Raw genomic sequence first — 210,946 nt, forward strand, 5'->3', positions numbered from 1 at the left:
AGGATATGGTCCACACTCCTGCACCTGTCATTCAAGGCCACCCTGCAGGCACCCTCTCCACCCACCCCCTGCGATCTCTTGAAGACCCCACCTCCAGACATCACTTTCTAGCACCCCCTGGAGCACTAGCATGCCGTTTCTCCCCCTGGTCTGCCCTACCCTTCTTTGCCGGACACCCCCTCCTAATCCTCAAGGATTCTTTTCAGAAGTCACCTCCTCCCTGTCCCCCCAGCCCCAGCACAGCATGTAGCATGTGCTGGAAGGGGAGTCTGCCTCCTCCATCTGACTGTGAGCTCAGCCACGGCAGAGGCTCTCTCCAATCCCCAGGGGGCACCAAGCACCCCAGCCCCTGAGGCATGATGGGGGCAGAGACCCACGGCCGCTCCCCCAAGGCCACCATCCCCAATGTCAGAGCGGCACAGTCCAGAGTCAGTCTTGGGGTCCCAGACACTTGTCCCTAGAAGTGGCCCCCCCTTGATGGGTCCTCAGGTCCTGGCAGAGCTTTGAGAGGGCCCCCAGGGGATTTCAGATCTTATAAAGGCACAATTTGTACTTCAGGCCATTAATGAATCCCAGGACAGAGGAATGAATTACAGTCTGTCAAAATTAGACTTCTCCCTTCCTTTGAGATGCATCTTCTTTTTATTCTTAATTAATTTTTAAAATTACGACGTCAGTGCGAAGTCTAATTTATTTTACTTTTAGCATTATTTCTCTGATAAGCAATTTCATTTCATGCCAGGCGCTCGCCTTGGCACCAATTTGTCACCTCAGCTCTCCCTCCGAGGGGCTGCATCACACACGAAGTTCAGGCACCAGGGGCCTCAGATGAGCGGCTCCCTTTCCTGGTCCCCACTCTCCCTGCTGAGGGATGAACGCACCCCACTCGCCCACTCCTGCGGGGTCCTTCCCTGCCCCACCACGAGCTTAACCCTCCCCCATCCCAGGATGGATGGAGGGGGGGACGCTGCAGCCTGGCCTTGCAAACGCACAGCCCTTGAGGGTTTAGGATACGCTTCCCTATACCCATCTCACTGACCCTACAAAAGCCCTTTGAAGCAGGGCCCACTATCCCATTTTACCGGTGAGAAAACTGAGGCTCACAGAGGAGCCATGGCTAGAACATGATTGGAAAAAAATAATCCCAATCCAGGCTCTGACTTCAACTCTGACAGTTCTTCCACGTCGCCCTGGAACCTAAAGGGGGCTGGTTCAGAATTCCCGTCATGGTACAGATTTGAAAACAAATCTGACTAGGAACCATGAGGTTGCGGGTTCAATCCCTGGCCTCGCTCGGTGGGTTAAGGATCCAGCATTGCTCTAAGCTGTGGTGTAGATTGAAGGTGCGGCTCGGATCTGGCGTTGCTGTGGCTGTGGTGTAGGCAGGCGGCTGTAGCTCTGATTCGACCCCTAGCCTGGGAACCTCTATATGCCGTGGGTGTGGCCCTAAAAAGAAAAAAAAACAAAGAAAGAAAGAAAGGAAAAAAAGAAAAGAAACTCATGAAGTGCTTAAACGAACTGTGATTTGAGAAGGTGCTTTTAGTCTAGGTAGCAAGAACTACACAAATAATTAGAATTGGGGGTGGTGGGTGACACGACATGGCTCTGTGGTGAGCAGGGGATAACTGGGTGGAATAAGCCAGGGGTGTCTCAGAGGTCTTGATTGAGCCAGGACTGGGGACACGTGTCTACTTGAAGCTGGCAGCGTGGGGAGCGTGACCATAGGTGATAGGGGCTGCATGCGATTGATTCCTGGGCCACTGAATTAAGATACCACCAACCAGAATGGTGAGAGAAATTCCTTCTCTCACCATTCTGGAGCTTAGATGTCCAAAATCAAGGCATCATTAGGACCAAGTCCCATCACTCTAGTCTCTGCCTCTCTTGTCACATTTTCTCTGTGCCTTCCAGCCCCAAGCCTTTCTTGCCCTTCTTACAAGGACACTAGTTACCTTAGGCTCAGGGCCCAGTCTCCTCCAGTACGACTTTGTCTTAACCAGTTACATCTTCAAGAACTCAATTTTCAATAAGGTCACAGGCTGAGTTACTGGGGTTTAGGACTTCAACATATCTTTCTGGGGACATAGTTCAGCCCACACCAGAGGCCACACCTCCCAGGGACCCACATTGTGTGACCTGCGTTGTGCCAGTTCCCTCTCTGGGCCTCCACCTGTCCTCCTATAAGACAGAGGCTGGCGTGACTTCTCTTAGCTGCTGCTTGTGTTTCTCCAGGTCCTTTTGAAGAATCTGGTCCCCTCCCTTCTCTGCGGTGCCTCTGATCTCCAGCACGGTGGTGGTGGCGGCAGCAGCATCGGCACATGGGGACAGGGGCTCAGATTATTCCAAACAGTATCTTCACCATAAAACAAATACTGTGAAAAGCCCTTTGATGTCACCCTAATGGATGGAGGAAGACACCCTCCAAGCCCCCGCTGCCCCACCCGTGTTCTAAATTTCGTACTTTTTTGCTATTTTTTTCTTCTCCTTTAAAGCTTGTGTTTGCTTTCATGTTACACGTTATTTATTTAGTTGCTTGTCAATTAGCGTCTACTCTCTGAGCGACAAGCACATTAGCGGCCTCGGAGATCAGAATTAAAATGCACAGCCCAGCTACCTACACTGCACCTACCCGACTGAGAAAACGACACCTCTTTGTCATTTCAAAGGGTGACCTTCCTCTCATTCTCTCCGTTTCCTGGCTCCCGATTTAATTCCAGCTGACTCCTCCAGGGTCACTGCACGGACGTGAAGGCTTTGAAATGGAACTTTTTCAAATGCACAAAGGAAGATGCAGGCTCCTGTTAACAGTGGCCTTTGATGATGGTTAGTATAAAACAGGAGTCAGCTGGATTTGAATAACAGGCTCAGATGCCAGTCCGAGCTTCTAACTCAGGCAGCCTAACACACCCCACCTCCGTTCAGCAGTTTAGCCAACCTTCCTGACTTGGCGGAAACAAACAGACTGGCTCCAGGATTGGCTCCTTGATTCACTGGGTATGTGAGCAAGTAGCAATAAAGCACAGATTTATTTCCTCCTCAGCAAAATGGGGGGATTAAAACCAACTATGGATAGAAGTTATAAGAACTGAGATTATGTGTACAGAGCTTTGCAAAGTAAGCTTCAGCATCTGCTTCTTCCAGTGAATCTGAGGACTTTACTTGCAGGAGTTAACCACACACCCTGGAGGGCTTTGGTGAAGGGACTCCCCCAGGGCAGAGATAGGGGCCTCTCCCCGAGTTGGCCCAGCCCAGGCTGGGATCTGACCGCTGTGCACCTCTAGGCTGCAGGCAGAGGTGGAGGGACCACGAGACCCCAGCCTCAGCAAGGTGGCTTCAGAGCCAATGACGAGGCAGATAACCAAGAAACTGGGAGACAGCATTTTCTCTTTCTCCGTTCGCAACATGTTACTGCATAGATCCAGGCAATGCAGGAATTGGGACAACTTTTGCACATTTCAGGTGAGCTGGACAAACAACTGTTACCACCACCTTCTCTTTTGAAAGGTACCTTTCTCTGCCCTCAGACTCCTGGGAGCGGGAGAGGTTCCCTTGGCAGCTGCAATAGGAGGACATGATCTTCCCAAGAAAAAAGGTGGCTGTGCGTGACTCTGCCCAGATCACACTACAGCCTGCCTTTTTTTTTTTTTCAGGCCTCACTGGAGGCATATGGAAGTTCCCAGGCTAGGGGGTCGAATTGGAGCTGCAGCTGTCAGCCTACACCACAGCCACAGCAACGTGGGATTCAAGCTGCATCTGCGACCCACACCACAACGCACAGAAACGCCAGATCCTGAACCCTGGGACTTATGTCCTCTCACTGCTAGAGCCCAAGTGGCCTGAGGGTGACCCTCCCAGAGACAACTCCCCCACCCCCACCCCCTTTAGTGAAAAGCAAGGACAAGAAACCAGCTTGAGTCCCGACTCCCGCTGACCTGCTGTGTGACCTCCGGCTGTTCTCCTCTCCTCTCAGAACGGTTTCTTCAAGTGCAAAATACAAGGAGATGAAGCTTAATTCACAGGACTGCTGCTGGAAGATTCAACATGGAGATATTCTTAAAACACCTCAAAAATGTAGGCTCAGCCAACAAGGATGACAATAAGACAATGATGGTGACAGTGACACACTGAAGGAAGAAGGGCAAATTCTGCCACCCAGCACACAGCAGGCAGGACACCAAGGGGGTCCCTCTTTCTCCAACATTCTCCCTGGGTGGCCACACCCTGACAGTCTTGGAAAACCAGAGGGTCAGACCAGAGGTGGGACCTGAGTCACTGGGCATGGCAGCCAGAGTGATGCTGCAAAAACCTAAGTCAGAACAGACCCTCCTCTGTCCCGGACCCTGCACTGCTGGGCCAAGGCGGTCACAAGCCAGCCTTTTCTAGGGTCCCTGTGGTCCTCTGAGCTCATCTCCTGCCCTTTGGCCCTGGTTCCAACACCCCCTGCAACTGGCCCCTGGATGCTTCTAGGGCACCCCTGGCTGTTGCTCCAGCAGCCGTCCCCTTGACCTTACACTGATCTCCCTCTAGCCCTGAGCACAGGGGAGATCCTGGCACTGCCCCTCCCTGGGCACATTCACCCTGGGACTGAAGGCGATGCCTTGCTCCTCTGTCCCGCTCCCTCGCTGCTAGAATCTAGGTGGGGGTCTTGGTTTTGTCCACTGGGCCCAGAACACTGAGCACTGAATGGGAGGAGCTCTAAGTAGCTGGGGCTGGGTTTCAATCTTTTTTTTTTTAATATGATTTTTATTTTTTTCCATTATAGCTGGTTTACAGTGTTCTGTCAATTTTCTACTATACAGCATGGTGACCCAGTTACACATACCTGTATACATTATTTTTTCTCACATTATCATGCTCCCTCATAAGTGACTAGATATAGTTCCCAGTGCTACACAGCAGGATCTTATTGCTAATCCATTCCAAAGACAATAGTCTGCATCTATTAACCCCAAGCTCCCCATCCATCCCACTCTTTCCCCCTCCCCCTTGGCAACCACAAGTCTATTCTCCAAGTCCATGATTTTCTTTTCTGTGGAAAGGTTCATTTGTGCCGTATATTAGATCCCAGATATAAGTGATATCATATACAGATGGCCAACAAGCACATGAAGAAATGCTCAACATCCCTGATTATTAGAGAAATGCAAATCAAAACTATCATGAGGTACCATCTCACACCAGTCAGAATGGCTGTCATTAATAAGTCCACAAATAACAAATGCTGGAGGGGGTGTGGAGAAAAGGGAACCCTCCTGCGCTGTTGGTGGGAATGGAAGCTGGTACAACCACTACGGAGATCAGTATGGAGGTACCTTAAAATCTATACATAGAACTACCATAGGACCCAGCAATCCCACTCTTGGGCATCTATCAGACAAAACTTTCCTTGAAAAAGACACATGCACCGCATGTTCATTGCAGCACTATTCACAATAGCCAAGACACGGAAACAACCGAAATGTCCATCGACAGATGATTGGATTAGGAAGACGTGGTATATATACACAATGGAATACTATTCAGCCATAAAAAAGAACAAAATAATGCCATTGGCAGCAACATGGATGGAACTAGAGACTCTCATACTGAGTGAAATAAGTTGGAAAGAGAAAGACAAATACCATATGGGTTTCAATCTTGAAGAGCACGAGGCCTCCTTCAGGGCAGCCAGTTCTGGGCAGGGAGGAGGTGATGGGGAGGAAGCCGGCTTAACCCCCTCTGCACAGCAGGGGCCTGAGATTCCTGCTTCTCTCCAAAGACCTCCCACAGCTCGACCCCTGGGACTGCCCCCCCCAAATCTGGATAATCAGCAAGTGCCTGTGATTCCAAGCAGCCTGGGGTGAGAAGGGGGCTGAGCCCCAGTGAGAGGATGCCAGACAGGAGTACTGATTCCAGCTCTGCCCAATTTGTGTTAAAATCTGGGGCAGGCACTTCCCTCTCTGGACCAAGAAGGTGGAGGCATGGGGGGTGGGGGGGGCACTGGTTTTCAAAGGGGTCCCTGAAGCAGCAGTATTTTGCAGAGGGGCCCTAGAGTAGGCGTGGAAGTGTAATGGGCTCCCAAGGGATCAGGACTCTCAGTAGCCTGTCCCAGTTTCCCGCAGAGCTGACCCCTCTGTTGGCTTGTATATGAGATTCTTTTAGAAGTAAGGGTTCCAGTTCCTGAAGGTGTTGGGGACCACGGGGAGGATGGTGGCTGGGACTGCAGAGATGTGGGACTTTTTGTGGGTCACCTTACCCCTCCCCATCTGTCTGATGCGGGGTTGGACTGAAGGACCCCCAAAGTGCCCTCCCAATGCAGAAACTTGGCTCTCCCAGTTCACACAGTCAGGACCATCACAGAGGAAGCACGGAACCAGGTAAAGACAGGGAGATGCCTGCAGACGGACAATTATCATCACACAATATAACACTCTAATGGCAGAATCTTTTATATTAGACTAGACATTGTGGAGCTCAGCTCCATCAAATGAATATAATAGACTTGTTTTATATTACAATGCACACTGTAATTACACATTTCAATAATTCCTTCAACGCGTTACAGAGAAGCGTTCTGAAGTAATGGAGTCCTGTAACCGTATATAATAAATCCCTTAAGGGTAGGACGCTGCGGGGTGGTGACAAGGTGACAAAGAGCCTGGCAGCCGCCAGCAAGAAGAATCATCAGCTCCCCAGCCCGGGGCCACTTGGCTCTGACTCTGCTCTCTGGAGGCTCATCAGAGGGGCCTCTATCCAGGCACCTGCCTGTGTAGGCAGGAATCCCTTCTCTGACATCTGCACCCACACCTCCAGGGATGGGGCGCTCACCCCCAGGACACCCTGTTGTTAAGAAATTACACTACTGCAAGCACATGGCACACAGTGTGTCTAAGTGTATGTGATTGTGATTATAGCGAGTATTTAAAGCATTCTGATTGCTGCTGTAACAAATCACCACAAAGTTCCCAGCTTTTTTTTTTTTTTTTTTTTTGCTTTTTAGGGCTCCACCCACGGCATATGGAGGTTCCCAGGCTAGGGATCTAATCAGAGCTGTTGCTGCCAGCCTACGCCACAGCCACAGCAACTCGGGATCCGAGCCGCATCTGTGACCTACACCACAGCTCCAGCAATGCCAGATTCCTTAACACATTGAATGAGGCCAGGGATTGAACCAGCAACTTCATGGTTCCTAGTTTGGATTTGTTTCCGCTGCACCACGAAGGGAACTCCAGTTTCTGACTTAAAACAACACAAATGCATTGCTTTATGGTGGGTCTGTAGATCAGGAGTCTGAGGTGGGTGCCCCTGGGCTAAAATCCAGGAGGTGGCAGGACGGTGCTCCTTGATGGAATTTCTAGGAACACGTCTGTTTGCTTGCCTTTTCCAGCTCCTCCAGGTAAGCCTGCATTCCTGGGCTCCTGGCCCCTTCCTCCATCTTCAAAGCCAGCCACTCTCTGACCCTTTTCCTCTTGTCATGTCTCTCTGACTGTGGCTGGGAAAAGCTCTCCTCTTTTAAGGACACATGTGACTAGAGTGTCCCAACTGGATAAACCAGGATAACCTCCCTGTGCTTTTAATGTTAAGCCCACCTGTGAATTCTCTTTTGTCATGTCTTATAAAGACTCGCAGGTTTTGGGCATTAGAGATGGGACACTTCTGGGTGACACTGTTGTGCCTCCACAGACATGATTTTATTATGAAATACCAGACTGGGAGTTCCTCTTCACCTGCCAATGGACATAAGCGTCTATAGGATTAAGTGTGACAATATATATGTAGAGTGTGGTATATACATGCTTGACAAATGGAAAATGAATTCAGTGAACCAGGGCGAAAGTATCAATGATATAATCCATTTTGTCCATATCCTCCAAAAGCAAGTCATAGGAAATGATCACAAGGCTCTCAGGGCAGAATGGCAAGTCACAGACAGAGCCAGACTATTCCCCTCCCTTGTTTGGGCTCTATACCTCTATTAATGCAGCCAAGGTACTGTTAGCATTTGAGGTCCCTTCTTCTTTGGCCTCAGTTAACTTAGCTGCTTGTAGTCGATTAAAATCCTAAGTCTGTCTCTAGTTCCAAGGGGCAAATAAGATCATGCCCATTTTATAGGGGGATAAACTGAGGCTTAAAGGATGGAGGCCCTGAAGTGACAGCTAAGATGAGTCTTTAAAGACGAAGTGGAGCGAGTCAGGTTGAGGATGTGGGAGACACATGGGCAAAGTCCAGAGCTGCAGAGAACGGGAGGTGCCTTCAGGGCCTGTGAGAAGTGCAGTGATTCTGGCTCTCATAGGTGGGGTGGGGGTGACTCCCAAGGATGAACCCAGAGAGATGGCAGATGAAGGCAGGGGTCAGTGCAGGCAGGGCTTCTATGCTAAGGAGGAAGGGGCGCTTGGTCTCAGGAGCGTGAATGCAAGCAGGGAGGGCAAAGACGGGCTCGTGGCTGATGAGCTCCCGGACAGCCCGGGGCAGGAGGCAGCGAGACCCATGAGTGCCCAGGCCAGTGAGGTGGGAGGGGAGGAGATGGAGCTGCGGGAGGTCAAGGAAGGAAGCAGGTGAGAGGCAGTGAGGGGATATCCTTCCCTTAGAAGTGTTGGGGTCCAGGGAGCCGATGTCAAAGGCAGGGCACATCTCGGGGGTGGGGGGACCTGGGGGAGGGGATGTATCATTACCCCCATCTTAAAGATGAGAAAGCTCTCGGGGTTCAGATGCCTCTCCGAGGTCAGGCAGCCAGGAGTTGTGGAGCTGAATCACAGCTTCGTGATCCAGCCACCATCACCAGGTCACTCTGGGTGAGTCCCAGCAGGTCCCCAAGAGGCCGCCTCTAGGCAGATCTCCTCCTGCTGCCCCGGCACCGGCCTTCCTGCAGCAGCAGCAAGAAGAGGGTAGGATTCTTGTCCCCACAGCCATGGCTCCCCCGCTGGGGCTGACCTCAGCCCCCGATCCCCCATCTTTGGCCTCACCTCCAGCCCTTCTCTTCCCGTCTGTCCCCCTCCCCCAGGCTTTCTCCTCCTCTCCCTGGAACAACGAGCACTGGTTCTCCGATGCTAAAAAGTAAAAGGCCCCCATGCTGGGTGCCTGGTGCAAAACTTCATGCATAACACCCTGGCCTCGCTTTCCCATCAAGGGTCCTTGGTGGCCTCTGTGCCTTTGCACAGGCTGTTCCCTCTGCCTGAAGTGCCTCTTCCCTACAGCCACCCCCCCAATAACATTCTGTCTAATCTGAAGACCACACTTCCCCGCTGTCCTCTCTCCATGAACAAGGCCACACCACTGCCGAGCCAGACCCAGACTTCTCTCCCTCACCCTCAGCCCCATCACACACGCACATGCTGCCCCCCACACCCCCACACAGGTCCCCAAGTCCTAAGATTCTCAAAGCCACCTCACCACCCCGTCCTGGGCTCTGCCCAGGTCAGCTCACCCTGACCTGGAATCTCTCAGCAGCTTCACCTCGTCCCCCACGGCTCCCGCCCAGCACTGTCCCTTCCCTGTCAGCCCGGCCTTTCCCCAATGCAGACCCCTTTCCTGATCCCCTCCCGGAAGTTCTGCCACCCCAACAACTCCCGCTGCTGTTGCTGACATCTGGGGCTCCCAGCCTCTTCAGCCTGTCTCTCCCCATTGCTGACTGGATTCTGAGGTCCAGCCGGGCCGGCGGGCTTTGCTGAGGGCCCCCTCCTCCCCCCACCAAAGCTCCTGGCTGCCCACCTGCAAGGCCTCCTGGGTGCTTGTTTTTATCACTTACAGGATGTAACATCATGGGGTGCTTGCCTTTCACTCACCAGGTCTGGCAGCTCTGGGCAAAGGTGCTGGTGAAGATGCTGAATTTGATAAGAAGAATATCTCTGAAACCTGTCCTATGCTGAGCCTCCAGCCCTCCCAGTCTCTCCCTCCCCACCTCTCCCCCGCACGCAGGCACGCACGCACGCACGCACGCGCACTCAGGCTCCTAGCTAAGGCGCCTTGTGACCTGGCTCTCCACGTCTGTGACCCCCACCCAGTCATCCTGTGGAAGCACCAAGCGGCCATTCTCTTTCTTTGCTGTTGTCTGCCGGGCCAGCCTCCAGCACCACATGTGAGCCAGGGCCCCACGTCTTTCTGTTTGCAAGAAGAAAGTAGCATTAATACAAATAGAGGATGTTTTAAAAACTGAAAACTGGTAATTAAGCTCTCACGCCAACACCTGTTAACAACGACATGATTTTGGCATTTGAGAGAGGAGCGTCTGGGAAGGTGGCAGTCAGCGCTGTGGGGCTTTGTTAACATGGTCATGACGCAGGAGTGCGGCTGGGCTCCGGCCTGGGGCTGCCCTCTGGGGCCAGGCGGGGGGCAATGGCTTCCCCAAGGATGGGGTCAAACTGAAAGAGCTGAAAGGACCTTGGGAAATGGGGAGGGAGGCCCGGGGCGAGATAGGGGCAGCTCCAGCTCCTTGTCTCTTTTTCAGGAGGGAGACTGAGGCCAAGCCAGGGACAGGGCCCGGCTTGGGAGCTGGAGGCAGGGATCTTCTGGACACCCCGCCAATGTCACCCCCCACCCCCCAAGCCACATTGCGCTTCCTGCACTGAATAGGGCTCGCACTCAGCACATGGTGGCAGCTGGTCTCTACAGCCTGCTGGTCGCTGCCTGAATCCAGCTCCACAGCCAGGCTGTGTGATCCTGGGCAGGTCACTCTGTGACCCAGTCAGTCCCTTATCTAAGAAAAGCAGCGTCTCCCCCATAGGGTTTCCCATGCCTGCCTATGGTACCATGACAACCACTGCCTGGCTCGCAGGACCCCCTGAATAAGCCTTCCCTATGGGCGTAACCACTAGTCTGATCTCCCCACCAGAATGAGTCCTTCCAGAAGGAGTTGGGAGAAGCTTTGAGGTTGTCTGTTGAGTGAATATATTTTCGGGCCTGTGGCGGGCACTGGGGCCAGAGAGGTGAGCACATGACATGGGGTCTGCACCTTCACGACAACCTCCCAGCTCGTGACGGGGGTAGGGGGAGTGTGGTGGATGGAGGTGGTAGTGGGGGAGGCATAACCAAAAAAACCACACTCACACAATGCACAGTCACACCAGTGGCCAAGTGCCAGTGACAGGGGATCAACTGTGACAGTGGCTCCTAATGGGAAACAATGTTCTGACTAGGCTCCGAGGCAGCTCGCAAGAGAAACAAGAGAAGCCAGGGAAGGGGATGGAAGTGTGCTAGGCCGGGGCAGCATGTGCAAAGGCCCCGTGGCTGGAGGGCAGAAAGCCCTGGGAAGCTGGAGCCTGGGAACTGAGCGGGCAGGCCGCAGGAGGGGAAGGAGGGAAGGGCAGGCCTCGGCACCAGGCACCCAGGGGTGATGCTAAGGGCAGTGAGCACTCAGCATCTTAAACCAAGGAGATCCCAGGATAAGCTTGATACTTTGAAGAACGTTCTAGTTGTGGTTGGGGGACATTTGCAGACGGAAGGGGTGAATGCCAGGAGGCCAGTCAGGAAGCCATTGCAGCAAGACGAGAGACAATGGCCCAAAGTGGACCATCTGGTCCATCCAGAGATGAGAGAAAAATGGCCTTGGGCAACACAGGGGCTGTGGTTGTGTCTGGGACACGGGGAGAGGGAGAAGGCAATGTCAGGGATGACTCTGGCACACACTGCTGGCCAGAGGCAGAACCTTCCCCGAGATGAATGAACAAGCAAACCCCAGTGACTGGCCAAGGTGGGGGCCTCCCAGTTCACCATTATAAACATTTATTCTTCCACGTCATCATCTTGCCACTGAGGGACCGGAAGCGGGTTCTATCAGGAGCCCTGAGGGCCACAGCAAGGCCCCGGGCCTCTGGGCTCGCCCTTGCCCACCCCACCTGGCGCCCGACAGAATGAGCAGGGAAGGAGCAAGAGGTAAACACGTCCGGCCCCTGAGGCAAAGTCCGGGCTTCTCTGGAGACAGGATGAGTTATTTTGATAATTGAATTTTTGAGCTAGACTTAAAATATGGCCAAGATTGAAGAGGCAATTTGGCAGGGTCGGGAGCCCCCAGGCAGTTTCTCTGCCTCCACAATGCTGAGAACTTATTAACAAGATCACTCTTTCTCCCATCCACAGCCCCGTGACAAGCAGCTCTCAGGGATGCTGTGTCGAGGAATTCAATTGAGTGTCTCTGGGCCCCGATCTGGTCACCCAGGAACGGCTCCTTGGAAAGGGCGCAGTGAGACCACTTGGGTAGTAATGCTGAGAAGGGTTGCAGTTTCTAAAACAGACGGCATTTCAGGCAGACACTGTATAACCCAGAGGACAGGGGCATTGCCAGAACAGGTCTCGACAGATTCTCACTTTCAAATTCTGGCTCCAGCACCTGCTCAGGTGACCGCCACCTCTGTTTTCTCGTTTGTAAAATGGGTAGGTTGTGTAGATGCATCAGTGAGGCTGCTGTTAATCAGGGGGCGCCAGCCTTGGCGGGGGGTGGGTGGGTGGGGAGTGTCACTGAGCAGGTCGGGTGGGCAGGAGGCTGTGGCTGGCAGGGTGGGTGGCACAGGAGGCCAGGAACTCTCTCCCCCTCCCTCCCTCTCTGCATTTAGCCCCTGCAGCTGCTTCTCTCAGGTGCAGCTCCTCAGGCACACATGGTGATTAATTTCACAGAGGGGGAAATTGACGCCTGTTCTGATTACAGCTTCAGAGCCTCCTGAATTCAGCTGCTGGTAAAATTAACTCACCAGGGACAATGGCGCTTTTTCCAAGGTCCAAATTGTCCTTATTTGCCGAGTTTGTTCTTGGCCCTAATCCAGCCCAAACAAACCCGGCTGCTCCTCCACCTCCCAGAGAAGGGAGGGCCCGTGCTCGCCCAAGGTTGGGAATATTTTACACAATTCTAAACTGGGGGATAAAAATATACTCTGCTTTGGATTACTGTGCTCCTGAAAAGCTGTGGGTGACTGAAGCGAATGGCCAGCTGGATTCCCAGAGGCCCCTGCTCTCAGGCGTCCTGGGTTCACCACTGAGTGGGAGCGGGGCGGGGGGGGGGGGGACCATGAGCTCCCCTCACAGCCTTTCCAGCTGCCACAGGCTGCACACCAACCACACCCCAGGCAAGATACCCACAGGGAAGCAGGCACTCATTGTTCCCCTGCAGGTCCATCTGAATCCTGGTCTGGTCCCACTAACGCCACCCAAGCCCCACCTCCACCCCTACCCCCCCACTTACATAAATGGGCCTGCATTTGTGCACATCAACCACAAGAACTAAAAACAGAGTTTCCAAATCTTGTGACAGGTCTGGGCTGAAGGGTAATTACCATTTTACAGGTGAAGTAACTGAGACCAAAAGCCTGCACCTGGGGACTAGAACCAGGCCTCCTGCTCCCTCCGAGAACCATGCTAAGCCATCTCGTCTGCAGATGGGAGTTTTCTTTTAGAAACTCAATTGTGTGACTTCTAGAAAAAGGAGCCGCCATTGTACGTTTACAGAAACCTGAGTTTTCCCACACCGGAGTGTCCTGAGGCACACATATGCAGGTAATTCTCACTAGAGCAGAGACGAGAGGAAGCCAGGCAAAGACGGTCCTGGCTGACCACTTACCCACCCCTCACTTATGGGAAGCAGAGGTGAAGAGGTGGGGTCCCGGGAGGAGAGGCTCAGGCCCCAACTCCCAAGCTGGGCTTCTGGTGCCTCACTCCCCATTGCCTCTGATTGATCATGTCACCCCAAATCATCGCCATGTCCTGGGAGCCGCAGGGCAGCAGTGGAGATCACAGACTGGGGTTTGGGATGACAGGTGGGATCAAAGCCCGGCCCTGCCACCCACAAGCTAAGGAGCCGGAACAGCTCACTCAGCTGTCCTGTGAAGATGCAGGTGGTCCTGGCCACCCCATGTCCCCAACTCCAGGAAGTCGCAGGGCCCACAAACTGTGCTGGGCTAGGCAATGGAGCCACACAGCTCGGCAGCCCCCAAGGTGGGGGCAGATTTCTGAAGGACCGCGGGAAGCTGGCTGGAAAGAGAAGTGGTGGGAGAGCATCTCAAAGACAGGGAGCAGCCCGGGTCAAGGCTGGGAGGGAAGTTTCCGCAGCTGAAGTCAGCGCAGTCTGCCTGCATGAGGATCAGGGAGCCAGAGGGAGAGGGGCGGGCAGGACGGGGCACTTTCTCTCCGCACCTCATCTGCTGGTAAAGGAACCGAAGGCAAGAAAAGAGTCCGCGGATGGGGACAGAGGTGAAGGGAGCAGAGGGAAGGACCTCCAAGTGAGCGGACTGAAGGACAGGGGGCAGAGGGCAAGATATCAGCAGGAGTGGGTGCACAGGGGTCACCCAAAGGGATGCTGAAGGCCCCAGGGTGATGGCAGGAAAGGGGACACAGAGGGAGACCAAGGTGGGATTCAAAATGCTCCTCAGTCATAGGCCGACAATCGAGGCCAATGCCGCCCGGCTGATGCCTGCTCGGTGGCTCCGAGGTGGTGCATGTGGGGCTGTGAGGCAGAGAGCACAGCGTCGCATCAGAGCGTGCAGGTAGCCTCCTGGATCGGTGCCTCCCAGGGTGCCCAGAGCCAAGCCCTACCCTGTGCACATCTCGGGGACACTGTGAAGCTCAGGCAAGGACAGTGGGGAGCAAAGAGCAAGCACCTCCTCCATCAGGACACTGCGATGCTTAGTGCCCGCCCCGGGCCTGCTGGCTTTTCCCCATGCTGGGAAATGAACCGCTGCAGGGCACTGCTCCAGGTGCCCCAGCCACACCACGTGGTGTCGTTCCTCTCAGGACACTGAGCGGCCTCAGCACAGAGCTCGAGGGCGACATCAAGGGCCGGGCCAGTCTCCAGACCCCAGGCTGTCCCACTTGGGCATCTGGGGACCTGGGCTTTAGGCTCCACATGGAACTGCAGGTTGAAATGAGTCACTTAAGGAGCATTTAAGGCTGGCTGAGCACTAAGCAAATCCGGGCGGACTTGACCCCGCCCCTGTGTCTACTTCTGTGCATGACAGTAACGCCTCAGCTCTGTGCAGACCCTGGAGGCGAGACACCGGGCACCTGGAAGCTGGAACCCTGTGACCACAACCTCACACCAACTTTAGGATAGAAAACATTAAAGGAAAATAGGTTTCTTCTGGCCAGGCAGCCCTTTTTCCCTCACTGAGCAGGAACTGCACTAGTAACAAAGAGACAGGACGAGCCTGGTGGGGAACCACAAGCTTTATTGGCTGAAGTTGTCCTCAGGAGCCTGGTCTGCTAGGACTGGATGTCCCAGGATGGACACTGCCGGGCCTAAGCTAGGAAAAGGGAGGGAAAAAAGGACAAGTTTAGGCCCCATGGTGGGTTTCTGAAGTAAGATCCCTGACAGAGTTAAAGGCAAGATTGCTCTTTCAAAGACATACAGTTTATCAGTAAATATTTAGAGCCAAATGATAATGACATCATTTATATTAATTCACTCAAGAAGCAGTTATTAAATGCCTATTATGTGCCAGGCACAGTTTGCTGTATTTCTCGCAGGTTTAAAAAACAGCACACCAATGCTTAGAACGACGGAAAAGATAGCGTGATTGAAAAAAAAAAAAAAAAAAAAAAAAAAAACGAAAAAAAACCTGCAAAGGCTGCTGGCAGAATATAGCCGACAGAGGACTTGTGACAAGTTTCACCTTCAACTTTAATTTTCAAAAGAAGTCATTTCCAGCCCCACCCGCACTCCCCTCCCCAAAGGGGCATTACCTCCAGGTTTCCTCTGGCTTTCCGAAGGATTTTGTGGGTTACAACCACTAAGGGGAGAGCAAAGAAAAGGATGATTAGACACAGATGCCCATGTAGATAATGTGAAAGCCAAGTGCAGGGAGGAGAAGCCCCCCAGCTGCCAAGGGGTCAGGTGTGCAGACAACCCTGCAGCATTCAGGTAAGACCCGCCTGCCCCATCATACACCCCAGGACCAAATAACGCGGCCGAGAGACCCTTCTCAGGTCCAAGTGAAACCACAACCTCAGCCACATGAGAAGACAGAGCATGAGACATCATAAATGAAACTAAGGCTGGGTGAGGCCAGCAGATGCCCAGGCCTCACCTCTGGGCTGGGGCCACAGTGCCAGGCAGCAAGAGGCCTACTCAGACCCCTAGTCACTGCACTAACTAAGCTCATTCCCAAAAACTTTGTTCTTGCCCCCTAGGCTGCCTGCCAGAATCCAGCCCCCTTTTCTAACTCCTATTCATCCGTCAAATCCGCCTCTCAGCTGTCTGGGATGCACTCAGCACATCACGCTGCAGTTAATGTGTCTCCCCACTAAGCTAGTGCTCCTCACGGGGCCCACTTGGGACTCGCTCAGTGACTGAGCGTCTCATGTGCAGTTTGAACACCACCGGTCTCATGAGGTCTGTTTTCCAAGGTTCCTGGGGGGTGGCCGAGGAGAGGTCACATCTGACAATAACCTCTGTTCTGTGCGGCTCGGAAAGGCTGGGCTTTGGTAAGAGCAGCAGAGGTGGGCAGCACCTCCAGAGAGGAAAGCACTGCAGTCAGCAGTTCTCCCGAGTTGGGGATGCTAACAGGCTGCCCCAGGCTTGGCTGGCACTGAGCTGCCAAGAGGCTCGAAGGAACTCAGCCAGTCCCGCTCCTCTGCACACGCAGGGAGACCGGGCACTAGGGACTGAAACTGGGGAAGTGGGGCTGCTCCCAACAACCTCTGAAGATCCCAGATCAGGGCTGGGGTGACCTTACAAATGACATTTAACCTCTCTGACCTTGAGTTTCTGTGTCTGTCTCAAAGTCGTTCTCAAATCTGTGCCCTCCCCCGGATCCCACTGGCTGTCCTTCTCACCTGCCTGGCCCTGCCACCAACAAGCCTGATGACACTCTGCTTGGAACATGGGCCCCCCCAGGCTTGCCACCAAGAACTCTCAGAACATAGTCCCAGTCCCCCGGACCCATCCCACCTCAACCTGCCATGTTGAGCTGCTGTTGCTTTTTCTCACACAAAAACTCACTCCTTGAGCCTCTGCCCACGTCGTCCTCTTTCCATCTGAGCAACGGCTACTCCACCTTGAAGACTCGGCTTGGGTGTCACTCTGTCCAAAAGCCCACCCCCGGGACAGAGTGACCCCCCCATCCCACCTCAAGTGCTCCCCAAGCCCCTACACACATTCCTGTCACCGCACATGCCCGTCTCCCAGTGAGGTGACAGTCCCTGGCCCCAAGTGGCCCCTCCACAGAGGCCTGTTAGTGAAGGCATTTGTCTGGGCGGGTCAGGAAGGGTGAAGCAAATGCATCAAGAGGAGGCGTGACGACAGCCCAGGCTGGGGCTTTAGTCCTCAGAGGCAGAAAGTGGTCAGATGCAGTGGCCAACCCCCAATCACTCACACTGATCGAAGATGGCTTTTTCCTGGTTCTTGCTCAGCTGCAAAAGCTTCATGGTGTTTTGCAGTTTCTTTTCTTGTTCAAACAGTTTTTTGTGTAGTTTGCTGATCTCTGCCTTCATTTCTCCGGTCTGAAGAGAAAGGGAATTAGAAAAATGAACAGAGGGGGTTCCCATCATGGCCCAGTGGTTAATGGCTCCGACTAGGAACCATGAAGTTGCGGGTTTGATCCCTGGCCTCAGTCAGTGGGTTAAGGATATGGTGTTGCCGTGAGCTGTGGTGTAGGTTGCAGACACGGATTGGATCCCACATTGCTGTGGCTCTGGCGTAGGCCAGTGGCTACAACTCCGATTAGACCCCTAGCCTGGGAACGTCCACATGTTGTGGGTGTGGCTCTAGAAAAAGACAAAAAAAAAAAAAAAAAAAAAAGAAAGAAAGAAAAATGAACAGAGACTATTAAGACGTCCGATTGCATAGAAAGAATTACAAAACCATATAAAAAGGGCTCAATCCTACTAACAAGGGTATTTGAAGAAAACCAGAAGCCCTGTTCTGCTGGCCAGATGGGCAAAGCCCGTGGCAGGGAGCATGCCCATGACCACACCAGGCAAGACCTAGCAGACTACAGAATGCACTTAACCTTCCGACCCAGGGATTCTACACTCAGGCATTTACCCCAAGGAATAGGAATTTCAGGCACAAGATGTTCCCTCAGCACTGTATGTAGCAGGAAAAATCAACAACCCGATTTGTTTCAATAGGAATTTGGATAACTCAATTACGGTACTTACATGCGATGGGATAATTTTCGCAGCTATTAAAAACGATGTTGTAGAACTTCATTTATTGACATTGAAAGATGATCATAATTAGTGACAAAGAGAGCCCAGAACAGCTATTGTGTACCACGCATTCCTGTTTCATAAAATTGAACACATATATCTCCATTCACGGATGTGTGTATCAAGATGTCTAAACTACTTGATGACAGAGACATCATGAAAACGGTAATAGTATCTCTGAGAGAGAGGATTTGGAATATTTTCTTTCTTTTTTTTTTAATTTATCAGAATTGCTTTGAGGTGTTTTTTTATTTTTTTTCCCAAAAACTAGAATGCTGTTTTGTTTTAGTTTTAATGCTTAAGCCTTAAAAAGAGAATATACAAGTAAGCTTAGGAAGAGTATGATCTATTAGGAGAATCCGTTTTGGCTTTTCAGAGGAGAGAAGAGTATGGATGGGAGGCAAAACCAGAGTCCCCAAACCTCTAGAGTAAAATACGCACACACTCTCTTAACTAGTCTCCACCAAACTAGTCCCTGGGGTTAAGGACACTCTCATAAAAAAACCTGGAATGTAAGACACCCTGGCACAGGCCACCCTCTGCCACACCTCTGCTCCCAAGATGGGAGACACTGGGCTGTCAGCTTATGAAGAATCACTTTAGTTCTCCCCCAGACTTGTTGATGGCTGTTGTAATCAGTTATATGATTTAATTAAGTATTAAGTAAACCCATGAAATTATGTGTATGAAAAGAGAGAACGGGTTGAATGAAAACTAACAGATGTTTCAGGAAAGACTTGATAAAGGCGAGTCACTAAAAAACACATTCCTGGCAAATTAGGTGTGGGTGAGCCAACTGGAAAAGAGGTGGGAGGAACGCAGTCTAGAAGAATCCTATATTCAAATTGCTCTGCGAGTGTCTAAGTTTGTTCTTCATCTTAAAGAAACAGAAATTGGAAGTGACAGACATACATTATGGATATAGTTTATGAAAGAAAGAAGATGTGGAACTTCAATCAGCAGACCCATATTCAAAGAAAAGGCGCTGGTCCTGGATCAAAAGAATGGCAAATGAATGTACATTGAACTGTTTTAAGTTAAACTGAAATGTTTAAGGTATGTATCATTTTTTGATTCCCTGCTTTAACCTACTTTTAAGATTAACCAGTCGTGTCAGCTACAAGGACTTCAACTGTGCTTCCGAAACAGATGCGGATTTAAACATGAGGTTTTCTTTGATTCGCTTCCTCGAGCTGAGGGCCCACAGAGACTGGTGTTGTGGTCGTGGCTTCGCAGGCCACACACCCTGCGACAGCGTCACAGAGCCTTTGTTCTGCATCGTGAAACAGGGATGACCCCGACACCTCTCATCACACTGCAGTCGAATGACACTCAGGTGATATGATTGCTCGCCTCGCCTGCTAACCTCTATCCCTCTTTCTAAAGCCAGGCATCGCCTTCTCCAGGCAGCTCCCCCTGAGACACTCACCCACCAGGAGTCTAGGTTGGTTACTACTCCTGGGCGCCCGCTGAGCGCTCTGCCAATTAGATCTGGCCATTTACTCGTTTGCTTCCCTCCAGGATGCTAAGCTCCCTGAGGGCAGAACCTAATCCTTTTCCCTCGGACCCCCAGCGTCTGGCACAGAGTAGGTGCTGTGAGACCATATGCCAACCGGTGGTTCACCTGCGCTCTCAAAACACCCCGCGCACCCTGAATTCCATGCACCACTTAAGAGGAGGAATTGTAATTATTTTTATGTCCGCTGTTCCTCTGAACTAACGTCTCCATTTGTTACAGGATGAATATACCATGGTAAAAACAGAGCCCAGCCTGGCCACTTCTAGCTATTAAGATGATGAAGAAAGGGAGTTTTAGTTCTTACTTCCGGAAAATGGGGATAATTCTCCTTAACTCTCTGAAGGCTACTATAAGGGATCAAATGAGATGCTTAGTATACGGCAAGGTACTAACCCCCAACAGGAGCTCAGCAGAGCAACTCTTTCTCAGGGCCACAGAGCTGGGCTCAGAGTCAGGGCTTGCTCAACAAGAGTGCTGCCTGACTTTTAGAATTGTTTTTTTGGTTATTTTTTTTTGGGGGGGGGTGCTGGTTGGTTTCTTTTTTTTAAATGAAAACTCTCAAATGTTTACAAAAGTAAAAAGAATAAGATAATGAACCACCAGGTACCCATCCAGCTTCAGCTACGATCTAATCATGGTCAGACTTGCTTCATCTATATCCCTGCCCGTCCTCACCCCAAAAATTATTTTTAAAAAATCAATCCTAGAAGCCAACCATATTTCATCCATAAAATACTTTAGTATATCACTCTAGAAGAAACTATCCTTTTAAAAAATCCACAATATCATTATCACATCTAAAACAATGCCTGCTCAGTATCACCAAATAGATGTCAGCAGATATATTTCCCTGATTTGCATCACAATTTTATTTTTTTTAAGTAACTGGCTTGATTCTGGCGTCCAGATAAACTCCATGTTTTGCATTTGACCGTTATGTCCCCAGTTCCTTTTTTTTTCCCCCAGGGCCACACCTGTGGCATATGGAAGTTCCCAGGGTAGGGTTGAATGGGAGCTGCAGCTGCCAGCCTACACCCACAACCACAGCCATGTGGGATCTGAGGCGCATTTGCAACCTACACCCCAGCTCTCGGCAACACCAGATCCTTAACACACTGAGCGAGGGCAGGGATCAAAGACACATTCTCATGGATACTAGTCGGATTCGTTTCTGTTCGCCACAATGGGAACTCCCCCAGTTCCTTTTAATCCAGTGGGTCTCAGAGCTACTGAGGGGACTTATAGAAAGAGACCATGGAGGCCACTCCCAGACTTTCTGACTCAGTAGGTCTAGGGTGAGGCAAACAATTTTGCCTTTTCAGCAAGTTTTCAGTTGATGCTGAGGATGCTGGTCCAGGGACCATAATCTGAGAACCACTGTAAATCTGCAAGTTTCACTCTCTCTTTTCTCTTTTTTTCCTTAGATGAAAAGATGTTCTAATCTCACATTGTACATTTCCTGCTCTAAACCTAGAATCAAGCCACTTCTCCAAGGAGACCTAGTTTTAGTTTAAAAAAAAAAAAAAAAAAGGTATTTAGAAACCACAATTTGGCACCAGAGGTGCTCACTGCTATTGGATTGGACATTTTTACGGTCTTTTTCAGTAATAAGAATGAGTAAATTTTTTAAATAGAAAATATATCATGAGTCCATACTCAAGTATCAAATTCAAATTAGGGATTAGAAGATTTGTACTTCTTTGACTTTTTAATTTATTTCTCTTCCCTGACAGTAAAAATGTCAATGTAATAAGTTATTTGTTTTATCCTGAGAGAACATAATAATTTCAAAATATTAATACAAACATTATTGCTAACAATATGATCACTGAAAACAGTTAAAATTCTGTTTGCAGTTGTTTTTGTCCTTTGAGTATTTCCACTAGGAAAACAGAGTCAAATTACTTTGTCTTAGTCATTGAAATGCTTCTTCTCTGTGGGATTATGCCTCCAACACCATACATATGAAAGTTGGTTTGTTTTAATCTTGTGAGGAATTTTTAGAAATTGCTTTCTCCCCATTTGTACTTGTAATCGTGTAAAGCAATTACACTATTTCAAAGTCAAATTTATGAAACAAGGTCGATTCAGAGACACCTACCTTCTATCCCTGCCCTCTCATCCTCTTCCTTCCCACCCCTACATGTCAACAGTTTTGTTATTTTTTTATCCTCTCATTTAAAACCATTTTTATAAGTGAGTATGTATACATATTTGTATCTCTCCCCAAAACTTTCTTAGATAAACTGACATGTATGATACACAATTTCCAGAGTAGTCCTAGGAACTGTAGGAGATGCGAAAGGCAATTTAATGACACTCAGAGAAAACACCAGGTAGTAAAAAACCATTGGAACGGCTGGTGGAAACCTGGAAATCTGCTTTACGAAGATTTCACACCAAGAAAAAGGCACTGTATGAAACAGAGGCAGGGATGGAAAAGTGGCTGGAGGCAATTTAACACCACACAGGGGGTCTGTGGACACCAGCAACCATATCGGAGTGTCTCCGAGGTCCTTTTTCTGGCTCTAAAATTGTGTGATGCTCAAGTGAGCATAATCAATTACCCAAGAAACCTTCGCAAATCATCAAGAGCATCAGCTACTCCACGTATTTATATACGTGAACATATAATAGAAATAAGAACTGCATTCCATCTCTTTAGCAGACGTCACCATGTACGGAGGACAAAGACACCGCATCAAAGGTGAAAAGTTTACTTCAGACACATGCTTTCAACATCATATGAGCAAGTACTAGCCTGGGAGGATAAAAGGAAATCATTCATTCATTCATTCAAAGATATGGACAAAACAGACACGTCCCCTCATGGAAAATAGAGGGACACAGACATTAAACAAAAAAATGCATAATTATAACTTGTAATATGGGCTAAGATAAAACAGAAGAGGATACCATGCCTGAGTGACCTGGAAGCCCTCTCTGACCTTAAATAAGCTGAGACCTGAGAGGTGAGAAGGAAGCAGTCGGCCAGGAGGGAGCATCTGTGTCTTCTGGGCCCAAGACGGACAAGACCTCGATGGCTTGGAAGGAAAGGCAAGGCCAGTGCGGGACTGGAACCCAGTACGCCGCCTCCTCTCCAACATTCTGTGTTCCAGGCCAGGCCCCCAGCCCTGTACAATGGTCACGTGCTTCCCTGAGCTTAGTGCACCCAAACTCCCTCCCCAGGGCCCCGAGAGGGACGCTGAGGACAGACTCGGCACAGCCTTCCGAGCTGAGACAGCGGCTTCTCTGGGACTTCCTGCCACACTGGGAGATGTGAGAGCTGTGAAAGGGGCTGAACTTGACAGTGATGACTGCCATGGACATTTCCCTCCTGCTGGCCTCTGGCTAACATTTGGGGACAGAAGGGGGAGACCACCAATGCCACCAAGCCAAGAGCACCAACTCATCCTGAACTGGCAGGCTCCTTCTTCCAGGAGGTCTCTCTGATGACCACAGCGGTGTTTCCCTTGGCACAGCACGACATGCTTCCCACACACAAAAACCCGGGGACAGTGTCTGCTCTGCCTGATCCCTGATTCAAGCCATAAGAGATGGGGATGAGGATGGGGGTGGGAGCAACTGTTCTTAATTCAGTCACGTTCAAGTTACTGCAAAGTCAAGCTTTTAAGGGAAATTTCAATGGTTTTGTAATAAATGATTTTCATTGGTTAAAAAAAAAAGTTTCTAAGTAGTTAAAACAGATCTACAGAACCCACTAAAATATGATGCTGAAAGCTACTGAAAGGAATCAGTCCAGAGACAGGCATCAGAACTGAAAGAGGTTTTGAGCAGAATGGAATGAGCTAGTCCACGGGGACAACCTGGAGTTAAAGCTTATTAATAGAGTTTGTCCTTGGGATTGAGCACTTTGCTTTCAAACCAGCTCTGTAACCGTAACTCTGGGCTTCCCTCCCCAAACCCCGGCTTCCTCAGTTTCCCTCATCAAAGCTGTGCAAGGGGTTGAGGACATGGTGGGGTCCAGGCCACAGGCCAAGCTTGTGGGGCGCCAGGGGCCCAGATAAGAAAGGCCTGGGGCCACCAGCACGGGGTCTGACACGTCACTTTAACAATCATGCCACCCTCCCTGCCCTCGGACACATTCCCCACTCCGAGGGCACCTCTGCTGCAGGCCGGGTCCTGGCCTGGGTGTGGAGGAGACTGAGACCCAGGCCCCTGCGGGCCCAGCCTGCACATCTCACGTCACCACCCACCTGTTCACAGTGGAGTGTGCACTGGCCGTCGGTGGGGAGTGAGACCCTCCAGAGAAGCGACAGTAACCTTGCGGCTTCATCCAGGATCAGTCTGGCTGCGCTCACGCGGGGGATGAAGCTGCTCGGGGGTGCTGAGTGTAGACCCTGTGAGGGGGACAAGAAGGCTGTCACATGCCGTCTTGAAGATTACGAACAAGCGGCTTTAACAGCAATATAAACCTCACATGCTGAGCAGGAGCCTGGCACCAGACAATACCAATTCATTGTTCTTAACGACAGCAAATAATAAATAATAATAATATGTCTTTTTAGGGCCGCACCCACAGCATATGGAGATTCCCAGGCTAGGGGTCAAATCAGAGCTGCAGCTATTGGCCTACACAACAGCCACAGCAATGCCAGATCTGAGCCACATCTGTGACCTACAGCACAGCTCACAGCAACACCTTAACCCACTGAGCGAGGCCAGGGATTGAACCTGCGTCCACATGGATACTAGTTGGATTTGTTACCACTGAGCCACAACAGGAACTCCCAAGCCGGTGAATTGATTGTGGGAGCGCCTCAGTGGTGATTCCAGCCTAGTTGATAACTATGGTTAATAACCACCCGAGTTCACTGTGTTCACTGCACCAACAAGAGGGTCCGTGGCCGGGCCCTTTGCACGGCTCTGCAGCCACGGAGCCTCGCTGGAAGGCAAACAACATGCTCCAAGTGCTTCTGTCCTTGGCACCCTGCTCCCCATGTGATCACGGGTCGCAATCATGTCTCCCTCACCCTCTGCTGGCAGAACTGCCATGGGGGATTCAACGGCAGGAGAAAGTAAAGAACGTGGCTCCCAGAGGGATTCTTTTTAAAGAAATTAAAAGAGCATTGTCTCCACAAGTAATAAAATAAATACAAGCTGAAAGGACACACCCATTTGAGCTCTCGAACTGGCCAGAAACCATCTGTAAATAAAAATACTCAGCGAAGACAAGGGTGCGGCAGATACTCTCACTTGTACATGGAGATACACAATTTTGGAAAGTAATGCAGCAGCAGTTTATGGCCCAGGCCCCGGAAGGGCCCACACAACCTTTGAGCATGAAATTCCACTTCTAGGAATTTGCCCTTAATGAACGAATCAAAGCTATGACCAGAGATCTGTTTACAAAGAGGCTCATCACAGCTTAAATGTCAACAAACAGGTGAAAGAGTTAAGTAAACGGTGGTACATCCACACATTAGCTTATTTTTTAAGCCATTAAAAGTCAAGTTCTAGAAAAATACTGAATGAGATAGAAAAAATGTTAATAGAACGTTAACTGGAAGCCAAATATGAAATTCATATATGTACGAGTCAGTTTTATTAAACTTTATGAATGAGCTAAAAGTATATCAACATTTTAAACACTGAGCACTACAAAGTATTCTTATAGAGGTTTTGTTTTTATGCTTTTCTATGTAGTTTCTACGTCCTGTAAAATAAAGATCATGATCAAAAAAGAACAATGCTCTTATTAATATTCACTAATTCATTCAGCAAACATTCACCCTTGCCTACTCAGTGGAGATACAACAGTGAGCAAAACAGACACCAGCCCTGCACTTCCGGAGCTTATTCTCTAAAGGATTAGAAAATGCAAAACTTTTACAATATTGTGAGACAAAATCAAGCAAAGAGACAAAACAAAAACAAGTATCAAGAAGCAGGGGGCTCAAGTATCATCAATAAGGACCCAGAAGAAGGATCAGAGAATGTGAGAAGCTGGAAGGCTGAGGCCCATCTGGAGATGGTGGTGGGGAGGACATTTGACCCCCAGCCTTGGAGGAAATGAAAGAGTAACTATGTCAAGCACCTGGCACATGAGCCCTCAACAAAAGGTAGCTTAAAGGAGGACACCAGTGGGATGAGGCAGGAAGAAGGGGGCAGTAAAAGGAGCTGAGGGGGCTTCTCAGCTGGAGGGAACTGGAGCCAGGGCTGAAGCAGCATGCGCAGGAGTGGGGGTGGGGGGGTGGGGGTGGCGTAGGAGGAGGGGATGGAGGGGTGGTGGCAGGAGGAGGCAGCAGGAGGGGGTGGGGGTGGGGGTGGCAGGAGAAGGCAGAAGGAGGGTGCGGGGGTGGGTGGGCAGCAGGAGTGGGCAGCAGGGGGATGCAGCTCATAGCCCACCTGACAGGAGCAAAGAGATGATGGTGCGGGAAGGAGGCAGGAGCAGACCCAGAAATGAGAAAGGTGGAGGTGTCAACACAGGTCAGGGAGGTGACCAGCAACAAACTTCAAGAACCAGGAAGACAGAGAAAAAGAGCACTTGGAGGACAGAGACCCGAGTTCAAATCTTGAGGGCTCTGAGTTACTTCACCGCAGTGTCTGGAAAGTAGGAAGGACACCACCCACTCTAAAGGGATGAAGAAAATACGATACTAAAAGCTCCTCTGCAAGGAGAGCCGGCAGGTGCAGGACAGCTCAGGTCGGAAACACAGCACAAATGACAGCAGGGCTGACCTCGTGCTGTGTGAGGATCAGGACCTCAGCCACCCTGTTCAGAGCAGCCCCAGAGCCTGGACACGGAGACCGGGGGAATGATGGGCAGGTGACTGGGAGGAGGAACAGATGGACACACTGCAGGACTCAAGGACAGAAGGACGGATGGGAGACTGGAGAGAGGCCATTGAGGGGCAGTGCAACAGAGCCCAGGGACGTGACAGCAGTAACACAGGTATCAACCCCCACAAGTGCCCCTCCCCAGAACAACAGCAAACAGCCCCCAGGCCAGACCTGACCTTGAGCTTAATGTTATGTTTCCTGGGCCCTCTTCCCAGGGCCTTACAGAGGACTCATGCACCCCCGCCTCCTAGGGCCCTCGGCCGACCCTTCCGCACCCTGCTTCCATGTGCACCCCTCTCCCTCCGACTCCGGGCTCCAGTTACCTTTATCACCAGCTCTTGATCTGCGGGGCTGGGGTCTCTTGGATCTGGATGTCCATTTCGGCGAGAAGCTTCTGGCCTTGGTCAATCTGCTCACACAAGGCGTAGTAGTCCTCGATCAGGCCCAGGACGTGGCAGCCACTCTCGCTGGCCCACAGGCGGTGGCCAGGGATCAGGCGGGATGTGGACGAGGTGATCATCGAGCCACCACTGTCGCAGGAGAGGGTGTCCATGTCATTTCCGGAGAGCAGAGGGGTCTCTGAAGCTACAGAACAAGAGGGAAGCCGTCAGGGCTATGGGGCAGCACCCTCATTCCATGAGCCAACCAGAAGCACTGAGAGCCCTCGGGCCCAGACGCCCCCTGACACACAGCCCAGCAGGCAGAGAGGCCTGGACCCAGGACCTCAGTCTGTGTGACCCACACTGGGCTCATTTGCCTTGTGAGAGAAGCTCATTTCAATTCCACCAACACTCATCAGGCACCCGCTCTGCAGAAGAGCCCTGAATTATACAGATGAATCAGGCCCAGGCCTGCACGCCAGGGGCCCCACAGTCTGATCAGAACACAGATGCTGAGTGGGAGGTGTAACAGCACGACGACAGAGCCGGAGTGCAGAGGACAAGATAACCAAGCCTCTGGGCAGGAAGGGAGGTCAGGGAAGGCTGCCAAGAAGGAGCGACACCGGTGCCAGGTTGAATGGGTAGCAAGAATTAGGCTCCCCAGGGGTAAAAGCCTGCGCTTGTTACCTTTGGACCAACAGGAGCACAGATGGACAATTCTGACTGGGGACAGTTTGCTTTCATCATGAGTCTTGGGGAAGAAGCAGAATTTTCACTGGCAGAGAAAGGGGCCAAAGCGGTCTGGCAAGGGCAGGAGCCACCCTGCACAGTCCCAGTGGGAGGAAGTGCGGGCCCGTCTGCAGCATGGTGACCCGTCCGTGTGGCCCCGTGAAGGGGGAGGGGTGCGGCTGGGCGGGCTCGCTGGGGCTGGCCCCTGCAGGGCCTTGAGAGCCATGCTAAGGTGGTCACACTTTAATCTAAAGCAACAGGTACCCAAACCAACAACATCCTTGAGGTTGGTGACACCTAGGAACGGGTTAACTGGCTTAGAGGACAAGATCGCCAGCTAGAAATGCTGACAAACATGAAACCCCAAATCCTGCCAAACACCCTTTGAGCTGAAACCAGTGACCCCCCTTTCTTCCAATTTGGAAGTCCCACTGCCAAACCCAACTGTGCCGTAGCTCCCCAGACTTGAGCTCTCTACCTGATCTTGGTGGCACTGCTGGTGAAGAGTCAAACAGATCACATGAAATGTCAATTGCCACGGGACACTTGTCACCATCTACAAAATGCAAAATGAGAAAAATGAACTGTCAAAAGCTTTTTAGTGTCATCGGCACTGGAGAGAGAACTGACTGAGAGTACAAGTACCAGACACACACAGGCCTTCAACCAAACCTCAACGAGCATCTCTCCTGCCAGGCCCTGCGCAGGACACAGGATACAGAGTGGGTAGGCCTGCCCCCACCCACCCGAAGGACCTGCTTGTCCAGACAAGTGAACGAGGCTCGGAGAGGGAAGCGCAGGGCCCATGGGAGCTCAAGTGAAGGTGTACCCCTGGGAGGGAAGGAAGCGGGCAGAGGAAGGAGCACATGCCAAGGCACAGAGCTGGGCGCCCTCGTGACACCCTCAAGGAGAAGGAAGTGGGGAGCCACTCAAGGGCATTGGGTGGGGCGATGTCAGGCTGGGGTCTGTTTGGACTTCAGGAGTGAGTCTGGGGTCACGGCAATAACCCACACGAGAGCAAAGAGTGCCCTGAAGTAGGATTTGGGAGGTGATGCAGCTGAAACAATGGAGGGAGGAAACTCCCAATTCAAAGCTGTTCAAGATGATGAGTCACATTCTATCAGTTAGGGAAGTACTTTCACATCTCAACTCTCAGTAGCTCCTGGGCAGGACGGCCCCGTAATTCAGATTTCCTGGGAGAGGGGACCAACGGGCAGAGACAGGAAGTGATCTGCAGGGCATCACCCAGAGTGTCGGTGGCAGAGCGAGGACTGTGTCCAGGCCTTACAATGTCCCGCCTAGCTCCTTCCTACCCAGCACCTCCCATCTGGGGCCAAGGGCCCGGGGTCAGCTCGGAAGAGCTGGCCTCTGAAAGGGATCGCTTTCTGCAAAAACCTCAGTCTTTAAAGCAGAACTCTCAAACGGCCACACCTAAAAATCTTTTGCAAAGGAAGAAATGCTGCTGTCTACAGTCTAATTCTAATCTTCACTTGCAGAACCTGGAGAATTCTGCAGAGGGACCGCTGTGAATTCTGAGCACTCTCTCCTGGAGGCACATGCAGGGCTGACCCAGGACAAATTTCAAAAACAGCCAAAGGCTGTTCAAGGGCCTCACTTCAACTGTCCCAAATCTCCTTCCTGGGCATCCCAAGCACTGAATCTTTCTCCCTGCTCCAATCTCCCATCCCAGCCCCACAATCGCCCTGGTCCTGTCTCCTCAAAGCCTTAACTAAGCAGGGCCAGGAGCAGAGCTACACTTAAAAAATGGCAAGGCCCACTGCTGATGGGTGCCCCAGGCAGAGGGCGTTAATGTGGCACCTTTCCAACCCTCTGGGGTTCGCCTTGCAGGATTTTATCCTAAGAATACTGTTTAACAGAAAAAGTGTATCAATTCTGATGTTTATTAAAGCTCCAAATCAGAGACCACTTTCATAATCACCAGGGTAATGGTTTGGTGACTGACAATCATCTGAAAACAATAATTAGGAAGCTCGTGTGAAAGAAAGGGAAACATTTATGATGTAATATTGGGCAAAAACAAATGACACAATGGTACAAAATCAGTGTGAACATTATAAATTCATGCCTAATTTGATTACTAAATGAAGAGACATGGAAAAGTAAAAAATTATTATTATGTAACCATGAAGGATTTTTTTTTTTTTTAATATTGTCATATCATCTTTTTGGGTGAAATTTTAAAATCCTTACCAAGAGAAACCCATGAGCCAATTACTGTAAGTTCTACAGCTGGGTAACTAGGTGCTCTTTTGAGAGATTTTAACTTTTTCTTTTTTCTTTTTTTTGGTCTTTTTGTCTTTTCTAGGGCTGCACCTGTGGCATATGGAGCTTCCCAGGCTAAGGGTCTAATAGGAGCTATAGCCGCTGGCCTATGCCAGAGCCACAGCAACGCAGGATCTGAACCGTGTCTGTGACCTCACCAGAGCTCACAGCAACGCCAGAACCTAACCCACTGAGCAAGGCCAGGGATCGAACCCGCAACCTCATGGTTCCTAGTCGGATTCACTGAGCCACAACGGGAACTCCGATTTTAACTTTTTTCACTAAAGGCAACAAATGAGATTTCCAATCTTGGTAAAGCTAAGTCCAAACTTTTACACAACACTTGTTCATAAAGCACGCTGACACGCTGACATGCTTGTCCCCCTGGACGGGGCATTAGGACAATGATCCCCAGACACCTGAGGCCCCAGAAGGCAAGTGACACTCCAGGAACAGCACTGGACTTGGAGCTGGAGCTGATTTCTAGCTCCAGCTCTGCCTCCTACTTGATGTGCCACGTTGGGCAAATCCAGTGCCCTCTCTGGGTCTTAGCTCCTTCATCCAAAGAGCAAAGAGGATGGCCGGCTGACGGCTTTGAGCTGGAACACCTGCCAGTTTGCGGCCAGCCTCAAGCAGGGAAAGGGGGCCAAGGAGGGATGGGAGCCCCATCTGTCCTCTTCCTGCTCCCCACACGGCCTCTGCAGGGCTAGACAAACAAACCCTCAAGCAAATGCCAGTTTTCAGCTTTTCAGATCCTGAGACATGGACAGCCAGAGGAAGATTTTCTTTTAAAGGTGTAAAGGGACTAAAAAGGGTTTTCAGCAGTGGGGTGATGTGGACAGGACTAAGTGGATGGAGGGAGTGGGACTGGAGGCCGTGAGGGCAGCTGGAAGCCCAGACTCCAGCTCCCTGAGAATCAGCAGGCCCCAGACGGAGACAGCACTGTTTTGCCAAAGGTGACAGCTAATTAGTGGTCGGGTCCCAGGCTCCTAGGCTATGGCAGGTCTGCTGTCAGTGGGAAGACACTCCATGGGGCAAGGCCAGGACTCAGAAGCTCACAGACACACAGGGCAGCATTTCCAACAGTGAGAAGGAGCAGGGCCGTACCGGGCTTGTTCTGCTGCAGGGGCCGCTCGGGGGCAGACAGGGTCTGGAGGCCCAGCGTGAGCACTGCTTCCTGGGCCTTCTGCCCACCCCTTGCCAGCTGCTCTTCCAGCTTGCTCTGCAGCGTGCTGTTGGTTTCGATGCTCCTTTCCAGCTGTGCCCGCAGAGCCTGGATCTCCGTCAGGAGGCCGTGCAGGTCACCTAGAGGGTCCTGCCCCCTCCAGCCTTCTCCGGACGTCTCTGCCCTGGCCTCTGTGAACACGTGCAAAGGGAAACCTTGACACTGTCCACTGCCAAAGGGTCGGCTATCAAAGCCAACTGGGTGCCTTGAACCTGTCTCCACCACCGCCCTCCCCTTCCTAGGAACTAGGTACAACTGAAAATAACAACTTGACTTTAAAAACAAAAATATTGGCAGACTTAATTGCTGCTATTCCACAGGCTAAATAAGAGCTGGAAATTAATTTTCACTTCTGACCATAAAAGCCTAGCAAATTGCACACCAAACCCTGGAATTATGTCTAGTAGTAATAAAATCTATTGGGGCTGGAATTATAGAATGAAAGGGGCTGATTTTAAGAGCCATGGTATATTAAAAAGGCACAACAGCAAGAATAAGAACAGCAACTTGAAGAGAAAATGAAAGCTGAGAGGTGACCCTTTTCTAGAAAACTTTCAATAGGGAGAAACCAACTGGAAAATTAGTTTAAAAAAAAAAAAAACCCACCACACCTCCAAATTGATTCTAAAGCATTAGTGTCTATAGTCAAGTCACTCTGATCCGGGATCTCCCAGGATAGAGGGGACCAGGGCCACCACTATCTCCAGAGTGATGCACGGATTATCTGCTGAATGAATGGGCAAAAAGAAACATCACTAGCAGGAAAACTGTAATAAAAGTTATTTCTTGAGTGTCTACGACATGCCAGGTACTGTGTTAGGGTGCTCTTAATACATGACCTCATTTAATGTTCACGACCATACAGAACAGGTATAAGCAGACATGCTTTTATAGAAGGAACAGGCCCAGGGCAGTGAGGCGACCTGTCGACCAGCCTGGACATGAGGCAGGGAGAACCCAGACAGACCTCGCCGGCCCGACTCCAGAGCCTACACCTTTCCAAGGAGACTCGGCCAGAGATCTTGCCTCCGAAATGGCCTACCCCACCCTGGAGGCAAGCTGGGGGTATCAGGACAGAAGGCCGGCCTGCCGTCCAGGTGAGCTCATGGGTCCCCGTACCTCGCGGTCTCCTGTGTTCTTCATCCAGCTTCTCATACACCTTCAGCTCCACCCGGAGGGACTGCAGTAGCTTGTCGTTCTGTGACAGCTGCTGCTGCCTCAGCTTCGCCTCCTCCTGCATCCTGAAAAGACCCCAGTGCCCGGGGTCGGAGAGGTTGGCTCGCCAGCAGGGGCCTTACTGGAACCCCACAAGGCAGCCGGAGAGTGTGGGCAAGAGGGACAGGCAGGGTGGAGAGTGCCTGTCCCGGCTGCTATTTTCTGGGAGCCCCTGTGGCCCAGCGCTGTACATAGGTCACCTCATACCATCTTCACAGACACCCTGGAAGGTGCGTGCTATCTAACCCTCAACTCATGGCTGTGAGGATGTGAAGCTCAGACAGGTTACATCTCACCCAGGGGGACACTGCTTAGGAGAGAAGCCAGGATTGTGTGATGGCAAAGACAGCAAACCTGCAAATCATCGCACCACCCTGGGGTACTGAGAGTAATATAGAAACTAAGAGTGTGGAGCATTCAGAGTTCCCGTCATGGCTCAGCAGTAATGAACCTGACAATATCCATGAGGACGCAGGTTCAATCCCTGGCCTCGCTCAGTGGGTTAAGGATCCGGCGTTGCCGTGAGCTGTGGTGTAGGTCGCAGACGCGGCTCAGATCTGGCATTGCTGTAGCTCTGATTCGACCCCTAGCCTGGGAACCTTCATACGCTATTGGATGCAGCCCTAAAAAGACAAAAAAAAAAAAAAGAGTGTGGGGGATTCAAGAGTGCTGACAGGAACCACTGAAAGCATGAGGGACAAGGCAGGGCCTAAGGAGGGAAGACAGAGGGTCAGACTCCAGTCATTCCTCTGCACTCAACCTCCACAACTGCCTGGGTTACTCCGCACAAAACCAAGAGCGAAGAGGTCCTCACCAGGGCGAGGAGGGCCACCGTGACTCAGCCTCCGGCCACCCGGCCTCCCACTTCCAGCTGCACTAGCCTCCTGCTCGGCCCTGCACAGCCCTGGACACCAAGGAAAAGGATCTTCGCTCAGGTACCTGCAGAGCTCCTGCCCTTGTGCCCCACAGGCCGCTGCTCCAGTGGCCTCTTTACAGAGAGGCCTGCCCTGAGCCCCTGGATGAGCAGAGCAGCCCACCCCCAGGCCCAGCCTCCTCACTCAGATGACTGCACTCCCTGTATTTCAGTCCCATGAGTGTCATGTGCCATCCCTGGACACCATGGCAGGGCCAGGAGACCTGGGGGACCCTGACCACTACCTGCTCAGCTCGCTGCGGCCGTGGCTGATCTCCTGGAGCTGCCGCCGGTTCTGAGCCTCCTTCTCGTCCAGCTCCCTCTGCAGCCTCTCGTTCTCGCCCCTCACACAGGCGAACTCTCGCTGAAGGTGCTCCAGGTTCGCTGTCTTCCTGGAGAGGGACTCACGCAGCTTCTCGTTCTCCTTCTGTTTATCTGCCCGCAAAAAAAGCGCCACAGAGAAGAGACACCGTTTGTTTTTTCCAACCTTATTACGCAAATCCGGCACTTCAGCTGGAGCACTCCCAGCATACAGAAGAGAACAAGATTTAATCTGGCGTTTATGATTGGGCATTCCAATTATCTCATGCATTTTGGGCAGATAAATCTGTCAACATCAAGGCTGCAGATTAAACGTCACTGGGACGAAATGGGCCCGTTTAATTTTCCATTAAATAATGCGCCGTGCAAACCTAGTTACTTCTCCTTCACAGGGCAAATGGTGGGTAGAAATTAGAGACAGAGGCGAGAAACAGGGCCCCCAATCGCTAGCAATTGATGTGGGGAAGTTGGAAAGCCTCCCAGGGAGGCCAGCAGGGCTGTGCAGAGGGCACCTTGGCTGTCACTGTAGCCTCTCCTGAAGGATGAGCAACACCCAGGCACAGAGACAAAGGGTCAGGGGCACGGCCGGGAGGCAGAGTGGCATGTTCCAGTGGGACCCTTCCGCTTACCGACCCCACGGCCTTAGGCCAGCCTCTTCCCTCTCTGTGCCTAGGTTCCTCACATGCGGCTGAGCAGAGCTGAGCTACTACACGTAAAGACTCCGCAGGGGCCTCATGGTCCTCTGAAGGCTGCCAGTGCTCCCCGGCAGGCTGCTGGCCGTGCTGGAGGTGGTGACGGCTGGCGTGGCCACAGCGTTAACTGCAGGCCTTACCTGGCAACCTCCCCGTAGATCATCTTACTCTGCTTAGCAAACCTCCTGGGAGGAAGTTTTCTCTCCATTTTCCAGATAGGACGCAAAGGATCAAAGAGGCCAAGACTCCACCAAGGTCCCACAGCCAGTAAGTGGAGGAGCCAGGAATCAGACTCAGACTTTCTTTTTTTGTTGTTGTTTTTTTTGTTTTTTGTCTTTCCAGGGCCACACCTGCAGCATATGGAGGTTCCCAGGCTAGGGATCAAATCAGAGCTGTTGCTGCCAGCCTACGCCACAGCAATGCCAGATCCAAGCTGCGTCTGCAACCTACACCACAGCTCCCGGCAACGCCGGATCCTTAACCCACTGAGAGAGGCCAGGGATCGAACCCACAACCTCATCGTTCCTAGTCGGATTTGTTTCCACTGCGCCATGACGGGAACTCCCAGACCCAGGCTTTCTAATTCCACTCTTAACCATGACACGATCATCTCTGAGGAAGCTTCCTCCTCTTCCCTCAGACCACAGCCACGCCAAGCTTCAGTAACTCCTGACTGCTCCCTACTCTCACTGCCTCTAACCCCTAGGCCTCTTTCTATTTAAAATGCCTGGCTCTTCCGAGAGTTCCCATTGTGGCTTGGCAGTAATGAACTTAATTAGTATCCATGAGGTTATGGGTTCGATCCCTGGCCTTGCTCAGTGGGTTAAGGATCCGGCATTGCCAGGAGCTGTGGTGTAGGGTCAGAGATACGGCTCAGATCACAAGTTGCTGTAGGCCGGCAGCTATAGCTCCGATTCGACCCCTAGCCTGGGAATCTCTATATGCTACAAGTGCGGCCCTAAAAAACAAAAGGCCAGGCTCTTTCAAACTTTAGGTACCTTGGCTAATCCCTACTCATATTCCAGACCCAGCTCTTGAAAACCAGCCTCCCCTGGGTCAGGATGCCTTCGCCAGGGTGCTGCAACCCCCAGCCTTTATCATGGCTAATTCTCACCCTAGCCTGCCATGGGTTGCCTGACTGTCTTTCTCCTCAGACCATGAACTCCTGGGGGAAGGAACCAGGTCTCATTCAATTCTACACCAGAAATCTACACAGGCTCTGATACAGAAGAGGAGCCAGGAAATGCTTGCCAAATGAATGATTTGCAGAAGCCCCAATTTCTTCTCTTAAGCTAATAATCAGTACCAGTATCCTCTAATGAAAGGGGGATAAGCTGCCCCAAGTTCCACCACAAGCCAATCAAGTCCTCAGGCCTCAGTTTCTTACCTATAAAATAGGACTAATTATAATGTCATTCCAGAAATTAAGTATTGAGAGAAAATATAAGTGAAAGCTCCTTAGGGGCTAAACTCCAAACAGAAGGAATTAAAAGAAGGGATCTTTAATAGAAATACTGGGAGTTCCCTGGTGGCTCAGAGGGTTAAGGAACTGGCATTGTCATTGCTGTGGCTCAGGTTCAACCCCTTGCCCTGGAACTTCTGTACACCTCGGATGCAGCCAAGAAAAAAAAAAAAAAGAAAGAAAGAAATACTAGAAAAACTTTCCTGCTGGTAGGAAATCTCTGAAATTTTGGGAGTGATATGATATCCAGCCCTTCTCACTTCAAGTGTGAACTAAGATGAGTGAGAGGTAGATGTACAGAGGGGAGGGTGACAAAGAAAGCCTTTAATGGGGCACTGTGCTGTGGGCTTTATGGTGTTTAGTTGTAACAACAGTCCTCTGAGGTATTCCTGTTTGACAACTAAAAATACCAAGGTTCAGAGAGGTTAAGCAACTGGCCCAAAGACACAGAGCCATGGCATTTGAACATAGGTTGGTCGAACTCCAGTGCCTGCATTCTTTCCACACCAAGGAGGGCTGCGGGGCTCCAGGCAGCAAGCGGCTCTAGTTTTTACCTCTGGATCCTTTAGCAAGCATTGTATTGAGGGCCTGGTTCTGCTTCCTCAGGAAACGTATTTCTGATGTCAGAGAGTTATGTAGCTCTGAACCAAAAGCAAACATGTTTGAAGAACCTATTAAAAACACACATAAATGAAAATTTATAATCTCGAGGCCCATACACAAGAATGGAACTTTCTAGAAAACAGTTTTAAATAATGAGAAAACACAACACACAATGAAAATTAATCCTGCGAATTATACAAGGCATTGTCAGAGTCCAAAGGGAAATGAGAGTGAGCTTGGAAGAGGAGGCAGGAGGCAACATCTTACCTGACCTCAGGATGAAAAAAGGAGGAGCTGAGCTGGCAAGAGAGTGAGGGTGAGTGGATGACAGCATTAACCTCCATGGATTTCTCTCCTGGGGTCCCAACCCTCAAGGGACATCGCCACTGAGGCAGTGCCCAGCTCCTCTTCATCTTCCTTCCTTCCCCATCCAAGCCCGCCTTCCCTCCCATCTGTAGATGGTGCCACTACATCCTAACCCGAGCTGGAAACCCAGGAGCCAGCCTAAATGCCTCTCTCCCCACCTGCCCAGTCAGGCAATCACGACTGAGGACTCCTCCTCCAAAGTGCCCTGGACGCTGGCCTAACACGGTCCCACTCAAGGGTTTTCTGCTCAAAAACATTTGATGGCTCCATCACTGCAAAAGACAACTAAACAAACCAAATACAAGGTCCACACTTCAGATCTTCATTATTTAGCTCCAGTATCTTGGCTGACCCCACTCCCTCTCACCCTAGACCTTGGTGCCCTCAAATTCAACCAACCGGAGCCACTCCGTGCCCCAAACATCCCATGTGGTCACACATCTCTGCAAAATGACATGTTCCCTTTGCCTAGAATGCCTAGCACCTGCTTCACCAGTCCAAATCACATTCATCTTTCAACTCTTGGCTCAAACTCTCTGCCCCTAAGTGTGTACTAAAAACATCAGGCTCAGAGTTCCCGTCGTGGCTCAGTGGTTAAGGAATCTGACTAAGAACCGTGAGGTTGTGGGTTCGATCCCTGGCCTTGCTCAGTGGGTTAAGGATCCGGCGTTGCCGGGAGCTGTGGTATAGTTCACAGATGCGGCTTGGATCCCGCGTTGCTGTGGCTCTGGCACAGGCCGGCGGCTACAGCTCCGATGAGACCCCTAGCCTGGGAACCTCCATATGCCGCGGGATTGGCCCTAGAAAAAGAAAAAAATAAAATAAAAAGACAACCCCCCCAAAAAAAAAACATCGGGCTCTCAACTAGACAGACAGGGTCCGAGATCACTTACAAACTCTGCCTGTTTTCCTCATCCGTGACCACCTGCCCGGGCCATTGCCTATGTGCTGAAATCCCAGCCCCTTCCCCCTGCCGCCCCAGCTGGAGCTTCTGACCTCTGCCCACATGTAGCGGTCATGGTCACGCGGCCCTCTGGACAGCGTCCACCCTGGGCGAGGCGCTTCCCGCACGTGGCAGGCAGATGCCTCGCTCGTTGTCCTCACTGCGTCAGTCTCCTGCACTGCAGAGCCCAGGTGCCAGACACCTGCTCTCCCAGCCTCCTGGGCGGCGAGAACCCGGCCATGTGCCGCTTCTGGTCGATGAGACCTGACAGGAAGCCTGCAGGGAGCTTCCGGGAAAGATCTTCCACCCGGAAGAAAGGAGGACAGGGAGGAGCAGGGCCCACGCTCTTGGGGACTCTGTCCTGAGAGGCTGGGACGCTGATCATCACAGCAGCCACCCATCACTGGGACTAACCCCAAACCCGGCTACCAATCAGGCCGCCTTCTGACCTGCCTCTGGGGTTCCTGTTTTGTAAGAAAACAGAAATCCTCACGGTTTACACCAGTTTTTGCTCATATTCCGTTATCTGCAGCTGAAAGCAAACTGGTCCACAACTGATTCCCTGTCAGCATCGTGTCGCCCAGAGGCCAGAGTCCATACTCTTTCCACTCTACAAGCACTGCCTTTTTCTCATACTAATGATGCACTTATCACAATGTCATTTTTTAAAAAAGAATTCACGTAGGTCTCTCCCCACCTTCTTCCTCTACTCTCCCCTGTGAACCCTGGTGTCTTTCAGAGACACCTGGGTTTGAACGGTGGCTCTGGCTTCTCAGCTGCGTAACTTCCTAAGCCTCTATTAAGTCAGTAAAAATGATGGATGTTACTGTTACTGCCATCACCACTCGTATTACTATCATGACTGACGACAGGCTGGAGACGAAATAGGACCGAAGAGTGATCTAGACGAACAGGAAAAATTCTACAGGGGTCTACTCTGACCACAGCTAAGGCGGTCACTTTTCAAAGGAATAATCAGGCCAAAGAACAGTTTCTGATAAAGCCCTGAGCTAGCAGGGTCCACTCTTGGCACTAAGAGGCCTGTCTTCCCCCTGAATGTCCTCACTATAAGCTCACATAACTGGTGACAAGCTGGAAGATCTAACACGTAAGATGACAGTTTTTAACAATATCCCACCTTAACATTACAAGGAGCCCTGCCTTTCTCAAACCTGCTCCGGAGATGAACATTTCACAGCAGGGGGCAGGCAGAACCGCTATTATTTCTTTGTCTTTTCAGGGATTGTGACAACATGGTGAGAACAGCATGTCTTTCCACCAGCATAAATACTTTATGAATGCCTTTTTGTAAACCTTCCCATCAGAGCGAATTACTCTCCAGAGCAATTGCCTGCTCCATTGTAGCTGGTGGCCATTTGAGCCCCCAAATAATTCTATAATTGGATTTGCCGGGGAAAATGTAAAACAGAATGAATCTAATTCAGGCATTACCAAGAGTGACGGTGATAGGCCCAGGCGTGTATTTCTTTCCTGTGTTTGATGTGACTAATAGCTCAGATTAATCAATTTCCCTGGGAGTGAGAGGGACAGGATGCGGGATGGGAGGGGGTTGGGGGGAGCAGAGAGGGAGGGGGAGAGAAAGACAGGGAGGGGAAGAGACAGGGAGGGGAAAAGAGAGGGGAGAGAGAGAAGGCGAGAGGTGGGGGTTGGGGGGAAGCAGGGGAAGAGAGGGAGAGACAAAACCATTTTGTGTACCTTGCAAACCACAGCATACACAGTACTTTGGAAGGATGTCCTAGACTGGTGGCTGTGATGGGCTAGAGCAATGAGTCTGGACTAGGAGTCTGGACATGCAGGTGCTGCCACTGACCACATCTTTCGAGAAGTCAGTTATCTTATCCCTAGAAATAGCAGTGCCATGCGCGTCCCCCCCTGCAGAGCTGGGCAATGTTAAACTCACAGCATTACACAAAATAAAACTGGTAACAGTGAAGAATACCACCTTCTTTGAGTGAGGTGCTATTCATATCGTTGCCTCGTTTACTCTCACGACAACTCTGTTTTACAGAAGAATGAAGCTTGGGAGGGGGCGGTGGCTTGCCCAAGTCACAAAACTAAAAATCAGAAGAGCTGGGTCCACACCCAGGCCAGTCCAGCTCCCAACAAACCTGGGCTTTTCCTGCTGCACAGAGCTGCCCTCAAGACACATTCGTCCTGGAGTGAGGGAGTTCTCTTTGGAGCAATTAGGAAAGATGCTCCAATCGGACTAGTCAATGGAAACAGGAAGAGAGGAGGGATATAAAAGGTCCTACCTTTCGGGTGAGTGAAGGAGAGAATAAGAGCGTACATTTGTATCTGCAGTAAGACTGTGAGGATAGAGCAGAAAACAAACAAAAGTGGGAGGAGAGACGTGAACAGGATTAAGGGGTACAGGATGGAGATATTAATTTTTGAACCATGTGAATGTCTTACTTGTAGAAAACACATGTATTGCGTTTTTCATGGAAGAATATTCCACGCAGAGCTAAGTGTGGTTATGGGGGAACACTGGCGACCTCGTGACTGGCATGTGCACGTTGCCAGATTGCTAAAGTGCCAACACTTTTCGAATCCGTTATTGACAAAAAGACAAAAACACTGCTTTGTTTTATGTTATCTATTTCACCACAGCTTCTATAGTCAAATGAGGCACCAACCACAATTCAGGACGTCAGAGGCTGGGGAGATCCTCCAGTGACCAGAAACGAACATTTCTCGTGTACCTACTTCGTGCCAGGAGCTGTGGGGCACCCCACTTAAATTAGAGCAGTTAATTCGAATCACCACAGAACAAAGTGGGAATTATTTATCCCATTGAAGAGATAAATGACGGTAACTGAGAGTCAGCAGGGTAAGTGCGGTCACCTTGGAAAGAGGCAGCAAAGTCAGGATCTGAACTGAGATCCCTCCGCCCCAAGTCCAGAGCTCTTCCCGAGACGCCGACCCAGGCCCAGGCCTGCCCCGCCTTTGGGACGGTCCTCCTCACCTGGATCCAATTCAGGCCCTTGTCGCTCCAGCTGTCTCCGCAACTTCTCATTTGTTTTAATAGATTCTTCTAAGCGTTTCCTCAGACTTCGAATTTCTTGGATGTGTTCCATTAGTAAGTCTACAGGAAGGAGGGCGTTTTTAATTTCAAGTCTGAAGCCCCCAACACAGTGAATAATTTATAGATTATGCAGTGATCTTGAAATTCTAGACAGTATGAAGAGAGTCCTTCCTAGGCGTGGGGAGGCTGGGCTATTGCCCCCAGCCCCCAGATGGTCTGCAACGATCTCTGAGCCCTCCTTGAAGGAGGTACTTTACATCACATGCAGAAATTATCTTCCATACAATTTTAATGCTAACTCCAACACAGCCTTTTATTCTTCTAAGTATCAAATATTAATTTAAAAATCCTCCTTATGGTAAAACTAAAAGATCACTTTCAAGTCCGCTTGAATTGCCTGAGAGTTGATTAGGCCACCTTCATAACACATTCAGATATTTTCGAGACTAATTCTTTGGAAGGAATATTTTATCCAGCTATCATTTACTAATTTAAGACTTAAAAACAAAGCAAAACAATAACCCCAGTGCTAGGGAGAAAGGTAGGCAGGATACTCTCAGGAGCACATCCTGTTAGCCTGAGTATCAATGTGTATGACTTGGGGGGCTGCTTGTATCATTAGCCTTGGAAAGGTTCTTTCCAGTGTCTTTCACCAAAAAATTCTACTTCTAGCAACCTACTTAAAAAGATCACTGGTAGTTCCCTGGTGGCTCAGCAGGGGAAGGATCTGGCATTGTCACTGCTGTGGCGTAGGTTTGATCCCTGGCCCAGGAACTTCCACACACTGCTGGTACAGCCAAAAAAAAAAATAAATAAATAAAGGGATCACCAGAGATGATGACAGTCACTTGCTGAAATACATGGAAATCACTTATTAGCACTATTTATAATAATCAGAACTGAAAATAACTCGATTAAATTAACTATGTGACATCCATTATGATGCAGTATCACTGAGCTATTAAAATTATATTATGATGGCCATATAATATCATGGGAAAAAAGAGATGCAAAATGGGTTATTCAGCATAATCACTACTCTATTAAAAATCTGCAGACAGGGAAGACACAGATACACAAAAGAAGGAAATGCACCTCGATATTAACAGAGGTTGCCTTGGGTGGTAGATCTCAGGCTTCTCAAAACTTTTTCATTACATCTTAACATAATGAACAAATTTTCTCTATTTTCTAAAATGAGCATGCATGATCTTCTCTGCCTCTGCCACATCTCCTTTAGTAAAGAAAGAAGGACGCGCAGTTCCAATCCAGAGGTAGGTTTCTAGAACCAGTGTTTAAAGCATAATCACGTTAAGCATCCACAGGCAAAACTAATGTCTTTAATTCATCAATTAGGGTATACTCAGTATGTCTTGGTAATGTTTATTTTAAAACATTATACTAATGTTATGACCCAGTTTTAATTCCTCCAAAATGACTTTCATTTAAAAGTAGCACAATGTTACAGATCTCTTCCTAATTAAAGAGTAATTTTGCCATGAATTTGAATGTTTATGAGATGACTTAATTCCCAGATCTTCAGCTATCTCCTATTAATGCCAGAAGTGTGGCAAGTCATTTGGTGGCCTGAGGACCCTGTCTGATACACTGGCACCGCAGTCCCGCTCCCGCCTTGCAACCCTGTGAATTGCCCGGCGGCCGGGCAGGTCTGAGTGAGTCAGGGACTTATCTGCTCTGACTGCAGCCTTCCTTGCTGGTGTATCCACGCTACATGAGGCCGGCTTCTGGGGGTACAGACGTTCAGCAGCCATCAGTACAACTCATCTCCTACTGAGGCTGCCCAGGAGCTGGAAGCATAACTTGGGCTTCAGGAAACATTCCCGGTTGAACTGGACACCACGTATTAATTATGCAGCCCTAACTGGGCAGAAGGAAACACTATGCTTGTCTTAATAACCAGGGAGAAAAATAGCTGTCTGCCTTATAATAATACCCTTCTGACAAATGCTGGCCCTTTAAAACCATAAACCCTGCAAGAAGCAACTGCCAAAAACAACAGTATACATATATTTTGCCTAGTAGTTCCAATGTATAGAATCTAGGTTAAGAAAATGCCCTGAAATGAGGGGAAAGCTTCATGTCCGAAGACCCCTGCAGCACTATTCCCAACTGGGAAATTTTAGAAAATGACTTAAATGCTGAGCCACAGGGGAACATAAGGATAACTGCAGTTGAGCCATGCAGCGGACTGGTCTAAAGCCACTGCAAATGATGTTATGTAACAACAAGTCAGAAAACGTATGATATAATGCTAAGCAAAATAAGGACAAGTACTAAATTCTCTCTCTAGTCAGATTAAAAATGTGACAAAAGGAAAAACAGATGCAGACCAAAAATCTGAAGAGAAACAAACCTCCCAAAAGCTAACAGTGGGTTAATGAGAAAGGCCCAGGGCACTCTGTCTCCCTTCAGAAAAGTGCCTGGTAACCCCCTTGAGAAGCCCAAGGTCACGGATCCTCAGAGGAATAAGAAATAAAAGAGATGCCTACATGGTTCTACACTAGAAACAAACCAAGGTTGTGGCGGAGAGTGAAAAAAAGAGGGGCAGGCTGGGGGCGGAAGAGGAAGTGCCTAGTGGTCCCAGTACCACGGCAGGAGGGATGGCAAATACTCCAGCCAATGCTCAGGCTCACTGCGTTGTAAGCCCCGCCCCTCCGGTCCCTGACACCCTCCGGCTACAAAGAGCAGTGGAAGGTGGCACCAGGGATGGGGAACCCATTCATGGTTCTCTCCTAAACTGGGAGAGGGCAGATCATTGAGTCAGAAACAACTGAGAGAAACACAGAAACCGCAGAGGGATAAGGCCAGAAATCCAAAGCAAGCACATCCAGGTGACTGGCTGCTGAGGAGCCCAAGTGATACCTGAGTTACTTCCAAGGAGTATCCTTCATGCTGAAGTATGTTTACAAACTGTGCTCCTCGGGGCCCTGAGTATCCTACAGGAACCTCCGGGGCCACCACTGGGAGAAAGGCTCCATGCCTTCGGAAAATGTATCTCCTTTATATATCTGCTATATCTTTTATAAATTCAGTTTCATCTGGAAAAAAAGGGCAGGGTTCTGTCGCTAAAAAAATATTTAAAAATTTGAAAACCCTTGTTCTATGTCATCAGGCGTCAACACAGGGCTTTTAACAGGAAGGTGTCTGATTTTTTTCTCTGGGTCCATCCCAGGTGCCTTGCAAACAACCCCCTGGAAGAAAGGAGAGACCAGAGAATGCCAGCTTTGGCTCAGAGTCTATACCAGAAGTCAGAAAACTCTGGCCCCTGGGTCAAATCTGCCTACCACCTATTCGGATAAACAAAGTTTTACTGGAACCTGCTCACACTTGTTCGTTTATGTATTTTCTATGGCTGCTTTCTGCTGCAATAGCACGACTGAGTATCAGTTCCAACAAAGACCATATGCTCTGCAAAACCTAAAATAATACTAGCTGGAGTTCCCATCATGGATCAGTGGTTAATGGACCCGACTAGCATCCATGAGGACATGGGTTCAATCCCTGGCCTTGCTCAGAGGGCTAAGGATCCAGTGTTACCGTGAAATGTGGTGTAGGCTGCAGAAGCGGCTCGGATCCCGCATTGCTGTAGGCCAGTGGCTATAGCTCCGATTCAATCCCTAGCCTGGGAACCTCCATATGCTGCAGGTACAGCCCTAAAAAAAGACAATAAATAAAATAATATTACCTTTTACTGGAAAACGTCTGCTTATCCCTGCTCTCCTGCTTTGGTCTGCACCATCCCTACCTAACTCGCCATGGAAGGTAATCAAGACTGCAGAATCAGAAGAGGGAAAAGGGAACTCCGGGGCAGCTGTGGCCATGGGAGTCCGACTCTGCCAGCTGAGCCCGTGGCTTTATCAGAGGCAGGACAAGGGGCTGACCCAAAGGGCCATGGATCACACTAAAGAGAGACACAGCAGACACAGGGAATTCAAAATCTCCAAACGGGGGTTAGGTACTCCAAAGCCAGGGTCTTCAGAGTGACACAGTCTTAGGAAGAGCTTGAAAGAAACAAGAGGAAACTGACCAGGCCCTGGCACTGATACACAAGCCCAGTGCTTTCCCACCTGCCGCTGCCAGATGAGCAAGGAAACAGCAAGTCACGTAACAAGCCATCGTGAAGAAATAAAAGTGACTTTCGCCCGCTCACCAACACTTTCAACAACTGCAGCTCTCCCTGGTCATAAATGATGCTCTGAGCGACCCGCCTGGGCCCTCCCTGGATCTCCTCTCATCCGATAGCTATTCAAACGTCACCACACTCGGCTTCAGGGTAGTGACTAAGGCAAGATGGCAAATCACTGTTCAAACCAGGGGATCTCAGCTGCGTTTATGATGCTTAGTAAAGCCTGGCTTACCTTGAGAAGAGTTGCTGGCCAGGACCGAAATCTTCTCGATCTCACTGTCCGGCTTCTGGTCCCAGGAAAAGGAGGACTTCTCGGACATTTCCCAGTCAGACGGCGCATGAGAGGCTGAGGGCGCCGGAGACTCAGGGAGAGTGTGCTGGGAGCTTAAGTTGTCTTCCTCAGTCCTTGACCATTGGGATTGAAAGAGAGATCATTTTCCACACTAAGATCCCACACCAGGACCGTGACTTAAGAACACTTAGGATGAGTGGCCCTTTGTAATTTACCCAGATATGCAACACTGTTCTGGAGCCCTTTCCTTTCCCTAGAGCACTTCTTAGCAAGGGCATCCTACAAACCAACCAAAAAGGGGGCTCAGTGAGCTTGAATGTGGGGCCAGTGAAGACAGAGGAGCTCTTTCTGGCTCAGGGGGGCGGGACCCCGAGAGAGGGAGTGAGTCAGCAGCAGCTGTTTACCAGATGGCTGCTCTGTCCCGGGCACTTAGCACATGCTCTCTGCCGTGGACCTCACACCCTCTGAAGCAGGGTGAACGGAAGCACATCATAACCTCACTCGCTGTCTTGCAGCTTGTACATGGCAGAACGCACATCTAAATCCAGGTCTGTCTGCTGCCAAGGCCCCAGGAGTACATGGGGGGCCAACCCAGACCCATGAGGAGGACTTAGGGATTCAAAGATCTCGAAACCCTCATGGTCTTCAAGCAGGTCCCGATATCACCATTTAGGCGATCATCTGGTCATTAACCATATTTCCCAGGGGTCACCTAAGTCAGGAAGGCACCCTGAATTCCATGAAAAGCCTACGTGAATCTCCATTATAGATAAGCTCCTTAATTTAAGCTCCTTTTTCTCCCACTTTTTCCTATTACTTCTTGTCTCATTATTCATGAGCTCAGACAAGAGCAAAGAACTCAAAAGCTGCAACGCATTCATTAACAGGTAAACACCAGATGCAACTTTGCTCAGACAGCGTGATGGATGCGCGGGCTTGCCGCCGCCTTGCAAAAGTGCAGAATGGGCCAAGGGCACCCTTTAATTAGCTTAGGAGTGACCCGTGTGAGTGCTAAGCCTACAGCTGAAAATGGTAGAACAGAAGGGAAAGAGACAAACCTGTCAGCAACAGGAAGGCTGACGCATGGCTGCGGAGGCTACCAGAGGCTCCCGCCTCCTTCCAGCTCATTCTCCAAGCAACCAGCTCGTCTTCCAAACAGCAAATCTGATCATGTCTAGCCCCAGCTTACCCTCCTTCAAAGACCCCCCTCTTCCTGTAGAAAAGATGTGGCTCTTAATGAAGCATCTGAGGACCAGCACAAGTCAGCCCTGCCCACCTCTCCAGCCTCATGTTCCTTGCACCAGCCACGCTGCTCAAAGGGGCCACATGTCCCTCACCTTGAGTGAGGACACTCTCCCAAAAAGCCCACCGTGGGGCCTCACCCATCAGATCTCAGTTAAGACTATCTTGACCCGGGAGGCCCTTACCGCCCTCTCTGCAGCCTGCCGATGGATGGGATGGGATCCGTTATTATCAGGATGGAGGTGGAGGGCTGAACACGGAGGGATCTCTAAGAAAACCCCAGAGGGAGAGGAGTATTTCCTCTAAACCTACAAAAGCCCTGATTAAAATGTCCTCCCGTGAGCTGTGATACCTCCTGCCTGCTCACTCTAATGATGCCAATAAAATCGAAAACTCTGCATCCCAGGCCGGGCTCTGTTTCTTTATTTTGTGCCCAGGAGCCCAAAGGGTCGCTGCTCCAAAGAAGGAGACGTCAATAGCACTAACAACGGTCAGAACCTTCAACTAGGCAACAGAGCAGGGCAGGACCCTGACGTTCCCAGTCGGCCGCAGACCCAGGTGAAGAGTGTCAACAATCCACTTATTCCATGAACGTCTTTTACGTTCCAACCACATGCGGAACCGTTAGGGCTAGAGCAGCCATACATTTATTAAAGACCATCTCTGCCCTCCAAAGGCAATGCAGAATAATACTGCCTAAGAGCCCAGGGGTTGGAGTTCAACCGATACAAGTTCAAGTCCCAGCTCTGCCTTTTGATGGTAAGTATGCAACTCTGACCCTCAGGCTCCTCATCGTAAACTGAGAACAATAACGCTCACCTCGGAGGGTCAGTAATAAAGGATGAGAGTGCCTAGGGCAGCAGCCGGCACACATTAACACCTAGTCAATGCTCTCTCCTTACCTCTTTCAAGGACTTCTGGGTGTGGAAGAGAAAGGTGGAAAAGATTGTAATCCCACGAGGTAAGCGCCAGAGTGTAATTATGTGCCACGTGCTGCAGGAAGACCCACTGATCCCAGTGTCCGGGACAGATGGGGGAGGGTGTGTCAGGGAGAGTATGGTCCATTTCCATGTGAATGGACCCTGAGGAAGGATTTTTAAATTACAAGAGGAAGAAGGCAGAGGGCAGAGCTTGGGCACAGGCAATGTCTGGAGACCAATCAAAAATCAGTTAAGACTGAAGTGCGAGGTACATGACGGAAAAGCAATGTGGGTCAGGCTCAGGCGTCTGGAATTCATCCTGCAGGTACCCAGACACCAGAGGAATGTGTCATCTGGGTCAAATCACCCAACAGAAGGATGCCATGAGCAGCCTACAAAGACTGCAGGCCACAGAGCATGAACTCCAGGTTTGGTATGACCGTGTCAGTTGCATAGGTGTTTATGCTTTATATACAAGATGCAGGGAGCTAACAGAACAGGAGGGAGCCGGCAGACACACCCACCCCGCAAGGCCTTGTGACCAAATGCTACACACTCACCTCTCTCTCAGCTCCTTCTGGGTGTTCATTTCCACTTCACCGGATTTTCCTGGAAGCAGAAATAACATTAAGAAGGAAAACATTTTTTTTACAGCACTCCCTAATAATTTCTTGTTCATACATTTGCAGAGGCCCAATTCCACTTGTTTCACAGTCCCGGACGTTTAAAGCAGGATTACCAAGAACACTCAGACCACAGGCTTTCCTTTGTCACTGCTCTGGCGCTAGTTCCAGGACGGTGACAGCACTGAGTCCCAAAAGCAATCACCAAGGTGATGCTGGGTGTAGCTCTTCCTCCTCCTCTAAACCTCTGATACTAACAGAATCCTGCTCGTGACAGGAAACGGGCAAGAGAATCAAGGACAAAAGGATCCCATTGTCCACGGACCCAGCACAGACGTGTCACTGGCTCCTCTCTGTTCTTTCTCCGGTGCATCCTGACCTGACATGGGTGATGCTGTACCAGGACCTCATGTTTCACCCTGTATTTTACTATGTGCGTTCCTCTTACCATCCCGGCTTTAGAAGCATCGTGTTTCATGAGTACATAAATATTTCCTTGGAGGCGGACATGTACCACTTTCTGCCAGTTCCCTGGCTGACATCTAGGCCACCCCCAATTTTTCACTTTTATAAAAAAAAATAAACATCTGTGTGCATACAGCTTTATCTGCATTTAAATGATTTCCTTCAGAAAGGCTCTCAGAAGGGGGTTTACTAGGAAAAGGAGGCTATGAGTGCAGCTGGGAAAGTTGGCGACCGCAGCAGGGGAATGACTACAAGAAATGACGAAAGAAAACGAAGCTCAGGATGCGGCCAGGGAAGACGCTCTGCTCCCTGCGAGTCACTGTGCGCTGGGTCAACAGAGCGCATGAGCCCAGATCTCAGAGAGATGAACAACTTTCTTTTCAAAATACCTTAGGACTCTGGAAATTGCAGACTGGGATGAGCTCTTTGAAGAAATGAACATGTGGCTAAAGAAATAAAAACAAACCTTCTACAGCTGTACTGGAAAGTTGAAACTGTAATCAAACTGCCCTCGCATGTACCATTTTCAAAATACTCCCAAAAGGAAAAGTTCTCAAACACACAGTGCAGAGGAAAAGATCCCGGGAGAAAGGCACATTTGCTTTGTGTCTTGTGTTCCCACCCACAGACTCCCAAGGCCGCAGGGTAGCCGCCTCCCCACCCACCAGGCTGGCCGCTGGGCACCCAGGGCCTGTCAACATGCCGAGAGTTGGGGAGTCACGGCCACTCAAGGCGCTGTGGGCTCTGGGCCCTGAGGGGGGTTCCTTGGGAGCCACAGCAGCCCTACGGGCACAGAGTCGGACCTCCGTTTTAAGGGGAAGATGTGGAAACGCAGAAGGCTGCATGCTCCCGCTCTCCCACTTGGCTCAGTTCACACCCCACCTACCTGACTGCACCTGCGGGTAAGCCACAGACACGGAGACAGTCTCAGAGCTGCCCAACCACGAATCCACGTCCCCATCCTCTTACTTCCATCCTGACCTAGAACTGGCATGATATTCTGGCTCCCCAAGAGGCAGGGAGAAGTGGACAGGCCCGCACCCCAGGGGATGCTCTGAGGGCTCTGCTCTCTGTCCTTGCATTCCTCCGCAAGGGGGGAGCTCCATCACGAACACCTGACTGGAAGCCCCAGACTGCGGACTGCCGTGGACAGGCTCAACAATCATCTTCCACTAGTCCCCCTTCCACCACAGAACTCTTTAAACACAAATGACAAACTGTTCCTGTGGGATTCACAAGGAGATCGGCACAACTGGCGCAGTAATTTCTGGGTGGACTTTGCCTTCACACAGGTGACAGGGTACTTTGGTCAGGCTATTCCAGAAGCGTGGGAAGCACATCATGGACACACTGCTCCCACCTCTCAGGCTAATCTTACTGATACACCTGAGAGCTGGGGAGTATGCAGCAGGCGGTGGTGGGCTTCATCTTCCCACATGAAAAGACATCGGATTACCCACTAACACATCTCAACAAACAAGGGAACCATGATGCAGGGCAGCCTTGTTGCGGGTGGACCCCCCTTCAGTCTCCTCCCCACACTGACCCCTCTGTACGTGGCCACTGCGTGAGAAGTCTTTTTTGAAACACTGCTCCCTAGCTTGAAACCCATCAATCGTACAAAATTAAGTTCAAGCACCAGAGCCAGGCACCTCCTACCTGACCCAAGCGTCTCTTCCTTTCCATCTCACTGGTAATTCATATTACATATTTACAGTTATCCTCCCAGGTGCCTGCGCCAGACGCAGCGACTACAGAGACGGATGAGGGGCCTGCCCCCAGTGAGTTCACAGCTGAGCGGGGATGGTGGGCAGTTACACAACAGCGCTGGGACAAGGGGAGCCTGGGTTACCGTGGGAGGAATATGCGAGGAAACAAGCACGACCCAGCCTGGACCGTTCAAGGATTCTGAGGAGGTGACAAGGGATCTGTATCTCTGAGGCAGGAAAGAACTGTTATAAAGGTAAGGAGGCTCTAAAGCCTGTGGTGGGGGGCAGGCAGGTTCCAGGGCTACTTGGGCGAGAAAGTCGTCATTGTACTGGACGGCCGGGTTCACTAGGATGACCGTAGCTGGCATGCCCCATTCTGCCTCCTAAAATACCCTCCTCACCAACCATGAACCCTTCCGGTGCAGACACTGAGCTCTGGTATCCTCCCCCACCCACCCACCCCTCAGTGCAGACCACTGACTCTGGTATCCTCCCCCCCACCACCCACAGAGGCCCCCTCCCAGCTCAGCTGTGCCTGCCAGAGTCAGAGGCCATTTAATCCCAGGGTGCCCCAGAAACCCCAGAATACGGTCCATGCCACAAAAACTCTCAGCACTGTCACCAAATCCTGCTTGGGCACCACATGCCTGGCCCCTCCAAGGCTAGGAGGCCAGGACAAGGCCCCCACCTTCCAGGAGCTTGTGCTCTGAAGAACTAAAATGTGTCCCCAAGAAATCAGAGCTGTCACCTCCCAAGCTCCCACTACTGGCCAGGCAGGACACCAGATGCCAATAACTCTGCCAGCCAGCTGCTACTGCCTCACAGAGGCCATCGGACCCTTAACTGAAGAGCTGGGATTTGAACTCCAGTCTCTTTGGCTCCAAAGGTTCTGGTCTCCCCACCCCGGCACGTGGCCTCCATCTCAAGGCCAGATGTGATGCCGCCTGCGAGCGCCCAACAACCCAGACACAAAGAAAATGAACAGATTTGCTTTTACTTGGAGTGAACAAAGGCAGCTTCCTGGAGGACGGGTGGAATTCCCAGAAGCGGGGAGGGAGTAAAAGCCTTCCAGAAAAGGGCTGATTTGAACAGAGTCCCAGAAGTGAGGAAATGCAAGGCCAGGCCCGAGGACACACTTGACCAACACACCCAACGAGACAGGAGTGTGAGGAGCAGGACAACAGAGGGGTCAGGAGGTGAGGCTGCGGAAACGAGCTGCCAGGGCTCAAATCCAGACTCAGCCACCTCCTGGGTGACCATGAGAAAGTAAATTAACCTCTCTGTTCCTCATTTAATAAATGAGGCTATGAGGAATTCCTGTTGTGGAGCAGCAGAAACAAATCTGACTAGGAACCATGAGGTTGTGAGTTCAATCCCCGGCCTCGCTCAATGGGTTAAGGATCCGGCGTTGCTGTGAGCTGTGGTGTAGGTCACAGACACAGCTCAGATCCCGTGTTGCTGTGGTTGTGGTGTAGGCCGGCAGCTATAGCTCCAATTTGATCCCTAGCCTGGGAACTTCCCCATATGCCACTGTGTGGCCCAAAAAAAGGGAAAAAAATAAAAAATAAATGAGGCTATGAAATAGTACCTCCTCATAGGCCGAGAACAATGCTGGGCACACACCAAGCCCTGAAGAAGACCAGTCTTCCTCATCGTTTCTCCTTCCCCACTGCCATCGCTGTCATTATTTTTCAAAGGTTACAGGGCTGGAAAAGGCAGACTGTGGGAGGCCGTGAAAGAAATGGATGCTTTAGATTCATCCCTGTAGGCAAAGGAGCGCCAAGGGACCGGGACAGCGTCCTCACCGAGGAGAGGGACTCTCTTACACGCCTCCTCGGCGCTTACTCAAAAGAACCTAAAGACAGAACGCTGTCTTCCTGATTTACACCTCTGGTCTTGGGAGGTACCACGGAAGAGGGTATGGTAGAAAACCCGGTGGAGTTCCCGTCGTGGCGAAGTGGTTAACGAATCCGACTAGGAACCATGAGGTTGCGGGTTCGGTCCCTGCCCTTGCTCAGTGGGTTAACGATCCGGCGTTGCCGTGAGCTGTGGTGTAGGTTGCAGACACGGCTCGGATCCCGCGTTGCTGTGGCTCTGGCGTAGGCCGGTGGCTACTGCTCCGATTTGACCCCTAGCCTGGGAATCTCCATATGCTGCGGGAGCGGCCCAAGAAATAGCAACAACAACAACAACAAAAAAGACAAAAAAAAAAAAAAAAGAAAACCCAGGCCTCAACACCAGTCCTTGATCTGTGTGGGGGTCTCCGCCCACTTTGAAAACCTAAAAGTTACAGACCCTCACCCCAGAAAAGCGCCCATACTCACAAACTCTCGTGGGGTTCCAGACCCCTAGTGAAACTGCCAGCTCTAATCCTTAAAAGGATTTAGAAAGCACATCATCCTACTTCTTGCGTCCTACCAATTAAAGATTCTTCAGGAAATTGCAAGGATATGCACAAAGATTCCAATTCAGTCTTCCATAGAAGAGCCCCAAACTGGAACCAACGTAAACGTCCATCTAATGGGGAATGATTAATTATGGTACGTTCACACAAAAGAATGCTCCGCAGCCACTAAAACCTACACTGTAGATTAACATTTGTTCTCTATAATTGAACGAAGGGAGAGGCCACAAATTGTCCTACTTCTACCAAAAATACACATGCGTATAAAAAAGGTCTGGAAAGTATAAACTCCAGGGTGTTCATGTTTTGCTGTATAAATGATGCAATTACAGGCGTGCTTTATCTGTTATTTCACAATAAATATGTACTGCTTTGAATTAATAAAAAAAAGGCTACATTTAAATTTTTAAAGAACTCACAGGGTGCAACTACCTCAAATATAAAACTACTTTATGGTAACCTCATCTCATAATTCAGGATCCAGACTCTTTAGACCACATCCCAGAAAGACCCAGCTCTGTTAAAGACCCGGGGACTTTTATGCCGTTTGTAGAAGAAAATTAAGTTCTGTGTTTGTGTTGTCTGCTAGGTCTGAAACGCTTTTGCTTCCAAAGGCCACAGGAAACAAGACGTGAGATCTCCGTGGACTTGTTCAGATAAATAACTTAAAAACTAAATCGGGGGTGCAGCTGGGTGAGGGCGGGCATCTGATGCCAGAGGCCATCTCTCCCAGCCTCCCACTCCCAGGTTAAGGGCTTGTAGGAAGAAAAGAGACAGGAGGAAAATGCCTTGGGCCAGGAAGACACAACTCTATCTTGAGGACCCACTTATACCTCCAATAGTAAAATGGAAACTAGCTTATTTGGAAAACCTTAGCCGGAAGAAAGTGGATTTCATAAAGATGGAAAAAAGTCAAGTGCTCCCGGGTCCTGGCCTTCAGAGATCCCGGAGGCTGGTACTAGAAAATCACCCTGCAAGGTGCCTAAGCTGTTGGGCCTTTTAAAAAATGAAGAAAAAAACATGCCCTGGGCCCAGAAGGCCAAACTAGCCCCCGTTCTATCTCAGCATCACCCTGAACACATGTGGACCTTTGAGGACCATCTATGTGTATGTCTGAAGGCACAAAAACTGATGTCAAATCCTGGTTCTGTCAAGTCAGGTGTGACCTTGAACAGCTGAGCTCCCTCCGTTAAGCCCAAGTTCATCACATAAAACAAGCTGATCTGAGAATGAAACCTCCAGCTCACAACAAGCAGATACTAGTAAGCACTCAGGCTCAAGGGCAATGCAACCAGCACTGTGCCAAGGCCTCAGGTCCAGGATTTAACTCGATCCTGACAACTTGCTTTGATTTTGAGCAGAGAAAGGTCATGACCTGACTTTTGTAAAGACCACTCAGACCACGTGGAAATGGACCACTGCGGGACGAAGGAGGAAGTGCAGAGGCCAGAGGAGAGGACTGCAATTGGCCAGGCGAGGTGAAGGCAGCCACCTGGAGCTGGGGCGGCAGCGAGGTGCTGCAGGCCGCTCAGATTCGGAATATATGCCAAAGGCAGGGCTTCGGAGACGCAGCCAGGGGGCCAGGAGGAAGAACTGACTCTGGGCAGAGTCTTTTTAGGAGCCAAGGGAGGAAGGGATTTCCCCAAGGAGCAGGGACCAACCACATCCACTCTCACAGGGTTAGGAGAGACTATAAATAATGTGTGTGTAGGTATGTGTGCATGTATCTATCCAGAAAGAGAGAATTACAAAGCAAATATGACAAAACCAATGAAGTGGATAGAGGGTATAAGGGAGCTCTTTGTTGTCTCAAAAATGGCAATTACTGCAAGAACATCTATTAAAGCACTGAGCACACAGTCAATGTTGAGCAAGGTTTTTCTTCATTCTGCCTCTGACCACCTCTGAGCTGTGAATATTTTTTTTTTAACCAATGAAAGCACACGGGTTTTCTTGTTTGCTTGTTACTGCCAACATTTAAAACCCATGAGTTTTCACCCCCCAAACCCTGGTTTCCATCTTCTCTTGAAAACTCAAAGGAACTGGCAACCACGTGGCAGTGTCTCACCAGTCCAGCCCCTCACGCATCTCCACTGGCGCCCAGACCAACCACATGGAAGAAAACAGAGGCCAGAGCAGAGGGGCAGAAGGTGAGGTCACGGAGTGAGCTCCTCCTGGGCCCCTCCAGGAAATCCTGCATCAATTCCTCACGTGTCTTAAGACTTACCCTTGAGAAACAGCTTTTCCAGTTGCTCGACCAGCTCTGCACATTGATTCAGCTGCTCCTGGAAACCCTCAGCCACGTAGCAATCCACGTCACTGGCCTGCAGCAGCTCCTCAAATGCCTTAATCATGGCGGTCATGTGCTGACGGTAAGCGACACAGATGCCATGGCTGTCCTTGATCTGCTGTCGCTGGACAGAGAGCTCCCTGGCTTGGGCCTGAACTAAGGAATCGTATCTGATGAAAGGGGGAGAAGAAAACACTTGGACCATTTTAGAATTGAATTTCTGTGACCTTAACACTAATTGGAAAAATGACAGAGCACAATTTTGAAAAGCCTGCAGCTGTATAAGTATATACACTTCCAGAAAAAGTGAAACCGTACAAGGTCACTCCTCCTTTGATTTCAAAACAGCCAGCAAATGCTGGAACAAAGGTTCTTCTGCAATATTTTTAACCTTATGAAGCCCCCAATTAAAGGACAGATTGGCAAGGACTCAGGAGAACAATTAGTTTCCACACACTCTTCAAAAATACTACTGCGAACTGTAGAAACAAGAGCTTCAAGGGTCAGGGGACCCACCGCAAATTCTCATGAAGAACAAAAAAAGTCTAAGGCAGGAAAACAAAAACAGGACTCTCTCAACCCAAAGGTCAAACAATAATCATAACCCTGACTGCCATTTACAGAGCGCCTGTGACCCGTCGGCCACCGACTTCGGCGTTTTTGAGATGTTATTCGCTCCTCTCAGTCTCCTAACAAAGGGATGAGCATCCCTGTTTTCAGAGGAGAAAACTGACTCTCGGAGGTGGCAAAGCTGGTTCCATGGTGAAGATTTCTGACTCACACAGCTCTGCCTTCACAGCCCAGCTCTGGCTACACCACATCCGTGAGCCCACAGGTATTAGGTGGCACCAAGAAAAACACATGTTCAGAGAAGCATGGCTCTGTCTTCCTTACCAACAGGGGCCACGGGAAGCTGGCCCCAGTGCCGCTGGGCAGAGTCCCTGACCCTTCAGTTCACCTTGCTCCCTGGGCCCTGAAACGATGGCCACCTTTGACCCCACGGAACATGGAGAGATCACGTGACAGCAGCACTGCAGGTGGGGCGCGTTTGGTGGATGAGAAAGAGCGCGAGCATCAGCTCTGCCAATCCTCCCGGGCCACCTTCTCAGGCACGGCAGCCTCACTGAGGCTCCATTTCCTCATCTGCAAACACCTCCTTCCCAGGTGATTGTGAGACTTAAGTAAGAAAAGCGCCTATAGTTGAGGGCCTGACACAACTGCCTTTCAATAAATACCAGCTGCCTGCAATCGCACTGTTTGGGAAATCCTGCAAAATGCACTCTGGCTCCTGACAATTTACAGCAATGTGTTTGTCTCAAATGAGTGACGAATGAAGGTCAGCTTTACAAATGATCCCATGTTTGTCATATCTCATGAAGCAAAACCGTATATATCTATGCCCATAAAACATATCTTCATCACCTAAGAATTCTCAACACAGGCTTATTTCTCTACGATGACCTTAAAAGGGTAAAGATATGGAAAATATTTATTTTCTTCCCACCCTGCCTAGGACATCAGTTTTGGTGCACCTCCTACCCCCACCCCACCCCGGCCCCAGCACATTAACAGCCAGTAACAGGGTTGGGAGTCAACACTGCCATTCAGCAAACGTACTATAACTCACCAAGTGACTGGTACAAAATCTTTACCCTGAGTCCCCAACCTGAGGAGGGCAAAACCTGCTCAGTCAATTTCAGAAGACACAAGACTACTACATGCACAGCCACTGTTCCTTGTGGTCTCACATGTCACCTCTCCACAGGGTGGAGCTGCCTTAACGGCACCACGAGCCGCCACAGCACAGGCCAGACTCCTCTGAGCTCATGGGCACCGACCTAGTGGCAACGTGGGGGAACCGCAAGCTTCAACAGTGGGAGCTGGCAGAGGTGGGATTACCTTGAGGGTGAGAGGTCTCTGAACTTATTCTGCAGGTTGTGGATTTCACTGAAAAGTTCCATGTTCAAATTCTGCTCCTTCTGCAGCTCATATTCCTGGTCCACCAGCTGCTGCCTGAGGCTCTCCAGCGCCCTGCCGTCAATCGTCTCTACGGCTAGCGGATGGAGGATTTTCGTGTGTTTCACATAACGTACTTGGTGCAAACTTGAAAAGGTCCTTTCCTCCTCATCATTACTGCCCCTGGACTTGTTCAAGCCGTCCTGGGCCCCCTCTGTGCCACACAAAACTGTGATAATGGCCTCACTGAACTGGGAGTGCTTTTGAAGCTGCAACATGAAATTCCGGTAGCCCTCGAGCTCGGTTTCCAAGTCACAGATTTTCTGTTTCAAGTTTTCTTTATCATCTGAGGTATCAATGTTCTCCAACTGATTGGTCCCAACCACGCTATCTGTAGTGGAAAACGGACTCTTAGAACTCAAGTATGTGGCTACGGAAGTGGGGCCTGGAAAATCTTCAGAAGGATTCTCTTCATGTGACAGCAAGACGGCAGGGTCATCAGGCTGGTCAGTTTCTGAGTCTGAAAACCAAACCGCATTTACTTCAGTATCTCCACTGCTGAAATCCATCCCCTCCATCCTTTCTCGCAGCCACCACACCTGCAGGAAGCCCCCAACTAGCCCCTCTGGCTCTAGTCTTCCCTTCTTACCTCTCCATCCACCCCTTCCTCATCTAAAAAGTGGATTCAGCCTTGATCCCACCTAAAACTCAGCAATACCTCCACATCTTAAGGATTAAATCCAAACTCCCTCTCACAGCATCTGACACCCTCCAAGGTCTAGTTCCAGGTCACCTTTTCAGGAACCTGCCCTGGCACCACCTATGGAGATTCCCTCCTAATTTATCCATAATTCCTGCCCACACAAGGCTGTTTATGCCTCTGTGCTTTTGCATGTGCTATTTCCCCTGCCCAGAATATATGCTTGGCCCCCTACTTTACTCCTCCTCAGTGAACTCCTATTCATCCTTCAATGCCCGAATCTAATTTTCCTTCCTCTGTGAGCCCATCTTCAAGTTAGGCACAACAGTCACTCCCCTCTGTGCTTGCACAGCACCTTATACATGACACTTGAGACAGACGAACCATGTACTGGGTGCCCGCACAGGAAATGCATTTGGCTTATTCATTTATTTACATCACCATTGGTTATTTGGATTCCTCTCTCCCTCACTGGACTGCAAGTTCCTTCCCAGCAGGGACTGGCCTTTCGCCTTCACATTCTTGGTGCCTGGTCCAGTACCAGGCCCAGCCCAGACATGAAAGAAGGGCTGACAAATACTGGGTAATGACTGAAGTAACATTAAAGACCAGTAATTCTAAAATAAATCCACAGCAGAAGCGTTGTCTTCTCATTTCCATGTCCACAAATCTCAGGGACATGCAGTGATGTCCCTGTAGCGAGCTGTTTCATAGTGAGCTGTTTCGCTGACTCACAATCATGCCAGGAAATATTTCCTTTACAGCTAGTTTAAATCCCCAGATATGCGGCCAAACTCCTTCGGGAGGCGGAGCGGTGCTGCAGAAAAAAACATTCAGCTTTGAAGCCAGAGAAGAGGGCTCACAGCTGGCTTTGCTATTTGCTGGGTGCAGAGACTGAGGTAAGTCAGTCATTGTCCCAGAACCTCAGCTGCCCCAAAGAGATGTCTAACAGGCTTGCTGTGAGGCTTCAAGTTCAGGCCTGAGTCTACAGCTGCAAGGCCTGTGTCCCTAACCACACAACACACTGCCTGCTGTCTAGGGAAAGCTCAGCTCAATACAAGATGTTGTCTGAACACTTAAGAGGCAGCAAAATCTAGTAGAAAAACTCATCTCTAAAATCCAACAGATCTGGTTTCAAACTCTGGCTCTGCCACTTACTAGCTGTACAACTTTAGGCAAATGATTCAGCCTCTCTGAGCCTCAGTAGTTTCACCAGTAAAATGGAAAGAATATTTTTTAATGCGAAGGCTTCTGTTTTTGTTCTTAGGATCAAATGGCACCATATCTGCAAAAAGGCTAACAGTGCCTGGCACACAGTAGTGAAGGAAACCAACTAATCTGAACACCCTTTGCTTCCCTGAAACCTGTTCAAAAGTTGGAAGAGGATGCCTATCAGAGCAGGACCTGGGGAAAAACTGCAAAGGCAGCACCGTGGTTTGGAGGACATGACCTAGGAGACCCTCGGAAGGAAAAGCAGACACAAATCCTTGTCAGACTGTATATTCCAACTTCTGGCTTCCGCAGCTGTTCCTCGTGGCTTTAAGCCCATTCCTGTCTCTCTGCTCACGATGCAAATACCATAAAATAAACCTTTTTATTTTAGAAAAAGCCGCTGCTACATGACCTCAAGGAAGCAATTCTAATAGAGCATTTTTCCTGTACAAAATGTGTTAGAATCCCTCGTCTCAGAGGTCCTTCAGGGTGGAGGCCATGTCATTCAGCTGTTTCTCCAGTGTTGGCACAGGGCCCGGGGCGGAGAAAGTACTCGGTAAGTACCGCCAGCTGAATAAGTATAAGAGGGACAGAGGGAGGAATCTCAACAAGGCTTTTTTCCCCAGGGACTCACCCTCCAAGACAAGGAAACACCTTTGCTCTAACAACCTCATGATAACAGAATTTCATGGCAAGGAGCGATGTCCACTCGTGGGGATAAAGATCAGGTCTGATGATTTTTGTTAAGTCATCGTGAGGCAAAGACAAGTGTAAGCTCCATACAAATGTCCGCCTGTGATATGGACTGTGGTCAGCTCTGATGTTTACACACGTGCACACCTCCTTACGGTGGGGACGGGTCATCCTCATGTTCACACTTAGAGCTCCACTTTAAACTCTGCTCCTCACAACACATGCAGACACTTGACGCTCATAATTTTGACTTCAGAGATGTCCCTAATCTACAGGAATGTGTGACTTCCCAGAGCAAGGATCGGATTTCTTAGGTTCCAAGGCCAGTATATAGCAAATCTCACAGCACAGCATCAGCGCAGCCATGGGGCTTCACAGTTTCTTCTCCGTAGCCCTTAAGGACCAAAGGAGGATATTTTCATTTAAAAATCACTGCATAGGAGTTCCTGTCATGGCTCAGCGGAAACGAATCTAACTAGTATCCATGAGGATGCAGGTTCAATCCCTGGCCTCGTTCAGTGGGTTAAGGATCTGGTATCGCTGTTAAGCTGTGGTGTAGGCCGGCAGCTGCAGCTCCATCTGACCCCTAGCCTGGGAACCTCCATATGCCGAGGGTACGGCCCTAAAAAGACAAAGAAAAAAAAAAAGGTCCCTGTACAGAGGGTATGAGAGATGGAGGATTATAAACTGTAGTGTGTGGTGTGAACCTCAGGTTAACAAGGCGGCAGGATGTGTAACCTCGTGGTGGGACCAGCCCCAGCACCCAGCACCTCACCCACGTTCCATTTCATCGTCACAATGACCCTGTGAGGTGTCATTAGTGACCCCATTTTACAGAAGCGGAAATTGAGGCTCAGAGAAAAGAACTCTCTCAGGGTTCTGGATGAGGAAGCAGCAGAGCTCCCATCAAAGCCAGGCAGCCCCCCTCCAACACTGAACTCTGCCTCCTGGCATAGCCCTCCTGCACCCAGGGGCTCCTGTGTCGGGGGCACATGAGAGAGGAGGGACACTCCTCAACCCTCAATGTGAAGGCCAATAACACCCGTGGAACCCCTGTCATTCGTTTCTCAAGTATCCATCCAGGAGCTGCTGGGGGAGACGTGGCGGGGAAGGCACCACACACAGACTGAGCCTCGCAGGGGGGCAGTTGCTGAGCAAGACGCTACAAGACCAAACCACGGCGGGCTCCCAGGAAGGTTCAAGAAGGCTGTCCCTGGAAAGCAACGTTTAAGCAAAGACCCAAAGGATAGGGAGTTCCCGTCGTGGCACAGTGGTTAACGAATCCGACTAGGAACCATGAGGTTGTGGGTTCGATCCCTGCCCTTGCTCAGTGGGTCAAGGTTCCGGCGTTGCCGTGAGCTGTGGTGTAGGTTGCAGATGCGGCTCGGATCCTGCGTTGCTGTGGCTCTGGCGTAGGCTGGCAGCTACAGCTCCAATTCGACCCCTAGCCCAGGAACCTCCATGTGCCGCAGGAGCGGCCCAAGAAATGGCAAGAAAAACAAAAAAAAAAAAACAAAAAAAAAACAAAGGATGAAGTTTCTAAGGGGGGAAACTCAGGCAGAGGTAACAGCCTGTGCAACATTCTAGAAGCACATAAAGGAAAACGAAATGATGGGGATTTGAGAGAAGGGAAGCTGCCCACCAGTCAGGAAGCCGTTAGTAATCACCTATGAACAAGAAGTCCGAAGATGTCCCAGGGACCACTCGTTTATAAAGGAGACACTGCCGTTCTGGACCTTCCTACAATTCAGCTAAGGGGCACTTTATTACCTGGTGGGGTGGCTCTGTCCTCAAAGCTCAGAATCCTCAGAAGCCTGGGAGCAAGTTTTATCTCCCCAGAGGCCAGCATTCTCAATGGCCCCTGACAAATTCAGGATTCCTGAAGGCAATGATTTCTTAGAGTGAATTAGGGCCACATTAATGGTGATTTTTTTTTTTTTTTTAAACGAAGGGGGGGAAAGATCTGAAGTAAAAAGAAAAAATGTAGGCATCTGTTCACAGTTGAATGGGATCACGAATGCTGTTGTGTTATCCTTTGTGCTTCTCTGCATGCTTGTGGTGCTTCCTCATTCTAAGAAGGATATGGCTTGCCTGGGGTCTTGCTCACGTGTCCATGCCTTTCCCACTGACTCACCCGAAAAACCCCACGAACCAGGGTCAGCTCAGGCTCGACGCTCAGGCAGCCAGAGGCCAACCACGCACACCCAACAACCACCAGCACCGCACGGTCGTGACAACGGCCGGGTGGTGGCAACGCCCCTAAGGGCGAGTGCCGTGTCCTTTGAGGCTGAGCCACCAGAGCGCAGCCAGCGGCCTGGTAGAAAAGTGTCAGACAAATGGACTGTAAGCTCCAGCGGGGTGGCCCTGGATCAATTCTTTTTAAAAACCTTAGCCTTCTCACGTGTTACTTGGGAATAATGACGACGCCCTAAGGTGGCTGTTGTAGGGCTTATAATTTTATATATGAAACACCCTGAGTAGTGCCCAGCACATGGTGGCTGTCCAATATGCATAGGGGGGTGAATTCTGACCGGTCTCATGGCGGGCTTGCTGATCGGTGGCCCCTTCCTTGTCTCTCCAGATGCAGGGTATGGCTTTGGGTCCTTCCTGCTCTCTGAGGCTATCCTGGTAGGCTGCTCCCACGAGGGGCTGGGCTACAGCATCTACAAAGAGAAAAAAAAATAAAACCATAGACTTGAAACTTAGCCAACAAATAAGAAGAACACAAAGATACAACAGGGAAAATAAAAACACTGGGGAGGCAAAATGCAATTTATAAGATAAAATTAATCTATCGAGCTGCCATAACAGGACATAAAAAGCATAAATATACTGCAGCTTGTCTAAAATGGTTTAAGTCCAGGCTCTCAAAAAACTATGAGTGAGAAAATGAATTCTATAGACTCCTGCCCACTTTTCCCGAGAAGCTCTAGGGCTTCCGGGCAGCTGCAGAAACAGCACCTGGTTGAGGCACCCCAGGGTCTCAGCAAGGAATCAAAACATGGTTAAGTGCAAATGGCAAGCCCTGGGCAAGGTGCCAGGGCTTCTGTGCGGCTGAGTCACCTCTCTGCATCTTTCCTCTCCAAAGTGCCCCCACTCCCACCACAGTGGTGTGCTTAATTATTGGCCCCCGCCCCACTAGACGGGGAGCCCTGCAAAGGCAGAGACGGCCCCTCCCGCCTCCCTCTCTCTTCTACAGCCTGTGCACGAGGCTAGCAACACAGCAGGGGCTCAGGGAATGTCTTCACTGAATGTGTAAAACCTGGATGGGTAGATGGATGGATGGAGGATGCTGGGGGAAAAGGAGGGAGGGACGGGCAACCCTACCCAAGGCCAGCCTGTCTTAAAAGCTCAAGTGTGGTAAACCCAAGAGAGAACCTACCATGAAATAGAAAACACCTCTGGCCACAGGTCATCATAACATCCAGCACACTCGCATACACGAGGCTCCATGAAACAGTATAGGGCAAAAGCAAAGGCTCTGAAATCAGGTAGGCGGTTCTGATCTAGGCTGGGATGTCCAGCCACAGTGTGACTGTGGCCAAGTCACTTTACCTCTGAAACTGCTGCCTCACCGAGAAAATGGGAATGATTAGTGTACCTGCCTCAAAGGACTGCTGGGAGGATTCAATGAGATCAGGTATTTAAGGTGGACAGTGGGGTTCACTAGGTAAGGGGCACTCGTTTTACTTTATTTTACCGCCCCGGGCAGGCCAAGGCTCCCAGTCACCTCCCAGCCCTGAACCACTCTGAAGCTCCCCGGCTCGGATGCTGTCGACTACCCCGGTCTCGAACCCTTCCCTGGCCTTGAACCCTTCCCTGGCAAACACGGCTGCTCTGCAGCACCCCCAAGGGTGGATGTTTCTTTCCTACATCCCTTGTCTGGAAATGTGAGCGCAGCTCTGCTCTGCACCAACACTTCCCCAGACTTCTGTCTCTTCCCTAAGAACTCCAGCTGTGCGGCTCATGCTGCCAGACTCCACCACCGCTATCCCACCTGCCTGCAGACACCCATCGCCCCGATTCACAGATCCCTTGAGATTCAGGGACCGCGTGGCTCCCAACTGCCCTGCTTCTCTACACCTCCCTGTGGCGAATCTCCCCCAAGGTGCCTGTTCTCGCTGTCTCCAATTCCCACCTCCATCCTCTCTCTGGAACCCGTGCCAATCAGCTCTGCCCACCCATGGAAACTCCCTTCAAGGGCACCAGATGACTCCCCCATTGCTAACCCTCAAGGCCAACCTCCAATCCTTGTCTTACTTGTCTCACCAGCAATATTGGACATGGCCTATCGGATCTTCACTCAGCTTCTGAAGCCATGGGCTCTCTTGGGCCTTCCTCCCTCATTGGCTGCCCCCACCACCCAGGTCCTGTCTCAGTTCCTGGACCTACTCCCGCTGTCTGCCAGCCTCAGAGCCTCAAACACCAGCAACATGTTGATATGTCCTAAGCTTCCAGCTTTAGCTCCAACCTCTCCCCTTGACTCCAGACTCATCCATCTTCAACAGGCATGTCAATAGTCCCAAACCAAATACCTCCTGTCCCCCTAAGCCTGGCTCTCCTGTTCTTCCATCTCAGGGGCTGAAACGCCATCCTAGCAAAGGTTTACATCAAAACTGATCCTTTTGGAGTTCCTCCTGGTGGCTCAGCGGAAACGAACCCACTAGTATCCATGAGGACACAGCTTCGATCCCTGGCCTTGCTCAGTGGGTTAAAGATCTGGCATTGCTGTGGCTGTGGCGTCGGCCAGCCGCTATAGCTCTGATTTGACCCCTAACCTGGGAACCACCATATGCCACATATGTGGCCCTATAAACATACACACACAAAAAAAACACAGCAAAACAAAACAAAACAATCCTTTCAAGCAGAGGTCAGCTCACTTTTCTTCAAAAGCCAAAAAATGAACATCTGAGACTTTGAATGCCACGGGGTCTCCATCCCAACCACTCAACCCCGCCACCAGAGCACAAACGCTCTCCCGGACAACATGCAAATGAATGTGATGAGTGTGCTCCCATAAACTTTACAAAAACCCACATCGAGCTTGGGCCACAGGATGCCATTTGCCAACCTGTGGACCAAATGGCATCCTGTGCTTTAAAGCATAAGTCAGGCAGGTCACTCCACTGCTCAAAGCCTTCCAGCTGTTTCCAATCTTACCTGGAGTAAGAGACAAAGCCCTAGCCTGGCCTAGAGGGTCTGCCACCTCCCAGGCCCTTTCCCTCTCCCTTTACTGCAGCCACATAACTGGCCTCCTTTCTACTCACCCAACTTCTCACTCAAGTTCACAGCAACATCAGGGCCTTTGCCCTTGTTCCTTCTGCCAGGAAGCTACTTCCTAAGATAACGAGCCCACTCATTTCCTCCCGGTTTCAGCTCCAGTGTCGCCTCATTGAGGAGGTAGAGGCACCATCTAAGCTTCCATGTACCTTAGCAAACCGGACTCCTGTCCCACATGACCCGTGCCCCTCACCCGGCCTTCACTCTCAGCACTGATCATCTCACACATGACACATGTGCTCATCAGCCACCGTCTTCCTTGCCCTGCGAGAATGTGAGCTTGGTGTCTTTTGTTCATTCTCCCCAGTGCCTGGCGTACTGGAGGACCTGATGCACACTTTCCAAATACATTCCTAAAATACACCCTTCAGCGGAAGTTCAAAATCAAGAGTCAACCTAAGTGCTTCTGTGGATGCCCGAACCTCTGAAGATGACACACAGGCTAATAAGCACGTGCTCATCTGCATGGCTCTGTGAGGGCCTCAGCTTTCTCCAGATTCTTAAAGGGGCCAAATCCTAAGCACTCTGTCTGATGAGGTGCTCCCTCCGAGTCTATGGGGTCCCAGCTTGACACTCTGTGCCATGACCGCTACTTGGGGAGCTCCCGGGAGAGGAGGGACAGCAGAGTCAAAGTGAGAAGGGATGCGGATCACTTCTAGAGGAGGTCCTAAGGTCAGAAGGGTTTGGAATTAGCCCTGAGGAAGCCACACAAACATGGCCTGGACATCCAGAGAGCTCTGCAACGAGGACGGAGGCTTCCACCAATGGAGCCAGAAAGGTCCCAGATTCAAGTCGTGCCATGGTGGGGTGGGGACCCCAGATGATCCCAAGTGTGTGACTTTGCAGGACCTGGGAGCACAAGTCCCCCTTTTCCCCTTCAGAATAAAATGAAATCAACAGATGCACTTTCCTTAGTGGGTTCCCTCGACTGTGGGCTCGTCAAGAGTCAAGATTAGTCACTGCAATTCATGAAATTTATACTCAATATATTGCAGTTCCAAACCACGAATGAGGCTGATGTTTCAGGACGACCTATTGGGCCGTGCACCCAGCTCATGGAGGATACACTTTTCTTGCTGCTTACCTTTCGGGGGCGCTCTGTCTGGCACTGGCCTCTTCTCCATCATTGCTTCAGCCAGAATTAACTTCTGGTGAAGTTGCTTGTTGTGAATTTTAAATTCCTTCAGCTCCCCCTGCAGCTCCAGGATCCGGCCCTGTAGCTGGGCCACCACGTCCTGGGGGGCAGGGAGCCGGTACATGCTTCCTAGAGAACGTGATGGCTTTACTAGGATGGGCAGGCGGGACTTCTTAGCATCCTGAAAGCACACACAGGTGAACGGTGAATATACGTCTTCTGGTCGCATAGTGGCCATTCCGTGACAACCTCACACAACAGCATTCAAAGCGGCCATCCAGATAACGGCATCTCTGTTCACCCCCAGCCTACAGAGCCGTGTCTCAGCAGGCCCCTCCTCTGATGGGCAAGTGCCAGGCTTTTCCTCGTCAACACCCTCTCGGCCCTGACCCGCTATCTCCCTGCATGTTCCAGACACTCTCTCCACGGCAGTCCTTTTCCCAGCACCGTCTTCCGGGAAACATTTTCTAGCTTCTTGTCTACTTCCTCACTTCCCACCTCAGCCTAAGTCAATCTGCCTCCCACCCTGCCAGGCCACCAGAACCACCCCTTCCTAAAGTTTTCAGGGGCTACTGGGTCACTAGTCCAGTGGCTATTTCTCAGGCTCAGAGCTCCCGACCTGCCTACCCTCCTCATTTCTGATGGTCCGTGGGCACTCTCAAGTCAGCTGAAGGCTCGGTTCTCTCCTTCATCACCTACGCCCCCACCCCGCAGCCACACCACTGCAACAACATCTGTCTTGGTGAATCACACCACCTTCCACTTACTGCAGAGCCCAAGCCTGGAGCCATTTTTAAACTTCCGTTTCATACACATCACCCATTTTCATCACTTGCCAGGTCTCTGAATTCTTTTGACTTCCTGTCCTCCCTGCCACCCAATTCCAAGATGCTATGAGCTCTCTCGGGGGCCATAGCAACAGCCTCCTGAGGGGTCTCCCCATACTCGTTCTTGCCCTTGCTCTCCCCGTTGCCAGACTGCACCGAAACAGGCAAACCTACCTCTCTCCTGCTTAAAACTACGTGAACTGTTCCCCAGTTCTCATATGACAAAGGTCAAAGTCAACAGCCCACACGTTGTGCATGACGGCAGCCTGAGTTACTGCCCCTACCCCAGTCCCCTACTCTCCAGCCACAGAGACCTGTATCAGTTCCTCAAAATGGACCCTCCTTCCTTCCAGTTCAGGACCTTGGCATATGCCATCTCCTCTGCCTAGAACCCTCTTTCATGCCCACTCCCACCTCTCCCACCAAGCCCAATACACTCATCAGGACTCCAATCAAATGTGTGCCTTCCTCAGGAGAATGGGCCCTGATTTCCGTGTCACATACTCACTGTCCCCTGTAATTCTCCTTGGAAAACATTAGGACCATTATAACTAAATGCCTCTGCAGCTTCTTGTTCATTGTCTATCTTGTGTCCTGGCCTATAAGCTCCAAGGTTAATGGATCTGCACTTCTTACTCACACTCTATCCTCAGCTTCCAGCTCAAGAACTGGTATATAGCAGGTGCTCAACAACTATGTGTAGAATGAACATACAAACAACTTAAGAGGCCAAGTGGGGGTGTCTTTCAAGTCGGGGAATTTTGAACAGATCCAAAAGCTGAGGAGAAGGACTTGAATCTAGGATTTAAAAAAACAAAACCAGTAACAACTCAAAAATAAAAACGCAAACAACTCAATTAAAAGATAAGCAAAGAATCTGATACACATTTCTCAAAAGAAGAGATACATATGGATAATAAACACATGAAAAGAGGCTCAAATCATTCATCACCAAGGAAATGCAACAAATCACAATGAAATGCCACCACCTGCTACCCATCAGGATGGTTAAAATCAAAACGATAATAACAACTGTTGGTCAGGACGTGGAGGAACTGGAACCCTCATACATTGCTAGTGAAAACTTCCATAAACTAGCTGCAGCCACTTTAGAAGAGTCTGGTACTTCCTCAAAATATCGAACAGAGCTACTACATAACCAAGCAATTCCACTCCTAGATATAAACCCAAGAGAAATAAAACACATGGACACAAAAAAATTTGTACATGAATGTTCACAGCAACATTATATATTATTCAAAAAGCAGAAACTGCCCAAATGTCCATCAACTAATGAATGAATAAATGAAATGTGGTATATCCATATAATGGACTACCACTTGGCAATAAAAAGAAATGAAACACTGGTACATGCTATGGCATGAATGAACACTGAAAACGCTATGCTAAGTGGAAGATGGCAGTCACCAGTGAATGCATACACATGATTCCATTTATATGAAATATCTAAACCAGGCAAATCTATAAAGACAGGAAAAAGCTTAGTGGTTGCCTACAGCTAGGGGTGCATGGTGGGGAAACAAGAAGTGACTACTGATGGGTTTAGGGCTTCTGTCTGGGACAAGGATATGCGGCTAATGTTGACCACAGCTGGTAATGGCAAGGACCCTGGGAATGAGGCAATCAGCAAAGTCTCTCAAGAAGGAAAGAAGAGGCAGGAGCCCTTCTTGCATGTTCTAGAATATGAAACTCCTTCAAGAATGTTCTCCCATAATCCAGGTAAAGTCTGCAATCCTGGAGTTCACAAGGTAATAGAAGTCATGCCTATTTTCTGGACAGGGAACTAAGATGTCAAACAACCAGTCCAGTATGAAAATTAGAGAGATGAAGCCTAAACTAGCTCTTCGGTAGGAAAAGTGAGGCTCTTTCTGCCCTGAAATTCCAGGCAAGTGGAAAAAAGAGCAGGTTCAAGGACAAGAACAGTCTGAGGTGGTGAGGGGACCATTCAGGAGGAGGTGGATGCCACATCAAAGAGGGCTGCAAAATAACAGTCATTTGCTTGGTCCTCAGTCTCCACCAATCTTTATTCTTGGATCCAAATCTGTGTGTCATATGGCAGCAGAGAAGCTATCTGCAAGTGCACAAATGCCAAAGCCAATTTCAGGCTGGAAGACTGCCGTCAGTCACCCTGATGCCGCTTCTAAAATAACACCACACAAAATGCTACCTTCTGGACACTGAACAGAGGCCCACCTACCATCTTATTAAAGATGTCACAATGGAACTTCTCCCTTGGGGATGGACGAGGGACAGGAACACCCATACACCAAGCTCCTACCGCTGACGAGGCAGGAGGCACTTGCCACACACTGCCCCACTGAGCCAGCATGCCAGCCTCAGGTTCCAGGTCACACTGGCCCTAGTCGAGCCACTGAAAGTCAGGTGACTGACCCAAGGACTCAGCAGGTAAGCGGCCAGGCCCAGTGCAGCCACGGATTTATCTGTAAAGCCCCTCATCTCGCCTTGGTAACTAACCCAGAAGTCTCTCCCATCGTCCTGTTTTACCCCTGGGCTGCAAAGATGTTCTTTTTAACAGGATGCAAGAGCAAGCCTCAGCTCTAGGATTACTGACTCCTTGACTGACCAAAGACCACAAAGAAAACCATAAAGTTTCCTTCTACTTTGCACAGACTGGAGGCCACGATGGGGATAAGAGCGCTCCTCCCTTCCTGAGAAAAGCGGGCTATGAATACCCCTGCCTGCCTCTGAAACCAGACTTCACACTATATCCCTACTCCTCCCAATGGCTGAGTCACTCTGGACAATTTTCTGAACCTTCCAGAGCTTTTATTTCTTCATATGCAAAATGTAGGTAATACCTACCCAACTCAGATGCTCCTTGAGAAGAAGGATAAACGCAATGATTTATGGATAGAAGCCAGCACAATCCTGGCATATATACCAGATGCTAAAAAATAAACATAGTAGCCTTCCTTTTGAAAATACTAATTCCAAAAGAAAAAAATTTTTTCAATATATTTGGGGAAATTAAGTTCATTTGATTATCCAATTTTCCTGAACACAGGATGCTATCTCCCACACAAATGGGGAGAGAGGGGTTAACGACAGACACGTGTCCACGTACACGCATGCGCACACACACATGCACACGCGTGTGCACACACACACACACAAGCACAGGCACACACCCCATCTAGTTTTCCTAATACACAGGTACAAATTAAACTAGCTGGGGCAGATGAGAGCATTTCTATTCTAGCCAAATTGCACAAATTTGCATCTCGAGTACTGTTAATATAATGGCAGTCTTTTTTTTTTTTCTTTTTTTTTCTTTTTTTGGTCTCTACTGATATCTTTAGAAAACCTTTTTCTAGAAATTACAGTTTGGGTACATAATTTAAAACAATCAAAAGCAATTTTGCTAATGATATATCTAACTCTCTTTGGTATGCACAAAAGCAGTAATTTAGTGGTCAGAAAATAAACTTAATTCTCTATTCTGATGCTATGAAGCAGTGCGTACAGTTGATTTCTCAGATACAAAACACTCATCAGAACCAAGAATACCCGCAGCCATTGCTGGCACTCTGTTACAAACATGACCTATCCCCCTCTACCAGAACACTCACGGCTCCCTGCTCAGGGGATTCTCCACGCCACCCCCACTCCTCCAAGAGGGTTTTAGTGAAAAGTCCAATCAAACATTGCCAGGAGAGTCTGGCTTTTAATAATCTGGCATATCTGATGGCATCTGAAGCGATGCTCAGAGACAGCATCTTGGTAAAGCAGACCACAGACCCACCAAAACTGGACCCTGCCCCTTAGGCCAGCTCAGGCTGGAGAGGAGCCTGAGCCAGGGCAAGGGCAGGCACAGTGAGGGGCCCGCTCAGCCCCCCTAACAGCTGGCTGACTATGGGCACTCAGGACCTGGCTTTCTCGCCTCTGACAGGAGTTGTAAGGATAAGAGAATGGAGACAAAGCCCACAGAACAGTACCTCTCAGACACAAAGTCTGTACAAAAATAAAACCTAGGTTCTCGTCTCTGCACCTAAAGTCAGGGTATTACAATTTTACTGCAAATGTGCAAAAGTAAAGGTCCATCAAGAGGGAAAAATTACGGACGTGTTGGCACGTTCTCCACAATGGACTCTTACCAGGCATTACGAGAAAAGATGCTTTGACGTCTAACATGAAAGAGAAAGCTACAGACAGAAGTATAAACATGGCTCTGTTTTTATACTGAAAACATATAAATATCATGATATATAGATAAATGTGAGAGGGCTATCATAGGCAAAACATTCTCTGACATAAATCATACCAATGTTTTCTTAGGCCAGTTTCCCAAGGCAGTATAAATAAAAACAAAAATAAGTAAGTGGGACCTAATCAACTTACAAGTTTTTGCACAGCAAAGGAAACCATAAATAAAATGAAAAGAGAACCTACAGAACAGAGGGAGAAGATATTTGCAAATGACACTAATGACAAGGGCTTAATCCCAAAATATACAAACAGCACATACAACTCAACAACAAAAAAACAAACAACCCAATCAGAAAATGGGCAAAAGACTGAAAGAGGCGCCTCTCCAAAAAAGAAATGCTGATGGCCAATAGGCACATGAAAAGATGCCTCGACATCATTCATTATGAGAGAAATGCAAATCAAAACTACAATAAGGTGCCACCTCACAATGGTCAGAATGGCTGACATTAAAAATTCTAGAAATAACAAATGGTAGAGAGGGTGTGAAAAAAAAGGAACCCTCCTACATTGTCGGTGGGAGTGTAAATTGGTGCAGCATCTATGGAAAACATCATGGAGGTTCCTCAGAAAACAAAAAATGCAATTATCATATGATCCAGCAATCCTACTCCTGGGCGTATATCCAGACAAAACTCTAGTTCAAAAAGATACACACCCCTATGTTCATAGCAGCACTATTCACAATAGCCAGGACATGGAAACAACCTAAATGTTCACCTACAGATGAATGGATAAAGAAAATGTGGTACATATACACAGTGGAATACTACTCAGCCATAAAAAAGAATAAAACAATGCCATCTGCAGCAACATGGATGGACCTAGTGATTATCATACTAAGTGAAGTAAGTCAGACAGAGAAAGACAAATACCATATGATATCACTTACATGTGGAATCTAAAAGAGGATACAAATGAACCTATCTATGAAATAGAAACAGACTCACAGACAGAGAACAGACCTGTGGTTGCCGAGGGGAACTGGCGATTGGGGAGGGACGCAGTGGGAGGTTGGGGTTGGCAGATGTGAGCTATTACTGTACTTATGGTGGATGGACAATAGGTCCTGCTGTGCAGCGCAGGGAAATGTATTCGGTACCCTGTGATGAGCCATAATGGAAAGTGGTTAACGAATCCGACTAGGAACCATGAGGTTGCGGGTTCAGTCCCTGCCCTTGCTCAGTGGGTTAACGATCCGGCGTTGCTGTGAGCTGTGGTGTAGGTTGCAGACGCGGCTCGGTCTGCAGTGCTGAGGTTTTTTTTTTTTTTTTTTTTTTTTGTCCTTTTGCTATTTCTTAAGCTGCTCCCGAGGCATATGGAGATTCCCAGACTAGGGGTCCAATCGGAGCCGTAGCCACCGGCCTACGCCAGAGCCACAGCAACGCTGGATCCGAGCCGCGTCTGCAACCTACACCACAGCCCACGGCAACGCCGGATCGTCAACCCACTGAGCAAGGGCATGGTTCCCAGTCGGATTCGCCAACCACTGCGCCACGTTAAAAAAAAAAATAGGAGAGGGCTGGGATGGGGGAGGAGCGAGGAAGGGAGGAAATGTAGGTAACACTTTGGGGAAGGTTAGGATAGACACACACCTCTAGGCAAAGGCCTGAGTAAGTGTAGACAGAGAGAAACACCAGGCTTAAGATAAATTAAAAAAAAAAAAAAAAGAAAGTAGTGGGGATTGGAGATGACTTTTAAGTTTTTTCTCTGTAGTTAGTAACTGAGAAAGTAATATGTGGGAAAACTTACTTTTCCGGTCCCCCTGGGGAAGCAAAGGGCAGCAGCCTGCCGCCCCGGCATCCCACCCAAGTTCTCGGGCTGATACTCGGTGCTGAAGACAGAATCTGTTGGCTTCTCCTCCCAGGTGTCTCTCTTGCTCTTGTGTCTGAATCTGAGCGTGTTGCCCTCCACGGCCTCCATGGCCTCTGTCTGCACAGAGGCATCTTTCTGCTCCACCCTGGATGCCTCAGCAGCCTCTGCTTCCTGGGCCCCCCAAGGCCACCTCAGTGCATCGCCTGGCTTCGAAGAGGAGTCGCCTTGGATAAAATGCTCAAGTTCACCTCTTAGTGGAACAGCCATCTGCTTAAGCGTCTTCTCTGTTTTACCATCAAGGTGTTCGCCTGAAGCTTCCTCCTCTGTCAAGCATGTCTGCTCCAGGAACAGCTCACGGAGCACTTTAAGAAGGTCTGGCCTGTTTTTCCAAAAGGGAAGGAAATAAGAAAACTAAGCCTTCTGCTAGGGCCTTGTCCGCTGTACAGTTTCTCCCACCCACTCTGGCCCACTCTGTTTAAACACGGTGAGCACCTGCCACGTGCTGGAACCACCAGGTATTCTGTCCACGTCACCTCAGAACAACCACACCAGGCAGGTACCACTATGTCTCCTTCATGGATAAGACCAGAACTGTTCTGACACAGGTGCATGGCAAGGAAGGGGACCACGCAGCTACCTGGATGCAGGTTCAGCTTAGGGAGAGCAGTCATAAGGTGTTTGTGATAACTGCAAGGACCACCCCCACCTGCCGCTGCCACCGCCCCAGCCCCATCCCTACATCCAGGGGCAGGTATGGCTTTGGATGAAATCTGGCCAACCCAGCAGATCCGAGTGACCTGGTCCTTCAGGATGCACGATCCCTGCTCAGCAAATAGATGCTGAATGAAGAGATGCTGGAAACCGATCTGGATAAAAACAGCAGTGGCATTGAAATCAGACCAAATGGCTTCAGATTCTAACTCCGATTCTATGAAAGCACGGTGAGCCTTCCTCGATAGAACGCTGTGAGGATTAAACAAGAACATGTCGGGTAGCAGAGGCTTCTTATGCCCTGGGCCATGGGCCTGGGCCACCTGGGGTTTCTGCTCTGCTGTGTGGACAGCTTCCGGGACAGAGAGCCCCCCTGCCAGCCCCCACGGCACCTCTCTGCCCTGAGCCTTCTCCCAGAGTCACCAGCGGGGCAATGGGCAAATGTTTATAGCTGCGGGGGAAACCCTCAACCACTGAAGGAAGAGAGCCACTGGATGTATGTCTGAGTCTCCCACCCTGTAGAGGGACAGCACTGACACAGAGTCTGTGCTGTCCCTCAAGGGGTGGCTGGCAGGACAGAGGCCCAGCTGCCCACAGCAGTGACCAGCTCACAAGACAGCCTCCCTGGCTTGGCCTCCACTCCTACCTACCTCTCCCTCATCCCTTCCTTCCTGCTGCCTGGAGCCACATTCCAAATTAACCACTTGTCCCCAAGCCCTTAGCTCAAATGAAGTCAGCATGTAAAAGGCTGGAGCAGTTCCAGAAGAATCCCTGGTGAGTGTGTCTCTCGGGCCAGGCACTGTCATGGGCACTGGGGCTGCAGGCCAGCCAGCCTGCAGGGCCTGGGGCTGGAGGCAGATAGGTAAACAAACCGCTACCCCGCAGGCTAAAAAGTGAAACACAGGAACTGTGGAGGTTTGGGAGGGTCACGGACAACCACTGCGATGTGTCTAAATTGGGGTGGCAGGAAGAATATCAGGAGAGGACCTCTAGAGATGATGAGAAGTGAGCTGGGGGGAGGAAATGGAACCTTCTAAGCATGGAAAACAACCCGAATGGAGTCAAGACACACAGCGGAGAACACGGAGGTGAGGCTGGAAAGTTAGGCGGGGAGAACTCAGCTGTGTTATGGAAAGGAGAGCAATGCTGAAGCTGTGTGTGACAGAGTGGCATGCCACGCCTGTGCTGGGGAGAGGGCACTCTGGCTGAGGGGAAGAAAATGAATGGATGGTGATAGGGGTACACACAGCAGCCCCTCCCATTCTGCTCTCAAGTGTGTCAATGACAGCAAAACAGATAAGACAAAACAATGTTCAAGGAGCACCACAGGCCTCAAAGTCAAGTAGGATGTATCCCAAAGTCAGAAACAGAGGAGGAGCCCCGCAGCCATGATAATGCAGGCATCCACCAAAAGGAGAAATTTAAGTCTCATGGTTGGAAGACGAACCACGCACGTTTCATGCCCTGAAAGTCAGACCTAGAGAGACAAGCTGAGGCAACTTCACAACCACCACACAGGGAGAAGCACAGGTGGGGGGCAGTGCAGGGCTGCTGACCCAGCAAACCATTCCTAAAAGCGAAATCCACTGTTATGAAAGACGGACACCAAGCTGACAGATGGGCTTTCCCACTCTAGAAAATAAAAATGATGGAGCAATCTGAAGAAGATTTAAAATAAGCATGTTTCAATCATCTAAAAAATAAAAGAGAAAAAGAGATTCAAAAAAAGGAAGGAAGGCGTTCCCTTCATGGCTTAGCAGTTAATGAATCCGACTAGGATCCAGGAGGATGCGGGTTTGATCCCTGGCCTCGCTTGGTGGGTTGGGGCTCCGGCATTGCCATGAGACGTGGTGTAGGTTGCAGGGGTGGCTCGGATCCCGAGTTGCTGTGGCTGTGGTGTAGGCTGGCAGCTGTAGCTTCAATTCAACTCCTAGCCTGGGAACTTCCATATGCAGTGGGTTTAGCCCTAAAAAGGCCAAAAAAAAAAAAGGAATGGAAATTATGAAATTGAGACCAAAAAATATGAAAAAAATGCCTGTAGGGAGGCAAGTACTGAAAGAGGGGGCAGCGGGAAAGCTGCTGCTGTCTTCTGGAAGAAGAAGGTGCAGTCAGGCTGAGGTGGTGGAGTCAGGAGAGAGCGGGGACACAAGAGGCCCTCGTCAGTCCCAGATCCTTCTCTCTGCGGTTTTCCCTGCCTGTCTTATTTCAGAAAATCTTGTGAGACAGACCCGAACTACCGACTCCCTTACCACACCTTGGCCTCCCCTTCCCTTGTGTCTGTGCTGCCACCGGAAGTGACGGGTACCCTCGCGTTACCTTCACACTGAGCGCCCCCAGGGCAGGGGTGGGTCCTTCCTCATTTCTGCATTCCTAACAGCCGGCTCTGGGGCAGAGCCCGTTCCATTCAAACTAAACAGCTACAGCACACTCGAATAGGCTAAAAACTAAAAGTATGAAAAACAAAATTAAAACGTGCTGCATTTTTCACTTCTAATATGGAATCACGTAGACTATACAAACCATCTTAAAATTGAGTATACCCGGACTTAAAAAAATATTTCTTGTATTTCAAGGCACATTAAATTAAATTTTCCTTTCCTCTCCTTCCCTTAATATAGATTAAAAATAATGACAATTGCTATTGAGCTAGCCAAGGGAGGACCATTACTCACTACCCAACAACACACAATAAAACCCAGGAAAAAGACTTACAAATGGGTAGTAAAAGGTGGTGAAGGAGGCCATTATAATATACCAAAGTGGTAGTGCTATTAAAGAAAACATTTCAAGTGTTACTCTGCTAGAAATCTGAACAGCAGATTCATTAAGCTGTCACCACCATCAGGACCTTTTTAATGGTTCCGTCCAAGGGTCTTGTCAGAGGCCCAAACACTGTTTATATACCCTAAGCATCTTTGCCACAGACAAGGCCGAAGGGAAGGAGCTGACAGTTGCTAGCACTTACGGTGTGCCAGGTCCTTTAAATACACTCAGTTTAGTCCTCACAATAATACTGAGATGGGGACTGCTATGCACCCCATTTTACCAATGAGGAAATGAGGCTCCTGAAGATTTCCAGATCCCCTGAAAGCAGAGCGGGGAGCAGAGGCTGCAGGCACAGACCTTTAAGACCCAAAAGAAGCACCGCACTCTTTCTAGTTTTCTAAACTTGACCCTTCTGCTGCGACGGTGAACTTTTAATTGTCCACATATCCATTCGAATATTTATTGAGCATCTCCCGTTTGTCAAGGAAGGCAGTGGAAATGCATGGTGAAAAAGAAACACAGCGCTTACATTTTGTTACAGACACTCATCCAGGTCCTGCTGACTCAATAGGACAACGTGAGGCAAGATAAGTACAAGGAAGGAGGGAGAGCGGGCGCCAGTCCTGAGACAAAGAAGAGCAACAGGGATGCTTGTTGGACAGAGTGGTCAGGAAAGGCCTCGCTGCTGAGCTAATTTCTAGCTGTGACAGCATCAAGATCCCAGGAAAAGAGCATTTCAGGTACAGGGAACAGCTACTGCAAAGGCCCCGAGGTAAGAACAACTTGGATGACTGCGCACAGAGAGGCAGCCGATAAAGACAGAGCGACAGGCAGAGGCCATGTCAAGAAGCTCCGGTCCTACTCCAGACGCAGTGGAAATCCAGGGAGGCTGTAAGCAGGGAGGAAGCATAACCTCATCTAGGTTCTTCAGAGCCAGCTCTGGCTGCTCTGTGGAGAATGATAAAGAGGGGCAAACAAGGAGGCAGAGACACAAGTTAGGAGGCTTTGCTTTTGGAGTCTGAGCACTAGGTGGTGGCAGTTTGGACTAAGAGGGCAGCAGGAGAACTGGATTAGGGACACACCTTAAGAGGTGGAATCAGGGACCTGCTGGTAGTTATGACAACTGTGCAAACTAGGCTCTGGCTACAGCAGCGCTATTAAGTAACAAGTGAAAGAAGAGCAGAGAAGCTTGATGGAGCAGGGGGTTGGGTTTTAGATGGATCAGAAGTGAGGTGCAGCTGGCTATGATCTGGAGAGGGCCCTGGGCCATGGATGAAAATCCCAAAGGCACACCGCCTACTCTGAAGCCATGCAGAGTGGAGACCCCAAGAGGAAAGGGAGCTGAGAACAGAGCTGGGACCCTCCACCATCCAGCACCCAGCATCTGGCAGAGGAAGAGGAGCTGGCAACAAAGCCTGAGGAGAAGTCAGTGAGGGAGAAGGAGAATGAGAGGGGGCATGGACGCAAGGCTGACACTGTCCACTGGGTTTCACAACTGGGAAACTGGCGCTGACTTTGATAAGTGAAGCGAAGGGTATAAGAGCTCTTGGACCGAGATAAAGAGGCCTAGGTAATCCCTCATCCATCAGAGCCGGCCCTTCCTTAACCTTGGCTCAGTCAGGGACTCGGTCAGCAACTCATGTGACATGAAATCACAGGACAGGTCATAGTTTGTATTTATCACCACTCATTTCAAAACGAGCGCTTGGCCCTGCCCAGCACAAGACTACTGTGCAGCTTCTCTTATCCCTCCCTGGCTGATGACTTGCCCTTGTCAGGGGAGGGGAGCACAGAGCAGGCACCTTGGAGTGCTCATCTGGAGGGACCAGCACATCTGGAGGGACTGGCACACGCCCAGACTCTGAGTCAAGGAGAACTGAAAGGGCAGCACGGCTGGAGCACAGAAAGCAGGGCGGGATCAGCGTGAACAGAGCTGAAGGAAGGTCGCAGGACTGTGAAGGGCTGAGCAGGCCACACTAAGGACCCTAATCCCCAGAAAAGTGGAGAGCCTCTAAGAGGGTTTTGGAGTGGGTTTTTGTTTTTGTTTTTGTTTTTGTCTTTTTGTCTTTTCAGGGCCGGACCCGCAGCATATGTGGGTTCCCAGGCTAGGGGTCTAATCGGAGCTGTAGCCACTGGCTTACGCCAGAGCCACAGCAACGCGGGATATGAGCCATGTCTGTGACTTCCATCACAGCTCGTGGCAACGCCAGATCCTTATTCTCCTGAGAGAGGCCAGGGATTGAACCCGCAACCTCATGGTTCCTAGTCAGATTCGTTTCTGCTGCACTACGACAGGAACTCGTTTTTGTGTGTGTGTGTGTGTGTGGTTTTTTTCTGGCCGTTCCTGCAGCAGTCTGGGATCAAACCCAAGCCACAGCAGCAACCTGAGCCACCAATGTGATAACACCAGATCCTTAACCTGCTCTGCTACAACAGAACTCTGAGGGGTTTTAAATAGAGGAGTGACTTCACTGCATTTTAAGTTATTGCTCTGGAAGCAGCATGGAAAGCAGGCTGGGAGGGGCAGGCAGGCTGCAGAGATGTGTAGTCTCCATGGTGAACACAGAGGCATGAATCACAGGCAGGCCAATGGACCCTGCATATGGTATGAATCTTACCTGAGGACGAAGGGAAAGGGGAGGAGTAAATGGCAGGGCCAACTGAAGCAATAATATCACCCAAACCCCGCCAAATACCAACCTGGATCTACACTTTATACCATTATTTTCTTTAATCCTCACAAGATCCCTACAGGGTAGTTAATGGATAAGTATCATCATTCCTCCCCCCACACACACTTTACGGATGAGGAAGCCAAGATGAAGAGACAAGTCACAGGTCTAAACGGTAGAGCTGGACTAGAGCACAAGTCTGTCAGACTCCCATTCTCTGTGTTTTTTGGTGCATCAAACACCTACCTCCTAGAGCAAATTTCTGGGCAGGAAATTGCTGTTTCCCTGACCAGTCAGAATCCTAGTTACTAAAGCAGTCTTTTTATTTTATTTTGGCCATGTCCACGGCATGTAGAAGCTCCCAGGCCACAGCAGTGACAAAGCTGAGTCCTTCTAGGCTACCAGGGAACTCCTCCAACAGTCTTTTGAAAAGACTGAACTCAGGCCTTCAGGCAGAGCTATGACTCCACGGTCTTGGGGCTCAGCAGTACACTGTGAAAGAAGGCTGTGCAGAGAGCAGGACTGGGGCAGCAGATCTGGGCCAGCATGAGAAAGTCTTTTCCAGGAGTTCTTGTCGTGGCTCAGCAGTTAGGGAACCCGACTAGCATCCATGAGGATGCAGGTTTGATCGCTGGCCTTGCTCAGTGGGTTAAGGATCTGGCATTGCCGTGAGCTATGGTGTAGGTTGAAGACGTGGCTCAGATCTGGCATTGCTGTGACTGTGGCAAAGGCCAGCAGCTGTAGCTCCGATTAGACCCCTAGCCTGGGAACCTCCATATGACGTGGGTGCAGCCCTAAAAAGACAAAGAAAAAAGAAAGCCTCGTCTAACACTAGAACTGGCCCATAACGGCCTGGGAGCCAATGGAACAAACACCTATAGGGAACAGCGAACTGAATAGCACAAGCTTGCCTGCAGTGGAGGGCCATAAAACACTTTCTTTAAAAATATAGCAAAGCCTAAGTTTTCAAAAATCAGGAGATTGAGAATACAAAACTTGGGCTTCTACTGAAAGACCGGAAGCCCTGAACCCATGTGCTTGCATGACAACGACTGGGGACTGAAAGCTCCTACCTGCCAGGAGGGGGCACACAAGTCCCCACTTGCCACACCTGCTGCACTTTCCCCAATCACATCACCTAAGTGCATTCCTAGGTGGCCCTCAGAGAGAGCGAGGTGCATCTTTTAACGTTTTTAACACATGGACCACTGATGTTGAGGAACTCCTGTCTCTCAAGTGTCATCTCTGGTCCCCTAACTCCCAGTGATAATACACCATGAGCCCCTGGGCATGTCCCCCAAGAGGGCTCGTGCTAGAGACGTTAAACAGATGGCAGGGCTGGGGAAGGTGGCCCCCCTGAGCTCACCAAGACAGAACCCCACCATCCTCTCTCAGCTGAAGAAATGTCTACGAGGCTGAGTCCGCCAAGGATGTGAGAACGACCAGGCTCCTGGCTCCTGCCGAGCATCCTAGGCAAGGGTACCGGCTCCACTGCTCTCTCAGCCAGAGGACAAAAGCTTTCACTGCACACGCATCACATGCCAGCCATTCCCCTTGAAAGGCATGTTTTGCACTCCTCATAGCCACCCCGAGACACGGTCAGAAAAACAGAAGCACCAAGGGATGGAGGCATAGCTACCTCGGCTCCAAAGCCCAGAGCAGCTGCTACAGCGGACTGGAAAGAATGGGAAGGAAGGGAAATTTGTTCCTAAAGCACGAATTTTAAAAGCGCAAACATACTGAGTATTTCTCCTTTTTTGTTTTAAGAAAAAAACCCTGTAGTGTTTCCTCACATAGGCGTGACTCCCAGCAGATATAATGAGAAGGGAATTTCAGTTCAAGCTCAACATAAAACAGCAAAGTCACAACCACAATGGTAGTTTTTAAGCTGTTGTAGAAACTGGAAAGGATTTCGGGAGGGCTGACTCCTCGCACTGACAGCCAGGCCGCCCGTTCCGGGGCTCCCAGGAACAATTCTGAAGGCAGCTTTCTCTCTCCTCTATGAAGCGCTTGCATGCAGCTTTGCTGAATGAAGTCCCCTCACAGCCAAGAGCACGCAGCCTAATTACTTAATTGCATGACTGGCAAGATTCCTTCCAAGCCATTTCGGGTGCTCTCTCAGGTAAATTACACGGCACCACCATCGAAACCCATTTAGCAAAATGAGTTTGTTCTCCCCTCCAACTAGAGACAAAACAGGGCCTGGGCCCCACATCTACCTGGATTCCAGTAACCACGTGGCCTTCTCAGTGAAAAGCGGGGCAAGCAGGCTCACGAGCTCGCCTTCTTCTAGATTCTGGTCTCCAGGGCAGCCAGGTCTGTGGGCTCCATCGTAGTCTAAAATACTGGAATTTGTGTGCTTTAAAAATCCATTTTTGCAGCCCCCTTGCGAATAGTCCTCCATAATCTGCAAATCAAAGTATTCAGTCAGATAACAGACCACGGAGGAGGGGAAGGGGGGGTGACTCGGAGGGGACAAAGGATGGAGACAGGGAGTGATGAGCGAGAGAAAGGGTCGGGGTGCGGGGGGGCACAGGCTCGCGGTCCACACACGCTCACCTGGCGGTGGGGAGATGCTGGCAGGGGCATGTCTCCCCACCCTCAGTTTCCTCATCTACAAATGGGGACGGTGACACCACCTCCCAAGGTGGCTACGGGAACAAAACAAGATGGTTGCTCCCCTTAAGTTCATGGCACAGTGTCTGACCCACTGCAGGCATGTTCCCTCACCCTTATTTCCTGTAAATTCCTTCTAAGAAGGCTACGGAACATCGGAACATCGTTAATGGCCATTAACAATGCTTTGGACATTTATTATGTACTTTTCGCAATGTATCCTCCTCATTATGTATCAGACAGCCAGCCTCTTTACAGACACATCCTAATTAATGACTCTGATTTGTCTCATCAGGACCATGGAGAGTTCCTGATCCCCACGGAGAGGTGTTATTTACAGATCCACCTTCTTGGGTCATCTCAGGTCCCCAGCAAGTGGTACCAAGGAAACATCTAGTTAAAGCCTGTGTTGGGCATGTCTTGAGGTGCTGCAATTAGCATTCTTTCTCCCCCTTTCCAAAGCTGTAAATTTCTTCTGCCAGTCTATAAATAACTCCTCTTAACTTCATTACTGCTGGTGATACACACACTAGCCAGCACACCCCTCTCTCTCCACATTGGTAAAATGCTTAAGATTTTTAAATGGAAGACAAGACCCACACAAATGAGCTGTTATTTATAGGGTCTTGTTTGCCACCAATCTAGTTATTAAATCCATCTTAATAAGCAACCTCCATAGAAGGAAGAGCCTAGAATAACAAAAAGAGCAATTGCTATCATTTACTGAGTACTTAGTACATACTTTCTATTTTATCATCACAACAATTCTAACAAGAGAGTATTATCATCCCCACTGACGGGGAAACTCTGGCTTCGGAGTTAAAAGGGTTAACTGAGGTAACAGAGATAGTGACCAAAACTTAAAACCAGATCTATCTAATTCCGAAACCCCTACTTCAAATGCTTTGGAATTATTCTCTCTCCAATAGTCTCTACATTTTAACGCTCTCTCACTCTTGGCTCCAGGAACTTGATCACCTTGAGGACCACAAATGTCACATCTGCAGCCTCCCATCTCCCACCATGTCCCAGTCTTTGGGGCTCTTTCAACCTTGGCGAGTATCTGTTGCAAATGTGGAGTGTCACTGTGCCTGGAGGAGCAGCCTATGTGGACGGAGTGAAATTCTCAATAATGCCCTGACACAAAGCTGGGTTTCGGATCAGGAGATTTCGGAGGGACCCAGGGAAGGAATGTTTGGTTCTATCGGTGGCTCCTTACACGGCAAGTGAGTGATCTGGGAGTTCACAGCGGTTCACAGACAAGGGCTCTGGTCCCAAACCATCTCCCTGCGAGGCCTCAGTCTCCAGGGCATGAGATGAATGGGTTGGGTCAGCCCTAAGGAGCTGCCCAGATCCAACACCCAAGGCCTACTGTTCCCCTATAACAGCCTCATTTTTATTTTCAACGCTATGCTTACTATCCTGTTTCATGACTGGCTCTACCACCCCATCCATAACTTTGGAAAAGGCAGAGACCTCCTCTCTCTGCTCTCCACTGGCCCACAGCAGGCACTCCACACAGGCAGAAGGAACAGCAAACTGGTGGGACGCATTCCAGACTGGAAGATCAGCTTGGCACCGAGCGGGGCAGATGTTCCTACCTTGTTACTCTGCTCCAGATGCTCATCACTCGGCAAGTTATTCTCGTCAACCTCTCCAGTTCTGGTGGAGTTCTCGTCATCCTTGCTAGCCAGAAGCTACATGGAGCACGGGATGGTGTGAAAATGCAACCCAAAAATGTGTACAGCATGAATATGTATGAGCAAGTTGGTGATGTCTTTTTAAAAAAATGCAAAACAAGAAACAAACCAAAAAAAGAGGCAGACACAAATGCCAAAGCCATGAAATAAAAATCAGCCAAAGTCAGAGTTACTTGTTCTGGCAAATCACACACAGCTGCCTGGGATCAGGCATCATTTAAGGACAAATTTCCTGAGAAAGAACTAAGGCCATTTCCCCCTGCCTTTGCCTGGCCTTCTCTGAGCAACTGGAAATTGAATGTGCTGTCCGTTGTGCCGCTGCCACCCCTGCTGTTGCTAAATTCACTTAGAGATTATATAAAAGTAACAAGATTTTGGAAAATAGCTATTGATGGAATTGAAATTATCAAATAGCAAGAAAGCAGTAAATGAAATTTATGGTGTGCTGCATTTATGCATCACTTCTCCTATTAGGCGCAGGGTATAAACCTCTTTCTGGACCGTCACACATCTGAGATGGACAGTCCTGGTCACACTGCCACTTTGCTGACAAAAGGTCCTCATCACTAATGAGGAGCGTATCGAGCTTGCCTGGCAACAACTTTCTGCTTTTGAAAGTGAAGGACAGTTATTTATGAAGACTGCATAAATCCCTAATGCTATAAAGAAGTCTAAATCCCAAAGCTTCTACAGTCTGCATTCTACAGAATGGACAGTACAAGGTTCTCAACAGGGCCAGATCCCAGCTCTTGGGGAGAGTGGATTTCATAGTCATGAGATGCCTGGATTAACCAAATAAAAAGTGAGAGGGGAGGCAGCCACACCCAGGGAGGCAATTAGTTGACACTGTTTCAAAAATGATACCAATGAAGTAGTGAGCTCTGCACCAAAGGGTTAAAACCATGAGCTGAGTCCCAGCCACCTGCTGGCATGCTGCACATGAGGCGAGGTGCAGTCCTACCTCCATACTTTGATTTTATGAATTCCTACATTTAGTTGATTACCCCATAATTTTCCCAACCCAACTGAAAATTTTCTGATCTTCCTTCTCGAGGAAACCCTTGTTTTAGAAGAAGAAAGACAAAACAAAGCAAGCTGACTTCAGAAACTCATCTTGCAGAAAACATCCCAGGATCAGAACACAGGCAACCCAACCACCCTAGTCAGGATCCAACAGCACTGATGAATCTGCAGCTCCGACAACACCATCAGGCGTTCACAGACTGACCATGCGTAAATGTTATTTCCTGAGGCATAAAACTTCCTAAATACGGATGAGGAACTTCTCTCCCTCTCTTGGTTTCTTACCTCACTGTTAAAACACTCTCCAATGACCAACTAGGACCACCTAACCAGACAGTGGGAGTATAAAATGTTAAATTACTTTGGACGAAGCATTGGCAGTTTCTTATAAAACTAATAAACCTATGACCCAGGAATTCTACTCCTAGGAATTCATCAAGAGAAACGAAAACATATGTCCATGTAAAGACCTGTATATAAATGTTCCTATCAGCCTTTATCATAATATCCAAAGACGGAAACAATCCAAGCACACGTCCATAGCAGAATGAATACAGAAATTGTAACAGATCCTACAATGGAATACTACAGAGCAATAAAAAGGAACAGATTGTGGATTCACGTACCACATGGGGGAATCGCAAAGACATGCTGAGTGAAAGCAGCTTTACACAAAAAAAAGATACTTTAAGATTCCACTTATATGAAGGTCCAGCACAGGCAAAGCGGATGTGGAACAACATGAGAACAGTGGCTGGGGTGGGGGCGGGAACTGACTAGAAGGGATGTGAAGGTTCTTGACAGAAGTCTGGGTCACACAGGTACGTACATTTGTAAAACTTAGCAAATGGAGACTTCGGCCTTCAATATTTCGTGTGTGCAAATTTAACCTTAAAAGAGAAAGTAACTATAAACATATACCAAAGTTAAACATGTTGAAGTGTTTAGGGGGAAGTATACTGGTGTTTGTAATTTACACTGAAATTTATCAAAAAGGTAAGATGGAGGGACGATGGCTGTTGGGAATTGTTAATAGTAGAATCTAGGGAGTTCCCATCGTGGCTCAGTGGTTAACGAACCCTACTAGTATCCATGAGGACGCGGGTTTGATCCCTGGCCTCGCTCAGTGGGTTAAGTACTGGCATTGCCACGAGCTATGGTATAGGTCACAGACATAGCTCGGATCCCGCATTGCTGAGGCTGTGGCGTAGGCCGGCAGCTGTAGTTCCAATTCAACCCCTAGCCTGGGAACTTCCATATGCCTTGGGTGCAGCCCTAAAAAGATCCAAAAAAAAAAAAAAAAAAAAAAAGTAGACTCTAGGGGCTGAGGATCCGGAAGGCCACTGTGAAATTCTTTCCCCTTTGCTAAGTTCGAATTTGTTCCTAATAAAATACTGGGGAAAACCTCTCTCAACTTACAAAGAGCAAAATAACAACACTTTCCCCTCTGATTCACCAACAGCTCTGGTCACTGAATGCTGTCTGCCTCTCACCAAGCTTCTTTTCAAGAACTCTCTCTCTTCACCTTCTGCAATGTGGCTTTTGCTACCAAAGATCTTCTAACGTAGATAGACGCCCCCCTGGGAATAGGAGGAGGCAGAAAGGTGCTCCCCGCAACCCAGCAGAGCAGAGAAGGGTCTCCCTGAAGTTTGAGCAAAGTTTTGTTAACCCATGTCATTCCAAGGTAAAAGAGCAAAAGCATTCAAGTTATTTATTCCTCATTTCCAGAACCACAATCACATGGTTACTCAATACACAGAAATACAAATTCACTTTCATTTCTCTTTATCTCTGCTGCCTTGGTTAAGATAAGAATTAGAGTCTCAATTTCCAGCAATGATCAAGAAATAAAATGTTGTGGACAGGGAGAAATGTCCCGAATGCTATGTGTGACTTAACACTTTTCAATGACTTATAAGAAGATTCCAGAAAGACCTGAGTCACTTGCAGGTGGGCTCGGCTTCCAGTCCCTCCACCAACTGGAGAAGTGACCTACACGTCTCCAAGGGCTGACTGGCTCGACCTTCATCTCCTCACTGCTCTTCGATCAACTGCCGCGTGGCCTCTGTCCCCGTCACTCTGCTGAAACTGCCTGGGTCACGAACGACTCCCCAGCCGCTTTTTCTCAGAGCGCCTGACACCAGCAAGCAGCCCTCCCTCAACACGGCTCCGCAACCACTCAGTCCTGGTTCTCCCCCTGCCTCTGGGTTGTCTTCCCTGAGCCCTTGCAGGCTCCCCTTCTTCCTCCAGAAGACCCTCCCTTGACCTCAGGGAGGAGGCAGGGCCTGTCTCCACGCCTGCTCTGGTGCCACCCCGCCCTCACCACACTCCGCTTCTCCATATCACACACTCCACGGGCCACGGATGTGTCTGCGTTCAGTTTTAACATCAGGGTCCAGTGTGCAACAAAACATTGCTAAAAGAAAAAAAATGAATGAATAAAGATAGTTTGCAAAATGAGAACCAAAAGCTTTCCAGGATTACCTCTGGTCCCGCTACCCCATGTGTGTTCTTTGGAGCAAAAGAAGCTTGTTAGAAATGCAGACTCTCAGGCCCCATGCCAGGCTCACTGAACCAGAGTCTTCATTTTAACAAGGTCCCCAGGAAATTCACACTCACGCTAAACTTTAGAAGCACACTGCCCTTCGGTGTTGCTAAAACAACACTGAACAGAGCCAGCAGAGGGTTGCAGTTCCAACTCTGTCACCCGTTTACTAAAAAACTAAAATTTAAATAGCTGCATTTTACATATTGAGTGCCTACTGCATGCCAGGCACTACGCCAAGGGTTTTATAAATCATTTACAACTTATGAAGTCAAATTGTTAGGATCTTCCTCCTTTTAATGAAATTCAACCTGCTTGTGACAAACCAAATTTTATTCTGATACTAACATAAGAATTTAACAAGTCCCTTCTCCATCTGACCTTTGTTCAGAAAAGTACCATTTCTGTCCTCTAGAGTCACACAAGATCTACTTCTGACTCAAAATGACAGCCTGGCATTATGCCCCTTAATCCATGTTTCCTCTCCGTGCCAAAAAACCCAAACTCAGTTTTCTAACCACTCCTAAAAATGACAACGTAAGTAATGACGGCGACTGACCCTTTCTGAGTCTCCTATATGTGTCCTGTCCCTCAGAGGTGGGACCATCACACAGCTCGTGGTTTGCAACGCTCACCACACTGGCTGCAGTCTGCTCAGATTACTCAGCACGTCCATTCACAACCATATCTTTCTATAATACATTAACTACAAGCAGTAAATAAATATAAATAAATAAATAAAGAAGCAGCCTCATTAGAGGTTTTTGGGTTTTTGGTTTTTTGCGCTTTGGGAGAAAAGGATGCCTACGGTTTGCCTTGCGTTGGTTTGGCTGGTTTTTCGGTGAGCTACCTGCATGCAAGGAATAAGCACCATGTGCCCAGTGGGAGGGAGCCCACCCCAGGGCCGCCGTTTGGAAGACACACCTGCCAAACTGTACCAAGGGCCTCCTACTCTTCATAGCCTTGGTCAGACTACAAGTTGCAAGGGGGGGTTAATATGAAAATAAATTATATGCCTATTTTATACCTCTATCTAACTGTATCTGTACTTTTGACCCAGGTTATTCATCAGGGAATATAGTCTAAGGGGAAAAAAAAAAGCTTAAACCAGAAAATGATTTGTGTCCAAAGACACGCATCAGGTAACGCAAAATAGTGAATCACCGGAAATAATCTACACACCCAACAACATCGAGGCAGTTAGTTAACTCCAGGGCATCCTTAGGATGGAGTAAGAGGTTACAGCACAGCAGCCGCTGGCAAGAAACAGGAAACAGGACTGCGTTTGTACTGTGGGCCTGCACGCATTCTATACACAAATAGAGGAGGAGAATTCCAAAATGTTAATTAACTGTGAGTGTTACAAAGTGATAGGATTAGGGTCATTTCTATTTTCCAAGGTTTAGGCAATTCTGTGGGTTAATGAAATATTGGAGGGAAAAATACTGAATTTTAAACATACAAAATACATTTGGCTTCCTTTTTCCCCCCTTTTTGATCTGCAGGCTGCTGGAGAGCGGAGCAGTGCCGGCCTCGACCCCGCAAGTGCTGCTGCTCAGAGAAGCCCGTGGACCGTGCTAGCGGTTCCCGTTTGTTTCCACCTCGCTGCTCATCAAAGGAGGGCCTCGCAGGCTCCCAGGGAACGGAGCCTCCCCTCGCTGCCATCCCCCCTCACCCCTAATGTCTCTCCTTCCTCAGCTCAGGGTCACTCTCCTTCCTATGCGGGTCTTCACATCCCATTCCGGGCGCAGGCGGGACCGTGAGACAAAGGACACGGCTATTCATAGGGAACATGAAATTGAAGTACAGACTGACAAATGACCCCAGTCAGAATCGGCTCGTGCTAAGATCTCAGAGGGGCAAGAGGAAAACCCCTCCGTTCTTCAAAGGACATCACACGACATTTAACACATTTCTTTCAAAGGGCAAATGAACAAACACCCTCGCCATATGTGACTCAAGTGAGGCAGGTGAAGAATGGGCTGTTTCTTAAAAACACTGCCTTGAGGAGTTCCTGTCGTGGCACAGCGGAAACAAATCTGACTAGGAACCATGAGGTTGCAGGTTCGATCCCTGGCCTCGATCAGTGGGTTAAGGATCCGGCGTTACCATGAGCTGTGGTTTAGGTCACAGACATGGCTTGGATCTGGAGTGGCTGTGGCTACGGCTGTAGTTCGGCAGCTGCAGCTCCTATTTGACCCCTAGCCTGGGAACCTCCATATGCCACTGGTGCAGCCCTAAAAAGACAAAAGAAAAAAAAAATTAAAAAAAAAATGCTGCCTTGGAGAAAACAAACAGACCTATTTCTCCCTAAATGGACTGCAGATATTCTTGCTTTTCAAAATTATCTGGAGCCCTGGGGACTAAAATCAATAATATTCCCTCTCTCCAAGAGAAGAGATGGCCAGAGTGCAGCTTCAATACCTTTGAGCATTTCCTACTTTGAAGGTGGGTGGAGACGGCTTAAAGGCTGACAAATCTTTCCCCAGAAACGACGCAGCAATGGGACCTCCATGAACCCGGCACGTCAGGCTGAGTTCAGGACAAACCAAACCAGGAAGGTACAAAAGGCCCTGGTGCACTGGAGGTGTGAACAGTTCCGGTCTTCTGAAACCAACTAGCACAACACAGGCTTGGAGCAGGGCGTGTCCTGTGGGAGCAGGCACTAAAAGGAGGAAACAAGCTCCTCCTCGCCGCAGGCACAGCATCAGGGCCTCCTACTGTGCCGAGAAAACTGGAGGCAGCACATCACAAAGATGAGCAGGCCAGAGCACCAGCCAAGGGGAGGCGCTGGGGTGGGCTAACGGAACAGGACGGACCCTCACTGGGCACACACGCTCTTGAGTACAGACACCAGGGCTGGACCTTCTGTGGCCCTTTCAGACTTTCAAACGCTACCAGCGTTGAACTCCCATAGTCAGAAATTGGATGTGTGGGCTCCCAGGACCCCGACTGTTTACATGGCAAAGCGCAGGAGTTCCTGAGGACATGTGGGAAGAAACAGCCCCCATCTGAGCAAATCCAGAAGCCAGAGGCTGTGGGAGTGAGAAGATGCATTCAGAGGATTAATACAAAAAGCAAACGAAAGGGGTGTTTGCGTGTTTGTTTCTCCAGAGTAATGCGTTCGACAACACTACCCAAGGCATCTGGGTGTTGCGGCAACGCGCCAGACCCCTCAGGACCACCCCAGTCATCCAGGTGTGCCATCTGAGGCATGGATCCCAGGACCAGACTTGCAGTCCAGGCATCACAAAATATCACGTGTGACCACACAGACACAACCCAACTTGAAGCCTGTGGTCAGACCTGCTGACCTCAAACCTCATCCACAGCAAAAGCAGATTTCACTAGAGACCCCCTCCAGGACAGAGGCAGCCTTGAGAAAGGTGGGAGGTTGTCACTCTTTGTAACTGGCATACAACAACAACAAGAGTGTTCCTTCTTACCTCTGTTAGATCGCCTGACTCAGGCCTGTCATCTCCCGGGATACCCAGGCAGGAGAGATCAAAAATGGTTTTCTTTAGGTGCTGGTTGTCCGTATACAGCTCCTTCACTAGCTGGATGAGATCACCGACCTAGGAGATAAGAGCGCAGAGGCCGTTGCCCACATTTCACTGTCGCCGAGAATCAGGTGGCCTGACCCGAGTCTTCAGGCTACCCTGGGTACAGTGAGAAAGGTGCCAGCCTGCCTGTATTCTGGTCCCAGAGCCACCACTTCAAGGCCAAGAGGTCCTGGGCAAGTTGCCTGGTCTAAGCCACCTTTTCCATCTGCGGAATGGGCTACTGCGGACCTGAGGTGATCGCAGTCACAGTGCACTAAGCCTCAGCACAGTCTACGTACACCAGCAGTGACAGCTAACGTGACCTCTGTCGTGCACCTGAGACCCTCCGGAGGAAAACCCCCCCTGAGACTGGGATTTCTGAGACTGCGCCTTATTTCACAGCACCTGCCTTCCTCTTTCCGTGCCTGACTAGCAATGTCTTAACAACAGCAGCCTTCAGTTATAAAGCAGTTTACAGCTACTAAAATCCTCCCACAAGCTTTAGTCAAGCATTCCTTACAAAAGCCCTGAGGAGGTGGACAGGTCGGCATGACTGTCCCTGTTTTACAAAGACAAGCCTGAGATACAAAGACGTTGGAGGCCCCAGAGCTGGGGTGCCTGGAGAATTAAGTGACATGTAACACCATCCAAATCCAGGTCGGTGGGCAAGGGCAGCTGCTGCCACAGAGGCAGAGCTGGACCTGGAGCTGAGCACCCAGGACTCCCCGTCCAGCGCTCCTCAGGGCACAGGTCTCAAGAGGACAGGTACATAAGCAACCAAGCAGACACCACCTTCGTGCCCCATAAGCTTCAAATCCCAAGAGCCAGTGATCCTCCAAACACTTCTTAATGGGCTTATCATTAGCCCCTGACATAAAGTGGGAGATCCCACCTGACCACACACAGCAGGTGTCCACTGCACCAGAACACAAACACAAATTGGACCTGACCCTCTAGAAGGTTATGGAGGGAAGAAAAAACACTCTGATTCTACTAACATTTACTAAATGTCAACCGAGTGAACCACCTCCTGCCTTCTCAGCCATAGGAGGTACTAGTAACAGCTATCATCAGCCCAATTTTCCTCATCTTCAAAACACTAACAGACACCTCAATGCTTGTTGTTCCACTCCTCCCAAAATACTGAAATTTTTATAGTTCTCTTTTTTATTTCTTCTGCACCTTTTATTTGCTTTTTTTCTCTCTCTCTCTGCTGAGAAAAACTTCCAACAAACTCCTATCCATCCTTCAAAACCCACTGCAGGTCTTGTTTCTGCTGAGAAGCTTCCTTTAATCAAGTGAGTGCCTCCCAACCGCCAACAGTTAATCACCTCTCCTTTGTGACCTCTAAACCTTGACCTTTGCCTCTTACAGCCACTGTTACCCTCCATATCACCCTTCCTTGTTCACAGGTCTGTCCATTCCACCAGAATGGGAATTGTTCCAAGACAGAAACTGAACCTATCATACATGGATGATAATTTTGTAATTCAACAACAGTGTTCTCTGAGCTCACACTTCCTATTCCTATCAATGGCTCTTAGAATCTTGAAATACTGAACCACTCTAACCACACCAATGATCAACAGATTGCAAAACCCTTCCAGTTTTAGAAAAGATGTATCGATCAAAGCTGAACGTTCATTCTTTCCAAAAGTGTCTGTTAACTCCTGTTATGTGTGCCAGGCACTAGGAAATCAGAAACAAGTAAGATATACTCACTGACTTAAGATGTTTACAGCCTAGTAGGGATATAGAAGAATAACCAGATAATTACAGATCAGTATGAGAAGGTCATCGACGCAGTTAGGTACCAGAGGAGGAGCGAGTGACCAAGTGGAAGGTGGCTAATGCTCTGGGCGGGGGAGCTCTTCCTAGAGATGGAGCCTGGGCGGGGTCCTCAACCTAAGAAGGTGTGTGTCAGACACGGGGGAGGGCGCTCTGGTAACATACAGAAGGAAGGATGACAGGCAGCGAGAGAGGGAAGAGAGGAGGGGTGAAGGGCTTTCAGAATCTTACCTCTGATCGGGAACCCAAGAGACAACCAACAACCAACAAAGCACTGAAAGGTAATAGGTCAGTACCTTTTTCTTAAGCTCTTCTTGAGAAAAATGTTCTACTTGAAGCCGACTGTGCTCTTCAAGGCAAATACTCAGGTAAGATGTTTGATCACTATAAAATGAAAACGGTTCTTCTGCACGAAAGGAAAAAAAATGGGGAGGAGAAGAAAAAGAACATCAGAAGTAGATCCTTCCAAAACCAATCCCAGTGCAGTCCATCGGAGGCAATGGGAACGGGGTGGGGTGGGGTGGAGGGGGCCTAAGTACACATAGGGAGTTTGATGCACCACCTTTGGAGCAAAAGCAATTTTCCTCTTTCTCTACAGGCTGGTATCTCAGTGCGTGGTTTCATCACGGGCTGGAGGCTTTTGCTGGGGCCAATTCTGAATCATAATTTGCATGTCAAGTGTTGTACCTGGGGACCATTCTGAGTAGCACAAGAGAATGGTGCTTTCAGTTTAAATAAGAGAGTGATTCTGTTTAGGTGAAAATATAGGAAAATGAGATGTGACCCTCAAGGGTAGAACTCAAGGGAAATAAAAGCGCTTGATGTGTTTTTTACTGGCTCCAGAGCCCGCCACTGTAGCGAGCACACCAGGTGCAAAAACTGCCTGCGAGGGGGCCTGTGGTCACCACGGAGGGTCTGCTTCCTCTGCAGCAAAGGTCATTCTAACGGGGTGCAAAGGCTTGATCTCACTTACCACACGTCGGTAAGAGCTGACACGCTTCACATACTGGAAAGAGCTAGACTTCAAGTGTCCTGGCTCATCCCCCACCCCCACCTCAGTGTCTCCACCTGGAGGGCTAGGTCAATGCCTGCTCCACCCAACGGGAGGATGGTCGGAATCGGAGATGAGAAGGTACAGGCCCTGTGCGGTACCCTACACACAGTAGGTGCTTAAGAAATGGGGAAACAAATCTGACTAGGAAACATAAGGTTGTGGGTTTGATCCCTGGCCTCGCTCAGTGGGTTAGGGATCCGGCGTTGCCGAGAGCTGTGGTGTAGGTTGCAGACACGGCTCGGATCCTGCCATGCTGTGGCTGTGGTGTAGACCTGCAGCTGTAGCTCTGATTTGACCCCTAGCCTGGGAACCTCCATATGCCGCGGGTGTGGCCCTAAAAAGAAAAAAAAAAAGAAAAAGAAAAAGAAAAGAAATGTCGAACCTACCACCACGACTAATTTTTAGCATCCATGCCAGCACCAGCATATGGAAAGGAAGAAGATACCAACTCTGACTCTCAGGGGCTCAGGTTCTGACCAGGGAGAGGCCAAATACTGTTGGCAAGAGCACAGCAGGGCAGGCACCACAGGACCCTCCCTAACCAGGCCCATCAGAGGTCATGACAGTGCAAAAAGTCAATGACTCCACAGGAATCCTCCACTGCACAGCGGTGTGCAGCCAGGTCTCTGCAGTGGGTGCCGTGGTAGGCAGAGCCCAAATTTCTGGGCAATGAGGGTCGTTGACCAGACAAAGGGGCCTGGGAGGCCCTGAGGTCACATGGAGCTAGAAGAATCCAGGAAGCAGAAATGCAGAGGAGGCAGTAAGGAAGCAACCCTGAAGCAGGCCCTCTGCAGAATTAATACCACGCACTGGGCTCTTCTACTCCCAAGGCAGAAGCCAGACGGATACAGACGAGGAGAGCCAGCAGTGACGCCATCACCGCAAACAGAGGCCCCCCCCACCCCCCCTCCCCGGATGAAGTCCTGTGGCCGCCTCCTCTCCTACTAAAGTCTAGGCGCTCTCTGCAAGTCCAGCCCAGGCCCTCCCAGTGGGAAAAGCAAAGGGAAACACATACAAGAGAGCGCATACCTTCCCGCCTCCGGATTTCGCTGATCTGCTCCTCCAGGGCCTTCTGCAGATTCTGATACGAGAGCACATCCCGCTCCAGCCGCTTCCGCAGGGCAAGATGCCATTCAACTCAGCCTGCAGGTTGCTGAGGCTTGGTAAAACGAGGCACCAGAATTTTAAAACAGACCTACTTGTGATTTAAGATGCAAAGCCCAGCAAGCCTTCCTCTGATTTTTATGTCATTCGTGGGTTTTTTTTTTTTCCCATTATAAACGTACATACATGTTTGCAGAAAATTTTAAATATAAAAGCATTAAAGCAGCAAAAATTACCATGACTCCACTACCAGTGAACACATGGCAGACTATCTCCTCCCAATCTTCTTCCCTGAGTGTTTCTAAAGGTTGAAAAAATACTGGACATACAACACTAAACTGTGGGTTCCTCACTTAAATATTTCCCTACATTTTCAGAAATCATTGGCAAACATCATTTTTAATGACTATATAATATTAAATCAGGTCCCACCATTCACTTTAACTCATCCCCTATTTGTGGACATTTGGGTCATTTCCAAGATTTTGCTAAAGATGGACTAGGTGGAAATAATTCCCCAGAATGTCTCTCTGTTTGGAATAAGGCCTTGCACATGGGCTTGAGGATGGAAGGAAGGTCTTCCACAGAAGAGAAGGTGACAGGGAGAATGTCTACTGTGTCACACCCAAAAAGGTGGCACAGGTAAGGGTGGGGGGCAGGAGGACGAGAAAAAAGAAAAGGAGAAGAGTGAGAGTTGATAACAGAAGGAAAAGAAGGACCGATTTAAGGGTCAGGGAATTCAAGTCTATAATTCAAGTCTACAGGGATGGGTTAGCCACTCACAAATGCAGGGCTGACTGGATTCTTTGAGGGGGTCAAGAGCGACATCTGGGTCAGGGTGACACGGTGCCGACCAGTACAGAGGGCTTGCATGAAACCCGCACCCAGAACTCAGAGGAGGCCGTGAAAAAGCACACCTCCCAGAATCTGCCTGAATTTGTGAGAGTACAGAACTTTCCCCAGTGATGGAGACGTTCCGTCTCTGTGCTGGTGAATAAGGCACCCATAGCTGAAGGTGCCTACTGCACATTTGAAATGTGGCTAACCTATCAAGGTGCTGAATGCTTGATTTTTTTAGTTTAAATGTGTACAGTCACACAGCTGGTGGCCACTGAACTGGGCAGTGGGCAGTGCAGTTCCACAAGAAGGGCTCGGGACCTGCACAAGGCAGGCATTTGAACCAGCTCTCAGAGGAACTGAGGCTCCAGCAGACAACCAAATAACAGAAACAATGTGTCACTGAAAATCTCTGTGCCTAAAGCCTTGTTTCACACTCAGGTTAGCATCTTAAGATGGATTCCCAGCGGCGCAGTTACTGGGTCAAAGTATACGAACATTTCTTAAGCCCACCAAACACCTTAACAAGCCAGAAAACCTTTTTTAAATACCAAGAAATACAGGACTCTGTCCAGCATCAGACCTCCTGTTCCCTGAGAGAGTCCATCAACACTTTGAAACTGTCTGAAAATATTTATGAACATGGGGATTTTTTTTTTTTAAGGGAGAAGATCCATAAGCTTTCATCAGATTGTTGGAAAGGGGTCCAGAGCCCCCCACCCCCAACAGGAGTTACTGCTCTAAAAATACGTGTGCCACAGACTCAAGCCCCACTTCTCCTTCAGAGATTTCTTCCAGCTCCATCCAACGAACTGCGCACATAAATCAACATATATTGGAAGGAAAATAAACCATTATGTCTAATCTTCTATGCTCACTGCTTTGAAGATGGTTCATTGTGAAGCAGCCTCCTTGCAAGGGAAGGGGCCCTCCCAGCAACTCGTACCTAGTTCCATTTCAAGACAATCATAATGATCAATTTGTAAGGCTGATGGAAAACCTTACAGAGGTGTCACAGCACAGCACCCGCTCCGATGCGGTCGTGCTGCAGAGACATTTAACTGGGGGAGAAAAGGAGATTGTTTTAGCGAAGCTCCTGCGATTAGGGCTGCAGAAAGCTGACTGTTTCACTCCCTCTGCCACTTTTTGACAGGGTGAAAAGTACACAGCTGCTGCTCCTGTGTCTGTCATTTATGTTTCCCCAACTCCAGGATCCCTGCAAGGTGTGAGGAGTCGGCGGAACAAAAGGAGCTTCACTCAGAAAGACACGACAGCCTGGCACCTTCCTCTTGCAGGAGTGGAGGGCCCAAGTGCCCACGGCTTCCCCATGGCCATGACCTGGGCAGTCAGCCAAACTGCCAGAGTCCTGCCTGCCTCATCCCTAAAGTGGGGGCAAGGCCTTTCCTTCAAGACTGTTTTGAGGATTGAAAGAGATGTTACAAAGGAAAGAGCTTAGCACAGTGCCTGGCACATACGAGATGCTCAATAAACCTCACTTCCTTCTGTCCACATATGCCAGCCACTCCCAAACAGAAGGTGTTTGTAAGCTAAACTTGCTACTACTCAGAAGGTACAGCCATAGTTTTCATCTGGAGATGATCTGACCGGCCCTCATCCCCCAGGGCACATGTGGCACTAGCCAGACATGGCACAGCTGAGGCAGGGGAGGGTGCTACTGCCATGTATAAAAGGCAGAGAAGTCACACAACATCTTATGATGCACAAGACAGCCCCTTGTGACAAAAAGCCATCTAGCCCCAAATCCCACCAGTGCCAAGGCTGAGAAAGCTTGAGTTACAGGCAAGTACAAACGGCCCCGGGTCAGCGTTCTCCCCGCCCTGACCCCCCCTTTCCAACATCAGTTATAAGTATGGCATAGTCCCAGAGTTGTCCAGCGTTCACTGCCAGTTTCCAGAGAGTCAGCGGTGCTGGAGCTGCCCGGAGGGCTCAGCCTGCCTTAGCACACACTTCTGCCCTCTGGCTGTGGCGCAGTCAGAGGACACAAAATCCCCACAAGCTGAGTTTCTGTCCACTGGCACATTGAGGCATGTGGAAGCTTTTCGCATCGCTATTAGTCTTAATCAGCGTCACCATTTATTGAGTGCTTACTGTGTGCCAGGCCGAACGAGGACTTGACACACTATCATCTCATCTCGAACAGTCCTGTACGGTAGGTAAGGAAAGAGGTAAACAGACAGGTGGGCAGGAGGTCGGTAGGCAGGCCCATCCCAATGGCCCAAATACATATCCTGAGGCTCAGGGTGAAAAGCGACTTCCTCAAGAGCTCAGAGCTGCTGAATGCATTTCGACCCTGACGATGAACAGGAAACCTTTTAAGCAACCCTGTTAGTCACAGCCCTGACCTGCCTCAGTCCCATGCACATTTTTATTCACTAAGGAAGAGCCTATGACAATCAGAGCCGCCATCCGAGATGCTGAGGAGGCTTGGCAGCTGCCCTATCCACCCATAGAGCCCTGTGGTGGCCGGAGTCAAAGCTGGCCCCCATCAGAGATTCAGAGATGCTGCAAATTAAACCCACTTTGCCCACTTCCCTTGGAGTTTCCCAGCACTACTCAGCGCCTCCCCAAGTGAAAATGACTAGCAGCTGAGGCTTCTCAACAGCACTCACTTTCAGAGCGATGCCTGCTCCAGAGTTTCATCAGCATGTTTTCATTCTCTTTAAATTCATTTAGATTAAAAATCCTGGAAATTATCTCATAGCTGAAAAGAATGGGGAGGGCAAGGGGGGACATTCACCACTAAGCCTACTCCATACCAGCTCCTGGGACAGACTCTGGGAAACACAGACAGCAAGACAGGACCCCTGCCCTGAGGGCTCACAGTCCAGGTGAGGAGCAAATCATACCGTACAAGCAACAGGCAGCTAAGGGCAGTGGTGAGGGCAGAAAACCAGGGTGGGAGTTCCCGTCCTGGCTCAGGGGGTTAGAACCAGTATCCATGAGGATGCAGATTCGATCCCTGGCCCACTCAGAGGGTTAAGGAACCGGTGTTGCAGTGAGCTACGGTGTAGGTCGTAGACACGGCTCAGATTCTGAGTTGCTGTGGCTGTGGCACAGGCTGGTGGCTACAGCTCCGATTAGACCCCTAGCCTGGGAACCGCCATATGCCTCGGGTGGAGTCATAAAAAGTTAAAAAAAAAGGGGGGGGGGAGGGAGGAAGGAAGGAGAGAAGGAAGGCAGAGGAAAACCAGAGGAGAAGCTGTGCTGGGGGCCTCCTGACAAGGGTAACCCCCAAGGTGAATCCACGAGGAGGACAGAGCAGGGTGTGGACGCGCACTGCAAGCAGAGGCAGGAACACCCGGCCCGGGAACAGTGAGGATGCTGCTCCGTGAGAGTGAAGGGCAGAAGAGAAGGAGCACTGAGGGTGGGTTTTCTTAACTTTTTATTACAGAAAGCTTCAGACATACACAAATGAAGACAAATGATGTAATGAGCCCCCCACCCCCAAGCAGCAGGGAGCCACGGCCCATCCTGTCCCATCAGTGTCCCTGCTGCCACCTCCACTTCTGTGCAGTTTGAAAATGCACCCATGACATCATATCCTTCCACCTCGACCCCCTCAGTCTACAGAGAGGTGACCCCTCCGTGGGAGAAATCACGGAAGCCCACCCAGTGTTGGACAAAGAGAGGCCCAAATGTGTCACTTGCCTGGGGACACAGAGCTCGACCTCTGTCCTCTAATCAGCTCTCCCACCACACCTCACTGCCACCAAATCATCTCAGCAATTCCATCAAGACATAGGTCTCTCTAAGACAGAGAGATGTGTTTGAGCTTCAGGGTTCTGCCACTCAACACCTGTGTGACTTTGGACAAGTCATTTAGCCTCTCTCAGTTTTCACGACCTCATGGAAAATGGGGATAATAATATTGCTTACCTCACAGAACAGCCGAGAAGATTATATAATACACAGAGAGGCGATTTCTAAATCTCTAATAAAGCATTACAAAAATCTGAGTAATTATTATTATTATATTTTAATCCCACATTTGTTCCTCAAAAGTCAGACAATTCTTGCTAGAAAATAAGTATATCTGATTTAAATGAGGCAATCACCACCTAAGCACTTTAAGCTTCCTAAGCAAAGCGGGAGGGCTTTGCTGCCTCAGAAACTACCAGAATATATTAAAAATATGTGCATGTCTCTATGTATGTGACGTCCAAACAGAAACCCTTACCTGTCTGAGTCTTGCAGAGATTTCACCAGATGTGAATAGATGTCCTGCTCTTTCTTTAAGACCTGAATCAGCTCTTCGTAGCCTAATTGTTGCTTTTCCTGGAAATGACAATGGGCATCTGACATTAAGAGAAGAATTCTGAAAAAGCACATCCTTACATTATGCAAACATATGTGAATAGTTCTGGTTTCTAAATCCAAACAAAGGTGATCCCCTGTGCCAGGCTCTAGTTCAGGCCGCAGTCAGAGAGCACCACCTGCAGGGGGAGTGGGGAAGGACCGTCCATCACCTACCTTCCAAGAAAGCTGAGTGCCGTGCTCCCAACCCCAAAGAGCTGCGGTGGAAGACTCACCATTGTTACCCAAGTGGCCATTGTGAACCGGCCACCCCGCAGAGCTGCTGGTCCTCGTTTTCACAACACTACAAAGAATGCCCTTCCCAAATTCTCCAAAGTAAAGAATTTCATAAACCAAAACCTGACAAGGATTAGGAATGAGAGATTTACGTTAAAACAGAAGAGGCCAAGTGAGTCAGGCTTTCAGGGCTCCCTGCCTGAAGAGAGTGATGATAAAGAGATCTGAGGAGTTCTCACGGTGGCGCAAGCAGGTTAAGGATCTGGCATTGTCTCTGCAGCAGCTCGGGTCACTGCAAAGGCGTGGGTTCAATCCCAAGCCTGGTACAGTGGGTTAAGGTCCTGGTGTTGCTGCAGCCGTGGCATAGGTCGCAACTGCAGCTGGGGTTTGATCCCGGGTCCAGGAATGTCCACATGCCATGGGCATGGCCCCAAAAAAAAAATAGAGATCTGAGGTGGACCTCTGCCCCTTGCCAGCTATGTGACCTCAGCTAACTAGCTTAACGAACTTCTATGAGGTTCAGGCTCCGCATGTGTGAAGGAGGATGTAATTTTGTGAATATCAAAAAATGTGAAAATTATTTTATAGTTCAAATGTTGGCTCTGTCACTTACTTGTTCTGGGACCTCAACCTCAGCAAGTTATTTCCTGGCCTCTTAGTACTTCTGGCTATAAAATGGTGGACAAGAGCCACTACCTTCTGGAGTTATGGAGCAGGTAAAAGCTAAATTGTGTACTGCAAGGCATCAAAGATCTAGAGGGAAATGGCCAATTCCAGGACTGAGGCAAGGAAAATCAAAAACAATCCATGTCTATGGCACCCTGTCATGCTAGAAAATAAAAGTGCTGAAATAATGGAGTCTTGTCAAAAGGATACAGGAACCAGTTTGAAAAGGCTAAATCTGAGACAATTTAAGCATCAAAATAAATAATGACACTAACAGATTATAACCTACTGAGTAAAACAGAAATGCCTGACTCCACAGGACACGAGTAGATGAATACATGGTTAGAAGAGTGGGCTTTTCTTTATAACTGAACAACTAATAAGTAGAAGGAACATTGGAATTAGAGGAAGCACCGTTTGCTTACCATCATGGTAATAAATAATTCAGCCAAGAAACAGAGAAGGCTGCCAAACCTAATGGGTGGAAGTTTGAAGATCGTAGTATTTACAGGCTTAAAATACCCCCCAGGAGTTCCCTGGTAGCCTAGTGGTTAAGGATTCGACATTGTCACTGCTCTGGCTCCATTTACTGCTGTGGCTCAGTCAGTTTGATCCCTGGCCCATGAACTTCCTTCCGTACGCTATAGGCGGGGCCAAAAAAAATACCTCCCCCCACATACTCACTAACTACAAAGGGGAAAGAAAAGTAACTGCATCATCAGACACCAGACAGACACCACCCTCATAAAGTCACTGAAATCAGCACAGCCAGTGACGGGACACATCTAAGCCATGTGCTGTCAAACAGGACACCCAGAGAACACAGCCTGGCTCCTGCGACATACCTGCCAAGAATGCCTCGTCTGAATCCAGTCTCCAGGAGGCATCAGACAGACCAAACTGCTCCACAACATAACTGGCCCAGATGCTTCAAAGGTTTCAGGGCCGTGAAAGCCACTGAAGACCTAAGACTATCAAATGCGACACGTGCGCTGAGTTGGATCCTTCTGCTACAGAGGAAGTTATGGGACAGCTGGGGAGGTGGTGACGGGTCTTTGCTAAGAGAATGTCCTGATTACAGGAAGTACACACTCAGGTATTCAGAGCTCATGGGGCTTCTTCACACAGGCAACTTCCTCTCAGTCGGCTCAGGATAAGTAAAATCCTTTATTCTTGTAACTTGTCTAAATATTGCTCCCATTGTGGCTCAGCTGGTTATGAACCCAACTAGTATCCATAAGGGTGTGGGTTCGATCCCTGGCCTCGCTCAGTGGCCTAAGGATCCGCCGTTGCCGTGAGCTGTGGTGTAGGTCGCAGATGCAGCTCAGAGCCGCATTGCCCGGGCTGTGGTGTAGACCTGCAGCTGCAGCTCCGATGTGACCCCTAGTCTGGGAACTTCCATATGCTGTGGGTGCAGCCCTAAAAGGAAAGAGAAAGAGAGGGAGAAGGAGGGGAAAGGAAGGAAGAGAGAGAATGTTAAAGAAGTCAAGTTACAGTGTGCAGAATGCCTGGCACAGACTAGATGCTCCTTAAGGCTGGGGAGACAGTCAGTGGAGAGATGGGCTGCAGGCGGCCCTGTGATTCACATAGACTGTGCCTGTCTCCTGAAGTTAACTGCCCAGAGCAAAGCTTCTCACCTGATGAAAACTCAAATATGAACAAATATGAACAAGCCATGTCTTTATTTCTACTAACCTCTAGTTGAAATTTAGCATTTCACTCAATTGATTTGAAAGACCTGCTATGCCATAGCAGTATTAGTGTTTTCCTGAGTCTCTGGCATCAAAATATTACTTTGTGTGTGCTGCAAAATATTTATTCTCACCACTACTTCAAAACTACAGCAGTCACTCTGTTCTCCACCAGATCTTGTCATTTAATGCATTAGTAAAGAAGCACCATTTCTACAGCTGATTTTTTTTATATTTTGACAACCAAATATCAAAATAACTGGTTTCCTTCATAATTCTTTGCACATATTTTATGCACTTAAATACTCTTCCCAGGAAGAGGTTCCAGTAGACTACCAAAGGGATGCAGAGTTCTGAGCCCTGACCTAGGAGGACACTGCTGTGCTTCGAGACCTGAACAAAACAAGGCAAAGATACCACCTGCCAATTAAGAGTTTTCAATGCTAAGCCACTGATTTGGTCATAAGAAGTTAGTTAGTTACCCGAGCTGCTAGAATGTCAGGCCCTTTTGTAAGTCTCACACATGTCACTGGCACAAGGAGCTCCCACCTGCCTTTGCCGCATAGTCACAGTGTCAGCTCCCACCCATATATACATGCATGTGGACAGAGGGTCCCAGAGGAGCGCCTGGAGGTTTTCAACAGGTATCAAGACAGAGGCTCCCATGTCCTCAGCAGGTCAGCTATGGTGCTAAGTGCTTTCCAGTATTTTCTCACTTAATCCTGACAACCAGTGAGCTCAGGCATTATCACTCTCCCCATTTTGGCGATGAGGGTACAGGGCATGGAGGGCCAATGAGTAAACAAGGTCAGGGTGGTGAGGCAAGGTGTGGACCTACGAATGATCCAGGATGGATGCAAAGCACTGGGCACTTGACAAAGGTGACACAATCACTGTTAATCACATAAAGGCCAGAAAACAGTGATAATGAAAATCAGAAAACCTACTGCTTCTTGAGCATCTACTATGAGAGGCAGTGATAGTTCAGAATGCGTGATCTGATTAGCTATGTGATCTTGAACAAGTTCCTCAACCTCTCTGTGCTTCAATATCCTCACCTATACGAGTTCCTGTCATGGCTCAGTGGAAACGAATCTGACTAGTATCCATGAGGACGAAGGTCTGAACCCTGGCCTCGCTCTGTGGGGTTAAGGATCCGGCGCTGCCATGAGCTGTGGTTTAGGTTTCCTCGGATTCCTCCTTGCTGTGGCTGTGGCGTAGGCTTGGATGTGACCCCTGGCCTGGAAATCGCCATATGTCACGGATGTGGCCCTGAAAAGACATATATATATCCTCACCTATAGACAGAGGTGATAATTCTACATAGCTCATTAGGTTATTAAAGAGATTAACTGGGCTAATCTATCCCAAATCCTCAGAACAATGCCCAGCATGGAGCAAACACCAGACGAGTGTCTCCCACAACCAGCACCCTATGCTCCAGTGTTCGCCTGGGCCCTTTACGTAAATCATCCCCAGTTGCAACAACCACCCAACAAGGGATATTAATCTTGCCATTTTTCGATAAATAAACTGATTCTCTAAGAGGACAGGTAACTTAAAGTCCATTCAACTAATAATTGACCATCGGAATTTGTGCTTTGGTATGTAACCAAGCCAACCAAGAAGCCAACCAAGAACGACTAAGAAAAAAGATGAACAAATATGGACCTTGGGTGGATGAGACAGACTCCAGGTATGGGCTGTACTCGCCTGACCCTGGCGACCTATGTCTTAACTGGATCACCATGGGCCTGGCTTGAAGCCCTAGAGGACCAGCCACTGCCGTGCAGGGGCTGGGTGCCTGGCAAAGCCCCACTCCTCTCCTTTGGGGCGGCTATTCCAGGTTTTCCAGGTCACAGCTCACCTCAGCCCCCACCTTCCACCTGCCAGCCGGCCACAACTGTGCCTGCTTTCCTGCTCTTCCATCTCCATGGAACCGGGAAACCTCTCCACCTGAACTCCACAGGGACACTCCCCGCCCCTCAGAGACCATGCTCCATCAGTCAGCCCTCTCCACTGACACACTCGGGGGCATGCGCTCATGAGGATCACTGCAGGAAGCTCTCCCTCCTCCAGCCCCACAGCATCCTGGTTCACCTTCACCTTCACCCGGAGCTCATGTATCAACCCACTGCTTACAGGCCTGGGGACCCCTTGAGGGCAGCAGCATCCTGAGCCAGGCACAGTGCTTGGCACAGATCAAATGCTTGCTGATATGATGATTAAAAAGGTAAGAGGGGATCACAGCGACCAAAATGAATCTTAAGAGCAGAGATTCCTGTGGATATTTTGCATAATGGAAGTCAGAGTGAGTCAACATCTTCCTAGAAGCAAACTGCTCGCCCATGTTAAATAAATGAACTCTTCGGAGCCATTTGGGTCTCATTTCATCAATCACCTATTCCCCTGCGTTGAAGCATGCCCCACTAGAATGAAGTCATCTGGCTCCCTCAGCAGAGCTGACAAACCAGGGGATCTCTTGGCACAGAGGTGGAGGGCCAGGCTGCCTGGAGGGGAGTCATGTGAAGCACCTGTTCAGTGGGAACAACCAATTCCTCAGGCTCCCACCCCCACCCTCCATCCTCACCCCCACCTGGCTCCTCCAAACAAGACAGAGCTCTAGAGTCAACCACCCCCCGTCTCTGTGGGACCCTCCAGTGCGTTCCCAATAAACCCTCCCTTTCACCGGTGTTTTGCTCAAACTACTCAATGTTGGGCCCTTGGCTTGCAATCAAAAGAACCTAAACATTATTTCTAATCCTCTCAGGAGGTAGGCATGTAATTCCTCATTTTATAGATTAGGAAGGGGAGTTTCAGAGATATTAAGGGACTTGCCCAAGGTCACAGAGCTCATAAGCAGCAGAACTGACATTCTGACACCAAAACCCAGGCGTTTTTCTACCCTACCACAGGTTCCTCAATAACTTGAAGGAAACTCATGCAATGGGCAGACTGCAATCTGAAGAAGCAGCAGATCTGTAAAGAGAAAGCTTAATGGCTCACTCCTTGGTAATCAGGACAATTTAGTGGCCTAGCAGATAGATGGTGTCTATTTCAGGAGCTATGTTACAGCTCTGCAACAAAGACATTTATTTTAATACGCAGGAAATTCAGCCGCAATGTCCCAACCATGTCAACAGCCAAGCTATAAATCTTTGGCTGCAGCAAGTTAAATATGGTCAGTGTGTTTTGCTCTCTGTTCCTCAACTCCCTGATCATCCAGCATTAATTCTCAGGATCACACATGATTAGAAGGAAAACAGACTGCTCAGAGAAAATGGAGACACCACCACAGCCTCAGGTTCTTGGAGAAGTGGGCAGAAGATAAACCCTAAGTCAACACATAATGGCCAAGGACACAGCATAAGAAAGCCATGTTTTCTACAAAGAAAGAACTACAATCAAATCTGAAAAGTATGCCTTGCCTGGGGTGGGGGTGGGGATACTGTAGGCTGCAACAGCTGGGGTTTCCTAAACTGACACCTAAAAATTTTCAATTCCTAAATGATCATTTGTAATCTTTTATCTACAATTTGCAATTACTCGTACAGAAGAGAATTAAAACCTCTGCTAAAACACATAGGGATTTTACACAGTCATCTAAACATCGTCAGGATCTAAAGTATAACTGATAGACCCATGAAATGCCTTTATACTTGAGGTACAGGCATTGGACAGCATGAAAAACTAAAAACAGTGTGTGCACATGATCTAACTACTGAGATGAAATTTTAAAATACTCAGCTTGTTAAATAAATTTAGAAACATTTTATTCAACATTTAGACACTTTTTACATGACTAAAACATGATTCAAAATAGTAAAGTTGAACAAAATGTATTCAAATTAGTGACGATCTATCCATCTAAAAAACCTCATAGGCTGCTATCTTGTTTCAAAACAGACTGTGCTTCATGAAAAGATGCCCGATATCACTGATTTATTAGAAAAATGCAACTCAAACTACAATGAGTTATCCCCTCACACCAGTCAGAATGGCCATCATTAAAAAGCCTGAAAAGCAATACATGCTAGAAAGGGTGTGGAGAAAAAAGAATTCTCCTCAACTCCCTGATCATCCAGCATTAATTCTCAGGATCACACATGATTAGAAGGAAAACAGACTGCTCAGAGAAAATGGAGACACCACCACAGCCTCAGGTTCTTTGAGAAGTGGGCAGAAGATAAACCCTAAGTCAACACATAATGGCCAAGGACACAGCATAAGAAAGCCATGTACTGCTGGCGGGAATGTAAATTGGTGCAGCAGCCACTATGGAGAACAGTGTGGAGGTTCCTTAAAAAACTCAAATAGAGTTACCATACCATTCTGCAACCCACTTCTGAGCCCGTGTCCAGACAAAACATGCACCCTTATGTTTATAACAGCACTATTCACAGCAGCCAAGACATGGAAACAACCTAAATGTCCATCAACAGATACATGGATAAAGAAGATGTAGTACATATACAACAGTGGAATATTACTCAGCCATAAAAAAAGAATTAAATAATTCCATTTGCAGCAACATGGATGGACCTAGAGATTATCATACTAGGTCAGAGAGAGAAAGACAAACATCATATGACATCACTTATATATAGAATCTTAAAAAATGACACAAAGAAACTTATTTATAAAATAGAAACAGACTCACAAACACAGGAAACAAACTTATGGTTACCAAAGAGGGAGGAGGGGAGGGATAAATTAGGAATTTGGGATTAATAGGTACACACTACTATATATAAAATAAACAACACAGACCTACTACTACAGCACAAAGAACTATACACAATATCTTGTATTAAACCTATAATGCAAAAGAATCTGAAAAAGTATAGGCATATATAACCAAATCACTTTGCTGTACACCTGAAACAGAACATGGTAAATTAACCATAATTCAATTTTTTTAAATGGTTAAAAAAAAAACAGATTGCACCTGAGTACAGGTTAATGTGTATCTTAATATCCAACTAAATTTGATTAAAGTCAAGTAACCATAAGCAAATTAGAATCACAGAATATTAGGCCTCCAAGATTTAGTTATCAGACTTGCCTAAGGTCACGCAAATGAAGTGACGGTACCAAGAGACAAATCCAGGCCTCCAGACCTTTGACCTGGCCCAAGAGTCAAATCTATGTGGACATTCTCTCTTTCTTTTTTTTTTTTCTGGCCACACTCACAGCATATGGAAGTTCCCAGGCCAGGAATCAAATCCAAGCCACAGCTATAGCAATGCCAGGTCCTTAATCCACTACACCAGGCAGGGCAACCAGCAATACCGCAGAGACAAGCCGAATCATTAACCCACCGTGCCACATCGGGAACTCCCATGCAGACTTTTTTTTTTTTTTTTTTGGTCTTTTTGCCTTTTCTAGGGCCACACCCGCGGCATACGGAGGTTCCCAGGCTAGGGGTCGAATCGGAGCTGTAGCTGCCGGCCAACGCCAGAGCCACACCAACGCGGGATCCAAGCTGTGTCTGTGACCTACACCACAGTTCACGGCAAACCAGATCCTTAACCCACTGAGCAAGGCCGAACCCGCAACCTCATGATTCCTAGACAGATTCGTTAACCACTGAGCCACGACAGGAACTCTCAGACATTCTTATTCAAGAGAAAAATCCACAAATGATCAGAGTTGAGGAGTTCCCACTATTCAGGCAATGGTGCCCTCCAGAACCAAGGCTGATACTGAATAGATACACAGTACAATGGCTAGTACTGGTGCTAAAAGAGTGAAATACTTAGACACCAGCATATCTATCCACTCCAACCACCCCAGCCCCTCTCCAGGACCCAGTAACTACAGGGTTAGTGCCCGGCACAAGAACAGGCCTCCAGCCCCAACACCTGAGTCTGTTCTGAGGGCTGTGCTCGTGCTGCACCAGTTGTCAATTATTTTGAGAATCACCTTTCACAAAAACCACAAGTCATGATCAGAGTCATTCATCAGAGAACTAATTTATGTAAGAATTCTCTGCCTTCTGAATGTATGAACTTAATTAAAGCCAGGCTTAAAAAAAAAACCTTGGGAGTTCCTGTCGTGGCTCAGTGGTTAACGAATCTGACTAGGAACCATGAGGTTTCAGGTTCAATCCCTGGCCTTGCTCAGTGGGTTAAGGATCTGGTGTTGCCGTGAGCTGTGGTGTAGGTTGCGGCTCAGATTCTGCAATGCTGTGGCTCTGCCATAGGCTTGGCAGTTACAGCTCCGATTCGACCCCTAGCCTGGGAACCTTCATGTGCCGCGGGTGTGGCCCTAGAAAAGGCAAAAAGACAAAAAAAAAAAAAAAAAAAAACCTTGGCCTACAGTAAACTCCTTTCCTTTCCCATTTCTGTCTGCCTAGTTGCATTCCATGCAAGTTGCAGGCCAGAACAATCTGTATGCATCTCAACAGACCAATGAAATCATTCATTCACTCAACAAACATCCACTTAGCCAGGCACTGGGGGTACGCGCTGGGATCCAGACACGGAAGCCAGTTTTCTGCCCCTGAGGTGCCTGCCCATGGTGCACAGGGCTCGAGGGAGGGGAAGCAGCAGAGCGGCTCTGTAGCGTCAACCTGAGGACTAAGTGCCACGGGGGACGCGCATGCAAAGCGCTGTGCACCACAGAGCACAAGAAGATGTCGCTCTCAGCAGGCCAGGGAAGGAGCCACAACGGTGGCACTGGAGTGACACCCCTAGAGGTGTTCAGGAACCAAGTCAACAGGGAGAAAAAGGTATTCCCGGCAGACGGAGAAGCATGTGCAAAGGCACGGACAGGGCTTCTTCAGGAATCTGCAAGAAGGAGCTGTTGTAAGAGATGACAGGGAATGAGAAAAACCGAGACTGGAAAGACAGCCTGGGGCCGGATCAGGAAGGGCCTGCTGTACCATTTCTTGTGTGCATGTCACCAGGAAAATGTTCTCACCTGGAGATTATAGGTAGGAACTTCATGAGAGGTGAACCCCAGGGGGGCAAATATGAGGCTCATCTTTTAACGAGCTGTGATGTCTCAGTTTCCTGTGCAGCGCAAATCCTAACCCTCAATGGAAGGACATTTCACCTGTAAGGTGGAAAGACTAAGAACCCCCTCCTCTCACCTGCTGGAAGCTCAATTATCGGCCGGAAGGCAGGATCTTTAGATCAGAGGAGTTATCGCATACGTGCCAGAGAAGAATATGAATTTGCATGTGAACGTCCAGCTTCAGTCAAACTTACCTCAGAGGAGATGATTTTGCTGCCTGGTGATGGAGAAGAGCACTTTTCTGTTATTAAGTCTTCACTCCTGAACTCAAGATCCTCTGCAGTCATTAAATAGCGGTTCTGTGGCAAAGCTTCCAAATCTTTGTCGCTGAATTTCTAAGGAAACAAAGCAAATCAAAAGGAAGTTTTCAACAGGGAAAAAATAAATAAATAGATGGTCCCACACCCTCTCAGGGAAGATTTACTGTTTTTTCCATAATGTGTCTATATCCTCTCAATGATTTCCATTATCTGCGAATATTAGGCAACTGCAATCTCTAACGCAATCCATTTGTGTTACTATAACCAGGAGAGGAGCACGCCTGCACGGCGCCAAGAATGGCGCGGTCATTACAAACCTTCCCTCTCGCCACCACAGGGACGGTCTCCCAGCAGGTATGAAGACAAAGCCCAGGCTCCAGCCCCACAACCCAGGTTCCAATCCTGGGTCCCCCTTGGCCAGGGTGTAATTTTTGGGTCTGTTTCCCATCCTACAGGGTTACTGCAGTGATCTAGAAGAACTGTACAGAACAATCCAACCAAGTCTAGGCTGTCTTGGAACATTACAGATTTGACAAAACTGGAACCATATCTACAAGGAGATCTGACTTCCAGGAAGAAAAAGGCAAGACTGCAACCACTGGGAGTTCCAGCAGGCTATGAAACCAACTAGTATCCATGAGGATCCAGGTTCGATCCATGGCCTCGCTCAGTGAGTTAAGGATCCGGTGTTGCTGTGAGCTGTGATGTAGGTTGGCAGCTGCAACTCTGATTCAACCCCTAGCTGGGGAACTTCCATATACTGAAAGGGTGGCCCTAAAAAGAAAAAAAAACAAAACAAAACACTGCAACTACTGCCTTGGGGTCTAGTCACATGTGAAAGGCTCTTCCATCACGAGGAGGCACAATATAGCTCCCCTCGCTGACCCCTTCGGAGAGCTGGCGTCCAACAACACAGAAGACTGCAAACCATCTTTTGGCCAAATTCAAGCATGGAACCTGTTCCTAACTGTTTAAAACCTGGTGACTCCTGAACTAGGTCTCTGTCTACTCTGGTCAGAAATTAAGGGTGAGACCTGCATCTTTTTCCTAAGCACCCATCAGAATTAACTCATCATGTCAAACTTCTATAAAATAGGTGAACACAAACAAGAAAGAGGCAGAAGGAAATTTTTTTTTTTTTTGTAAAAACCCACTGAACTGTAACAGGAAGAACTAGGAAATAACCAACACTGAAATTCTAGAATTACCGCAGTACGGTTCTGCCTGAGTTACACTTTTCATTTTTATTTCTTAAAAGTCCAACTACACCTACATGTTGTGACAAACAGTACCACCAGGCTCCACTTCTCACCTCTGGTCCCACTCCCAGAAATAAACAACTCTCCACTCCTCCTCCTCTCCCGTTTGTTAGTGACTTCCAGGTTGCTATGTTATGGTTCCACTTTCCCACGTCTTGATTTCCTAAGGTTAGATTTCACCTCTTGGCTCCTATCACAGAGGTTTCAGGATGGAGCTCTCATTTCATCTGCCCCCACGCCCATGCTTTTCCAAATTAGTTACACCATAATCTTGGTTAAAGCAACAGTCTGTGTTTACATGATTATGGCCACGCAAATACTGCTCACAGCCCAGGGCTCCGTGATGACACTCCCTTTCGTGTTCAGTTCCTTGCTTTGCTTGGAATTAGGAATCCTGCCCTACCACACTTTGTTCAGTGTGCTTAGTTGATAAAACTAAATTATGTACTTAGTGTCAATTTATTGCCAAACTCATAAATTCATCTAGATAGAGTCAAGACACATCAGGTAAATGACGGGTTCTGGAGTTCCTGTCATGGCTCAGCGATTAACGAATCCGACTAGGAACCATGAGGTTTCGGGTTCAATCCCTGGCCTTGCTCAGTGGGTTAAGGATCCAGCGTTGCCATGAGCTGTGGTGTAGGTCGCAGATGAAGCTTGGATCCCCGTCACTGTGGCTGTGGTGTAGGCCAGCGGCTACAGCTCCGATTCAACCAACCCCTAGCCTGGGACCCTCCACATGCGGAGGGTGTGGGCCTAAAAAGACAAAAAAAAAAAAAAAAAAAAAAAAAAGAGGGTTCTGTTTCAGTTTCTGGAAGAAATCCCTCAGCAGCTCAAATCTGGGCTTCTCCCTAAGTGGCTGAGCTGTCTGCCTGGGGCCTCCTTTCACTGCATCCAGGTGAGCTCCCCACTTTGTGGATCCCACATGTCTCTCATGATCAGTTACTTCCTCATTTGGACAGAATTATCTTCCAGGAGTTTCCTGCAAAGAGGACATGGAGGCCGAAGATTTTAGGCACTGAATGTCTGAGCTGCCTTTACTCTGCCCCCACTCTTGCCGCCAGCCTGGCTGACTACAGAACATGGGACTGGAATCACTCTTCCTCCAAATTCTGAAAGCACCGCTCTCCTGTCTCCTGGCTTCTGGTGTTGTTTCTAAGAATTCTGTTGTCACTTCTAGCCGTGGGTCCTTTGTATGCAACTGATTATTTTCCTCTCTCTGAAAGCCTTTCAGACCACTCTTTACCCCCTGCTTTCTCAAATTTCACATTGACCCGGCTCAGGACAGAGGTCTTTCTTCATTCACTGTGCTAGAAACAGAGCAGGCCCTTTCAATGTAGAGATGTCTGCCCTACCGCTGAGAAAATTTTTCTCATACAACTTGGAATTTTTCCTTCCCCCTGCTTTGTCTGTTCTATCTTTCTGGAACTTTTGCTAGTCATATATTGGAGCTCTTGAATCAAGCCTCTGATTTTCTTATCTTTTTTTCTCTCATTTTCTCTCTTTCTCTCTCTTTTTTTTTAGGGCTGCACCCGCAGCACATGGAAGTTCCCAGGCTAGGGGCCGAATCAGAGCTGCAGTTGCTGGCCTACACCACAGCCACAGCAACACAGGATCTGAGCCGCAGCTTCGACCTACACTACAGCTTGTGGCAATACCAGATCCTTAACCCACTGAGCAAGGCCAGGGATGGAACCTGTATCTTCATGGATACTCACTGAGCTTTTAACCCACTGAGAAACAATGGGAACTCCTCTCATCTTTCTGTTTCTTTTTTTAATTCTATTTTCTGGAAGACATACTCAACTTTCTCTTCCAATTTTTCTAATTCTTGTATATACAGACATAAAGCTTTTTATATTTGTAATCATACTTCCAATAGGCCATTCTTTCCCAAATATCTTTTTTATCAAACTCTGATCTCATTTCATATCTAAAGATGGTATAGTGTTGATTTTTTTGAAAAGCTGTCTAGTCTTCTTCTCATCTTCCACTGTTTCTGATTCCTCTGTGTAGCTTTGCTGTGTCTTTGTCTTGCCTCTTAGATGCTTCTCAATCCCATTTGAAAAACTCAGGCCACCCACCTATTTTTAAGGGAGAAGTGCCAGAAGCTCTGTGAGTGTGGCCTCACTGTGAGACAATCAGACAGGGACCCAGCTGTTTTGCTGGAGGACCCCCACCTGTCAGCCTCTGTCCTCAGAGGACTCTCCATGCTGGCACGAGTGCCATTCCTCCTCATTAGCAGAACTGCTCGTGTTTCCGCTTGTTCCTGGTGACCCCAGGCCAGTGCTTCTCTGGTTTAAGGTCCCACAGAGTAAACCTTCAGTCTCCTTCTAGTGTCAACAAGGTCATCTGACTGCCCAGCACTCCAGCCACATCTCCTGCTGACAAAGTACCAGGTACCCCCACTGCCTGCTGAGCTTGCTGGGTTCTGTCCAGTTAATCAGCTTGCTTCTTGTTGGCTTTTCATCCCCAAGGCATGTAACAGAGAGGGGAAAGTCGAATCCCATCTAGTTACCACTGCCCTGTCCACCTATCGTCCAAATGGCAACTGCTGTTGCACCGTTCCCTTTCTCTTGGTCCTGTGGGCTTGCACCTTCTCACCCCTTCACTGTCAGGTTAACGAAGCAGCAGGAGGAAGCAGATGTTCACCCCATCATGGTTACCTGCAATCCTGAGCTGAATCAAAACTTCACTACACCATCAGTGAGAAGGGTATTCCACGACAGAAAGGAACAGTTAGAGGAAACGTGCAGAGGAGTGAGGGGATGCAGCACAGAGAAGGAGGAGCCAGCACCTCGGCAGAGGCAGGCTGGCCCCTGGGAGCCATTTACGAGTCACGTGACCCAGGGTAAGTCCCTTCCCTTCTCAGAGCTTCCGTTTCTCCAAACAGACCTCCTTGGTGGCCAAGGTCCAAAAGACATAGAGGAAGCTCTAAAGTGCCCTGATATAAAACAGTGAGGACTACAATCTTTGCTGCCACCCTGATTTTGATACAAACATTCCTGAAAAAGAGTTTAAAGCAAAAACAAAAAAGACCCTATGATGAAGTACAAAAAGTAAATGCAAAAGAAAAAAAGTTATGATACCTGAAGCGACAAGTCCTTCTGGTTGGCACATTCTGTTAGACTTCTGATCACTTGCTCTTGACTGTGCAATTTTTTATTACTTTCACTCAAAAGGCTCTTGTAACGATTCTCCACTGCTTTCTCTCTCTCATTCACCTCATTGCGTAATCTCTCGACTTCATTTCTAAGGTCCTACAAGAAGAAAAAGAACATGGAAAAAATGGAATTTACTTGACAGAAATTTCAAAGTAACAATCTTTCACCTTATTCCCTTACTGCTGTAAGAGAGCAAGCTAAATAGATGCATTTAACAAATGTGAACTTCCTTCCCATTTGAAGTGTTACGAAAACCAACTTTAAGAACAATGTAAATCTGCAAAAACTGTTATGCACGGATATTTATCACAAAATCATTCAAAATACTGAAAAACCGGGAAGAAACTGAATATCTACCATAAAGAATTAATTCTAAAAAGATATTTTTGAAAAATCACAATTATGAGTAAAAACAAAGCATGATACTATGTCATATAATGCTGATTGTTTTCCAAGTGTGTATGCAAAATACTGTTAAGGCTATGAAGGAACCTATTCACAAACAGAAACAGACTCCTCACAAATTCTGAAATCAAATTTATGGGAACCAAAGGGGAAAAGCAGGAAGGAGGGGTAAATCAGGAGTCAGGGATTAACATACACACACCACTACATAGAAAACAGATAACTAACAGAGCCCAGTGTAGAACACAGGGAAATTGACTCAATACTCCATGGGAAAGGAATCTGAAAAAGAATGGCTGTATGATATGTATAACTGAATCACTTTGCTGTGCACCTGAAACGAGCACAACACTGTAAGTCAACTATACGCCAACAACACTCACTAGTCCTAACCTCCACCTAACTAGAGGGATTATGGGGGATTTTCAATTGATTTTTAATTTTTTATTTTTCTGAGTTTCTAAAATCTCTAAGTAAATCTGTTTCACTTCCAGAAAAGAAACTGTCCTAACAGAAAAATAACTGATAATCAGAAAAAAAAAAAAAATCTGTCTTAAATAACATTTAGAGTAACGTAGAAAATGCTCATATTATAATGTTAAAGGAAAAAAGACAGAAAAACAGTGTGGAGTGGGATTTTTAACTACCCCAAGAGATGCACTATTCTAATATGGAAGCACTATTCACAGTGGTAAAAGGCTGGAAATAACCCAAATATCCACCAATAGCAGAATAAACTATGGTGCCTTCTCAGAGTGGAGCACTCTGAAGCTATAAAGGGAAAGGAATGAGGGCTCTCTCTACAAATACACTTCCCTAAAGTAATTTTCAGAATACTGGGTACAGGTTGGGGTGCATGGTGGAGGGCGGTATGGACCCCAAGAGGAAAAAAAAGTATGTACAGCACACTGCCATTTATTTAACCACAACACAAAGGGCTGCCAGTGAAGAAAAGGAGAGAACAAAGTAGAGGAGAGAGTAGACTCATTTTTATGGATGTGATGGTGAAGCCATTTAAATGTTTAGATAACTACTCTTTTTTTTTTTTTTTTTTTTTTTTTTGCTTTTTAGGGTTGCACTTGCCACATATGGAAGTTCCCGGGGTAGAGGTCAAATCAGAGCTACAGCCATGGGCCTACGCCACAGCCACAGCAATGTGGGATCCGAGCTGAGTCCATGACCTACACCACAGCTCACGGCAATGCCAGATCCCCAGCCCACTGAGCAAGGCCAGGGATTGAACCCGAATCCCCATGGATATTGGGATTCGTTTCCGCTGAGCCATGACGGGAACTCCAATTATTCTTAAAATAAGAAAATAGGGAGTTCTCTGATGGCCTAGCGGTTGAGGCTCCTGCGTTCTCACCGCTGTGGCTCTGGTTGCTGCTGTGCGGCGTAGGTTCAATCCCTGGCCCAGGAATTCCCACATACTGCCTGTGTGGCAAAAAAGAAAAAAAAAAAAAAAATGAAAAAAAAATGAAAAAAAAAAAACAAAGAGAACCTGAAATAAACGTTGCAACTCTCATTTAAAAAAAAAAAAAAAAAGAAAATAATCCATCCAAACTAAAAACAGCACAAAGAAACAGAAAAAGAATTTAACCATGTATCAAGCTGATTGGTTAACCAAACAGAGAGGAATGATTTCAATAACGTAAAAGCAGGAGTAATTTGTACACCTCCTGATGAGATATTTCTCCAAGGACAAAGGGACTGCTGCAAAAATCTTGAACTGTTTTTGGCAATCATGTTGCATGAAATAATAGCTGTACTGTTGTTTTCTGAAACTGTGTTTGTATAAATATACATTTATTAAATAAGTAATCATAACTATCATAAGAACCAAGCCTCAGAGAAAACAAACACAATCATAAAAGAAGTTATGACATGTAATTCTAAATTTCAATTATAAATATCAATATGGGAGTTTCCATTGTGGCTCAGCAGTAATGAACCTGACTAGTATCCATGAGGACACGGGTTCAATCGCTGGCCTGGTTCAGTGGGTTAAGGATCCAGCGTTGCTGTGAGCTGTGGTGTAGGTCGCAGACGTGGCTTGGATCTGGTGTTGCTGTCGCTGGGGTGTAGGCCGGCAACTGCAGCTATGATTGGACCACTAGTCTGGGAACTTCCACATGCCACAGGTATGGCATTAATTTAAATTAAAAAAAAAAAAGGTATACAGCTATAAAAGAAGGAACCATGAAATTATCAGCACTTTGCAAACAATCATCAATGGCTGCGAACAACACAAAAGCAGGGGCTATCAAATACTGTGCACCTCCTGTGGAAGTACAAATGACCACCTATGACGTACTCTCGCCAAAAAAATTCAACCCGAATTTGATCATGCACTTTATCTAACTACCAATTTACTAGAAATAAAGTCAGCAGAGAAACAAGTTGAATGGCATTACAAAAGTACAATCAGCAAAACCCAGAATGTGGAAAACAATAAAGGATAAATGACCCACCATGTTCAACAAATAAGTTACAAAGAAAAAAAGAAGGGAGACCCCGTGGATTAAATAATAATTAAGGAAGTTACAGAAGGCTAGTGTGAACTCACAAATTCATACTGATTCTACAGAGTTCATTCTAGTTTCCCTAACTTTCTTAATGCACACATGGGCATGCATGTATGTGCATTCATAGTCGCTCACAGAGTTAGACACAGAAATATAGATGTGTTTTTGCCTGTGTCAGTATGCAAACATGTATTTCCAAACCCTGTCTACAGCCAAGGCCTAGGCGTATTGACACCCTAGTAGTAATGAGGACATCTGTCATTGAGATCTTGGTTCCTAAATATCATTTTCCAATAAAAGAAACCAGGGATCCTTAAAGAAATGGTTGATTCTAGGATTGGGTTAGGGAAAATACAAGATGACCCTAACAAGTGAGGAAGTACTAAGAAATGTTGAAAAGACACAGGAATCAATTTGAAGGAGGTCTGAGTGGCCAAATCTGAGACAATCTGAATAAGAAAATAAATCGTGGAGTTCCCCTCGTGGCACAGCGGAAACAAATCCGACTAGGAACCATGAGGTTGTGGGTTCGATCCCTGGCCTCGCTCAGTGGGTTAAGGATCCCGAGTTGCCATGAGCTGTGGTGTAAGTCGCAGATATGGCTCGGATCCTGCGTTGCTGTGGCTCTGGTGTAGGCTGGCGGCTACAGCTCTGATTAGACCTCCTAGCCTGGGAATCTCCATATGCCGCAGGTGCGGCCCTAAAAGGAGAAAAAGAAAAAAAAAGAAAATAAATCATGATAGTAATGGCTTAACAACCTACAGAATAAAACAAATATCCATGAGTCCATACTGATATAAACAACAAATAAATAATTTCAGGAGAAGCATCAGCCCTCCCTTACAGTAGGATTACCACAAACGGGTATAGAAGGAATGACAGAAAAAGAAAATCACCGCTAAGCAAACACCACAGTGATAACTATTGTAGGTAAAAACCATCAATGAGATTCTTAAAAGTATGATGAGAAACAAGACATTTACATAGTCTCAAAGTACGTCCCCTAGAATATTTATCACAAACGGAAAACAGTAACTTTACTGTGGAGAAATCCAGGAGACCCCCACCTTAACCAAGTGACCTACACCACCAGCTTCATGAGAAATAAGACGAACTGACATTACATTCCTCGAGATATGACATATCTTGTCTGTGCTGTTCTTGCCGGAAATGTATAGCCTCAATCTAATCACAAGAGAAACATATGCCCAAAATGAGCGACAATAACAAAATAACTTACCAGTACTCTTCAAAGGAGTCAAGGTCACAAAAGACAAAGACTTGAGCAGCTGTCCCATATCAGCTAAGATAAGGAGACAGGACAATTAAAGGCAATGTGGATCCTGGACCAGAAATGGGGCATTAATAGAACCAGCAAAACTCAAATAGAGTCTGCAGATAACTGTATTGTGTCGGTGGTAATTTCCTATTTCTGATGAGTGTTCCATAGTTATGTAAGAGGTTAACAGTTATGTAAGAGGAAGCAGGACAAAGGATGGATAGGAATTCTGTTATTATTTTGAATCTTTCCTCTATGTCTGAAATTATTTCAAAATAAAACTTTTTTTTTTTTTTTGTCTTTTTGTCTTTTTTGTTGTTGCTATTTCTTGGCGCTCCGCGGCATATGGAGGTTCCAGGCTAGGGTTGAATCGAGCTGTAGCCACCGGCCTACGCTAGAGCCACAGCAACACGGATCCGAGCCGTGTCTGCAACCTACACCACAGCTCACGGCAACGCCGGATCGTTAACCCACTGAGCAAGGCAGGACCGAACCCGCAACCTCATGGTTCCTAGTCGGATTCGTTAACCACTGCGCCACGACGGGAACTCCAAAATAAAACTTTTTAAAAAGATAACATCAATTAATGCAATGTCTGGATCATGATTTGAACAAACTGTTTAAAACAATTTTTAAAGGAGTTCCCTTCACGGTTCAGTGGTAACGAACCCAACTAGGATCCATGAGGACTCGGGTTAGACCCCTGGCCTTGCTTACTGGGTTAAGGATCCAGTGTTGCCATGGGCTGTGGTGTAGGTTACAGACATGGCTCGGATCCCACATTCCCATGGCTACAGCTCAGATTGACCCCTAGCCTGGAACTTCCATATGTCGCAGGTGTGACCCTAAAAAAAAAAAGTTTAAATAAGACAAGGAAATCTAAATATTATTGGCTATTTGGTAATATTAAGAATTTATTAAGCTTTTAGAGGTAAAAATGGTACTTTTTTAAAAAACATACTGAAAAAAAATGATGAAATAATATGCCTAGGAATTGCTTAAAATACTTGAGTGCTGGGGAGGTCCCTGGTGGCACAGGTCCCTGGGTCACAGTAGTGACCCAGTGTTGTCAGGTTGCTGTTGTGGTGCGAGTTAAGTCCCCAGCCTCAGAACGTACACATGCCATGGGTGTGGCCAAAAAAAAAAAAAAAAAAAAAATACTCAAGTGTGGAAAGACAAGGGGTCAGGAAGAGAATATACCTAAAACAGAGCTGGCCATGAGTTTATGATTGCTGAGCTGTGTGACAAGTTCCAGAGGGTCAATATACTATTCTCTCTACTTTTCTATGTATTTGAATTTTTCTTGAATAAGTAGGGTTTTCTTAAAACATCAATTAAAAACCTGAAAGAAATACCAAAACACATGATCATGGATGATATTTAAAATTTTTTTTCTCAATTTTTAAAGTATTTCGATACTAAGTATAGATTACATTCATAATGAGGAACAAAGGATAAAATAAGCACTTTCTTTTTATTTATTTACTTATTTACTTATTTATTTATGGGCCGATCCCTCGGCATATGGAGATTCCCAGGCTAGGGGTCTAATCAGAGCTGCAGCCACCAGCCTACACCAGAGCCACAGCAACACGGAATCTGAGCCACATCTTCGACCTACACCACAGCTCACGGCAATGCCAGATCCTTAACCCGATGAGCGAGGCCAGGGATCGAACCTGCAACCTCATCGTTCCCAGTTGGATTCGTTAACCACTGCACCACGATAGGAACTCCAAGTAAGCACTTTCAAAGTAATATTTTTTAAAAAGAAAGAAACCACTTTAAAAATTAAACGTTACTTTTTTTTCTTGGGCAAACAGACGATGATAAGATTCTCCTAAACCTTTAATCCAAAACAACCGACCAAGAACCTACAATGAATTATAAATGTCAGTAAATAGAAATTCAATTCTAAAGGGACGAAAGAAGATTTTATTACACAACCACACCAAAGCAATATTAACAGAATTCTAAAGGTAAAGAATAAAAACATTCTCCCACAGTTCAGTTGTGCCAACAAATTAAACCATTTTCCTACTGCAGACATTCCTTTCAGTTCTTGTCCATCTATCTGCAGCCATAATTTCTATACAATTTTAACTTTGTTTTGGACTTTTTTCCCATTTTACTTTACTCCATTACACCACAACCTACAAAGAGCATACACCAGGAGTTCCCCGGTGGCACAGTGGGTTAAGGACCTGGCATTGTCACTGCTGTGGTGCACTTTCAATCGCTGACCTGGGAGCTTCCAGATGCTGTGCGTGTGGCCAAAAAAAGGATACACCAATCAAATGATGATACATAAAGAACAATTAAAAATTTTAAAGTTTATGAGTATAAAGTCGAGAAAATAGTTACCTTTAAAAACTACAAAGAGGGAGTTCCCATCGTGGCTCAGCAGTAATGAACCCAACTAGGATCCATGAGGATGTGGGTTCGATCCCTGACCTCACTCAGTGGGTTGAGGATCCAGCACTGCTGTGGGCTGTCGTATAGGTCGCAGACATGGCTCAGATCCCATATTTCTGTGGCTGTGGTGTAGGCCAGTGGCTGTGGTATAGGCCAGCAGCTGTGATGTAGGCCAGCAGCTGTGGCTCCGATTTGACCCCTAGCCCAGGAACTTCCATATGCCACAGGTACAGCGCTAAAAAGCAAAGATAAATAAATGAAAAGTACAAAGAGGAAATCCCATTGTGGTCCAGCAGGTTAAGGACCCAACTAGTATCCATGAGGATGCGGGTTCAATCCCTGGCCTCACTCAGTGGGTTAAGGATCCGGTGTTGCCTAGGCTACTGCATAGGTCCCAGATGAAGCTCAGATCTCGTGTTACTGGGGCTGTGGTGTAGGCCAGCAGCTACAGCCCTGATTTGACCTCTAGCCTGGGAACTTCCATACGCCATGGGTGCAGCCCTAAAAAAAAAGACAAAAAACAAGTACAAAGATCCACAGAACTACTGCACCTGAGCTTACAACTTGGCCCTCTTCCACTGGGGGGGGGGGGAAAGGGGGGCCAGATGTGGTTACCAGGTGATATTTAGTGAAAGATACCACATAACCTTCCTATTTAGCCTTTTTTTTTTTTTTTTTTTTTTTTTGTCTTTTCTAGGGCTGCACCCACGGCATGTGGAGGTTCCCAGGCTAGGAGCCTATGCCACAGCCACAGCAATGCCAGATCCAAGCCACGTCTGCGACCTACACCACAGCTCACGGCAACGCCAGATCCTTAACCCACTGAGCAAGGCCAGAGATCGAACCCACAACCTCATGATTCCTAGTCGGATTTGTCAACCACTAAGTCATGACCAGAACTCCCTCCTCACCAGCACTGATATTTTCTTAAATATTTGCTAATTTAATTGGTGTGAAATGGTTCTTCACATGAGTCTGAATGTGTTTTTCGTTGATGACCACTGTGTTTTAATAGATTTCACTACTGTTTGAATTTTCCCTTGTGCAAACTGTTTTTAGCCATTAATGAAAATATTTTCAAGGACAGTTCTAAGGAAAAATCAATCTCTCAAGAATCACCTGAGGTGTTTAAACACAAGCGCACGTGTGCATGTGCACGCACAAGCATACACACACACTCTCTCTCACAGTTCCCCTCTATCAGAAAGGCCACCAGGACAATGTCCATCTGTCTAATGCTACTGAAAATGGGAAGATTACGAATGTTTCTTTTTTCTTTTTTTTTTCTGTCTTCCTGACCACTTAGCAAGGTGTCTTAAGGATGAGGACATGCACCAGCACAGAGGAGCAGTCATGGCCATGGAGTGAGGAGAAGCGGGGACCACCCACACCTGGGTTCTGTTGGTAACAGAAGCCACCACGTCATATGCCTACACTGTCCCAGGTACTTTCATGTTAACCCATGTCATCTTCCCAACCCACGCTGACCTAGGCTTTACTCTACTGGGACCCCCACAGCCTTGCCGACCTGTTCCTCCCTGTTCTGCTCTGGCAACCCAGGCCCTCTGACATAGCACGTACACTCCCAGCTCAAGACTTTCCTGTCTCCTGTTCTCTCTGCCTGGAAAATTCCTCAAGGCTGCTCCCTCCCTCACTTCCATCAAGTCTGAGCTCAAATGTCACCTTCCCAGGCCAGTCTTTCCAGCCCGCCCCACCTAAAATAACCACCACTAGTCCCCCACAACCTCACTCGTCATATTCCTTCCCTTCGTTATCCTTCCTCGCAGCATCTGCTATGCTGTGCTAATGAACACGGCACTTAATTACATGTGCATTTGGGCTACAGCCTCCCTCTGAAGAATGTAAGCTCCATGAGGGCAAAGATTTTAATGTATTTTTTAAACTGCTGTACCTCCAGCACGTAGAATGGTTCCTGGCACTCATGGCAGATTTAAGATAACCATAAATTCTCTGACATTCTTATTAGAAGGTATGGAGTCTGTGTCCCCTCCTATTATTCTGGGCAGTGCAGTGACTACCGTAACCAAAAGAATATGGCAGAAGCGACACTATGCCAGTTTCTTAAAGTGTTAAGAAACTGGCAGCTTCCATGGAACACTCTCTCTAGGAGCTACCAGTCGCCATCCAGAAAGTATGGCTACCTTGGGAGTTCCCGTCATGGCTCAGTGGTTAACAAATCTGACTAGTATCCAAGAGGATGCAGGTTCAATCCCTGGCCTCATTCAGCGGATTAAGGAGCCATCGTTGCCATAAGCTATAGTGTACATTGCAGACTCAGCTCGGCTCCTGCATTCCTTGGCTGAGGTGTAGGGCTCCAATTCGACCCCTAGCCTGGGAACCTCCATATGCCATGGATGTGGCCCTAAAAAACAAACAAACAAAAAAAATGAAAAAAAAAAAAAAAGCAAAAAGTATGCTACCCTACCCTGATGCTGCCATGCTGGAGAGGCCAAATGCAGGTGCCCCAGCTGACAATCCCAAGTATGTTAGCATTCCAGTCACCCCCAACCCCCACCTCCCGCCCACCAAAAGGCAGCAGACATGTGAGTGAAGAGTCATGGACCCTCCGAACCAGCCCATCCACCATCTGACTACCGTGAGTGACCTGTGCCACAGAGAGCAGAAAATCACCCAGCTGAGCCTGGCCCAAACCTTTAATCCACAAAATCACGAGCTATAATATAATGATAGTGTTTTAAGACACCAGGTTTAGGGGTAACTTGTTTTGTGGCAAGAGATAAGCAAAACAGCACTCAGTAGCCATCTGTTGGATGACTGAAAAAAATCAATCACCAGAGATGGGATTGCTCCCACTTTCCGAACGAGAAAACGGTTCCACACGACGACAAGGCTCTGGATGGCTTCTGTCCCACCCACGGCTGCGATGATCCCCATCCACTTAACGGTCATCTGACACCTGCTTTTAAAAACCTCCGCCTGAAAACTGCTGACCATAAAATCTTCTGTTAAGCCATTTAGGAACATCTTTTAAATTCACAATAAATTCACCTGCCATCCTAGAAAGATCCTGCCTAACTTTTAATTTTAAAATATGTCTATATTATGCTAAGTAAAAAGAATACACTGTTCACACGTACAGTAATTACAGGTCCCCTGACATCACTCCCCAGATTCAGCTCCCTCCTTGATACAAACGCCTATCGGTGCTTTGATGTCCAGTTCAAGTTCTTGCGTATGTCAATATCCTATAATCATTTATTCCATTCTCCAGTTCATGTGCTTTTAAAATTTTAACTCCACTACCCAGGTTAACATGTTTTCTTACATGTTTTAAGTGATAAAAACTACTAACATTGTAGCTTTTCTCCCTCATGTCCCCCAGCCGAACGGAGCGGACAGCCTGAAATGACCTACGTGTTCCAGAATCCCACAAAGGACATTCCTCCAGATCAAAGGGTTCTTAGCCTGAGGGCCACTGAATGGGCCCCTGGGAGCCCATGCAAATTTGTGCATTTGTACGTTTTAGGGGGTAAAGCGCCCTCAGCATAAATCAGGAGCTCGAGGAAAGTCAGGACACCGAGAGTGCAAACTATGTCTCTTATTATAAGCATTAGTAATAGAACTACTATTTACCAAGGCCAGGGCATTTTTACATAAAACATTTCTAACCCTTAAGACTGCCTATAGAGAAGTATTATTCATCCTATGATTACAGAAAGAATACTAAGCCTTGTGGAGGTTGAGCGATCTTCTCCAAGCTTTATAATTAGTTAAGTTCTTAGTGTTGAAATTCAAACCCAAGTCAGTTTGACCCCAAATTCCGTGTGCTCTTCCCACTCAAATGCACTCCTGCTAAAACCAGAGAAAGGATGAAATCACTCTGTGACACAGGCTTCCACTAGTCAATAATCCTCTACCCACAGCTAATTTTATAGCTTCTCAAGGACTCGGGATGGATGGAATATCCAGCCCCCTCCCCCCGCCCCCCACTAATGAATGAGGCAGAACCAAGGATCTTGGACCTCATATGAAGAGCAATCAGAGAAGGCTTGAAGTCAAAGGACTACTGCAGGGTGGGGAAAAATGTGTGCCAAGGTGGCCTTGAGGAGGAGCGGCTGCCATGGCAACACGGAGACAGCCACCCGGCTCATGGGCTTGGCACTAGTGGAGTTATAATAAATGTTTAGGGGAGGCATGGAGACGGCATGTCTCGCCTAAGCAAAACAATCAGAACTGAAAATTGATAAACCTGGGTGGTTTCCCCAAACCTCCTTCAATATTCCTGGGCTATGAGGACAGGCAGACCTAGCCTTGAGTCCTGGCTCTAGTGCTAACTAGCTGTGTGGCCAGAGATAGATCACTTAAATCTTTATGAGTGCTTCATTTCTGGTAAATGGAGATATGAACATAGATTCCTACCATCCTTGGAGGGCTATGTGAGAGATGGGTGCGTGACACAGAGGCAAGCGCACAGGAAATGACACTGTGACCCCTTGGCCTCCCCCCACACCCCTACCAGGCCGATCGCCCCCCCAGGCTTCCCGGCATGGGCACGGCATCACCATCTGAGGTTCCGCTCTCTCCCTCCCTCCTTCCCTTCCTCCTCATCCAGCAGGAATCCTAGGCCCGAAGGTTGAGCACATCCTCCATACAGAGCCCATGAGAGATGAAGGGGGAGGGTCTGGTACTTTTACATGGCCACAATGCCCGAGTCCTGCCCTGCCAACCACTCCTGCCCCACCCCCCAGAGTTCTCAAAAGTGCCAAACATAAGAAGCAATCATAGACTGGGAAGCAAAGAACAAGTCTAGACAAAATCACAGCCAAAGCACGATTTCCTAATAAAAACTTAGGGCTGGTTTGGTTTTTTTTTTTGGGGGGGGAGGGTAGGGAGGGAGGGGATATGCAGCTTAAGGGAGCCATCTGAGTTCTCTTACTCAAGCAGAGGCAGAAGTGGACAAAGAAGACTGAGGAAATGAGGATGTCAGCCAGCCCCGCAAGGGCCAGGCCCAGCCAGGTCTGCAGCAGGAAAGCAGAAGAATTGAACCAGGCTGCTTAACTTCAGGTACAATAACCCACCCACGAGCAAGGCCAGCCCAACGCATACCCTGGACTCTGATTAACCAGATTAGTCCCTCATCAGGGGAGGCATTAGAAAAAAGGAAGGTCAGAGGCTGAAGCTTGGGGAGTAGAGGGAGACTCAGACCCTTGCTCCCCCACCTCGGCCCCTCCCCGCCCTCATACGGTCAAGTGCATCCACTGTCTAACTGCTCTCCCAGACTCCGGTTCACCCACCAAACCACATTCACACCTTTGATCACTACATCTCTGTCCAGAACCCTTCAGCGACTCCAAATTAACTGCAGAACAAAGCTACCCCAACAAGCATTCATTCCGTGCCCCCTCCAGTGGCTCCGGCTTATCTTTCAGCCTCATCTCACCCAAACGCTCCATCAGCATGCCACAGGCCACCCCCACCTGTCTCCATTGGGTCCCCTCCATCTGGAACCAAAATCATAAAATCTCCCCAATTCTGCCAGGAGACAACATGCCTATCTTGCAAGGGCCACCTCTTCCACAAAGCCCTCCCTGATTACTCTGACCCTCCGCAGTCGTCCACCCCAAGTACTTTTTTCTACAAACCTCCACAACATTTGGGAGAGGGCTGGGAGCGTCACACCCATCACCTCATCCAAATCTCACAACAGCCCTGCCAGCAGACATTCTGATTCTACCCATTTTTAACAATCAGGAAACTGCAGTTCAAAGAGCTCAAGCAACCAAACCAAAGTAAAAAGTGGTGGAATCAGGATTTAGAACCAGGTCTATGTATGTTCCTTTTACTCAACTGGCGACGTTTTTTTCCCTCCAAACCAAGCTTGCAAAGGCTTCAGATTAGCAATGGCCAAGGCTGGCTGGCGATCAGTGTCATTTAACGACACGTTCCCCAGGGCCTCCTCCAGAATTTTACCTGGTTGGCTGGGGAAAAGCATGGAAATTTTATTTGTTTTTTGTTGTTGTTTCCTTTTTAGGGCCGCACCCAAGGCATATGGAAGTTCCCAGGTTTGGGGTCAAATTGGAGCTGCAGCTGCTGGCCTACACCACAGCCACAGCAATACCAGATCTTTAACCCACTGAGCGAGGCCAGGGATGAAACCCTTGTCCTCATGGATAACTGGTTGGGTTCCTTACCCATGAGCCACAATGCAAACTCCCCATATTTGATTTTCATGCAGGAATTTGCAGAGCTCCCTTGGGTGCATCTGTTTATTTGCTACTGAACCAAGAAACAAAAGAAAACAGTCTGAAGACCCCCCCATCCTACACCAGATCACCACCTTGCTTTCAAGTGGGAGTGGCCCCAACAAGTCTGCATGGTGCCGTCAATTGAGTGGCCTCCATTTCCACTCAAATGGGACAAATTCCTCTAAGGCTCCCAGGCACACTCTGGGCCAACACGGAGCCGAGCACTGCCTTTGCATACCAGGGTCTCTTAGAGCAGACTGCCTGATTAAAGGGGGAAAAAAAAAAGTGGATTATCTGAAAAATAAAATATTCCTATAATCTTAGAATCGCATTAGAAATGAAAAGCCAGGCCCTCACACCTCCTTCTCCAGGCAGCTAGTTTGTTTTATCTCCAGCCAGATGGAGAATGAGAAGGTTCTCATCCATCAAATTTCCATCTTATCAGGTTTCACTGTGAGAAAGCTTGTCAAAGTGCTCAGTGGTTACCTTTAAATATACAAAGGAAACTTCTCCGAAATCTTAATGAGGTATAGGAACTCAGTGATGTAAGAATTTCCAGAATTAGGAGGAGACAGCGCTGTTCCGGCTACGTTCTGCAGGGCCTCAGGGCTCCAGGGGGCGGAGGCGGGAGTGGGACGCGGTGGGGGGACAGGGATGCAGCTCCCCCCCCACCTCACCCCAGCAGCTGTGCTGCTGTATGTGTTCTCTCGGAAGAGTTCATTCCAACAAAGAACACACGCGCTCAAAAATAAACAAACAGAAACCACCGAAATGAGACAGTCCTCACCACAGAGAACCAACAACCCGGCAGTACTGGCTGTAAGGACTGCAGCTCTGAGCATCAGGCTCAGCCCAGCTTCACCAGAAGGTCAGGGAAGAACAGACACAGGAGGTGAAGATCAGCTCGGGCCGGGGTCAACGCCCAGCTGTCAGGCACACGACCCACCTGAAGCAGGGGACACAGCTGCTCTGGCCTTGGGCCCCCTCCCCTCCCCAGGATCATTCTGGCCCACGCCCCCCCAGCCTTGGCACAGGCCTCCCCGCACCTGTCCAACTCCAGTCCCCCCACCCCCTGGGCAAACAGCAACTTAGCCTTCAAGTCTCGGCTCAAACCCAGCCTCCCTCCCTCTCCTTCCCCCTCTCACACAGTTCCATTCTCTGTGCCCCTAAAGCACCGGGCCATCCCGCTTTCAGCACTCATCAAGCTACACTTTAATTAGCTCTTGGTCTGCATTCCTATTACATTCCTCCACCAGATGCCTTAGGAGTCAGTGTTTGATAGAGTCCATCCTTTACTCTCAGTGCCCAGGACATGGCCTGGCACAGCAAGTATAAAAGGAGAGGCGTTCCCGTCATGGCTCAGTGATAACGAACCCAACTAGTATCCATGAGGACTTGGGTTTGATCCCTGGCCTCGCTCAGTGGGTTAAGGGATCCGGCACTGCCGTGAGCTGTGGTGTAGGTCACAGACGTGGCTCGGATCCTGCGTTGCTGTGGCTGTGGTGTAGGCTGACAGCTGCAGCTCTGATTAGACCCTAGTCTGGGAACCTCCATATGCTGCGGGTGCAGTGAAAGAGAAAGAAAGAGGGGAAGGAAGGATGGAAGGAAGGGAGGAAGGAAGGAAGGGAGAAAAGAAAGTATAAAGGGAGAAAGGGAAAGCATCTCTGCACCCCAGAGAGACATGGAAAGCACAGGGAGCAGCCTTCTGCACCAGCTTCCACAGCAACTCCACGCAGGAGCCACTCACACCTCAGGGGCTGCCACTCTAAAGGGTTCTGACCCCCTTGCTAGAGGGATCAAGCAGTTGGAAAGGAACAGACAAGCAGTTTTTCAGAGGAGAGGTGAGTGTTGATCAAGGAAGCAGCTCGCAGCTTTGCCATTCTGCCTGCTGAAAGGGCAGACCACATTTATTAGTGAGATGCAGTGCGCCGGGCTTTGCCACCCCTGGTCCTGAGCCAGCACCTGCCACAAAATTAAAAGCAGGAAAAGAGGAAGGAAGAGAAGGAATCTAATATACTGAGCATCGACCTCTATGTGCCAGGAACCAGAGCAGGCATTTTCTCATGCATTAAATTTTATTATCCATTTATTTAATCCTAAATTAGGTATCATTAACCCCATTTTAGGGAAGAAAACATTAGTTCAGAAAATTGAGGCGTTCCCGTCGAGGCTAAGTGGTTAACGAATCCGACTAGGAACCATAAGGTTGCAGGTTCAATCCCCGGCCTCACTCAGGGGTTAAGGATCTGGCGTTGCCGTGAGCTGTGGTGTAGGTCACATACGTGGCTCGGATCCTACGCTGCTGTGGCTCTGGCGTAGGCCAGTGGCTACAGCTCCAATTGGACCCCTAGCCTGGGAACCTCCACATGCTTCGGGCACAGCCCTAGAAAAGACAAAAAGAAAAAAAAAAGAAAAGAAAATTGAAGTACCTGGCTTAGAATTAGAGTTAAGCACCTGCAGAAGCTGAGATTCCAACCCAAGTCTGGCCCTGTTCTCCACTGTCCCAAAGATACCCACTAAACTGCTAAGTTCCTAGCACCCAAGGCAGTGGCACCATCACCATCAACAAAACCACTACGACTTATTGATCACTTATCACGCCTCAGGTACCATGCTAAGTGCTGTGCCTTTTCCCATACAATCCTACCCACTAACATCTGGTTGTTTTCTGTTGTTGTTGTTGTTTTTATGGCCACACCCACAGCATATGGAAGTTCCCAGGCCAGCGATTAAATGCAAGCTGCAGCTGCGGCAATACCAGATCCTTTAACCCACTGCTCCAGGCTGGAGATTAAACCCACACCTCTACAGCAGCCCCAGCCACTGCACTCAGATTCTTAACCCACTGAGCCACAGCGGGAATTCCTAACGTCTGTTTTTCCGACAAGATAGGGACACCACAGTCTGCAGAGGCCAGGTAGCTGCTTCTCAGTCCAACAGCTTCCAAGCAATGGAGCCAGGATTCAAATCTAATCTGACACCCAAGTCTCCGCATTCATCCTCTCTTAGGAGAAACTGGAATTTGCAAATGCAAAATTTCTTCTAATACAGATCATTTAAACTGTACATTCTACAAGGATGCCGACTCAAAATCTTTACACCTGACCTTAAAAAGGCGGGGGGGGGGGGGGGGCAAGGGGAGCTATGTCCTTGGGTAAAAATCACACTACCTCAGGTCCGCGGTCTTAGCCCTGGCCAACCCGCCTACAGCCGGGACAGCCACTGTCTCCAAAGGCCATGTTTTGATCACGGCTCACCAAGAGATGCTGTGAATGCTGTCGCCATCTCATTTGGAGCTATCCATCAACAACCACACGTGAGAACCGGAGGGGGTCAGGCTGAACTACCCTGAAATTAAACCTGCTCCTGTCAGCGCACAGGGATTAGCCAGCTGGGTGATGGGTACAACTTTAATTAGGTTTTTGGGCTTTTGCCAACAAATGCATCCCCACAGAGCTAAGTGCCCAGGTACTGAAGCACATACTTGTCAGAGTAGCGGATGACAGGTCTGGTAACAGATGAGAGCATCATGAGACAGTCTGGGGAACAGGCTAAACCAATGCCCAATAAACAGTGCTTATAAAGGAGAGAAAAAGACTATGACTTGCTCCCGCCCCCCAACCCACCAGAGCAGCACAAAGAACACTGAGCCAGAGACAGCTAATCTAAAACAAGGATTTACTGGAGTTCCCGTCTTGACTCAACGGTTAATGAATCCGACAGGAACCATGAGGTTGCGGTTTCGATCCCTGGCCTTGCCCAGTGGGTTAAGGATCCAGCGTTGCCCTGAGCTGTGGTGTTGGTCACAGACTCGGCTCAGATCTGGCGTGGCTGTGGCTCTGGCGTAGGCCGGTGGCTACAGCTCCAATTAGCCCCCTAGCCTGGGAACCTCCATATGCCACAGGAGTGGCCCTAGAAAAGGCAAAAAGACCAAAAAAAAAATAAAAAATAAAACAAGGATTTACCTCTATCAGTCTCCATCTCTGGCTCCACCCCCATCTCTCTCTCTCTCTCTCACACACACACACACACACACACACACAACTTGAAGGAACACCTTGAGTCTCTGGAGCCAAACAAGGTTATCAAAAGCCAGAGATGTGAGGACATGCTGTGAGAATGCAAGCAGCATTCCCGTAACTGACCACGGAAGCTAGGACATTTTAAACATCACAGTTAAGACAGTGACTTGGGAATACCGGAGGGTTTTGTTTTTTGCAAAGGCCACCTCAATTTCTTTGAAGGGGATATGGGTCCCTCTGGTGGCGAGGCGGTATAATGCATTTAAGGGGATCTATCCACATGACCCTCATTTTTTTACCTTTTGTAAACAAGACTCCGAGGTAAAAACCAAAGCTTGGACTCACCAGAGTCTTCCAACAGTGCCTGTATCACCACAAGTACTCAATAAATGTCGCTTGGATAAACAAATGAACTAACTGCAAATTACAACACATGCTGAGTTGACTGGCGCTAGGTCACTGCAATCTCAGGCAATTAAAGCAAACAAACAAACGATGAACTGACTCTCGCCAAACTTCTCAGTGTTCATGCACCATCAGACACAGTGAATTCAGATGCCTGGGATCCAAGCTGCATTTTCAGACAGGCATTGTCTCCCTCCAAAATGCCTGAGAGCAGGCACACTGAGAGGACAATACATGTTTTTGGCAGGAGCACAGGATGGTTTGATCACATCCAAAGGAGACAGGCTTACCATCCAAAAAAATTCAGAGACTGCTACAAACACCCATGCTTCCTGACAGCGGACCACAGCAAAGGCTTTGAGGTGGGAGATCAACTCTAAAAAGGACCAGAGTATTTCCCACCGATTCTGTGGTTCTTGTCCAAGAAATGAGAATGATAGGAGACAACTAGACAGAGTCCTGGGGACTGAAATCCTTAACACTTACAAGCTTACCAACTTGGATGACACTGATCTGGCCTTGTGCAAAATTGCTTTTATTGAATGGGGTACTGGCAAAGACTGTACACTACTCAGAGAACTCCTTATAAAAACCCACCAGAGGCAATCCTTCCTTCAGGCCTCAGGGCCAGCCAAAGCCGTCCTTTTATCTAACATGTTCATCTTCCAGACACTGGAGGCCTTGTAACTGAATTTCCCTTTTCACTTTTGCTGCCAGGAGCTACCAGCTGAATTTTAAGTCCCTTTAGTACTATGACGGGTATCACAACATGCTTTTCTACTCACTCGTCTGGTTCCATTTCACGCGTCACCCTCATTTTTCCGTAACATTAATGCCTTTAAACTCATTTAATTTTACGACTTCCATAAACCTCTGAAAAATGTTTTTGAAACACAGAAAGAAAGAAAGAAATTACATGTTTCAGAGCTTCAAATAACCAAAATACTTCAAATTGGGTGGTCTTGAGAACAGGTTATCGGGGTTCAGTGGAAAGCTGAAATCGTACGATCACATCTTAGGCAAAGTTCCGAAATTAAGAGTCCACAGACCTGGATCCATGTCAGATATTTATCACTTTCTTTTTGTGTGTGTGTGTGCCTTTTTTTTTTTTTTTAGGGCCTCAGCATATGGAAGATCCCAGGCTAGGGGTCGAATCGGAGCTACCACTGCTGGCCTACACCAGAGCCACAGCAACAGAGGATCCGAGCCGAGTCTGCAACCTACACCACAGCTCATGGCAACACCGGATCCTAAACCCACTGAGAGAGGTCAGGGATTGAACCCGAAACCGCATGGTTCCTAGTCGGATTCATTTCCGCTGCGCCACACGGGAACTCCTATATCACTTTCTCTGTCATCATGATCAAGCCATTGAAATTCTGAAGCTCCAATTATTCTGGAAAATGGGAATAACATTTTCTCTGCTCAGTCACAGGGTTGAAAGACAGGCAGGACTTTTACCAACTGTAAAGTACTCAAGAAATATACACCTTAGAAACCATATCGGCTTTGTTTCTATCACTCTAATAGCAATTTTCACGACCAAAGAGTGTGTTGACCACTGAGCTAAATGTGGACTGAGAACAAGACATTTTCTTACCAATGCTTTTTAGCCCATCCTTTAGTGGGATGCGGCCAAGTTCAGATAAATGCTGATTATTCAAGAGTGCTGGCGGGGGAAGTTTGAATATGCAGCCAGACGGCCGGAAGCCATACCTGAGCATCTCCCTCGCAGAGGGGCAGGTTCTTTGTCTTTCTGCCTCCATCCCTGACCTCTCAGAGCCTGACTCACATGCCACGGGAGGCGTCTCCTCTTCTGCCTGAGGCTCTCCCCAGACAACCATCAGACCAGTCTCTCTAAACTGCAAACCTGATCCTATCTGTCCTCTGCTTAACTCCCCCTCCACAGGGGCCCCCTGCCTACAGGTCAAGTCCACACTCCCGAACTGTACCCGGGGTCTCTCAATTCAGCTTCCCTCCAAGTTACAGCCACCCTTCAGGACAGCCCCAAACTCCTCTTCCCCCCATGACACACCTCTCCTGCTGTGCGCTTCACTTCTCCTGTAAGCCCCACCCCTCTCTGCCCATCCAGGAACCTTTAACTCAAACTTGAGAACCAGTTCAAAGTTACTTTCCCCGGGAGCCTTCTCCCATCCTGCTCTATGCTCCCTTGGTGCTCTTCTTATTTCTGTCGCAGGACTGTCCCCAGGCCCAGCAGAGGGCCTGCACAAAGCGTCATGCGGCTGAATGCACAAACGGAGTCCTTTCCTTTGCCAAGTCAGAGACAGAGACCACCAAGAGGCCTGGGTTTTTGTTTTAATCCAAAAGTAACAGGAGCAGCAGCTGGTGAGTGGGAGGCTGTAGTTAATTAAGAGCCTAGTTACCGAGCTGATAAGCCATTCAAGGCCAGGTAATCACTCAACCTCTGTCTGCATCCTAGCACCAAGAGGCAAAATCACCCCCCAGCAGGCTTCCCCAGACCCCGAACAAGCCAGGGCCCCCAGGACTGCATATAAAACATACTTATGAGATGGAAAGCCACATTCTTAGGAGAAAACCAGAAGAAGAGATACCGCTGCGATGCAATACATGTGCAAAAAGAAACCACAGCCAGATCGTTGTGTCACAAACACACACGACATGCAGCGAAGCAGTCAAGATGAGCTGCTAGGAAGCTGTGAGTCTCAGGCACCCGCACCTGAGGTGAGTGTTCAGAAGCACAGCTGTTGTTTCTGGTGCCCACTGCCATCCCCCACCAAACATGTGGTTCTAGGAGACGCTGCCAATGATGGTGCATAGGCTTAGCCTGGCACACGCACACGCACACACACATACACACATGTGAGCTCCTGACAAAGAAGAAGAGCGTGACCCAAGCTGGGCCTCTCAGGACCTCACCCCTCGGACCACCCTGACCGGGAGACAGCAGGGGTGGTGGAGGAGGAAGAGTCCTCTTCTCTCATGTAAGAAACTGGGGATGTGGGCCCAGCAGGGCTGGTGATGGGGGCTCCAGCCACTGGAAACTGGAGTAACTGGACACAAGAAAGAGAAGCCAACCCTCAGAGAGACAGAGACTCGGTCCCGGCTGGGTCCCAGTCACCCCTGTCCTTCCAGCCGTTTAGCTGCCCGAAGGCAACATACATCCCTTGTTGCCTAAGCCATGGAGAGCTGGGTTTCCCTCACCGGCAACCAAAACTCCTACCTCTGGTGGCTCCAAGCCCTCCCTCTGTCACATGCCCCTTCCAGTCCTTGCCAAACATTCTCTGCCTCCTTACAAAGAGGCAGACACCCCATTTAGGAATAAATCTTCTTATCAACAGCAGCCCCAAATTCTTACAAAAGCACCAGGGTTTTCATCAGTAAGTGAATTATGGAACCAACAATGTCTGACAGGAGAGGGATAGGCAAATAAATTACAGTGTATCCACTTGATGTAATGTTATACAGCCATTTCAAACGCTTACCTTACCGAGAATAAGATATAATGTAAAGAAACAAGTACATATTTTATATACCTCAGGCGGGGGGGGGGGGCGTATCCTTTAAATCCAATTTCTACTGAATAAACATTTTTATAATTATAGGGCAGGATAGAGGGCATAAACTTTTTTTTTTTTTTTTTTAGGACTGCACCCGAGGTATATGGAAGTTTCCAGGTTAGGGGTCGAATCAGAGTTGTAGTTACCAGCCTACGCACAGCCACAGCAAAGCGAGATCCAAGCCTTGTCTGTGACCTACACCACAGCTCATGGTAACGCTGGATCCTTAACCCACTGAGCGAGCCAGGGATTGAACCCGAATTCTGCCGGACTGTAGCTGGGTTTGTCTCCTCTGTGCCACGGGAACTCCCCATTATTGATCTCTTGATGGTCATTAAAACTTCTGTTAAAATATACAAACATTTGTATTTCAATTCTCTCATCAGTGTCCGCATGACGACTGCAAACTATGGATTCTGACATCCCGTCCCTGCCAATGGCAGCCACCAGAGAACGAACTTCTGGTGCTAATGGGCCCTTTCCAGCTCTCTACTCCAATGACTCTGCCTGCCCCAGGCTCCTGTGCAGGAAATTCGTCGAACCTGAGGATCAATGATCACTCAGACCCTATCCCACCCCACTGAACCAATGCTTTGTATCTGGATATGAATCTCAGGATGCCAAAGACTTAAGTTTAAATACAATAGAAATTGTAAAAGGTACATTATTTTTTGCCTACGAAATTCAGAGATAATTTCTTAAGTACTAACACCCAATGCTAAATAGAATAGTCTTAAACAATGATCACTCAGGAGTTCCCACCGTGTCACAGTGGAAACAAATCTGACTAGGAACCATGAGGTTGTGGGTTCAATCCCTGGCCTCAGCGTTGCCATGATCCAGCATTGCCATGAGCTGTGGTGTAGGCTGCAGATGTGGCTTGGATCTGGCATTGCTATGGCACAGGCCGGCTGCTGTAGCTCCAATTTGACCCCTAGCCTGGGAACCGCCATATGCTGCAGGTGTGGCCCTGAAAAGCAAAGACAAAAAAAAAAGATCACTCACTGTATAGGATAACACGATAAAGTCTTGCTGGAAAACAAGTTGGGTGTATCTATAAAATAGTCTTTAACATATTCATACTCTTTAACCCCAGTAATTATACCTCTACCAGAAAATAATCAGTGGATAAATATTTATGTACAAGGACGTCTGCTGCAACACTTGCTATAGGCAAAAAAAAAAAAAGTAATGACCTAAATGTCCTACAGTAAAGACTAAACTGTAGCACATCCAAATGATGAAATGTATTCACACACAAAAATACATGTTTTTGAAGAACATTCATGACATGGCAACACACCAAAGAGAGAACACTGAGTAAAAACTAATCCAACAGTGCATTTTCAGCTTGATACCGGTAACACGAACAAACAACAGGACTGGGACATCAAATGGGGAAGACTGGTTCTTTCTGGGTCATGGGACGATGAGTGAAGTATTTTCCATTTTTTTGGGGGGGGGGTTTCTAAGTTTTGGCAATGAATAATCTCCTGAAAACCAGAAACAGCCACACTGGCCCTGCCCAGCCCAAGCGCAGCGCTGGCTATTGAGGGGGCAGCGGGGCAGTGGGTGCACTCACGTGGATGGTGCGGTCACCCTTGCTCCTCTCTCGGTGGGCTGCCTCCAGGTCCCTCTCCAGTCTCTCCCTTTCCTGCTGCAGGTCGCTCAGCTCCTGGGTGACCTTCTTAATGCTCCTCCGCAGCCTGTGGTTCTCTGCACTCTTGGTGAGGTTTTCTGAGTGCATCTCAGCCAGAAGGGCTGCCTTTTCTAACAGAGCAGCCTCATCATCTTCAGACCCCTAGAGGAAGAGGAGGGGAAGGAAGCTGAGCTGACTTTCACTGCTCGTTAAACAAACCAAGAAGGAGGTGCTCCCTGTTTACCTGGGGCAGGGGGAGAGAGGGGGGAGGGAGGGGGGGTTGGAGGTAGGGCGTGGAAGATTAACAAAAAAAAACCTTTCAGGACCCAAAACACGACTAATGTAAAGGTTTGGAGATAACACAGGGTAATGTCATGATGTGATGTTAAGGAGGAAAGGCCACAATCATTGTGTAAAAGAACTTTAAAGACTAGAAAGAGGAGTTCCCTTCATGGCTCAACGGTTAATGAACCCAACTAGGATCCATGAAGATTCCAGTTCAATCCCTGGCCTCATTCAGTGGGTTTTAAGGATCCATTGTTGCCATGAGCTGTCGGGTAGGTTGCAGATATGGCTTGGATCCCACCTGGCTATGGCTGTGGCGTAGGCCAGCAGCTGTAGCTCCAATTCAACCCCTAGCCTGGGAACCTCCACATGCCGCCAGGGCGGCCCTAAAAGCAAAAAAAAAAAAAAAAAGACTAGAAAGAAAAGCACAGGTGTTCCCCGGTGGATCAGTGGGTTAGGAGCTGGCATTGTCAGTGGCAAGGGTTCAATCCCTAGCCATGGAATTTCTTCATGCTGTGGGTGCCACCAGAAAAAAAAAAAAAAAGGCAAGCACAAAAGCATGAAATGTTAACAGCAACTGTCTTCAATGGGTGGGAATACAGATGATTTTTCTCCTTTATTTCTCACTCTGTATTGTCAAATGTTGTAAGGTTTGTGGGCATGTTATTTCTATAATGGCTTAAAAAGCAACTGTTATTTTTTTTAAAGGTAGAAAATACAGAGTTTCATTTGAGAAACAGAGATGGATTTGAGCAACGGCAACGTTCATCTCTGTTAGAATGGCTCAAACCCAGAGTCGTCGGGTAAAAAGAGGTAATCAGCCTGGTAAGATAGATAGCCCCTTCGAGAGGCTATAAACTCAGCACAGTCAGGTCTACGTATGACAAGAAATGTTTATTTCATAACACGGTTTATTAGAGAAAATAGATATGTGATTATCAAGCTTATGAAAAAATGTCGTAACTTACCAATAATCAAAAAGAGCAAATTAAAACAAGCTTTCATTTAATAAGTGAGATTGTTTCAATGAGAATATCCAGTGCTGGCAAGCTTACTGTGAAATGGTACAATAAACATTTCAAGAGCCCCAGCATCTACATGCCAGGAAATACCCTGGCAGGAATTCCCTATGGACAGATTATATACATCAAGTATATCTGTAGCATATAAAGACATTCACAATCGCCCTGATAATTCCATTCCTAGATTCAATCTCAGGAGAAGAATCCAAAATATAAGGGGGAGAAAGCCTTACACACAAAGTATTCATCCCAGAATTACTTAGAACAGTAAAAAAATAAGAACTTAATGTGCAAGAATACAAGTCAAGTATGACAAAGGCAACAATAAAATCTTAAAACTATATTTACATTACAAAGAGTGATAATATAGGAATATTTCTAAGTCATGACGTTACATTTAAAAAATAGACAATCAGGAGTTCCCGTCGTGGTTCAGTGGTAACAAACCCAACTAGGATCCATGAGGACTCAGGTTGGATCCCTGGCCTCGCTCAGCAGGTTAAGGATATGATATTACTGTGAGCTGTGGTGTAGGTCACAGACACAGCTAGGATCAGGTGTTGCTGTGGCTGTGGTGTAGGCCGGCAGCTACAGCTCCGCTTTGACCCCTAGCCTGGGAACCTCCATATGCCTTGGGTGTGGCCCTAAAAAGAAAAAAAAAAAAAAGGATAATCAAATTGTAAATGATCTAAAAAAATAAAATCTATGCATAGAAGAAAGCCTAAAAGAAAAAGCATCAAAGTGTCAAAAGTGATTGGGTGATTTCCTGATTTCCCTATTTCTTCTTTTTTCTAATCTTCTGGGAGGAAAAAAAGCAAAAAAAAAAAAAAAAAAGCAAAACAATAATCGGGAGAAAATAAACTTTTTTAAAAAATCTGTTTTTTTAAATTAGATTGAGGACAAGATTTAAAAATTTAAAACCAAGGGACACTTGAACTGTCAATGTCATAACTCAAGACTGGAATAAAGGGACTGGCCCAGCTTCCTGACCTTTCGAGAAACTCCATCTCTGCCTCGATCGACAGTGAAGTCTGAGCTGCTCGTCAGAGGGGGGCTATGACCAGTTGATCTGTTCCTGAGCCCCTACAGCCCAGCCATCTGGTCCCATGTTTCCCCAACTATTATCTGGGACACAGCAACAGAGACAGAAGAAGAGCACCATTTGAAATCCAAAGTAGGTTTTATAAGAGCATCTGTTTTAGTTTGCTTTAAAATTATAATAAATAGGTTTTCCTGTTGTGGTACAGAGGAAACAAATCCGACTAGGAACCATGAGGTTGTGGGTTCGATCCCTGGCCCTGCTCAGTGGGTTAAGGATCCAGCATTGCCATGAGCTGTGGTGTAGGTCGCAGATGTGGCTCAGATCTGGTGTTGCCGCTGGCTGTGGTATAGGCCAGCGGCAACAGCTTTGATTAGACCCCTAGCCTGGGAACCTCCATATGCCACGGGTGTGGCCCTCAAAGAGACAAAGAGACAAAAATAAAATTATAATAAATAAAAAGAAATGGGAGGAGTTCCCGTCGTGGCTCAGTGGTTACGAATCTGACTAGCAGCCATGAGGACGCAGGTTCGATCCCTCGCCTCGCTCATTGGGTTAAGGATCCAGCATTGCTATGAGCTGTGGTGCAGGTCGCAGATGCAGCTCGGATCCCGCGTTGCTGTGGCTGTGGTGTAGGCCGGCAACTACAGCTCCGATTTGATCCCTAGCCTGGGAACCTCCATATGCCGCAGGTGCGGCCCTAAAAAGCAAAAAAGCAAAAAAAAAGAAATGGGAAAACTAGGTCATGGGTCAAAAAAAAGGATCTGGCACAGTGTTTCTTTAAATTAAAAAAGAGGATAAACAGTGATTTGGAAAATGAACAATATTCATAGTTACCTTTTTTAAGCATTGATCACATATGAGAAGCTGCACCAGGCACTTTTATTCATACTATATCTCTACCTCTCATACCCCCCCAACAAAGTACACATTATTATCCCTATGTAAGTAACTGAGGCTCAGAACTGTTAAATGACTAGCCTGTCATCAGACCATAAGTTATTAAATCTGGGATTCAAAGGACTCCAGAGCCTGTGCTCTTTCCAGGGCACTATTCTGCCTTGCCCATTCCAGGGACGATTCCAGTTAACCCAATAAACTACAAAAAATTAAAACAAAAGACTGAATTCAAGAAGGGAAGGCTAGAGACAGGAACACCAGTTAGGATCTTGTTAAAGATACAAAGGCAAGAGTAGTTGTTAAAATAATTGATATTATAAAGTGATCAAAATTCTGCAGGCTTATCACGTAAATCATGGCAAAGCCCCATTAAAAATCTAAGCTCAGGGAGTTCCCATTGTGCCTCAGTGGGTTAGGAACTCGACTAGTATCGATCCCTGGCCTCACTCAGTGGGTTAAGGATCCAGCGTTGCCATGAGCTGTGGTGTAGGTCGCAGATGCAGCTCAGATCCTGCATTGCTGTGCCTGTGGCACAGGCCAGCAGCTGTAGCTCCCACTGGACCTCTAGTCCAGGAACTTTCATATGCTGCAGGTATAGCCCTAAAAAGAAAAAAAAAAATCTAAGCTCAAAGAATTCAAATTCATAATATTCGATTCACTTCATATAAATACTTGTCATGTTAATTTTCCCTTAAATGTCCCTTTGGAAAACTTGTTTGGAGAGGTTTTTTTTTTTTTTTTTTTAACCTTATCCTGTATGACACCCAGGCTTTTGGATTCTATTTCATCAGCCAGATGCTTATAAACAGGTGGCAAATATTTGGCCCAGTTAGACATGGCGAGAAACTAAATAAAGCGGGGTTAAACAAACTGTTTCTCCCCGGAGTGTAGAAACAGGGTGAGCTTGATAGGAAGAGAGTCAGAAGGCCCAAAGCTCAGGGGTCAGCTCTAGCTGCGTGACCCAGGAGAAGGTGACTTCTCTGAAGTTCCACTTCCTCATCCGTGAGCGAGCACTTTACTTCACAGGTTGTTGTGAAGATAAAATATGATACATGAAGTACCATTTTAGCAGGTGCAGGATAAATAAAGCTTTTCCATCACTTACTCCATTATCTTTCCTTCCCAGTCTCCCAAGAGATAATACAGAGAGCTCCCTGAAACTACAAGCTTCCACACACCAGGGGTGCGGCCAAAAAATTTTTAAAAATTAATCAATAAAAAGACTGTAAGCAAAGGACAGAGGTGTACACACACACACACACACACACACAAATGAGTGCCTGTCAAACTACTGAAATCTAAGGTCAACAGACTGCACCAACATCCTGGCTGCAGTACTGTCCTACAGTCACACAAAATGCTAACCTTGGGAGAACCAGGTAAAGAGAATACAGAAATTTACTGCATATGAATCAACGATTATCTCAATTTATTTTTTTAAAGATTGGGTACCTCTATATAAACTGCCATGGCAACAATGTTGAACAAAAAAAAAGTTTATAGAGCATACATATTTATGATCCTATTTAATTTTTCAAAGGTTACCTGTGCATATGTATAAATATGCATTGAAAGAGTCAAGGCGTTAAGAGTGAACATTTTAGTCGTGAGATTATTGGTGACTTTTATCAATCTCTACCTTTTTAAATATTTTATGGATTTCCTATAATGTGTAAATTTTACTTTTAAAAGCTGGGCAGGGAGGGGAGGAAGCATAACTCTATGTCCAATTTGAAAAAACATTTGTTCAAATGGCTCAAGGAGTTCCCATTGTAGCTCAGCAGTAATGAACCTGACCAGTATCCATGAGGACGAAGGTTTGATCCCTGGCCCTTGCTCAGGGGTTAAGGGATCCGGCATTGCTGTGAGCTATGGTGTAGGTCGCAGATGCAGCTCAGATCTGGCATTGCTGTGACTGTGGTGTAGGCCAGTAGCTACAGCTCCAATTCCACCCCTAGCCTGGGAACTTCCATATGCTCCAGGTACAGCCCTAAAAAGACAAAAAACAAACAAACAAACAAACAAAAAAATGGCTCCAGACGTAGCATAGCCAGCTACAATGTAGCCTTCACTGAGTCACACCTGTGATTAGAATTTGATTCTCTGCTCTGGGGCAACCGCTCTGAGAGTCCAAACACCACTTGCTGCTGCTTCACTGTCAGGCTTGCTGCCAACCTATGAGCCTTGGCTCTTACACTCGTGCTGCAATTAGTTCAAGCACGTGACCTCCCCAAAAGGTCCCAACAAAGGTAAGACAGTGCATCTTCCTTCAAGTGTCTGTGCAAACTTCACACTCTACATACCTCTTAATGAATGAGTCAGTACAAGCGTCTGGTGTGTATTTACTCACACACATGATCAGAACAGTGGAAAGAACACAGACTTTGGAGTCAGACTTGAGTTCAAGTCCTGGCAACCTGTCAAAGAGGTAAGCACTCCACCTCCGTGGGGAGGATTAAATGAATGCTCTCTGAACACAACACGGCCCGAGGAACACGAGGAGTTTCAACAGCTCCCGATCTCTGTGTACTGCAAGACGAGAAACCCAGCCAGCACTGTGAACTACAAGACTTCACAAATCACTCTGAAAGTCTTTCGACTAGGACTGAGGGCTGTGAAATTAATAAATGTATGTAATAAGTCTGGGTAACATTTAAATGTTTAAGACTCCTTTCTTTCCTTCAAGTAAAATATCACAACACTTACAAGGATATCTGGTCTCTCTGCTTACCAACTGCCAACATTTTTTTTTTTTTCTCAAGGAATGGGATATATGGATGGTTTTCCTAAGAATTCAGCTTTTAAAGCTTATTATTTTCTAAGCAAGGGGGGGAAAACTCAGTCGAAAGCATAAAATGACAGCTCCATTTCATCAACCATCGTCAAAATGGTGGGGAAGGCAAATCTGAGAGTCTCAAAATAGAGATTTGTCTCCGCTTCTAGGACATCATGATTTAAACCAAATTACTTCAATTACTCTTATTGTGAACAGAAGCTCTGCAAAAGATAAGGTGTGGGATATGAATCTTAGAAACCAAACAGTCTTAAATTAGATTTAATGCCTAATTTCTACTTTACAACCAAAAACAACCAGGGTGGAAGAGGGGGAGGGGAGAGCTTTAAGGCAGTATGGGCGTCATCAGATGATGGACCTTTATTGATTCATTAGTTATTAGTAACAGATATACACCATATAGGAAAACTAGAAATGTGAGAAGAAAATGTTAAAATAATTGAAAACATAGGAGTTCCTGTTGTGGCTCAGCAGTAACGAATCCGACTGGTATCCATGAGGACGAGGGTTTGATCCCTGGCCTCTCACAATGGGTTAAGGATCTGGCATTGCTGTGAGCCGTGGTGTAGGTTGCAGACGCAGCTCAGATTCCACATGCTGTGGCTGTGGCATAGGCTGGCAGCTGCAGCTCTGATTTGACCGCTAGCCCCAGAACTTTCAGAGACCACAGGTGCAGCCTAAAGCTAAATAAATAAATAAATCACAAGACTAACATTAGCAAGAGCGCAGGATGATCAAGGAAATGACCAGCAGGAGTCCTTGCAGTACATGGCTAGAGGGGGGAAAAGCAAGAAGGCAGGTCAAATACCCAACACCTGTAACAGAAACCTGGCAGGGAACAGGCAAGGCTGGAGCCACCAGGAGAGGGGACATAGGGGGCCATAGGCTTGGGGGTGATACCGACTCTGGGGTCAAACTCTAGCTCTTTCACTTACCACTTCTGTGACCCTGTGCAAGCTCCCTGAATCTCTGAACCTGGATTTCCTCAGCAAACAAGGATATTAACAGTGCCTACTTCATGGAGCTGGTGTACAGATTCACTGAGCTAATCCACAGAGAGCACTTGGCACAGGGCTTGGCACATAGTATGTGTTGAATAAATGCCAGCTGTTATTATTAGCAGTTACTACATTTAACCCTGCCACCTGCAAGCTATGTGACAATGAATAAGCTGCATAGCCTTCTTGAACTTAAAAAAAAAAACCCACAAATACGGGGCAGGGGGGGGATTATCTTCCCCACAGGTTGCAGAGCTTAAACAAAATAATCCACACATCTCACAGTCTACTTCTGGTGCAGTGTAGGCTCAGGTCTCACCATCACCGTCATACAGAGAAATGGCCGGAGAAGCCCCCAGAGCTGCTGGGGAGGCTCCTTTAATCAGACTGAAGACTACTCACAGCTCCCCTTGGTTCCCTTCCACCACAAAGCCCTCACCAGGATCACAGAGACAGCCAATGCTTACCTGGAATTTCTGGGTCTGGGCTTTCTGGGAGGCCTCTCTGGCTTTAGCAAAAGCAGCACTGAGCTCTTTGATTTCAGAGTTAAGTTCTTCAATCTGGATAAAAACAAGGAAGAGAAGCAGAGTATGCAACTGGGTTTTCCTCTCGGTGCACAGCCCACACGCTTTGCCTGCTGAATTGGGTAGGGCTTATAATCAAGGGCTTTGTAGTCGGAAGAGTGGGGTTTCTAGTTTTGCTGTTGACTAGCTGGCTGACTCCAGGGAGGCACGTCACCTCTTTGAGACTTAATTCCCTCAACTCTAAAGTGAGGACATGACCACTCACCCACTGCAGCATTGTTAGGCTTGAACCAGGGAATGTATACCGGAGCCAAAGTAATGCTGGGCTCATGCTCAACATTAGTTTTACTGTGCACCTAGCCTGGCTCCTGCCAGAACTCCTCATCCCACAGTGACCTTCTCCGACGGCCCATGAAGAGTTCCTCCACCACGGCTGGCCCCTGCAGCCTCTCCCGCTTCTTCTCTCGCCTCACTTAAGCTCTGCACTGATGCACTGGCAGACTCACATGGGGCTCCTTCCTGACTTAATGCACTGCCAGTGTTCGCCCCCTCAGCACAAAAGCCTCCTAAGCTCCGCCTCCCTTCCCAGCTAACTCCTAGTCCTCCTTTAAGATTCAGCTCAGGAGTTCTTGCTGTAGTACAATGGGTTAAGGATCTGTCATTGTCACTGCAGTAGTACAGGTTCGATCCCTGGCACAGCACAGTGGGTTAAGGACCTGGCGTTGCCACAGCTATGGTGTAAGTAGGTCGCAGCTGTGGCTTGGATTCCATCTCTGGCCCAGGAACTTCCATCTGCAGTGGGTATGGCCAAAGAAGGAAAAAAAAAAAATCCAGTTCAGATACCTGCTCCTGGAAGAGGCAATTCCCCTCCCCACCCACACCCTAACCTGGGCGAGCCCCTCCCCTCCACTTCCACAGCCCCCTGCACCTCCCTCGGTCACACACCTTCACACTGTCTTTTTTCCCCAGCAGACTTGAAAGCAGAGCTGCGTTTTCTTCTCTGTCTGTGCTGAGCAGTTACCAAGACAAGACAGACTGCTACAAAGAACCATCAGCCACTACCTCAGATCACAAAGGCAACAAGCCAGGTGGCAGGAGTCAAAGGCAGCTTCTGGGCTGACATGACTATGAATATGACGGTGCCACCACCTCAGACAAGAGCCGAGATAAGGGAGGATGATGGTGGGATGTGGGCGACGGTGGCGATGAGTCTGTTTAGAAAGTACTGACTGAGGGGCCTGCGGACCAGCCAGGTGAGGTGTCACGGTCATGGCCTTGCCTTCCCAAACTCCTTTATCTCACTTTCCTGTTGTCTTTCAAAAGATTAGGCCCCCACTGTCCAACATGGTAGTCACGAACCACCTGTGGCTCCTGGGTCCTTGAAATGTGGTCTGTCTGACCTGAGACGTGCTGTAAGCACATCTGACTTCGAAGACAAAAGTCAGATTTTAAAAATGTTACATACCTCATTATAATTTTTGTCTCATTGATTACACATTGAAATGATAACTGGTGTATATGTATTATTAAAGCTAATTTCACTTCTTTTTACTTCTTTTAATGGCTACTAGAAAAAAAAAAATTTTTTTTTTTTTTCGTCTTTTTAGGGCCATCCTAGCAGCATGTGGAGGTTCCCAGGCTAGGGGTCTAATTGGAGCTACAGCTGTCGGCCTACGCCACAGCCACACAGGATCCGAGCCGCGTCTGCAAACTACACTTCAGGTCATGGCAAGGCCAGATTCTCAACCCACTGAGCAAGGCCAGGAATCGAACCTGCATCCTCATGGATGCTAGTGAGATTTGTTTCCGCTGAGCCACAAGGGGAACTGCAAAAAAAAAAAAAAAAAAAAAAAAAAAAATTAAGGCTGCACCTGCAGCCTATGGAAATTCCTGGGCTAGGAGTTGAATTGGAGCTACAGCTGCAGCCCTATGCCACAGCCACAGCAACACCGGATCCTTAAGCCACTTAGTGACGCCAGGGGTCAAACCCACATCATCACAGGGACAACCTTGGGACCCTGGCCCACTGAGCCACAGCAGGAACTCCAAAATTTTTAACTTAGCGATGTGACTCACATTATATTCATAATGGGCAGCACTGGATTAGACTCTCCAAGAGAATTTCTCATTGTCTAGGGGTCCCTTTCCCCACTTTCTATACTCCTCTCAGCTCTCTTAGAAACTTTGCGCTAAAGCTAAAATTCAGGGTAAGACAAGCCAGTCACAGAAGCAAGTAAAGAAAAATCTCACTTCAGGTCTATCAGACATACCTCTTTTTCCTTTGACTTTAATGCCATGGTTAGACCCTGAATGGCTTTATCCCGCTTTAAACTATTTTTCTTTTCTGTAGCAATTTCTCTTTCCTTCTCTCTCAGGTCCTCCTGAAGTGCCTAAATTAGATTAGAAAAAGATTCACTAAGTTGATGCATTCTAACCAAAATGCACTGTAAATATATCTTTAAGAGCACACTCAAATGCAGTTATTCTATCTTATTCCTGTCAACCCGTGATTAATGTTTCCAAGTAGAGCTGAACGTCGTGGCATCAGCTCCAAGTTACTGTGTTACCGCTCTCGGCAACGGGGCTGGGTGTAGGAAAGGGATCAGATCAGTTAAGACGATGACAGCTATTCCTATGGGAAGGCTCCAATGCCTTCTGGAATTTGAATACAGTCACAGCAGAGCCTTTGAAACTGTACCAGGTTATTTGGGGGAAATAACAGATCATTAATTTCATTCCTTAATGCTACAAAAGCTAGCAGAGAATTTGGTTTGATGGAGACTGAATATATACATTTATAGTCTGAGTTCATTTCTAAAGATAATCACTGCTGCCTCCCTCCCAGGCTGTTGTGAGGCTCAAATGAGATAATGGACGTGAAAGCACTTTCTAAGCTGGCAGGCGCTACACAAATGGTGGTTGCTGCGACTTGGGGTCATGGAATAGGGACTCTGCCATCAAACCGGCGGGTCTGAATCCTTGCTACGCCGCTTGCAAACTACGTGACCTTGGGGACAGACCTCCCCTCCCTGAGCCTCACTCATTACTTCTGCAAAATGGGAACGCCTACTCCACAAAGTTATCACAGAGATTAAGCAAGGCTCTCTGGCGTGCCTGCAGCTTGACTGGCAGCCAGCAGCACTCAGAGAGTGACAGCTACTGTCACACAGAATTATCTACTGCACTCAGAAGAAAGAAAGAGGCAAGGATCGATCCTCAATAAATTTTTAAAAACTGTATCAACATACCTGGATCCGCTCTTCAAAGAGATTTCTCTCCTCCTGGCGCTCTGTTTGTGCAGCCTAAGAAAAGGTATTCATTGGTGCCCAGAAGGGACCCACAATCCAGTACCTTCCCCGGAACAACGAGAATGAGCGTCTCATTTACTTCTTGCCCCCCGCTGCTAAAGAACTTATGAAAACCAGCGTCCACTCCTCCGTCTCACCCAGTGTCCACCCGAGTGAAGAAAAATGTAAAGACTAACAACCCACACTGGCTGACCACCAGCCCAAAGAGCAGGAACCAACGTGTGCAGGCCGCCACCAAAGCTCGGCACCCAGGGGGCGAGAAGGGTCAGAAGGAGGAGCAGACGAGGGCTCATTACAACCAAAAACTAAATGGCCATGGCTGGGACAAAAGAGACCCTGCTCCATAAAGAGATGGAGACATTCCATGAGCATTGAAACATCCCCTGGTGTGAAAGGACCACATGCAGCAGCCACCAGGGTCCAACCAGAACCAGAAGGGCTCCACCAGATCTGGCTGCGCCTCCAGGCCTGGCCACTCGCTTCAAAACAGCTGGCCCTGGAGGCCAAGTGGAGGGTGGGGTCTGTACTGTGACCCACATCCTGGAGCCTGGGAAAACAGAACACCCCTGAGCGGGTTCCCATACTCGCTGAGGGGACCGTGATCCACCTGGCAAGGTAGCCAGGGTTAACTGAGGCACACGCTGACCCCCGTTGAGTGCTGCCAGGCCCGATACAAGTCATGTCCCCTCCCCACTGCCCCGGCTGGCCCCAGGCCTGCTTCTAACCACAGAGGCCAGACAGGTTTGTGCCACAATTTCATCCTAAAAAAGCCCAGTGGATAAAATAAAGTGCCTGGGGAACAACAAATTAACACATGGAAAAACAGAGGCGAGCGGGTGTGGACTCTTTTTTTTTTTTTAACCAACTCTATATGAACCCGATGAGACCGGGAGGCAAAAAGCACGACAGGGCCCACGACAAAGGGGGTTTCTGCTAACTTCTCAATTGACGGGGAGCTCAAGCGCGGAAGGCCACAGGGAGCGAACCCTGAATGCCCAGCCCCTCTCCCTCAGAGGAGTCTGGTCCGCCAATCAAAGCCCCAAGCCGGGCCGTCACCTCACCTTGGTCTCTCTCTCCTCGTCTCCCCGCAGAGCCGTGGAGAGTCCTCGCAGCTCTCCAGATGACACGTTTTCATCAGGAGATGCCATCTGAGATTTCTCCTCTTTAAGGCACTGAATTAAAGCTTCTTTGCTCTTCAAAGACAGCTTCAACTCCTCAATCAGTCTGAAAGAGAACAAAATTTAAATATTAATTCTAAGCTGTTCTCTTAGCTCGGTGGAGCAGGAGGAGGTGGGAAATGGGGCCAGACATCTTCAAAGTCGACGTGTCCAACGACTGAACATAAACGGAATTGCATTTTGCAGGTGGAGATTAAGAGCCCCAATTCGGGTGACATGAGCCGTCCCCTCGCCTCCAGCGCAGCCCCAATCAACCTATCCTCTGAACAGCCAGACAGTCTGATCGAGTCACACTCCTGCTCAAACACTTTCAATAGCAGTGGGTTACCGATTTCCTTTTTTTTTTTTTGGCCAAGACATCTTCTTTCCCAAAGAAATCTGGGAGTGAGACCAAACAAGCATGACCAATACAGCAGAACTGTTTCAGAGAGCGTGAAAAAAACAGTCTCTCTAAGCCTTCTCAAGGCAGAGTCTAAAATAGACTGACGTTCAAGATAAAGGCCGAACTCCTCAGCAGGGCACGTGAGGCCTAGGTTTTAGGGTCTAGACCATCAGAAGCCCCGCTGATGGCTGCAGTTTCACTTCTCCATCGCCACTCAGAGCCTCCCTCCTGGTCCTGGCCAGAAGCCGGGCTGTACTGGCCTCTAGGCCCCACCATAACCCCCACCCACCCACCCCGAATACCCTTCACAACTCGGTTCCCGCGGGCACCTGAACATCGCCCGTTTGTCCCGCCACCATGAGATGCTACCTCCCCTCGAGACCCTAGAAACCCCCTCAAGGGAGAACTGAGCACATCCTTCTCTAGCCCACCCAATCACCCCACACCAACTGCACCCTGACCACAGCCAAGTTATTCGGCTTCTCTGAGCCTGCATTTCCTCAGCTATAAAATGAGGATAACTTGCTTATGTGGAATGGAGATAGGCTATTAAAACGCTGCACGGCCTACGGCAGAACTCAACACATAATGGTGGCTATAATTACGTTTTTTTAACATCCAGCAACTAGCATTTTGTCAGAGGACCCTCAGAAGAGTCTAGAAAGCCACTCAGGAGGGCAGAAAGAGCAAAGTCTTGGAAGTCTGAGAGAGTGTCCTTGCTCCCAAGGCGAAGGAGAAGAGAGTGCTAAAAGAACTTAAAGCACCTAGCAGTGCGTATTTGAATACCTAAGCATCCACATCCACCCAAAATTCCTACACTGAAATCCAAAGGTGACGGGATTAGGCAGTGGGGCCTTTGGGAGGAGAGGAGGTCATGAGGGTGGAACCGGAAAGAGCCTCGCCCCTCCTGCCATGTGGGATACAATGAAAAGTCTGCAACCTGGAAGACAGCCTTGCTTGCCCAATCATGCTGGCACCCTGATCTTGGACTTCTAGCCTCCAGAACTGTAAGAAATGTGCTTCTATTGTTTACAAGCTAACCAATCTGTGCTGTTTCCTTATGGCACCCCAAGAGGACTAAGATAACCGGGTATAGACAGGTCTGGACAGCACCCCAAAACTTGGAAAGAGGAGTAAGACTGCCCTCTAGGGGTTCAACTCTGAAATCACACAATCAATTGGAGAGAGAAAAAATCACCAAACTGTACAAAATGGGTGTGCTGTGCTATGCTGTATGTAACTTATACTTCGATAAAATTGATTTTAGTTCCCTTAAGGCAAATTCTAGAAAGGAATGGAAATGACCAGGGCAGGCCTGTGGGGACTGTGGCCAAGCTGGAGCACCAGCCCTCCGAAGGGATCAGCCTCAGTCCAGCAAGACCATGGCTTGCTCCTGCCAAGCTACCCAGGTTTTCAAGAGAAGCTGGAAATCTAGACTTTCACATGAGATTAGATTTTTTTTTTTTAATATCAGCAACAAATTCAAACTTTACAAAGCACTGTGTGGGCCAAATAAAACATGTCTGCTGGCCATGTTTGACCTGCAGGGCTCCTCCATGGCAACTGCCTTTTAAGATACCAACCAGCTGGCAGGGCAGACTGAAGGGAATCAAGCAGCTAAGGCACATACCTTTGAAAAAGGCGGCGGGAGCTCAGGAGGCCACAGGTGGTGTCCGTTCTAGGGAGGGCCCTGCTCAAGGGTGGTCGGTTTATGTGGCCAATCTGGATCCATCCAACCACCACACGCACAGCAGCAGACCCCTGTTCCAATTCTGAGCTTTGCAACTCACTTCTGGCCTCAATATAGCTTGCTGGGCAGGCCTGCCTTCAGGGAAGGAATACACTGATCCTAGTCCTGGGAGGGCCACACCCAAGCAACCAGCAGAAATCCTGAGCGGGGCATCTGGAGTGTGGCTGGGGCACCTCTGCCCTTGAGAGACCGGGCCTCCCCAGCCAGACCTCTAGGAGACCCCAGGGAGGTGCAGACTTCTTGAGGCCCTAACCTGACCGCACACGGCCACGGAGACCCCTCTGCCCGCACCACACTGAGCACTCAATGGGCATTCGCCCTTTCCAAGAAGGGCTCCATCTTCCAAAAAGATGAGAAGCCAAGCTTCTAGAGCAAATGCTAACAGAGACTGCGATTAAACCATGCCAGGCTTCAGGCCTTTGCATGCCTCGCCCCACCTCCCAGGTCTCCCGCTGATAACCTGCCCCACCCCACTCCCACCCCCACCCACAGAGCTGACCCACCCTTGCTGATCACAGAGCTGATCACAGCCCAGACCCTGAACTCACCTCCAGCACCAATCTGGACTTTCTGTTTTTAACACCTGTCCCCTCCCCCGCCGCATAAGGAAAACCATGTCCTTCTCGGCATTCCCAGCGCCCAACCCAAGGCTCCCCCAGTAGATGGTTAAGGAAAGGCCCTGTATCTCCTTTAATTCAGGCCTTACTCCACCTGCCCAAGCATCTCCTGGGCTCTCCTCCTGGAGGTCTGCAATTCCTCAACCCAGCATGTCCCAACTGAAAGCTCATCTTCCCACCCCTCACCCCCCAGATCTCCTCTTTCTCCCTTTTTCCCACCAACTCGGAAAACTTGCCAACCATCCCATGGCTGCTCAGGCGCTGGACCTGGGTTGGGGGATCTCTGCAGCCTTTCCCCTCATCCCCAAACCCACCAGCCATCAAGCCCTCAGGCCATCATGCCAACTCTACGTTCCCAATAGCTCGGCCTGCTCTTCCCCGACCCTAGTTCTGTCGCTTCCAGGGGTCACCATCATCTCATCTGTACTTTTGCATCAGCGACTGCCAATCCATCCTCAAGGGGGCAGCCAGAGGGGTCTCTCTTAATTTATTTTTGTCTTCTGTCTTTTTAGGGCTGCACCCACGGCATATGGAGGTTCCCAGGCCAGGGGTCGAAGCACAGCAACATGGGGTCTGAGCCACGTCTGAGACCTACACCACAGCTCACGGCAACGCCAGATCCCCAACCCACTGAGCGAGGCCAGGGATTGAACCCCTGTCCTCATGGATGCTAGTTGGGTTCGTTAAACACTGAGCCATGATGGGAACTCCTGGGGGTCTCTAAATTTAAATGTGATCCTACCACTGCCCCCACCCCAACCCTCAGCTCCTCAGTGCCTTCTCACACACCCTGAGGACAAACCCAAACTCTATACTGCAGGGCCCACAGACCCGCCCCAGGCTCCCTCTCCTTGGCTCCTCCTACCGCCCTTCCAGTCGTGACACTCTCCAGGCTGTGCTTCTTTCTGTTCCTTGATCACGCTTTAGAACAATTTCTGTCAAATCCCAAACAAGCTTGGCTCTTCAGTGGACAGGGCGGGGTTAGCCAGGAGCTTCATTTATACTTAGTTAATTCAACCTTCCACTCAGGTACCACCAAAGCAAGGCAAGGGCATCAGCACAAGAGGTCTGCGCAAAAGAATAAAACCTCCACTCTCTCCTTACCAGTTCTGATTAAGAATTGGTTGCAAGACACAGTGGTTATTAAAGACTACCTAAAGGCAATATGGCCCATCCACGTCTCTGGCACACATTTTGTTTCTGAAGAGCTCTGTACTTGGTCTACATTGTTTTGGCCCCTTGCACTGTACCAATCTGGGTTCCCAGCCTGTATTAAAAGGTACAATAGGGAGTTCCCGTCGTGGCGCAGTGGTTAACGAATCCGACTAGGAACCATGAGGGTGCGGGTTCGGTCCCTGCCCTTGCTCAGTGGGTTAACGATCCGGCGTTGCCGTGAGCTGTGGTGTAGGTTGCAGACGCGGTTTGGATCCCGCGTTGCTGTGGCTCTGGTGTAGGCCGGCGGCTACAGCTCCGATTAGACCCCTAGCCTGGGAACCTCCATATGCCACGGGAGTGGCCCTAGAAAAGGCAAAAAGACAAAAAAAAAAAAAAAAAAGGTACAATAGGAGTTCCGTTGTGGCTCAGTTGTAATGAACCTGACTAACAACAATGAGGACATGGGTTCGATCCTTGGCCTCACTCATTGGATTAAGGATCCGGTGGTGCTGTGAGCTGTGGTACAGGTCACAGACGCAGCTCGGACCCCACGTGGCTGTGGCTGTGGCTGTGGCATAGGCCAGCAGCTGCAGCTCCAATTCAACCCCTAGCCTGGGAATCTCCATATGCCACAGGTGCAGCCCTTAAAAGAAAACAAAAAAAAGGGGTTCCCGTCGTGGTGCAGTGGTTAACGAATCCGACTAGGAACCATGAGGTTGTGGGTTCGATCCCTGGCCTTGCTCAGTGGGTTAAGGATCCGGCGTTGCCATGAGCTGTGTTATGTAGGTTCAGATGTGGCTCGGATCCTGCGTTGCTGTGGCTCTGGCGTAGGCCGGTGGCTACAGCTCCGATTTGACCCCTAGCCTGGGAACCTCCATATGCCATGGGAGCGGCCCTAGAAATGGCAAAAAGACAAAAAAAAAAAGGCAAAAAAATAAATAAAAGGTCAGATGGAAAACAGGTCACTATGATGGAAAAAATTCACTAGTATTTTATTGTGGGGTTGTAGTGACTTACCGTTACCTTTGGGAAAATCTACAAGAGAAATTTCCTCCTGACAATGACAAGTAAAACTGGGTTTCTCCTGAATCACTAATGTGTTATATCTTGTGAGCAACTTGAATCTTCCGTCCACCAGGATTGTTTTTCCCTTTTTCCTTTGGCTACTAGGAAGCTTATGGCCAAAACCTGAATGTTGAATTTAGCATCCGAGTAGAACTTTTCAGCATGAATTTCTGTCCATGAATCCTAGTCCTTTTCCTTTCACCCTGATTTTATCCCTAGGTGTCTCACTGTGGGAACACATGGAAAGAGAAGGAGGGAAGGTAGGAAGGAAACGAGTCCTTCCCTTTTGTTGGATCCCCCAACCAGATAAATGAATGTCAAAGCATCACAGAGGTACAAGCCAGACCTGTCCTTCTGTTCCAGGGCCAGAGCCATCTCCAGGTCCGCCTCGTGGATCTTCTTCATCTCTGAAAGCTTGTTTTCCACGCTCAACCGAAGAGCCTTCTCTGTTTCTATCCCAGCAAAGGCCTTTTCCAGTTCTGCTTGGGCGGCTTTCACATCCTAGAGTTAAATTAAATGCATTTGATGCAATTTTTCAATACAATTGGGAACATTTTGAAAGGAAATTGGATTAAAATATAAATATTTATGACTTTTTCTCCGGCACATTTCCCCTCCCTGAATTGTACTATACATGGGGAGAATCACTAATAAATACATTCGCCAGCCATTTTTCCCTCTTGTATCCTGAAGAGTAATAGGCATTTCCAATGGAAAAGACTCAACTCTACAAGAATTGTATTTTTGGTTTTGAAAAATCAGATCAATATTTGCAGCTTCGGTGAGAACGAGGAGGAATGTTCCTCTCAATACCTAAACACACATAAATTCCTAAGAGTCACCTTAATCTCATACAGATTCATCTCATGCCCCACCGCCCCCTCACTCCTTTTTTTTTTTTTTTTAAGATAATGACTACACAATTCTAAAGTACATTTTCTATATCTCCAAGGGGATTCAGGTTGGGGGGGGACAAAAACCTCCATGTTTTTCCTGAGGCTCAGAGAAGCCACCAAGGACATTATCTAAATCACGCAGGCGGTGCCTGTGTTAGGGGGAAAGGCCCTGGTTCTCAGGAAACTGACTACGGTAGTTATGAATCTCCAGGCCCTCACACCAACTGCCTCTGCATCACAAAGATGAAAGGCAAATTGAACTGGGCTCAAAACCCACTCCGCTCACTTATTATGGGTGACCCTGAATAGTCATTTTACCTCCCTGAGCCCCAGTTTCCCAACCCATAAAATGGGGATAATGGCTATCTCATCAAAGAGTTGCCTGCTGCTGACTAGAAGCTCACCAAACGCTGGCTTCCTCCTCCCTGCTCCTCCCTCCATAGTGCCGCCTCCACCACCGCCTCCCCGAGAGGGTGGCAGCCTGTCAATCTCAGTAATAGCTGGGAAAACCATTTCCCAATATGCTGAGAGAAAAAAAACAGCAAAATCTATTATTTACTGGGTGCCTACGAACGCCAAGCAAGGAGCTTTATTTATACTACCTTTGATCCTCACTCAACTCTAAAAAGTTACACACTGCGAGACAGACTACAGCGTCTCAGGACGCAGGCTCTGCAGCCAGACCACCTGGCATTTGCTGCCTATGTCACCTTGGGCAAGTGACTTGGCCACTCTGTGCCTGTGTCATCATGTTTTTGTTTTTTTAAAGGGATAATAAAATACTGACCTCATGCGTTTACTGAAGGACTAACTAAATCAATGTATGAAAAGGCGAAGGGTGCCTCACACAGAGTAAGCCCTGCTTAATTGTTAGTTCACTGCTGTTATTACAATCACTACTAGAACAGATGCCACAGGCCACAGAGGAAGCAGCTAAGGCTCGAGGCTCCAGAAAGCAAATGTCTTTCTTATCCAAGGTGGCAAAGCCAGTAAATTTCAGAGCAGGGATCCGACCTGGTACTGTCGTCACGCTGCTACCCTAAAACACGGGGAAGCACTTATTGGGAAAAATAAGATGATGAAACCAGTGGATTATTAAGTCTCTTCAAAGTCTCAGAATTATATTTTACCTAAAGTTCAGAATTTGGGCTCAGAACTTTATGACCTAAGTTTCCAACCCCCCCCCTTTTTTTTGGTCTTTTTAGAGCCACACCTGAGGCATGTGGACGTTCCCAAGCTAAGGGTCGAACTGGAGCTACAACTGCCAGCCTACGCCACAGCCACAGCAACTCAGGATTCGAGCCACGTCTGTGACCTACAACCACAGCTCACGGTAACGCCAGATCCTTTACCCACTGAGCGAGGCCAGGGATGGAACCTGCAACCTCATGGATACTAGTCGGGTTCGTTAACCACTGAGCCATGATGGGAACTCCTAAGTTTCCTACCCTCTCTGAGTCTGTTTCTTTATCTGTATTTTGGACCTAATACCTACACACCGTCATGGGGATGACGTGAACAAGATGAATGCAAAAGACCATTACAAGCTGCAAAACACAGTACAAGGTATCTGCTTTTGGTATCCGGAAGTGCTTTGTGGTATCATTTCTCCTCTTATCTGCTAAGAAGAACCAGGGTTTCAGGTAGAGAAGTGAGATGAAACAACAGACTTCAAAGATCAAGAATTAAGGAACTAGGAGTTCCCATCGTGGCACAGTGGTTAACGAATCTGACTAGGAACCATGAGGTTTCGGGTTCGATCCCTGGCCTTGCTCAGTGGATTAATCATCTGGCATTGCCGTGAGCTGTGGTGTAGGTTGCAGACGCGGCTGGGATCCAGAGTTGCTGTGGCTCTGGCGTAGGCCGGTGGCTACGGCTCCGATTAGCGCCCTAGCCTGGGAATCTCCATATGCTGTGAGAGTGGCCCTGGAAAAGGCAAAAAGACGGAAAAAAAAAAAAAAAAATGAAGGAAAACTTCTGAACATCTAGGAGATAAAATCTGGGGGCCAAGAAACATCCTGACCCCATCACAGTCACAGGGCACACCTGAGAAAGAGGAGGAGGAGCTACACATAGCAGCTCCCCAAGAAAAGGCATCCCCTGAGCACAGGGGATGGAGGGATGGAGGGATGGAGGCTGGTCTCCGGACAGGGGCTGTGTGGCCACACACAGCCTGACGAGTCAGGAAATGCCACTCCAGGTCTGGCTGTTAGGGGAGTTGCTTCCCCTCTCCTGGCCTGAGTTTCATCTTCTGTAAAATAAAGGGACTAGACTAGTTAAGAAGGGCAGTGTTGGAGCCAGAAAACAGGCTCGAAAATCAGCAGGTGTAAGCTTAAATCTGGGTTACACGGGCCTAGTTAGTACCTCTGTCTGTACTTCCCTATCCTCAGCTAGAGGATGGAGACAATAAAGGCCGGGCTATAAATTCCATATGCAAAGTGCCTAGAACAGGGCTGGAACCCAGGGGATGCTCAGTAAGGGCAGGGGCTCTTGTTTCTGCTGAAACTCTGACAGCTGATGAAAAAAGGAACAAAATGCTGCCCACTGCATATGAACCCACTGTAAGTATACTCTCCTTGGAGCTTCCAGACTTGCCTCTTCCAAAAGCAGTATTCTCTTGGTTAGGAGCTCTTCGACCTGCCGCACCTTCTTCTGAGCATCTTCCTTCACCCGCTGAATTTCAGAGCCGCCCCCTTCAGCAAGGGTCTCAACCGCTTTGCTACAAAAAGAGGCACAGGTGGAAAATACACAAGAGTGACAATCAGAGGGTCATTCCAATCACCCCAAAGAGACAAAGAAGATTTGTTGGTCACTTCTCCCAGTGGCCTGTGTTGGGCTTCTTTTTTAAAAAAATTAATTTTTTTGGCCACACCCACAGCATGTGGAAGTACCAGGGCCAGTAATTGAACCCACACCACGGCAGTGACAACGCTAGGCCATCAGAGAACTCCAAAAAATTAGTATTTGTCATTCAAAAGCACAGATAATGCAATACAGAAATGAATCAAATCATCCATGCAGTACACCTGACACACAATGTTATATGCCAATTATATCTCAATTAAAACACATATATATGAGATATATAAATACACACATTTATATAGAATAGTCATATACTATATATATATATATGACTACTGTCCAATCCTTAGGGTCAATTCCTAGAAGGGGAACTACTAGGTTAAAGGATAAGCACATTTTTAAAACATGTGCCAGCTATTGCCAAATCCCCCACCAAGAAACTTCTGATAAGGGAGTGGTATGGACTGGGAATTTGGGGTTAATAGATGCAAACTCTTGCCTTTGGAATGGATAAGCAATGAGATGCTGCTGTATAGCACTGGGACCTACAACTAGTCACTTATGATGGAGCATGATGGAGGATAATATGAGAAAAAATATATATATATGTTTGTGTGACTGGGTCATTTGCTGTACAGTAGAAAATTGACAGAACACTGTAAACCAGCTATAATGGAAAAAATGAAAATCATTTAAAAAAAAGACAACACTGTAAATAAACCATACTTCAATAAAATTAAAAAAAAAAAAAAAAAGAAAGAAAGAAACTTCTGAGAAAGTACACCCCCTCCGGGGGCAGCAAAGGTGGAGAGCTAGTGTGGCCACCAACGTGCAACCAGAATAAACCTGAGGGTGAAGGTCTCTGTGCAGCACCTCCTGCGGCTGGAGGGGAAAGCGTTTCAAACACAGCATGACCACTCCGTGGGACCAGCGGCGACTGAGGGCCCGAGGAGAGGAGGTTATGCAAGCAGCCCACTCTCCGCGTTCCTCTACCATCTCTGACATCAAGCGCAGCCTTCACACTGCCCGGCCTCGTGGAATACTCTCTTCGCCTGACCAGCAGTGGTGGGGCTGGCACGCCAAAACCAGACCCGGGACCGCGAGCACTGATGCCCTTCATTTTGGTTCTCAAAAAAGAAAAACAGCGTCGGATATGAATTTACGCAACACAGACTCAGAGCTGTTCTCATCAGATTTCTAAAATGATTGCGGGTTTCCAGAAGGCAGAATTATAAAGGAAATGGCTCCACCTAAAGCTAGTTTTTCAGAAAAACTGCAGAAGAATAAAGCTATTCACCACCAGCCTCCCATGCCCTACTTTAAGGGTATATAACATTTTTCCAACCAAGAGCCACGTGATGAGATGCTCACATGCAGAGGCCATGTGAATTTTTGACTGAGAACAATGGAAAGTCAAGAGGGCCACACTTGCTGTCCAAGTTTCAAACATGAGTCGCCTGCAAATAAAGACTTTATTCATATCTTGTTTCCTTTCACCAATAAGCCTTCAGAAGGCCCCAGTATCATGATATCATTTTAAGGGAATTCAATGTGAACAATTGGAAAGAAAGAACAGGAGCTCTGAGGCTGAACAGATCTGCTTCCAAATTTTGACTCTATTATGTCCTCAGTGTGACTCTGGGTAAATGAGCTCTTACACCTCAGTTTCCTCATTTGAAAAATGAGATGATTACCTCTTAGAATTAATGTGCTAACACAAGTGGTGGCCGAACATAGCACGGTGCCCTTCCTCTCTGATCTGAAAGCTGCCTGCTAGCCTGTTGTACCCGAGGCCACCGCAGCGCTGGCCCCTGCTAAGATGTGGCGACAGGCCTCATTCTAGCCCTCTGCTGGCGTCTGAGCTGAGAATAGATCAGCTCTGGCAGAAGGAAAGCCACCATTGCCACCTCTTGATCAATACCATCAAATGCCCTCGGCCCCCACCCCCTCAGCTCATTTCCTGATCAGTCCTGTCAGGAATGCACAGTGATAAGTGACCATTTCTGTCACCCCTCAAGTGGCATTATCCACGGCTGAAAGACTTCTGTACCAGAAGCTTCTCCCTCCTGAGCACTGGATACAGGACTTCTCCAGTCCTGAATTTTCCCCTGGCCACCACAAATGTTTCAGCCCTTGGGCTTTATACAGACTCCTCTAGAAAACAGCCCACTTGACCATCCCACCCAGTGAGCGCAAATACACTGGCTCCCTTCTATCGGCCTTGTGTTGTTGGTTTTTTGTTTTTGTTTTGTTTTTGGTTTTTTGTCTTTTTAGGGCCACACCCACAGCATATGAAGGTTCCCAGGCTAGGGGTCGAATCGGAGCTATAGCTGCCGGCCTACGCCACAGTCACAGCAACGCCAGATCCGAACCACGTCTGCAACCTATACCACAGCTCACGGCAACACCGGATCCTTGACCCACTGAACGAGGCCAGGGATCGAACCCGTGTCCTCATGGATACTAGTTGGGTTCGTTACCACTCAGCCACAAGGGGAACTCCTCTGCCCAGCGTTTTGGCAGTCAGAATCATATACACTGTCATGAGGCTGACTACAGTTTTTAACAAGTACTGGTATTATTCAGTTTGGTTGCATTTTAGTTATACCAATAAAATATATTCCCAATAATAAATGTTCCAACTTTTCATTTATCATCGCTGTATTTTACAGTTACTGTAGCAATAAAATTTATACTCAGCAGTATGGTGCAATTTTCCCCTACTAATGGAATTATTATTTTCGTTTGTGTTTTAAAGCCACAGAGATAAAATTTACTCCCGACAATATGTCTGCTTTTGTTTTTAATGTCCCCTTATTGTAACTGATAAATATAACAATGAGAAGCCGCAAACATACATGTCTACTCCACAGCAAGGCAGAGCACTCCTGACCAGACCAGTCCCAGTTCTGTTACCAACCTGGGCGAGTCCCCCTACCCATCGCGGCCTCAGTTTTCTCTTCACTCAAATGGGAACACTGGCTGCCTCAAATAGTTGTTGTAAAATCAAATGCGACAAAGTATGTCAAGTGCCAGGCCCAGGGTTTGGGGAAAGCGGGATCTCAATAAACGCGAGTTCCCTCCTTCTACCCTTTCTTCCTTTACAGAACCTGGGACAACAGAAGAGAGAGACAGCAGACCTAAGGAGACAGAAGGTTGACAGAAACTGGTCCCATTCAGCTTTTCACCCAATACAAGAAAGAACTTTCTGGAAACACCACCCTCACTACCGTTTTTACTGTCAACATTTCCTCTTGATTCTTTCCAGTCTAATTATAGTTCTTTAGGAGGAGCAGAGGCTTTTCCTGTGACAGGTCCCATATCTCCCAACAGCCCCCTCCTACAAAACTAACAACCATAAAACTGAAAAAGGGAATTGAGGGCATTTATAAAGATATTTTTCCATCAACAAATATGCACCACACATGCTGTGAGGTGCTGGCAGTTTAGGGTAAAGAAGGGCACTCTGAGCAGAGAGTCAGCTACACAGTCAGCTGGCAGATCAGCTACGCAAAGGCCCATGAAGCAGAACAGCCGAGAAACCAAGGCTCAGGAGCCACAGGCCCACCTACTGGCAGGGCCAACCTGGAGCCCTGTCCCTTCCACTGGCCCATCTCCACTAACATAGGAGAAGAGGCTCCTGGCCTTGCAAGACATACAGTCATGATGGAGAAATGAGAATCACATAGGAAAATAGAGAAAGAACATGGAGCTCCCGTCATGGCACAGCAGAAAAGAATCCGACTGAACCATGAGGTTGCGGGTTCAATCCCTGGCATCACTCAGTGGGTTAAGGATCTGGCATTGCTGTGAGCTGTGGTGTAGGTCACAGATGCAGCCAGATCCTGCATTGCTGTGGCTGTGGTGAGACCAGCAGCTGTAGCTCCAATTTGACCCCTAGCCTGGGAACCCCATATGCTGCGGGTGCAACCCTAAAAAGAAAGAAGGAAGGAAGGTAGGAAGGAAGGACATGAAACCTACTGCTGGACTAGAAGCCAGGGACTTGAGCTCTGCTCTAAGTGGTTTTAGTCATGATCCTTCCCTTCTCCAAGCCTCAATTCCCTTCCATAGAATGAGGTTTTCTTCAGAAGCTGCCTAGCTCCTGGGACAACGATGTCGGGAAGTCTGTGAAGAGGCTGAGATGTGGCTATGGGCAGCCATGGAACTCAGCAGGAGCCTTTCTAAAGAGAAGGCGACAGGAAAGGCATCTAGGCCGGAGGGGATGGGAAGCAGAAGAGATGTGTCAGAAGAGCAGTGGGGCAGAACATTTTAGTGTCTGTGAACTGTCAGGGATAAAGCACTGGGGAGAGAACACTGGAGCAGTGAAGTCAGGACCCCTCACCGAGCAGGCACCCTTCCCATCCGCAGCCCAGGCCTGCTGGCTTTGCTTCCTTTTTTTTTTTTTTTTTTTTTTTGCGTTTTGCCATTTCTAGGGCCGCTCCTGCGGCATATGGAGGTTCCCAGGCTAGGGGTCTAGTCGGAGCTGTAGCCACCAGCCTACACCAGAGACACAGCGATGCAGGATCCTAGCCGCGTCTGCAACCTACACCACAGCTCACGGCCGGATCCTTAACCCACTGAGAGAGGCCAGAGATCGAACCCACAACCTCGTGGTTCCTAGTTAGGTTCGTTAACCACTGAGCCACGACGGCAACTCCTGGTTTTGTTTCCTAAGTGCATTCCCCATCCCCCTGTCCATCTTTACCATGAGCTCTCACCTGAACTCTCAGACTGGCCCCCAACTCGCCTCCCCGCCTCCACCCAAGCTCCCTCCACAAAACATGGCCCAGTCAGCATCCAGAGTGACCTTTGAAACAACAAAGCCTGATTGTGTCAGCTCCTTAAAACCCAGGACTGCTTCCCACTGGCTCTCAGGAGAAAGACCAAAATCTCTGGTGTGGCCTCAAGAGCCTGTAAGACAAGACCGAGCCCCCGCCCAGACTTGTCCTATTTCCTCAGACCTGCACGTTCCCCTCTCGCCAACACCTTCTCCACCCTTTCACCTGGTCAGTTCCTACTTACCCCTCTGATCTCATGTCATCGCAAATGCTCCTTCCCTATAGTTATGTATCTACTCCCGTTGCTATACACTCTTAGAGCTTCCTTTATTTTTCTCATAGCTCTTTTCCCAATTTGTATTTATACATCCTGGACTCCAAGTATTTTATCCCCATCACCCCTTCAGAAGGTAGGCCCCCTGTGTCTGTTTGGATCACCACTGTATTCCCAGGAACTTAGTCCAGTGTCCCGCACAACTGCTTAATAAATATTTTCTCAATCAATTCATAAAGCTGGTCAGACTTAAAAGGGCTTTGAACACTAGTCTGGGCAGTTGGGAAATCTCTGCAGTCATGTCCACCAGCCCCCAAACTCTCAGCCCTGTGTTGGTACTAGGGAGTGAGTCTGGGCTTCCCCGTGAATGTGCCTGGCTAGGAAGAAGTCAAGGACACAGTCTGCAGCAGGCTGTGCGCTGAGGACGAAACTGACTGAATTCTACTACTGACTTCCAGGCTTGGTAAAGCAGATGTGACTTCCTGCCCCGAGAATGATGTGCTTCCAAACAACAACAAAAGCAACCTACGGCAACACAAACAGGTTAGTCTAGTTTATTCATTCATTCATTCACTCACTTGCTCATCCAGAAAATACCACGTGTGAAAAGTCAGCATAACACAGAGAGGCCTGGGCCAGGGAAGCTCCAATCTACTCCAAGCCAACAGCAGTCCATTTCAGCAGCTGGCCGCGTGACAATAAAAGGAACTGTATGGCCTGGCCCAGAGCAGGGCCACTGTGCCCTAAGCCCAAGACTCCATGCCAGTGGCCCAGTGTTCTTTTTTTTTTTTTTGTCTTTTTGCCTTTTCTAGGGCTGCTCCCTCGGCATATGGAGGTTCCCAGGCTACGGGTCGAATTGGAGCTGCAGCCGGCGGCCTATGCCAGAGCCACAGCAATGTGGGATCCGAGGTGCATCTGCAACCTACACCACAGCTTACGGCAACGGGATCCTTAACCCACTGAGTGAGGCCAGGGATCGAACCCGAAACCTCATGGTTCCTAGTCGGATTCGTTAACCACTGAACCACGACGGGAACACCCCAGTATTCTGTATGGGCAGGAGCTTGGCCACAGTGACAGACAAAGCACTTCCATGTAAGCTCTCAGCCAGATCCGGGGTGGGTCAGCTCTGGCAAGTCTCAGTGCCCTCTCACCAAGCAAAACTCAGCACACTGTGCCCACAATCGCCCTCTGTCACTGTGCCTCCCTCACGCTCCGTTTATAGGCATCTTTGACGAGCTCCTGAGCAAAGGGACATCTCTTCTCAAATCCTCTCGGTGTGCAGTACACTTATGGGGCATGTGTCCGTGAATGAACGAATAAACAAGGGGCCACAGACTGTCTTTGCTGAGCTGTGCTGGTTATTCAACAAATATTTCAATTAATTAACTGACTGACTAATGAAAAGTAATAGTTTTCAAAATTTTTTAAAACAGTAGAATCTCTCTTTTAAACAAAACACTTCGAGGGGCCCTGGTACATGAAACATACAAAAACGAGTTACACTGGTTGAAGCCACGCCCTCTGCGGGGGTCCCTCGGGACCCTGAGACCCCTAGGCCTTTCACAGCGATGAAAACAGCTGAGCTGCTGAGGTAATAACAACATGGACGGACCTCAGCCACTTCGCTAGGGAAGAGGCCACAGACACAAAAAGCTGCATGCCCAGAGTATGATTCCATTTCCGTCAAGTTCACGAACAGGCAGAACCAAGCAGGGTGTACCCTAGTGTCAGCACAGTGGTTATCTAAGTGGGAGAAGGGGAAGGTCTGGGAGCACAGAGGAAACGTCAGCAGAGCTGCTGATGCTCTGGTTTCTGAGCCGGATGGTGGCCCCACAGGTGCGTTGGTGAAGGGTCATCAGGCTGTACACTTACAGTCGGTGCATTTTCCTATAAGTATGCTACATTTTGAAAGTTGGTTAAAAAATCAGTAAATAAAAAGGAAAACCTCCTGGGGTTCCCCAGAGCACCACTGGAACTGGAGAACCCCTGGAAATACCAGATTCTCCTTCACAGGCGCACCCAGCCTCTAGCACCTGGGCGACCCGAAAGCTTTGCCGGGAGAGGGGACGGTACTCACGAGGCTTTGATGAGCAGCTGCTCTCTCTCTTGGAGCTCCCGCTTCAGACTCTCTACTTCCACCTTGAGCTCGATGTTCTTCCAGACAAGATCAGGAGAGAAAAGAAACAGCGTGAAACACACAGGATGTCCGAATGCCTCGAGTGGGGAACCAGCTTTCAGCAAGGGCTGGCTGGCTGGCTGGCTTCTCCCATAATAAGCAGATATTAGATTCACACCCTCATTAGCCTCGGGGCACGGGGAAAAGGGAATTATTAAACACTGGTGGTCCCCAAAGAAAGCCCTGGATTTCTCGAGGCTTGGAACAATTATGTAAATTTTCCAAGCTTCTAACAGCCAGAGCATTCAAACATTGAGGCATAAATGTCATACAAGTGAAGCTGATTTAAAAATTGTTTGCCCTCCGCCAAGCAAATTTACAAGCAATTGTGCAGTTTGCTTTTACCATTCCAAGGCAATTACTTCTGGTTGTTTACAATCATGCATGTGGTGGCTGTAGCAGTGGGAACATGTTACAGCTTCAGAAAAAAATAAAACATGTGGATGGGTACGTGGGAGGCTGCGTCACTGCCTGTCTCATTTCAGTGTTTAAGATTTCAGGGTACTCCCTTCCAAGAGAGCCACAACCACACGGGGCCAGCTGTCTAGAGGGGACATCACAGTGTTCTCCAACCACCTTCCCGTTAACTGACTGGAACAAAGGGAGCCACACACGGCCTTGGGCCTCTAATTCACGTGAAGATCCACGGACAGAATCTTTGGCAAACAGATCACAACGTGAGGCAGTGGAGCCACAATGGGCTTCACAAACCAGTCCACAAACGTACCCTAGACGGAATTCAGATGAATTCATGCACTAAATGGGGGGGGGGCCCTCTGCAGAGGACTGTGGTAAATCCAAGATTTCTCTAATTTGCTCCTGTTTCATTTTCATAATTGATGCCAGCTTTACATTTTACTCCATAATACATGTGTACTATTTTTGTTTGTTTTTTGGTTCATTTTTTGCTTTTTAGGGCCGCACCCATGGCATATGGAAATTCCCAGGCTAGGGGTCTAATCAGAGCTACAGCTGCCGGCCTACACCACAACCACAGCAACACCAGATCCAAGACTCGTCTGCAACCTACACCCCAGCTCACGGTAACGCCAGATCCTTTACCCACTGAGCGAGGCCAGGGATGGAACCTGCAACCTCATGGTTCCTCAGGAACTCCTACATGTGTACTATTTTAAATAAAAAAACATTTCCAGGAGTTCTCCTGTGTACAGCAGGTTAAGGATCCAGCATCATCACTGTAGTGGCTCAGGTTGCTGCTATGGCACAGGTTCAGTTCCTGGCATGGGAATCTCCACATGCCATGGGCATGGCCAAGAAAATTAAGCAACATTTTCTGTAAAATTTACCAGAGGACATGCCTCCCTCCCTTCAGCCAAACAGCCCTGGTGGGGAGAGTACCTCGACTGAAAAGTCAGCTGGAATGGAAAGGTCACAGCCTTGAAGGACCTGGGTTCAAATTCTGCCTCCACTCTTCACTGGGAGGGAACCATGAAAAGTCAGTGGGTACTCATTCACTCACTCCTCCCCTTCACAGACCTACACCAACTCCTACGACAGGCCAAGCATGGGCTCAGCATGAGGCCACCCTGGTAACAAGGCGGACACAGGCCCTGCCTTCACGCTCACACGGAATAACAAGGCGGAAGTGCAAGCCTGTAATTGTCCTTAGAAACACAGACCGCGAGGAAGGAAAACAAGCTTTCTCCTTTCAGAGGCCTCAAGTGTCACATGAAAAACATAAAGCCCAGCTGACACGGTGGATTTGAGGAGCAAATGGACTAACAAATGAGAAGGGGCTAGGAGGCAGGGCTCAGAACGTGTTATTCTCTTCACCATCAAACAATAGGAACTAAAGAAGTCATCGCTGCAGCAGAACTTTTTCTAAAAGAAACTGATCTTCACATAAAGGACACGAAGTGACAGTATGCAGTGTCTTCCACTGGACTTTGTACAGACTGCAGAAACACTCTGCAAAGAGAAGACCTCTTTTCCAGCTCATCAGAGAACAGAGAGCTTCCATGTAATAACTGATATCAACTGTTCTAAGTGCTTTGCTTTTTTAATTTTTTTTTTTTTGCTTTTTAGGGCCGCACCCCCGGCAGATGGAGGTTCCCAGGCTAGGGGTCTAATTGGAGCTATAGCCACTAGCCTACACCACAGCCACAGCAACACCAGATCCTTAACCCACTGGTTGAGGCCAGGGATCTAACCTGCAACCTCATGGTTCCTAGTCAGATTTGTTTCCGCTGCGCCACAACAGGAACTCCGCAAGTGCTTTGCTTTCTTATGAACCAACTGGCACCCAGCTAGCTAACGTATCCTCTGGGCTATTTTTTGCAAGCCCAATACTTCACGTTATAACTTACATACACAGAGACTGCAATTACTAAACCAAAAAATCGAGACACCCTATACGCATAAAATGGAATATCATTATAAGAAAGAATGAAGAAGCCTTAAACCATTATTAAGGAAAGATATTCCAGATACTGTTAAGGAAAAACATGAGGTATAAAGCAGAAAGTGCTCGCATTGACATAAAAAGAGGGTTTATAAACGCATACATATACACACATATCACGCCTGCTTGTATACACATAAAATTTCTCTGCCCGAGGAATTAATAGTATTGGTTGGAACTAGGAAACCGGGAGACCAGGGTGGAAGAAAAGTCTTTTCAATGTAAACCTTTTATCTTTTAGATTTTGAACCATGTACACCTGTCCAAAAAATTAAAATTTAAATAAAAGGGCAATCAAATCAGGCCATCTAACCAAACAATGGAAGAGAACAGCTGAAATAGCAGAGTACAAGGAGGGAGGCAGACTTGGGGGCAAAACCCGCCTCACAGAGCAGCTCCACGACCTCAAGTAAGTTACTGATCTTCCCTGAGCTTCAGTTTCCTCTCCTACAAGATGAGGCCCATCCCCACTGTACGGGACCATCTTGAGAATTAAAATAAGGTGAATGACTGTACAGACGCCTGACCCAGAGCCGGGAATTGACTCGTTTTGATTTCCTAACCCTCATATTCATTCTGAGATAAATGACCTTATATTTAAAATATTTCAGGCTCTGGGGTTTCCTTCAAAATCTTGATTATACCACCACTTCCAGAAAAGGGGAGGTGAGCTCTTCATTGTCTCCTCCACAACGAAGAGGAAAAAAAAAAAAAAAAAAAAAAAAGTGTCTTGAGGGACAAGGGAGCTTTTCAATTCTTGAAAAGCCTCGGAAGTATAGTATAACCCCACTTCAAGACAAGCCCATTTAAGTCCATCCGCTAAAACTCATGGAGGGTTCTTTTTCCTCCTTCCCCCAAGTTTCCACTGGTGCAAACTTCAGAAGAGAAAAAAAGGAGTTCCCGTTGTGGCGCAGTGGTTGACGAATCTAAGAACCATGTGGTTGCGGGTTCAATCCCTGCCCTTGCTCAGTGGGTTAAGGATCCAGCATTGCCGTGGGCTGTGGTATGGGTTGCAGATGCGGCTCGGATCCCGAGTTGCTGTGGCTCTGGCGTAGGCTGGCAGCTACAGCTCCGATTCGACCCCTAGCCTGGGAACCTCCATATGCCGCGGGAGCGGCCCAAGAAATGGCAAAAAGACAAAAAAAAAAAAAAAAAAGAAGAAAAAAAAGCGGAATAATTCCCAGGCCAAGAGCTAATCTCCTGGAGAAAGTCAAGAAATGGGCACTGAAACACTGTTTGACTCATGTCTTTTCAAGAAAGCCAGGTGCTTTTTTTCAACTTTCAGAATCAAGGTTTGTTTTCAGGCAGCGATCTCCAGGTCAAGACTTCAGATAGGAAGAGACTTTTTATCTGACAGTTATAAGGCAGCACGCAAGGAATACCGAAGAGTCATATCACAGAAGACTGGCCCATCCTAACTTAGGGCGGCCAATGGAAGGCTCGGTGAGACAATGATGATCATTGTCAAGCAGGGCCTGGATGCTGAGGCTTGCATCTGTCAACTCACTTTAATCCACACAAATAACTCCAGGACAGGGGGATTATCACTTAACCCTGGAAGCTAGCCCAGAGAGCTGAAGTGACTTGTCTCTAGTTACACAAGTTAGTTGGTAATGACGGGATTCAATTCCAAAGACAGCTGACCATCTTACCGTCTTTGTCTACGTTATAAATAATGAGAAAAAGGCAATCGAGATACGGTAAATCAGAATTTTGATTTTAAGAAGAGAGAAAGACTCCCTTAACATTAATCTTGTATCTCTCTGCTTAATATTAAGGTCATCCTATTATCTTTATGCTCCCTGTAATCAATTCAAATAAAATGAAAGCAGCGCTATCTATTCATGCCAACTCCGAGAACAAAAACTAATCGAGTTTCTGCTTGGAATGACTATGAGAAAAGACACCGGGGACGACACCGGAGAAGCGAGGCACTCACAGTTTTGTACAGGTGTTCAGTGGGGCCATCAAATTCCTGTTGCATTCTTTCCTCGAGGAAATAGATGCGGAGCTTTAGGTTAAAGTTTTCTTTCTTCAGTTCAGTGATTTGCTAGAAAATAAGCACAGACAGGTTATCAAAAGTGAGGTCAACGCAACAATACCCTCATGGATCCTCACTGCTTCCAAAAACCACACAGCTGACCACAAACTGATGATTATAGCTTTATTTGTTTTTTTATTTTTTGCCTTTTTTTTGGTTGGGGGGGGAGCTGCACCCACAGCATATGGAAGTTCCCAGGCTAGAGGTCAAATTGGAGCTAAAGTTGCCAGCCTACACCACAGCCATAGCAAAGCAGGATCCAAGCCGTGTCTCTGACCTACACCACAGCTCATGGCAACACAGGATCCTTAACCCACTGAGCAAGGCCAGAGAATCTCAAACCTAAGACCTCAGGGATACTAGTCAGATTTGTTTCCACTGAGCCACAACAGTAACTCCTGTTTTTGTTTTGTTTTGTTTTTTAGGGCTGTACCTGTGGCATATAGAAGTTCCCAGGCTAGGAGTCGAACTGGAGCTGGAGCTGCAGTCCTACACCATAGTCACAGCAAGGCCAGAGCCAGATCTGAGTCATGTCTGCAACCTGCACCACAGCTCACAGCAACGCCGAATCCTTAACCCACCAACAGGGCCAGGAATCAAACCCTTGTCCTCATGAATACTAGTCAGGTTCATTACCACTAAGCTACACCTGGAACTCCCAACAAGAATATTAAAAAGAAAAAAAAGCTGAACAACACCATCAACTAACTAGATCTAATTTACATTTATAGGAGTTCCCATCTTGGCTCAGTGGTTAACGAACCTGACTAGTAACCATGAAGTTGCAGGTTCGATCCCTGGCGTCGCTCAGTGAGTTAAGGATCTGGCGTTGCCGTGAGCTGTGGTGTAGGTTGCAGACATGGCTCAGATCCCACCTTGCTGTGGCTGTGGTGTAGGCCAGCAGCTACAGCTCTGACTGGATCCCTAGCCTGGGAACCTCCATATGCCTCGAGTGCAGCCCTAAAAAGACAAAAGACAAAAAAAAAAAAAAAAAAAATTTACATTTATAAAACACCCAGCCTAACAATTCAAGTGAACATGGAACAAGACATTACCAAAACATCCTGGATCATAAGACAAACTTTACCAAATTAAAATGAACTGAAATCAAACAATATTCTCTGACCATATGGACTTAAACTAGAAATCAATAACAGAAAGAAAACTGGAAAATTCCCAAATACTTGGAGATTAAATAGCACATTTCTAAACAATCCATAGGTAAAAGAAGTCTCAAGGGAAATCAAAAGATACTTTAAGTGAAAATGAAAATACATCAAAATTTGTAGGATGCAGTTAGAGTAATACCAGTGGAAAATTTATACTATCGAATGCTTTAGAAAAGAAGAAATATAAAATCAATAACCTAAAATCAATAACCTAAGCTTCTACTTTAAGAAATCATGAAAAAAAAAAACACAAAGCAAAAAGAATTAAGATATAATAAATGTAAGAGCAGAAATCAATGAAATGGAAAAAAGAAAAACAACAGAAAAAAATCAATTTTAAAAGAAGGCTCTTTTAAATGATCGATAAAATTGAAATATCTCTAGCAAGACTAGCAAAAATAACAAAAAGAGAAGACATAAATTACAAATATCAAGAATGAAAAAGGGGTTATCATTACAGACCCCACAGTAATTAAAAGGATAATATACACAAATATATACAAATCTACATACATATACTAGAGAACTTAAAGATGAAATAACTCAATTCCTTCGAAGGCAAAATTATCAAAATTCACCAAAGAAGAAAAAAGAGAAAGTGAATGGTCTTACAGCTATTTGAAAACTTAAATTTGTAACTAAAAACCTTCCAAAGAAGAAAATTCCAGATCAAGAAGATTTTGAGGAGCAATTTCTACCAAATATTTAAAGGGAAACAGCATCAATTGTACACAATCTCTTCCAGAAAATACAAGATGGGGAACTTTGCAACTTCACTCTATGAGGACAGCATTACTCTCATAAAACCAAACAAAAACACTACAAGAAAACTACAGGCTAAATCCTTCATGAACCATAGACACAAGATCCTCAACTAAATTTTAACAAATTGAAAAAACATTAACACATCATGAGTGGGATTTATCCCAGGAATGTGAGGCTAATTCGATGCTCAAAAATCAATCCTGGTTGGAGTTCCTTTCATGGTGCAGCAGAAATGAATCCAACTAGGAACCATGAGGTTTCCAGTTCGTTCTCTGGCCTCACTCAGTGGGTTATGGATTTGGCGTTGCCGTGAGCTGTGATGTAGGTCAAACACATGGCTCGGATCTGGCATTACTGTGGCTGTGATGCAGGCCGGCAGCTGTAGCTCCAGTTAGACCCCCTAGCCTGGGAACCTCCATATGCCGAGGGTGGGGCTCTAAAAAGCAGGAAAAAAAAAATCAATCCTTGTAATCCATCAAACTGAAACACTAAAAAAGACAGGAAAAAAAAAATCATATCACTAGATGCAGAAAAGCATTTGAGAAAACCCAAAAGCCACAAGATAAAAACTGAGCAAACTAGGAATTAAAGGAAACATCCTTAATCTGCTAAGGGACATCTACCAAAAAACCCATATGTCTACCAAAAAAACCATATTTAATTAAAGATGGAAAAACTGAATGCCACTCCCCCAATGTCAAGAACAAGGAAAAGGAGTTCCCGTCATGGCTCAGCGGTTTTCGAATCTGACTAGTATCCATGAGGACGCAGGTCTGATCCCTGGCCTCGCTCAGTGGGTTAAGGATCCGGAGTTGCCCTGAGCTGTGGTGTAGGCCAGCAGCTGCAGCTCCAATTTGACCCCTAGCCTGGGAACCTCTATGTGCCGCAGGAGCAGCCCTAAAAATAAAAAAATTTAAAAATAAATAAAAAATAAAAAGAATAAGGAAAAGGAGTTCCCCATTATGGCTCAGTGGAAGCTAATCTGACTAGCATCCATGAGGACACAGGTTCAATCCCTAGTCTCGCTCAGTGGGTTAAGGATCCAGCATTGCCATGAGCTGTGGCGTAGGTTGCAGACACGGCTCAGATCCTGCATTGCTGTGGCTGTGGCATAGGCCAGCAGCTACAGCTCCTATTCGACCCCTAGCCTTGGGAACCTCCATATGCCACGGGTGCGGCCCTAAAAAGACAAAAAAAAAAAAAAAAAAAAAAGAATAAGGAAAGGATATCCTCTCTCACAATACCTATTCAACACTATATTTGAAGTCTTAGACAGTGCAATAAGGCAAGGGAAAAAAAATAAAAGGCATCCAGATTGGAAAGGAAGAAATAAAACCATGCTTATTTGTAGATAATATGATCACCTATATTTAAAAAATCCCACAGAATCTACAAAAAAAGCTCCAGAATTCATAAGTGAGCAAAGCCAACATGCATGTATCAATCATATTTCAATATACTGGCAATGAACAATCAAAAACCCCCCAAAAAAATTGGGGGCTGCATCCAAAGTAAGGATCAAACCCATACCACAGCAGTGACAATACTGGATCCTTAACCTGCGGAGCTGCCAGGGAACTCCAAACATTTTTTAAACATAATTTATAATACCTTCCCCAAAGTTGAAATTTGTAAGTATAAATCTAGTAAGATATTACATATGCTTAAAAGCACATATGAAATCAAATGCTGATGAAATCAAGAAGCAAAATAAGTGAGGAGACTTACGTACCAAATTCATGGAATGGAAAAACTCAATATAATGAAGATGTCAGTACACTCCAAACTGATCTATAGATTTAACACAATCCCCATCAAAATCCCTACAGGAGTTCCTGCAGCTAAAGACAAGCTGATTTGGAAATTTATTTGGAACAATAAAAGAGCTAGGTGAGCAAAATTAATTTTGAAAAAGAATCCAACGAAACAGAATACAGAAAAAGACCCATACAACTATGGCCAATTGATTTTTGACAAAGGTGTAAAGACAATTCTATGGAGAAAGGGTAGTTTTTTTCATTGTCAACTCATGGTATTGGAACAATTGGATATCTATTTATAAAAAAGTGAACCTTGACCCATCATACCTTAAACAAGAGTTAACTCAATCGAGATCACAAATTTAAATGTAAAACATAAAATTATATAACTTTTAAAAGAATAAATAGGGAAAAATCGTTGGGACCTAGAGCAAGGCAGTGTTCTTAGCTATAACACTAAAAACATAACCCATGTTTTTTTTAAATCAGTGAAGTGAGCTTCATCAAAATTTAAAATGTTTGCTTTGGCAAACACAGTGTTAAGAGAATGAAAAGACAAGTTACACACAGAGAAAATATTTGCAAACCACAAATCCAACAGAGGAATTTATGTATCGAGAATACATAAATAACTCCCAAAATGTAATTGTAAAAAAAAAAAAAAAAATTCAATTAAAAACAAAAAAAAAGGCAAAAGATTTGAAAAAAACAGAACATGGTAAATCAAGTATAATAAAAAAAATTTTTTAAGATTTGAAAAGAAACTTCACAGGAGCAAGATATACAGTTGACAAGCACAAGAAAATATTTTTAAGTCTTCAGCCATTAGGAAAACGTAAATTTAAAACGACTACACACCTATTAGAATAGCTAAAAAGTTTTTGTAATGTGTAATAGCAAATGCTGATGAAGAAGGAGAACAAATGGAACTCTCATACTCTGCTGATGGGAATGCAAAATAGCACAAACAGTTTGGAAGTTCCTCACCAGAAAACTACACTTACCACATGACTCAGCGATTCCAGTCCTAGGTCATTATCCTAGAGAAACAAAAACCTATGTCCACAAAAAAACTTATATACAAATGTTTACTGCAGCTTTATTAATAACCACCAAAATAACCGCCAAATGTTCTTCAAAGGGTGAATGAATAAAGCATACATCCTTACGATAGACTAACACGCCACCATGGTGATACAGACAATAGTATGAATGAATTTCAAAGATACTATAGTGAGGGAAAGAAGCGAGCCTCAAAAGATTACATCCTGTATGATTCCATTTATATGACATCTGGAAAAAGAAAATTATAGGAACTGAGAACAGGATTAGCTGCCAGAGGTTTGGGGTGAAGAGTCTGACCACAAAGAGTCAACACATGGGCATTTTTTGGCATTATGGAACTATTCTACATTCCGATCGCGGTGACAGTCACATGAGCCTAGAACTGTACACGCATATACCAAAAAAGTTTTTTAATATACTCTTATTATGACAAAGCTTACAAAGGAGTATACATTTGTCAAAACTCAGCCAACACTTAAAAGTGGTGTCTTATTTTATGTAAATTATATCTCAATACAGCTGATTTAAAAATAAGCAAAATAAAATAGAGCAAAATATTAACAGTTGTACTTGAACACTAATACATCCTCCTAAATACAGGCTCACTGGGATGTTTTTCTGCATTTTTAAAAGTAATTGGCAATAGTACATAATACTCTCTTTAATAAACTTTTTAATACTTCTATGACTGATAAAAGAAAATGATAACCATATTCTCCATTAAGTATATTTCAAACTGGCTGCCCTTGGCCTCTTGTTAACACTTAAGGTTTCAATTTTGTGGCTAAGAACAGCACAAGAAACAATTGGTAGGTTCATTAAAGCCTCCTTTTAAATGTTTTAAGGAAACAGCACATAAAACATTCATTCAAACAAAAAAGCCAGATGCTTCCTATAAAGAGAAACCTTATTCTATTACTCGACTACCAATAAAATATTTATGGAGGTTGTTTAGAATGCCCACATTGTGTGCTGCTAAAATTCTCAGCAACACTTGAAAGAATATTTGTCCTATTTATAGGTAAAGAAGTTTTTTAAAAAATGAAAGAAAGGTAAATAAGCCTTCAGAAGGTCACTGCAAACGCCAGACAAACCCAGATGAATAAAATGAAATACAGGCACCATCTTTTCGGCAACAATGCCAGTCTCTCTCTCCATTTAATACCACTTCCTCATCAAGTTTCCGCTGACTACCCCACATCAGACTGGACTGGGGTCCTTCTAAATGTTCTACACACTCTCTGCTTTCTCCATCACAGCAATCTCACTGCCTTGTGCCAGCTGGGTTATTTGCCTTTCTACCCAACCCACCCTTCAGAGATGGGGAACCATGTCCTCTTGCGCATTCTAGTCTAAAACATAAGAGATGATCACTACACCCCCAATGGCCAGAAGGATGGAAACATTTAAGAATTTCCTGAAGGCGACGTGATGCAAGGCAAGACCCACAGCCTTCAGAGGCAGACAGACCTGGTTAACATCACTCCATTGTTTTGGGGGTTTTTTCCATTAGTCTTAGAATACAGCTTCCTGCCATGGCCACAGAAGTTGTGTGATCTGGCTCCGCCTCATCATGTAGCACCCTCTCCCCTGCTCCCAATGTTCCAGCCTCCCTGGCCTCTCTCTGGTCATCAAATAAGCCAGGGCCCTGTCTACCTGCCCAGCAATGCCTGCAGCACTTGCCAGGGAGGCTTAGCCTGAGCCTTCCCATCTCAACCCAAATGTCACGGCCCAGAGAGACCCTTCCTAACGACCCCATCTAAAGCAGGCCCCTTCTCTACCACCTCCACCAAGTCACTCTAACACGTAACTCTGACTTTCTCGCTAGAGATTGTCCAATCTGTAGTCATCTTATTTACTCACACATGTATTATTTATCATCATGCTTGTTATAAAAACATAACCCACTTCTTGAGGGCAAGACCGTATAATCTATCTGCTCATGGCTGTTTCCCCTTGAGTTTTAGCAGTGTCTGGTATACAACAGATGCTCAATCAACATTTGTTAAATGAGTGAGTAAACTAAAGAATGAATATAATCCAGACTACCTTACTAGATGTATGACCTTAGTCAAGTTCATTTTTCTGTGTGCCTCAGTTCCTTTATCTACAAAAAACTGGGATTTTAGGAGTTTCCTGGTGGCCCGGCTCAGGTTCGATCCCTGGCCCAGGAACTTCCACATGCTGTGGGCATGGCCAAAAAAGTGGGATTTTTAATAATGCCTATTTCAGAAAGCTATTATAAGGATTAAAAGAAATTAATTGGGATGTTAATATTGTGCCTAGCACAGCATAAGAACTTAAAACACATTCTCTTCATCTGTACTTGAAATGAGTTTAAGAAATGAAAGAAAAAAAAAAACTTGAATGGAAAAACTGAAAACAGCTTACCATCAGCAGGAATAAATACCTCAAAATATAACCCCCTCCCAAAAAATACATAATATAGAACTCACCAAATATGACTTAGAAACATAATGCTCAGAAGTAACTTAATGCAAGAGCTGTGCTTGCCACATTCCAGCCCTTGCAACTCCAGCGTGACTGTGGAAGTGCAGCCATCTGAAATGGGAACCGGCCAACAGGATCATGGGGTGGAGCTCTCAGGACCTGGAGCAGGTCCCCAGCTCAGCAGTGGGACAGAGTTTGAAGGAGCTGCTAGTCAGTCATTCTGGCTTCCTCCCACTCCTTCCCCCTCCCATTGCCACCCCGACACAAACCCCACCCACAAACCCGACCCCTACTCCCTGGCCGAGAGCACCATTAAAAAGGGAAGAAAAACAAAAGTCAACAACATAAAAAGGAATCCAGGCCATTCCGACCAGGCTACCTCAACTGACCTCCCAGCAAGGTGCCTCCCTCTGGAGGTCAGTGACCAGCCAGAGCCTGGGTCTCCAGAGCTGAGGCTCACCCACCAGATCACCTTTCAACTCCAGGCAGCGAGAACTAAAAGCAAGAGCCCTGGGGGAGTCAGCGGCATCGGAGCTGGACTGACCTCCCAATGCTGTCACTTATGAGCTGAGGAATCTTGGGAAAATTATTTAACATCTTTGAGCCACTGTCGGCTCAACTAGAAAATGAGGATAAAAGTCAGCGCCTCACAGGGGCGTTGTGACAACGCAGTGAGCTAAAGCACCTGGCAGAGTCTGACTCTGAGCAGGCAGTGTATACAGGATGATTTTCAAAAGAATCCATTTCTCGCTCAAACCCTCCACATGCAGATCTCTGGGCCACCACCAATTTTTTAATCCTCTTTGAAAGTCTAAAAATTGTTAGACCACTCAACCTAGACATCATAAAAACCATGCACTCTTGCTGCCCAGAGTTCATCTCTGGTAAACAATCTAGCATATGAGATAAGTCAGCCAGCAGCAGCTAAGTGAGGTTAGTAAATGAGGAAGACACTCTGGAATTAGCTTCTGAGTCCAATACTCTCCCCAGCGTGCTCAACTCATCCAGAAAACTGTTACTAGGCAAACAACTACTTACTAACAAACGATACTGGAGCAACGAGAGAAGTTTAAAACTGAACCCTAAACAACACTTGGAGTATAACTACCTTTCAAACTCAACTCGTTTTTTATACTCTTTTTGGCCTTTGCTCACAAATACACTTTTTTTTTGTAAAATTGTAACATAAGTGAATTTGTATAATCCATTGCTTTCCCCAACAGATCTTAAATATTTTCATGTTGCTACAGAATTCACATAATTAGCACTTAAAATGACTGCACTAAATCCCACTGAATTGATTCAGAGTCAATTATTTAACCATTTCTCTCTGGAGCGTTTACAGATTCAGTGTGCTTTTGTGGAAAACCAAGGGCTTTACAACCAGAAAGACAAGGTTTGCACTTTGCCTTCCAGTTTCTCAGTCACACTAAGCTCAAGGGCACATCATTTAATCTCTCCAAACTCAGCTTCCTCATCTGTGAAACACCTTCGTCACAAGCTTGGTGCAACAAGCCAAAGAGATGGCAAATAAAAAATATAATTTCCTTGTTTCTAATTTCTGATAATTATACACAATGTGGAAACACCTTCATGCAGAGAGCTTTTTCATTCCACTGGGTTGTTTCCTTAGAATAAATTCCCCAAAATGGACTACTGGGCTCAAGCGCAATATTATCTTTTTTTTCTTTCAGGGCTGCACCTGCAGCAAATGGAAGTCCCAGTCTAGGGGTTGAATCAGAGCTGCAGCTGCCAACCTCCACCACAGCCACAGCAACATGGGATAAGTCAGCTGTGTCTGTGACCTACACTATTGTTCATGGCAACGCCAGATCCTTAACCCACTGATCGAGGCCAGGGATTGAACCTACATCTTCATGGACATTAGCTGGGTCTGTCACCACTGAGCCACAATGGGAACTCCAAGAGTAATAGTACCTTTATGACCATCAACTTCTCTTCCCAAATGGCCTTCAGAAAGACTGTAAAAATTGCCACTGCCCAGCCCGCCATCTGGCCATTTCTTTAGAGGGCATGGTGGGGACATGCGGAGGTATGAGGCCTCAGGGCCTTCAGTCCAGCTTGCAGAAGGCCATCCTACCATATGAATTAACCTCTGCACTTAACATGCAGCAGACGCCCCCACCAGCCAAAGGCCAAACTTGATTCCCAAGGCCCTTGGCACTGCCGGGCCCCCACCTTCTGCAAAGCCAGCACCACAGAGAGTGGCAGTAACACCCACTCCGCCAGCTCCAGACTTATCCTCAACCACTTCCACTGATCTGCACCCCACATGACTCCTGTTCTCCTACCTTGTTCTAAATGCACCTCTGTTCTCTTCCTCGGCCTTCCTTTGCCCTCATCACTGACCGCTCTCCTAAGATTCTGGGGGCCTGATATGCTCCCACCCCGATTACAAGCTCTACCTCCCTCCAGCTACACTATCTCCAGCCACACTGTCTCCAGCTACTTGGTGAACAATAATAGCAGCCGCCAGCCCCATCTACTTAGGGCCTGCGATCCCAGGCACTGTCCTGGAGTATGTATTGAATTCTTACCACCACCCTGGGAGATTAACATTACTTTTCCCATTTCACAGATAAGGCAACCAAAATTCGCAGGTTTCATATCTTATACAGGGTCACGCTTTCATTTTACACACAGGTATTTACTAAGTGTCTGTCTGTCATGTCATGCCAAGAATCATGTTGCTCAGCGGGGTGCTGAGTACTAGGGACAGAGTAGAGGAGACACATGTTAAGCAACCACACCAATAAAATACTAAAATATGTAATTACAAACGGTCAGAAGATCCATGGTGAGAGTTCCCAGATGGCCTAGCAGTTAAGGATCCAGCGTTGTCACTGCTATGGCTCAGGTCACTGCTGCAGCTTAGGTCACTGCTGTGGTGCAGGTTCAATCCCTGGCCCAGGAACTTCTGCATGCCACAGGCGAGGCCAAAAAAAAAAAAAAAATCCATGGTGGAAAACACTGGGTGCCACAGCAATGCCAGATCCAAGCCTCGTCTGTGACCTACACCATAGCTCACAGCAACACTGGATCCTTAACCCACTGAGCAAGGCCAGGGATCAAACCTGCATCCTCATGGATACTAGTCAGGTTTGTTACCGCTGAACCACAACAGGAACTCCTACAGGAGGTTCTAAAAGTACCTAAACAAGGTCACAGGTCAGTGACAGGCCCAGACCTAAAACTTGACTCTAGTCATTTCAAAGTACATCTCGTATCCATGTACCACAGAGCTTCTGAAGCTTCAGGGCCATATAAACAGGGCAGGGGTGAAGGTTAGGGGAGCTGTTCTCTGGTAATAAGTAACTCACCACGTAGAGGTTACAGAGCAAATCTGAAGATACGAACCTCCTAGCCAAACCACAGATAAAACATTAAATTTGACCATCTGACACAACACTGTAAATCGACTATACTTTAATTTTTTTAAAAAAAAACCTGGGGAGTTCCCGTGGTGGCGTAGTGGTTAACGAATCTGACTGGGAACCATGAGGTTGCAGGTTCATCCCTGCCTTGCTCAGTGGGTTAACGATCCGGCGTTGCCGTGAGCTGTGGTGTAGGTCGAAGATGGGGCTCGGATCCTGCGCTGCTGTGGCTCTGGCGTAGGCCAGCGGCTATAGCTGCAATTTGACCCCTAGCCTGGGAACCTCCATATGCCACGGGAGCGGCCCAAGAAAAAGGCAAAAAGACAAAAAAAAAAAAAAAAAAAAAAAACACCTAAAAAGACTAAAAATAAAATAAATTTGGGAGTTCCCATTGTGGTCAGCAGTAACAAACCCAACTAGTATCCATGAGGATACAGGTTCATCCCTGGCCTCGATCAGTGGGTTAAGAATCCAGTGTTGCCGTGAGCTGTGGTATAGGTTGCAGACGTGGCTTGGATCCGCATTGCTGTGGCTGTGGTGTAGGCTGGTGGCTACAGCTCCAATTTGACCCCTAGCCTGGGAACTTCCATATGCCACAGGTACAGCCCTAAAAAGACAAAAAATTTTTTGACCAACTGCCTCAGCTGAGACCAAGGCTTTTCAACAAAAGGAATAAGGACCTTGATACAAGAACACCAGTGCCTTAGAGTAGGAAGCTTTGGATCAAGAGCAGTAGCATTTACCCAAGAAAACAACCACATAACTGTACAAAGACACAACACCAGGATGCTCATCATAGCTTTGTCTGTAACAGTGCAAAATTAAAAAACGATCTGGAATGTCACACAGTAAGAGAAGAGGTAAATTATGGGTCCTTTTAATCCCTTTTAATACAGGTCTTTATGAACCGTAGACAGTTATTAAAACATACGATGCACCTATGTAAACAGAGATGGACAGCTACCTGTGTCACTCTGTCAGGAAGGTTACAGTAAAAGCCAGAATTAAACGTTTCTATAAAGAGAGAAAGACAGCTACCTGGACTGGACGTGCTGAACCAGATTCTGGGTCTCCTCACTTACTCGAAATATTATGAGAGACTCACATTGAGAGAGAGAGACAGAAGGACGGAGGGAAAGGGGGTGGGGAGGGAGACAGAGAGAGAGACAAGGAGACGGGGGCGGGGGAGGAGACAGAGGGAGAGAGGGAGACAGAGCGAGAGAGAGGGGGAGACAGAAGGAAGGAGGAGGGAGGGAAGAGGCTGTGGTCTCCAGAAGAGGTGACGCTGGATGAGCACTGTCCTTTACCAAACACTGCCTCAGCCAGGCCTCCTCCAGTGGGGGAGCTCCCTACGGCATTATCATCCAGAAAGGACCAACGAGACAGGCTCCCACTGAAAATCAAACTGAGTTGCCAACCTCCTCCTGGAAGGCCTTCCGTACAGGCATGATACCTCAGCAAATGAAGGTATTAGACGGTGGGTCACCAGTTTGAACCCACAAGAAGGCATGTGGTTTTCACCTGTTAGAAGAAGACCTGCACAGCGTGTAAAAGAAGGACCTACTGTGCCAGAGGCCCAGGTTCAAAGCCCAGTTCAGGGCCTGAGTCCTCACGTGGCAAATGAAGGGCCTAGATGAGCCAACTCCGGGGGTTCCTCTAAGCTCCACAGTTCTTTCTTCCCACAATCCCTGGACCTCGGTCCTCAGCTCAAGCATCGTCCTGTCCCCACACCCCCACACACACAGCCACCAACCCCACTCCCTCCTGGCCATCGCCAGCTTGGTTGATCTTTTGAAGCACGATTCCAGGCATTTTCCTCCTCAAATTAAAACCCATCACTGCCTCCCCTTCACCTTTGGGACAAAACTCAAACAAAGCAGTGTAACTAACATGCAAGAACCTGCAGAATCTGACCCCTGCCTGCTCCATGGCCTCACTCTTAGCGCCACGCCTCCAGCCTCCTTCCAGCCAAAGGGAACTTGCACTTCCCCACCCTCAGTGCACCCTGTCCTGCCTCTCTCTACACGTGACATGGTCTTTATGCCTGGGGTGCTCTCCCAGTCCTCTCACCTCGGCTAACCCTGACTTGTCCTGATGACCCAACTCAAGAACACCTCCTCCAGGGAGGTTGCCCTGAGTCCCCCAGGCCAGGTTCAGGTCCCTCCTCTGTGCCCCTCAGCACCTGTACTTAACCTCTATCACTGCACTGTTTTCCTATCCATCTCCCTAACTAGACTAAGTCTCTTTGACAGGGAGACTTACTAGGTCGTAATCTACTGCAAATTCCCTAGGCCCTGGACAGCCTGGCACAGGGCATAAATTTGAAAATGTCCACTGATAAGCAGGTAAACTCTAAGAAAAACCAAGAGGCCTGTATTTTGCTAGGCCTTAGCTAATAGTCCCTGATGTCAGATATCCATCATCCAAGACTAGAATAGGAGGAATCATGAGTTTCTCCTTTAAATCAAAAGTATTCTAGTCCCCTCTTTAATATCCACGCTGACTTTAAAATTAGCATTAGATGCCAATAACATTTCCTATAGGCATCCCATCACAGAAATCATGCATTTAGTAACTCAGACCAGATGAAAATTTTCAGTGACTTATAAAGACCTGAAAGGGAGACACTGAGAACAGGGTGGTCATTTCAATTTCAACTGCAGAATTTGCTCTTGAAAATGATACAATAAAAAATATTAATGCCATAAAAACCTTACAGCAGCCAAAGGACCACAGTCACAAAGAAAAAAACATAAATCCTAAAACATACTGGTAGAGATGGCTCTCCCTCTATTTTCAAGAAAATCAGCCTTTGGGTCATCAATAACACATCTGAGCAAGGGAAAGCTGAATCATACAGCAGATCAGGGGGAAAAAAAAACAACAATAAACATCACAATAAGGAGAAATAGGTAACAACAGAATGTACACTGTGCTAGGCACACATGCCTCACATATACTCACTCAATCCTCACAATAGGCCTGTGAAGTAGAAACCATTACCATGCCCACTTTAAGACAAAGAAAGTACAGAGAGTTAAGTGACTAGCCCAAGGTCACCCTGCAGAAGTGGGCAAGCAGGCAGTCTGGATCCAGAGGTCCTTAGCAGCACAGACTGCCTCTGAAAACAGCTTTACTACATCACATTCCTTCGGCCTGTATTTCTCCTACCTATAAGAAAGTGGGCTGGAGGAGTTCCCTTGTGGCCAGCGGGCTAAAGATCTGGCATTGTCACTGCTGCGGCTCTGGTTATAGCTGTGGCATAGGTTTGATTAGCCTAGGAACTTCCATATGCCACAGGCTCAGCCAGAGAGAGAGAGAGAGAGAGAGAGAAAGAAGGAAGGAAGGAAAGTTAGTTGGATTTAATTCTAAGATTTCTCCCAGTTCAAAAGGCAGACAAAAAAATGTGAAGCCAAAATTCTAAGATTCTGTTATATTTTTCCATCTAGAAATAAAATTCAAAACTGTGCCGTTCGAAATTTAAATAACTCTGTATCTTATAGAGCTGCTTGAATATTAAAGTAATATGTATGAAGAGCTTAACACTTAAAGTTCCCAGCTCAGAGCCAGAGCTCAATAAACAGTAGCTATTATTACTCTTATGATAAAACAGGAACAACCATTTAATAGTAGAGCACATTTTAATTATACACGATGTAGAATAATCAAATCTCATTTGTTTGAGGCCCCAGACCCCACAGCATAGATCAGGTTGTACAGCTGAAATTATAACAACTCAAAGCTCAGAAATTACTTGTTTCCATTAGAGATCTGACAAGTCATTTCTTCAATTGGTCACTGGTGGTTTGCAGATAACTATTAGCAGTAATGAGTATCCTAAATTAAATCCAGAGACAGCATCGTTCCATTCGAGAAAGACAAGTGGGGAGAGAGAAACGTGATTGTGGAACGTCCTTCCCTCTGCCTGTCTTCCGTCTTCTCGTCGATAAATATCTCCCCTGTCTGGCAGAGTATGGATTTCACAGGGGTACAAACGAAGAAGGGCCTAATTCTTCCCGTGACAAATGAGCAGGTAACTTGTTAAGGGGAACTGGAATTGGGAAAATAACCTTAGTTTCCTGTTACTTGACAACAAACCCTGTCCACTAACAAATGAAAGACAGGAGACAGTAGGCATCAAAGCCAAGTCCATCACCAGCAATTCATGCTCAGACAGTTCCCACGCAGTGCTGGGTACAGGCGCTCACATTTCATTCAACAGCAATAAAGACGCAGCCTGCAAAATGCAAGGAGGTGGCACAAAGCAGTGGAAAGAACAACAGCTTTGCGGTCAGTAAAAACCTGTCGCTCAAGTCCTATGCGACTGTAAGCAAGTCTCTCCCAGGCCTAAGATTCCCATCTGTAAAATGGAGCTGAGGATTCAATGGGGATCCTAAAGGACACATCTTACAGTCCAGGAAAGCCCCTGACAAACGCTAGAGCCTCTCAAGTGTGAACATGGTAATATCCTCATGTTCAGGACACCAGAAATACCCGCAAACTCCCCAAAGCTGGAAAGTGCCGATTCCGTCAGAACCCATAACTAGCTGGCGTATACGGGGCCGACCCTGTGGGATTTAACCATTGCAGAGAGTGCCCATGATCCCAGCATCCCTAACTCTGGCGCCATCCAGTGTGGACGCTTCTCGAGAAACCCAGCTCCCTCCTGGGTCTGGCTGGACAGTGGTCACAGATGTGACTTATGAGGGGTGGTCATTTGGTTTCTGCACTTACATTTTCAAAGTCCTTCATGTTCCGTGCTCTGGTGGGAGACACCTTTTCTTCTGACACAGGCGGGAGCACTACAGAAAGGTAAAAACAGACACGGGAAACGTCATGGAACACAAACTGCACAGCATCTCTATCAGGAAAGGAAAACAAAACGACTAGCTTCCACAGTATTTTCTATCTGCTGCGATTTACAGAAAGCCCTAAGCCATCATAGTTCAAATATTTACAAATTACTAGCCAAATGTAACAAAGTAAATGGCCGAACATGAACCCAAAAAACACACGTGGTGGACTTCCCATCATGGCTCAACAGAAACGAATCTGACTAGTATCCAGGAGGATGAAGGTTCGATCCCTGGCCTCGCTCAGTGGGTTAAGGATCCGGCACTGCCGTGAGCTGTGGTGTAGGTCACAGATATGACTCAGATCTGGCATTGCCATGGCTGTGGCGTAGGCTGGCAGCTGCAGCTCTGATTCAACCGCAGCCTGGGAATCTCCGTATGCCATGGTGCGGCCCTAAAAAGACTAAACACACACACACACACACACACACACACACACACACACACACACACACACAAAACAAAACGCATGTGGCAAACAAAGTGTCCTGATATGTACTTCCTTACTGCTCCCCAAGAAACTGCTCTGCTGAGGGTATCATCTTCACGTGTGAGCAATTAAAACTAAGCATGTCTAACTGACTTGACAGCAGGGGTTGGCAAACTTTTTCTTCATGTGCCAGACGATAAATATTTTAGGCTTTGCAGGCCATGCACAAAGCCTCAAATCTGTCACAACCACTCGACACAAAAACAGCCACAGACAATTCAAAAACAAAGAAGTTGTGTTCCAATAAAATTTTATTTTCAAAAGCAGGCAGTGGGTCGGAAACTGCCGACCCCTGCTTTAGAATGATTAAAGGCTTTGCCAATACCCACAGAGGCCTTAATTCAACAGACATTTATTACACCCCAACTCGGGGCCAAGCACCACGCGAGGCGCTGGGAAAGCAAGGGTTGCAAGAGACACCAATCCTGCACCCAAGGGGCTCCCGATCTGGTAGACAAGACAAGCTGTTAACAAAGGGCCTCGGGCTGCACCAGCACTTGGGGCTGGTTGAGGAAACGTGTGCTGAGTGAATGAAGGAACTCGCTCTTCCAACAGGTACGCACTGAGGGCCTGCTCTCTGCGAGGCACCATTCTAGAAACAGAACAGCCTTGAAAGAGGAGACAGACATGAAACCAAACAACAGGCAATTACACAGTATGTTCAAAGGCGAGAAATGCTATGGAGAGAAACACAGTGGGTGAGGAAAGGAAGTATCAATACCCAGGGCAGGGTGAGGACTGCAGCTTTGAATAAGGTGGTTCAGCTGAGGAAGGGCTCACAGCTGGGTGACCGCTGGGCAGGCCTGGAGAAGAACTGGGGGTGGGCCTGACCAGGGTAGGAGCCCAGAGGCCAGTGGACAGGAGAGCAGTAACAAAGGGAAGGGCAGGACAGGGGGTGCATGAGGGGCCGGAAGGCAGACCGTGTGGGCCCTGGGAGGCCCTTCTCAGGATACCCAGGAGCCTCCAGAAGGCACCAAGCTAAGGAGTAACAGGATGGGACTTAGGTTTCCACAGGCTCCCACTGGCTGCCTCGCTGAGAACAAATTAAAAGGTGCTTAAAGAGAAACCAAGAGACCACTTTGGAAAATGCTGGGAGAATCCAGGCCAGGGGCCCTGGCAGCTTCGACCAGGGAGGTGGGTAAGAAGTGGTCTGATGCTGGGTACTTGAAACGAGGTGAAATGAGATACCTAAGGTTCAGAGAGGAAAACGCGCCTAAGACGCCTGGGGAGAGCCAAGAAGGCTGAGGACACAGGTTCGATCCCTGACCTTGCTCATCCGGTGTTGCTGTGAGCTGTGGTGTTGGGCGCAAACACGACGCGAATCTCACATTGCTGTGGCTGTGGTGTAGGCCGGCAGCTATAGCTCCGATTTGATCCCCAGCCTGGGAACTTCCATGTGCCACAGGTGCAGCCTTAAAAAGGAAAAAAAAAAAGGAAGGAAGGAAGGAAGGAGGCAGGCAGGCTCCAGAACCAGGCAGGGCAGACTGTGCAGGGCCCTGTGCACCAGACCAAGGGCAAAGAGGTTTGCCTTCCTGTTTCTCAAACAGGCCTCGGCTTTACCTGTGTTTGTGTCCCCACCTAGGTCCTACTCATTCATTTTTTGGCTTCTTTTTTTTTTAGGGCTGCACCCAAGGCATATGGAGTTCCCCAGGCTAGGGGTCAAATCAGAGCTGTAGCTGCTGGCCTACACCACAGCCACAGCAATGCAAGATCTGAGCCGCATCTGCGACCTACACCACAGCTCGAAGCAGTGCCAGATCCTCAACCCACTGAGCAAGGCCAGGGATCAAACCCGTGTCCTCATGGATGCTATTCGGGTTCATTAACCACTGGGCCGCAACGGGAACTCTGGTCCTACTCTTCAGCCTCAGCTCCAATTCAGCCTCTTGGGAAACCCCTGCCTGCCCGCCCCACTTCCTTCACCCTCTCACCCTCACTCACCTCCCCTTTCACTTCCTCACTAGTAACACTGATCATATGAGCTATCCTGGTAACTCTTTGTTTAACTGTCTGCCTTCCAGGCTTGATCATAACCATGGTCAAGGTTGAATCCCAGTGCTGAGCCCTGATCCTGGCACGGAGCAGATGTAAATAAAAGTTTAATTAAGGAGCAAGCCGATCACTCTTCTGCTCCTAACTGCCTGTCGGCAGGAAGAAGAGAAACCAGAACTGCCGGATTTTGTGTTTAAAGTAAAAGTTGACGGGTTCAAAAGGAAAACCTGAAGGTGGTCTATAAGTGAGACTATTCTCCAGAAATAAACCTTGTGAAACATACATTATTCTAGAAACTTCTTCCTGGAGTTGCCTCTGTGACACAGTGGGTTAAGGATCCAGCATTGCTATAGCTGTGGCGTAGGTTGCAGCTGCAGCTCCAATTTGATCCCTGTCTCTGGAACTTCCACATGCTATGGGTGTGGCCAAAAAAATATAAAAAATAAAAACTTCTTCCTTCTGCATATAATATCATCACTTTGGAGAAGGAAAAAAAAACCACACAAGTCAAAACATCTCTAAGATATTTCAACAAGGCAAATTATTAACACTTCCCACAGATACTTATGACAGCATCCTTTTTTTTTTTTTTTTTCAGAAGGTATGAAGCACGCTTAGCAAAAACCAAACTGCAAAACAGAAAGTCTCCTCATAATCCAGCTTCAACACAGCAGACTGCTTATTTACTCAGCGCCGGCTCCTGTGGTCTAACCAACTATTTGTCTCCAAAGGGCAGGCCCGTGTAGGAATGCTGGGCCTCAGCCGGCAAGTGGAATCCAGCAGCCTGCCAGGAAGGTCTTGGCACCCTCAAGTTTGGACAGCAGCCCTCCAGGGCCTCCAGCCACTCGGCAGCAGAAACCAGCAGATCCTCTGTACCTGCCCGAGTCACCAACTCAACATCCGGCCCCTACCTGGATCGGCAAACACCGGCTGAGCCCCTACAAGCTTGGTAACGAGAAATAAAACTCATGAAATATGGCCTAAAGGACGTGAATTCCTCCAGCCCAGTGTTTACTAAAGGAGGTCAAGGGCAGGTCAACACGTACATAAATCACTGAGCACATCCTGGGAGCACCAAGCCCTTAAAGCTCTGACCAAGCTCAAGGCCTCAAGGCCCTCCTGGCCTATCATCTACTTCCCTTGGTCTTACTCAGCAGAATGCCTGGCTGTGTGCACTTACCGCCATTTCCCAAACCAACAGCCGGGCTGGTGCCATCCAGGTCATCTGGTAAACTGGGAACCAGGGCACTAGGAGAGAACATGTGTGATGAGAGGAGTCAGAGTTTGAACAGCAGAGACTATCAGCCTTCCTGGACTGCATAGGACGGTCACCAGGCCACGGCCAGCAAGGGACACTGCCCCTGAGAGGCATGCAGTGCAGGGGTTAAGAACTTGGGCCTTGGGGCTGAGTTCTCACGCTAACACCTAAGAGCTGAGTAAGGTGGGTCAGTCATTCAGTCATTCATCAAGTGTACTCTGTGCCACAGATGTGCTAGGCGCAGAGGCACCATGCCAAATATAAGCTTCTGAGTGTCACTTTCTTAATCCCTTACATGGGGACACCACCCTCCACCTGTAAAGATCAAATGAGTTATTAGATCATAAGTGCTCAATAAATGGCCTCTATTGTTTTTGCCATTACTATTATTATCAATATCAATATGCCAATCACAACCAAAAATTAAGCTTCTAAGAATCCCGCACCAATTCAGATGCTTTAAGAATAGCAAACAAAAATGCAAAATTTGGGAGTTCCCATCGTGGCTCAGTGGTTAACAAATCCAACTAGGAACCATAAGGTTGGGGGTTGGATCTCTGGCCTCGCTCAGTGGGTTAAGGATCTGGCATTGCCGTGAGCTGTGGTGTAGGTCAAAGATGCCGCATAGATTCCACATTGCTGTGGTTGTGGCGTAGGCCGGCGGCTACAGCTCCGATTAGAGCCCTAGCCTGGAAACCTCCTTATGCTGCAGGTATGGCCCTAGAAAAGACAAAAAGACAAAAAAAAAAAAAAAAAAAAAAAAGTAAAATTCACTGATCCAAGAAGTTTTACGGGTTGGACTATAAAGATAGGTTTAGTGAGAATCTAGAGACATGGACAGAAAACTAAACCATCACAGGAGGTGTGGTGCAACACAAAACTCCCTTCCCAGGAGTCTGCCACATACCTCTCCCAGCCTTACTTCCTTCATCTGTAAAAGGAGAATGGCAGCTACTTCATAGAGTAATTGGCAATTAAACAAGACACCAAGTAACCAGCAAGTACCTGGCATTATTGTGAGACTCCATAAATGGGAGCAAAATACACTCGTCACCTTGAAACATACAATACTCTAGAACTTACCAAAGATTTGCCATCCTGAGAACTGCCCGATTCCCTGAGGGTCCGTGCAGTTTTTCAAAGGAAGGCGCTAAGGCCCAGATAATTTCAGTGGCCAAGCCAGAGTCTCACAGCAGTTAAGCAGAGAACCAAGTCCAGGATCCAAGCCTTTAATGTCTAACCCCCAATAACACTTCCCATTCCCAAGCTGTAAACCAGGAGGTGACAGAAGCTCAGCTGGACTTCTTGGCAATTTGCCCTTTCCATTCCTCTAAATGTTAATCCCTTCTGCTCTGAGGACAACTTTGCAGTGGGAACAGTCCTTCAGGATCAGAACCAGGCAAAAAAACTGGATATCATAAAATTCCAACATTAGGAAGTTCCCACCATGGCTCAGCGGAAATGAATCTGACTAGCATCCATGAAGACACAGGTTCAATCCCTGGCCTCGCTCAATGGGTTAAGGATCCGGTGTCTCCATGAGCCATGATATAGACTGCAGACATGGCTCGGATCTGGTGTTGCAGTGGCTGTGGTGTAGGCCAGCAGCTACAGCTCCAATTAGACCCCTAGCCAGGGAACCTCCATATGCCCTAAAAAGACAAAAAATAAAATAAAATTCCAACATCAAGAAAATGATTATATAAAATGTGTCTGCTCTGAGGATAACTAAAAATAAATAAATAAATAAAAACCACTTAGGTAGAATATGTCCTCAATTGCAAAAAAAAAAACCCTGTACACTAAGTCACCTCAAATCCTTCTTGGAAACTAGGTGGGCTACAAATATATATAATAAGACAAATGAAATATTAAAACTTATACTTCAAAGGGAAATGAAAGATATTTTCCTTTTTAATTTTCTACAATTCTCAATTTCTTCCACTAAGTATCACGACAAGGACAAACTCCATTTTCTAAACTGAATTTTAAAAATATTTAAATTGAGGGAGCGCCTGTTGTGACTCAGCATAACAAACCCAACTAGTATCCAATGAGGGCCCGGGTTCGAAACCTGGCCTCACTCAGTGGGTCATGGATCCGGCGTTGCTGTGAGCAGTGGTGTAGGTGAGACACGGCTCAGATCTGGCATTGCTGTGGCTGTGGTACAGGCTGGCAGCTGCAGCTCCAATTCGACTCCTAGCCCAAGAACTTCCACATGCCACAGGTGTGGCCCTAAAAAGCAAAAAAAAATTAAAATCAAGTTCAACCAGCACCCTTTGCAGATGCTGGCCCAGTGGCCCAAATCACACACCAGGTTACTGGTCAAGCTTAGCCTACAGTCTGTTCTCTACACTGCCAAGTCTGTGGTTCTCTCCACCACAGCCATTAACGTCCTACCGATTGGAGGAAATGGCCTGTCAATTACTCAAGCCAAGATCACAGTGGAAAACCACGTGGCAGGTAAAGCCAAAGAATTTAGTCTTAGACAAGTTTCCAACAGGCAAAGAGTGAAGTTTGAAAAATGATATTTGACGCCAAAACTCTTAGAATAAACCACAGTTTAATGCAGAAATTCCAGCCTAGTTCCCGCCAAATTTCCACTTGGGCTTTACATGCCCACTTTTTTTTTTTTTTTTTTTTTGCTTTTTTAGGGCCGCACCCGCGGCATATGGAGGTTCCCAGGCTAGGGGTCAAATTGGACCTGCAGCCACTGGCCTACACCACAGCCAGAGCAACTCAGGATCTGAGCCATATCCTCAAACTACCCTGCAGCTCACAGCAACTCGGATCCTAAACACACTGAGCAAAGCCAGGGAATGAACCTGCGTCCTCATGGATATTAGTCAGGTTCTTAACCCACCGAGCCCCAGTGGAAACTCCTGTTATATATTCTTAATGAGAGAAACATGTATGTAAATACAAAACAGACAAGCTTAAAGTTTCCTTGATTATTCCTCACTCCCATCTTGGTCTCTTTTTAAGAGGTACCTGCTCTTGTCAGCAAAACATTCCAGATCTTTCTCTCTGTATGTAACTGTAGATATGATTCTGCAGCATCTTTTCCTCCTTAACATGTCCTAAAGATGCTTTCATAGCAGTATAAATAGATCGACCTCAGTGTTTGTAACTCCTACAAAGCTTTCTACAGCAGCATTTTTCTTTTTTTTTCTTTTCAGGGCAACATCCGAGACACATGGAGGTTCCCAGGCTAGGGGTCCAATCGGAGCTACAGCTGCTGGCCTACACCGCAGCCACACAGGATCCTTAACCCACTGAGTGAGGCCAGGGATCAAACACAACCTCATGGTTCCTAGTCAGATTCATTTCCTCTTCACCTCCATGGGAACCCCAAAAGCAGTGTTTTTCAATCTTTATTGACCCCCAGCTCCTCGAAGGAAATATGTTAACCTTCATTCTTGAAATCTTTCAATTCTATTCTATTTTTTCTTATTCTAGTTACACCCTACTAAATTGAATTTCATGAGTTGCCATTGGGTCACGGTCTGAAAAATACTTGCAAAAGGATGTGTATTTACCAGATCCCTTGATGGTAATTCAATTTGTTTCCAAGTTGTTCCTTTTACAAACAATGCTGGATCTCCTTACACAGGTCTCACTGTGAGCATGCCTAAGGAATTCCCTAGATAGACAGATAATAAGAAGTAGAATTGCTCGGTCTAAACACATTCATATTTTTTGAATGGGCAAAGGATTTGAAAATATACAAATGGCTAATAAACACATGAAAAAATGTTTAACATCATTAGTCATTACAGAAACGCAAATCAGTATCACAATGAGATACCATGTCACATCCCCAAGGATGGCTATAATCAAAGACAGGCAATAAAAGGTACTGACAAGGCAATGGAGAAATAAGAACCCTCATACACTGCTGCTAAGAGTGTAAAATGATGCAGCTACTTTGGAAAAGAGCTGGGCAGTTCCTCAAAATGTTAAACACACAGAATTACCATAGAACCCAGCAACTCTACTCCCAGAGAAATGAAAATTTATGTCCACACCAAAACTTGTACACAAATAAATGTTTATAGCAACATTATTCACAACAGCCGAAACAGCAGGAACCCAGATGTCATCTACCAATGAATGAATAAACAAATGTGGGACGTGTATATAACAAACACTATTCAGCCACAGAAAGGAATGAAGTACTAATATATGCTACAACATAGATGTACCTCACCAAAGACCACATACTATAAAATCCCATCTATATGAAATGTCCAGAATAGGCAAATCTATAGACAACAAGGGGGACTGTAGTTGCCGAGGGCTGAGGGCAAGTAGCAGGAGGAGGAACAGGGAGTGCTATAGATTGAATGTTTGTGTGCCTCTGGAATTCATACAATGAAACCCCATCTCCACCCCCAAGGGATGGTACTAGGAAGTGGGTAATTAAGATCAGATGAGGTCAGGAGGGTGGAGTGCTCCTAATGGAATTAGTGCCCTTAAGGGTTACCAGGTACCTGGCTTCCTCTCTCTGCTCTCCATCAAATGAAGAAACAATGAGAGGCAGGCAATTTGCAACCAGGAAGAGAGTCCTCACCAGAACCTGACCGTGCTGGCACCCTCATCTCTGACCTCCAGCCTCCAGAACTGTAAGAAATAAATTCCTGTTGTCTATAATCCCCCAGTCTACAGGGTTTTTTGTTACAGTGGCCCAAGCTAAGACAAGGAGTGACTGCTAACGTTAATGAGCACAGGGTTTCTTTTTTGGATAATCAAAATGTTCTCAAATTAAATTATGGTGATGGTTGTACAACTATGAAAATATACTTAAAAAATCACTGAATAGTATATTTTAAATGGGTGAAATTTATATTTTGTAAATCTGTTAAAAAAAAAAACCCCACAAGGCATATTTTTAATACCAAACTGTGTTCCAAGACGACTGTACTAGCTGACACTCCGTTGTGCACTTTTTCACATGTAATTACAAAGCAGCACTTCACTACTAGATCTGGAGCCTATACTCATGGCGTTTATCTTTTCAAACAGAGATTGAACAAAATTGATAAATTCAACAAATATGTGTTGAGCCTCTAGCATGTGCCAGAAACGGTTCTAGGTCTAAAGATCCAGTGGGAAAGAAGCCAGACGTGCTCCCTGCCCTCACTGAACTCACACTGGCAACAGGGAGCACCTACTCAAACTTCAGAGCCTAGGAGGACCCCTGGTCCAAGGTCGGCCTTGGATTAAGCTTTCAAGCCGTCACCAGAAATTTCATTCCACCATCCTCTTTTTGGACCCCCTGCTACAAAATCCACAAAGGCGCTCTTTGCCTGAGAAGGTGCAAAGTGGGTACAAACTTATAGGAAACATTTTTCTTTGGTCTGCCCCTGACCAGACAGCACACAATTAATGGCCATGTGCTAGAGGAACCCACAGATGAACATGCCTGGGCCAGCCCTGAGGAAGCTCACAAGGAGAGGCAGAATTCTGGGCATGGAAACAAAGGGGTGAACCCAGGGCTGTGGGCACGGAGGACTTTGTCCGGGAAACAGTACAACATGGTAACAGTAAAACAAAAAGAGCTAGCGTTTAACATACTCCCCAGTCGGTGTTAGACATTTAATATACACATCCTTGCTCCATCCACAGTCACTCAATAAAACAGGTATTATCACTGAAGAGAACCGAGGATTAGAAGGGTTAGGGAAATTACTCAAGCAATCCAGCGAGGGACCAGTGGTTGCAGGATTCAGACGCAGGCGTACAAAGCCCAGGTTCTTTCAACACCATCAGGTGGGACCTAACGAAGGGCCTTAGGTTGGAGGAGGTTCCAGGGGCCTGGATCTGGGCCTCAATCTCACCAGGCTGGAGCGCTCTGGGGCACCCACAGGGGATCAGGTTTGGAGAGAATGACACACACTGACCTAATTCAACAAAAGTCCAAGGACAAATGCAACTGCAGTTTAGTCTCTAAAACTGGGGCTTGGAAATTAACGAGCAGAAGAGTGCTCATATCAGCATGAAAGAAATTTTATCCCAGGGATTTTTCTCTTCCACTATGACAACCCGATAAAAAAGCTGTCTCTCTCAGGACATTTCTGCCACTCTTTAAGGGCCAGTTCATGTACCAGCCACTCCATAAAATGCTCCCAGAATCCTCTCAGAACTGATTCAGAGAACTAGCTGGAAGGCAGGACAGGATGCTGAGAGCCAGGCTTTGGAATCTATAGGCCTAGCTCAACCGTTCACTTCAGCTCTCTGAACCTCAGTGTCCTCACCTGTAAAGGGGAATAAAACTGTCACCTCACCAGATCACGGTTTACTCAGCGATTTAACATAGAGATACTGAGCCCCTACTATGAGCCAGATACCAACCAGGCTTGGAACTCAGGTTACAAAGATAGTCAAAACACAGCCCCTGCTCTCACATAGGTCATTGTCTAATCTGGCAGACAAACAAGTTAGCAGTGTTACCTGCAGTAGCCAATACTGCGCTACCAGCCACATGGACCTATAGAGCACCTGAAAAGTGGTTAATCCAATTGAGAAGGGCTATAAGCACAAAACACCTACTGGGCTTCAAAGACTTAGCAAGATAAAAAGGAATGTAAAATATCTCATTAATAAGTTTTTGTTTCCAAGTTAGAATGATAATATACGGAAACAGTGTGTTAAATAAAACATGTTGTTAACATTAATGTCACCAGTTTCTTTTTACCTTTTTAATGTGGCTATGAGAAAATTTTAAACTAAATACATGGCTCAGGTTATATTCTGATTGGACAGTACTAGTCAATCAAATCCAGTGATGTCAACAGGGCTGTGTTGGGCGAGTGAGGGCGGGGCTAGAGGAGTAGAGAGGACCCAGGTGGGCGTGGGGGGATGTCAGTGAAGGTCTCCTGGCAGTGACATCTAAATTGAGACCTGAAAAATAATAAGGCAAAGGGAAGGAGGGAGGGCAATCCAGGCCACAGAACAGCAAGTGGGCACAGACTCAGCAGTGGGAAACGAACAAGGCAGAGTATTCATAACAGTCTGGCAGCCAAAAAGTGAAGAGCTTGGGGAGCAGACAGGGAAGGGAGAGGGAGGACAGGAGAGGTTAGTGACGTAGATGGGGATAGATTAAAAAGGACCTCAGAAGGACTTCCCATTGTGGCTCAGTGGTAGCGAAATGACTGGTATCCATAAGGACATAGGTTTGATCCTTGGCCCTGTTCAGTGGGTTAAAGATCTGGTGTTGCCATGAGCCGTGGTGTAGGTCACAGATGAGGCTCAGATCTGGCGTTGCTGTGGCTGTGGTGTAGTCCGGCAGCTGCAGCTCCAATTCGACCCTAACCTGGGAACTTCCATATGCCGCAGGTGCAGCCCTAAAAAAAATAAAAAATAAAAAAAAAAAAAGAAGGACCTGCAAAGCTAGATTAAAGCGCTTCCTCCCGAGGGCAGTGAGGAGCCAAGGAGGGTCGGATGCAGGAGTAAGAAATCAGTTACCAGGAGTGTATGCAGCACCTGGGTCCTGCAACAGCAGGGAGAGGAGGGAAGGGAGAATATCTGATGCTCTGCTGAGCTTCTGCTCTGAAGGAAAAGCTGGGTGAAACCCTCTTAACTCACCCATTTTACACTTGAGGAAAACTGAGACTCACAAGTAAGTGACTCGCCCAAGGTGAGTCTCCTTGCCTCACCTTAATGGCAAGGAGAAGCATTAAACACATAAAGCAGCAAATATAATCATCAGATTTGGAGTTTAAAAAAAGCTTTCAGGAGTTCCCTGATGGCTCAGCAAGTTAAGGATCCAGTATTGTCACTGCTGTGGCATGGGTTCAATCCCTGGCCTGGGAACTTCCATAGGCTTCCCTCCGCATCACTCCCCCCCACCCCCACCCCCGCCACCCTGCAAAAAGAGCTTTCAAGCTGTGGTATAAAGGGCTATCAGTGGGGTGAAGGAAATCAGGACAATCCAGGTGAAAGGTGGTACCCCAATATATTGGGCCAGTGGCAGGAAGATGAAGAGAAAGGAACATGACCTCAGAGCCCACTTAGCAGGAGCCACAAAGAAACTTGCTCTGTGCGTGATACACAGTAGGTTCTCCATAAACAAAGTAACCATTTGTCCAGGTTTGCCCAAGATAAGACCTGTTTATGCCAGCTTCCCAGGCATAAACATTCATTGTGCCCATTTCACTGTTAGAAGCATCCAGATCTACACAACACAGAACATGTCACCCTTTCAATTTGTCTCTGTTTACTAAAAGCAGCAGCCTGTCCCTAGCAGAGCTGGATAAACACAGATTCTCAGTTAGGCATCTCCTCCGGGTCCTTCTACCAACTCCTCAACCAGGAGCCCAGGACCACCAAAGGGCCCCAACCCTGGAGCAGGTAGCAGTGCTGGGTTCTGTCAGGCCTCTCTACCAGGAAAGACCCCTGCCCCACCAGCAATGTGGATACCCACTGCCTCTTGGGACAGGCCCACTGGGAGGCCACACTCAGGTATTATTCCTCAATTTGTATTACTGTCAATAATGATGATGATGATGACAATGACAAAAGAACCTTTTTTTTTTTTTTTTTTTTTTTTTTTGCCTTTTTGCCATTTCTTGGGCCGCTCCCACGGCACATGGAGCTTCCCAGGCTAGGGGTCCAATCGGAGCTGTAGCCACCAGCCTATGCCAGAGCCACAGCAATGCAGGATCCAAGCCGCATCTGTGACCTACACCACAGCTCACGGCAACGCCGGATCTTTTAACCCACTGAGCAAGGTCAGGGATTGAACCCACAACCTCATGGTTCCTAAGTCGGATTCGCTAACCACTGAGCCACAACGGTAACTCCAAGAACTATTTTTTAAGCCCTGATTTTGTGCCAGGCACTACACTTGCCAAGCAAATTGCTGGGTGAGCATCTTCTCTTTTAATCTTCACCCCAGCTCTGTTGGATGGCTATCACTACCAGCAGCATTTTAGAGATGGCAAAGTAGGTGAAGCCACTTCACAAAGGTCATACACAGTTAGTTTAAAGAGCTGGATTTTAATTCAGTTCTTTTTCACTCCAACCAAGGTTCATAACCACTGCACTCCATACCAGAGTCTTGGTGGCCACTAGGTGACCCCGACAAACAAATTCTGGACAGACCAACTACACTTCCCATAACGAACGCAATACCCCAAATCAGAAAGAACCATCAAATACCCTCAAGGTCCCCGCCCCTCAACCAACCCCACTAATGACACACTCCAAGAGGTCCCCCATCTCCTGCTCTTTGAAAGAACGCCGTATCTGCCCCCACCTCCTCTTCAAAGTATGTTCCGAAATACGAGATGTGGGCGTGGGGCAGGTGGGGACCTCCAAGAACCGACACTCAGTATCAGTGGGCGGGGCCCCAAAGAGATCCTCTCCTCAAAAAATCCATCCCACACAATGCCCATGTCCGGAACCCTCCAACACCCTCTTCCTCAAGAACATGCCCCAAGTCTCAGACGGCGTGAACCCCATCAAGTGGAACCCCGCCCGACTGCCGAGAACCCCCAAAGCCCGGGCCGCACCTGCAGCCGCTGAGCGTCCCGTGGAGGGTGACGTCCTCTTCCAAAACCGAGTCCATCACGGACACAAAGGAGGTGGTGGCGTTGGTGTCTGGCGGCGGCGCCACTGATTCCCCCCGCAGTAGCTACCAGGCCGGCTCCCCAGGTCCCCGCCCCCTCCAACCTAGCTCTTGTTAGGACTCTGGCGGCGCCGCTGGAATTCAAACCGCAGCTGCCGCCATGTTTCCCGGCGCTTCTTCCTACGGAAAAGAGGCGGGGTGACCGAGGCGCGCGCGGTGAAGCCGACCGGCGGGGGCCCGAGGCCGGGCAGGGAAGGCGGGCTGCCGCCATCTTAACTAAGGGCAGAGGGTCTGCACTTAGGCCAGCAAGACTAAAGGAAAGAGAGTTCGGTAACCATTTTTAGTGAGGGCGCTCGGGCCGAGACCAGGGCAAGCGCCATCTTTGTTGAGGGCTGAACAGTTCTTGGGCCGTTAATTTGAGCGGGAGATGGGAATCCAGTCTCTCAGGAACCCTCGGAGTTCCTAAATAGGTGCATATTTTTCTAGAGTAATGTCGCCGAACCTTAGGTCTGGGCATTCCAAAGGCTTCCACCTTGACATGAAACAGATAATTTCGCTTTAAAAAATCCTACCTGCAGAATCCCAACTCAAGCAGTAATTTGCACACTTAGTTTGAAACAAATGAGCTCATCCCTATAAGCCTAGTGGTCTGGGATACTCCCTCTCCAGTGTCTCATCTAGGGGTCCTTTATCACCTTTAGGGCTCAAATGCACTGAAGGTCAGTAAACTGAGGCCCACGGAGAGGAAAGACTAGGTCAAGCACCGTAAATCTGTCAACTAAGCCAGATCTGCAGCTCCTGCTAACCATATCCGAGCTCTCTGCATAACCCTGCCTGCCTTTCTTAAAGCACTTAGCAATCACCAAACACATTGATAATTTTGGCAGAGCTTGGCTAACAAAATCAGCTTTCCTCTCTTCATCTCAGTGTTGCTACCTTCTGCTGCGACCATCAGGAGACTCCTGGATGGAAAGTACTTGAAAAGATGGGAGAAGTGCCTTTCTCTGTAATTATGTAGGTGACTTCCCTCAGCCTCAGTTTCCTCATTCTTTCCAAAAGAGGCCTTCTTTAATCCTCTAATCTATATCAAGCCCTTTCTTGTATTCCTAGCTGTCTATATTCTTTCTTTATGGCACTCACCACGTCCTGTAATTCTATCCTTCCGTGTATAACTTTTTTAATGTCTTCCTTTTGGAGTAGACTGGAAGCTCCAGGAGAGCGGAGACTGTGTTCTGAGTTATTCACAGCTGTATCCGCAACACCTAGCACTGGGTCTGCCACCCAGCAGGTGTTTAAACATATGTGTTGAGTGAATGATTCAATCAGTATGGAAAATGGAGCTAACACCTATCCTGTTAGTTTTTTTTTTTTTTTATTGAAGTGTAACTGATTTACAATGTTTTGTTAGTTTCCGTTTTATGGCAAAGTGACTCGTTATATATATATATAAATAATTTTATATATATATAATTATTTTTCATACTTTTTTCTACTATGGTTTCTCACAGAATATTGACTATAGTTCTCTGTGCGCTACAGTAGGATCTTGTTGTTTATCCAGTTTATATATAATAGTTTGTATCTTATCCTGCAAGGTTTTTGTGACAATGTGGAGATGACCTGAGATACCTTTAGCAGCTCAGTGAAAGGTAATCCCTTCTCCCCCTAATCCACACACACACACACACACACACACACACACACACACACACACACACACACACACACAGCTTTAGTGAAGGCTACAAAGCACTGGGTCCTGCACCTGTCCCTCTTCTTTCCCCAGATCTTCAACCAATCCCAGAATCAGCAATAAAGTAACAGCCTGAAAGAGCAGTCAGGAACCAGCCGGCACACCGGAAAGGGGCAGTCTGAGTCCCTGGAATCAACAATCTTTGCCAGTGTTAAGTTCAACCGTTGAGATGAGTGTGTCCAAAATCAGGAAAGCTGGTGTGTCAGGAATCCCGCCCTGGTTCTGCCACCGACTCTCTGTGACCTTTCGCTCCTCTTCTCTGGGCCTCAGTCTCTAGGTCTGTGAAATAAGAGAGTTGGACTGGATAGATGTCTCAGGACCTTACGGCTCTGGAGGAGATTTCTTTGTGTTGATTTCAAAGCTACTAACACACCTCTCCTGGTGAGGGAGGCAGGGTTCTAAATCATCACATCCCAAGTGAAAGAACTAACTTTCATGCAACAGATAAAAGCTCCTGAGAATTGGAATTCCCGTCGTGGCACAATGGTTAACAAATCCAACTAGGAACCATGAGGTTGCAGGTTTGATCCATGGCCTTGCTCAGTGGGTTAAGGATCTGGCGCTGCCGTGAGCTGTGGTGTAGGTCGCAGACGTAGCTCACATCCCACATTGCTATGGCTGTGGTGTAGGCCAGCAGCTACAGCTCCTATTCGACCCCTAGCCTTGGGAAACTCCACATGCCACGGGTGTGGCCCTAGGAAAGGCAAAAAGATTTAAAAAAAAAAAAAAAAGCTCCTGAGAATGGATTCAAAGAAGAAGATGTGCACTTTTTGATCTTTCTTATGTGACCCCTGTGCCAGCATATCACAGGCACCGCCGCACCTAACCCTCACTGCAACCCTCAGGATACGTGCTATTGTTAATCTCTGTTTCACTTACAGGTGGGGAGGCTGAGGCTGAAAGACGTAAAAATAACTCTCCCTGCTGGTAAGTTACAGATCTGGAATTTGAGCCCATGTCCCTCTGAATCTCAAAACCTAATTATTTCAGGAAGCCTATCTTCTCTATTTGTTTGTTTCTCTCCACTTTAGAATTTAGGATTAAGAGATGAGGTCTGCATTCAGACAACAGTATTTCAGGAATGTGTTCACCAGACTCTACTCCTTGAGCAAATATTTCAAGGTGTGACCACCAGATGAATCTGAATGTGGGCAATACGATTTTAGGACTGTAAGTCTGGGTGCCAGGATTCTGACTCTGGGAAGTCCTCTTGGGACCTGGAGTCCTTTCCCCTTGCTCTTCCTCAGTTTCCCACGTGTGAAATGGGACAGAAAAAGCTGAGGTCTCACAGTTACATTAGATACTTTGGGAACTAAAAAGAGGAAAAAGCCAGGAAGGAGATCTTATGATTAATCCATTGCCCATTCAGCAAATGGCCATGTTCCTGCCTCGTGTGCTAAACCTTTTAGTGAATCTGAAAACTGAAAATAGAATCAATTGCACAAAAGATGGGCTATTTGGGAAGTTGTTTTTCCTGTTTTCATGGTCAGAGACGAAGCCCTTTGCCCCGTATCTGTCTCACCATGGCCTTTCTTTCTGCCAAGCCTGGAGGTGACGTCACTACCACCAGCTGTTTGGGCTATCTGGCGCCATCTCCTTGACTACAGCCACCCAGCCACAAAGCTGGCATTATTATTTCCTTGGTCAAGGTCATATCGAATGGCTGGGAGGAAGTAGTTACAGCCAGATGTTTCTCATTAGGGTAGAACCCTCAAGACACAGGAGCTGCCGTTACTAACAGCAAGAATAACTTTTTGTAGCATCAATACATTCACATTGCTTTGCACTATTTCTTTCTTTTTTTTTTTTCTTTTTTTTTTTTTTTTGTCTTTTTGCCATTTCTAGGGCCGCTCCCGTGGCATATGGAGATTCCCAGCCTAAGGGTCCAATCGGATCTGTAGCCTCCGGCCTACGCCAGAGCCACAGCAACACGGGATCCGAGCCTCGTCTGCAACCTACACCACAGCTCACAGCAACGCCGGATCGTTAACCCACTGAGCAACAGCAGGGATTGAACCTGCAACCTCATGGTTCCTAGTCGGATTCGTTAACCACTGCGCCACGATGGGAACTCCTGCACTATTTCTTTTTATCCTTACAACGCTGTGAAGTAGATTGGGAAGACTCAGAAGGAGTTAGGACACGAAGACTCTGGGAGAAGAAGAGATTTTCCAAAGGTCACACTTCCTTTCTCTGCCTCTCTCTCTTAGCTTTTCGTTTAGAAATAATTTCCAGCTTAGAAAGAAGTTGAAAAAGAGTGCAAAGATTTCCCAGTATAGCTTCATCCAGCTTCCTAAAATATTAGCACAATTTCACTTATTTAAATTCAATCAACTTTCCTCATTAATGCCCTTTTTCTGGCCCAGGATCCATCCAGGATTCCACATTACGCTTAGTTATACCATCTCCTCGTTCTCCTCCAATCTGTGACACTTCCTCTGTCCTTGTCTTTCCTGATATTGACATGCTAGAAAAGTTCTTGCCAGTTATTTGATAGAACGTTCCTCAGTTTCAGCTCATGTGGGGTTTCCTTAGGATAAAATGGAGGTTGTGCACTTTTGGCAAAAATGTCGCAAAAGTGCTGCTGTGCCTCGCTCAGGGTACCAGCAGGCAAATGATGTTACTGTCTCAGTAATTGATGCTGTTAGCGCTAATCTCTTGGCTAAGGTGATATCTTCCAATAGATAAAATGTCTATTTTTTTATAATTAATAAGGTAGTGACATTTGAGACCATGTGCATACCCTGTTTTTCATCAAATTTTCACCCCTGAAAATTTGCATCCATTGATAATTCTTACCAAAAACAATGATCACAGTGTTGTCTGTCAGTTGGTGATTTCCTGTTTGCATCACTCCTTCTATCTTTATTAATTGGAATTTTTCTCTGTGGAAGAGCTTTTCTCTCCCATTTATTCAGTTGTTTATTTAAATCAGGATGGATTTGTGGCTACTTGCTTTACGTTGTGGGTTATGATTCATATTATCATTGTTTCTTTTGTTGCACAGATTTGGCCAAGTCACCCTTCAAATACATAAGTTTACTAAGATTCATGCCCAGGTCTGTCCGGTTTCAAGGTCAACAGTGTTTCTTACATGTGACTCTGCCCCCTTGCTCACAGGAACTATTCCCATCCAACCCTCACCAACAGCAGCTCTTGACTAATTCCCATTTAGCAGCCACTGTCTTCCCCATAGCGTGCTGGGTCACTACGTCAGTGATACCTTCCATGTCCAACATCTAGTCCCAGGCTGTGCACATAGCAGGGGCTCAATGCCCATGTCATTAACTCAGAGTCCCACTTCTTCTCAAGATGGGAAGAGGAATGAGAAATACTCCATATCAAGGGAACGGCATATAGATTCTTGGTCAAGAGAGGTAACACAATCAACATGATATGACCTTGGACCCACCAATTCTACTTTCTGGGCTTCTTATCTATGAACTCGGTACACGAGACTATAGCATTGAGGCTCCCCTCAACTCTGACATTCCATGAATAACTGATATTTGTTACCATGTATTGAGTTCTTTCTATGTGCCAGGCACTGTGTTAAAACTTTACATTCAGGAGTTTCCTTGTGGCACGGCAGGTTAAGAATCTGGCATTATCACTGCAGCCTCTCTGGTCATTGCCAAGGCATAGGTTTGATCCCTGGCCTGGGAACTCCCACAAGCCAAGGGCACAGACAAAACAACAACAACAACAACAAAACAAGACACTTTACATTCAGTCCTCACAATAATCATATGAAACAAGGACTGATGATGCTCCAATTTTATAGTTGATGAAACTGAGGCTTAGAGAGGAGAGGGATTTGCTTGGCCACACAGCAGCTAAACAGTAGAACTGAGAGTGGAACTGAGATCTTATTCTGAAGCTGCAGACATGGCTCGGATCCCACCTTGTTGTGGTTATGGTGTAGTCCAGCAGCTGCAGCTCCAATTTGACCCCTAGCCTTGGAACCTCCATATGCCATGGGTGCAGCCCTAAAAAGACAAATAAATAAATAAATAAATAAATAAATAAATAAAAGAAACCGTACATGCCACACAGCCACCACCAGCTCACTTTTTTTTTTTTTTTTTTTTTTTTTTTACTTTTATGGCTGCATCTGCAGCATATGGAAGTTCCCAGGCGAGGGGTCAAATCAAGAGTTGCAGCTGTGGCCTACACCACAGCCACAGCAACACTGGATGTAAGCCACATCTGCAAGCTATGCTGCAGCTTGTAGCAACACTGGATCCTTAACCCACTGAAGGAAATCACACCCATATCCTCACAGAGACAAGGTTGGGTCCCTTAACAGGACCCGAACCACAACGGGAACTCCAGCAACTCACTTTTTAAAGCCAGCAGAAATAAAATCACTTTTTGATGCAGCACCATTGATAATGGCCATGTCACTTTCCTTCATGTTCTCTCATCATACAAGCAAGTTTGTTCCCCTTTATGAATAAGGAAATTGAGTCTCAAAACACATGAACTCATATTTCCCACAGTCACACAGTAAGCTAGTGACAGAAAGAACATTGACCTCATTTTTCTGATTCCCAAAAGCTGATGCTCCCCCCCCCTTTTTTTTTTTGAAACTTACAGAAGATGTAGCTACATCCCAAGTCAAGATCTCCCTGCCTAGATTGATCATGCTCAGTACCACGGCCAGATCCCCGGGTACCTAAACTCAAAGGCTGGCTCTTAGAGAGTCAAAGACTGAGAAAACTATCTTAAGGTACTACGGAAATCTTTCAAGTACCCTTCCCAGCTGCACATTTGAATACGTAAAACAGCGACAGCTGTAGGCAAAGAAGAGTAATTGAATTAATCAATTGTCTGGACATTTTACAGATTAAAAGAATCTTGATGTCTTGATTGGGATTAAAGACCCTGAATTCTGAATAAGAGAACAGGTCAGGACCTAGGGGAGGCACCACAAGTAGGTGGCGTGCCACAGCTGTTTCCTCAAAGGCAAAAAAAGCTCTTTGCCTTTGCATAGGTCTTCCCCTGTGTGGCCACCGGTGTATACACAGCACGGGTTTGCCCTGTTGAGGACACCCAGCCAAGGACAGGCAGAGGCTTGAGATCTAGTCCATACTCTGTTTGCCAGGCTGTGAGCTCTGTTTCCCAAGCTGAGTCCATTCCAAAGACAAGCATCTTTTCTTAACTCTCCAAAAAGAACTCTTTGTGCTAGTGGTTTTTAAGAGTCTAGAATATCTTTCCTTCCCCTTCTCTGCCTAATTCCCAGTTTGTCCCACCATAGTTTAAATAAGAGAATGGGAATTCCCATTGTGGTGCGGTGGAGACCAATCCAACCAGTATCCCATTAGGGTGCTGGTTCGATCCATGAGGATCCAGCATTGCCCTGAGCTGTGGTGTAGTCACAGAGGCAGCTCAGATACGGTGTTGGTGTGGCTGTGGTGTAGGCCAACAGCTGTAGCTCCGATTCGACCCCTAGCTTAGTAACTTCCATGTGCCTTGGGTGTGGCCCTAAAAAGCAAAAAATAAGAAAAAAAATAAATAAGAGAATGTTCTGGGCCACAATCTATATAGATGCCCTACACTTCTGAACTTCCAAAACACCCTGGCTCTATCTCATCTATAGCACTTTACGCAGCTCTGTAATTTTCCTTGACTTGCCTGTTTCTTCTATTCAACTGAGCTCATTGAGAGAAGAAATTCAACTCAGAAAAGTATCTCATTTCTTTCCAAATATACCCGAAACCCAGGCAATACTTCCTCCAATACTGGGCTATTCAGCAAACAAGCCACCTGGTACCACTCCATTAAAAAAAACAGTAACACTGGAGTTCTCTTGTGGTGAAGGAGGTTAAGGATCTGGTGGTGTCACTACAACAGCTCCTGTCAATACTATGGCACAGATTTGATCCCTGGCTTGGGAACTTCCACATGCTATGGACATGGCCAAAAATAATAATAATGCTACATTTGGTGGGGGGGTGAAGCTTTTATGGAAGACCTCTTAAATAAAACAGGCAGAGCAAAGGACCTATCATTTATTATAGACAGGCATGTACTGGGGCACTTCACATATGATTTCATTTAACTCAGTGTGATGCTAAGAGGTCAGCATCATTATTCCTCTACAGGTAAGGACAGCAGGACCAAGAGCCATCTATTAACTTGTCCAAAATACTACAGTTGTGGAGCCTGCACTGGAATCCTCTCTGCTTCCAAAGCTGATGTTCTTTGTACTACAACCCATGGCATTTTAGAGCCCAGAGCTTTACTGTTGATATTTCAGGAGGCATCCTTTCACTAGTAATAGCCAAGTAATCTATGTTGTTGGTTGTTGGTTTCTGAGAAGCTCAGCTAAATTAGGTGTCAGCTGCTAATGTAGCCTTAGCCTTGCTTTGCTGGTGTACTTATCTTCTCGTTGGTACACTAAACTGGTACTTTCCTCCGTAATTTAGTGGTTTAATGAACTCTGTCTTTTAATACAGAAAGGTGAGGTATAGATTAGTAGTAAATGAAGTTAAATCTTTACCCAGGCCCCAATACTTGTTAACATTGCCCCCTTTTCATTCTAACAGAAGGAAATTCAAGATGTAACTGTTGCAAGATTCTGATTCTGGCTCTGGAATATAAAGGCCTCTACATTTCAGACAATTCCTTTGGGGACAAATGGCCTACTGGAGTCTATACCATTTGCTTAATTGCCCCCAAATTGCTATCTCAACTAAAACAGAATCTTAACAGACAACCTTTAATGTCTTTATCTGTGTCTGGAAGAATTCATCTCTTGGCAAAAAATAGCGTCTTCCAAGGAAACTGGATGATCCCCTAGCTAGAGTGATTAAAGATAACAATGGCTCATTTAGGAAATGTTGGGGGCGGGGATTAAAAAGCCGAAATATAGTCTATTGGTTCTGCAAGCTACTGAAATTAAAGGCAGGAAGGGGAGGATACCAAAGGCATCCATCTATCAGACTAAATTTGCTTCCCACCCAGTCAGCACATGCCAAAATGTTTGAAGATATGTAGTCCAGTCTGTGGGGGAAGATTTCTCTCTGCTCTGAAGGAACAAGCTTCATCAGCATAATTCCACTGAAGGAAATTGTGTGCTGTTTGCTCCCAGGGTCAAAACCATCCCTATTTACAAGTGACTTGGTGCTGCTCAAAATAACAGAATCTTTTGTATTTGGTTTAGGCTATGTTACTTCAAAGCCTACAAACTGCAGTATATTCACATGCCTTCATCATATTTATCAGTGTAAACACTGCAATCCAGCAGATTCCATCACCCATCATTTGCTAGCATTTCCTGAGCACTCGTTGATACCAGGGCTGTACGCAATAGGGCTACTGGGTTCTCTATTTCTATTTATTTTTGAGTGAGCTTTGGTAATCCATGTCTTTTAAGGAATCTGTGCATTTCACTAAGTCAGCAAATTTATTGGCATAAACTTCCCTTATTGTCCTTTTAGTGTCCATAGGTTCTATAGTGACCTCCCTTCTCTCATTACTTTTTTGTGTGTGTCTTCTCTTGTTTTAAAATTTTCGTGATCATTCTGGCTGGAAGTTCATCAATTTTATTGAATTTCTCAGAGAACCAACTTTTCCATTTTTTTCCTGTTTTCTTTTATATTTATTTTGCCCTCATCTTTATTACTTCTTTATTATTATTATTATTTCTTATCGTTTGCTTATTTTGGGTTTATTTTGCTCCTCCTTTTCTAGGTCACTGATTCAAAATCTTTCCTCTTTTCTAATATAAACATTCAGTGCTCTTAATTTCCCTCTATGCACTTCTTCAGCTGCATCGCACAAATTTGATATGTTTTTTCGTTTTAATTCAGTTCAAAATACTTTGACTTTGTTTTCATTTCTTTTGACCTGTGTGTTATTTACAGGCATAATAGTTTTTAAATATTTCTGAATTTTCCAGATATATTTCTACTACTAACTTTTAATTCCATGCAATCAGAGAACTTACTTTGCATGATTTGATATTTTAAAATTTAAGATTTGTTTTATGGCCCAGTGTGTAGTCTTAGTAAATGTCCCATGTGCAGTTGAAAGGAATGCACATCCTGCTATTGAGTGAGTGTTCTATGCCAATTAGTTCAAGTTGATGACAGTGTTTCAGTATTCTATATCCTTACTGCTTTCCTGTCTGCTTGTTCTACATGTTGTTGAGAGAGGGGTTGCAATCTCCAAGTATAAATATGGTTTTACCTATTTCTCTTTTCAATCCTATCAGTTTTTGCTTCATGTGTTCTGAAGTGCTGTCTTGTTTAATCTTTATGACTTCACTTTAGGCAATGGTTTCTTTTTTTTCTTTTTTTTTTTTTTTGCCCCACACCCTTTGCATGCAGAAGTTCCTGTACCACAGCAGTGGGACTGAACCCATGCCACAGCAGCAACCTGAGCCACAGCAGTGACAATACCAGACCCTTAACTTGCTGATCCACCAGGGAACTCCTGAAGCTCTGTTCTTAAGTGCATAAACATTTAGCATTGTTATAGCCTCCTGATGAATTTAGTCTTTTACCATTATGAAATAAAGTATAGTAGATTTGTTTTGTTTCTTTAGTACAGATATCACCAAGTTATGATGGTTCCTTCTGAGCATTTTCTGTATGCATTTTTTCAACAGTTGAAATCATGTTGTATGTATCCATTAGTTTTTATCCTCCTAAAAATCTTCCCTTGACATGTTACATACATATAATAGTATATGTGTGTGTATACAGTGTATAAAAAGAATACAATGAAAATCCATATACACATACACTACTTAAAGAATATTACCAATGTGTATCCCCTTTTCCCTTCTAAGTTTATCTTTACTTTTGTATTAATCATTCCCTTGTTTTTCTTTAAAGTTTTCCCACTTATTTTTTCTTTTCTTTTTAGGGACACACCCATGGCATATGGAAGTTCCCAGGCTAGGGGGTGAATAAGAGCTGTAGCCGCCAGCCTACACCACAGCCATAGCAACTTGGGATCTGAGCCGTGTCTGTGACCTACACCACAGCTCACAGCAACACTGGATCCTTAACCCACTGAGCAAGGCCAGGGATCGAACCTGCAACCTCATGGTTCCTAGTCGGATTCATTAACAACTGAACCACGACGGGAACTCCACTACTCGAGTTCTTAACCCACTGAACCACAACTGGAACTCCCTCATCCATGTACTTTTAAACAATATATTCCATTTCCCATTTTTGGCCATTATATAGATTATACTGTATATAGTCTATGACTTGCTTTTTTCGCTTGACATTATGTTCTAAGATTTATCCACATTGGTATATATAGCTGTAATTCATTCATTTTTGATTGCTGTATAAAATTCTGTTCAAAGTATATGGAGAGACTACAACTTATCCATTCTTCTACTGACAAACAATTGGGATGTTTCCAATTATTTTGCTATAGCAAATGATGCTGCACTGAAAAACTTGAAACGTGGGTCTGGGTGTATATACATAAGAGCTTCTCTAACTATATACCAGAAGTAGAATTTCATGTGCGTCTTCAAAATTTTCTATTTTTTTCACTTAACTTTCTTTTTTTTTGGTGGTTTTTTTTTTTTAGGGCTGTACCCATGGCATATGGAGGTTCCCAGGCTAGGGGTTGAATTGGAACTGTAGTTGCTGGCCTACACCACAGCCACAGCAAGGTGGAATCTGAGCCGCATCTTCGACCTACACCACAGCATATGGCAATGCCGGATCCTTTACCCACTGAGTGAGGCCAGGGATCGAATCTGTGTCCTCACGGATGCTAGTCAGGTTCATTTCCCCGAGCCATGAGGAGAACTCCTGATTCTGTTTTTATCCCTCTTTTTTTTTTTTTTTTTTTTTTTTTTTTTTTTCTAGGGCCACTTCCCGTGCATATGGAGGTTCCAGGCTAGGGTCTAATCAGAGCTGTAGCCACTGGCCTATGCCAGAGCCACAGCAACGCGAGATCCAAGCCACGTCTGTGACCTACACCACAGCTCACGGCAATGCCGGATCCTTAACCCACTGAGCAAAGTCGGGGATTGAACCCGCAACCTCATGGTTCCTAGTCAGATTCATTAACCACTGTGCCACAGCAGGAACTCCCCTCTTTATTCTTAATAACCATGTGTTGATTCAATAGGTATATGCACAAAGCCATGTCTCTGTTATTGAACATCTAGAGTTCATTTCCTTTTTTTTGAACTTCATACAAAAAAAAAATTTTTTTTTGCACAAAAGTCAGCTTTTTTGGTCATTTCCTTATGAAGGATTCCCAGAGTGGATTTATTGAATCAAGGATGTACCAATTTATATTTGGTGGGGGAGGGGTTTATTGATGAAATACACAAAGTAATCCCTGTCCAAGTAGTTGTTAATCCTTTGGGGTTCGTACTCCCTTTAGAGACTATGATTAAGGGTATGGACTCTTTCCATAAAAAACCCCACACAAATAAGCATAAAATTTCAAGAGTTTCTTAGACCCTCTGAACCCCAAATATTGACTTCTTTACTAAATAAGAAATATTATCTTATCCACAGAATATAAGATTTCTTTCTTTCTTTCTTCTTTCTTTCTTTCTTTCTTTCTTTTTTCTTTTTTTTTTTTTTTTTTTTTGTCTTTTCTAGGGCCGCTCCCATGGCATATGGAGGTTCCCAGGCTAGGGGTCTAATCGGAGCTGTAGCCGTCGGCCTACACCAGAGCCACAGCAACATGGAATCCAAGCCATGTCTGCGACCTACACCACAGCTCACGGCAACGCTGGATCCTTAACCCACTGAGCAAGGGCAGGGATCAAACCTGCAACCTCATGGTTCCTAGTCGGATTCGTTAACCACTGTGCCACGACAAGAACTCCAGAATATAAGATTTCTTACAATATTTCACCAAAGAAGGCTCAAAGACCTGCTTTTTGTTTTAAACCACCACCATTTACTGAGTACCCATAATATGCCAGCACTATGCCAGATACTAGAGACTGAAGAATAAATGCTCCTGGCTTCAAGGAATGCAGTCTATTGAGGAAGACATGATAACAAGTATTTATAAAAAAATATGTTCCATAAGAGGGCTTTTCATTAGGCAAATAGTGATATAAATTAAGGATTGATCAACCTTCTTTTATCAAGGGGTTGCAAAGAATGAATAAACCTTCTCAAGGATGTTATAGACAGAAGAAATAGTACCAGCAAAGGGAAAAAGACATCATGTAACCTGGCATATATAGGAAATTGTACATGAATTTAATATGGTTGTGTCAGAATGGTAGTGAGCATAAGGAAGGGCTAAGACTCTTCCCTATTTGGGGCAGAGATTAAGAAAAGCCTACTGACGTTTAACACCTTAGCAGCTGGTCTGGCAACACAAAGGAAACCACAAAAGAATATTCTCTCCCAAACACTTCCTTTATTACCTAAACCTACTCTGAGTACATACAAAGAAAACATTTTGCCTGTTTTTTTCCCCATCTGCTAAAAGTTCAACGTTCAACACACAAAATACGTATTCTACTTATTAATCTGAACAAGCAACACATTTAAAATTTTACATCGTCTGATGGCTTTCGTTTTTTAAATGGGAAGTATTAGCCTATACAATAATTGTGACAATAATTTCATTAAACTGACTTGAAAAACTAACTTATGGGTAAAACTGTGATTTATTTTATTTATAAAACTATGATTTATTTATTTATTTTGCCCACAGCATGTGGAAATTCCAGGGCCAGGGATTGAACCTGTGCCATTACATGACAATGCCAGATCCTTAACCCACTGCACCACAAGGGAACTCCAAAACTTTTTTTTTTTTTTTTGTCTTTTTAGGACTGCACCCATGGCATATGGCAGTTCCAGACTAGAGGTCAAATCAGAGCTGCAGCTGCCAGCCTACACCACAGTCACAGCATTGCTGGATCCTTAACCCACTGAGTGAGGCCAAGGATCAAACCCATATCCTCATGGATACTAGTCAGGTTCATTCACCACTGAGCCATGATGGGAACTCCCCAAAACTACTTTTTTTAACCATTCACTTAGAGTGTTGCT

At 47.3% G+C, this 210,946-nt stretch overlaps 1 protein-coding gene and 1 long non-coding RNA gene across 2 annotated transcripts in view; both read right to left on the reverse strand.

Annotated features, from left to right (window-relative positions):
• Positions 1-12,403, reverse strand: part of LOC106507017 — a 20,843-nt gene extending 8,440 nt beyond the window's left edge. Inside the window, exons 1-2 of the long non-coding RNA XR_001302677.2 lie at positions 9,762-12,403; positions 3,933-4,027 (exon numbers count right to left, since the gene is read on the reverse strand). This is a non-coding gene — a long non-coding RNA (uncharacterized LOC106507017). The remainder of the gene's footprint in view (positions 1-3,932; positions 4,028-9,761) is intronic.
• Positions 15,106-197,367, reverse strand: CDK5RAP2 (CDK5 regulatory subunit associated protein 2). Its single transcript, XM_021068104.1, is given in 40 exon segments — positions 15,106-15,200; positions 15,640-15,686; positions 17,271-17,397; positions 23,845-23,988; positions 26,755-26,789; positions 26,792-27,016; positions 28,019-28,096; positions 30,931-31,179; positions 32,168-32,289; positions 33,422-33,611; positions 36,206-36,322; positions 40,550-40,669; positions 44,989-45,161; positions 47,771-47,819; positions 54,639-54,871; positions 56,601-57,177; positions 61,794-61,925; positions 65,630-65,861; positions 72,508-72,949; positions 80,939-81,126; positions 82,937-83,032; positions 90,050-90,178; positions 92,230-92,339; positions 94,017-94,112; positions 94,115-94,146; positions 99,127-99,224; positions 109,051-109,191; positions 113,465-113,635; positions 135,939-136,157; positions 143,501-143,593; positions 145,828-145,947; positions 146,806-146,859; positions 147,927-148,089; positions 153,359-153,513; positions 156,504-156,627; positions 163,846-163,922; positions 168,306-168,416; positions 183,747-183,814; positions 187,528-187,595; positions 197,121-197,367. Coding segments are annotated over 40 exon segments (5,718 nt in total). The 5' UTR covers positions 197,177-197,367; the 3' UTR covers positions 15,106-15,143.

The sequence above is a fragment of the Sus scrofa genome, chromosome 1 (assembly GCF_000003025.6).
Source record: "Sus scrofa isolate TJ Tabasco breed Duroc chromosome 1, Sscrofa11.1, whole genome shotgun sequence".
Classification (NCBI taxonomy): Eukaryota; Metazoa; Chordata; class Mammalia; order Artiodactyla; family Suidae; genus Sus; species Sus scrofa.